Genomic DNA, 283,551 nt, shown 5'->3' with positions numbered 1-283,551 from the left:
GGGGAGGGTCTGGGTGGGGGGGGCCTGGGTGGAGGGGGCTTCAGAGGCTTTCTCCTCAGCCCAGGGGCCTGCCCCCGGCTGGTAAGAAGAACTCTGCCAAGACGTGGCGGTGGTGATGGCAGCCCCGTTGGAAAGCTCAGTTGTCTCGGGCCCTCCATCCGGAGACTTTGAAGTGGAGGGGAACCTGGTCCCCCTGGAATCAGCCGCTCCTGTCGGCAGCCCTGGGGAAGTACCGAAGGCCCTCCGTGCCTCCTGGCTACTGCTTTCACTTGTGACTTTGGTCTCTGAGACCGCAGACCCGTCCATTCCCCTGGTGGCCAGGGTGGTCCTGGGCTCACTCATGCCGATTTGCTTCTCGAACTTGCCACCATTCTGACCCAGAAGATCAGCCCGGCGGTTTAGATAGTCCATGGCCTCTCTGACCCATTCCTCGTTTGAGTCAGCACAGAATAATTTCTGCTTTCTGGTCTTCAAGCTGCAAGGAAGGAAAAGAGGGACCCAGTGATGTCCAGCTGCTCTGCGGAGTGGGGGCATCATGCAGATGCTCTGCAGGTGAGCGGACCTGGCTGGAAATCCTAGCCCCACCACTTACTAGCGGTGAGCTGCTCGGCTGGGGCAGCTCAGCGTCCGGAACTTCCTGTTCTCACTTGAGAACTGGAGAGAGACTCCCGCCTTCTGGAGGGGGACCAGCTGTCCCAGAAAAATGGACTGAGGGGGTTCTCGAGATGTGGGACTTTTTGCGAAAATTCTGGCAGGTGGGCTCACCCTACTTCTGTGGTATTGTAAAAAATTAAAATGATATAAACCACTGGCTCAGAGTAGGAGAACAGTAAACGAATAACAATATTAATAATAATATCACTAACATGAAGGCGGGGGCTTTGCGCTATGAGTTTTCTGATTGGGAGGAGATGTCACAGGCGTTCTGTGCCACCAAGTGTGTGACTGGTGGTGGGGCCTCCTCATTCGGGAAAGAGGAGGCCTCCATGTCACAGCATCCTCTACCTCCTCCCTCTCCGCTGCAGGCTGCCCTGTGGACCGCTACCCTCCTCTCCGAGAGTATGTCCTCAGGCAGAAAGGGCACTAGGGAGCTACAGCCCTATAGATGATGGCTTGTTGGGACCCTGAGCGCCACCCAAATCCTGAGCTTCCTTTGAAGCTGTGTGTGGCTGGTTTACTCCTGAGATCACAGCTCTGAGCTGGCTGGGACCGTGCTCCACACCGCAGCCTGTGTTGGGCATTTTTGCCTGTTTGAACGTCACACCCCTCCTGCAAGGCGGCTACCACACACATCCCCATTTCACAGATGAGAGGATCGAGGCTCAGAGAGGTAATGTACATGTGCCCGGCTCCAGAACGCTGGAAGCCAGAGAGGTCCAGAAAGCGGGCGTGACCCCGCAGACCCCATGGATGCCCTGCTGCCCCGGTGCCGTTAGCCTCTCTCTAGAGCATCTCACTAGAAAATAGAAGCAAACGGGAGTTCCTGTTGTGGTTCCGTGGTAACGAACCCCACTACTATGCGTGAGGGTGCGGGTTTGATCCTTGGCCCCACTCAGTGGGTTAAGGATCCGGCGTTGCCGTGAGCTGTGGTGTAGGTCAAAGACGTGGCTCGGATCTGGTGCATTGCTGTGGCTAGGGTGTAGGCTGGCACAGCTGCAGCTCCGATTCGACCCCTAGCCTGGGACCCTCCATATGCCGCAGGCGGCCCTAAAAAAAAAAAAAAAAAAAAAAAAAAAGAAAAGAAAAGAAAAAGAAAGAAAAGGAAAGAAAGAAAAAAGAAAAGGAAGAAAATAGCAGCAAACATTTAGGGGAGTCTGGGGGATGCAAGTCTTGACAGGTGAGTGGAGAGGTCAGGCGCCAGCACGCTGGCCATTCTTAGCAACAATCAACAGGAAGAAGTACAACTTCCTTTAGCTGAGTCCCGCTTCGAAGGCCCACCAGTCATTTCCTACTGCGGTACCCAAGAGGGACCCCAGGGGAGAAAGCAGCCAAGATGGCCAGGGGTCCCAAAAGCCAGAGAGAAATCTGGCTTGGCCTGACTCCTCCCCAGTCTCTGGGGAGGGATTCTATTTCCTCTTCTGTCCAATGAAGATAATCATCTTGGCCTCTCCCATTGTCAGCAGCTTCCGGACATTGTGCCAAGCACTTTATTTTCATTATTTCTTTTCATCCTCCCAACTGCCTATTTTACAGATAAGGAAACTAAAGTGCAGAGGGTAGGCGACACGACCAGGGTCACCCAGTGAGGAGTGAAGCCAGGATTTGCCCCAGATCTGTTGGCTTCTGGAGCCTGACCTTTCAGAGCACCATGTTTTACCTCCCCCATGAAAGGCAGCAGGGCAAGCACTGCAGAAAACACGCTTTGGCCCAGGAGAAATTATGACCCAGGGTGGCTGCTCCAGGCTCTGGCCCCCCAGGAAGCCACACCTCACCCCTGCCATGCAGCAAAGATATTAAGGTCGAAAGGAGGCCAGTAGGTCAGGAGCAAGAGGAGCTTTTGCTGAGGCCCTTGGCCAGGAACCCAGGTTGGGAGGAGAGGAGGTGGATACGGAGTAGCAGAGGCCTGGGACCATCCCCGGGGGCTTGAAAGGAATGCAGAGGCCGAGAGGGCAGTACCTACATGACGACATTTTGGCCGCATGATCCTTGAGGCAGTTGGTAATGGACTAGGAGCTGCAGAGGGATCATCTTGTTGGTCATACCGCTGCACTTGATGCTGCATTTGTTCACACCAAAGTGCTGTCCTGAACCCACAGAGGCCCCCAGTCAGCAGGACTGTCTCGGGGCATCTGGCTGCCCAGCCCCACACCAGCTTGTCCCAGCCACACCACCCAAGCCACAACCAATGCCCTGCATACCCTTGACCTCAGCCACCTACCCCCCGGCCAAACCTTTCTATGCCTCAGTTTCCCCACCTGAGGATATAGGGACAACAAAAATATCTACTTCATGGGGTAAAGGTAAGGATTAATGAAAATGAATTCTTGCTTATAAAGCTGTCATTACCTGGCACAATGTAAGTGTTTAACTTAAAAAATTAAGTCGCTGTAGTTAGTCTGTACTTCACTAGGGGAGATGAGTGAGAATAACAAGGATCTGCCTGAGGTTACACAGCCAGCAAGTGATGGAACAGGTGCTCCCGCCAGGCCCCCGGTGCTGACTTCCCCCCACACACCTTTACCCCAGTAAGTCACCTGTTCAACCCTCGCCCCTCTCATCTACATCCCATTCCTTCCTCTCAGCCTGATCCATATTCATGGATCTCCACAAGCTGAGACACACCCAGACCTCTGTCCATCCACATCCTGTGTGCACACCCTATGACACATACACACGCGTACTCTCACAGCAACAGACACAATGGCACATATATATGCACCCCCCCAAAAAAAAAAAGGCACACATGCAACCAGGTGCACGTAGCAAATACTAAAAAAAATTTTTTAAGTGTTTTTTTTTTTTGTTCTGTTTTGTTTTGTTTTTTGTGTTTTTAGGGCCACACCCATACATATAGAGATTCCCAGGCTAGGGGCCTAATTGGAGCTACGGCTGCTGGCCCACATCACAGCCACAGCAACATAGGATCCAAGCCACGTCTGCGACCTCCACCACAGCTCACGGCAACGCTGGATCCTTAATCCACTGAGCGAGGCCAGGGATGGAACCCGAAACCTCATGGTTCCTAGTCAGATTCGTTTCCGCTGCGCCACAATGGGAACTCCCCCCAAATTTTAAATACGTAAGTACACCTTCTAAGGAGGGCGCTGAGTGTACAATCCTTTGTTCTGCTGTTAAGAGCCAGAGTGAGTTTGGAAGCAGGTGCAGAGAGAAACAGAATGTGCCGTTTGGATTCCCAGGGCAAGCAGGGGGAGGAGGAGTTAGGAGGAGAAATTGTGATTGGGGTTGTGCCTGGGTGGGGGCACAGTGGGATGGGCAGGGGCCTGCAGACAGCTGGGTCCCACCTGGAGCCAGAGAGAAACCCAGGACAGGATGAGGGTGACACAACAGACAGTGGAGACCCAGATATTTTACATAAACATTCAGTGGTTTGCATTGCATTTCCAGCATTTCCACCTTCCCCTGAAATCTCCAGCAAAATTTACCCTGCTTTGGTGTAAGCTTGAGAGGGTATGCAAAAAATGAGGAAGAGGCTGAGTTTCAGATCTGGGCCAAGGTCATATGCAGCCGAAGCAAGACCCCAGAGGGTGTTGCAAAAATCTAGAGGCCAGGACTTCCAGGGCAGTGGAGCCAAGAGAGAACACGTCTTTAGCTATGCAGAGTTTGGGAGGCAGCAAAACACACAGTGCTCATACACAAATACTTAATGTATGTGGACACACAAACCCAATGTGCTCCACCTTCCCAAACACAGGTGCACACACACACCTTCTAGAATCTGCCTCTCCTCCCATCACTCCCCCTTCGCCATGGCCTACCCTGCCTTGTGGGAAGTGGGGTTCAGGACTTGCAGCGCTGGGCTGGGCCATCAGGGGGCAGCTCTAGTTACAAATGAGGCGGACAGCGGGCCTCCCTGCCGCTGGTCCCTAAGTCACCAGCTGTCCCTTCTCTCTGAGGAAGCAGGATGTGGAAGTTGCCTTGCTGCCTTATCACCCTCCTCTCCCAACAGGACCTCGGAATGACTCAGCAGCAGCCGCCACAGGCCCCATTGAGTAGAGCCAGGAGCCAGTCCCCTGGACTGGCAGGTGATCTGGGGGGGTTCCCCCCGGAAAAGTGATGCCCCCGCATGACCTGGAGCCAGGGAGAGGCTGCCCGGTGGGTAGGTGGGATAAGCTAGGGAAGGTTGGTTTGCTCTTCTGACTCTACTTCCCAGGATGGGGAAGGCCACTGTCCACCTCCAGGGCTTAAAGAGCCACAGTGGCAGCCTGTCCCAAAGTCCCCACCCTCTGCCATCATGCCAAATGGGCTCTGCTGGGTTCTGTTCCTGGCTCTGCCTCAGAAGGTTGTGTAACTAACGGTGGGGGGGCTTTTCTTCTGGGGACTGAGGTTTTCTGTTCTGTGACTGGAGATAATGTCTCCACTAGCCAGTCATCTATTACCTGTCATATGAGTGTCAGGAGAACAGGGACCCGGTCTGTCTTGGTGTTGGAGTGCTTCCCAGCATCAAGCATAAGGTGGATAAAAATAATCATTGAATGAAATAATGTCTCAACTCCTTATCCCTCCACTCGCTTCCCTGTCCATCCATCCATTTATCTGCTCCCTCCTGCCAACCCCCTACCTGCTCCCTGCCACCCACATGTTGACCTCTTACCCATCCCAACTCCCTCACCCATCAATCTACCCATGCCTCACTCACCCACCTACCACCTGTCCACCCCTACCCATCCTCCAGCCCTTCATCTACCCACCCCTCCATCTCTCACCAACCCACTCACACATCCTTCATCCATCCATCCATCCATCATCCGTCCATCCATTCATCCGTTTCCTGATTCAGCCAACACTTGTTTGAATTACTTTTGAGTATCTACAAAGACCCAATCCCTCTTGTCCTTAACCCTGAGCTCTTTCTTCTGAAGGACGAGTGCTGAGCTTGGAGAGGGGACCTCAATTCCAGTAAATGCTATCAGATCACCATGTTTACTCAGTCAGTCAACAAACACTGACCCTCCTCTTTCCAGGCCCTGTGAGGTGTAGAGGGATGAACAAGGCCCATCTCTGACCTCAGAATTCTCCCAGCCTAATGGGCAGCTAAGATAACCACAAAGCACCAGAGCTTTTCTTAATAGAGCACCTACTGTATATTAGACCCTATGCTCAGCACACACACACCTGCTCTCACTAATTCCCAACAACCCATCCCTGCAAAGGCAGAATTTTTATTCTCAGTTGAAAGATGTGGAAGCTGAGGATCAAAGGGGTTCGATGACTTGCTCAAGACCACACAGCTGCTTAGCAGCAGATCTGGTTTTCCTCCCAGCCCCTAGTTACCCCACTGTTCTGGGCTGCCTTAAACACCAGGTAAAAACACCATGACCGAGACAGACCCCAAATGTGCCGGGGTTTACGTGAGGGAGAGACTGCTTCCAGCTCCAATTGATCAGGAGACGTTTCTTGGAGGAGGTGGCCATCAGGCTGGTCCTCAAGGGCTCTTTGGAGGATAACGGACAGGAAAAGATGGGAAAGTTTGGGGTTGCTGGGTCTCTGGGCGAGAGAGAGAGGGCTTGTGCTATTGCTCAGCTGTGTGTCCTGGAGGAGTCCCTTAGGCTCTCTAAGCCTCTGTTCCCTCACTTGTAAAATGGACAAGATAATACCTGCTTCGCAGGGTGGTCCTGAGAGTAACGTTTGTTAAATATCTGGGCTCTTAGAGCAGGCTTTCCTTGACAGCAAACACTGCTGACATTTTGGACCCTGTAACTCTTGTTGTGGAGGCTGGCCTGTGTATTGCAGGACTTTTGGCATCATTCTTGGCCTCCAAGCACTAGATATCTAAGCACCTCCCAATCGAAAATGTCTCCAGAAATTGCCAAATGTCCCCCTGGGGGACAAATCCCGCACTGACGACCACTGCCCTAGAGACATCCATGTGACCCCCTCTTCTGCTTCCCTCAATGCATCCTTCTTCCCTGGCCCCCTACCTAAAATTTCAATACCTCCCCTACACCCTGATTTTTAAAATCATAGCGCTTTTTTTTTTTCTTTCTAACAGACCAAATCATTTTCTCATTTATTTTGAGGATTTCCTGTCTTTTCCAGTTGGTGTTCAGCGCCCAGAGGGCTAGGATCTTGGGCAGTTTCATTCACTGATGTGGTCCCAGCACCTAAAAGAGTGCCTGGCACATAGTAGGTGCTCATCTACTGCATCAACAAAATGCTCAAGGAAGCACTTTGTGACATATAAAATTTTAACCAACAGAGAAACAGGAACTTTTATTTAAATTCAACATGGGCCTGGACCCGACACTCCGGATTTCTCCTCCCCTGCCTTCCCCGTCCACGCCACCGCAAATCAGGGGGGCAGATGACAGTAGCTTAATTCAGATTTTTCTCTCTCTCCTGCTGGGGCTTGAGTGGGAGTGAATGCGTCAGTGCTTGGGGAAAAAGAGTCTCTGCTCTGACTTGTATCTGCAGGTTTGTTATATAAAGCAGCCTGACACAGCCCCGCAAACCCACATTTGGCAACTGACGCAGCCACCCTGCACCAGCCAGGACAGAAGCTCTGAAGTCCCCAGGCCCACTCCGGCCTCTCTATCTTGCGAACCAGCCCCTACTCCGGCAGGGGCTCCCAGGGGGTCTCTCAGAGCCACAAATGTCAGCATGGATGAGGACCTCCGAGATGAGCCCAGTCTTACAGGAGGAGAAACTGAGGCTCAGAAAGGTTGAAATCATGTGAGTGACCAAGATTAGGGCAGATGATGATTTTGAAGCCTCAGGCTGCTGGATAAAGCATTCAAGGTCCCCCAGGATCCACCCTCCAGCCTGACATAGAAGCCCCTCACCCCCAGCTTAGTATAATAATCCTCCTCCTCCCACTTCCATAGTGTCCTCCCAGGCATTGGAGGCCCACCATGCAGAAGGTGAGAGCAATATTTAAAGAGGCAGCAGCTGCGACTAAAGAAAGCAAAACCCCACTCAGGGTCATGGCTATGGCAGAGCAACCTCCATCTTACTCCTCATCTTCCAGTCCTCACTGTCCCCAAACAACCTGGGCTCCGGGTTCAAGTCCAGGAAGCTAGCAGCACTTGGCCTGCACCACCCGCACCCACCTGCTCTCTGACTTCCTGGTGGGTTTTCCCCACACAGAGGGACTAGGAGGCAGTTTGCTCCATGGAGGTGTCCTGGAAGCCAGATACCAGTTCTCATTTTCCCAGACTGGCTGTGTGCCCTAAGGCAGGTTCCCACCCTTTCTGAGCCTCAACCTACCGGATGACCTGGGTACTCCCTTAGCATGGGGCTGATTCAAAGGGTTCGTAGAGGCAGTGTGACCCACAGAGGTGAGAAGCATGCATCCACACTCTCTCCTGCACCCAGTCATACCTTCTCCTGCCCTGTTGCTGGCTGTGCATCCTCAGGCCAGTGTCTAAACCTCTCTGGACCTCCATCTTGCTCATGTTGGGTAGGATGGATATCCCCTGCCCTCCCAGGCCACAGGCTCCCAAAAGCAAGTAACTGGAGGTGCAAATGTTTTCTAAGCTATGCTTGGAGGAGAAAGATGGTATCATGGGAGAGACACGAATGGGGGCTACAGACCACAACAACAGTGATAAGTCCAATTCATACACTGCAATGACCTTGACCTCCACTGGTCTTGGGCCCCCTACTCCTGGGGAGGTCTTGACATCAGGACAGGAGAAAGTCCCAAATGTGGCCTGGCCAGGGGCTAAGCTAAAACTCAGGAGTTGGGGCTGAGGGTTACATATTAGCCCTGGGCAGGGAGACCCAGGCCACTGTGCCCAGGGCTCACAGCCCAGTGCCCACAAGAGCCTCCACAGGCTTCCCACAACCCTCACCCTCACAGCACTTCCACACCTGGTATCTTGTGCTGCCCACACCATCTCTGTGCTCTGCCATGAGGTCACCACCTTGCTCACTAGGCCAGGCAGGGACAGTCTCTGGAGACTGGAAATCTTTCCAAGAGGAGGGGGACCCTGCGTCTGTGACCATGACTGTGGCCAGGGAGGTGCCCATCCCATTCTGGCACATCCGCAGGAAGGGCTGCCAGGGACCTCAGCCTTCCCCGAGTAGAGTCTAGGGCCCCGATGTCAGGCCGGAGGGGCAGAAGTGGGGCTGGGGGCTCTCCCACCCTGCTCCTGCCTGAGTCGACATCACTCACCCGCCAGCAGCATGGCAAGATGGCAGAATGAAGCCGAGCGGAGCAGCCACGAGAAAGATGTAAGAGCCATGGTGGAGGACGGACGGGGGTCCGGGGGGCCAGGGCAGGCGGCAGGGGCCCTCGTCGAATCTCCCTCAGTGCTATCTGCTCCCGGCCTGAGCTCTGCCGGGATTTATATGGGGCTCCGCTGGCTCTGCCTCTGCCTCTGCCTCTGCCTCCGCCTCCCGCCCCCACAGGCAGCAGGCAGGCAGTGGGAGGGGAGAGGAAGGGAGCCTGTTTGCAGCGACTGGATTCCTCGGGATGTTGCCAAGGAACGGGCTCCCTGGCTCTGGGCGAGGGCTTGCAGCAGAAGTACTGGGCTGGCCCCTCATACCAGGACCTGCCTGGGAGGGTGGACCAGGCCTGTTAGGGTTCAAAGGGCCTTCTCTCCTCCCATCTGCCAGGGCCACCTTCCTACTGGGAGCTGGCACATGCCCTAGGATCTGGCCTAGGGCCCTCGTTCCTAGGTAGGTAATAAACAAAAGGACAGGGGACTAGAGAGTGTGGCTGCAGGCAAGCCAGGAGGACCAGGTCTGACAGTCTCCGCTGGTCTAGGAGGTAGCTCTCCCACAGCAGGAAGGACCCCCAGCATTTACCTCTTAAAGCCCCAGAGCCTGGGGAACCCTGCTCCTCACCGTGTCCCCCACGCTCACTATGGAGCCTGGCAAACAGTAGGGGACCAGTCCAGTAACTGCCTGCTGAAAGAAGGATCCAGCCAACTTCACAGGGACAGATGGGGAAACTGAGACCCAGAGAACAGGCAGAATCATGCCAGGTCACAGAGAGTATCAGAGAGGAGGACCCACTGCCACTGCCACAAAGAAGAATAGGCATGAACAGAGCATGGGCTGTTCAAGACACAGAAAAGAGCCCGGGCCTTCCTGCCTTCCTTTCCTCATTTGCACCCTCTCCCACGGCCAGCCCCGGCCCCCTCCGAGCCCACGGGAACAACGTGGCTGCTAGCCTCGCCCCAGGTAACTTGGGGCCTCTCCACTGGTCCTTACCTCAGCAGCTTGCCTGGAAGAAGTCCTGCCTTTCTTGGGGCCTCAGTTCTCTACCTGCACAAGGAGTGAGTTGGGCTAATGCCTTGGGCAGAGGGCTTCACGGCTCTGACTTCCCAGGTTCTCTCTCTGTTAGAGGTGGTGACAACAGGACCAGGCATGACCAGCCATCAGCTGTACTAAACTGGTACAAACACTTGCTGGTAGAAGTACATGCAGCACTGTTGTTTTCATGACTGCCTTCCCTGCAGGCAGTGGCAATAATCCCTGAGACTCTAGAAATGTCTAGCAGGAGCCTAGCCCAGTCTGGGGCCAGGAGCTAACTGTAAACCCACTCCCATCTACGTGTCTCCGGGCTGCCAGCCAGAGCAAAACCAGTTTGTCTGTAAACCACTGTCCCAGGCGATGGGAGCCAGCTGGTCCAGGCTGAGCTGGGCAGAGGGGTCACAGTGCCCAAGGCCAGGGCCCCTCTCTCTCATCCAAGCATAGTGAAGCTGTCTAGGATGTGGAGCCAGGAGACTGGACCTTCCTTGATGGGGAGGAGCACCCCTAGTGTGGGCCAGTGTCTACTCAGGCTCAGAGAATCGCTCCTGGCCTGTGCACATATGAAGCTCAGACCCTTCACATTTCTGTCGTTCAAACCCTCAGCTCACAGCTGGGGAAACGGAGGCCCCGAGAGGCACAAGAAATGATACAAACCGAGGTCTAAGGCTCTTTCTATTCTGCCCGTGCAGGGGCAGGAGGAGGGGCAGGAGGAGAGGAAGGAGGGAGACGGAGAAGGAGGGAGTCAGGGGGAAGGGACAAGAGGGACAGAGGGGGAGGGAGGAAGAGGAGGAGGAGGGGCAGGCCCTGGGGCACCTCCCACATAATAAAGGACAAGAGCCAGGTGGAACCAAGTACTGGAGCAGAGAGACTCTTGTTCCCTTGCACCAGACTATGCCCCAAAGAAGTATTTAGAAAGCAAGGGCTTTGGGATCAAGTGACCATGGCCCTGGCACTAACTATCGCTGTGTGATCTGGGCAGTTTCCCTGCCTCTCTGAGTTCACACTCTGAGAGAGGCACTATTTTAAGTGCTTTGTATGATACATTCCCATGTCAGGAAATCATGACAATAAACCAGGATGTAAGCAAAATCCTATTATGTGGCCCATTTTATGGATGGGGAAACTGAGGCAGGCAGAAGTTAAGGAATTTTCTGAGGATCACCAGCCAGCAAGTGAGGGAGCCTGGATTTGCCCCAACTAGCTGGCTCTTGAGTCTGAGCTCCAGACCACCAGACTCTACCACTTTCTGCCACTCCCACTGCGAGGACTGCTGTGGGAAGTACGTGAATTTATTGTCCTTAAGGTGCCGAGTTAGAGCCAGACATGGAATAGTGCCAAAACACAGATATGACACTGCTTTTCTTTCTTCAGCCCTTGGGAATATCCCTTATCCTATTCTGGCCCAGCTTTTCCTCCCATGAAACTCTAATGATCATAGTGTAAGAATGATCAGCAATCTTCCCAGGGGGTGTGTGTGTGTGTTATGTGTGTGCACACGTGACATAACATGTCTGCTCATATGAATGACCTGCTTCTCACTGTGCTCTGTGAGATACAGAAAGGAAGACAACCAAGCAGATAGACCACCAGGTAGTGCACAAAGCAAGATGCCTCACAGTGGAATGAAGTTGAGGGACTAGCGGGTAGAAGGAGTCAGTACAATGGGACTAGAGAATGAGTTCTCACCGTCTCCTCCCCAACCCCAGAGAGCCCCCCCAACCACAGGCTTCATAAGACAGGACAACGAGAGCAGCACGGACCCTGAAATGCACTACCTTCTCAGAATCTATTTTCTGAATGCAGGGGTACTTCCTAACTGGTCTCTGGTCAAAATGTCAAGGAAAGAGAGGTTTGTTTTTACTTCCTATTTCCCTCATTAAGTTATTTGCAGACCTTCTCAGTCCTTAAGGGAGACAACGTAGTACATCAATTCTAAGATGGTATTTTTTCACAATTTAACACCTCTGAAATTGAAGTGCATTGTATGATCAATGGCAACTTATGGCATTTGTGTGCCTGAATTGCATTTCTTATATATGCATTTATTTCCAACAGTTACCTATGGCCACTACCAACCTGACACCACTTTAAATAAGTTATCTTCCTGGGTTTTTTATAATACACCGGTGATGTGAATGCAGACTTCATACCTATGTGAATAATGGTTATGGTTCAAAATCTCAGGGGAAATTTTTCTTTTCTTTCTCTTACCAGTGCTAAAGGCTAAAAAATGCAAGTTATCCCTTGGGGATCCTGGCTTCATTCCAGGGTCTCTCATTAGAGTCCCCATCCTGGACTTCTTTTCCAAGGTAATTGATAAAATAATGGTATATTTTATAGTCAAAAGAATTTAAGAAACTTGATACTGGAATTGAAAAGTTTCACCAGGGACAAAAACTCTTTGCAGTTTCTTACTTCTGAGCAGCAACTAGCCTTCTTCAGGTCCTCACTCGTCTTTCAGAGCCTGCCGATACCTCTCAAAAGGAGCCAAGTAATTGCCCTCCAGATGAATGATTCACTATGCAATTTGTACGTAAAATGGGATTTGTTAATTTGTAATTTCATCGAGATGCAATTTGTGAGTAAAATTGTGCTAAAGCAATTAAAAAAAAATAGCAAAACTCTAATGGTCACCCTATCCATCTTATCAGGGCATTAAAGACTAACTGAGATTCAATTCAGACTCAGTAGCCAGGCTTTCAGGTCAGCTGGACCTGGAGACAAATATGACTCTACTGCTTATGACAGGTACTGCTTTGGGCAAGTGACTTAACCTCTCTGACCCTCAGTTTCCCCTTCTGTAAAACTGTATGCTAACAGCCATCTCACCAGTTTACTCCCTGAGGACGTTCATAAAACTAAGAATGTTCACAGTACCTGACACGCAGGAATCACTGGTGTTTGTTATTAAGCCCTAATGTGTGCTTGGTGGTGTGGTGGGACAGGGGTCCTAAGCAAATAAGCCAAGGTCCTTGCTCCAAGAAGCCCCAGCTCAGCAGGAGAGAGAAGATCCAAGTTCTTCCATGTCTTGGGACGGGAGAGAGCCATTCAGTTTTGGTTTTTGTTTGTTTTGTTTTTTGTTTTGGTGCCCCCGGGGCATGTGTAAGTTCCTGGGCCAGGGATCGAACCTACACTACAGCAGCAACCAGGGCCAGATCCTTAACCCACTGCACTACAAAAGAACTCCAGGCATTTGTTCTTGTCTGGGAATCAAGGAAGGTAGGAATGAGAGATTATATTCAATCAGAAGATTGGCAGAATTTTGCTTTGTTGTTGTTTTTTTCCCATGTTATCATTTTGAAAAATTTGTAGACGATAAAGAAGGACTGGCACAAAGAGCTTTCCTGTCTCTACCACCAAGATTCAATGATCAGCATTTTTCCATATTTGCTTCATATTTCTTCATCTTTCTCCTTCTTTCTTCCTCCTCCCTCTTTCCCCTCCTCCTTTCTTCAATTATCCCAAAATGTATTTTAAGTTTCTTCTCATTCACCTCCCTGTCTCTTTGCCTTCCTTTCTATGTATCTATCTTTTTTTTTTTTTTTTTTGGCTGCCCCATGGCATATAGAGCTCCCAGGCTAGGGATCATATCTGAGCCTCAGCGGCGAACTAAGCCATGGCTGTGGCAACACTGGATCCTTAACGCACTGTGCCAGGCCCGAGATCGAACCTGAGTCTCAGTGCCCCCAAGAGGCTGCCAATCCTGTTGCACTACAGAGGAAGCTCCTATCTAGCTATTGAACCAGGGTCCAATCCAGGTTCATGCATTGCTTGTGATTATTTCTATTTAATTCTAGACCTTCTTCATGTTTTTTATGCCGTTGACTTTCTGAAGAGTCTCCTCCACATTGTTCTTTTTTTTTTTTTTTTTTTTTTTTTTTTGTCTTTCTGCCTTTTCTAGGGCTGTTCCTGAGGCATATGGAGGTTCCCAGGCTAGGGGTCTAATTGGAGCTGCAGCCGCCGGCCTACACCAAAGCCACAGCAACGCAGGTTCCGAGCAGCATCTGCAAACTACACTACAGCTCACAGCAACACCGGATCCTTCCTTAACCCACTGAGCAAGGCCAGGGATCGAACCGGCAACCTCATGGTTCCCAGGTGGATTCATTAACCACTGAGCCACGACGGAAACTCCCACATTGTTTATTCTTAACTTACTGAATTATTTCTTTATGATATCATCTAATCTGTTCCCCTATCCTATGTATTTCCTGTAAACTGGAAGTTACGTCTACAAGCCTGATTAGATCTCAACTACAAATTCTTGGCAAGAATATATTGCTAAGTTGTATTCAAGTACAAGAATACTTTGTACCTTGTTTCACTGGGGGATTTTTTTGGGTTTTTTTGTCTTTTTGTATTTTTAGGGCTGCACCTGCAGCATATGGAGGTTCCCAGGCTAGGAGTCTAATCAGAGCTGTAGCCACCGACCTAGAGACACAGCAACTCGGGATCCGAACTGCATCAGCGACCTACACCACAGCTCAAGACAACGCCTGATCCTTAACCCACTGAGCCAGACCAGGGACCTCACGGATACTAGTCAGGTGTGTTAACCACCAAGCCACAACAGGAACTCCATTGTTCACTGTCCTTGATGGAGAAGTGTTACTCCCTTTGCGATTCGCAAGGAACTTGCAATATGCAGACGGGCAGGGGTTTGTTGGGGGTTTTTCCCTTTCTGTGACCACATCTGTGGCATATGGAAGTTCCTGGGCTAGGGGTTGAATCGGAGCTGCACCTGCCAGCCTACACCACAGCCACAGCAGCACTGGATCGGAACTGCATCTGCAACCTACACTGCAGCTTTCAGCAACGCTAGATGCTTAACCTACTGAGCAAGGCCAGGGATCGAACCCACAACCTCACTGACACTATGTCGGGCTCTTAACCTGCTGAGTCACCACCGGAATCCCTGACAGGCAGGATTTTGACCGACCACCCCTGGCCGAGAGAAAACTGAACCAAGGTGGGAAGCACAGGACCCGTGCAGGAGATGGGGAGCAGTCCAAAGCCATCGGCTCTGAGGAAGGAGTGGGCAGGGAGGCTGCAGCTGGACACTTTGAAGCTGGAGTGAGGAAAATGGATGCTGTTTGGGGACAAAGGAGAGGTGGGAAGCTTCTGAACAGTACTAGGCAAGCAGGAAATAGGGTTTTCTCAGAATCTGTGGGGTAGTAGGGACGGGAGTATTTGTGCCCACATCTCTGCAGTCCCACAGATAACTGGGACCTTGCATGGGTGCCCCAGAGAGCAGGGGACCTGTGTCATTCTTGTGGAACATGAGGGATCCCCCCAGCACCAGAAGCAGAACAGAAACAACTATGGGGTACAAGGTGGGGAGAACAGGGCACTCCTGTGGGGCCGCAGGATGGTAGGAAGAAGGGGGTGGCCAGTGAGCTGGTCATCTCCAGGGCTCTTACGGCACAGCCTTCCCTGCCCAGCTCACCTTTTCTGACCAATAAGGAGGGCTGCCCACACGCACTTGGCAATTCTTCTTACCACATTTCCACATTTCTGACCATACCCTCTTATTTACAGTGGAAACACATACATCACGTAAAAATTAACATTATAACCATTTCTAAGTATTCAGTTCAGTGGCATTAAGTACCTTCACTTTGCTGTGCCACCATCGCCACCAGTCATCTCCAGAACATATTCATCTTGCAAAACTGAAACTCTGGACCCGTTGAATAATAATAATAAAGTCTGCTTTGTGTGTCCATGACTTTGACTCCTTGAGGAGTAGTGTGTATTTGTCTCTTGTGACTGGCTTGTTTTACTCACCATGATGTCTTCGAAGCTCATCCATGTTGTAGCAGGGGTCAGAATTTCCTCCCTTTTAAGGCTGAATCACATCGCATTGTGTGGATAGATCACATTTTGCTTAACCATTCATCCGTCGACAGATATTTGGGCTGTTTCCACTTTTTGTCCATCTCAGAAAATGCTGCAATGAACATGGGTATATAAATATCTATTCCAGTTCCTGCTTTCAATTCTTTTGTGTGTATGCCCAGAAGTGAGATTCCTGGATCCTGTGGTAGTTCTATGTTTAATTTTTTGAGGAAAAGCCATACTGTTTTCTACAGCAGCTGCACCATTTTACACTCTTATCACCAGTATACGAGAGTTGCAAATTCCCCACATCCTCACCAACTTAATTTTTGTAATAATAACCGTCTTGGAGTTCCTGTCATGGCATAGTGGTAACGAATCTGACTAGGAACCATGAGGTTGGGGGTTCGATGCCTGGCCTTGCTCAGTGGGTTAAGGATCCCACGTTGCCATGAGCTGTGATGTAGGTCGCAGAGGTGGCTGGGATCCCGCATTGCTATGGCTGTGGCGTAGGGTGGCAGCTGTAGCTCTGATTCAACCCCTAGCCTGGGAACCTCCATATGCTTTGGGTGCGGCCCCAAAAAGCAAAAATAATAATAATGACCATCTTCATGAGTAAGAAGTTGTTGTCTCATTGTGGTTTTGATTTGCATTTCTCCCGTGATTAGTGATGTTCAGCATTTTTTCATGTTGTTGGAGAGGAAGAAATTTTCCTCTACCCTTTATAGTCTTCTAACTGGTCTAAGAATTAAACTGACATGTGATGGATTAACAGAAGAAAACCTAACAAATGTTTTTTGTTGTTTTTTTTGTTTTGTTTTGTTTGCGTTTTTTAGGGCCACACTCACAGCATATGGAGGTTCCCAGGCTAGGGGTCGAATCTGAGCTGTAGCCACCGGCCTACATCACAGCCACAGCAACGCCAGATCTGAGCCAAGTCTGTGATCTATACCACAGCTCACGGCAATGCCGGATCCTTAACCCAATGAGCAAGGCCAGGGATCGAACCTGTGTCATCATGGATACTAGTCAGATTCATTTCCTCTGAGCCAGGATGGGAACTCCCTAAACAAATATTTAATAGCATACGCAGGAAAGACACAGGAAAACTGCATAACTTGCCAAAATGGCTGAAGCCCTCACATTAAATACCATCCTCGACTAAAGACAAAAGAGGATGTTGGTTTGGGATTTCAAAGGGGAGGAAGATAGTCCATGGGAAGATGAAAATGCAAATGTTTGGTAAATAAACGTTTGCTGGGTCATGCAGAGACAATGAGACACAGAGTGGACCCTGACCTCTAGACCCTGCCGAGTCTCCCCACCATCCTTAGCCCCATATTCTTTGCAGGTATCTCTGGTAATAGTTCTATTTCTGTGACCAGACCTTTATCTAAATTCTTTCAGGCACTTAAGGGGAAGGCAACAAGAAAAGCTTCCTGAGTCTTCTATTAAAAATAATCAGCCTAGGAGTTTCCTGGTGACCTAGTGGTTAAGGATCTGGCGTTGTCACTGCTGTGGCTTGGGTTCAACCCATGGCCTGGGAAATTCTGAATGCCAATGGTGCAATCAATAATAATAATAATAATAATAATAATCAGCCTAAATTAATCCTCATGCCAGAGACATATTTTGAAGTGGCAAATATTGCCCCCCCCCAACAATGTGCTTATTAACTAGTTAAATATCTTCTTTGGAGAACTGTCCATCCAATTCTTTGCTCATTTTGTAACTGGGCTGTCTGCACCTTCTTATCTCATCAGATTCTCACAACCACATGCACCAAGGGCTTTTACTGTCCGCTGTTCAAAGATGGAGAAACTGAGACTCAGAAGGACCAAACAACTTGTTCCAGACACACAGCCAGTTAGAGTTTCTATGTCTGTCTGAATCCATGACATGTACCCTTCATGATGTCCTTTCACGCCTCTTAGACAATGTTCTGGGTGTCTGGAACTTCAGCCCTAGAAATCCCTCTGTGAGAGCCAGATCTGAAAGGGAACAAAGGCCACTTATGCCAAGGTGTCCAGGGAATGGTGTTTACTGAGGAAAAAAATGAGTATTCACTGAGGGCAGAGGAGTCCTTTCTTGCTATTGTTCTGGCAGAGCAAGCTGTGTCTAGGAACTCCGGGAAAGCAGGCCCATCTAAGGGCCTAAAGAAGTTCAGCACCATATGGACCGGGTGCTCCTCAAACCCACCCCCTCTTTCTCCTCTTCATACAGCTTGGTGGTACTTCCCAGTAACCCCTGCGGCCAGGGTGGTCATGTGACCAAGTTCTGCCAACGGCACGTGGGCAGAAACCATGAGCCCCTCCTTCTGGCGGGCACATAAAGCCCTCACACAGGCATCCATTCTCTTTCCCTGTCTGCTGAATGATGGATAGGAGCTCTGGTCCTGGAGAAGGGCGGAGCCGTGAGAAGGAAGGAGGCTATGTCCTTGAATGACCTCATGGATGGAAGGTCACCCACAGGCCAGGAATGCCCAATCAGACTTCATGTGAGAAGAAAAAAATCTTTTTTGGAGTTGAGCCACTGAGATTTGGGGGTGTTTGTTGCAGGAAGTAGCATTTCCTGACTAACACATTCTTCTCTGCTTGCACGTCCACCCTTGAAGGGGGAAGGTTGAGGTTCAGTTATGAATTCAAAAGCTCTACACGTGAGGCCTGAATGAATGATTTCATCAGCTTCTCCTGATCAGTGGTTCCGGGTTGGGGCAGGGGGGACAAATGTCTGGGGTTCCATGTTGGCACCTGCTCTGCCACTTCCAAGGTTCTCATGTCTGGGTGGGATTCCCACCCTCTCACAGGGTGACCTTGGGCAAGTCAGCTCACATGTCAATGTCAAGGGCTTCCCAACTGAGAGAGAGGGGGACAGGGGCCCCGTGCCCCACCTCAAAGGGAACAGCACATGCCAAGGAACAAAGCAGACACTGTTGTAGAGGATTTATTTTCCAGAAGGTCTGAGGGGCAAGGGCAAGGACAGGGTCAAGGGCAGGACAGGAGTGGAGGGAGAACCAAGAACACTGGAAGGCGCTGTGCATGGGCAGTGAGCAGGTTAACACTTTCAGTGCCTGTGGTGGGCAGATGACCTTAGCCTGCACGGGGACACAGCACTGGAAGCACTGAGTTTTAGGGCTGGCAAAGCCACATTCCTTGTGACTTGAACATGAGCCCCATGGCAACTCCATAAGGCGGGTATTCTCATTCTCAGGTGAGGTTCAGAGAGGTCAGACAGTCCCCTCCGGGTCATACAGCAACAACCACCCTGCCAAGCTGCACCGGGCTCCCTCAGAAAGGAACAAGCACAGATACTTGGGGAATCTGCTGTCCCCAGAGAGGTGCAGATAAATTCTAAATCCCTGTCCTTAATCCAAGGCTCTTTCACTTAACTATACCCCACATATTCACTTCAAGGGCCAGGGAAGCTCCATCTTGTCCCCCTCCCACACAGTTCCTAAAATTCTTCCAGTCATTCATGCAGCCTTTTAAGTATTTGCCTCCTTTTCATATACAAAGATAAATAGAACTTGTAATACCAGGGAGCCAAGGGTAGTCATTCACACCATAGCATGAATTTAGTTAGCAGCTATTTGGGGAAAGAGGAAGGGAAAGTGGGGGATTCTGAAGAGGTCAGGCCTGTTAGAGGAGCAGTAAAAACCGGAGGGAAGCGAGAGGGTTAAAGAGACCTGACACATAGGTAAAATGGGAAATAAAGGTGGATCTGGGCAAAACTGAGGACCCTGCCAGCTCTTCTCTAGATGACCCCGAGTCTGCATTGATGTGTGAGGGCTTTGGGAAGGTGGGAGAGGGACTTTACTTTTATCAGTCTGCAGCTTCTTACTGAGCTCTGATTCTGATCCAGGCCCTGTGTGTGCTGGACGGTGGGAGACAAAGTATCCCAGGTGTGGATCTTGGTCCAACCAATGGGGCTGGAGGACAAGCTCCCCAGGCCTGAGAATCCCGGTCTGGCTGTGATCAGGGCTGTTAAAAGTGGGCAGAGGACCAAGGGAAGTCTACAAAGTGAATCGCGATTACTGGCTGCCTACGCTGAGTGATGCCCTGGGGGCCTGATGGGGTCAGACGTATGTAGATGATGGGGAGACATTCTGGGTGTCAGGAGTAGCCTGAAAAAGAGCAAGAAGTAAAAATGTGTGACGTGTGTTTGGAGAACAGGAAGCCGGAGTCCAGCTGCATGAAGGGAAATGAGGCAGGGCTGGGGATGAGACCCAGACCTGGAGGAGCTCGGACCTTGGCCTAGGGCAGTGGGGAGCCTTGGAAGGATTTTAAGCAGGGGAATGACTGACCAGGATTGTGGACCCTCTGCCTGGGGGGTGGGGGAGGGGGAGTTACAGAGGATGGATTGGAAGGGTAAGAGGGGAGATAAGAGTGACAGTTGGAGACTTGACTGAGGGTGACAGCCACAGGGATCACTGAGAGTTGTTGGCATAGGCTTGTGTCAGGGAGCAGCTGTAACAGCAGGGAGGTAGGGCTCCGTGAGCCTTCCTGGAGGATCCAAGGCCACGGTCATCAGGGCAGGGCCTGCCTCATTGGTCCAGCCTCTGGAGAATCTTCTTCACCCAGGGCAGTCTGGGGTCAGCACAGATCTCTCGGTCCCTCAAGGTTAGCAGGCTAGAAAATGGAAACAGTGGGGAGACAACGAGGCAGCATTACCATGCAGCATGGATGCCAAGTCCTGCCTCAGAAACTTAGCATTTATGAGTCACCTGCTGTATGCTAACACATTTCTTGAGGAGAGGGGAAGATAAGCAGCAAGGACTTCCCATAACTTCAGCCTCAGCACTGCCCCGTCAGGCCAAGGAATAAAATAACCAAGAGTCTCATAATCATTGCTGACATTGCCTTGGGAGAGAGTACTGGGTAGTGGCCAATGAATTTTGGAGCCAGCTTATCTGGATTAAAATTCTACCTCCGCCATTTATCAGCAAGTCCTTCTCTGGGACTGTCCTTCTCTACATCTGTAAAATGGGCATGATAATTGTGGTCCAACTCCATAGGAATTTGATGAAGATTTGATGAGCTAATATCAAGTGGAATGCTCAGAACAGCACACAGCAGAGAGTAGATGCTATATAATTGTGCCAGGAGCTGGCCTAAACTTTTAACATTTTCTTTTCCTTTTTGTTTTGTTTTTTTTTTTTTTTTGTCTTTTTAGGGCCCCCCTGCAGCATATGGAACTTCCAAGGCTAGGGGTCGAACCAGAGCTACAACTGCCGGCCTACACCGCAGCCACAGCACAGCAACACCGCACCCTCATGGGTACTCTTAGTTGCGTTCGTTACCACTGAGCCATGACAAGAACTCCCTAACATTGATTTTCTTAGTAAATCTTTGAAACAACCCTATGAACCTCTATTATTTTATCTATTTCATAGCTGATGAAAGTGAAGCCCAGTGAGGTAGAGCAACTTGCCCAAGTGCCAGAGCTGGTAAGACCTGACTCATCGTGCTCGATACGAATTGGGCTCTTGGGGACCTTCGGAGAACATCCCCATCCAGGCCCCTCTGAGATACCTGAGCACAGGGAGGAGGGGTGACCACTGGCCCAAGATCACACAGCACTTGTAGGCTACGGTTTCTACCTTTTTTGGTTTAGGGCCGAAATCTTGGCATATGGAGGAAGTTCCCAGGCTAGAGGTCCAATCAGAGCTGCAGCTGCTGGCCTACACCACAGCCACAGCAACAGTGGATCCTTTAACCCACTGACGGAGGCCAAGGATCAAATCCACAACCTCATGGATACTAATCAGGTTCTTAACCTACTGAGCCACAACAGAACTCCTAAGGTTTCCACTTTTGCCCAAGCTTCCACAAACACCAGGCCAGGCCCTTGGGGTGACCTGCCTCAGCCAAAGCTGGTCGGTGATCAGAGACATCCTCCAGCCCGAGACTCCCTTCCTGCCTCTCAAGAGTGTGTCTGCTGAGACCCTCACTCCCCTGATCTGCCCCCACCCAACGGACAGAAAGAACAAAGAAGACAGCAAAGCATAGTTGATCTTGACAGCATGGGCAGCCTGCCTGGGCTGCTATGTGACAGTGGACAGGGCTCAGCCCCTCTCTGAGCCTTGACCTTCCCATTCATTAAGTCTCATTCGTTCTAGAGTCCCTTGGGCCTCAAGATCCAATAATCACATGTGTGCTCTCTCTCACTGAGCATCTACTATGTGCCAGGCACATACTACCTTCCACTTACTATTCTTGTGCCCTGTGAAGCTCAAGAGGCCCCATAACCTCTCTGTGCTGATTTTCTCACCTTAAAAAGGAGACTGTAATGGTACCTACTACATAAGGTTATTTGAAGGATTAAATGAATTAATATTTTTAAAGTGTTTATAACAGTGCCCAGCACTGAGCAAGCACTCTATATCTGATAAATAAAAATAAATGAACGTGATCACTCCCATTATACTGATGGGGAAAATGAGGCACAGAGTTGCAGTGACCAGAACCCTGGGCGAGCTTCCCACTTCAGCCTTCTTTGCTATTCACCCACAGACCCATCTGAGGGACAGAAGTTGAATGAGGAAGACGAAGGTGAAAGGATGACAGAGTCGCAAAGGGGATCATGAGTCCCCAGGCCCAAACATCCCCAATGCATGATTAGGCGGGCAGCCAGCTCTGAGGAGCTGAAGCGGCAGCCGGAGGGGCTGCCCCAGAAAGGACAGGCCCAGGCACCCAGCTGGGGGCAGGGGCGGGCGCAGGCCCAAGACCAGGGGAAAGGAAGCAAAGAAACTGAGAGAAACCAGCAAAGGAGAATAGGAACCTTACGAGAAAGCACTGAACAGGGACCCAGAAGTCCAGGTTCCAGCCTGGGCAACTTTGAACCACCGTGATCCCCTCCCTTGTGCTCTCCCTCCCCCCAGCCTGTTTCTCCACTTGTAAAATGGAATCATCGCACCTCTTTGTAGGATCATTGTGTGAATTAGACAGTCATGCTCAGCACAGTGCCTGGCCCAGAGGAAACACTTAGTGTCAGCTCTTAATAATCTCCTGGTAAGAAGGGGCTGCCTCCAATAACCAACTCGCAGGGCATCGGGGAGGATCCAAGATGCTTCTGATGGGAGCATCTTTGCTGACAGCGGCATCAGATATATTGCCTCTACCCTGAGCCCTACGTTCCATACCTACCTAGCTATGCCCATGTGGAACGGCACCCTTGGCCTCTTCTGAACCTGGCATGTTGCCCGGCACACAGTAAATGGCAAGTAATATTTAGTAGATGACCATATAATTTTTTTCCTGGTACACCTACACCTCAGCTGAGCCCTCTATTCCAGCCAAGTGCTGGAATACACATGCCAGTTGCATTCCTCCATCCCTGGGACCACCCCACCCAAGTGCATGTGGGCCTTCCTGGGCCACACTCATCAGGCTCTCCAAGGCCTTGCCTCACTACCTCCCTACTCACACCACGCCAGGCCTCCGGCAGGAGTCTGAAGTCCAGTAGTAATACTTCACCACACGCAGGGGCAGGGGGTGGCGGATGTAGTCCCGGCAGCAGACACTGTCCTCCACGTTGGCGCCGTAGGGGCCTGGCAGGGAGGGAGGGGTGCTCAGAGGGGTCGCAGGCTGGTGTCCTTCGGCCCTAACCACTGACCCGGCTTTTCTGTTTTCATGTGTAAGGTGGGTGTCCAGAGGATTTGGGCCCTCAAAGTCTGTACTCTTGGGGCCTCTGAGAAGCCACTAAGGGCCCCAAATCTGACCCTGGGTTGGTCAATTCAAGGGCGAGGTATTCAGAATGATCAGGCATCAGCAATGCCCTAAGCTTGTAAATGGAGCCTAGAGATTCTGAATGGGAAGGAGCCTTAGAACCTTGTTATTCGAGGTGAAGTTCATGGACCAGCACCAGCAGCACTACCTTTCTAGCTTTTTTTCTTGTCAGAAAAGCTCAGCACCTGGTCCCAGCCCTGCTGAATCAGATGCGCATTTTGAAGAATTTCCCATGTGATTCAAGACGTTCTCCTCAGCTCACCTCTCCTCCAATCCCCTCCGTGGTGCAAATGGTGAGGATGAGGTCTAGAGAGGGGGGAGGGTTTGCCCATATCACACAGCATGACCCTGGACAGTGAGGGCAAGGGCTCAGGCAGAGACCGGTCAATGCAGACCCGGGTTCTAGTCCTACTCTACCGTGAATCACCTAACACCTCTGAAGCCTGGTTTCCTCCTCGGACCCAGGGAGTAATATTAGTATCTAATATAGTATCTACTCCTCATTAAAGTAGGGCCTTTAATGCAGGGAAAGCACTCAGGAAGTCCAATAACTGAGCAATCATTGCTCTTCGCTGCCTGACTTCCAGTCCAGCCCTCATTTCCTGCCCACATAGGGCAGAAGAGTGTACATCGGGAGAGAAAGAAAAGTCAGGAACCCAGTGGTAAGGGCAGGTTCTGGAGCAAACATGGGGTGGTGAGGAGGCAGGCCCAGCTTTCCAAGGGAATATCCCTTCCCCCTGCTCCTGCCTTTACCCACCCCAGCTGGCCCCCTTCAGTGGCTCCTCCTCCACACTGCAAGGGCCCTATCCTTCAGTTCTCTGGAGTAGGGGACCCTGGGCTGTGCTCACCATGACCGGCAACCCAGCTGAGGCAGACCCTAGACTCCAAGCTGTCAAGACTACCCGTCTAACAGATGTATAAGATCAGGCCCATATAGAAACACACACACACACACACACACACACACATACACACACACACACACACAATAATAATAATAAAATGAAGCCCACAGAGGCAACGGAACTGGTGCAAGAGCCAGCGGCAGATTGGGGTCTTCTCAGTTCAGTGCTCTTTTCATCACATGAGGAAGATACCCCAGTGTCTGACCTTGACGTCCACAGAGAAGCCTCCCTCTTCCCAACCTCACCTGCCTCAGTTGCTTGAAGTATCATAGCAAGGAGGACGAGGGCAGCCAGGAGCGGGGTCTGCAGGCTCGCCATGTTCCTGTCCTGAGTGTCTGAACCAGGTGTCTACAGTCGTCCAAGGACAAGAAGGTCTGGTATTTAAGCGCTTGCTCTACCCACAAGCCTCAGACACTCTTAGTCACTGGTGAGCCCAGAATCTCTGACATTCATATTACGAAAGAAGAACTCCCACTTCCTCCAAACAGAAGGAAATTCTCTGTGGCCAGGAACTACTCAGAGGGGACCCCCGCCCTGACCTCCCCTCTGGGTCCCAAGAGACCTGCAAAATCCCCCTTGACCTGGGTCTCTTGGAGGCCTGTGCTCCCAGGGTCTGCTGGCTCTGTGGCCTGAGCCATGTCACTGGATCATCTCTGCGACCCAGTTTGCCCAGCCAGAGATGGGGGAGACATCTTCACACTGTTTGTAAATCAGGTGAGAATGCGGACAGGAGCTGAGCAGCCCCAAACCCTCACCTGGAACTGAGGCCCATCTCGTGCCCTTGGTGACCTTCATCCCCGATGTGTCTTCAAAGGGTTCACTTCTCTCCCCCATCACTAGCGTCTCCTAGGGCTTCTCACAAAGTCTCACAGAGGGCCAGCTCATGTTCACGCAACAACTTCCACGCACTTCCATCCGGACTGTTCCTCCTTCCCAGCTGTCCCCACACGCTTCCTCCCCTATGCCCTTCTCAATCTACCGCCATGTCCCACCAACTCCACTTCCTAAATCTCTCCCGCATGGCTTCCCTTATCTCCACCCACACTGTCCTGCCCAGGCCAGGCCACTTCCACCTCAGGTTCAGATGCGAGCCCCTCATCCCCCTCTCCACACAGTAGTAGCCAGAATGAGTGGCCCAAATTCAAAGCTGCACATACCTCTCTCCTGCTTCAAAACCCTGCTGTGGCCCCTTAAACCTGTGCTCCTGATTATGGCTTCCTTTCCAGACATGCCCCCCACCCAGGTCTCTTCCCCTGAGGAATCACCCCACCTTCCTCATAGTTCCTCAAAGAGGCCTGTGGTCCATCCCTGGCCATGAATGCCCTTTCTACTTCTCTACTGCATAAACTCCTACTCATGTACCAAGAGCCTTTTGAAATGTCATCCTCTAGGTAAGCACACCCCCTCAGGACTTGAAAATTCTCCAGGGTGACCTAGAACATGCACCTGAGCAGACTATGTCAGATTTTCTCTTTCTCAGGCTCCTCCCAGAAGCCAAAATCCAAGCTCTTGGAAGGCAGGGGTCTCCAATTATTTGTCTGGCATCCCAGAGTCTACCAAGAGTGAGGTATAAGGGGGTGCTCAGAACACATCTAATTTGAGGAGGAAATCTAAGCTCAGAGAAGAGGGGGCTTGGTGGTAAGTGGCTGACGCATCCTGGAGTTCAGGACTCAGTACTCCATTTGTAAAGGGACCATCCACTCATTCTTCAACAAATATCCATTGAGCCCTTGGGAGACAAGATAATGAATGACCACCACCACTCCCGAAATGTCTACATCTAATTCCCAAAACTTGTGAATATGTGACCTTTCATGGTAAAAAGGACTTTGCAGATATGTTTAAGTCAAGGATCTTAAAACAGGGAGATTTCCTGGATTATCTGGATAGACCCAATGCAATTACAGGCCATTATAAGAGGTGGGCAGTGACAGGGTCAGACTCAGATAGAAGATAGGATGGCAGAAGCAGGAAGTTCACATGATGTGACACCATGAGCCCAGGAATGCAGGCAGCCACAAGAAGGCGGAAAAGGCAAGGAAAGAGATTCTCTCTTGGAGCTTCCAGAAGGAACACAACCCTGCCAATACCTCAATTTTAGTCCACTGAGACTGACTTAGGACTTCTGATCTCCTGAACTGTAAGACAATATATTTGTGTTGTTTTAATCCACCAAGTAATTGTTATAGCAGCAAGAAAAGGCTAATACAAATGCCTGCCACACACAAGGTACACCACCAGGATCCAGGGACATAGCAGGGGACAGGTCTCTGCTTTCGTGGAGTTTACCTTGGAGACAGGCAATAAACAGGCAAAAAATACCAAACAAGGTAATGTTAGGCTGTGGTGAGAGCCGTAAAGAAATGAATCAGATCCAAACAGTGATTATGGGGAAGCAGGTTTGGGGAGACAGGAAAGGTCTTTTTGAGGGGTGACAGGCAAGCTGACATTCAGAAGATACTACGAAACCTGCCAGGGAGTGAAGGGCAAGTGGAAAAGGTGACAGAGCTGAGCAGCTGGGCTGGGGGGCAGAGGGCAGAGGGCAGCCAGGTGGGGGAGGCAGGCAGGCAGGGGCAGGCAGGGCCTATTCAGCTGCGATTCCTTTGAAACTCCTGACGGATATGCATTGGAGGCACACAGCATCACCCTGGAAGGCCTCTTGTCAGAAGGTGTTACCCCAAACCAGTCACAGATGGACAAATGTACTGCATGATTCTACTTCTATGAGGTTTCTAGAGGAGTCAGGCTCATAGAGACAGCAAGCACAATGGTGGCTGCCAGGGGCTGGAGGGAAGAAGCGATGGAGAGTTAGTGTTTAATGCGTACATAATTTCAGTTTGGAAAGATAGGAGACTTCTGGAGATGGGTAGTTGGTGATGGTTGCACAACAATGGGAATGTATTTAATGCCACCAGACTATACACGTAAAAAATACTTAAGATAGTACATTTTATGTAATACATATTTTACCAATTAAAAATAAAAGCACATGAAAAGGTACTCCACATCATATGTCATCAGGGAAATGCAATTTTTTTTTTTTTAGGGCCGCACTCACGGCATATGGAGGTTCCCAGGCTAGGGGTTGAAATGGAGCTGTAGCTGCCGGCCTACACCACAGCCACAGCAACTTCGATTCCAAGGTGTCTCTGCAACCTGCAGCACAGCTCACGGCAATGCCGGATCCTTAACCACTGAGCGAGGCAAGGGATCAAACCCGCATCCTCATGGATACTAGCCAGGTTCGTAAATCACTGAGCCACAACAGGAAGGAACTCCTTTGGGGAATTTAAATACTGGATTATATTAGGGCTTTACTGCTGATTTTCTTAGGTATAAAAGACTTTAAAGGTATATAGGAGAATGTCTTTATTCTAAGAGATGCACTTGAAGTATTTAAGAGTGAAGTTCATGATGACCCTACTTTCAACGAGTGCAGGTTCAGAGGAAATGCATATATGGGTATGGGTATGTCCGTGTGTATATAGAGACGTATATATTTTTATATACATAGATAAGTGTGTATGCATGTGTATGTGCATATATGTATATATTATTGTATATGTTTATAATGTGTGTTTATGTGTGTGTGCACACATGTTTGTTGTGTGCATGCATGTTTATATGTGTATTCTATCCCAGAGAGAGAAAGGGAGGGACAAAACAAACATGGCAAGATGTTGGGAGTTCCCTGGAGGCCTATCGGACTAAGGATCCGGTGTTGTCATTGCTTTGGGGCAGGTCTGATCCCTGGCTTGGAAACTTCTGCATGCTGTGGTTGCAGCAAAATAAATAAATAAATAAATAAACAAAACATGGCAAGATGGTAATAATGTTGCAGTGAGGTGGTAGATATGCTGGTGATGGTGGAACTGGTCTAACAACGTTCCTGAACATTTAAAGTATTTCACAACAAAAACATGAAGAGAAAAGAAATAATTTTAAAATGTGGAAGTCATCTTGTGAAAAATGGGCTGTCACTGGAGGACTGTGAGTAAGAGAGAGAAAATTGGTCTGCTCGCTCTTCTTCTGAACTCGGGGTTTTCTTATTCAGGGCCAGGCCCCTCCAGGGGGTGGGCTCAGGGGTTCCCCCATGGAGAGCACCAGCATCCCCAGGGACTCAGCAGGCCCCAAGCTCTTCATGCTGGCTCAGCCTCTGCAACCCAGGACCCCATTCCTCTGGGGCTTGGAAAAAAGATGAGCCACACCTGCAGCCAGCTGGCTTTTACTCCCCCAGGGCCCTTGGCCTCCCTGGTACAGGAGAAGAAGCAGGTACCCATGTTCAAGGATCCCGGAGTTGCCACTCAAGGTTCAGGGGATCAGCTCTCAATGGAAAGGGGAATTTCTCTTGGGGCTGAAGGTGTGGCTGATAAAGGGGATGTTTTCTTTCCTCGTGTTGGGAGGTTGATGCTGGCCCATCCGTCTGTCCTCCTACAATGCTGGCAATGCATGGGAAGCTCCAGGTCAAATCCTCTTTCCCCCAAACTTCTTTGTTTGTTTAAGTTCATTTATTTTTGTTTATAAAAAAAAACACATAAAGGTGGAAACGACTCAAATGTCCATCAACAGATGACTGGATAAACAAAATGTAGTATATATATACTACGATGGAATACTATTCACCTTCAAAAAGGAAATTCCGACACATGTTACAACATGGATGAACTCTGAGGACATTCTGCTAAGTGAAATAAGCCAGTACCCAAAAGAAAAATACTCTATGGTTCCACATATATGAGGGAACCAAGTATGAGTTCCATACTCATATGAGGTATGTAGATTCTTAGAGACAAAAAAGTAGAAAGGTGATTGCCAGGGGCTGGGGAAGGAAGGAATGGAGAGTTATTGTTTGATGGGACAGACTTTCACTTTGGGAAGATGGAAACATTCTAGAGAGGGGATGTGGAGACGGCAGCATAACAATATGAGTATACGTAATACCACTGAACTATTCACTTTACAATTGTTTAGATGAGGAGTTCCCTGGTAGCACAGTGCGTTAAGGATCCTTTGTTGTCACTGTGGCTTGGGTCCGATCCCAGACCCAGGAATTCCATGTGTAAAGGGCAGAGCCAAAAAATTAAAAAGATAGGATTTATGTTATATATGTTTTTAACCTCTACAAAAACATACATAATTACAGGAGTGCCTGAGGTGGCAGAGTGGGTTAAGAATCCAACTGCAGTGGCTTGGGTTGCCGAGAAGGCTTGGGTTCAATCCCCGGGCGGACACAGTGGGTTAAAGAATCCGGCATTGTTGCAGTTGTGGTGTAAGTTGCAGCTGTGGCTCGGATTCAATCCCTGGGCCTGGGAATGTCCACAAGCTGCAGGTGTGGCCGTGAAATAAATAAATAAATACAAACACACACACACACACACACATACATACACACATAATTACATATAAATGTGTACTTACACAAATGCATAGCTCATATCTAGAAAGATATATAAATAATTGATGACATTAGTTGCCCCCAAGGAGGAAAACAGGGCAGTAGATGGAGGAAAGACTTTCCACCAAATGCAGTTCTGCATGATTTGAAATTTTTTTACATGAGCATGACTGACTTATTAAAAAAAGATAAAGTTTTAAAAAAGAAGGGTAGGCTGAAAGGTAATTAATTCTCTCACCTCTGACTTCTCTGCCTCATTTCATTTCCCTCCCTCAGAGGCAAACAGGCTAAATGAGTTCTTGTTTGTCCTTCAGAAACCATCTATGCACATCCAAGCACATTTATAAAGACAGTCCCTTTGAAAGAAATAGAAGAAAGGAAGAAGGCAGGGAGGGAGTGTGAGAGGAGGACAGCATTAAAAAATATACTGTTTTATACTTTGCATTTTTCACCTAAACTGCATCTTGGAAAAGTCCCTATCAGTAATCTAGATCGGCCTTGCTCTTTCCAATGGTTGTCTGGTTTTCCACTGTGTGCAGCTACCAAAATACATACAGCTGGTCCCCTTATTAATGGACATTTGGGGTTTTTCCAGTCTTGTGCATTCACACAACATAAGCTTCCTTGAGCAGATTTACAAGACTTATAAATTCCTAGAAGTAGAGTGTCTGGGCTTTTGCTTCCACTGAGACCCAAAGAGAAAGTCCCTGCCCCAAGCAGCTGCCTCGGCACTTCCTCTTTTCATCGGAGAAGGAGAGCTCAGGAAAGGACTCCACGTGGGGCTCTCCAGGACCCTGATTTCTAAGCATCTTGGAGCCCCACCTTGAAGTTTTCAAGGTGGGGGGGTTACCCCGTTCCTCTACTTGACTGAGAGATGGGCACCACAGCTCGTCCCACAAACTGGAAGGAAGGGTGAGCACATTTATATAAGGTTCTGCGGAGGCAGGCTGGCACACATGGACCTTCGTGAGGAAAAGTCAAAAGCCCAGCCCGGAGGCTGCTGAGTCCAAACCACCACGTGCGCCAGACAAGGGGACTGTGAGGCAAGTGGGAAATTGTCAGAGAGAGAAGGGTGGGGAGAAAGAAGTAAGACTTTAGGACTAACTGGCCACGACGACAAACACTATAATAACAATATCAAAAAGAAAGAGGGGGAGGGGAGGGAAGGGGGAGAAGAAGGAGAAGATGATGAAGGGAGTGGGAGAAGGAGAAGACAGCAGCCCACTGTACTTAGTGAGTGCTACATGTATTGTGTCTTGTATGTGACACTCACTACCTCGTCATCTCCCCCCCGAGGTCACCATCATTATCCCCATTTCTCAGATTAGCAAACTGAGACCTAGAGCGCTTCCACAGCCAGTGCGTGGTGGCCCCAAAATTGCACTCAGATCTGATGCCAGAGCCCAGCTGCACCCTAACCATCGCTGCTGCAGTCATGGTCAGACTGGGAATAAAGGTATCAGTGAGAGTAACAAGGCCCATTAGATGGACTGAGAGTCCATCTTAGGCGGGTGCAGACTGAGTTTCTGTTAAGTCCCCTCAAATAAGGAACCACGGCTCAGAGAATGGAAGCCATCTGCTGGGGCCACATGGAGGGAATCTGGGTTTGATCTTAGGTCTTTTGCTTTTTAATTGAGATATAATTCACATACTAGGAAATTTATCCTTCTAAAGGGAATATATACTGTGGATCTAAAATATGGCACAAATGAATCTAACTACAAAACAGAAACAGACGTAGAGAATGGACTTGCAGTTGCCGAGGGGGAAGGGGACGGAGAAGGATGGCCTGGGAGTTTGGGGGTGGTAGAGGCAAACTATTACATTTAGAATGGATGGGCAATGAGGTCCTACTATACTCTGCAGCGAACTATGTCTAATCTCTTGGGATAGAACATGATGGGGGATGATATTAGAAAAAGAATATATATATATGTATGACTAGGTCACCTTGCTGTACAGCAGAAAGTGGTACAACACTGTAAATCAACTATAATCTAAAAAAAGAGTTGAAAAAGTAAAGGGGATATATAATTCAGTGCTTGTTTTTCTGTGTTGGCCATACCTGGGAAATGAAAAATCCCAGGCCAGGGATTGAATCCAATCTGCAGCCATAGCTGCATTCACGCTGGATCCTTAATCCACTGTGCTGGGGATCGAACCCATGCCTCCACAGATACAAGCCAGATCATTAACCCACTGAGCTGCAGCAGGAACTCCTCAGTGGTTTTTAATAGATTCACAAGGTGTATATCCATTTCTGCTCTCCACTTCCAAAATATTTTTGTCACCCCAAAAAGAAACTCAGTACCCATTAGTCACTCTCCATTTCCCCCTCTCCCCAGCTCCTCATAACCACTAGTGTACTTTCTGTCTCTGTAAATTTGCCTTTTGTGAATATTTCATACAAATGGAATCCTGAAATAGGTGGGGTTTTGTGTCTTTCTCTCACTTAGCCTAAGTTTTTGAGGTTCATTCATGTTGTGCCATGTATCAGTACTTTACTCTTTTTCTTAGGGCTGCACCCAGAGCACATGGAAGCCCCCAGGCTAGGGGTCGAATCGGAGCTGCAGCTGCCAGCCTACAGCACAGCCACAACAATGCAGAATCCGAGCTGCATCTGCAACCTACACTAGAGCTCACAGCAATGCCGGGATCCTCAACCCACTGAGCAGGGCCAGGGATCAAACCCACATCCTCATGGATACTAGTTGGGTTCGTCACCACTGAGCCACAACAGGAACTCCAGTATTTCACTCTTTTTATGGCTGGATATTATTTTCTTATGGATATACCATATTCTGTTTATCCATTTATTCACTGATGTCCATCCAAGCTGTTTCTACATTTGGCTGTTATGAGTAACACTGCTATAAACATCTGTGTACAGGCTTTTTAATGAGCGTACGTTTTCAACTCTTTGGGGCACATAAGTAGGCATAGAACTTCTGGGTCTATGACGAGTCTATGGTTAACTTTTTGAGAAACTGCCAGACTGTTTCCAGTGAGGATCTACCCATTTTACATCCCCACCAACAACGTATGAGGGTTCCAATTTTTCAATTTTTTTGCCAACTCTTGCTACGGTCTGCCCTTTTGATTATAGCCATCATGGGAGGTGTAAAGTGGTATGTCATGGTGGTTTTGATTCACATTTTCCTAATAACTAATGATGTAGAACATCTTATGTGCATATTGACCGTTTGTATTTTTCCTTTTTTTCTGGCTATGCCCACAGCATGTAGAAGTTCCTGGTCCAGGGATCAAACCCGAGTCACAACAATGACAACACCAGTTCCCCAATATTTTTAAACTGGGTTGTTTGTGTTTTTGCTGTTGAACGGTAACTGTTTTTTTGTATCTTGATATTCCATCCTTATTTTCTCCATTCTTTGGCTGTCTTTTCACTTTGATAGTGTCCTTTGGAACAGAAAAATTTTAATTTTGATGACATCCAACATATCTATTGTTTCTTTGATTACTTTTGCCTTAGGCGTCCTTTCTAAGAATCATTGCCTAATTCAAGGGCATGAAGATTTATCCTTATGTTCACTTCTAACAGTTTTATACTTTTAGCTCTCATTTCAGTCATTGATTCATTTGAGATTGATTTTGTAGATGATGTGAGGTAGAGCTCTAACTTCATTCTTTCACATGTGGCTATCCAGTCCCAGCATTACTGGTTGCAAAGACTCGTCTTTCTCCATTGAATTATCTTGGCACCCTTGTCAAAAATCAGTTCCCCCTAAATGGACTCTCAATTCTATTCCATTGATCTGTGTGTCTGTCCTTGTGCCAGTACTACACCATCTTGATTACCATTCCTCATAATAACCCCCTCAAGGCCTTTTTTTTTTTAATTTTCAAATGAAATCTTTCAAATATAAAGAAAATTTAAATAAATCTGGAAATTCACAACCTAGATAACGGCAGGTTATACTTCGTCATATTTTGTTTCATCTTTTTTTTTTTTCATTAAGAAGTAAAATATTTTAGGAGTTTCCTTGGTGGCTCAGTTGTAATGAACCCAACTAGTATCCACTGAGGATGAGGGTTGGATCCCTGGCCTTGCTAAGTGGGTTAAGGATCCAGCATTGCCATGAGCTATGGCGTAGGTTGCAGACATGGCTCAGATTTGGCATTGCTATGGCTGTGGCATAGGCCCACAGCTGCAGCTCTGGTTTGACCCCTAGCCTGGGAATTTCCACATGCCGTGGACACAGCCCTAAAAAGACCAAAAGAGGGAGAAAGAGAAGAAAAAGAGGAAGAAGAAGAAGAAAATATTTTTAATGCAGCCAAAGCTACCTTAGTCCTCCCCGCACCCATTTCCCCTCCCTCTTCTCCATGAGTAACCACAAAAGCATCACTCTGAAGCTGCTGGAGGTCCTTTCCAAAGATGTCATTCTCCTTTTATAACCTTATCAATATAATATAGCACTGTTTTGTGGGTCTTAATATTTTACCTAAGTAGCGTCATACTTAACATAACCTTTTACAACTTGCTTATTTCACTCAAGCTTATGTTTATAAGCTTTTTTTCCATGTTGATCCATATGGATCTAGTACATTCATTTTCACTACTGTATAAAGCAAATTCTGCTTTGAACTAACCTATTGTTTATTTATCCATTCCCCTGGCAGTGGACATTTAGGTTGTTTCCAGATGTTGACTATTACCAAGAGTTCTGTAATGAATGAACATCCTTGCCTGGGTCTTCCTGTTCCCTTCATCTTCTTGCTCACGCTTTTGCTCTAATCTGGGTTCTCCCCCAAGGACCCTACTGTCCCTGCAGCCTGCTTAGTGGTGGCTGCTCTCTCCCTCAGAGCTGTCATACCACTGGGCTGGGATTTGATAGGCATCTTCTTTGCTCTTCATAGCTACTTCCAAGCCAGTTATTCTTCTCTTCTCCCTAAAACCCCTAGATCCTTTGACATCCTATCATCAGACCCTCCCATCCATTACTCATCCCTTATTGCAGCCATGTATACCCCCTGTCACTCCCCCTCCCTCAAGGACAATTTTAACTCCCAACTCAGAGTCATTCCCTCTAGCATGATGCTGTCACAGCCATGGTGATTTTTACAACCAGCTTGTCAGTTCCATGTCCTCTGATCCACTAGGCGTATCCTCCACCCACCTCTGCCTCTCACTCCTAAGGTCACACCCTTGATCACATCATTACCAGTAACTGCAGTTGGGTAATCTCAATGTCACACGCCCCACTCTTCAACTGCTATCATTCATCATCAGCTCTTTGTCTTGAATATCCAATTCCAACAGTCCTTCCACTGCACCTAAACTAACCCTATCCCTTTTCCTTGCTCCCCTCTCAGGTCCTTACTTCTCTCCTTACTCAACTCAGCTTCCTTGGTCTTTCGTTAAAAGCATCATTTACCTATACCCTCAACTCTCTTGCCCAAATAACTCCAACACGCATTCTTGCTACCTTCTGATAAAACTGTGACCGGGGGGAGCCCAACTCTCCACTCACTGCACCTGCACCAATGCAGCTGAACATGGTGGGGATAAGCATCCAGTTATGCTAACTAAAAATTCAAGATCACTAATCTCTTGTGGTCCTTTTGTTCTGCCCAAAAGTCCTGCAATATTTTTCTGGCTTGTTCATTTTCCCATTCACTCAGACTATTTCATTCTTTCTTCTCTCCACTCAAACCTTCGACCCCTCCTCCCTGACCTTCACTTTCAATTGATGGCCCTGATTCCTATTCCCTGAGAAAAGTTATCAGAAGAACACATCCACCTGCAGCTACAGCATCTACCCATGGACATGCATCTTCCTTGCTTCTAATACTCTCTCCTACCTGAGGACATTATTCCTCGATTCTCTTCCCTGTATCAACAACCTCCCCCTCTCTGCTGTATCATTCTCATATTCACGTAACAGACTGTTATTTCTCTCATCTTAAGAAAAAAGGGAGTTCCTGTCGTGGCACAGTGGTTAACAAATCCGACTAGGAATTTGTTAACCACTGTGCGGGTTTGATCCCTGGCCTTGCTCAGGGGGTTAAGGATCCGGCATTGGTGTGAGCTGTGGAATAGGTTGCAGACGCAGCTCGGATCCTGCGTTGCTGTGGCTCTGGCATAGGCTGGGGACTGCAGCTCCGATTAGACCCCTAGCCTGGGAACCTCCATATGCCACGGGAGTGGCCCTCAAAAAGGCAAAAAGCCAAAAAAAAAAAAAAAGAAAAGAAAAGAAAAAGAAAACAGCACCTGGGAGTTCCCGTCATGGCTCAGTGGTTAACGAACCCAACTAGCATCCATGAGGACGTAGGTTTGACCCCTGGCCTTGCCTGGTAGGTTGGGGATCTGGCATTGCCAAGAGCTGTGATGTAGGTTCCTGCCTTGCTGTGGCTATGGTGTAGGCTGGCAGCTACAGCTCTAATTAGACCCCTAGCCTGGGAAACTGCATATGCTGCGGGTACAGCCCCAAAAAGACAAAAGAAAAAAAAAATTAAAAATCAGCACCTTGACCCCACATCCCACATCCACCTCCAAAGAGTGCTCCTCTATAGTAAAACTCAAAAGAATAGTCTATACTTGCTATCTCTCCAATTCCCCTCATCTTAGTCTCTCCACTCCCACTTTCTGATTCCAAAGATTCCTTTGGAGTTCCCTGTGGTGGCAGATTCATAAGAAGATCCACTTCAGGAGGGGAAGAGGAGATGAAGCTCTGGAGCATGTTGTATTTCAAAGGTATTGACAGAAGCTTAAGAAAATAATTTTGGTGCGCCTGGGACAGAGAAATTGTTAAACACATGAAGGATATAAAATACCTTTTGTGCTTAAAAAAAAAAAAACCATTGGAATAAGGTAAACTAACATGTTTTACATAATAGAACACTAGATGCTGTAACAAACAGGCCCCAAGTTATATGCTGGATCAGACATGATAAGAATTGATTTCTCACCACATAAAAGTCCAAAATGGGTGTTCCTGATTAATGAGCAGCTCTTCTCCAAGCGATAATGCAGGGACCCAGGCTCCTTCCATCTGTGGCTCTACTGTTGTTAACAGATTACTGAGCTCTTCTGTAGGAAGCCCAGGAAGGGAAAATAGAGCAGGGCATCAAGCACGGGAGGCTTTTACGGTCCAGGTCTGGAAACTGGGGGAAATCAGCTCTGCTCACACTCCACTGACCAAAATTCAGACACATGGCCTCACTTAAGTACGAGGAAGATTGAGAAACTATCTACCTGAGTACCCAAGAAGAGGAAACAGGTTAATGAAGAGCCAGCCAGTCTTTGGCTCTTTATTAATGGAAGTCCTCCCAGGGCTTCCGGTGATCAGGTAGAAAGATGATTCATCCTCCAGCGTCTTATTCTAAATGAGGGGCATGTTCCAGTCTGGCCTCGATTCAAAGGGCAAGTCCCACTGTAAAACCACAATTGCTTTTTTCTGGGAAGAAATCCCTTAGAAAAGCAAACAATTCTAACATTCCATTTATCTCTTCTGCCATTTGACATGGTTTGTGGGTTTCCAGTTTGGTTTTTCAGTGTTCCATAAAAACAGTAAGTACTTTAAAGCCTGTAGGGTATGACTAGTGTGGCTATACCCTGAGACTGGGACTTGGCATGATGCCATTGCTAACTGGCAGCATAGCTTGGCTACCAAACCTCATGCTCAGGCTCCACCTCTGAAATGGGCATTCGTAACGCCTGCCACTGTCATGTTGTTGGGAAATCAAAGACTTGTTCATTCTCTGCTCCAAATGATCCTCACAACTGCCCTTTGGAGCTAAAGGGCATGAACGGCCACTGTTCATTTCACAGATGGGGAAGGTCTGAGCTGGAGAGGTGACACACCTGGTCCAGGGAAACCCCAATACACAGTCCCCAGACAAGAGGTGGTGGCTGAAACTATGAGAGGACATGGCATCAGAAAAGGGAAGCAGAAAAGAGTAGGAATGGTGTGGATGGAGGAATGAAGAAAACCCACGAAAGTACATCCCCAAACCCAAGGTTTTTTCCACAGTGCCTCCTCACCCTCATTGTCTTTTAATTTTTCCCTCATGCCTGGTCATCTGGCCACAGAGGAAGGACTACAGAGAAACAGAGGAAGAGCTAAGAACATCTGGAATTCCCCAGAAGCCTTCAGGTAGGAGGATGACCTAGATTAAGATTGCTCCTATGTGGAGTTCCCGTCGTGGCGCAGTGGTTAACAAATCCAACTAGGAACCATGAGGTTGCGAGTTCGATCCCTGCCCTTGCTCAGTGGGTTAATGATCCTGCGTTGCCGTGAGCTGTGGTGTGGGTCGCAGACGCGGCTTGGATCCAGCGTTGCTGTGGCTCTGGTGTAGGCCGGCAGCCACAGCTCCGATTCAACCCCTAGCCTGGGAACTTCCATATGCCGCAGGAGCAGCCCAAGAAATGGCAAAAAGACAAAAAAAAAAAAAAAAAAGATTGCTCCTATGGTCCACAGCTGCCTGGTTGAGGAAAGGATCCTGCAGGAGGAACCAAGAAGGATAAGGGACCCTGCTTTCCACGCTTCTATTCTGAGCTCCAGGGAGTCACTGCCCCAGGGGTGCCATATCTGCAGCATGGGTCCATACCTCTTCTCTGGAAAGAAAGATTTTAAAAGATAAGTGACAACAGGAGTTCCCTGGTAGCCTAGTGGGTTAAGGATCTAGCATTGTCACTGCAGCGGCTTGGGTCACTGCTGTGGCGCGGGTTCAGTTCCTGGCCTGGAAGATTCCATATGCTATAGGCGCAGCCAAAAACAAAAAACAAAAAGCAAAAAAACCCCAGGGAGTTCCCATTGTGGCGCAGCAGAAATGAATCGAACTAATAACCATGAGGATGCAGGTTTGACCCCTGGCCTTGCTCAGTGGGTTAAACATCTGGCATTGCCGTGAGCTGTGGTGTAGGTCACAGACATGGCTTGGATCTGGTGTTGGTCGCTGTGGCTGCGGCGTAGGCTGGTGGCTACAGCTCCAGTTCAACCCCTAGCCTGGGAACCTCCATATGCCGCAGGTATGGCCCTAAAAAGCAAAAAAAAAAAAAAAAAAAAAAAAAAAAAAGTTGGAAGTCTCACACTTCTTGATTTCAAAACTTATTATAAAGTTATAGTAATCAAAACACAAAATAATGTGGTTCTGGCATAAAGACAGACATGTAGGCCAATGGAATAAAATATCTCAGAAATAAACCATCACTTTTGGTTTTGGTTTTGGTTTTGGGGGGGTGTCTTTTTTTTAGGTCCACACCCACAGCATGTGGAGCTTCCCAGGCTAGGGGTCAAAATCGGAGCTGCAGCTGCCAGCCTACACCATAGCCACAGCCATGCCAGATCTGAGCTGAGTCCACAACCTACACCACAGCTTGTGGCAACTCCAGATCCTTAAGCCACTGAGCAAGGCCAGGGAACAAAGCTGGGTCCTCATGGATGCTAGTTGGGTTCTTAACCTGCTGAGCCACAATGGGAACTCCTAAACCATCACTTTTATGGTCAGATAATTTTCAACAAGCATGCCAAAACCTTTCAATGGCAGAAAGGACAGTCTCTTCAACAAATGTTGTTGAGAAAACTGACTACTCACAGGCAAAAGAATGAAGCTGAATCCTTACCTCACACCACATTTGAAAATTAATTCAAAATGGATCAATGTTGCTAAGTGTAAGACCTCAAACTATAAAACTCTTGAAAGCAAAAATAGGATGAAAGCTCACATCATTGGATTTGGAAAAGATTTTCTGGATGTGACACCAAAAGCACAGGCAACAAAATTAAAAATAGATAAATTGGATTACATCAAAATAAAAAACTCCTGTGGGTGAAAGGACACAATTAATAGATTGTGTTAATCTAGATCAATAGGAAACCTAGGAAATGGGAGAAGATATTTGCAAATCATTTGTCTGATAAGGGTTTAACATCCAGAATATGTAAGGAACATCTACAAATTGACAACAAAAAAAAACAACCTCATTAAAAATGTGCAAAAGACTTGAATAGGCATCTCCCCAAAAAAGATATATAGTGAACAAGCATACAAAAAAGATATGCAGGAGGAGTTCCTGTCATGGTTCAGCGGTTAATGAAACTGACTAGTATCCGTGAGGACTTGGGTTCGATCCCTGGCCTTGCTCAATGGGTTAAGGCATTGCCATGAGCTGTGGTGTAGGTCACAGATGAGGTACGGATCCTGAGTTGCTGTGGCTGTGGTGTAGGCTGGTGGCTACAGCTCTGATTGGACCCCTAGCCTGGGAACCTCCATATGCCATGGGGTGGGGGGGGGGTGCTCCTAAAAAGACCAAAAAAAAAAAGAAAAAAAGATATGCAACATCACTAATCATTAAGGAAATGCAAATCAAGACCACAATGAGGTATCATCTCATACCCATTAGAACAGCTACTATTAAAAAAAAAAAACAAAAAAAACAGAAAATAACAAAGATACAGAGAAACTAGAACATAGTACATTGCTTGTAGAAATGTAAAATGATGGCAGTTCCTCGAAAAATTAAAAATAGAATTACAATGTGGTCCACAAGTTTCACTTCTGGGTATATATCCAAAAAAAAATTGAAAGGATTTCAAAGATCTATCAGCACACCATGTTCACAGCTGCACAAAGGTCAAGAGGTGGAAGCAATGCAATTGTCTAGTGACAGAAGAATGGATAAACGAAATGTGGTGTATACATAAAATGGAACTTTTTAGCCTTAAAAAGGAATGAATTTCTGACATGTGCTATAGCATGGATGAATCCTGAAGATATTATACAAAAAGACAAAATACTGTGTAATTCCACTTATATGGATTAACTAGAGCAGTCAAATTCATAGGGACAAAGTAGAATGGTGGTTGCTAGGGGCTGGGGGAAAGGGAAGAATGGGGTATGAATGTTTAATGCATATAGAGTTTCAGTTCTACAAGACAAAAAATTTCTGGAGATTGGTTACACAATGATGTGAATATACTTAATGCTACTGAAATGTACACATAGACATAGTTAAAAGGGGTGAACTTTATGTTATGCATTTTTGTTTTTTTGGTTTTCTTTTTTGGCCACCCTGCAGCATATGGATTTCCCAGGCCAGAGATCAGATCTGAGCCAAAGTTGCGACCTACAACCTATTTAGTAGCTTCAGCAACATCAGATCCTTAACCCACTGTACTGAGATGGGGATCAAACCTGCATCCCAGTTCTCCAGAGATGCCACTGATCCTGCTGTGCCATGGCAGGAACTCCTGTTATGCATTTTTTATAACAACTTTTAAAAATGGAGAACAGAAGGCAGTGGGATGGTATATTCAACGTGTTGAAAGAACTGTGACCCAGAAGTCCTTACTCAAGAAATAAGGTAAAATATACTAAAAATAAAGGTAAAATAAAGACATTCCCAGGTAAACAAACACAAGGAATATGTTGCTGGTAGATCTGCTTTACAAGACATACTAAAGGAACTTTGTCAGGATGAAAGGAAATGACTCAGATGGTCACCTGAATTCACACACAGAAATAAAGATCACTGGCAAAGGTTAATATAAAATAGACCATCATAAATACCATATATATATTTTTTTTTCTCAACTGTTTTAAAATTAAAATTTTAAATTACATAAGACAATCATGTTAGAGGAATATTGTTGGGCTTATGAAATACAAAGATGTAATATACTTGAGAGTAATAGCATTAAGGAGGGAGCTGAATTTCAATGCAGTCAAGAGAGATGTTAACTTGAACCCACTGGAATAAATGAAGACTACCATAAATCATAAATATGTAGGTTAATTTAAAACCATTATAAATATTTCCACGATAAACACATCCCTTTCCCAAACAACAGAAACAAAACAAAACCATTATAAATATATGTATTTTTCTCTTCTTTTTTTTTCTCCCCCCCAGGGCCACACCTGCGCACATGGAAGTTCCCAGGCTAGGGGTCGAATTGGAGCTACAGCTACTGGCCTACACCACAGCCACAGCAACACCAGGTCCGAGCTGCATCTGCAACCTACATCACAGCTCACAACACCACCAGATCCTTAACCCACTGAGCGAGGCCAAGGATCAAACCCTCATCCTCATGGACACTAGTCAGATTTGCTTCTGCTGAGCCACAATGGGAATTCCCTCTCTTAACGTCTTTTATTTATTTATTTTTTAAACAGAAAAAAGAAATAGTGCTACTTTATTAAAATACTGAGTTTATTTCGCATGTATATTTTTGTCTCCCCACCATTTCCATTTGTCTATCCACCACTACTATTATGTCCTATCATAACTTCCATACATACTTAAAACCAAGCAAAGGGTGGAATTCCATCTTTAAAAACTAAGCAGGCATTTTGGACAACACATTTTTGGCAATGGAGCCTGGACAACATTTATCAGACACAGTAGGCAAAGTTCTCACTCTGCATTATAAAAAGCCAACACCAACTGTTACACAAATGAACAATGCAAATTTTAACAAACCATTTAAACTATCAAAGAGACTTCCTCCACTGCCAGAGATCTTATAGTCTGCTGGTCAGTCATCTGGAAACAATTCTTCACATAATTGAACTTGGCTTCCACTTTGGGAGGAGAACAACAGTTTTTCTCTGCTTGCTTGCATTTTCACTTTCATGTTTTCAACAGAACTAGGTTCTTTTGGTGTTTTAGGAGATTTTTTTCCTGTTTTTTGAAGGATTCTTGACTTTTTGATCTTGGTGTTGACAGTTTTGAGTCTTTTTAATTCTGGTTTGATTTTTGTGCATTTTTGGCTGGAGTATCTCATATTGATTTCTTTACTGGAGGTTTTTCTTCTGCTTTCTCATCATCAAAGTCATCATCTTCATCATCTTCATCAGCAGCAAGTTTTACCTTTTTCAGAGGAAACTTGCTACCCCCTCCAGGGGCAGAACACTTTTCAGATATACTCAGAAGTTTCACTTTTCCTCCGCTTCATCTTCTGACTCTGCATCTTCCTCCACAGCTACTAAGTGCTGTCCACTAATATGCACAGGCCCTGAACCACACTTCAACCATAAGGCCACAGGCACAGGTGGTATTATTTCAAAGCCCTCAAGGGATGCTGACTCTAGAGACATTTTCAAAGTTGCCAGTGTTACTTTAATTGGACTGCCTTCATAATTCATTGCCTCTGCTTCAACAATGTGCGATTAATTCATCCTTTGTACCAGCCCCTAAACTGACCATTCTTAAATGGTGCTCATTTTCATCATTATCCAACTTAAAGTGATAATCTTTATCAGCCTTTAGTTTACCACTGAAAATATTGTTCTGAGGCCTCAGGAGGCTCATGTCCATGTCCACCGAATCTTCCGTGGGTTGGTGGCATCCACTTAGGTGGTAGAAAAGGTGGATGGAGATAAATGACTACTGTTCCAAGGAACAGCCACACAGGACAGAATCACAACAGGGACCCTCTCTCAACTTCTTTTAAAGAGATTAAGACTATATAAAGAAATAATTATAACACATAGACATATATGTGACAATTATAGCACAAAGGAAAAGAGAGATTCACAACTAGACCGATCATAGCACAACCGTAGAAAGAATCTTGAGAGCAGCAAGAGGAAAACAATTCACCTTGTACAGGTGATCCTCTAAGATTAACATCTGACTTGTCAGACGCCACTGATGCCACGAAGCAGTAGGATAACATACTCAAAAGTGCTGAACGAAAAAGACTGCCAACCAAGACTTCCTTATCCAGTAAAGCTATCCTTCAAAAACAAAAGAGAAATAAAAGCATTCCTATGAATTTGTCACTAGCAGACCTGCCATACAAGAAATACTAAAATAAATTCTTTGAACTGAAAAGAAAAAAAAAAAAAAGGTCCTGAGACAACAGGCCAAATCCACAAAAGAGCAACCAATAAAGTAACTACATAGATAAATATAAAAGAAGTATAAATTTTTTTTTGTTTATGACTCTCTTCCCATTTGATTTACAAAACAAATGCACGAAGCAGTAACTGTCAAACTGTGTTGATGGATTTAAAATGTATAAAGATGTCATTCATATGAAAATAATAACACAGGAGTTCCCTTCCCATCGCAGTGCAGCGGAAACAAATCTGACTAGCATCCATGAGGTTGCGGGTTCGATCCCTGGTCTCGCTCAGTGGGTTAAGGATCTGACGTTGCCTTGAGCTGTGGTGTAGGTTGCAGATGCAGCTCAGATCTGGCATGGCCGTGGTGTAGGCTGGCAGCTGCAGCTCGGATTTGACCCCTAGCCTGGGAACTTCCACATGCCACGGGTGCAACCCTAAAAAGACAAAACAGAAAAAAAAAAGCAAACTAAATCTGAAGCAAGCTGCAGGAATGAAATAATAAAAAGTGGGAGCTTCCATCATGGTGCAGCAGAAATGAATCCGACTAGCAACCATGAGGTTTCGGGTTCGATCGCTGATTTCACTCAGTGGGTTAAGGATCTGGCATTGCCATGAGCTATGGTGTAGGTCGCAGAATTGGCTCGGAAATGGCATTGCTGTGGCTGTGGCATAGGCTGGCAGCTGTAGCTCGGATTAGACCCCTAGCCTGGGAATCCCTATATGCCTCAGGTGTGGCCCTAAAAAGCAAAAATAATAATAATATAAAGTGTAAATAAAGAATAGAAAAACAACAGAGAAAATCAGTGAAATGTTAATATTAACAAGACTGAAAAATATTCTTGAAAATATTAACAAAACTGACAAATCTTTAGCTAGACTGTCCAAGGAGAAAAGAGAGAAGACACAAATTAACAAAATCAGGAATGAAAGAGGAGATATTACTGTGGAAAGTAACATAATGTCTTTTCTATCAAAGGTAATCTTGGTTATTCCATTTTGCTCATGTTCACCTTCCTGCAACACCCCCCCCGCCCCCCTCCCGCCTCTTCTCCCAGTAACAATTTGTTTCAAATGGAAGAATGTGCACATAGACCTGACCTATGGGAAGGGGAGGGGTAAATCACCTGCGTTAGGGATAAATAGGGGAGGGTCCTTAATTCAGTGCATGTGCTTTTTGGAGCACCCATGCCCTTCTGCAGAAGTAAAGAGCCTTGTCGAGATCTCCCTGGGTTCATGTATCTCATTTTTCAACACTGACGATCTGAGCCATGTCCCCAACATTACTACCCAGAAAACACTATGAGCAATTGTATGACAACAAATTATATAACCTAGATAAAATGGACAAATTCCTAGAAAGATATACACTACCAAAACAAAAAAAAAAAAAAAAAGGGAAAGTCTGAATAGGTACATAAAAAGCAAAAAGACCGGATTAGTAATCAAAAAGCTTCCCACAAAGAAAACACCAGGCCCAGATGGCTTCGTTGGTGAATTGTGACAAAAGTTACTTGAAAAATTAACACCAGTCCTTCTCAAACTCTTCCAAAAACATGAGGGAATACCTCCCAACTTATTCTATTGAGATAAGATAGGACCTGTGGGACCTGAGCCCTTTAACTTAAGAGGGCTTGCACCTGGATAAATGCCTCCCTGAGTAACAAAATATAAAGAAACTATAAGGAACTAAAAATAACTACATGCATACACAGTTGGGACAAATTATGACTTATAAGATACAAAAAGGCCAAGAACCAACAGACACTTCTGACGTACCAGGAGAAAAAGGAGAGTACTCCTGTGTTTGATCCCCACACTTAGTGCCACCAAGGGAGTGGGCTGCACATCTAATTACCCCTCCAGCCAAGGCCACTGATCCATTCCCTCACCCACACCCCATTTAAGGAATCAACCCGCCTTCCTCGGACAGTGAGCAAGGGCAGCTGTTTCTTGTTTTCACTCCCTTGTGCTGCAGCACAAGCCCCAGTAAAGCCTTGCTTGAATTTCTCACCTAGCTTCTTATCAATTTCTATTGATTAAAGAGTCTAAGGGCCTGGGTTGGTAACACCATAACAGTATGAGGTCAATATTATTCTCATACCAAAACCAGGAAGATATCGCCAAAAAAGAAAACAAAGAGGAAAAAAAAAAAAAAAAAAAACCTAAGAAAACGAACAACCCTTATGAATCTAAATGCAAAAATTCTAAAAAATAAAGTTAGGAGTTCCCTTCGTGGCGCAGTGGTTAAGGAATCCCACTAGGAACCATGAGGTTGCGGGTTCGATCCCTGGCTTTGCTCAGTGAGTTAAGGATCCAGTGTTTCGGTGACCTGCAGTGTAGGTCACAGACGTGGCTTGGATCCCGTGTTGCTGTGGCTCTGGTGTAGGTCGGTGGCTACAGCTCCAGTTAGACCCCTAGCCTGGGAACCTCCATATGCCAAGGGAAGCAGCCCTAGAAAAGGCAAAAAAAATAAATAAATAAAGTTAGCAAACCAAATCCAGCAAAATATAAAAAGTATTAACAGCGGTCTATTGAAATTTATCTTTGGAACACACGGTTAGCTGAACATACAAAAAGCTGTCAATGCAATACAACATATTCATAGAATAAAGAACAAAAACCACATGGTCATTTCAATAGACAGAAAAAGAATTTGATAAAATCCAACACCTTTTAATGATTAAAAAATACTCAATAAATGAAAAAATGGAAGGGAACTTCCTCAACCTGACAAAGAACATGGATGAAAAACCCACATCTAACACATACTTAATGGGAAGACTGCTTTCTCCCTGAGATCCGGGGAACAACACAAGGATACACTCTAGTCACTTTAAGTCGATATTTTATTGGAGGTTCTAGCTGGAAATTTAGCAACAAAGAAAAATAAGAGGGATCCATACCAGAAGGAAAGAAGTAACCTCTATTTGTAGATGTTATGAGCTTATGTACAGAAAATCCTAAGGGGACTTATAAAACCACAAAACCCTAGTAGAAACAATAGGTGATTGCAGAGTAAAGGATCAATATTTTAAACATCAATTGTATTTCTATACTTAGGGAAACAATCAAAAAATGAACAATTCCATTCACAACAGTATCAAAAGAATAAAATACTTTAGGATAAATTTAACAAATACGGTGCAAGATTTGAAAAGTGAAAACTATGTCTTTGCCAAGAGTAACAGAAATCTAAAGAGTTATTTCATGTCTGTGGATCAGAGCCCTCATCTGAAGGAAATTCTCTTCTATTTGATTAATAGTTCCAACTCAATCCTTATCAAAATCCAAGTAAGTCTTATTCTCTCTAGTCAAGAGATTGACTAGCTGTCTCAAAATTTATATTAAAAGGCAAAGGGTCTAAAATAACAATCTTTTTTTTTTTTTTTTTTTTTTTTTTGCTTTTTAGGGCCGCACCTGTGGCATGTGGAGCTTCCCAGGCTAGGGGGCCAATAGGAGCTGCAGCTGCCGGTGCACACCACAGTCACAGGAATGCCAGGTCCTTAACCCATCAAGCGGAGCCAGGGTTCAAACCCGCGTCCTCATGGATACTAGTTGGGTTCGTTATCACAGAGCCACAGCAGGAACTCCCACAAAAAACAATCTTAAAAATAACATCCCAGTTCCAAAACGTACTATAAACTACAGTAATAAAGAGAGTGTGGGACTGAATAAAGATAGACATATAAACCAATGACAGAGAAATGAGAGCCTAGAAATAAACCTTTACACTGACGGCCATCAGATTTTCAACCAAGAAACACTGGGATACCCACACACAAAAGAATGAAGTTGGACCCCCTTACATCACGACCATTCACAAAATTTAACGCAAAATGGAGCTGAGGCCTACAAGTAGAATTAAAGCCATAAAACTCTTAGGATAAAATCTCTGTGACCTTGAGTTAGGCAAAGGTTTTGTCCCTGGCAAAGCCCACTGAGGTCCCAGGGAAAAATGAGACGGCATCTCAGTAATAAGGTCGAACTTCTTCTTTTGTGCTTTAGTCCAGTTTCACTTGCCTGCAGGAGGCCGGGTGCAGAGGCCTTGCTTTCAGCAGGACGGAGGAGAGTTTCCTGGGCCCAACTGCTGGGCCCAACCCCCCAGTTTGGCGGGTGGGGGCAGGAGCGCTACAGGCGACACCTCGATTCAAGATGGCGGCGGCGGCGGGCTGAGCGCAGAGACGCTGCACACGGCCCTGCAACCTGGAGCGTGAGCAACGCGCCTGCGCCTGACCCCCAAGAATGCCGCCCCCTCCCTGCTGGAGAGAAATGCTTCAAAGCAGCCCCACCTACAGCCTTTTGGAAAGGAGGGGAGCCTGTCATCTAGAGCCTGCGTTCTCCCCTCTTCATTGCTTTGATTTGCTCAAAAACTAAAACTTGGCTTCTAAACCAAACTTGGTCTGGTTCTACTGGTGCAAGCAACATGGGGCACGAGGACCCTTGTGAGAGCCCGACTCCAGAAGGTTGGTAATAGTTTTCTTAGATACAACAGCAAAAGTACAATCCATAAAATTAAAAATTAATCATGTGAATTTCATCAAAACGTAAAATGGTATGAGTCACCCTTAAGAAAATCTCATCACTATAAGAACTATTTGAAAATTATATATCTGCTGAAAGATGTGTATACAAAATATGTAGAACTCTATATAGAACATGACTCAAAAGTAATCCAGTTTAAAAATAGGCAAAGTAACTGAATAGCTATTTCACCAAAGAAGCTATATGAACAACTCAATAAGCATATAAGATGATTAACATCATTAATCATTAGAGAAATGTCAACCACAATGAGATAACCACTTCATACTGCAAAAATGACTAGAATTTCAAAAAGGCAGATGATAACCAGGGATAGCAGAGTTATCATTGTGGTGCAGTGGGTTAATTATCTGGCTTGTCTCTGTGGTGTTGCTGGTTGTAACCTCGGATTAAGGATCCATTGGTGGAGTTCCCATCATGGCGCAGTGGTTAACGAATCCGACTAGGAACCATGAGGTTGCGGGTTCGGTCCCTGCCCTTGCTCAGTGGGTTAACGATCCGGCGTTGCTGTAGCCCTGGTGTAGGCCAATGACTACAGCTCCGATTCGACCCCTAGCCTGGGAACCTCCATATGCCGCTCCACGGCCCAAAGAAATAGCAAAAAGACAAAAAAAAAAAAAAAAAAAAAAAAAGGATCCGCTGCAGCTCTGGCTTATAGTTTGCAGATGCAGCTTGGTTTCGATCCCTGGCCTGGGAACTTCCATATGCTGAAGGTGCAGCCAAAAAAGGGAAGGAAAAAAAAAGGCTAGGATGAACTAGAGCCCTCAGTAAATTGGTAGAAATGTAAAATTGTACATTCAGCTTAGAAAACAGTTTGGCAGTTTCTTAGAAAGTTTAATATAAATTTTCTATATGACTCAGCAATTCACTCCTAGGAATATTCACCCAAGAGAAAGGAAAATATATGTCCACACAGAGACGTAAATATGAATATTCACAGCAGCATTATCCATAACAGCCAAAAAGTGGAAGCAACCCAAATGTCTACCAGCGGATGAATGAAAAATCAAAATACTATTCAGCCATGAAAAGGGATAAAGAACTGATGCATGTTAAAACATAGACGAATCTCAAAAACACTATGCTGCGTGAAAGTAGCCAGATAAAAGGGCCACATATTGGAGTTCCCGTTGTGGCGCAGTGGTTAACGAATCTGACTAAGAACCGTGAGGTTGTGGGTTTGATCCCTGGCCTTGCTCAAGGGGTTAAGGATCCAGTGTTTCCTTGAGCTGTGGTGTAGGTCACAGACATCGCTTGGATCCTACATTGCTGTGGCTGTGGCACAGGCTGGTGGCTACAGCCCTGATTTGACCCCTAGCCTGGGTACTTCCATATGCCATGGGTGTGGCCCTGAAAGATCAAAAAAAAAAAAAAAAATCCAGTGATTGTCACTGCTGTGGTATGGGTTCAATCCCTGGCCTGGGAAATTGTATAAGCTATATGCATGGCCAAAAAAAAAAAAATTGTTGAAACTGGCATGAATAATTACCTCTGGGAAAGGTAACTGGGGGTTATCTTGCACATCTGTTATGGACTGCATGTTTGTGCTCCCCCCAAATTTATATGCTGAAATCTAATCCCCAATGTGATATTGGAGGGGGGCCTTTAAGAGGTACTTAGGTCCTGAGGGTGGAGCCCTCATGAATGGGATGAGGGTCCTTATGAGAAGCCCCAAAGCTAGTTCACTCCCTCTTTTTACCAATTTACAATACATAGTCTGCCACACAGAAGAGGGTCCTCACCTGAACCTGATCATGTGCCACTGTGATCTTGTATTTCAGTCTCTAAACACTGGGAGAGAGGAGTTCCCTGGCGGCCTACTGGTTAAAGGACCTGGTGTCATTACTACTGCAGTGCAGGTTCAGGAACTTCCACATGCCACAGGCATGGACAAAAAAAAAAAAAAAAAAAAGCTGTAAGAAATAAATTTCTTAAGAAAGGGACTGTATGTATATATGTCACTGGGTCGCTTTGCTGTACAGCAGAAATTGGCGCAACATTGTAAATCAACTCTACTTTAATAAAATATTTAAAAGAAATACATTTCTATTGTTGGTAAGCCACCCAGTTCACATTCTTTTGTAATAGCCGCCTAGCTGACTAACATGTAATACTGATGCAAAAACAAATCTAGCGTTTATTTTAGAGTAAATAACTCAAGTAGATGTTAAATCATTGCTCAATTGAAAGGACAGTTGTTGGGCAAGCACCCGTCTGGGAGCATATGTGGGTGTCAGCCCCTCTCCCCAACCCCACTGTGCTTTTGACACGGAGAAGAGAAGGGCACAGATGCCAAGACCTTTTGCAGGAAAGCAGTGAGCAGGGGCCACATCCAGGAGGGGAGGGAAGGACAGGAAGCCCCGGCTGCCCCAGGGAGATAGGGCAGCAGGGCCATGGAAAAAGCAGCAGACCCAGAAAGAAGCTGCCTTGTAAAGATAGCAGAGTGCCTGGCCTCCAGAAGCAGGAGTTCCTGCTCCCAGTGAGGATGGGGGACCCCCAAGGGATCGTTAGTTACAGCCCCATCTCCTCAGGTCCTGTTTCCTGTGTGTCTCTAGGACATACCCTCACCCCAGAAGTCATGAGCATGTCCAGGTCCCCAAAGACACTGGCTCAGGTGGGGCTCGTCCACTGGCCCTTGATTCATCCTGGGAAAGCGGCTGCCTCTTCCGGCTCCATCCCCCCAGGCTGCTCAAGGGAGGCCGAGGACTCTGGAGGCCCCCTGCCTGCTCCAGACCAGAGGAAGGGGGCTGGGCGGCTACCCTCCCCAACTCTTCCCCAGCCCCACTTGGTTCTGGGCCTTCCATGTCCCTGCTGGGGAGCTCTAGGCAAATTCTTTCTGTGTTTACAAATGCCTGTAAATCTGTGACCTCCTTCTCCAGCTGACCTGTCCTGTAAGACTTTCCTGGAGCCCTTAGCCAAGAGGGCCCCTGCATGGGGGGGAGGGTATCTCTCTGCTTGTCCATACCCCCCCCCCACCTTCCCAGAGAACCCCTCCTCTCTCTCGTCCTAACCCTTAGGATTGGTTGAATCCCAATATGGGGTTGGGACTTTCCAGAAGCTTCACTAGACCTATTCCCAGAATCTCCCCCTCAATGCCACCCATCAGGGGTCTTGAATACCAGGTGAGGTGAGCCGAAGTTTTCTTGGATCCCAAAGAGCAAGATGGAGCCAAGTGCAGAGGAAAGAGCACTGGACCACAATGAAATTCTCTCTGAACCCAATTACAGTGTTAACAATAGCAGCTGGGGCGTTCCCACTATGGCACAGCAGCTGTGGCATGAGCCTGCAGCTGCAGCTCGGATTCCATCCCTGGCCCAGGCACTTCCATATGCTGCAGGTGTGGCCAAAACAGGGGGAAAAATAGCAGTTGATAATATATACCTTTCTCTCTTTCATGTGGATTAATTCATTTAAGCCTTCGAGGTGGGTACCGTTGTTTTCCCCATTTCACAGAGAAGAAAACGGGTACCAAGAGGTTCGGATGTTTGCCAAGGTCCAGAGCTATAAGCAACAGAGCCAGGACTCAAACCTAAGTGGTTTGATTCCAACAGATACACTTTTTTTGGTCTTTTGTCTTTTTAAGGCCGCACCCACGGCACATGGAGGTTCCCAGGCTAGGGATCTAATCGGAGCTGTAGCCACCGGCCTACACCACAGCCACAGCAACGCCGGATCCCCAACCCACTGAGCAAGGCCAGAGATCGAACCCGCAACCTCATGGTTCCTCATTGGACTCGCTTCCACTGCATCACGACGGGAACTCCTTAACAAATAGGCTTTTGAGTCATACTTTTTTCTTTTCTCTTTTTTTTTGTCTTCTTAGGGCCGCACCCATGGCATATGGAGGTTCCCAGGTCCCAGGAGGTTCGCTGGCCTATGCCACAGCCACAGCAGCACCAGATCCGAGCTGCATCTGCGACCTATACCAAGCTCATGGCAACAGTGGATCCTTAACCCACTGAGCAAGGCCAGGGATCGAACCTGCGTCCTCATGAATCCTAGTCAGATTCATTTCCCGCTGATGGGAACTCGCTGACTCATCCTTTCTACTGCCTCTCACGGTCCTTGGACAAGACCCCATCTCTGAGCTTTGGCCCATGCTCCCTTCTCCACCCGGCAAAACATAGCCTTCCATGCCCAGTCCAGTGTTTTCCCAGATATGCTCCCTCCCCCTGCACTAGATTGAATGGCATGGCATCCTCCTCTGGGCCACTAGGCTGCCACCTCCTTCTACCATGGGGTGGACAAGCCACTCAGTCTTTGCCCAGGCATGACACCGCTCCCCACCGAGCCATGAACATTTCGAGGCATGCCCTGCACCTCGTCTATCATGGTGTCACCAGCCTCGAGCACACAGCTGAGCTCTCCAAGAGCTGTTCAATGTTCCAGATGGGGCTGGCCTCTGCCTCTGACTTTCTGCGAAATTTAGGATGAGTCGCTGCCCTTCCCTGGCCTCCAGGGTTCCCAGGAGTGAGATTTTTCTCTGTTCCTCAGCTGCTGAAAGCCCAACTGTCCCTGTCAGAGAAACCACCTGCGGTCCTTTGCTCCGCATTCTAAGGAAGAGAGACCGGGAGAGAGACTGCTGGTTGGGTCAGTAGAAGGTTCTAGGATCTCAAGCTGGACTTGCACTGTCTCAGAGGAAAGTCTGAGTCACCTTCCTGTATGGGAGTGGAGTTTGCTCTCTCTTGAGTGATAAAGGGCCAGGAGATTTCCTGACACCCCCTCCATCCAAATCTCCACTCCTCCAGCCTAGGCCCCAGAAGGAGGGGTATCCAGTCCCTGTAAAATAATAACTGTTATTTTTATCCACCGCACACACCCATTTCACTCACAGGGCTGTGCATTCCCCAGCCAGGGAGGCAGAGCAGTGCAGGAGGGTTGGGAAGACAGGCAAGGGTCAGGCCACAGCGCCAGCTCCAGGTTGCTATGTCTTCACCTCTCCAAGCCTCAGTTCCCCCATCTGTAAAATGGGACAAGCACCTTTCCTCAGGGGTCATCGCTGTGAAGAAAATACACACACGGCGCACAGACCTACAGCTCCACAGCCGGCTTAGACCAGTGTATATGAGAAGATTGTGAGCAAGTGGGGAACAAAGAGCAGGTGTGCCATCACCTTCCTGCCCCCAGTATCCTGCACACACTAAATATCCAAAAGACCTAAGGAAATGTTCCACTCTGTTCTGCTGCCAGGAGCTGGGTGTCTTTGGGCAATGTGCTTTCCCTCTCTGGGCCCAGCCTCTTTGTCTGGGGGGTGGTGGTAAAGCTGTCTAAGCTTGCCCTTCAATATCAACACCCAAGGGAGAGTAGGTGGGTCACATCAGGGACTCTGCGGTTAACAGAGCTGGCCTGGTGTGATTTCTGTTTCCAGTGCTAACTAGCTGTGTCACACAAGGTGATTCCTCGACCTCTCTAAGCCTCGGTTTCCTCATCTCCAAAATGTAGTCAGTTTCTCCCTACCTCTCCATGTTGTTGTGCAACTTCAACGCATGTAATTTCCAAATGCTCTGTTTGGCACAGACCGGGAATATCCTAAGTGCTCAATTAATTACAGATTATTTAAGGGGAGAAGGAGGAAGTGGCGGGGACAGGGGAAGGATGGTTGTAAACCCTATGTGGTGGGAACCCAGAGCGGTAGCGGCATCAAATTCTAGCTGGCGAGGCATGGAGTGGAGCTCCTCAGGGGAGATGGGCCCAGAGGGGGAAGGTGATTCACCCAGTGCCACACAGCTGCTGTGGCAGAGCTGGCAGAGCTGGAAGAGGCTCAACAGATCTGGCCCCCTTGAGGGCTGGGAGGCAGCGATGGTTGGCAGGGGGCAGGGACGGGCTTGCAGATGACCCCTGGAAAGGCGGGTATTATTTTCTAGTGTGTAATAGGGAAGCTCTGATTTCCTCTCCTCTTCCTGAGAACCAAGGGCTCCTTTTTTTTTTTAATTTTTATTTTCATTACTCAAATGAATTTATCACATCTGTAGTTGTATAAACCAAGGGCTCCTTAAACAAACAAGCAAACAAATCTTTGTTTAAGCTTTATTTCATTCGGCCAAGAAGTTGTTTAAAATAGTATAACTGATGGAGACAGTTTATCCTTGTCAACTTCAGCCTCAGACTTGAAGAATGAGCCCTGGACTATGAGGCAAGACTGGGTTTTAGGGCATTCCTGTTGAGGCGCAGCAGAAACAAATCCAACTAGGAACCATGAGATTTCAGGTTCGATCCCTGGCCTCGCTCAGTGGGTTGAGGATCCGGTGTTGCCAAGAGCTGTGATGTAGGTCACAGACGTGGCTGGGATCCCACATTGCTGTGGCTGTGGCGTAGGCTGGTGGCTACAGCTTTGATTGGACCCTGAGCCTGGGAACCTCCATATCCTGCCAGGGCAGCGCTAAAAAGACAAAAAGGAAAAAAAAAAAAAAAAAAAGACCGGGTTCCAGACCTCTCTGGACCTCAGTTTCCCCTTCTGTAAGATGACCAGATTCTACAGGCAGTCACGTATGCTTGCAAACAACCACCAAAATATATGGTTAGATTGGGGGTGGAGTTGCAGGGGGAGGAAAGGAGCAGAGTGTACAGAAAACCATGCATGGGAGGTGGGGAGAGCTGTACGAATCTTCTCCTACCCGCACAGACGTCCTCGAGGGATGTGTGAGGAACCAGCGACAGGGGTTACCCCTGGGGAAGGAAGCGGGGAGCAGGGATGGGAGGTAACTGTTTCACTGTTTATTCTTCTGTACCTCCTGAAAATCAAATTACATAAATGTCACACCTGCAAAAACTTTTTTTAATACGTAATGGAATGTTTACGTTTTGGAAGCCAGCATTTTAGCATTTTTAAAAATAAGTGACGGCAGTTTTGATTTCCTTTTCACACGCGGAGGTTCAAAGAGAAAAATCCCCGATGGGCAGGCTCTCTGGCCAGAGTTCCTGATGCCAGCAGGGAAGGGGGAGGAGGTGGGGGCCAAAGAGGAGGAAAACATCTAAAAAGTCAAGCTCCCTTTTTGTACTTTGAAAGATACAAAAAGAAAAGTGAAATCCTTACCTTTCCCTCGCCAGAGATAACCTCTGATGATAGCTTTTGTGACTCATTAGGGAGAAGGCAGGACTTAAAAAAATAAAATTAGAAAGAAGGAAAACATTGTGAAAGGCAAGTTTTCATTTCATTTAACCCTTCAGTCTGGTAGGCGCTGTTTCTGCAGGTGATTTTTGTCCTGGGCACCAGGCTGGGCTCAATGCTTCTCAGCTAGGAATGCAAGCTGAGAGGCTTCCTGGAAGCATCATTCCTACAGGACTTCTCCAAGGTAGGCAGTGACAGCCCCAGCTGGCTCCTGCGGAGGGGAACACTACCCAGAGCCTGCCCCGTCTGAGGATCTGACCTTGGCAAATAACCTCACACCTGGCTGTGTCCACCATGGTCATCGGTCAGCGGAACCACAAGCATCTCCCCAGCTAAGAAGGTGGTAGAACTTCCCAGAGCACAGATGCCTTTTCCCAATGAAACCGAATACAAGCCCGTGTCCTTGTGCTTTGAAGTAACAGGCTTTTCCTTTAGCCTCCCAGACCACCGCCAGTCTCAAAAGGATGACTCAAGGGTTAATAATTAAGCAATACTGATACAGGGGAAAACGAGTTGCCACAGTCTCCAGTTATGGTGCGCCCTGCCTTGGCCCGCTGATTTGCTCTAAGGGGCTTTTCACGAATGATCTCTTCCTTGCTGAACTGCTTTCTTTAACGAATGGTTACTTTGTAATTACAGTTATATTGCATCTGGTGTTTCCTTTTCCTTTGAAACACTTGCTAACACACCCCTTTTTTTTTTTTTTTGCCTTTTCTAGGGCCGCACCCACGGCATATGGAGGTTCCCAGGCTAGGGGTCTCATCAGAGCTGTAGCTGCCAGTCTACACCACAGCCACAGCAAGGCCAGATCTGAGCTGCATCTGCGACCTACACCACAGCTCACGGCAACGCCGGATCCTTAGCCCACTGAGGGAGGCCAGGGATCGAACCCAAAATCTCATGGTTCCTAGTTGGATGCATTAACCACTGAGCCATGACAGGAACTCCCCTTGCCCCCCCCCCCCGCTTCCTTTTGTGAGCCAGCTTCATTGCAGAGAGAAGGTCAAGCTGCCATAACCCCGAAGATGGCCAGAAACTGTCACCAGACCACCTGACTCCAGCCTTGATGACTCTGAAATAGTCTCTGGAGGGAGAAGAATGAAGACACCCTAATCCTTATCAACACGCATCCTTTTGTGCGTGTGTTTGTCGTGGTTGTTGTTTTTAGGGCCACACTCGGGGCATACGGAAGTTCCCAGACTTCATTGCTTAGCCAGACAAAGGAGGCCACAGCAGGCTAACACCTTCAAACTGTGTCCTCCCTTGAGAGGAGACAGCGTGGGGTTTTATGGGTTTAGCTCGAAAAAACAGGGCTGTTGAGGAGGTCCGTTGTGGCTCAGCAGTAACAAACCTGACTAGTATCCATGAGGATAAGGGTTCAATCCCTGGCCCTGCTCAGTGGGTTAAGGGTCTGGTGTTGCCATGACCTATGGTGTAGGTTGCAGATGCAGCTCGGATCCAGTGTTGCTATGGCTGTAGCTCTGATTTGACCCCTAGCCTGGGAACTTCCATATGTCCCCGGTGTGGCCCTAAACACACACACACACACACACACACACACACACACACACACACACACACAAACAGGGCTGCTGAGGAGTAGGGTGTCTGCATTCTTCTCCTTTCATAGATTATTTCAAAGTCATCAGGGCTGGAGTCGGTCAGTCTGGTGACAGTTTCTGGTGGTCTTTGGGGTTGTGGCACCTTGACCTTCTCTCTGCAATGAAGCTGTTCTTTCTGCTTCACCCAAAACTCTGTCTGAGACTTAACTGGTACCAGTGAACAGAGGCCATGTTTCAGCTACACTAGCATCTCCACAATAAAGAGAATACACACTCGTGGTAAGAAATTCCCAGAGCGCAGAGAATGGGAACTCCTTTCTCATTTCGCCTCTCCAGAGGGAACTGAGTTAGCAACCGGGCTTCCTGGCACCTCCCGGAGTGGTCTGTAGGTTATCAGTCTTGGGAGGCAGAGAGGGTAATGGTACCCATTCTAGAGATGAGGAAACTGAGGCTTGGAAAGGGAAAAAGATTGTTGCGCCCACACAGAAAAGTGGTGACGTTGGAATTTGAACTTGCCTTTCCCGCCCTCAAGTCTACACGTTTCTGCACTCCACCATGGTGTAAGCTCTGAGCAGCTCTGTCCTGGATTTACAGTGCTTCTCTGCCCCATCTGTTGTCCCAGACACCCACACAAAACACACTCCCGAACAGAGGATGGGAATCACCGCCTGGTACACTCCCGCCTGAGGCACCCAGGTGGAGGCTGGGTGCTGAGGCTTGGGCTTTGGAGCAGTGGGAACAGCCTGGAAGCAGAGGTGGATGGCAAAGCCATCACATGCTGTGCAGAGGCCAGGCAAGGAAAGAAGTCAGGCCATCCTGGCCCACCTCCCTTTTATTTGGAGTAGGAAATAAGCAGCAACTAGGTGTGGCTATGTGACTGGCTGATAAAATGATAGCAGAAGGCATTGGATGAGAAGGTTCCAGAGCAGGAGGGTAGACTGCTGGGGCTCTCCCTTTTGTTCCCCCCTCCTCTTCCTTCCTCTGTGCCGCCGTCTGGGATGTAGACGCCATGGCTGGCACTCAAACAGTGTTCAAACAATGTTGGAACAGCAAGAGAAGAATTTAGATCCACCATCCCACCTCTAGGCCAGCTACCCCTGGATTCTTTTTATGTGAGGGAGATACGAACTCTAATGATAAAAAAAAAAAAACCCTCGGAGTTCCCATCATGGTTCAGTGGTTAACGAATCCGACTAGGAACCATGAGATTTCGGGTTCGATCCCTGGCCTTGCTCAGTGGGTTAAGGATCTGCTGTGAGCTATGGTGTAGGTTGCAGACACAGCTCGGATCCTGAGTTGCTGTGGCTCTGGTGTAGGCTGGGGGCTACAGCTCCGATTAGACCCCTAGCCTGGGAACCTCCATATGCCATGGGAGCGGCCCTAGAAAAGGCAAAAGGACAAAAACAAAACAAAACAACAACATATACAAATGACTGACCCATCCATGGGAAGTTCCCATTGGGGCACAGCGGAGACGAATCCCACTAGAAACCATGAGGTTGCAGGTTTGATTCCTGGCCTGAAGCGGTGCCCTCACCCCTGTAGACATAAAACCAACATACACACACACACTCTTAATTGCACATGTGCAATGTGTATAAATACACTTCACACACACACCATGTTCTCACCCCCAGAGACACCTACCTCTACACACCCACCCACACATACCCATAGACACAGACACTGGCACACGGCCCGTCCCCACCTCACTCCCCGCAGAGCCTCTGTCAGAGAGGCCACGTCTCCCTCTCAGCCAAGCTGCCCACAGAGGTTCTGCCCTCTCCGCCCATTCAAATCCCAGCGGCTGTCTTCTTGCCCAGCTATGGTGTCAGCAGATGCCACTTGTCCCCAGCCATAGCTGGGCCCCTACCTCAATCTCTCCTCCTTCTCCTGACCAAGATTCTAAGGCTCCCTTTCATCCCCGAAGCCCTGGTACCTCATGGAGTTTTGCTGAAGAACCATGCACTTCACCAGCCCCACTCCTGAGGTTTATGCGCACAGATATCTTGAAGGGGACAGTGGCTGGAAGATAAAAAGCCCGACTCTGGGTGGAAGCCCAGCCCTAGCCCTCATTCCAGCCCCGATGACCTTCCTCTTCCCCAGGTGCTCCTATTTTCAGAATGTTTTTGTTTTTTGTTTTTTGTTTTTTTGTCTTTTTGCTATTTCTTTGGGCCGCTCCCGTGGCATATGGAGGTCCCCAGGCTAGGGGTCCAATTGGAGCTGTAGCCACCGGCCTACGCCAGAGCCACAGCAACGCTGGATCCGAGCCGCGTCTGCAACCTACACCACAGCTCACGGCAACGCCGGATCGTTAACCCACTGAGCAAGGGCAGGGACCGAACCCGCAACCTCATGGTTCCTAGTCGTATTCGTTAACCACTGTGCCACGACGGGAACTCCCAGAATGTTTTTGAATCCCTGGCCTCAGTTTCCCTCAAGAGTCCTCATGTCATGTCCTAGGGATGATGCTCTGTATTCTCTTACAAGTTCATCACTAAAGGGCTCTTGCGTATAAGCTTAAATTATACCTAACAGCCCACCTCTGGGACCCTGCCTCCTAGGTAGTGAGCATTAAGCTCAAACATCTTTGTCCACCTATGAATGGCTACAGGGAGGAAGAAATGAACACAGCCCCTCGGGAGTCTGGCGGGAACTAGGACCTTACCCGTCTCTCTTTTTAGGATAAGGGAAGCCTGAATCCTCACTCAAGGAAGATGGTTTTTTGGGACACTAGCCCACCATCTTCTCCGACTGCCGGCTTTCCAAATAAAATTGCTACTCCTTCCCCATCAACTCGTCTCTCAATATATTGGCCGATCACCTGTCAAGCGGTACTAGCTTAGACTCAGTAACACCCAGAGGGTAGTAACCTGAACATTCAGTCTGACACAAGGCTCTTCTATAAATGTGGCTCCTTATTGCACCACAGACATGGGATGGAGCTCATGAAAATGCACTCTGGCCCCAGCCCCTTGGGGTCCCCAGGGCTGGGCAGAGTGGGCACTCAACCTGGCAGCTGAGTACGTAGAAGGAGGCACGGGCCTCTCTTCTGTAGCCTGACGTTAACCAGGAGAGACCTGCTTACCCTGTAATCTGAGGAATCAGGGCACAGGGACTGAAGGCCTTAGTTGGGGTGCTGTAAATATCTGGGGGGAATAGATTTTGAATGTAAGATTCCAAGTTTCCGCCTGGAACAACGAGATCGGCAATGTCTTGGGAGCCCTGGGAAGTGGGTTCTATCCCCGCCCAACACTGGGTTAAGTATCTGGTGTTGCCACAGTTTCAGCTTAGGACATGACTGTGGCTCAGATCTGATCCCTGGCCCTGGAACTCCATATGCCGTGGGGCAGCCAAAAAAAAAAAAAAAAAAAAAAAAAAGAATATAAGAGTCACTCATTCATTTGCTCAATTAACAAATACTTCCAGAGTGCCTAGATCCACGAGATGCCAGGTGCTGGCACTCAGTGGTGAATGCAGTGTAGGGTCCAGTGGGGGCACATGTGGCCTGAGAATCACACACACCATGCTAAGGACTGACCCAGGCTGGAAGCCAGCCTCCCTGGGAAGGATGGGTCCATGGACAGCTCTGAGGGCTGTAAAAGCACAGAGGTCCTTCAGCAATGCTGAATTTGATTGATTGGCATATGGACGTTCCCAGGCTAGGGGCCAAATCAGAGTCACAGAAATGTGGGATCTGAGCCGTGTCTGTGACCTACACCACAGCAATACTGGATTCCAGACCCACGGAGTGAGGCCAGGGATCGACCTGAATCCTCATGGATACTAGTCGGATTCGGATTCATTTCTGCTGCACCACAATAGGAACTCCTGAATCATTTTCATCAGAGAAAAATATGTCTCATTTTCATAGGAAGCTTGATAAATCAAGACACTTGCTCTATGATATCCATGGAAATCTTTGGAAAACAAAGGAAACGTTGGGTGTGCTCTTTTTCTTTAGAATGAGAAGTCACTGTCATGGCTTTTTTTCCTTTTACATTGCAAAAGCAGTGAATTTGGGGGACCTGACTCCCTCAGGACGTCTCTGCTTGGGGACAGGGCATCTGGCTTTGGTACTACTCTGGGATGCCTTACCGGGACTCAGTGAGTCCACCGTCACTTGTCCAGTCCCCTGCTGGCATGTCCTTTGTTGAGATCCAAAGACGATGGTATGATGTCTAGGATCTGGATGCCAGGAGCCAGAGAAAGGGACTATAGGAAACAGGCCTAGAGAAACAGAAAGCATGGGACCTATCAAAAGGTCAGAGGGAAACAGCTATTTGAGGATTAGAGAATTTCCGAAGGAAATGCTAAAACTCTGAGTAGCTCTCTTCGAGCAGGAAAGTCCTGCCGATGCTCGCTCCTTGTCCCTCCCCCAGGATTAGGGCCTTTCTCTCCCTCCTTGGAAGCCCCCCTTTGATGGGCTTGGGCATCGAACATAGCCTGCGGTGCTGTGTGCCAGCATTTCAGGGGCCCACAACTGACTCTGGACACTTGGGAAATGGCTGCACCAGCCCTGGGCCCTCATGACACACACAGAAGATGCTGTGTGGTAGCTGAAGGGCAAATGGAATTTCCATCCCTTTTGTACTGTATCCTCTCCCCAAGATCCTTGGCTTCCCTAGAGAAATGGACAGCCCGTTTTAACTGTTGAGGCTCCTTCAACTCCCCTCGATTCTCCTCAGACCCCTCGCCTCTCAGTCCCTGGTTGGGCCTTTGCTCACGCTGTGCCCCCTGCCTGGAATGGCTCCCCCTTCCTCTCAACCCCTGCAAAGCAGACCTATCAAATTGTCTTGTGCCCACCTTCTCCAGCAAGCCTCCTCCTGCTCTCTATCCCCTGGAGTGCCTTCCTGATTCTGGCAGGCTCTCTTGCTCTTTTTTTTTTTTTTTTTTTTTTTTTTTTTTTTGTCTTTTTAGGGCCGTGCCCAAGGCACATGGAATTTCCCAAGCTGAGAGTCGAATTGGAGCTGTAGCTGCCGGCCTACACCACAGCCACTGCCACTCCAGATCCGGTGGGGTCTTTCCCATTGGTATCTTTAAACGATACCACAACTCACCTCAACACCAGATCTTTAACCCACTCAGTGAGGCCAGGGATCGAACCTTCGTTCTCATGGATAGTAGTCCGATTCATTACCACTGAGCCACAAAGGGAACTCCAGGCACTTCTTGATACTTTACAGGTGAATCATTGAGTCTGCCACTGTCCAACAGAAACATCACACAAGCCACATACAGAATGAAAATTTTCTAGTAACAATATTGAAAAAGTAAACAAACCCATAACATGAATTTTATACATGAATTAATACAACACAGTCAAAGTATTATCAACATTTCAATATTAAAAATTGATAGTGGAATAGAGTTGACCCTTGACATGGAGGTAAAAGGTACTGATCCACCCACACGATCAAAAATCAGTGTATAATTTAGAGTCTGCCCTCTCCACCCGGGTTGCTCTCTACCTGTGCTTTTGCGTCCATGGATGGGGAGCCAACCAACTGCAGACTGTGTAGAATAATGGTATTTACTATCTAAAAATCCACGCAAAAATAGACCTGCACAATTTGATCCCCAAATGTTTAAGGGTCAATTGGATCCCCAAATGTTTAAGGGTCAATTTACATCTTTAATTTCATACATTCTTTGAAATCGAGTTTGTATATTACACAGACGATTCTTCTCAATTCCGTGTAGCTGCATTTCACATGCTGAATAGCCAGCTCGTGTCTACCACCTTAGCCAGCACAGATCTAGGTCTTATTAGTCTTTGGGTTACAGGTGACAGAAGTTCACATTAAACTAGCTTAAGTGGAAAAGGGCATTGGTTCGTGAAACTGAAAAAAACTGGGGCTGATGGTTTCAAGCCTAACTAGGTGCAGGTGTTTCAACAATATCAATGTCATCAAAGTTCTGACTTTCTTCTTCTTTTCGAGCTCTTCTCAAGCAGCCTCTGGATGGCAAAGCAAAGACAGCCACCACCAGCCCCACACTCCCCTCTACCAGCTCTGCCACCAGACCCCAACACCTCATTTCTCTTCGCCCCCACCCCCCTCTCTTTAGACCAATTGGAGTCACGTGCTCATTTCTGAACCAATCACTGTGTAGCTAGGTGAATGGCATTGGCTGATTGGTCAGACCTGAGAGTCACACGCCCATTTCCCCAGTTAGGGAGGGGAGTAAAGTCAGCTTCGAGTGACCTGCCTAGCCAGAGAGTGGGGGACGGGATGTTTCCCAAAGAAAATCAGGGACCTGGTACTAGACGACTGGGGTAGGGAGAGGGAGGGATTGGTGGCCAGAGTAGGCATGGGATTGAATCAGAAGGGCCTCCCAAAGAGCGCTGCGGTATCAGGTCAAACAGGAAAGCCATAATGGGATCTTGCGGAAATGTTTTCCATCCTTAATGACTCGTAGGGGATCCGCCAGTGAAGATGGATGACGGCCTCCGTGCTGGAGCCAGCAGGGAGCTTGGTGGACTACTGAAATCAGGAGCGGGGAGGGGGCACGGTGGGGGTGGGGGACTCAGGGCAGCCCTGTTGACCAATTAGTACCGCAGTTTATTGCCTCGACAGGGTTATGGTCGTAGGGAGGCAACTAGGAAAATATCCAATTCCCAGACGTCAGACACGGCGTCCCCATTCACCCCTCACAAAGCGCTCAGTCCACCCTGAGAGAAAGCCCTCGACTGCTGCAGCCCTAAGCAGAACACGAAAATCTTTTAGCCAAAAGAGGCAGAGCAGATGGGACCTGCCAGAGGGTCTGGAGGACCCTGAGCCCCAGGTGTGCAAAAGACGCTGATGTGTTAATGCAGAGGGCAGGCGGGCAAGTCAGAGCTGAAGGCTCAGAGGAAGACCAGCGGTCATGAGTAGCCTCAGCTGAAGAGGCTTCCTGACCTCCACCTGAGAGGGACAGAAAACTGACTTGAGGAGCCCGGAGAATTTACCCACCCATCCGTTTGTCCGTTCATGTTCTCCTGCAGTACCTATGCATCAAGTGACTTAGGCCAGTGACAGGCGTGGCACTACCTGAATACCTGGTGAACAAGATGGCCAAGGCTCCTGCCTTCTCAGAGCACAGAGCCTAGTGGGAGAGAAAAGTGATCAGCAAATAAGCACAGTGACACTGCATCTGTCAGAAGGAGGCCAGATTGAAAGTGAGTGGGAGGTGGGGTGGGGGGGTCATTTTAAGTCCGGTTGCAGACACAGGAATGGTGAAAGGAGACAGCCCAGCATGAGCTGAGGGAAGAGGGCACCACACTGAGAAAACAACAAGTCAAAGGCCCTGAGGAGGGTTCGTGCTTTGCTTAGTGTATGGGAGGAACAGAAAGATGGGGGCAGGGGCTGGAGGTGGAAGATGAGGTTGGAGAGGTGAGGACATCAGGAGGCTGTGGTGGTGGGAATGGCCCTACTTCTGCAGAGTCAGTCTGGCCATTGGGAACTTGCTCCACAATATTCACGAGGTTCAGGAAATGGTACTTGGCTTTCTTTTCCTGGGTTAGCCCTTAAAGCATTTATTCTCTTCCAGGAACTCTCAATGTTCAGCATGTATCAACTCTTCAATCTCTACAACCCTTTGAGGCAGATACGATTCCTAAATCCGTTTTACAGATCGGCAAACTGAAGAGCTGAGGAACAGAGAGGCTAAAGAACCATGTCCCAGAACCAGCAGAAGCAGGATCTGAATTCACATGGCTCCAGAGCCCACACGCTCACCTCAGCCCTGCTGCCTCAAGATAACATTGGTTCTGCACCCCCTGCTTATCAGAGTGGTAAGCTACAGAGTCTCCCTCATTCCTGGGGGTTTCTTTCTAGGGTGACCAAAGACTTGGGGAATTAATAAGCAGCCTACAGAACTTGGAGTGAGCTCCTGGCCTTGGTCCATTCTACTCACCACTGTCCACATGGTCCATTCAGAATCGGGGGATTGGAGTTCCCGTCGTGGCACAGCAGAAATGAATCTGACTAGAAACCATGAGGTTGCGGGTTCAATCCCTGACCTTGCTCAGTGGGTTAAGGATCTGGTGTGGCCATGAGTTGTGGTGTAGGTTGCAGACACGGCTCGGATCCCATGCTGCTCTGGCTGTGGTGTAGGCCGGCACTGTAGCTTTGATTACACCCCCTAGCCTGGGAACCTCCATATGCCCAGCTGCAACCCTAAAAAGAAAAAAAAAAAATTGGGGAACTGGGATGCCCATCTCTCCACACCAAGGGTGGACCTGGGGTCTTTGGCTCTGGCTCCAGAGGGAGGGACCAAGCAGTTCCCATCCCATCAGAGAGCCACACCTGCTTCATCCACTTCACCCCTGAGCTCCCCCCTCGGTGGTCCGAGCTGCCCAAACTAGGCCTTGGCAGGGATTCTGGCTGGGACTGGCACTGGCACCGGCGCCTAATGCCTTTTGTCCCTGATTCTTGGCCAAGGAAACTAGAGCCTGAAGCACAAAAACTTGGCCATACCTAGACTGGCTTGCTGGGAAAAGCCTACTCTTTTATGTCTCCTCCAATAATGAAAACAAGGGCTAAAAATAATGTCCCCAAGTCCAGCCTGCCTCCTTAACTGGCAAGCCCTCACTCCTTTTCTTTCTTTCTTTTTTTTTTTTTAAAGAGACAATGTCAATAAAGCACCTATCACAGTTCTAGGCTCAGAATAGTTCTCAGGAAGGAGTATGAAGCGAGAAAAATCGGGCTCCACTTATCAGCTGTGTGACTCAGGTAAGTTTCTTGGCCTCTCTGAACCTCATTTTCCCTCCTCTGAAAAATGGAGGTAACGATAATCCTTGTTGTGGTGACATGAACATTAAGTGGCACAATGATGTAAAGGACACATTCACTAAAACTCCGCTTTTCACCACCCTTTTCCCAGGCAGAGGTGGGAATGTGTGCCAAGGTCACAGGGATGCTATGATTCCCCGTTTCAGGCCACTGGGCTGGCTGAGCACCAGGTCTCCACTGGGGGACTGTCTCCATCTGTCTGAATTTGGGCTGAGCATAACCGTGCTGGGACTTCCCCGGTTGCTGGTAGACTTTCCAGAGTGAGCTCAGGGGACTTTCCTCTCCCAAGCTGGATAAATGTCCAGAGTGGAAAATTAGGGAGGTCTGTCCCTTGAGGCTCCATTGATGGTGTCTAGGCTGCTGATAAGGGGAAAATCGGAAAAAACAGGAATAGTGGGCTTTTCCCATTTTTGGTCCTGGGAAGCTGGGGTTGCAATAGGATCCTGAAATGGCTTCATCCAGGCCAGGAATCCGGCACCTGAAAGGTGTCGGGGAGGACAGCTGACCATCGACCTTCAAGCCTGGGGGGATGGGCTGGGTGGGGCCCCAGTGCTGACACCCCTCAAATGAATGCATTCTCCCTGCGAGGCTGGGAAGGCAGCAGGCAGAGCTGGGCTGGCTTGGGCTCCAGCTCTGGGCTTGCCACTGTTTTCTTAGCTCTAACATGATGCACACTTAGAAAGACTGGTGATGTTGAGCACAAGGGGAAGGATCCAGAGGTGGAGAGCACAGGGCTTCTGCCCCAAGAGGATCTTGACAAACCACTCAGCCTGTGTGAGCCCCAGCTCCCTGGGCAGAAAAATGGGGGAGGAGTTAGGGAGCTGGTGACTCGTGTCTAAAGCACTAGCATGGAAGGGAGGGGAAGTATGACCGTCTGATAACCTCTGTGGTCTTGGTGACTTTCTGTTGCGTCCCTGCATTCCCCCCCCCCACCACACACACACGCAGAAGCCAGCCAGGAGGGCTTGTCCTTATTACTTCGAGAACGCATCTTGAATCTTGAACTTGACCACCTTTTGCAGTTCTCCACTTCCCTGGTTCAGCCACTGTCATCTCTCACCTCCTTTCCATGGCCTTCTCTCTGGACTCTGATTTTTCTCTTGGCCTCTCACATCCGTTGTCCATACAGCAAGCCAAGGAGTCATTTTAAAAGGCCAATCGAACCATGTCACTCCCCTGCTGAAAGCACCGCAGTGACTCCAACATACACAGAAGAAAATCTGAGCTCCTCTGCCTGGTATCCCAGCTTGTGTGATGTGGACTTCCACCTCCTCCCACCCTTACCCTTGCCAACAACCACACTCCCTCCCTGCCTCAGGACCTTTGCACTGTCTATGCCTCCCACCTGGACACCACTGCTCCTGGTTTTGACTCTGCTTGTCTCTCCCTTTGGAACTCAGTGTCACCTCCTCTGATGGAGGCCCCTCCTGACCACCCCTCCCATGAGAACCTCTAGTCACTCTTGATCACTGTTAAAGGAGAGTTTTTTAAGGTAAAATAGGATCCTCCCATAAATATAAAATGGACACAAGTCAGAGATTTCATTTAACTCGGTAATTTATGGGGAAGCCGCTAAGATGTTACAACTGACTCAAAGGACACACATGTATTGCCAATCAGAAATGATGACATGGATTTATAATACAGATATTAAAAATGGCCACTATCCACAGGGCAGCAATTAATCGCATTCCACGCCAACAAAATCCATTTGCATTTCTCTGGTCAAGAATCATTTGCGGAGTTCCCGTTGTGGCGCAGTGGTTAGCGAATCCGACTAGGAACCATGAGGTTGCGGGTTCGGTCCCTGCCCTTGCTCAGTGGGTTAACGATCTGGCGTTGCCGTGAGCTGTGGTGTAGGTTGCAGACGCGGCTGGGATCCAGGGGTGCTGTGGCTCTGGCGTAGGCTGGTGGCTACAGCTCCGATTCAACCCCTAGCCTGGGAACCTCCATATGCCCTGGGAGCGGCCCAAGAAATAGCAACAACAACAACAACAAAAAGACAAAAGACAAAAAAAAAAAAAAAAAAAAGAATCATTTGCATGTAGAAGTAATGAAGGATGCAGCCTTCCCTTGAGAATTCCTTGATGATTCCTTTGAGAATCAGCCAGAACTGATAGCCCAGACAGGACACCAGTTATCTTTCTTGGCCTATTTCAAAGTCTCTTACAAGTTTCCTGACATCCTCTTTCTTGCCCTTAGCAACACCGGAACTTTTTTTTTTTGTCATTTTCTCCCTTCACCCCAAGCTTGAATGTGTCTTGAGGGCAGAAATTCTGTTTTGTACATGGTGTCTGGAAGAGTGTCTGGCACATAGCAACATAGCAAGCACTCAGTAAATGTTTGCAAATGCCCTTTGCAGTGTCCAGGGCAACGTATTTTAGGAGAGGGTGGAAAAGAGGTCATTGCTGAACCCAAAGATACAGATTCTGATGGCCAATGAGGAGGGGGCATTTGGGACAAGGAAAGCGAGGAGGGTTCATCGCCAGGACCTCTGCCCACTCTGAGGGCTGCACCACCTCTTGGCATCCCAAGCCCCAAAGGGAACTGACCTGGGGACGGTAGGGAGTGTTCTCTGGCTGAGGTCACTCTGTTATACCATCTCAAGCAAGTCAGAGGGCACTGAATCTAACACAACTATTCACACCCTCTGGGTCTTTCTGCTGGACTCAGCTCACCGGGCTCGCTCTCTCAGGTTCTGTCTTTCAAGACCCTCTGTGCAGCCAGGGGCGGGGTCTGCCCAGGTTACAAGTAAGGCAGTGGTCCAGCCACGCCGGAACCTCCTCGGTCTCCTGTCTCCCCATCCTGCCCGCCTTTCCTTAGGAGTTGCATCTTCAAAGGCGTCAGTGTTTACACCTAAGGAGGAAATAGTCCACGGGTGTAGGATGTCTTCGGTTGAATTTAATACCCCGGGCCTGGAGATGTGGCGCCTGAGATCCTGGGAGGGTAGCGGTACCCTTTGCCTCCAGGAAATCTCCTGGAGAAAGGCACCCTCACGACCTGAAATCTTCTGGTCCCTGGACCCAGCCAGTGCGTTGAGTGTGGGGTGGGGGAAGGAGGAGGCGGAAGGTACTGCGCGGGCCTTGGAAGGGAAAGTGAGTCGCGAAATGAGGAAACGGGAGAAGGAATCGAGGCAGGGATTAATCCATGGATATTCCCCGCCCGCCTGCTGTGCCAGGCAAGACTCGGGCACTAGTGACACGGCCACACGAATAGGATGGATCTGGCTGTGCCGCTGCTAGACGTGGTCTAACCCAGAGCCTAAATGAGTTAAGCACACATACAAATGTGAAGCTGGAGTTTTGACGAATGTTAGGAAGGAGAACGAGGTACGCCTGCCCAAGGGACCTTGCGGTATCCGGGCTTCACCTGGTTTGAACGTCAGCTGAGATTTAGAAGCCAGTGCGAATGTGCGCTCTTGACTACGTCACGCAGAAAATGCGCAAGGGCATGTATGCCGAAATGCAAGGGTTCTTGCAGATATGCAAGAATCAAAGCTGAAGTGAATCAAAGCAGAAGGAATGCATGTAGGCAGCACAGAGGCACAGAGGTCGAATAGTCCACCGTCGCTGGGCCTTTCAGAGTCTCCAACATACCGCGCGCGCCCTCTGCTGCAGCCCAGGCGTTTCGCTCCGCCCCTCCGCGTCCCATCCTGAGAAAGCCGGTATCTAGCGCCTCCCAAAGCCGATTGGAGAACGAGTCCTGGTGTTTGCAACGCATGCGCGCCGTAGATCTGTTTTGAAGTGAATGGTTGGTAAAACTAGGAGCCGGTAGTCAGGATGGCCGAGCGGTCTAAGGCGCTGCGTTCAGGTCGCAGTCTCCCCTGGAGGCGTGGGTTCGAATCCCACTTCTGACAAAACCTTCTTTTTACTTTTCTCGCGGGTAGTTGAATACTAAATGACGCTGTACAGCTCTGGATAGTCTTTTAATCTTTTTACAAAACAAGTATCTTCTTCTTAAAAGGAGTTTTCTTCTCTAGTATTCATTTGACTTTCAAATGTCAAGAGAAAATTCCGATCTGAAACTTCAAAGACTATGTAGTGAAAGAGATTCTCAGCGGAAGTGGAAAGGACGAAAATATACGGATTGTCAGAAGTGGGATTCGAACCCACGCCTCCAGGGGAGACTGCGACCTGAACGCAGCGCCTTAGACCGCTCGGCCATCCTGACTTCCTGGGAAACTTGTTGTAGGGTGCCAAGTAGTTCATTATGCGGTGCGATTTGGCTTGCGATGCCCGACTTTAAGGTCTTTGGCAGCTCTAGTTTTAGGCACATAAACTTTATTCACTGTTACTCCTAAATTGGTTCGATCTTTTTACCAACACGTCTTAAGTGGAAATCCTGTATCTTGAACAGAAACAGAAAGTTTCTCTTGCTATGAATAGAAAATACCCATAAAAATAAATAGAATGAAAACGAAACTATGTTACTAAGTTCTAGTCACTTGCCAAAACTAGGAACCTGAAGTTTTGACATTATTTTACATGATTAATTCTATGGAAAGTGTCCAGACTATTGTTGGGCCCCTCGGGGAAATGAGGGAGGGGGTCTAGGCAATTCTTTTTGGAAGGGGATATGCTCGGTCATGGACTTGGCATTGGTTTCTCAGGATAGGAAGCCGTGGACAATGGGATCCCATTCGACAAGTGTCCAGCTGAAGCCCATCAACAATAAATTGGCTTTTATACTTTTCCAGTAAACTGAACAAAGGAAAAGGTGGAGGCTGTTAAACTTGGAAAAGAGACAATTTATCAATTACAAAAGCCTGATGTGTGCAAGGGATTAGGGTTATGATTGCCTCTTCTTGCTCCAGGCACTGGGGCTTGAAGTGTCTTTGCAGTGGCTGGATAGCTACAACCGTGGAAGATTGTGGTAGAAGAAAAAGCCTGCTAAAATGGATGCTTGTGTAGATAGTGATAGCCCCATCACTAGAGGCATTCAAGATAAGGCTGGACAGTCACTAGTGGAAAAACTAATGAGGGTATTTGACAGTCCCTATAATCATGCCTCACTGCTGCTGTAACAAAATACCACTAATTTAGTGGCTTAAAACCACACCATTTATTATCTTATAGCTCTAGAAATCAGAACTTCTTTCCTTCTGGGGACCCTACGGGATGTCCATTTCCTTGTCTTTTCCAGCTTCTAGAAACCACCCACATTCCTTGGCTCAAACCCCCACATCACTCCACCTTCTGCTTTTCTCTTTATGATACCTTCTCTGACTTTGACCCTCCTGTCTAACCTAAGGCAATGCCAGATCACAGCCTGCAGTGACGTCAGATCCTTAACCCACTGACCGAGGCCAGGGATCAAACCCCATCCTCATGGATACCAGTCAGGTTCTTAAACCGCTGAGCCACAATGGGAATATGTATATTTTAACAACAAAAAATGCTTTACTAAGAGAATGATTTTTAAAAGACTGGTTCAAAGGAGGATATATATATTCCATGTTGTTTTTGTTTTCACCACACCCGCGGCATGCAGAAGTTCCTGGGCCAAGAATGGAACCCAGGCCACAGTACTGACAACACTGGATCTCTAACCCCTAGGCCACCGGGGAACTCCTTCCATGTTTTAGCTATTGTGAATAATGCTGCTATGAACATAGGTGTGCAAATATCTCTTAAAGATCATGCTTTCAAAAAAATTATTGTTTTCAATTTTCTTGCATATAGTATATCCAAAAGTGGATTGCTGGATCACCTGGTAATCTATTTTTATTTTTTTTGAGGAACTGCCATAATGTTCCTGCACAATTTTTTTTAAATTTTACTTTAAAAATGTATCCTTTAATAAAATGTACTCAACATCCAGGGGGAGAATAGATGGGTTCTTAACTACAGCAATCACAGAATACTGTATATAATTAGCATGTGCCAATTTCCTATTGGGCAAAAGGGAGAGAAAAAGGAAAATCTGGGAGGTGATGGAGATGATGAAGCATGATATCTGAAAAGGAGGTCTCAGGAAAGGTCCTAGAACTGTGGGCATGGTTGGGAAGGGCCAAGGGAAGATGAAGGCAGCTCCCAGAAGCAGGGCCCTGGGCCAGAGTGGGGCCAGGGATGATGCCCTTTGGGCCAGAGCTGGATCTTGCACCACTGGAAAGGAGGCTGAGGAGACTGGCAGAGTGTCTTCTCCTCCTGGTGGCTTCTCCTATGTCGTCTCCTCCAGGAAGCCTTCCTGGATGCTTCTTTCCCTTGACTAGGTTTTCGGCTTCCTCTGCATTCCCACAAGATCCTGGGCTGACCCCTCAAAGCACTAGAATTGGAATGTGTCTTCCCTGGTCCCAAAACTAAGCTCTTCAAAAGGGCAGAGATTGTAAAAGTCTTATTTACCACTCAATTCCCAGGGCCTGGACTCAAAAATGTGGCAAAGGGGCTGAGTATAGATTGAATAACAGATGAATAAGACAACAGGATGGGGTGAGCCAGGATACAGAAAATCCTGGAAATGCCACCCCAGATCTTTTCATGCAGCTGGCACCTGGACAGAATGGGGTCAGTTCACCTGAGCCCTGGCCTGGCTGCTCTCTCAGGAACATGAGCTGTGGATCCTTGAGCAAATGTAAATTCTAATATTCTCTCTATGGAGCTCTGACCTCCCACCCCAAACAACCTCTGTCCAAATTCCGACAGGCAGAAGGGGCCAGGCAGGGACAATGACTAAACCTCATGTCTGACCTTTGTCTCATTCTGGGCAAATGAGTAAACTGGCCCAGAAGGTTGGCAGATTCTTGCCAGTGCCCCACCCTAATCACATTTCCTTAATGATTAGAGGTGTTGAGTGTCTTTTCATGTGCTTCTTGGCCAATTCATTGTATATCTTTGGAGAAATGTCTATTCAAAGTCCCTTGCCTATTTCTAAATCACTTTTTGTTGTTAATAGCGAGTTGTTGAGAAGCTTTATATATTCTGGAAGGTAGCCTATTTTCAGATATATGATTGATAAATATTTTCTCCATCCCACAGGTTGCGTTTTCACATTACTTAATTGTGGCTTTTGATATACACACAGTTTTCATTTTGATGTAATCCAATTTATCTGTTTTCACTTTTGTTGCTTGCACTTTGGATGTCAAATCCTAGAAATCATTGCCAAATCCAGTGTCACGAAGCTTCTCTCCTGTGTTTTTGTCTATGAGTTTTGTAGTTTTAGGTCTCATGTTTAGGTCTTAGGTCCGTTATGAGTTAATTTTCAAATATAGTAGAAAGTAAGGTTCCAACTTCATTTCCTGTATTTGGATATCTGGGTTTCCCAACCCCATTTGTTAAAAGACTATCCTTTCCCCAATGAATGATCTTGAAACCTTTATCAAAAATCACCTAATGGGGGAGTTCCCTTGTGGTACAGCCAATTAGGGATCCAGTGTTGTCACTGCAGTGGCTCAGGTTGCTGCTGTGGTGCAGGTTCGTCCCCTGGCCCAGGAACTTCTGCATGATGTGGGTGTAGCAAAAAAAAGAAAAAAAAAAAAATCACTTGACTAATATGTGAGGGGTTTTACAAACTTTTTGAAAACTAAACATTTTCTTTAAGTGGAATCATTTTAATTATAATAAATGTGTTTTGAAAAGAAATTTATGATAGTTCTCCTATGGTGCAGCAGGTTAAGGATCTGGCGTTGTCATCGCAGTAGCTCAGGTCCATGCTGTGGTCCATCCTGGCCTGGGGGCGTCCACATGCCGCTGGCACCTCCAATAAATAAAGAAATAAATAAATTTTTAAAAATTGTAAACCAACTATACTTCAGTAAAACTTTTGGAAGTAAAATTAAAAACAAACTATTCTTGGAGATCCCTGATGGCCTAGATGGTTAAGGATCTGGCATTGTCACTGCAGCAGTTTGGGTTGCTGCTATGGCTTGGGTTCGATCCCTGGCACAGGAACTTCCACATGCCACGTATGTGGCCAAAAAATTTTTTTTTAAAAAAAGGAATGTTATCTCCTAAGGAGGTTTGGTTAATCCAAATACAGAATACCCACTAGGGAGTTCCCATCGTGGCTCGGCAGTTAATGAAACTGACTAGGACCCATGAGGATGCCCGTTCGATCCCTGGCCTTGCTCAGTGGGTTGGGGATCCAGGGTTGCCACAAGCTGTGGTGTAGGTTGCAGATGTGGCTCAGATCCCAAGTTGCTGTGGCTGTGGTATAGACCAGCAGCTACAGCTCTGATTCCACCCCCAGCCCTGGGAACCTCCATATGCCCCAAGGTGCAGCCCCAAAAAGCAAAAAAAAAAAAAAAAAAGAAAGAAAAAAAAACCTGGAGGCAAACAAAAACAGCCTGGTATTCCTTGGCTCCTGACTTCGTCCCATCAATCTCTATTTCTATGCTCATGATGCCTCCTTCACTGTCATCAAATCTGCCTCTGACTCTGTTGTATAAAGACCCTAGTAATTACATTTAGGGCCCACTCAAATAATCCAGGATAATCTTTTCTCAAAATCCCTAATCACATCTGCAAAATCACAGGTTCCAGGGGTTAGGATGGAACATCTTGGCAGGGGAGGCATTATTCAGCCTGCCACAAGCGTATCGTATCGTGGGAGACTGCCTTTACATAGGACATGCTGGAAAAAGCAAAACAGAAATGACAGAAAACAGACCAGTGGTTGTCTGGGGTCAGGATGGAGGTCACAAAGGAACTTTTGGGGGTGATCAAAATGTTCTATATTTTAGTTGTGGTGTCGATTATACGACTGTACACATTTATCAAAATGCCGAAGAGTGGGAGAAACAGTGGGAGAAAACAATAGCAACATAGAAAAGTGACAATGGGGAGGAGAGATCCATAAAAGGAGCTTCTAAAATTTAAAAACCCCACCAACTGGGAGTTCCCTCTGTGGCTCAATGGGATTGAGGGCATCTCTGGAGTGCTGGGTTGTAGGTTCAATCCCCTGCCTGGCACTATGGGTCAAGGATCCAAACTCCATAGGTTATGGGGCAGTCCAAAAAGCAAACAAAAACAAAACAAAATAAAACCCCACCACACACTGGGTTGCAATGTTGGCGGGAGCATAAGACTCCATAAGACCGCTGGTCACTTGTGACTCAACTAAAGGGTTCAGGGTGTTCCCCAAACCACCTTCAGGTCCAATAATTCATTAGCTAGAAATCTTCAGAGAATATACTGCAAACTGTTACAGTTGCAGTTTGTTACAGCTAAAGAATACAGATAAAAATCAGACATGGGATGATGGAAACGTTCAAGTGAATATATTATAACCACTGAATTGTATACCTTTTAAAAGGGTGACTTTTTCTTTCTTTTCTCTTTTCTTTTTTTTTTTTTTTTGCTTTTTAGGGCTGCACCCGCAGCACATGGAAATTCCCAGGCTAGGGGTCCAATCAGAGCTACAGCTACTGGCCTACTCCACAGCCACAGCAACTCAGGATCCAAGCCATGTCTGTAATCTACACCACAGCTCACGGCAACGCTGGATCCCCAACCCACTGAGCGGGGCCGTGGATTGAACCCGAATCCTCATGGATTCTAGTTGGATTTGTTTCCAGGTGCCACGACAGGAACTCTTAAAAGGGTGAATTTTAAGTTTCAAACATGGACCTTCCATTGTCCCCTCCCCAGAGAGACATGGACTCTATGCATTCCTAACCCAGCACTGATGTGTGACAAGGCACATGGAGTGCTGCCAACCGGGGAAACTCACCGCCTTGGAGTGCAGAGCACTGATTGGGGTTTCATCCTCTAGCCGTGGTCGACGGCCCCACCTTGCTGAGCTGTTTCCAGCTCCTCCAGGTGCAGGCAGTCTCCACCCTAAGCCACACTTAGACCCTCTGGAGGGGCAAGACCCCACCCTAAACAGAAACATACCTCTCAGGCAAGACGTTCCAAGGGTTTCGATGAGCTCTCAGAGTTGAGGGTAAAGGGCCTGACAACCCTTTGGACAAATCTCAGTTCTTCACCACACGAAAGCCAATGATTCAAACAAATTCACACAAGAGGAAATATGAATGGCCAGTACGCACGCGGAGATGCAAAGCCCCACTTGCTAAGTATTAGGAAATACAAATAGAGAATATTGAGGTTTGTTTTGTTTTGTTTTGTTTGGTCTCACCTGCAGCATGGACCAGGGATTGAAGCCCCACCAAAGCAGTGACACCTGCAGAATCCTCCACGCTAGGCCACCAGGAACTCCTGAGCCTTTTTTTTTTTTTTAATTTTTTTTTGGTTTTTAGGGCCACACTTGTGGCATATGGAAGTTCCCAGGCTAGGGGTCGAATCAGAGCTACAGCTGCTGGCCTACACCACAGCCACAGCAACCCAGGATCCGAGCCATGTCTGCAACCCATACCACAGCTCACGGCGATGCCGAATCCTTAACCCACTGAGCAATGCCAGGGATTGAACCTGCATCCTCATGGATCTTAGTTGGGTTCCTGCCGAGCCACGACGGGAACTCCCAAGGAACTCCTGAGACTTTTTTAAAGCTCACTACATACATCCATGAGGACAGGCAAATAGTTAAGGCACTTACTTTTAGTGGGAGTGTCAACCAATACAGTTTCTATTAAAAAACAACAACATGCAAATACCCTCAGTCCAGTGATTTTGCTTTGAGGACTGGATCCACATGTGTGCAAAGATGTGTAGATAAGAGGCTTATAGGAGTTCTTTTGTGGTGCAGTGGGTTAAGGATCAGGCATTGTCACTGAAGGTCGCTGCTGCGTCTTGGTTCAGTCCCTGACCCGGGAACTTCCACATGCTGCAGGTGCAGCCAAAAAAAAAGAAGGCCAATGTCATATTACTTGTAATGACAAACTCTTGGGAACCACTTAACTGTCTACCAGTAAGGTAAGGAATAATATAATAGCCATTCTATCAAATATATGACATTTCAGAATTCTCATTGTGGCTCAGTGGGTTAAGAACCCAGCTAATATCCATGAGGATGCTGTGGGTTTTTTTTGTTTTTTGTTTTTTGTTTTCTTTTTTCTTTTATTTTCCCACTGTACAGCAAGGGGATCAAGTTATCCTTACATGTATACATTACATTTTTCCCCCCACCCTTTGTTCTGTTGCAACATGAGTATCTAGACATAGTTCTCAATGCTGCTCAGCAGGAGAGAATGCTGTTTTGATCCCTGGCCTCACTCAGTGGGTTAAGGATCTGACTGGTGTTGCCTCAAGCTGCACATGGGTAGGTCACAGATGTGGTTCAGATCCAATGTTGCTGTGGCTGTGGTGCAGGCCGGCAGCTGCAACTCTGATTCAGCTTCTAGCCTGGGAGATTCCAGGTATGGCCAAAAAAAAAAAAAAAAAAAAAAAAAAAAATGTATATGGCATGTAGAAAGAACGAAGTCAGTCTTGGAGAAATTTCTAAGACATGTTAAGTAAAAAGTCAAGTTTCAATATATAATAATCCTATTTTGAGGTAAAAAAAATTTTAAATTACACACAAAGCAAGTGTCTATATTTCTACATATTATGTGGTAGTGAAAAAGAAAAAAAGAGGTAGAAAGAAAAGCTCTGATGGGATATTCCAAACTCTCCTTGATGATTAACTAGAGGTGAGGGTGCAGGTTTAGAGATGCGTGTGAGGTGTAGTGAAATAAACCAATGAATTCATTGTGTAGTTAAAAATAAACCAAAATTAGCCAACCCCACAGCACCAAGCATAGGGCCAGCTGGAAAAGTGTTCAGTATTTGCTGATTATAATCAGCAAGCTCCTGAAGGTGGCTTCTGGAAATTGTTGGATGAACCCCAGGGAAAGCTTTCTCAAGCTGAATTTTCTCAAGTTGTGCTTGAACCGTATAACTGCCTTCCAATGGTCTTTTTTAATAATAAAATCCACTCCATTACCAAAAGTTCAAGACCCAGGTGATCTGGCCCTTGGCGGCCTCTCCAACCTCATTCTCTCTCTCCTGAACCCCTTCAATTTACAACCTTTTGCCCCTCCTCAAAGACTTCAAAGTCTTTCCTGCCTCCGGGCCTTTGCATATATGGTGGTTTTTTTTCAGCCAGGAATGCTCTTTTCCCGGCTGATTCTTAATCAGCTTTCAAGTGGCAGCTTAAATATGTAGACTTTCCCTAACCCAGCTATCTAAACGACATCCCTAAATCTCAGTTATTCTTTCCTAGGGCATCTTGCTTTTTCTTGTAGCAACATCATCACAACTGATCATTATCTATTCGCGGTAGGTTTGTATATCTAGACTATCTGTCTCCCCCCATCGGACTCCCTGGGACGGGGTGGCCTCTGCTTGGATGGCTGATAGTGCTGTCCCCAGAGCCTGGTGCACCCAAGGTAGACACTTAACATATCTGCTCAGTGCCAGAATCCCCACTACGTCTCCAGCATGGCTCAGCCCCACCTCAAGGGACAGATGGCAGGCCCAGCACACAGTAGGGGCCTGGCCAGACCAGGGAGACTTTGTCGAACGAAGGAGAACTGAGACAAGTGATCTGCAGGTGACCTGTGTGGCGATGGCCCACTCAGACCTAGGGAGGAGGGAGGACTAGCCCTGAGAACCGACAGACCTCCTTCGCCTCATCCCCAGCCCTCACCCCATCCCAAGAACCCAGGGCTTCCTTGGCGCCAGGGGAGGCCCTGCAAGGGCAGTCAGTTTCTAGCCTGAAGACAGGTTCCTCCCCACTTTTTCTGACTCGGGGCAAGTGAAGTTGGTTTGGAAGAAAAGGTCAAAGGAAAAAACAATACAGGGATTGAGTCTTGCTTGCTGCCATTTGAAAGGAATGAAAGTGGGATTAACCAAAAACACAAAATCCCAACCCAAACCAAAACAAAAACACTCTACTGTCTTAGAATCGGCCTCGGAAACAATCATCTTACTGTTTTCTGTGTCATAGTAAAATTAAGGGTTTACTCAAGAGCTTTGTTCTGCACTTGGGCTCTCACAGTTTGCAGAGAGGCTAGGCTCTGGGTAACAATTTTGTAGCTACCAAGAAGCCCTCCTCATTCCCTGTACACATGGGGTGGAAAGGGAGGTCTCAGGTGCATGGGGAGGGGAGAGGAGGGCTGAATATCCAGTTAAGTATCAAATATCATCTCCTCTGAGAGGTCATCTTTGATGAAGCTGTCTGAAAGTTGCCTCCTGGGAGTTCCTGTAGTGGCTCAGTGGTTAATGAATCGAACTAGAAACCATAAGGTTGTGGGTTCGACCCCTGGCCTTGCTCAGTGGGTTAAGGATCTGGCATTGCTGTGAGCTGGGGTGTAGGTTGCAGACGCTGCTGGATCCAGAGTTGCTGTGACTCTGGCATAGACTGGCGGCTACAGCTTTGATTAGACCCCTAGCCTGGGAACCTCCATATGCTGTAGGTGTGGCCCTAGAAAAAGACAAAAAAAAAAAAAAAAAAAAAGTTGCCTCCTGTTGGGGCCCAGCGGGTTCTGACGTAGTGTCCATAAGGATGCAGTTTGAACCCTGGTTAAGGATCTGGCATTACCACAAGCTTCAACGTGTGGGTCACAGAGGCGTCTGGGATCTGTGGTGTTGCTGTGGCTGTGACTGTTGCCTCAGGTGCAGGTTCCATTGCACCCCTAACCCAGGAACTTCCACATGCTGTAGGTGGGGCCCTAAAGAAAAGTTGCCTCCTGGTCATCTCTGTCACACTGTTTTATTTTAGTCAAGGCATTTGTCACTATCTGAAGTTATTTTTTTCTTTGCAGTTTAGTACTTGTCACTCCCAGTAGAAAGTGTAGTTTTGTGCTTGCTGTATTCTCATGGCCTAGGATAGGGCCTGACTTATTTATTTATTTATTTATTTATTTATTTATTTATTTATTTATTTATTGCTTTTTAGGGCCACACCTGCTGGCATATGGAGGTTCCCAGGCTAGGGGTCAAATCAGAGCTACAGCTGCCCGCCTACGGCACAGGCATAGCAGCAGCAACTCGAGATCCAAGCAGCGTCTGCGACCTACACCACAGCTCAGGCAGCACCAGGTCCTTAACCCACTGAGCGAGGCCAAGGATCGAACTGCAACTTCATGGTTCCTAGTTGGACCTTTTCCCTTGCGCCACGACAGGAACTCCTAGGGTCTGACATTTAATAAGGTCTCAGCAATCACTGGTTGATGAATAAATGAATGAACTATCTGTGCTAGTGCCTAAGGCCTGGTGTGTGTGTGTGTACGTTTCAGGGTGCAGGTGGAGCAGTGAAACCAGAACTTAACGCCATCTCCTACCTTTGGAGTGACACCCCGCCCCCAACCAGGCGTGCCAGAAGGTTTCCGGTGCAGTGTTTCATTTATTCTGCCTAAGGGCTCTGCCTATTGAGGTCCATTCATATTCCTGTAATACAGATGAGGGAACTGATGCTCAGTGATCTTCTAAGTTACCATTCAATCAGTTCAGAAGAGAAGACTACATCGACTGAGTCATGAAAGGACCTCTCCCTGCCACACGCACCTACAATTTACTCAGACCTTCCCCTCCTGGGTGCTTGGTCTGCAGGGACTCGTTAGGAGACTCCGCATAGGGATGCCGATCGCTTTAAGAGGAGACTTCAGAGAGGAGCAGGGGCTTGCCCAAGGGTACACAGCTCCCGAGAGGCATCGGGTAGGGAGATAGTAGTGGTCCGCTCTGCTGGCGGCCACCAGTTTATCGCGAGGCTCGAAAGTTACCGGCCAGGAGAGCGAGAAGCGGTCAAAGCTGCCGCGAATATGGGGGAATTGCCAACAGGTGGCTCTCCTTGGGAGAGAAACGTGCGGCTGTCTAGGCTGGTTCTGGCGCAGCCCACCCACTGACCGCGGCCGCGTTTTCCCTGTTTTTAAAGTGATGGAGACGTCTTGTGGCTTGAGGCTGGACCGCCCAGTGGTGTGCGAAGGGTTAAAGGGGCGGGTGCCGCGGCGAAGGCGGGGCTGGGATTCCGGCCGCACCTGGCGCTCTCCGCTCCCAGCCTCCCCCGACGCCGCGAGTTGCGCCTGGAGCCGCAGCGGGAGCGCGATCCCCCCCGGGAGGAGCCGCAGAAGAGCCGGCACCCGCTGTGGGAGGCGCGGTGACGGCGGCCGAAGCAACCTTGAGAGGCGAGCGCAGCCGCCATGGCCGAGTTCCCGTCTAAAGTGAGCACGCGGACCAGCAGCCCCGCGCAAGGAGGCGCCGCGGTCTCCGCGCTGCGCCCGGACCTGGGCTTCGTGCGCTCCAGCCTTGGGGCGCTCATGCTGCTGCAACTGGTGAGTGCGCTAGGGGTCCAGGGCCGGGTGGGGGTCTGGGGGGGTCTGGAAGGGTCGGAAACTCCCTAGCTGCCTTTTTTCTGTGCTCCCCGAAGACTCCCAACCCAAGTTCACACGCGCCCGGATGCACCCTGCCTACCCGGCGCCTCTAGGACGGACTCCCCCGACATCACTCCGGAGCCCTGTCACCGGGAGACGTCCTAGTTACCGTCTCTGCGAGCACACTCACCGTGCCCCAGTGTCAGAGTGCCCACCCCAAAGCCTTATCATTCCCTCCGGTGGTCCCAGGAGATCCCCCGCGGAAACGCTTAAAAAAGCCGCAATCACTGCGCAGGACGCGCTGTGTCTCTCCCTTGCCGGGACTGAGCCCTTAGCCCCTCAGCACCCAGCCTTAGGCAAAGTCCACTCTCGGCTGACCTTCTGCAGAGCTCCCAGCGGCTGCACCCCAGAATATGCCTCGTCTAATCGAGAGGGCACTTCCGGTCCAGCAGACGCTTAGGCGCAGTGTCCTGGGCCCCTCTGGCTTCCAGTGGGTAACCTGCCGGGTTCCCGCAGCTTTGATCCCTTGAGACCCAGGTACCGCGCCCAGCGCTGGGGGAAGGATTTGTGGGAAGCCAGAGGCAGGACTCCTCTGTATCCCATGCCGTCTGTGGACCTCAGCTGAGGCGGACCGATGGGAACACTCCTTTCTCCACCAGTTTCAGGCTTGCGGGTGTTGGCTTCCTCCCCATAATACTCTCTGGTGCGAGTCAGGAAGCTGGGTTTTTGTCCCTGTGGGAGGGGCTTGATCCGTTTTGCGAGGCCTAGAGGGGAATTGGAGGTGGGCCAAGATCAATTTTCCTTTAGGGCACCTCTGACAGACCCCTGGCCGAGCACTAGCGACGGTGTCCGGCCCAGGACCGAAGGCAGGGTCTGAGACCAAAGCTCCCGCCTCTTGACCCCAGATGAGCACCTGCTTCCTCCAGGGCCACTGTTATCTCTCAGAATTCCTCAGAGCGCCTGGGGGCCTCCTCCCCCACCTCAGCCTCAGTCTCTCTCAGAGGGGTTTGTTTTATGTAGATTTTGGTCCTCACCCCAAGAAAAAATATGGAATTGGCATCACTGCCACCGCAGCCCAGAAATCTACATTTTTAGCTCTTCTCTCTGAGCAATCTCAGAAATTCTCTGTGAAGGGGAGGGGAGGGGAGGGGAGGGAGAGGGCGCCCCACCAGAGATTGAGTTACATCTGTAGGTAGGAAGAGCACTGCTGAGTGCTAGGCTCTGGGCTGGCTGTGAAGGGCACCACAGCTAGCAGGAGGGAGCCCCCAGCTGCCCCCCCCCACCCATGTGAAAGGGCAGAGGAGAGGGGAATCAATTCTGAGTCCAGGAAGGCTCATGGAGGGCGGAAGGCTTTTGAGCAGAGACTTACTGAAATTTGAGGCAGGAGTTCCGTTGTGGCTCAGGGGGTTAAGAACCCAACTAGTATCCATGAGGATGTGGGTTTGATCCCTGGCCTTGCTCAGTGGGTTGAGCATCTGGTGTTGCCATGACCTGTCGTGTAGGTCGCAGATGTGGCTCAGATCTGGTGGTGCTGTGGCTGTGGTGTAAGCCGGCAGCTGCATCTCTGATTGATCCCTAGCCCGGGAACTTCCATAGGCCGCAGGTATGGCCCTAAAAAAAAAAGAAAATTGAGGCAGTTAGGTAGGGAAAGGATGTTCCAAGGGCGGGGGCACTGCCTGAGCCAAGGCTTGGGGCTGAGGACGTGGAAGCCAAGTGGGGGGAGTAGCCAACAGGTCGCCCGCATAAAGAAGCAAAAAATCTTCCCCTGCCCATCCAGTTCTTCTGGCTGCTGGAAGAGTTAAATTGACAGGAAAGAGATTCACAGGAGAAAATAAGACACAAAGTATAAAAACATGTACACTTGGGAGAGACCCCAAAACCCAGAGTAACTCAATACTACCAAGCCCTCACCTTAAATACCATCCTCAGCTAAAGACACAAGAGGATGGAGAGGGTGGGGAGGGAGTTACCGGGAGGTGACCCGGAAGGCGGAAGGCGCGGTGAGGAAGGGTCGGCTTGTGCTGCAGATTTAAGTCACTGCTTTGATATGTTTCTAGAGGTTTGGTCAACTTCTTCCTGGTACGGGGGAGATTTCCTTTACAAATGTAAATATTTCTTACCAAAGGGTCACTCCTTACTTGGTCCTCAGTTTTTCTCACGTCTGCTCTTTCTTAGAAAATAACCTGCTTAAAATAATTAATGTGCCAAAGAGATGAATTTGGGGTGCCAAGTCTTGCTCCCCTACCCTGGAGTTGAAGCACTTGTTTCTGGTGGCCAGAAGCCGAGAGGCCTTAAGTACCTCTGTGAGAAGTCTTCTGTTTGCAGCTCAGGAGGTTTGGAACTATCATATGCGGCAGATGTGGCTGCAAAAACCAAACCAAACCAAACCAAAACAAAGCAAAAGTGAAAAGGTGCAGGTATCTTTCCTTTTGTTTAAAGTCTCCTCCAGGCCCTGGAGAGAAAGGTGATCGACCTGGGTTTACTGATGAGGAAACAGGCTCAGAGAGGTCGAGGAACTTGTACAAGGGCACACAGGGTCGATGGTTGAGCTGGGATTTGCACTCAAGTGTGTGAATCCGAAGCTAGGCTGTGGCTGTGCTTCCTGCTGTGTGCGTGCGCGCGCGCGTGCGCATATACACACACGCTTGCACTTTGTTTTTTGTTTGTTTGTTTGGGGTTCCTAGGGTGCTTTGGAGGCTAAGGAGGGGGAAATTCAGGAAGGGAGACTCATGGGGCCAGGATCATTAGGGAAGGTTTCCTGACAGAAGGGGCTCTGAAAGGTTTAGTTATATGGAAGGGGTAGCAAGAAGGAGCAGGTGCATCTCGTATAAAGGCCCCGCAGTCAGAAGGCATCCTTGAGGAGTTCCACCTGTGGCACTGGGTCAGCCCTCCAGCTTGTCTCCGCGGAGGCACTGGTTTGGCCTGGCATGGTGGGTTAAGGATCCAGGGTCCCTGCAGCTGTGGCACAGATCACATCTTCAGCTGGGATTCGACTCCTGGCCCGGGAACTGACCTACGCTGTGGGCGGGGCCAGCCACAAAAAGAACAACAACAACAAAAAGGCATCCTTGAGGCTCAGGACATAGAAGCCATGTGAATGGTCTGTGGCAGTATGGCCCTTTGTGTCTGGCCCAGGGATTGGTCACACAATCCCTGGTTGGCAGGTGAATAAACATATCAGAAGGCTCACCCGTCACCTGATCACAGTGATCCACAGTGGTGAGAGTATTGGTAGAAGTAGGGAGCCTTCGTATCTGTGATCTTGGGCAAGTTCCCTAATATCCCTGAGCCTCAGTGTCCGTGTGCTTGAAGTGGTGATGGTGGGCTTGGGAGGAATGTGGAATCCGATGCCTGCAGAGGGCTTAGCACGATGCATGTCAGAACGAAGAATAGTTAGGGTTCCCAGGGTCATAGTATCCTAGGGTTCTTATGCTTGCTCCCAAAGGTCCCTCGATATGTCCTCAAGATGAGCTTGCATGCTTCCAGGGACAGGGAGCTCAGCTCCTCTAAAGGCTACCTGCTCCATCTTTGCGTACCTGGGCGTGGGAGAAAGTTCTTCCTTCCAGTAATCCTGGCTCTGTCTCCTCAGCTCCTCTCCAGGTTGAGGGCAGGGTCTGAAAGTCACCTCTTTAGTCTTGCTAGACCAGGTCGTTGGGATCTGAGAGGTGTGTGCAGAGATTGGCCACATTGGGATCACAGTGTTGGGGACGCCCCAGGCTTTCCATAGCACTGAGTTTTGTGGGTTCAGTCTCTTTAGGGCAGCGTTCAGGGCCCTGCATGCTCACCACCCTCCACCCCCAGCTCCACAGCAGGCAGCAAGCCAGTGCCTTGTATTGTTAGCTCTACCCACACGCCCCACTTGTGACTGGAAGGGTGTGAAGGGTTTGCAATCAATTTATAATTATATAACAAATATATAGATATATTCTCTGGAGCAGAAACCTAGTAGGGATAAGGCTAAAGTTATTCTTGGATCACCTACTCCTCTCCCCAAGGAAACTACTGTGTTGGGGTGTTTCTAGTTCTTTCTCCTGTGCATTTTAAAAAACATTGAGGAGTTCCCGTCGTGGCGCAGTGGTTAACGAATCCGACTAGGAACCATGAGGTTGCGGGTTCGGTCCCTGCCCCTGCTCAGTGGGTTAACGATCCCGCGTTGCTGTGGCTCTGGCGTAGGCCAGTGGCTACAGCTCCAATTCAACCCCTAGCCTGGGAACCTCCATATGCCGCGGGAGCGGCCCAAGAAATAGCAACAACAACAACAAAAGCCAAAAAAAAAAAAAAAAAAAAAACATTGAAAGGGCGTTCCCGTCGTGGCGCAGTGGAAATGAATCCGACTAGGAACCATGAGGTTGCGGGTTTGATCCCTGGCCTTGCTTAGTGGGTTAAGGATCTGGTGTTGCCGTGGGCTGTGGTGTAGGTCTCAGATGTGGCTCAGATCCGGCCTTGCTGTGGCTGTGGCGTAGGCCGGCAGCTGTAGCTCTGATTAGACCCCTAGCCTGGGAACCTCCATATGCCGCGGGTGCAGCCCGAAAAAGACAAAAGACAAAAAAAAAATATATATATATATTGAAGGTTTTATTCTGTATCCTCTGTTCACATCCAGGCAGAGCTGTCTTCCTCCTTAACTGTTTAGGCGATCCAGGAGTATCACTACCACTCACTGGTAGCGCCCCAGCTCAATTAACCATTTCTTTTGTTGTTTGGCTCATTTTTTTAAAAAAATGTTTTTATTCTTTGAAAAAATTATACAAACATACAGCAGAATGTTCCAGCAGTATAAAGGGCTAACAGTAGGAATGAAGCTTCAGAGTTCCCTTGTGGCGCAGTGGGTTAAGGATCTGGCATTGTCACTGCAGCAGCTCAGCTGTTTACTGTGGCATGGGTTCAATCCTTGGCCCAGGAACTTTCAACTTCCACATGCCTTAGCCGTGGCCAAGAAAAAGAAACAAAAACGATGCAGTCTCATACTTGGCAGGGCACCCTGCCTCCCATCCCTCCATCCCCAGTCCAACCACTGTTGAGGGTGTGGCATCTCAAGGTGAGTCAGTGCATATTTCCATACATAACCCCTATCACAACACAGATAGGAACACTCCTGCCTGTGCCTTGCCACACTTTTTGCCCCTTGGCAATACTCCCAGAGCTCTATGTATTTTTTTTTTTTTTGGCTGTGCCCATGGCATGTGGAAATTCCCAGCCAGGGATTGGACCTGAGCCACAGCAGCAACATGAGCTGCTCCAGTGACAACACCAGGTCCTTAACCCCCTGCACCACAAGGGAACTCTTATCTTTTTTTAATCCTTTATTTCTTTTTTTTGTTTGTTTTTTAGGTCCACAGGTGTGGCATATGGAAGGTTCCAGGCTAGGAGTCAAATCAGAGCTACAGCTGCTGGCTTACATCACAGCCACAGCAATGTGGGATCTGAGCCACATCTACAACCTACACCGCAGCTCATGGCAATGCTGGATGCCCAACCCACTGAGCGAGGCCAGGGATCAAATCTATATCCTCATGGATGTTAGTTGGGTTTGTTACCGCTGAGCCATGACGGGAACTCCTCCTGAATTTCTTTTTTTTTTTTTTTCTTTATTTTTTGTCTTTTGTCTTTTTTAGGGCTGCACCCCCGGCATATGGAGGCTCCCAGGCTAGGGGTCTAATCGGAGCTGTTGCTGCCAGCTTATGCCAGAGCCACAGCAATGCCATATCCGATCCACATCTGTGACCTAAACCACAGCTCACTGCAACACTGGGTCCTTAACCCACTGATGGAGGCCAGGGATCGAACCTGCAACCTCATGGTTCCTAGTCGGATTCTTTTCCAATGTGCCATGACAGGAACTCCTCCACCTGAATTTCTTGAATAGCTACTATATTTGCAACAGTCCAGAACAAAATTGAGTGGGAAAGAGCTCAGTGAAAAGCCTCTGTTCCTTTTGGTTAGAGGTGACTCCTTGCCCACTCTTGCCCATTTCCCGTGTACTGTTTTACGCCTTCTTTAAGACATCCCCACTTCTCTCCACTTTTATAGACAGCGCTGTAGTCTATCCACAACCTTCTACTCTTTTCCTTTTTTTTTTTTTTTGTCTCTTCTAGGGCCGCACCCGCAACATATGGAGGTTCCCAGGCTAAGGGTTGAATCGGAGTTATAGCCACCGGCCTACGCCAGAGCCACAGCAACGCGGGATCCGAGCCGCGTCTGCAACCTACACCACAGCTCACGGCAACACTGGATCCTTAACCCACTGAGCGAGGCCAGGGATCAAACCCGCATCCTCATGGTTGCTAGTCGCATTCGTTAACCACTGAGCTACGACGGGAACTCCCTTTTTTTTTTTTTTTTTTTTTAACTTAAAAATGTGTCAGGGAGGTCTTTTCATCTGTGTGCGTGAGGTGTGATGGCTTCTCTTGTGGCTTCTGTAGCAGCTCATGCTGCAGCTGTGGTATGAATTGTGTGGCCTGTCCCTTTGTAGACAGACACTTGAGTTGCCACTCTTGCTGTTGGTCGCACAGTCTGTTACATGAATGATCGCACCCAAGCCACGGAGCACATCTGTACCATACATTTCCAGCAGTGGGACCGTGGCTCAGGGTTTGTGTGTAAATGATCTTGGTAAAGATTGTCAGATGCCCTCCATATGGGTCTCATGCCCCTCAACGAGCTTCCTGGTAGAGTGCCTGTTCCCCACAGCCTTACCAGCGTGGAAAATAAGCTCAAGAGCAGGTGCCCTAGTCTGATAGGTGGAATCGCGGGTCAGGGTAGCCCTGCTTTGCAGTTCTCTTATGAGTGAGGTTGACCTTTTAAAAGTATGTTTAGGAGTTCCCGTGGTGGCGCAGTGGTTCACGAATCTGACTGGGAACCATGAGGTTACGGGTTCGATCCCTGCCCTTGCTCAGTGGGTTAATGATCCGGCGTTGCCGTGAGCTGTGGTGTAGGTCGCAGACGCGGCTTGGATCCTGCGCTGGCTCTGGCGTAGGCCGGTGGCTACAGCTCCGATTCGACCCCTAGCCTGGGAACCTCCATATGCCGCAGAAGCGGCCCAAGAAAAGGCAAAAAGACCAAAAAAAAAATTATAAGTATGTTTAAGAACTATTAGCATTTCTGGAGTTCCCATCATGGCTCAGTGGAAACGAATCTGACTAGCATCCATGAGGATGCAGGTTTGATCCCTGGCCTCGCTCAGTGGGTAAAGGATCCAGCATGGCCGTGAGCTGAGGTGTAGGTTGCAGATGTGGCTCGGATCTGGCATTGCTGTGCTGTGGCTGTGGCACAGGCCAGTGGCTGCAGCTCCGATTCGACACCTAACCTGGGAACCTCCGTATTCTGCAGGTGTGGCCCTAAAAAGACAAAAAAAGAGAACTATTAGCATTTCCTTGCATCTTTGTATTCTTTCCACATTCTGCTAAAGTATTGCTCTTTGTCCTATCAGTTGCTAGGAGTGCCAGATGATTTGCAATTATTTTTTTCCTGTTCTGTTTTTTTGTTTTTGGTTTTGGTTTTTACTCATGGTGTTTTTTGTTTGTTTTATGTTTATTGTTCATGGTGATTTTTTTCCTTTTTTTTGCCATGCAGACTTTTTTATGTGCTGAATTTCTTTTCCTTCTTTTTCCTTTTTCCTTTCTGGCTTCTGGAAACTAAGTCAGTTAGGAATTTCCCACTTAAGAGGTAATAAAGAAATTCTCCCATGTAGAACTTGGAAAGTGCCAATCACACTCCTGAAACACTGCTGGAGGGGACAGCCTTGTTTGGGTGCTAAAAGTTTCTTTTTAAGACTCATGCTCTACCAACTGAGCTAACTGGGTGCATGGCAAAGTTTCTTTAAAAATTTTTTTTAAAATTTTTAATCTTTTGGGGGGCCACACCCATGGTATATGGAGGTTCCCAGGCTAGGGGTTGAATCGGAGTTGTAGCTGCTGGCCTGCACCACAGCCACAGCCACTCAGGATCCGAGCCAAGTCTGCAACCTACACCACAGCTCACGCCAACGCCAGATCCTTAACCCACCGAGCGAGGCCAGGAATCAAACCTGCATCTTCATGGATGCTAGTCAGATTCATTTTTCCACTGAGCCGTGATGGGAACTCCTTTTAAAAAAAATTTTTTTTTTTTTGGTCTTTTTGCCTTTTCTAGGGCCGCACCCATGGCATATGGAGGTTCCCAGGCTAGGGGTCGAATCGGAGCTGTAGCCACAGCAACGCGAGATCCAAGCTGCGTCTGCGACCTACGCCACAGCAATGCAGGATCGTTAACCCACTGAGCAAGGCCAGGGATCGAACCTGTAACCTCATGGTTCCTAGTCAGATTTGTTAACCACTGAGCCACGACGGGAACTCCTTTTTTAAAAATCCTTAACTGGGAATTCCTGTTGTGGCTCAGTGGTAGCGAATACAGCTAGCATCCATGAGGACGCAGGATTAATCCCTGGCCTTGCTCAGTGAACTAAGGATCTGGCATTGATGTGGCTGTGGTGTAGGCCATTGGCTACAGCCCTGATTTAACCTCTAGCTAGGAACCTCCATATGCCACAGGTGTAGCCCTAAAAAGCAGGAAAAAAAAAAAAAAAACCAAAAAACTTCTTAACTGACTTATGTGATGTATACACATTCATCAGTGAGAATTAAATAAATGATACTACAGTTGTGCAGTGGCACACAGTGCAGTAAGTAAAAGATAACATCTTACCCCTCAAAGAAAACGATAAGGCACCTCTGTATGTGATGATGGACAGTCTACAGGCTGTATGGTTAAGTGGAAAAAAGCAGGGTGAAGAACTGTGTATAGAATATACTGTCATTTATACGAGAGAAATGCACACAGGCTATATAAATATTAAAATGCGCCCTGTCTGAAGTGTGCACACGTGTGTGTGTGTGCGCATACACGCGCGCATGGGTAGACACTCTGATAGGATATTCAAGAAATCGTGCTAGGTTGCCCCTGGGGAAGAAATTGAGAATGGGGGTGGGGAGAGAGAGATGCTAAAAACACCATTTTGTTACCTATCACATCACATATGTCATGTATTTCAAAAAATAAAATAACTTATCAAAAAATGATGAATGGGAGTTCCAGTCATGGCTCAGCAGTAATGAACTTAACTGGTATCCCTGAGGACATGGTTTCAGTGCCTGGCCTTGCTCAGTGGGTTAAGGATCCCGAGTTGCCATGAGCTGTGGTGTTGCAGCTCAGATCCCAAGTTGCTGTGGCTGTGGCCTAGGCTGGCAGCTGCAGCTCTGATCTGACCCCTAGCCTGGGAACTTGCATATGCTGTGGGTGCGGTCCTAAACAGCAAAAAAAAAAAAAAAAAAAAAAAAAAAATTTAATGAAAGTAGTGAGTGAAAAATTAGCCCAGGTTGTTTATGGGTACAGCAAAAGCTATGACGGTGGCACTTGAAGGCCCTTCGGGCCCAGAGAGGGAAAAGGACTTTCCCAGGATCACACAGCAGCGAACAGTGGCTTCGAGGTCCATGGTCCTGGCTGGGTGACCTTCTCTTAACCATGTGAAAGTGGAGAGAGGTCAAGGCTGCAGAGCTGTCCCCGTGTGGTGGGTGGGTGGGTGCAGTTTCTGTTCGAGTGGCAAGGCCAGGTGTTGGTTAGTCCTTGTCAGCTGGGCAGCTATGCGCGGTGGAACCCGCAGTCCCTCTTCTGCTCAGAGGTGGTCTGCGGGCGCTGCAGGAGGTCCTGTCCTGGCGATTTGGAACCTGAGTTGGACCAGGGGGAGGCTGTTTCCCTTAGCAGCCTGGTGAGCCCAGCCCTGGGTAGGAATCGAGCCTTTGCTGTTAGGCTGGGTTGTCCTGTCCTGTTTGCTCAAGGGGCAGGAGGACAGGGTGGCAGCCCAGGGTCTCCCGGAGAGGTGAGAGCAGGAAGCTGAAGGGCAGGCAGGGCCGAGCACATGAGCTGCTAGTTGGAGCTTCGGTTGGGAGGTGGGAGGTCAGATGCCAGGGTGAACTGCCAGCCGGTATGAGGTCAGTGAATGGGGTCCCTTGTCCCTCCTTGAAGTTTAGATGGGGTGGGGCTTGCTCAAGGTCACCCAAAACATGAGTGACAGAGTCAGGACAAGAGCCAGGGGAAGGAAGGAAGTCCAGGGAATAAGGAAGACAGACCTTTGCTTCAGGCTGTCCTCCCGCCCTGTTCCCAGCAGGCAGAGAGGACCAGCTTTGAGGCTAATGAGATTCTAGATGCTCCCAACAGCCAGCTCTGTCTGGAGGGCTGATGGCTGGATGGGGACCCATCTGGGGTGCTGAGAACATAAGCTACTGTCATCCTTATCCGCCCAGGGTTCAAGGCCAGCCCCTGCCCCTTCTCTGCTCTGGCCTCCTGGACAGTGATACTGCCACCAAATAAAGCAGTCTCCAGGGAGTGTGCCCACCTCCTAGGGTTTGGAGTTCTGTCTTGCTCTGGGCATCTCTGTGCACAGAGTCACAGAACTGGGCCCCACCCTTAGCATGCATGACCCTGGCCAGGTCCAGCTCTTCCAAGAGCCCTGCTTTCCTCCTCTGTGAAATGGGCCAAGTGCTTTGGTGGAGAAGTGGAGCTTCCTGGGAGTGAAGCACCTGGAGGGGTGGTGGTGCCGGGGCTGGACTTGACCTGGGTTTTCGAGGGGAAAAAGGCCTTCTTGGGAAAGCTCTGTGTGGCTTTAAGGGCTTAGTGCTGGGGAGACACAGGCCCCGGAGACCCCCAAGGGAGGAGGGGAGGAGGAGAGGCAGGCAGGCAGGTTAGGTGGAAATTTCTGGAAGCTCACTGAGAGCACTGCTGTTTGCTCTGGGAGCCAGGGTACACCTTGGGGATACCTCGGGGGCCCCCACTTGCCTCCACACACCAAGGGGACCTGCTTGGTCTCTGGCCCCAGGGTGCAGGATGGACACTGGCAAGGGGGGGTAAGCAGGAGGCCGTTTGAGCATCATGTTGGGAAGATTTTTCTAGAACCCCCGAGAGAGACCGTGAAGTAAGAAGGGTGGCAGTGGATTCCTCGACGTGCAGGCTGCATGCAGAGGCTGCATGTCTTCCTCAGGGGGCTCTTTGCAGGGGTGGGTCTGGGCCTTGGGGGTAGGTGTGCAGAAATCTCTTCCACCTCTAGTTCTGAGACTGGGATTCAGGAGTAGCAAGCAGTGTGATGAAGGCAGCAGCGAGCCAGCCCTGGAGGTGAGCCAGGCCCTGAGCCTCCTCCTTCCTGCGATGGCCCAGGCTGGGAGCTGTGTGCCTGCGGGTGGGGACCCCGGCGATCCCCTGCACCCCAGCCTCTAACAGTGCCTGGCACAGAGCAAGCTCTCGGGAGAGTTTGGCCAGTGACGTGATTGGGTAACTAGAGGCATGCTTTTTAGGTCGCAAAACAGAGGCTTGGCCCCTGACCCAGTCAGCTGACCCAGGCTGGGTTCTGAATCTGCCCTTGCACCTCCTGTAGAGCTGGGGTGTGCTGGCCCCTGGATTCTGGAAGGCTCCGAGTGCACAGGGCGGGAATTCCAAGGAGCCCTCCCCGCGAGCTCGCCCCCTCTGCACAGGGAGGAGGTGGCGAGTGGAGTTGTTGTGGCCACCCAGGCGCCCGGCGCCTCTGTCCCCTGCGCCTTTGTCTCCTCTGACACAATGGGTGGCTTTCTGTCCCCATAAAGTCCCTTTCACTGTAGGGAGAAGGGCCAGGGCGGGGGTGGAGGCTGGGCCTGGCCAGGCCAAGTTCTGAGTGTCCTCAGCTGCCCAGATGTGCCCGTGAGGGGAACCCCGGGAAGGGCGCACGTGGCCCCCTGGGCCTCAGTTTCCTGGACGGTGCTGTGGGGATCCTGGTGGTTGTGGGGCGGGCCCTGCCCTCAGATTGTTTCTAAAACATTTGGTTTCGTTGCCAACATGGAGAAAATGGTAGATTTCACATAGAAATTCAGGTTTCTAATGTCGCTTGAACAATCAGCAGTTCTGCCATCCCCCGGACACCAGCAGGCCCCGCTCAGCTCCGCAGCCCCCAGCTGGCCCACCTCGGTCACTTCCGAGACCTGCCTGCCTTGGTGGCTGCTGAGCCCGAAACCCCAAGGTGGGCCTCCAGGCTGAGGTGTTGATCCCAGCTCTGGCTTTACTTCCTCTAACCACCCCACCCCCCGCCCCCACTCCCCGCCCCGTCTGAACTTTCTTCTTTACGTCATCTGACCTGTGTGACACACCTCATAGGTGACCAGGATAGGTGTACTTGCCCGACCCCCTGACGTGGCAGATGAAGAAACAAACCAGAAAGGCGAGGTGACTCTCCTGAGGCCACACAGCAAATCTGCGAGGGTTTGACCCAGCCCAGGGAGTGGAGAGATGGCAAGAGGTGGGGTGACCGTCTCTGGGCGGGAGAGGGGTTTGCGCAGTGCTCGTGGCATTGGAAGAGTCCTGCTAGGAAGGATGGGGGGGAGCCTGCACTGAGGAATGTCAGGCCTCCAGCTGAGGGGAGCCTTGGAGAATGCTGAGCCGACCTCCTGGCCCATTGTGCAGAGGGGAAGACTGAGTCTAAAGGGGGTGACGGGTCCTGCGTGGGGACGCCCAGCCTGTGAGGAGTGAGGGAGAGTAGCTGCAGGAGGTGTCCTAGGGCAGGGCGGGGCTGGATTCTGCCCCCCTCACCTGCAGATAAGCCCCGCTGCCTTATCTGAAAGATAAGCAGCCCACACTGGCAGAGGGCCCTTATCTGCTTGGTGCTTAAAATTAGATACAGTTATCTCACCAAGGCCTCACCCCCCCTAGGAAGTGCACACCGTATTACCACCACAGGAAACCAGGCAGACAGAATGAATGAATTGGAAAACCCATATTCTGATGACGTTACAGGATATCTTATGTGTTAAGCCTATGTTGGGTGTTGGTCTAAGTACCTGACATAGGGAGTTCCCGTTGTGGCACAGTGGAAACGAATCCGACTAGGAACCATGAGGTTGCGGGCTCGATCCCTGGCCCCGCTCAGTGGGTTAAGGATCCGGGGTTGTCGTGAGCTGTGGTGTAGGTCGCAGACGTGGCTCAGATCCCGAGTTGCTGTGGCTGTGGTGTAGGCCGGCAGCTGCAGCTCCGATTGCACCCCCTAGCCTGGGTCCATATTGGATCCATATGCCATGAGTGAGGCCCTAAAAAGCAAAAAAAAAAAAAAAAAAAAAGAGAGAACTTGACATACATTACTTCACTTCCATCTCTCCTGTGAGGTGGGTGCATTTTGAAGATGAGGACACTGGAACACAGAGAGGTTCAGCTACTTGCTTGAGGTCACACAGCTAGTAAATTGGCAAGGCCAGAGCTTGAACCCAGGGAGTCTGTAGACCAAGTTTCCATCAGAATCGATGCCAACATCCTGCAGTTAAATCAGATCATAACACCCACTCACAGACTCAGAGGGTCGCTGAGAAAGATGTCTTCGCTCCCTAGGGCTGCCGTAACAGTACTGCAGACTGGTTCACTTGAAATAACAGAAATTCAGTGACCCACAGTTTTTTTTGTTTTTTTTTTGTCTTTTTGCCATTTTCTTGGGCTGCTCCTGCGGCATATGGAGGTTCCCAGGCTAGGGGTCAAATCGGAGCTGTAGCCATCGGCCTACGCCAGAGCCACAGCAACGCAGAATCTGAGACATGTCTGCGACCTACACCACAGCTCACGGCAATGCCAGATCCTTAACCCACTGAGCAAGGCCAGGGATCGAACCCACAACCTCATGGTTCCTAGTGGGATTCGTTAACCACTGAGCCACGACGGGAACTCCTGACCCACAGCTTTAGAAGACCAAGGTTAAGGTGTTAGCAAGCGTGGTTCCTTTCAGAGTCTCTGAAGGAGAATCTGTTCCATGCTCCCCTGGCCTTTGGGAGTTATCAGCAATCCTTGGTGTTCCTGAGCTTAGAGGCCATGGCTTTCATCTCTGTGTCCAGTCTCCTCCTTATAAGAACCCCAGGCACTGGATGGGGCCCACCCTAATTGAGGAATTCCTCTTGACTGGCCATTTGCGACTAATCCCTCTCCTCTCTGGCCTTATAGGTGGTTTTAGCAAAACTTCCAGTTGTTGAAAATTTTTTTTTTGTGGCGGGAGGAGGTGCAAAGGTCCTGGGGCATATGCGATCATGGCTTTTTTGATAGCCCTCTTTTAAAGAGAAAATCTCTCATCTGAACGCTTTAGGTTTTCAGGAAGAAGGGGGATTTTTTTGTTTTTCCTTCAAGGAAGGTGTCTAGACAGTGGTCATTTTATCTGCAGAGCATGCCTGAGGAGGCATTGCAGGGCCTCAGTTTGGAAGGACTAAGGGGCTGAGGTTTGGTTCTCTGTGTGTGTATGTATGTGTGTGTGTGGCACACAGGTATTTATGTTGACACCTACAGAGAAACACAGGGACAGATGAACATGAGATAAGAAACAGGGACCCCCAGAGGTAAAGGCTGAGCATCCGCGTGCGGCTCCCTCCCCTCCTCTCTCCCACCTTCCTTGGTCTTTGCTCACAGTCCCAGGGTGATCGCAGCTTTCGCATCCCTTCTCAGCTGGATTCTCCCCGTTAGCTCTTCTCCTGCAGTCCATTTGTGTTTCACTTGTACTGGGTTTTTATCCCTCTCCCCAGGTAGAGTGGGAGCTCCATGAGAACAGGGCTTTTGTGTTCGGCTCACACAACAGCAGGTGGTCAAGAGATATTTGTTGAATGAATGAACCCAGGGGGATGCATGTGGCGAGGCCTGTGCTCAGAGAGAGGGTATTAGCGTTGCCGGATGCCTGCTCTGGACGGAGCGGCCTGGGTGAAGCCCTGTGGACAGGTGGCAGTTGCGGCCTGCAGCCTTGCTCTCTGCCCTCAGCATCCTACCACCGTCCCTCTTCCCCTGAACAGGAGGGTCACTGTCCCATACTGAACTCTAGGACAAGTCCTCTGGCCTCTTCCTGCCAGACTGTGGGCCCACAGTCAGAGGGGAGGGGTCCAGCAGTTCCTGCGGCTTTTGGAGATGAGGCTTGGGCTCAGCTTCGTGTGCAAGGCCACCCAGGCCAGCAGAGGGTCAGCACATGCAGGGGCGCCCTGACCTGACCACGCTGCCGATTCTTGGGGCTGGGGGTGAGGGGAGTGGAAAAACCAGTCTGTCTGGTTCAGATGGAGGAATGGACCTTCCTTGTTTGAGGGCAGAAACCGAGGCAGCTCCCTGGGCACAGGGCCAGGCAGCAAGGCCAGAAGGAACACCACAAATTCCCACTGCTTATCCGGCAGCTTCCTCTCGCAGGGTCTGTGCCTACCGGTCTGGAAAGCAGGGCTGGGCAGGAGGGCGGGACAGCGATCTGGGAGCCAGGATGCCGGCTGGGGCCTGGGAGCCAGCTAAGCATCCTCCTTGTGTCCACATCACTAAGTAACTTTCAATGGCCCAGGTTCCAGAGAGGGACAGATCTGGGTTCAAGTCCTCTGGTTACCTTAACCCCCAGGTAACCAGAGGTGACCACAGGCACAATTCCCTCTGAGCTTCGGTCTGGAAGATGGGATAAGAAAGAATACCACCTGGAAGCTCCCGTCGTGGCTCCGTGGTAACGAACCCGACTAGGATCCATGAGGATGTGGGTTTGATCCCTGGTCTCACTTGGTGGGTTAAGGATTGGGTGTTGCCATGAACTGTGGTGTAGGTCGGAGATGCGGCTTACATCTGGCGTGGCTGTGGTTGTGGTTGTGGTGTAGGCCAGCAGCTGTGGCTCCGATTCGACCCCTAGACTGGGAACCTCCATATGCCACAGGGGTGGCCCTAAAAAAAAAAAAAAAAAAGCAAAGTAAATAAATCAGTAATACTGACTAATGAGGGGGTGATGGGGAAATCATGAAATAAAAGGGAAGGTGCTTACCCGAGGCTTGGCACAGAGCCTCAGCATATGTGGTTGCTGTGACCAAGCCTATGAGGAATAATACCAGCAGTTGATGACGATGACTGTACACAGGTGTAAACTCAAACCTGTCCCTCCTCGACTTTCAGTTCCTTGCATTTTCTGGCCTCCTTTCAGATAGCCGGAAACGGGCGACACGGTGGCATGGGGGCCTCTAAGGACCCTGCTTCAAGTGAAAAGATAACTGACTGCCCCGACAGGCACAGTCCTCCCCTGGGGGGGGGTCCTTTGATGGGGTCTTTCAGGACTGTTCTTCACAGCAGTGACCTCCCCAGCTCCGGGGGCTCTTGGCCCCGCTGATGTCTGTTTCAGGCAGGGCGCCCTAAGAATGGGCGGTAAAAGGTTGGGGGGCTGTGCTGAGACACCCGGACTCTGGGTCCTCGTGGATAAGGACTCTGCGCCCAGTGGTGTGACTGCGTGTCCCACCCTGCTCACCTGGGCCACCCAGCCAGTTGGTGGTAGTTAGAGGAGGGCACAAGCGGGGCAGCGGAGGCTGGAGGGCTGCAGTAGGGGGTGGGCCTGCCTGGGGACTGACCCCCGAGGGGAGAAGGAGCAGGTGCAAAGCTCTGGAGAGAAGGGGGAGTGGGGGAGTTCCCCCTGTGGTTCAGCAGGTTAAGTTCCTGACTAGTAGCCATGAGGATGTGGGTTCCATCCCTAGCCTTGCTTAGTGGGTTAGGGACCCAGCATTGCCCGAAGCTACAGATACAGCTGGGATCTGGTAGGGCTGTGGTGTAGGCCGGCAGCTGCAGCTCTCCTTCGACCCCTAGCCTGGGAAAGGGGAGTGGGCCCCACAGTGAACCTGCTCCTGGCCCTGCTCTCCTCTCCCCGGGTCTCCCACGCCCACCCCTGGGTGGAGGAAAGCGGGGCCAGGAGTGGGTTCACCGATTCACACCTGCGTCCTCCTGTAACACAGCACCTGCAGGGCCAGTGTCTGACTTCTGTTTCCTGGGTGAGCAAACAGGCTGGTCAGCCCCGAGCAGGTACTGTGTGCTAGGCACTGCTGGGCACTGGAGATACAGCGAGGGCCAAAACAAGATTCTTCGGGCGCCTGTGTTCTAGCGGGTGGCCTAGAGTTGCCCTGGGGGAGCTGCACAGAGGGGGCCGGCCCTTGGCCTGGCATCCCTCCAGCTGGATGAAAGCCCAGCTCCTGACTGCCAAGCCCAGGGCTCCAGCTCTCACTTCCTGGCGGTGCTGGGGAAGGAGAAGTGGCCACACCCTCCCCCTCTGTTGTGAGGGAGGGGCTGGTGGGGGAGCCAGTAGGCTCCCCGCCTCAGCTAAGGGTCTTTCCTGCCTGACCCCACACGTGTAGGGGAGCGATGCAGAAACCTCCCTTTGGCCCTTGCTTGGGGTGCTTGGGCAGGTGCCTCGCAGGCGCCCAGCTCTGGCTGCTCTAGGGGAGCGTCCGACTAGGAGCATCTGGACTAGGAGCTTATGGCTGCAGCGGGGACGATGACTTTTTGTCTGAAAAACTGGCAGCCAGAGGTGGGTTTTGCTCCTGAGCCCATTCTCTGTGATCCAATGGTTGGTTCATCCGTGGGCTGGTGCCACACACCTGGATGGTATCCAGCGGGAAAAGGGGGACAGCTTTCTCTGCGTTTTCATCAGTCAAGGAGCCTTCTCCCAGTGGCCGGCCTGGAGGCCTGCTGCCACCCCGGGGGTTGCAGGGAATGAAGACCCTGGTGGAAAGGGAGGATGCCCTGGCTCAGCCAGCGGTGAGGGGGTAGGAGAGGCCCGGGGGAGGTACCACCTGGCCAGGTTCCCCGTGAAGCTCCTCACGAGGGGGTCAGTCACCCTGCCCTGTGGAATTCCCTGCAGCACAGCGTCCCCGAGGTTGGGGTAGTTCCTTTATGTATGTGAACCACGGGTCCTCACTCAGCCCCATGAGCTAGGTGTGCTCAGTATATTCATTTGACAGCTGACGGGACCAGAGCACGGAGTGATTGCAGGCGTGCCCAATGTCACACAGCTGGTAAGGGGAGCGGGTTTTAAATCAGGTGGAGTCCATGCAGCTAGCAGCTACACACACTGCAGGGTTCTTGGGGCCATGGGGTCACAGGCCCCTTGGCTTCTCTGAGGCCCAGTTTGACCTGTAAGACAGGGATGGTAACATCTGATCAGGGGGCAAGTAAGAGAGTCAGAGAAGGAGTTCCGTTGTGGCTCAGTGGTAACGAGCCCGACTAGTATCGATGAGGAAGCAGGTTTGATTCCTGGCCTCGATCAGTGGGTTAAGGATCTGGCGTTCGTGTGAGCTGCGATGTAGGTTGCAGACACGGCTTGGGTCCAAGTTGTAGGCTGACAGCTACGGCTTTGATTCGATCCCTGGCCTGGAAACTCCCATATGCTGCAGGTATGACCCTAAAAAGACAAAAACGAAACAAAAACAAGAGTCAGGGAGCTCCCTTAATGGTGCAACAGAAACAAATCCAACGAGGAGCCATGAGGTTGCTGGTCCAATTCCTGGCCTCGCTCAGTGGGTTAGAGATCTAGCACTGCCGTGAGCTGTAGTGTAGGTTGCAGATGCGGCTCAGATCTGGCGTGGCTGTGGTGTAGACCGGCAGCTGCAGCTCCGATTAGACCCCTAGTCTAAGAACCTCCATATGCCTCAGGTATGGCCCCAAAAGGCAAACAAAACAAAAAAGGGCATCAGAGAAGGTGGGGAGGAGAGGGTTTGGTGGAACGTCAGACGGAGGTCACCGCACTCCTGGGACTCTGTGGCTGTGTCCTCTTTTAGGGATGTGCTGGTGACTTCATCTTTCAGCCGCTTTTACTAAGCCCTTGGCTGAGCTCAGGTACCACCTATACTGGGTGCAGAGAGACAGTCACTGTCTTTGTCCTCGGGGAGCTGGGCAAGCCTGGGATACCACCTTCTCTGGGGCTGCAGGGGTCTCACCCTGGAGGCAGCAGAGGTAGAGTAGCTGGCACGGCTGTGTGACTTTCAGTCTGGAGAAGGAAAGAGAATTACCGTTCTGGGCAGTGGGTGCCTCAGGGCCATGTAGCACAGAAGAGGGTTCTGGAACCCAGACTGGAGAAATGGGGAAGGTGCCCTGGGGCACGTGACATCTCATCTGCGAGCTGAGAGAGGGGTACGTTACCAGGCAGGGGCTTGGTCTATAGTGGTATGCAGTAGGAGCCAAATGTGTATTTCTTGGGTAACCGCATCCAGTTGAGGGTGCCCCATGACCAAGGCCAGGAGGCCTCTGGCCCGGGGCCTCCAGCCTGAGTGCTGGGGGCTCTGGGAGACTCTGGCCCCGTCTCGCCCCCTCCAGGTGCTGGGGCTGCTGGTGTGGGCCCTGATCGCCGACACCCCGTACCACCTGTACCCGGCCTATGGCTGGGTGATGTTCGTTGCTGTCTTCCTCTGGCTGGTGACAATCGTCTTCTTCATCCTCTACCTGTTTCAGCTGCACATGAAGCTGTACATGGTGCCCTGGCCGCTGGTGGTGAGTCTGAGTAGGAACCCTGGGGTGGGCGTGGGGGTTCCAGGCTGACCCCTCTGCCTCTGGGCATAGCTGTGACAATGTGACCTTCCCTAAATGAAGAGTGGCAGGCAGGGGAGGGAGGATTGATGGTTTGAGTGCCCAGTTTTTCTGAGCACTGACAGCCGTGGATCCAGGAGGACACAGGTTTGACTTTCTCTAACGAAGGGAACGGAAATGAGGGACTGTTGAATGCAGACTGGAGGCTGGTGCGATCTCGAAAAGTATTCTTCCTTTGCGGGGGCAGTTGGGATTTGAACCTGTGTGGTAGTGGGTCTGTCTGACTCTGGCTGAGCCCAGATGGGCAGCCCTGGGCCTGGAGGCTGGTCAGAGCTGGCAGGAATCACCAAGGCTGGGTCTGTGTGTGCAGGACGGGCTGGGCGCAGCGTGCTGTTCCCCCACCCTCTAAGCCTATAGGTGAGGCCCCTGCAACCTGGGAGAGGGTGGCGCCCCGGGTTTGCCCAGGTCAGTTCCCTGAGGACACAGAGCTGAGAGCGTCCATAGGAAGTACCCTGGCCAGACACACAAAACTGCTGGGGCTTTTTTCTCCAACCCGGAAAACCCCTGCAGCTGGGGCCTGAGCTCTCTGCGAGCAGAGGGCACGTGATTGGAAGATAAGCAAGGCTGGGACTAGGCAGCATTGTTTGGAATTCAATGACTTTTGAAGCTGAGGAAACGTGAGTCATCCTTAAGACAGAACGGGTTTGTTAGATCTTGACATCACTGGCAGGAGCCAGGTGCTATTCGCGCCGGGTGCTGGGCTTGGAGCGAAGATCCTGGGGTGAGGAGGGGGGACGCCTGATTTCCTGGCCAGGGTCCAGCCCCTGCCTCATGTCCTAGGAGCCTTGAAGAAAGGCAGCCCCGGAGATGGAGGGGCCTTGGTGTCTCTTAGCACAGCTTTGAGGCTCAAGCCGCAGCTCCTGATGGGAGCAGGCTTCTTTCCCAGGCCACGAGGGCAGGGGCGGTGTCTTGCACTCCTAGAGAAGGCTGAATTAGGGTTGCCAAATTGGGCTTTTCTGCAATGGGCGCTATAAGCCCCCTTTAGGGCCCAGGCAAGAGGCTGGAGAACCTGCACCCATCTGTCTGTAGGGAAGCCACTTCTACTGAGCTCTGTTTGTTGTTAGTGGGATTGCAGGTGCCAAATCTTGATATTTTAAGACTGAAAGTTTTCCTATGAAATCTGCTTTTTTTTTTTGGCTGCACCTGTGGCATATGGAAGCTCCATCTGTGCCTCAGCAGCGACCTGAGCCACTGCAGAGACGATGCTGGGTCCTTAACCCACTGCACCACAGCAGAAACTCCTGAAATCTAATTTTAGAATGTTGGTAATTTTGGGGGGGGCAGTTCCTGTTATGGCTCAGCAGGTTAAGATCCCAACTAGTATCCATGAGCATGTGGGTTTGATCCGTGGCCTTGCTCAAGGGGTTAAGGATCTGGCGTTACTAAGAGCCGTGGTGTTGGTTGTGGATGCAGCTGGGATCTGATGTTGCTGCAGTTGTGGTGTAGGCTGGCAGCTGCAGCTCCATTTTGACCCCTAGCCTGAGAACTTCCACATGCCACAAGTGCGGCACTAAAAAAAAACCCAAAAAAGTTAAAAAATCTATGGAATGAACCGAACATGCCTGAGGACCATCAGATCAGTTTGTGATGTTTGCTAAGAGTGTCAACTGGTTCTGGGGACCAAGGGTTAGGAAAATGGGGCCTGGGCTTGGTTGTCAGCCGAGGGCCCTTTCTGGCCAACCTGGCTTAGGAGTCCTCCTCCTGGCTTTTGATGTGGGCCCTAGAGCCTACGATGTGGCCGAAAGGCAGATCCATGTTCCTCCCACTGGGGACAGAGGAGGATGAACCCCCTCTCAGGGCCCAGCCTGGCTGGGAGCCAACATCGGGGGCAGGCCGGAGTTCTTCAGCAGGTGCACCCAGAGGTGGACTGGGTCTGGCCTCTTGCCATCTCCTGGGACTGGTGCTGCCCCGACGAGCGCACTTTAGGCCTCGGCCATCTCTCTGCCTTGGGTATGTTTATGTTCCCTGCTTAGATGGCCTCTGCCCTGACCTTGCGGAGACCCCCGTCTCTTGTGGCCCTTTTAGTTGGCAAGAGCAGCATGCCTCCACCCCCATCCTAGAGCCCAGCCCGGTCTGGCTCCTAAGGGGAGGTGCTGTGGGAACCAGGAGGTTCCAGTCCCTGGACGAGGCTCGCGTCTTAAGCCTGTTCTCCCTCCTCCAGTTGATGATATTTAACGTGGGCGCCACCCTTCTCTACATCACGGCCTTCATCACCTGCAGCGCTTCAGTTGAGCTGACGTCCCTGAAGGGCACCCGGCGGTACAACCAGCAGGCAGCTGCCTCTGTGAGTATGGCTTCCTGGGGTGCCCCTGACAGTGAAAGGGGAGACGGGCCAAATCGAGGTCTGTGCCCTTGGACGCCCCCAGTCCACCCTGGTCTGAGGCAGGTGCCTACCACCTGCTGAGGCTCCCTCCTCTCGGCAGACTCACAGTCTTCATAACTAACATACCTGTGAGCCATCAGAATGCTTGGGGAATACTCTGGGGTGGCACATGCAGCTCTGGGTTAGCTGTTAAGCTTTGCTGTAAATCACCTGTGCCTCAGTGATTTAGGGTTGTAGTATGTCCCCTTAAAGACTCTGTTAAAAACCATCCTCTCGCCTTAAGAAGGGCACATGCAAAAATCTTTTGGTCTAGGAGTTCCCATTGTGGCTCAGGAGTTACCAGCTCAACTAGTATCCCTGAGGATGTGGGTTCGATCCCTGGCCTCGCTCGGTGGGTTAAAGATCTGGCGTTGCTGTGGCTCTGTTATAGGCCAGCAGCTGCAGCTCCAATTTGACCCCTAGCCTGGGAACTTCCATAGGCTGCAGGTGCCAAGAAGAAAAAAGAAAAAAAAAAAAAAAAAAAAAAAAAATCTCTTGGTCTAAACCGTTTGGGAGCTTCTCAAGCTCCAGGTCAGCCAGTGAAGTATCAGAACCCCCTTCACACTGGGCACGAGGCTCTGCAGACGCCTCCTCACGGAGTCCTTCCCCTCCGTCGTGGAGGGGCACAGGGACTGCCAGCCCTTGCCACAGACCAGGAAATGGGCTCAGAGAGGTGAAGGGACATGCCTAGATGGAGTCCCAGGTAGGTGGGAGCTAGACCAGGATGGACCTGGGTTTCCTCACTCTTCCTGGTGAGGGTGGCCCTGAAACCTGCAAACTCTGTCACCAGGATAAAGACACGGAGGTTCCAAATGGCCGTAGGTGCTAGTGTGGGGTACCGAGGAACTGAATGCAGAAAATTCCTACCTTTTGCATTTTGCCTTTTAGAAACTAAATCCCTGATGCGTGTCGAAGTAGCTCCTACCCCTTGGTCACTCTTGGCATGGTGTCCAGTTGTCCCTCTCAGTCGGACGCATCCTGCCTGTGTGTTAATGATTTCCCCACTAGCATATAATTTTGGCAGCCCTGGAGTTTCCATCGTGGCTCAGTGGTTTACTAAGGATCCGGCGTTGCCATGAGCTGCGGTGCAAGTAGCAGACTCGGCTCAGATCTGGCATTGCTGTGGCTCTATTTTTTACCTCTACCCTGGGAACTTCCATATGTCGAGGGTGCAGCCCTAAAAAAACAAAAAAAAAAACCCTTGGCAGCCCAGAGTCTGGAACCCATCAGCCCCCTGAGTTGTTACATGGTTGTATGGCTATGTGGTAGTTGGTGTGGCTGCCAGGGCAGTGCATTCTGGTTAACTGAGGGACCCCGGGTTTCACTGTCTGCACCTCCCTGCCTGGTGCCCGTATCACTGTCACAGCTCTTGCTATCTTCTCTTTCAGTTCTTTTCCTGTTTAGTGATGATTGCCTATGGAGTGAGTGCTTTCTTCAGCTTCCAGGCCTGGCGAGGAGTAGGCAGCAATGCAGCCACCAGTCAGATGGCTGGTGGCTATGCCTAAGCCACCTGTGCCATGGGCCACCTTGGGGTTGAAGGCTGCAGCTGGGTCCCAGTGCCTGAGCCCTGCATGGAGTCAGCCCGAAAGGGCCTATCCTTGCTCCTCTCTGCTCATCCGACGCCTCAGGCTCACCTGACACTCCCAAGGAATCGGGATCCTTCCTTCAGCAGGTGCGCTGGCTGGAGAGAACCCAACAGCCAAGACCTCTTCTTCATCCTCCAGATTCAGCAGGTGATGGGGGAGACAGGACACTCTTGCTTTTGTCTTTAGGACTCTGGGGTCCGAGGCCAGGACCCAGCCTTCTCCCTGGCACTAAATAACTAACAATGACTCCAGACCTGCAGCCTCTGACCCACCACAGAATAAGCCTAACAAGCAGCACGTATTTATCTTTATCTTAGTTTTTGTTCTGGGAGAGCTGAGCACAACTCCCCAAGCCATTCTGATTCCTGAAAACGTAATTCTGGCCTGACTCCTTCCCCCAGAGCAACATGTCACTTGTAGAAACGTGTAGAAAGAGGGTTCTGATTCTCACAGTGCAGCCTTCCTTCCCTGCCTTTCAAACAGGCCAGTTACTTAAAGCGATTGCTCAATGATGAAAAACTTCTCCGTGTTTCCCTCCCTTTCCCAAGCCCTCGTTTGTAATGTTCCCCTGGGGAGAAGCTAACGTCAGTGCTGCCGCCTCCCTGACACTGCTTGACTGCCCGCGGGGACGTGAGCGTGGCCAGGAGGGAGGGAGGGAGAGCAAGGTCTTGCCTGTGAGTTGTCCTGTGCTTGGTGGGGACTCTGTTGGTTTTGTTTTTTTTTTGTTTTTTACAAAAATAAAGATGAAAGAACTTATTTGGAAAAGATGTTGGGGAATCAAGAGTTTAGATGCTTATTAACGCCAGGAAGCTGCAGTGCATGTTAGTACGGGCAGCCCTCCGTATCTGTGGGTTTCACATCTGAGGATTCAGCCCATCGACTGACATGAAGGGGTGGCTGTGTTCACTGTACTCGCCATTTTATATAAGGGACTTGAGCATCTGTGGATTTGGGTCCCCAGGGGTCCTGGATACCAAGGGACACCCTCTCAAAGATTCCAAATGCCTATGGAAAGGCCGTTCCAGTTCTGGAACTACTCAGCACCACCAGCCACTTCTTTGACCTGAGGCAGGGTGAGCATCCTCCCGCCTGCTTTGTCCTGTTTCTGCAGCTTGTCGTGGCAGGAACTTAGTAGCACCCCGTTTTATTTTCAAGGGTCTCCGTTTAACAATAAATCACCTAGTCGTCTTGCTGAACGTAAGATTGCCATATGTCCCCTACCGTCAAAATCTGAAGATTCGGAGCTCAGATAATCCACGTGCCTGTTGCGCAGCTGCTACCTTCAGGGGAGGGGGTGGCAGCAGAGGGGGGAGGCCTCCTGAGCTTATTTTCCTACAACTCTGAATAATAAGCCACAAGCATGCCTGGGGGCACCCCTTGGTCCTGTCTTGAAAACGGGGGACAATTAAAATGGAACTAGATTCAAACAGCTGCGCATGAGCTAGTCCACCACGAAGGGGAAGGGGATGGAGTTGGATACCCCTGTCCCTGCGGGCCTGCGAGAGGGCCCATTTATGCCTGTTGTCCCTGTGTAACTATTTATTTCTTTGAAAATTTGTCTTTTTTGTCCTTTGAGGCCATGCCCACAGCATATGGAGGTTCCCAGGCTGGGGTGGAATCAGAGCTGTAGCTGCCGGCCTACACCTCAGCCACAGCAACGCAGGATCCAAGCTGTGTCTGCGACCTACACCGCAGCTCACAGCAACGCCGGATCCTTAACCCACTGATCGAGGCCTCATGGTTCCTAGTTGGATTCATTTCTACTGCGCCATGTCGGGAACTCCCGTGTGTAACTATTAATAGCCTCCTTTTTTACTTTCCAGTGTCTCAGAGTCTGAGTAATAAATTATAGTTATTCCAGGACTAAGCCATAAGAAGAGAGTTTAGTTTTAAGGAAGATCAACCCATTTTCTTCTGAGGCTCGAGAGAGAATAAAATCCTAGGTAAGTCTTAGCAGGTTTCTGACACCTTAAAACAGCCTATTTTGGTGAGGATGTTCGCTGCCTTCTGCGGGAGGCCAAGGCCGCCCGGGCCCTAGCCCCTGCAGTCTGGGTCAACACTGCTTTCCAGCGGGGGAGGCTGGAGCAACAGGAGGCAGCAGGTGTCTCTGAGGCTGGGGCCTCACACCAGCCTTTCTCTCTCCGGCCACACCTGGAGCCCCACCAAAGGTGGACCTGATGCAAAAGTTTCCATGTGGACAGAGAGTTCTAGTTTGTTTAAAAAGAAATCAGACAGCTTATTTTCTAACATGAAGCAACACTGAGCTTGCTTTTTTTGAGTGGAAAAGGATGAAAAAGAACCATTTGCCTTTCTTGTTCACTTTTCATAATTTCACCTTTGGATGTGTCCACCTGCCTTTCCTCAGCCAGATGGACCAGCGGGTCTTCCCAAGTGCTCAACAGGCCCATTGGCCTGAGATGGGTGATCCCATTTGCAAAAAGAGCAAGAAGGGGAAGTAAGAGCAGGAGCGCAGCACTTTACAAGAGCTGGCCCTGAGACTGCCTTTGGCTTCCAAGACCCAACCATGGACAACCCAATGGCAGCAGCTACAGTAAAGAAAGGGGATGACTCATTTAAGATAGTTTTTGCAAAACACCTCACATTTTACTCATGGTACAAAAGTACTTAGTAAGCGCCACATCAGTACAGAAAAGCACACAGCCTATATATAGCTCATCCTTTAAAACCAGAACCAAAAGTCAGTACAGATTCTTATTTTTACTTGAAAAATATTAGGTAAAAAACAAAAAACCCGTAAGGTACACACTGGGAACTGAACTAGCTATGGTCTGTCTTTCTAGAGATGTGACAACCATATTTTCTGGTCACTTAACATTCGAGCAAACATGGGACTAAATCAGAGTGCTAAATCCAAGCAGACAGGACCAGTAGCGCCGTCTGCTCTCTCCTATCCGTGCTGAGCCAGACCAGTGAACACCATCTTGGTAGGATTATTTTGAAAGCAAAAGGAAGTACGGAGCCCCCACCCCAACAGAGAAAACCTAAGGCGCTGATTTACACAGAAAGGGGTTTCAGCAAACCTGCACCCACACTAACATGCTCTAAGAAGCAGATACTTGGTAAACTAGCTCCAGCGTACAGTCGCTCGTGCCCAGGAAAGCAGCAACACGAACACGGGAAGCAGTTTGGCTTTCACAGCACTAATAGCTAAAAAGCACACAGCATATAATACTTTGATCTTGACGTGGGTAATCATGGAAGTTCCAAGATTATATCCACTAGGTTAGCCTGAGTATTCATCTATAAAAATATTTTTTTCAAAAACACAAACAAGAATTATACAAACAGTGGGCTAGCAGCACCAGCAGAAGACACTGATACGAAGACTGCAAATGACAGACCAGGAAGTGATTCTCACATGTAGCTTTTAGGTAAAAGACGTCTCTCTCTAAGTTGATTGCTACAGCCATCACAGACTAGCTGTGAGAGCAAGATTTTCAGAAATCTTGAGGCGGGCAGCTAGACTGAGTTACACTCCAGATAAATACTCCCAGTTAAAAACACCATTGGGGCTGCAGGACTGAAACTGACCCACATAAAAAGCTCTGAGCGCACAAAAAGCCTGGCAGGACATGTAGGGCCTGCTGGGCCAAAAGAGGGCTGGTGATGGCGGCTTCTTCCAACATAGACACATTGATGCGTATGCTGGGGAAGGGCCCCTGGGTGGAATGCTGGATGTGGGCTTGCTCCAGGAGCTGGACTCGGAAGCCCCCGAGAGCAGTTGTCTACATGGGAGTAACACCAGGGTTCCTGGAGACAAGAACGTGTCGAGGAAGGGTCCCATAGTTTTCCTCCTGACCCATCTGTGCTAATGAAGAGCTGGAGAACAGAATCGGTCTTTCCAAGATGTATTCTTCTGTCATCATTAGCCAAAGCCTCCCAGTCTATTGGGGTGGTGACTCCAGAAAGATCCCATTACCTGGAGGTGGTAGCTAGGGCCGCAGATTGTTCTGGGAAGCTGGCAGAGAAGATGATTTGCACAATGAAGTCACCACTAAACCGGTGCTCAAGTCCAGTCCCCGGCCTTCTTTTTCCTACAAGGAAAAGAAACAACTTTTTTTTTTTTTTTTCCTGGTCTTTTCTAGGGCTGCACCCACAGCATATGGAGGTTCCCAAGCTAGGGGTTGGATCGGAGCTGTAGCCACCGGCCTACACCAGAGCCACAGCCACGCCAGATCCGAGCCGAGTCTGCAACCTACACCACAGCTCACGGCAACACCAGATCCTTAACCTACTGAGCGAGGCCAGGGATCGAACCTGCAACCTCACGGTTCCTAGTCGGATTCGTTAATCACTGAGCCATGATGGGAACTCCAGAAACAACTTTAAGGGGCAAGAGATAGGACTTTCAGAACCCGCCTCTGGTACGGAGCAGAAGGTGCTCAGGGTGGGAGGGCCACCAGGGAGCACACAGGAAGGGCAAGAAGATGATTTTGCATTTTTGTTCAGCACTGGTCACTGTTAAAAAATGCACCTCTCTTCACTGAAAGACATTTCTCTTTCCTATAAATGGCCTGCGTTACAGGAAAGGGAAGGCAGCTAATTAGATCTGCTTTTTGGTTTTGTCCTTTTGATTATGTAGGGATCTTCTAAGGTACCTAGGACCCCTTTCACCAGAACCACGAGAATGTAATTCCTACTAAGGGTTCCGGGCTCCAGCCAGCAGAGGGCAGTAGCTGGCTCTGCAGACAGGCTGCTCCATGACCCGCTCACACCAGCCGGTCTTACACAGAGAAGCATGGGGGGTGGTTTGTGCTCGACAAGGTCTGCTTGGAACTTTCTACATGGTTCACTGTGGCTAAGCAGATAGGAGAAACTTACTGCTCGATAGTCCAGAAACATTTCCTTAAAAGCCAGAAAATCCGTAAACGTGAGCAGCATGTCGAAAATGTCACCAGCCACTTCATCCTTATGGTGCCTGCAAAAGAAAGGAGTGGATGCGTCACACAACGTATGACGACACAGGCTGTCTCTCCGAGATTTCCTTCAAAGGTCTGCAGGGCCTCCAGCCCAGGACCTAACCACTGAGTGCTCTAAAGCTTGATAGGCAGAGGGAGAGGGAGAGAGAGAAGGCTCTTATTTCAGAGTTGAGGAGGAGGGTAAGAAAAGGGCGAAGCAAAAGCAAGTTGAACTCACTGTAACGTTGTGGTGAAAGCCGCCATGTTAAACCCAGGAATCCGCTCCAGCAGCTGTTCTTCTATGTACTTTTCCACCAAAGAAATCTGTGGCAGAGGAGAGGATCTTGGCCACACCACACTTTAGGAAAACAACTTCTGTGCAGAAAGCCCGTCCATCCTCCAGCCCTTTGCCAACATTTCCTAAGAGCCTACTCTGTGTGCCTGGCACCCTGGCCCACCATGGGGGCGGTGGTTACACTGTTACAAGAAGGCTCCAAGGTGGGTGGGGACAGGGAGCTGCAGGGCTCCCCCGCCATGGCAGGAAGCGATGGGTGAAGTGAGGGAGGGCTTTTCTGCCTAGATAGGTGGCATCTGTGCCACAGAGAACATACAAAGAGCATACAGGCAGAGGCAGTCACAGTTCCTTATAAGCTGAGGCTTGGCTTAAGAAATCTTTGATTTAGCCATGCTTCTGTGTTAAGCAAAGAAAATGCTGGAGGCTCAAACCTCTCAGACAGCTGGGATCCTAACAGGAGGCTGCATGAGGCCCTGGCATAGTGCAAAGACCCAAGGATTAAGAGTTGAGGTGCCTGGGGGCGTAGGGGGATGTGCTTGGGTTGTGGGATGGAAATCCTGTGAAACTGGATTGTGATGATCATTATACAACTACAGATGTGATAAATTCATTTGAGTAATAAAAAAATTAAAAAAGTAATTTGCTATTGTATTAGCTGAAACACATGTTCATATCACAGAATACAAACAGAGAGATTATCTATTTTACAAATAAGTTTTTTCAATTAAAAAAAACTTCAATTACTTAGGTTAAAAAAAAAAAAAAAGAGTTGAGGTACCTGGGTTTTAGTCTTGGTTTTGACACCAATAGTAAGTCATCTTTTTTTTTTTTTTTTTTTTTTGCTTTTTAGGGTTGCACCCGAGCCACATGGAAGTTCCCAGCCTTGGGGTCCATCAGAGCTACAGCTGTCGGCCTACACCACAGCCACAGCAACGCAGGTTCCAAGTCGAGTCTTCAACCTACACCACAGCTCACAGCAATGCCGGATCCTTAACCCACTGAACAAGGCCAGGGATCAAGCCTGCATCCTCATGGATCCTAGTCAGGTTTGCTAACGGCTGAGCCACGAAGGAACTCCCAATAGTAAGTGATCCTGATCTTGGTTTTCACTTTTAACTCAGTCATACATCCCTGAGTGGATTACATAGTATGTGTGAGCCAAAAGGTCCAAAGTATGCAAATGCAAGATATGGTGACCCCACATACTATGACTGAATGGAGGATCATGACAAAGTCAAATATCTTTTAAAACAGAAGACAAAATCTTTAAATATTTGGAGAACAGCCCCAAGAACTGTGCAGAGGAGATGAAAACCAAACCAGATTTTAATTAAAATCCCTGGCAGGGTGCTGGTAGCAGATTTTAAAAGTTGAGCAAATTTCGGAACTCCTGTCATGGCGCAGTGGTTAATGAATCCGACAAGAAACCATGAGGTTGTGGGTTCGATCCCTGGCCTTGCTCAGTGGGTTAAGGATCTGGCGTTGCTGTGAGCTGTGGTGTAGGTTGCAGATGCGGCTCGGATCTGGCGTGGCTGTGGCTCTGGCGCAGGCTGGCAGCTACAGCTCCGATTTGACCCCTAGCCTGGGAACCTCCATATGCTGCAGAAACGGCCCTAGAAAAGGCAAAAAGACCAAAAAAAAAAAAAAAAAAGGTGAGTAAATTTCAACATCATTTGACCCTAAATCCGTATATTTTCAAGACATCCTAATTGTCAGTAAGGAAAACAGGTATGCACTTACATATTCGTTAAAAATGGGTGTGTAAATGAGCTTATTCTCTTCCGTGTCTTCAAACTCCTGGTAGTACTTGTCCATGAAATTCCTTTGTAATAACTGGAACTCATCATCTGAACCGCAATAAGAAAAATGTATTGTTTATTTATTTATTTTTGGTCTTTTTTAGGTCTGCACCGGAGACATATGGAGGTTCCCAGGCTAGGGATCTAATCGGAGCAACAGCCACTGGCCTACACCACCACAGCTCAGGGCAACGCTGGATCCGAGCTGCATCTGCAACCTACACCACAGCTCAGGGCAACGCTGGATCCTTAACCCAGTGAGCAAGGCCAGGGATCAAACCTGTGTCCTCGTGGATACTGGCCGGGTTGGTTAACCACTTGAGCCACGATGGGAACTCCAGAAAAATGTATTCTTTCAAAAGAGACTAAAAATCATTCTGAGTTATAAACAGGCAGAAATTAGATGTCAGCAGAGCTGCTTTCTCAATGGCCAGTCTCTGGGGAGGGGATGCCAATGGTGTTAACTGTGCGGTTTGGTGACACCGAGGACCTTCACATTGTTGTGCGAGCACCGTCACCATCCTCCAGTGCGTTTTACATAGAGCCATACAGGGTGGCTTGGGACTGCCTCCCATTCCTTTTCCACAAAGGAGTGAAACGGTTCTCTTAATTTAGCAGCAGCGATGGAAACCGTATAGTCATTAAATGGATGGGCTCTGACAGAGGCTAGACTGCCTTGGTTCAAATCCCACCTTGACCACTTACAGCTGTGTGACCTCGGGCACATGACCTAACTTCTCCAAGCCCTGGTTTCTTTGAATAGAAAATGAGGCTGATCAGAATACCTATCATATACGTTTACTAGGTGGAATGGAGATGGGAATTTACATAAAGAAATCAGTTCGGACCAGCACTTATTAGGGATTAGGGGATTTTAACAACGAAATAGATTATTATTTCTAAAAATAAGTGGAAAGCTTCACAAATGACCTAGACTTTGGGATAAATACCCTGGGCTTATAGAAAGCTCATTTTCCCACAGCACACAGGCTGCCCACATGGGCCAAAAGGACTCAAAGTACTCCTGAGCATGCCCCAGAAATCCTCAGACCCACACAGATCTTCACGCTTCAAAGGGAAACATCTGTACTTAGGAGTTAAGGGCATGAATCTTTATGGAACCCAAAGGTACTAAAACGTAGTGATTTTTCACTAAACAAGACTAAGCAGCAAAAAAACAAGTATTCTTTTCCTAATTCTCAGAAAATTTGAAGGTAACAGATAAAATTTTCTCAGGTTTTTCTCTCCCACATATTTGTCTTAGTTAGTGCCTGTTAGTGCTCACTACTTTAGTAGGACTTATAGATGCCAAGATGAATCCACAAATCAGAACCCAGTTAAATATGCAACCAAATGAAGTATGACCCGGATACGCGTGCTTTGGTATTACACTGTATTTTATGTCACAAAAATATCAAAACTCAAGACTGAAAAAACGAAATTGCTCTTTGAGGAGTTCCCGTCGTGGCGCAGTGGTTAACGAATCCGACTAGGAACCATGAGGTTTCGGGTTCGATCCCTGGCCTTGCTCAGTGGGTTAACGATCCGGCGTTGCCATGAGCTGTGGTGTAGGTTGCAGACGTTGCTCGGATCCCGTGTTGCTGTGGCTCTGGCGTAGGCCGGTGGCTGCAACTCCGATTCAACCCCTAGCCTGGGAACCTCCATATGCCGTGGGAGCGGCCCAAGAAATAGCAACAACAACAAAAAGACAAAAGACGAAATTGCTCTTTGAAATAAAGTAGGTTAATATTGTCTTTAGTTTCCAAGAGTCCTGTAAGTTCTAGGTGCCCCATTATCTGAATAAGTCCATTCCTGGGACTGAATCTATGATGGTTATTAGTTGTTTTAAGGCTCTATGCTTCCCAGATAAATCACAGTAAAGGCTTTTTTCATATTACAGTGTGCTTGCTACATGTAGCATATATGCAAGCTTGATGTTGTCTCTACTTTTGAAATTAACTCTCCATGAGTTCTCTTGTGGCACAGGGGGTTAAGGATGTGGTGTAGGTCCCAGCTGTGGCTGGGATTAAATCCCTGGCCTGGGAATTTCCACATGCCACCCGTGAGGCCAAAAAATAAAGAATAAAAAGCTAACTCTCCAAATGGAGTTCAATGTCCTTAAAAACAAGGTTCTAAATAAAGAGCACAAGTAAGGAAGCTTACCCATGATAATGTCCTCTAAATAGCCAACCACAGCATCAAATTCTGCATCAGAGGCGGAAGAGCTGAAAAACAGGCCTGGATTAGATGCTGTTTCAAATAATTTGTTTTTTGAAAAACGTATTATAGATAATTTTCAAACACGCACAAAAGAAAAAACAGCAAAGCAAACTTCCAGGCACCCAACTTTAAGAATTAAGAATGATTATTGTTTAATCTAGCAATTCCAAATAGAAGAAAACACACTTGACACATCTGTGAATGTAATGTCTCCATTTTCAGAAAATCTGGTACAGGGAGTTCCTGTTGTGGCTCAGTGGAAACGAACCCAACTAGTATCCATTCCATCCCTGGCCTCCCTCAGTGGGTTAAGGATCCAGAGTTGCCTTGAGCTGTGGTGTAGGTTGCAGACGCGGCTTGTATCCTACATTGCTGTGGCTGTTCCCTAGCCCGGAAACTTCCATATGCCACAGGTGCAGCCATAAAAAGCAAAAGCAAAAACAAAAACAAGAGGAAAGAAAAAAAAAGAAAATAGGAAACCTAGTACAACACAAGGAATTACCAAAAGAGACATAAGGAGCAAAAGCACGCACGGGACATCTTAAGGTTCCTATTTATTTCCTTTGGGTTCTACTCACCGCATCTTAGCTATCACCCCACACCTATCTGCTTGTGGGCTGGCGTAAACCTGGTGCGGTTAAGACACTGGCCAGGGAGGAGGCAATTAGATCGGGAGTTCTTGGGGGTGGTAGTGATGGAGGGTCCTCCGACCCGCGGTCGGGCCTCTGCAGCTCAAACTCGCCAGGTTTTGCTGACGACTAAGAACTGGAGGTGGGGGAGGGGAGGGGAGGATTGTGATAGATGCGTGGATCACCGCATGACACGGCCCTGCAAGCCGGTCCCTAAGGCCTGAATCCCGCCGTCGCCGCTGCGGCAGAATCAACCACTGAAACTGGGGCTGAGCCTTGAGGGTTCCCCTAACCCACCCCCACCGAGGATACCCGTTTCACAGCGCTGAGGCCGAGGCCAAGCGTCGGCAGCCCGGCCTCCAGTCTTCCCAGCCAGGCAGCGTCACTCACAAGGACAGCGCGAAGCTCTCTTCTTCTAGGGCGTCCATCGCCGCCGCCGCTGCAGCATCCACCACGAGGAGGAGAGCGGGCACGCCGGCCTCCTACCGCGCCCGCGACCCGGGCCCAGTCTCTGCTCCGCTCTGCAGAGCCCCAACAGTCATCAGGGAGGTCTCGACGGCGAGGCCGCGGTCGGCTCACGGCCCAGCCCGCTAGAGTCTGCGCGCAAGGCCCTGGTCTCGGGCTTCCCGGCTGTGGCCACGCGCCGGCCGGGCCTGCTCGTCCCGGCTGGCCTCTCTGCGTATCTAGCTGCTACAGCGGCGTCCTGGCGTCCGTTACTGCGCCCCGCCTCCAGTTACCATGGCCACCGCGACCCTTCCGCCGTCTTGCGGGTCCTGGCAGCCAATCACAGGCGCACGTTGCCCGACGTCAGGGGCGGGACAAAGATAGGGAGAGGAAGTGAGGGGAAGGAATGGGTGCTCGCGAAGGGAGGTGGCCCTCGGTGGGCAGGTAGGGGCCTCGCTGAGGTCTGCTCATGCTGACGAGATTAAATTTCACGTCGCCCCCATTTTGATAAGGGAGATATTGACGCCCAGAGAGAACCTAGATTTCCTCCTCACTTGCAATTTGGGAATGAGTTACAAGATTTGAGAAAGACGATTGAGTAGTTTCCGAGTTTTAAGAGCGTTGTAAATCGAAAATCTCTTGAGAGCCAATACCTTAGCGTTTGAGCCAGAAAATGTAGACTTTTGATTTGCGAGGCAGTTACTCCTTGTGGAAGGAAAGCCCCACCGCAAGAAGATGACTTGTAGTACACATCATAAATGTCATAGTCATATGATATCAAACATTATTTGGCGGTAACCTTATTTGGTTTCTTGGGTAACTAGGCAAGATAAAAGTTGACAGAACCACTTTGAGCCAACGCAGTCAGGTGACTTTGCTCCAGGAAAAGTCCCCTCCCAAACTGCCAAATTTTGCAAAAAAAAATACCCTAGACCTGATTTTTCTTGGCCAGCCTGAGTGAATTGACATCTTTGAATGGACATCAAATAGATACCAGTAGGATGTGGAACAAAAAGTTACCTTAACACAACTGTATCCAGGTTGAGATCAATTTTCAGAGGTACTACCTCTGCTCAGCAAGCACTAAGTAGAGGGCAGGCATCTAGAAAGATCTTCTGAACAACTGAGCAGAGTTCTGTTACGTCAAACACTGGTCAAGGCAACTCAGCAAATTTCCTCATTGTTTGCTTTCACTATAAACCACATGTACTTCTGCTGGACCAAATGAACTTGCCCACATGTTCTATTGCAAATACATGTAAGAGATCAGAGTGGAGGTGGAAACTTATCAGGTGTTCTGGTTATCTAATGTTGTTACAAGCCATCCAAAAACGTATTGGCTAAACAAAAAAAAAATCAATTATTTTGCTCGCTAATCTACAATTTGGAAAGGATGTGGTAGGGGCATCTAGTCTGTTCCACTTGGCATCAGTTGGGGCAGCTGGAAAGGGGCTAGAGAAGCCTCTTCCAAGAAGCTAACTCATTGGCTGGCAAGTTAGTATAGGTTGTGGCAACTCAGTTGTGGTTGTCAGCCAGAGGACTACAGGGTGGGGTGGGGTGGGTTGGGGGGCTGCCTCGGGCATGTTTGGGTTTTCTCGCCCTGTGGAGGCTAGGTCCAAGAGCAAATATTTCAAGAGACAGTGGAAATTGCCAGTTAACAAAAGGTCCAGGACTAGAAACAGGCACCTATCACTTCCACTGAATTCAACTGGTCAAACACAGAGCCCTCCCAGATTTAAGGGGAGATGACATAAACTTCATTTATAGAGGAGAGGAACGTCAAAGAATTTTGTGGCCCTCTTTAATCCATGTCACTGTCTTTGGCTCCAAGAACAAATGGGAATAAAGATAACAGGTACCCACTTACTCAGCCATGTGCCAGATACCATGCTAAACATTTAAAAACACATTTTCTCAGGAGTTCCCATTGTGGCTCAGTGGTAACAAACCCGGCTAGTTTCTATGAGGATTCAGGTTCCATCCCTGACCTTGCTCAGTGGGTTAAGGATCTGGTGTTGCTGTGGCTGTGGTGTTGGCCAGCAGCTGTAGCTCTGATTCGACCCCTAGCCTGGCAACTATGCTGCAGATGCAGCCCCCCTAAAAGAGAAAAAAACAAACAAAACCCATTGTCTCCTTGTAAAATATCTGAAACCCTATGAGGAAAAAAAAAAAAAACAACAAAACAAAACCCTATGAAGTGAGTACTATCTCCATTTTACAGATTAGGAAACCAAGGCTTAGAAGTACTTGCATAATGGTGATAAGTGGCATAGTGGGGTGAAACCTAGGTGGGCCCCCCTCCTAAGGGCTAACCATCATGCTATGTATAGTCCCAATACCTGAGTTGTAAGCAATACTCCTGGCAATTCTCTCCCACCCTGGAAAGTAGCCCTTAACCTGAGAGAGAGTATAATGGCTTAGAACCTTAGCAGCAGGCACAAATGCAAGTTGTGAAATCGTAGTCAAAAAAGGCAACAAATGTTTTATTTCATCAATGCAAATTACTATATTCACCACAAGCTAAAGAAGAGAACATTATATATATATATATATTTATATATATATTTTTGAATTTACAGAAGACTAAAGACATGGAAAAAAATCCAGCACCCCAACAAGTACGGCCAGGAAGGAAATCAGCTCTGGAATAGGACAGTTGAATGAACTACAAACAAGAAAGGGTGGGAAAGGAAGAAAAAAAAATGTGCATTGAATTTAAGACACTGTAAAACTCAGAAGACATATTTACTATTCAAGTATAAACTCAGTAAGGACTTGGCATAAATTGAAAGGCAGCTGTTGAGGTACACCATTATAAAATAAGTTCTATGAATTTACAATTCTACCTTCCAATTTTCTGGGAGAAAAAACCAAACTCTTGAAGGTCTTCACCAGAGACCCTGAGAGGGAATAACACTTTTGATGAAGACATAGTCAACAATCCATGATTGAATTTACTATTCGAAAACATGTATTTATTTTAAACAATAGGAATACGTGCTCTCAGACTGTCCTCTAAGAGTTTTTGAGACTATTAGTTAAGAGTTTCAAAGTATATTACTTCCAAAAACAATACTGATTAAAAAGAATTTTTTTAAACAAAAAACAAAAAATCCTGATTCAATGGTACCTTAAAAATACTCTAAATACCAAATTTTCTCCAGTCTAACATTGCAATTAATTTAAGAATTCCTCCTGCATTGTTAAAACAATTTTTCCTCACAAAATGTGGGTACTGAAATTGGATAGAAACACCATGAATGTGAAAATACCACCAACTCTCTGCAGTTAAAAAGAAAAAACAAAACAAAACTAGAATGTTCTTTGGAATCACTGAAATATCAAAAATTGGATTTTTTCTACAGTCTGTGCACCTTCTTTCAGGCCCTCTATGTTGCTTGCAGTACTGACCTGTGTCATTCTAGTCTTACAGCTTCAAGTCTTGCAGCGCAGTATCCATGCTTAACACGCCGTGGCTCTCTGACCAATGAGAAGTTACACTTAACCCAGAAATGTCGTCATTGACTTCTCCATAGTGACTTTTGCCCAAAGTAAAAACTTTAGAGTCTGAGACAAAACATCCTGTGTTAAGCAATCAAATGAACCCAACCTGGAGATTTCTGGTGTGGTTTCAGCACTCGGGGGTGGGGGTGGGCACTGTCTCCTACTGTTTTTCATGGAAGTACCACAGGCCTGGCTGTTGGCATTCAGCTTTCCTTGGCCTTAAAAGTGATTTCTCAGGGCTGGCAAGTTGGGTTAGATTCTAGGAGAATTTTGTCTTTGACAAACTACCATTTTTTAGCATAAAATCTGGCCATGGCTATAAGTTTCAATGTGCGTACAACTGATTAGAGATTTTTTTTTCTTTGTTTTTCTTTTCAACATTGGCTGGAATTGAGTAGAAATAAGTCCATGGTGCCTCTTCACGTGTGTCAAGAAATATGAGAAATCTGTCTGACTCTAGACACTATTTCTTTACGACACAATGGGCAGGTCTCCAGTTGCAAGGCACAATCCATGCACAGGTCACTGAGGAGAAAGACATAAATGCCAGTTAGGTCAATGCTTCAAAAGGTCAAACCGACAACCTGCTGACTCAACCTAAAATGTGAAGAGGGATGTTAACTGAAAGGGTAATAATCACACATGCTTAAAACATAAAGGCAACATAGAAACAACAAGTCTCGCTTCCATTTCGGATCCTCTGTCTTCCTCTTCTGAGGAATAAGTAAAAGTTCCTGTGCATTCTTCCAGAAAGTCTGTATGTACTCAGCATATTCATACAGATGTATATATGTAGGTAGAGATACAATGCTATTTTTTTCTCAGACAGCTGGCCGTCTATCCCAATATCATTTGCCGAAGAGTCCATCTTTCGCCACAGATTCTTTATCATGTGAAATTTTTACTTGAAATTAGTTCTGTTTCTCGGGTTCTATCTTGTTCCATTGTTGTGTCATTCTTTTCACATATTAGGACCAAACTATTAACTTTTTCTTTTTTTTTTTGCTTTTCAGGGCCACACCCATGGTATATGGAGGTTTCCCACAGCCACAGCAATGCGGGATCCGAGCCTACACCACAGCTCACGGCAGTGCTGGATTCTTAACCCACTGAGTGAGGCCAGGGATCGAACCGGCAACCTCATGGTACCTAGTCGGATTCGTTAACCACTGAGCCATGATGGGAACTCCCCCAAACTATTAACATTTAAAAAAATTGAAGTATAGTTGATTTACAATATTATATTAGTTTCAGGTGTACAACATAGTGTTTCATTACAGGTGATACTCCAGTCCGAGTTATTTATAAGATACTGGCTATATTCCCTGTGCTGTACAATATATCCTTGTGGCTTCTTTATTTTATACATAGTAGTTTGTACCTCTTAATCGCCTGCCCATCTTGTCTCTCCCCTCTCCGCACTGGGAACTACTAGTTTGTTCTCTATATCTTTAAGTCTGTCTATTTTGCTATATGCATTTGTTTATTTTTTTAGATTTCACACAGAAGTTAAACATATAGTACATGTCTTTCTTTGTGTGACTTATTTCACCAAGCATAATACCCTCCAGGTTCATACATGCTATTGTAAATTTAAAATTTATTTTAATATATTTTGAGATATGGCAGATAGGGTTGGTCTTCTCCATAACTCTTCTTTTTCAGAAATTTCTCGCCTTTGTAGCATAAACTTTTAAATTAGTATTTCCATTTCCATAAAAAAAAGTTGCTCTTTTTCAATGGACCAAATTAAACTTAAGAGTTTAGGGAAAACTGTCATCTTTACAACACTGAGAGATCTTCCTATCCAAGACCAGATCCAATTATTCAAGCCTTCTTTACATTCCCTGGTAGTTTAAAAGTTTTCTTCAGATAGGCGCCACATAGTTCTTGGCATATACTCTTAGGCTTTTTCGGGGGGAGGGGGGCTACTGTAAGAGGGATCTTCAGTTATGTGTTCTAATTAGTCACTATTTATACATACAAAAGCTATTTATCTTTTTGTAACCAACTAGCCATTCAGTTGGCATACGGATTCTCACAGGCTTTCAGTCTGTTCCGAGGTATCTAGGTATCTAATCTACCATCTCCAAATGATGATTTTGCGCCTTTTGGCAGTTTCAATCCCTTCTCTCTCTCTCTCTCTCTCTCTCTCTCTGTCTCATCTAAGTGCTTTAGCTTATACGATGAAAGTCACAGTGCTGACAACAGACATCCTTATCTTGTCCTCAGCGTCTCTTGGAATGATTCCAGTGTGTCACCATTAAAAAGATGTGTTTGGCTGAGATATATATGTCTTTTATATATTGTTAAGGAAGTATCTATCCATTCTTATTTTATACTGTCTTATTCCCTGCATCCATTTCTGTTTTGTAGTATTCCATCCATTTGGGGTAGACACTGAATTCTAGCAAACACCTTTTCAGCCTTTTTGGAGAAAGTGTTAATTCCCTGCTCCTCTGTCCCTTGGCCTAGTGAGTAAATTATATTAATTCATTTCCTATATTGTACCATCCCTGCATTCCTGAAATAAGCCTGCTTTGGTTGTATTGCTGGGTACTATTTGCTAATAATTTATTTAGGATTTTTAGATTTATATTCATAAGTTTTCTTTTGTGTGTGTTTTATCAGCTTTTCATATGATGATCATGCAGGCTTTACAAAAAGAGTATTGTGGTTTTTCTATTTTCTCTGTGGCCCAGAGAAGTTTATTTATTTATTTATTTATCTTGGGCCACACTTGTAGCATACGAAAGTTTACAGGCTAGGGGTCAAATCAGAGCTGGAGCTGCAGCTGCCAGCCTATGACACAACAACATTCGATCTGAGCCACACCTTTGACCTATGCCACAGCTTGTGGCAGTGCAGGATCCTTAACCCACTGAGCAAGGCCAGGGATCAAATCTGCATCCTCGTGGATACTACTTAGGTTCTTAACCCGTTGAGCCACAATGGGAACTGCTGGAGAAGTTAAAATAGAACTTGTCTATTCCCTAAAAGTTTGAAAGAATTCACCTGCAAAAACCTCTGGGCTTAGTGCTTTTAAGGGAGAAGGTAAAGGTAGCTTTGATAATCATCTAAATTTCTTCTATGGTAACAGGAATGCTTAGATTTGCAGTCTCTGCCAGGGGGTTGGCTCACATCATTCAGCTTAGCCAGATTTCCTAACTTCTGCTCTTCTAAAATTGTTGTTATTGTGCTGAAAGTGGAGCTAAATGTTCTTATAATTCTTTTAATGTCCTTTTCCAATAGTGTTTTGGATACATCTACTATGGAGACTGGTCATACTTAAGATACCTGGTTCTGTGTTTTTAGATGTCAGCCTTCGTTCATGAGCCTTATTGTGAACAAAACCGCCAAGAAGGCCCAGAGAATTGAAAGATAAATAAACCTAGATCCTGAGGAGTTCTGGGCTGCAGAGTTGATACAAAGGAATAATCACAGCTAGAGTTAGTGCCTTCCTTTCAGAAGAGAGACCGGTATAGCTAAGGGTGAGATGAGATAAACTCACTGCAGGTATGTCCCTTACCAGCTGATTAGATAACAATCCATTTTATAAGACAGAAAATGTACAGAGGCAGAGTCAGGGCCCCAGGCTGCGTCAGACCTGGGGGCGGAGGGGACAAACTGGGGCCTGCTCCTCCAGGCTCTGGCCCCCTAGAGACCGGTAGTTAAAGCTATGTCAAGAATGAGAGCAAGGCAGAGTATGGGATGTGATGAATTAAAGCAGCTGGCCTGGAGCTTCAGCATGGGTATTGCTCATATACAATCAGCACAGATGCCTGGGCCAGGCCAGGGCCCGAACACTCCCCTACGCCTCTTTCCCTGTCTAACCTTCGTTGGGATGGCCTTTTTAGGGACTGTCTTACTTGCTGTTCTTGCTGATCTTTAGACACTCTGTTCTCTAGGATCCAAGCTGCCCTTATCTCATTCAGCTGATATTTGGTTAGATGGCAGGCAGTTGCTGCCTTCTCAACGATTGGGAAGGTAAATAACAAATAAACAGGAAGGCTCTAAAACTAAAAAGGGCTGCCCAAGAGGCTCATAAATCACATTAAAGCTTTTACATTTTTGTGAATGAAAACTGTATTAAAAATATGGTATTGAGTGGCGTTCCCTCATGGCTTAGCAGGTTAAGCATCTGGCATTGTCACCGCTATGGCTCAGGTTTGATTCCTGGCCCAGGGACTTCCATATGCCCCAGGCATGGCCTAAAAAAAAAAAGTATTGAGTAAACAAAATAAAACAAAAACATAGGCTTTCCATATCAAGCAGCTTCTTTTTCAGGTACTTTCTGGAAGACAGCCATGTATTACTTGGCAAACTCTAATTTCTCATTCGACCCACTTTGGATATTATAAACCTTGATGAACAGCTATGGAACTAGTAATACTATAAAAGCAATTCAAGAACAGGATGAAACTTTGTACAAAAGAGGCAATAACCAAACCAAACAAACCCTCTTACCTATGTCCGCATGGCTTCAACTGTGTGTCTGCTACCTCATCGCAACACAGGGAGCAGCAGTTTTCCCGGATACTGACTTGCTTCAGCAGAGCAAGACGCCTGTGCCTGAGAAGAAAGCACAGTTTGGAATTCATTTCATCAACAAATAAATGCGGCCTGTTGGCAGTGCTGTGTACAAAGTGTTCTGAAAAAGCTCTGTGCGTGGTGAGTCTACCAAAGCTTATTCCTTAAGCTTTGCTCAGTAAGGTTTTCACACAAGACATCTCATTTCAACCTTACAATGATTTTCTAAGATAGCGAATGAAGGAAGCATGGCCAGTCCCATTTTACAGAGGAAAAGGACAAGGAAATGATTTGTGTAGGTCACTCACGGTAAACAGGTTTAGGAATCAAATTCAAATCTTTTGGTTCTAAGTCCAGGGCTCTCTTTATTGACCAGCAAAATTTAACCTTTTAAGCCACACATTTCTAAGTGTTTGATGAAATGCACAGAGCATTTCCCAAGGAAAGTTCACACACAATTTTCAGGGTGTTTATGAGAGCCCCTCATAGTAACCCTGGAAGTCTAGACACCTCAGATTAGAAGCCTTGCATTAGACTTTCACTCAGCTTGAAATGCAAAAGCAACAGGGAGAACTGTGCTGCTGAAGGTACAGCCGTGATGGATGGGCAAGAAAAACAGGAAAGATTCATTCTGTTTGTGTAAGGGCTTACTTCATGCCAGGTACTGTTCCAAGCCTTGGAGATTCAGCAGTGAAGAGAGGACTAAAAAAGTATCTCTGCCTTCAGAAAGCTTACACTCGGGATGGGGTGGGGTGGGGGCACACAGACAAAAAATCAGATTAAAAAGTAAGATATTCAGAATTTTAAATGCTAATGAGCAGTATAAAGAAAAATAAAGCAGGAGTTCCTGCTGTGGCACAGTGGGTTAAGGAGCTGGTGTTGCCACAGCTGTGGGGTAGGTTGTAGCTGCATCTTGGATTTGATTCCTGACCCCAGGAACTTCCATATGCAGTGAGTGAGGGGGAAAAAAAGAATATAGAGAAAAATAAAGCAAGAGGAAATATAATGCCACTTTTTCTTGTCTTTTTTTATTAAAAAAATTTTTTTTAAAAGCCATTTAAAACATAGCAGCAAGGGAAGGTCACTAACATGACATTTACATAAAGACATGAAGGGGTGAGTGAGTGAGCCTTGTGGGTATCTTGTAGAGAAACCATGATTTACAATAAAAAGTACATATTTTGTCTTCATCTGCATGCTTGGCACAGATTCCTAAAACACTTGATGTTTCTTAGTTAAAAGAGCCAGAAAGCCCTTTTGCTATATTAATGAGGTGACTTTCTGAAAGCCCCCTAGTACCTAAGGATGGGGTTAGGAACTGACCTGTTGATTAGATGGTTGAAACTTTCAGTTCCCCTCCACCACCTTCCAGGATGGGAAGAGGGGCAGAGACTGAGTTCAAACACCAAGGGCCAAGGATTTAAGGAACCAGGCCTATGTAATGAAGCCTCTGTACAAACCCAAAAAGACAGGGTTCAAAGAGCTTCAGGGTTGGTGAACATGTGGAAGCAGGGAGGGTGGCATACACAGAGAGTCTCTTCCTGAGTGCCATCTTTTTATAATAAAGCAGTAATCTAGTAAGAAGTAAACTGTTTTCCTGAGTTCTGTGGTGGTAGCTCTAGCAAATTAATCAAAGCCAAGGAGGACACCATGGGAACTTCCAGGCCCCAGCCAGCTGGTCATAACCTGGACTTGGGATTGCATCTCAAGTGGGAGAGAAGGGCAGGCTTGCAGGACTGAGCCCTTTCCTCATGGGATCTGACTCTACCTCTAGGTAGAGAGTGTCAGAATCGAGTTAATTGCTGGGCAGCGTTAGAAAACACACTGGATCATTTCCAGTAGAAGGAATAATTCTAGCAGCAGAACATTCTGGTACAAAGGCCTAAGGCTACAGTAGCAGACATGGTGTGTTTCACGAACAGCAAGGAGGCCAGGACAGCGGAAGTAGCGGGAGCATGAGAGAGAGGGTAGGAGATAAGGTCAGAGAAGTAATACAGGAGGGGAGAAATCTTATAGAGCCCGGAAGGATTTCAGCTTTTATCTTTTTTTTTTTTTTTTTTTTTCCATTGTATTGACTGTGCCCATGGCATGCAGAAGTTCCCAGGCCAGGGATTGAACCCAAGCCACAGTAGCAACCCAGCTGCTGCAGTGATAATGCCAGATACTTAACCCACTGTGCCACAAGGGAACTCCATTAAGCATTTATCTTAAGTGAAATAGGAAGCCTCTAGAGTCTTTTGAGCAGAGAAGTACTTGATCTGATTTATGCTGTAACAAAGTCAGTCATTCTGGAGGCTGTGCTGCATAGACTGAAAGGGGTCAAGGCAAGAACAGAGACTCTTTGAGGGCAGGACAAAAATAATACAGGTGGCAAATGATGGTGGCTTCAGCCATGGTGGAGGCAGTAAGAGAGCCAAGAAATAGTTGAATCTGGGACACATCCTAAAGGCACAGCCCACAGGATATGCTGAGGAATCTTTCACGGAAATGGCAGAAAGTTATACTCTGCCTTGTTAAGGATACTCGAGGATTATGGCCAGGGAAACTGGAATGACAACGGAGCTATTAACAGAGATGAGAGAAAACTGTAGGAGAGGCAGGTGGCCGTGACTGGATGACTACTGTAGCTGAGAGGTGGGAGTATGATGCTTCACTGCGCCTTTTTTTTTTTTTTTTCCCCCTTTGGTGAGTATTTGAAGTTTTCCAAATAAAAAGTTTAAGAAGAAAAAAAAAAAAAAAAAAAAAAAGAATGAATGGATGAAGCAGTGGAAACACAGAGTATATGCAATACAGAACAATTTACAGATGCCAGGTGGAAACAGGGCCATGAGCTCCTGCCCTGAAGACAGAAAATACTGTTCCAATGAATAAAAGCTTTTAGAATGAATATATTCTAGAATATTTGAATGTAAAATAAAATATTTTATGTTCTAAAAGCTGAATGTAAGCTTTCAGAACATGGGCTGAAAATATTAATGGCATAGAGATCAGCTGCAGGCACATTCACACTTAATGCCCCAATTTGTAACTAAGTGCAACTGTAATGTTAAGGGCACAAGGTACCAGTAGGAGCCTGGCATTAAGGAGGCCACTCAATTAGTCTCTGACAACTCCTATCTCAGTGTCACTGTCAGAGACAACAAAGTCTAGTGCAGTAGAGAACTGCCCTAGCTTGTAACTCTGCTGCTCTTATTCAAAGCAGGCTGCACTTTGGGTGCCAAAATGATGTGGTACTAAGTACACAGAAGTTGCCCAAGAAAGACCTTGAGACAGCTAGTGCTTACTGCCGGCTGACGTTTGGAAAGTTCAGTTCTGCAGGGGTGGTTAACTAAATGCTGAAGCAGTTTTACCGAAGGCCAGCCTCCAGGGGCAACTCTCAGATGGGTAAGTCGTTCCTTTTAGCATGTGTGTATGAGAAGGCCGACTTAATTACAGGCTGCATCTAAGAGGACCGGCTACATAAGAAAGTAAGGGGGTACGACGGATGAAAGAGGGAGCACACTTCCACCAAGGGAATTTACAGTTCAGAATCCCTGTCAGGCACCAAGACAAACTGAAGGGAAGTTCTAGGCATGAACCTCAGATCTCTGAGCTGGGATATAATATACCTTCCTGGTGTATTATGGCAGCTCTACTCCTGCAGGCAGGGCTGTCGTCACTATGTGACATTTTTAGTTCATCTGGAAACTGCTGAGCCATGCTCTAGGCTTGGGACGCTGAGTCCAAGGTGAAGTACAGCCCAGAAGGGCTCTTTATAGACGGGCTTTTTTGAGCCCGAACAGGAGCCAGGATTACAGTGTTACGTTATTGATACCTTTAAGGACATAAAAGCCCAACAGTGGCTACACCATTGGCTGCTGAGAGAGACTCTGTCATCGACACAACACATCTGGCATTAGCAACAGGAACACCCTTCCTCACCCAGGCCCAGGAGGCTGCTCTGTTAAAAAGTGATAAACTTTGGCTCATACTGTGAAACAAACTTCAACTAGAAGTAATTACCAGGAAGCAGCTGCAGTCTTTCCCAGCTTAAAGAACAGACAACGTTCATCTCATAAGGAAGAAAAGCAGGCATTCTTCCAAGGATGCGATTAATGCCAATCACATCTTTGGCAAAGGGCTGTGAAATTTTATCCAAGATGGCATTCACTGTCCTAATGGCTGTAGAACAGTGCTGGCATCTTTGTCACGTCGTTAAAACCCAACAATAAGTCTCTTTCAATAAACCCAAGTCTGTTAAAAAGATGCACTTGATTTTCTAATATTCAAGAGTTTTATACTGACATTCAAGTTAAGTTCGTTTGTAGGATTTTTGTGTATGCGCATGTGTCTTATTATCTGATTTTTATACCAGTATTACTTCCAGCTTAGACCACTTACTTGGAAGTGCTCTTTCTGGGTTCTGTAACATTTTAAATAGCAATGAAATTATCTGTTATTTAAAGATTTGGTGGAGATCTTCTGTTAAACATCTTCTGTTAAACACCTGATGTTTTGGGGATGACACAGCTCTTAATTTGTTTCAATTAATTTTATAAAAATAATTGCTTTATTTATATCTCTTCTGGGATCTGTTTTAGTAATTTATATTTCCTAGGAAGCCATCCTTTTTAGTCAGGCCTTCAAAATTATTTGCAAAAGTTGATAAAAGTCTCTCAAATTATTTTAATTTCTCATGAGATGCAAATGAAAGTCTGGAGCTGGCCTAAGTAAATGCCTTACCTTGGCAAAATGATTTTCTCTTCAGCTGTTAGGAAGGCGTAGTCATTAAAAGTGCTAAATTTCATAGATGGTGGATATTTGAATGGTTTTGCTCCAAAATTGAACTCACATTGTTGATATGACATGAAACTAGCTGCAGCAAAAAATCCAGATCTACAAATAAAAATGAGCAGAGGTCAACAGAATTCATAAAAACAAAGTAAAGCTCATACATACAAAGTGGTTTTCAGAAAGTCCGAACAAGTCATATCCTAGCAGAAAGGAAAGGTGACAGATTCTGTTTACTAACCGATACAGGACTGTGAATCAGACAATATCCTGCTCTTGCCTCCCTATGTCAAACTCTGGGATGGTTTTAGGTACGATCAGGTGGGTCCCCAATTACTTGAAATAAAGTGATTTCTCATCACAACAATATAAATAGACATTTTTTTTTTTCCTTGAGGAAAGTATATTCCATGCATCTACTCAAATTTGTGACTGAGAAAAGGTACTTACACAGTAGATGAAAAGACTTGCTTCTCTGGAGGCAGCTGGTTGCCATTTAAAAAGAAGATCATTTGCTTTTCATTCAAGTCTAACAGAAATCCTACTGTGTCTCCTAGAGGATAAAGTGAAACACTGTTAGGATATGAAGATTCTTTTATCTCAAGGGTTTTAAGGTCACTGTATTAAAGTCTGCATTTAAGCCAGACTTTATTCAGTATCTTCATCCTTCTTGCTTCTTCTGCAACTGATCTGACCCCTTTATATCAGTATTTTAATATACCTTTAAGAGGAAAATGCTGCAAGTTAATCTATGAGAAGCCATCTATTATAAGATGCACCCAATTTCAAAGATATTGAAATGTGGGGAAAATGTGTATTTGGGGATTATATGGTAAAATAAAACCAGGTACTTCTTTGCTTCTCTGGTAAGAATAAAAACTCCCTGAGATAATAACAGCCCCCTAAATGTTTTTTTGTGGGTTTTTTTTTTTTGGTCTTTTTAGGGCCACAGCTGTGGCATATGGAAGTTCCCAGGCTAGGGGTCAAATCAGACCTACAGCTGCCGGCCTACACCACAGCCACAGCAAAGCAACACAGCATCTGAGCCACGTCTGTGACCTACACCACAACTCACGGCAACACCAGATCTTTTAACCCATTGAGTGGGGCCAGGGATTGAACCCGTGTCCTCATGGATATTAGTCGGGTTTGTTACTGCTGAGCCATGATGGGAGCTCCATTTTTTTTTTTTTTTTTTTTAATTTACAGTTACACCTGAGGCACATGGAAGTTCCTGGGCTAGGGACAGCTGTGGCAATGCTGGATCCTTAACCCACTGTGCCGGGCTAGGTATCAAGCCTGTAGCTCCACAGCAACCTGAGCTGCTGTAGTTGGAGTCTTAGCCCATTGTGCTACAGTAGGACTCCCTGTTTTTGTTTTTAATAAAAGCTTTCAACTTCACTTATAATTTTTTTTTCTTTTTTTTTTTTTTTTGGCCAGGCCCACAGCATTTGGAAGGTCCCAGGCCAGGGATCAAACCTGTGCCACAGCAATGACATGAATCACAGCAGTGATGCTGCCAGAAAAACCTGTGCCACAGCAGTGACGCTGCCAGATCCTTAACCCACTGAGCTACCAAGAATATCTGGTTTTGCTTTTTAAATGTCAAAGATAAACACATGAAATTACACAGTGATGAAAAGAAAAGGTGGACACTCAATGGTGGTAGAGGAAAATCTGGCAATATATAGCAAAACCTTGAAATTCTGTATCCCCCCTGCCAGGAAGATTCACTTCTAAGGCTTTATCCTGAAAAAAAAAAAATCTAGACTGGTGGAGCTCCCACTGTGGCTCAGCAGTAACAAACTTGACTAGTATCCATGAGGACTCGGGTTAAGGAATCAGCACTGCTGTGAGCTGTGATGTAGGTTGCAGATGAGGCTTGGGTCTGGTGTTGCTGGGGCTGTGGCGTAGGCCGGTGGTTACAGCTCCAATTCGACCCCAAGCCGGGGAACTTCCACATGCTGCAGGTGTGGCCCTAAAAAAGATGATGCTATTGATATGATCTATTCTTGCTAAAATCCTAGAGCCATGATTGAGAGTCCTTGTAGCCTATGCCCCTGTAGCATTCAGAGCCTGTGGAGAACTGAGGCTTGCAGAAGTGTTTGAGGCCAAGAGTGCTCGTTATCCTTAAAAGCTGCTTTAGAGACGCCCAGAATGTATCCAGTGACCAGTGCTGATTCTCTGAAAATAACCTCATTTTAACAGCATTAGAATTTAAATCCCCTGTTATCTTCATGGCTGCTTTGATTCAAGATAAATACTCAGAGAGGAAACTAGAATTCTTTATTTTCTTTTGGTCTTTTGAACCTGAGGCATATGGAGGTTCCCAGGCTAGGGGTCCAATCCGAGCTGAAGCTGATGGCCTACACCACAGCCACAGCAACTCAGGATCCAAGCTGCGTCTTCGACCTACACCACAGCTCAGAGCAACACCAGATCCTTAACCCACTGATCGAGACAAGGGATCAAACTCGCATCCTCATGGATGCTAGTCGGGTTTGTTAACTGCTGAGCCATGACAGAAAGGTGAATTCATATTAATCCTAAGATGATCATTTCTCCTCTAAATTAAGAATTTCATAGTCTGAAATGGTTTGTTAAAGGAAGGGCTCCATCAGAGGTGAAGACCAGGACAGTGCTGTTCCCACCCACATTTAGACTTTTCCCATTAGAACCTTTTAAGGCCTAACAAAACAGATGCCTCATCATAACCAGATGTCTCAACCTAGTCGATAAATTCAGGATGGAGAGGAATGAATACCTTCTTTCCAGCAGGGGTGCAGGTGAGGCTTACTTCTGGCGTTGTACCAAATCAGCTGCCGGCAGCCATCGTATGCACAGGAGTATTCGTCGTCCCCAATGCCGTAGCCTTCCTGGAGGGAGACAGTGTCCAGAAGATTAGCAAGGCTCTGTTTCTTTTGTAAGCATGAACCTGGTGGCTGGAATTCTAAGCTCTGTGGATGAAGGGAGAGAGCCTACAGTTCTCAGAAGATACCAAAATTCTGACAGAGTCAGAATAGATGAGTTCACCAACATATTTCTGAACTTTCACAGTTGTTAGTTCATTTAATTCTCATGAACCACCTTGAGGCAGGTGGCATTAAATTTCATTTTCAGAGGAGAGCAAGGCTCAGAGGGGTCAACCAGCTTGCCCCAGGGCATATTACTAAAAAAGTCAAGATTGGACCTTGGAATTTTCTGATTCCAAGGCTGCTGTGGACAAACACCTTTCTTGCATTTGTAGACTTCAAAACACCCACATGCTCAGAGATTTAAAAACTGGAGACAAGAGAAAGGTTATAGTGGATAATCAGCTAACAGGTATTCTGAAATATCTGAACATCATACAGGTCCTTGACAGCTTTTATTACTGACTGCCTTTTAATTATTTTATTGTTAACATAAAAGGGTGTGTGTGGGGGGTTCCCTTCTTGGCTCAGCATGAACGAATCTGACTAGCATCCAGGAGGACACAGGTTTGATCCCTGGCCTCGCTCAGTGGATTAAGGATCCAGCGTTGCCGTGAGCTGTGGTGTAGGTTGCAGATTCGGTCTCAGATGCAGCTTAGATCCTGAGTCGCTGTGGCTGTGGTGTAGGCCAGCGGCTACAGCTCCAATTTACCCTCTAGCCTGGGAACCTCAATATGTCACAGTTGAGGCCCTAAAAAAAAAGGACCAAAATAAAGGGGGGGGGTTGGTAGGATCTTAAGAAATTATTTTGAGTACTTATAAGAAAAAAAATAGAAGAAACAGAGGAAACATGCAGATCAGACATGCTATCTTTTCCCCCTCCGTGGTATGCAGCAACCTGATGTGGGATTTCAGCTCCCAGACCAGGCACTGAATTTGGGACACAGTGGTAAAAGCGCCAAGTCCTAACCATTATGAACAATTGCTATTTTTAAGGATCAGTGGTGAAAGATTCTAGTGCAGAAAGGCATTGAACATGTGGGCCAAATCCAAGTAAGATCTCAGATCCTGGTGATGACCTGCTTGTTCTAAGAGATAAATAATGCAGTGAGGAGACAGGTTAGAAAAAAGGCTCCAACATGCTTCTTGAAGACTGGGACCAAAACATAGCAGAATTCAGATGAGCGTTCTCTAAAACAAGGCTTCTGAATTAGCTGTTCTGAATGCACCATTCAGACCACTCAAGAGTTAAATGAACTTGCATTAAGTTCTCAGCAAAAGGCCGAGAAGAAATTTACCAGTCTGTTAGAAAGAACATCTTGCTTGGAGCTCCCATCATGGCTCAGTTGTTAACGGATCTGACTAGGAACCATGAGATGGTGGGTTCAATCCCCAGCCTCACTCGGTGGGTTAAGGATCTGGCATTGCCGTGAGCTGTGGTGCAGGTTGCAGACGAGACTCAGATCCCACGTTGCTGTGGCTCTGGTGTAGGCCAGCGGCTACTGCTCTGATTAGACCTCTGGCATGGGAACCTCCATATGCCGCAGGTGCAGCCCTAAAAAAGACAAAAAAAAAAAAAAAAAAAAAAGAATACCTTGCTACTACCCCTTTTGGAGCCTGAACAGATAAGTAAAAAAACTAATTTTTTATTTTGTAGGTGTTGGGGCATAGGCAAAAGGCAAGCAACTCTTTTTTTATCTTTCTTTCTAGGGGCCCACAAGTGGCGTATGGAAGTTCCCAGGCTAGGGGTCAAATCAGAGCTGAAACTGCTGGCCTTCGCCACAGCCACAGCCACAGCCACAGCAACTGGGAATCCAAGCCGGGTCTGCGAACCACACCACAGCTTGAGGTAACTGAGTGAGGCCAAGGATCGAATGCACATCCTAATGGATACTAGCTAGGTTTGTTTCCACTGCACCACAAAGGAAGCTCCTCTATCTTTCCTTTTCTTTCTTTCTTTCTTTCTTTCTTTTTTTTTTTTTTTTTTTTGTCTTTTTACCTATTTCTAGTGCCGCTCCCACGGCATTTGGAGGTTCCCAAGCTAGGGGTCGAATCGGAGCTGTAGCCGCCGGCCTACACCACAGCCACAGCAACACGGGATCCGAACCGCGTCTGCAACCTACACCACAGCTCACGGCAACGCCGGATCGTTAACCCACTGAGCAAGGGCAGGGACTGAACCCGCAACCTCATGGTTCCTAGTTGGATTCGCTAACCACTGTGCCACGACGGGAACTCCTATCTTTCCTTTCTAATGTCCTCGGAAGTTCTCCACAGACACTTGAAAGAAATTCCTGGAAGATTCCTAGCCACCAAGAATTGGTTAAGAGTGGAATTTACCATGCAATGTCTTCTATGCTTGGATGAATATCATAACAGTGTGGTAGTGTGGGAAAAGGGGAACTCTGATAATTTTAACCACAGATCAACTTCTGCAGGCTAAGAAGTAGGTGCTTCTGCTAAGCAGAGATGCACTTTAAAAATCCCATTGAGCTTATACATCAAAGAGCCATCCAGATGTACTGCACCCTTTTTCAATGTGAAACATTCCCGGCAGGACTATGGTTTCCCTCAGCTGCGATAGATATATGAGAGAAGAGGGCGGCTAACTTGGTACTTGGGGTGATTATTTTGATCTGCTTATTTCTGGTCATGTTTATTTTAGTAATGGAAACATTCTAAAAACAAAGAAAAGAGTTTATCTGTAGCTAGTCATTGAGGGAATACTCCGGATCCTTCCCCACGTGGCGGAAACTGTCCTGTTCCTGCTATTTAGCATCTCAACTGCTTCCTGTTATGGGGAATGTAATGAAGACACAGTCTCCTGCCTCCTGCTCGGGAAGTAGATGGGTAAGGTGTCATCTTGGCCAAATGGACCCCACCTGCCATCAGACACCCGGAGTGGTATGAGTGACCCCATGTGGAGGAGTGGTTAGGTTTGTGGGCAGCAGTGCTGGCATCCTGGCTCCTAAAACACTGGCTGTTCTACTTCCTGTCTCTTGGCCCATGGTCATTGTCTTGGAGCTTGTCTAGTTCCCAAATCCTTCAAGAGTCTGGGAGCTCCCGATAACCTTCCACATCATTCCTTTTCTGTGTAAGATAGCAGAGTCATCTTCTCCACAGCAAAAGGCTTCAACAGGGAAAGAGCATGGGCTACACTGATCAGGGACTGAATTTCTTCGGAGCAGTGGAGGCTGGTGACTTTGGGCAAGTTTTTTTTTTGTTTTTTTTCTTTTTTGTCTTTTCAGGGCCAAACCCACAGCATATGGAAGTTCCCAGGCTAGGGGTCGAATTGGAGCTGTAGTTGCCAGCCTACACCACAGCCACAGCCATGCCAGATCTGAACCACCTCTGTGACCTACACCACAGCTCACGGCAATGCTGGATCCTTAACCCATTGAGTGAGGCCAAGATCAAAGCTGTGTCCTCATAGATACCTGCTGGGATCATTACCCCTGAGCCACCTTGAGAACTCCAGGCAAGTTTCTAAATTAATTTCTCTGAACCTCATTCTCTTCATCTTTAAATGGGAGAAGAGAGATTCCCCTTGTGGCTCAGCAGTAACAAACCTGATTAGTATCCATGAGGACTGGGGTTTGATCCCTGGTCTCGCTCAGTGGGGTTAAGGATCATGGAGTTGTGGTCAAAGATGCAGCCTGGCAGCTGTGGCTCCGATTCTACCTGTAGCCTGGAAACCTCCATGTGCCACAGGTGCAGCCCTAAAAAGACCAAATAAATAAATAAATGGGAGAATAACACCTTCTCACTCCCAAAAAGATTAGGGGTGAGTACGTGAAAGACCTCTCACATGGTAGATGCTCATGAAATGGCAAAAGATAGTATCATAAAGTGAAAACATGCTCTTGGATACTTGTTCCTCTCAACCTCTGTAAAGATACACAAGACAAACTATTCTATAGGTGATCTTAACAAGACCTGTCCTTCAGCTTCTCAATTTAACGATCTATCTCCAATACCAACACTTTGATCATTCTTTCAAAACTGAAGCCGAAGCAGTAAGAGTTAAAATAAGAGGCACTATGAATGGACTTCAACTTTTAGAAACTGGGGAATTCCCATCGTGGCTCAGTGGTTAATGAACTCAACTAGGATCCATGAGGATGTGGGTTCGATCCTGGCCTTGCTCAGTGAGTTAAGGAGCCGGTGTTGCTGTGACCTGTGGTGTAGGTCATAGACTCGGCATGGATCCTATGTTGCTGTGGCTCTGGCGTAGGCCGGTGGCTACAGCTCTAATTAGACCCCTAACCTGGGAACCTCCATATGCTGCGGGAGCGGCCCCAGAAAGACCAAAAAAAAAAAAAAAACCAAACACTTTTAGAAACTGTGTGTATCCTAGAAATGATTTATTCCGTAAAACCATACCTGTCTGTATAGGCAAAAAGATACAGAACAATGTCCATTTGAAGCAAAGTTGTAAGTATGGCAATGTCATTAAAATCCCACATTTGGGGAAAGATATTTCAGACTTCACGAATTTCTAAGCAGCCAGGACTTGAATCAAGGAAAAACGTTTTATTTTTGGTTTTTGGAGAAAGAAAGAAACAGTCTATCAAGAATGCTGGAGGGTAGGAAAATAGTATTTTAAGTCTCTTAACTTGAGAAGCTCAAGTTTTTACAACTATATGGCATAAATTTGTTCTACCTACCATAAAAAAATGATCCAGTTTCACTGTCCCCTTTTTTTTCCCCCTTTTTTTAGGGCTGTACCAGCGGCACATGGAGGTTCCCAGGCTAGGGGTCTAATCAGAGCTGTAGCCGATGGCCTACGCCAGAGCCACAGCAACGCAGGATCCAAGCCATGACTGTGACCTTCACCACAGCTCACGGCAATGCCGGAAGCTAGACCCACTGACTGAGGCCAGGGATCGAACCCACAACCTCATGGTTTCTTCTAGTCAGATTCATTTCCACTGTGCCATGACGGGAACTCCTCACTGGCAATTAAAAAAATGTTTTTTCAACATTCAGTCTCATGTACTATACCTAGACCTATAATGTGCTGCCAAATTAGGAGACAAATTTTATATTAAAGCTTTCTCCCTAGAGAAATCCCTGTTTCTTCCAGTTCCAGAACATTTTTTTACTTTCAAATGAAAATACAAATGAAAAGAATTCTCTGAAATTCTTTCCATTTTCAAATGCAAAGAATGCAACTGTTATAGAATAGGAAGGGGGCTGAATTCTAGGCCTGGTTTCTTCGTGTCCCAGCCTTAGTCTCGGTTTTCTCATCTGTGAGATGGAAATTGTGACAGTAAAAACTATAGTTGGAATCAGATGATAGGTTCTAAGACGACAGTGCTGTGGGAGTTCTCATTGCGGCTCAGCGGTAATTAAGCCAACTAGTACCCATAAGGATTCGGATTCAATCCCTGGCCCCCGCTCAGTGGGTTAATGATCTGGCGTTACCGTAAGCTGCAACGTAGATCACAGACATGGCTCACATCTAGTTTTGCTGTGGCTGTGGTGTAGGCTGGCAGCTGCAGCTCCAGTTGGACCCCTAGCCTGGGAACTTCCATATGCCTTGAGTGCAGCTAAAAAGAAAGAAAACAAAATAAAATAAAATGATGGTGCTATGAAAATTAAGTTTTTTTTTTTTTTAGCTCTAAAAAATCGGAGTTCCCGTTGTAGCGCAGCAGAAATGAATCTGACTAGGAACCATGAGGTTGTGGGTTTGATCCTCTTTAGTGAGGCCAGGGTTAAGGATCTGGCATTGCCATGAGCTGTGGTGAAGGTCGAAGACCTGGCTTGGATCCTGCATTGTTGTGGCTGTGGTGCAGGCTGGCAGCTGTAGTCCCTATTCAACCCCTAGCCTGGGAACCTCCACATGCCATGGGTGTGGCCCTAAAAAGACCAAAAAAACCCCCCCAAAAACAAAAAACCAAAACCTTTAAAACCCATCCCAAGACTTTACATATGCGATGGGTGGCTATTTAGATTAACAAACAAACAAACAAATCTAGGGCTTTTCTCAGCTCAAAGGATAAGAACCATATGTGTATAAAACATTCCTGACCAAAACGGGTTTAATTCCAAACAACTTATAATTTGACTAATAGAAAAGAGATGATTTGGGCTGGGCATTAGAAGGGTATAAAGTGGCAAGAAATTAACATCTGAAGGAAAAGGAAGAACCCAACCTCTCACACCTAAGTGAGGTAGCCCAATTCTGCTTCCTCTAGAGGATTTAATCTTTCCTTTTATACTATAGCTTTCTATAACAAAAGATAAATGCTAAACATTGAAAACAAATGTGCCTACTAATTACAAAGTAAAAGTAAAGTACAAGAAGTCAAGCCAACATTAGTATTTTATGAAAAGAATGGAATTCTTACAAAGCTCCTAAAGCTTAAATGCAAGGTAAAAACCATCACTGGTTCCAATATAAAAACCGAACCAAGGATGTGGCTCAGGCTAGAGAAGCAAAAGGACATATCTAACCTCCAGGTGGAAAATTAACATGAATTAAAAACTTAAGGGGGGAGTTCCTATCGTGGCGCAGTGGTTAACAAATCCGACTAGGAACCAGGCGGTTGCGGGTTCGATCCCTGGCCTTGCTCAGTGGGTTAAGGATCTGGCGTTGCCGTGAGCTGTGGTGTAGGTCACAGATGCGGCTCGGATCCCGAGTTGCTGTGGCTCTGGTGTAGGCTGGTGGCTACAGCTCCAATTAGACCCCTAGCCTGGGAACCTCCATATGCCACGGGAGCGGCCCTAGAAAAGACAAAAAAAAAAAAAAAAACAAAAAAAAACAAAAAAAACCAAAAAACTTGAGGGGAGGAAAAAACCTAAGAGGCAACTTTACTTGTGTTTCCCTATTTTTGAATCAGTTTAGAAAACTACTGTTAGGAATTTGGCACCATGTACTTCAGGCCAAGGAACAATTATTGCACAAACTTATCTGAAAAATAAGTATCCTCCACCCACTCACCAAAAATCTTGCTGCCCTCATCTGCCCAGTTCTCTAAGGTACTCACGTGATTGAGAAATTTGCTGTCTCGTGTGGCCCAGCCGATCTGCATGACCCCAGAAGTGACCACTGTTACTTCGTAGTACCACACCCCAGCATCCACACAAAAGGTACAACGCACACTTTCAAAAGAGGAGGCATCACAGCGAGCCTGGCAAAATCAAAGAGCATGACGGTCCACCATCAATACCTGAAGACCACCAGAGAGAACTGACTGCTCAGGAGGCTGAATGTGTGCTTCCTTAGTAAAGCTTTTGGATAACTGCCTCCTTCTCAGTGCATTCTCAGTGACAAAAAGTACAAAACCGAGAGCAGGACACTCCATTTTATAATTTTATCTCCCAGGAGTTCAAAGTAGAAGGACTGGAATGCCTCAAAGATGGCTACAGTGAGAATTAGTGAAGGCTATCGGCTTCATTTTTTTTTTGACTTTTCTAGGGTCGCACCTGCAGCATATGGAGGTTCCCAGGCTAGGGGTCTAATCGGAGCTGTAGCCGACGGTCTACGCCACAACCACAGCAAGGTGGGATCTGAGCTGTATCTTCAACCTACACCACAGCTCATGGCAACGCCGGATCCTTAACCCACTTAGCGAGGCCAGGGATTGAACCTGAAACCTCATGGTTCCTGGCTGGATTTGTTAACCACTGAGCCATGACAGGAACTCCATGGCTTCATTTTTAAGTAGTTATAGAGCTTCATTCTCATGGTGGAATCGTCTACAAATGCATAAACATTGTCTTAACCTGGACTTTTAGAAAGGGAGAGAAGGATATTGAAAGGTACTGAGATGGAGTAATTACAAATAATCTAAAGCAGAAAACTACATAAGGCATTTGGCAAGACATAAGATCAAAGGGCTGTGTGCAGCCATTCTTCAAACAGCTCTTTAATCTTGACATGTCTAGTACCTTACTGCCTTATGGTACTTTCCTGTATATAAGTGGCTCTTTCATCAACCTTCACCCACAAATCAGCAACATTTCTTATATACAGGGAGACGGTGAAGCAAGATCTAGATGAATACACTTGGCTATACAGGGATTTTAAAAAAGGAAGGGCGTCTTTTAAAAACACTAGTTTTTGAAGCTTTAGCTGAATAAAATGGCAGAGATTAAAATCAGATCTACTTAAACCAGTCAATAAACATTGGCACACTTACTAGAAGACCATGTGATATGAAAGAGTAAATAATATCCCATACACACTCTCTCCTGCCACTTCTACCTCTAATCACTCTTTGAATATGTAAGAAACTTCCAACTATTTTGCAGGAAATTGCTTTGTTCAAAACCAGATCATGAAAATGAGACCAAGATTTTTCTCCCCAGAAGGGTCCATGTGTGGAAGCTTTACCTCCAAGCCGTGAGGCGAGATCTTCAGGTACTCGCTGACATCATTGCTGTTCAGCATGGCCCTGATGCTATTCAAGTCCACTTTCTCATAGGTCAGCTGCCTACCTTCTTTTAAAACTGCGGAAGAAAAAAAAATGCGCATATTGCTAAAGCAGGCTGCTGTGGGAAAAAAAAGCTATTGTCATCGCTAGCTGCCATTCTAATTTAGAAGTGAGGTGCTCATAAATGGCAGAATTGGTAGACTTATAACCTTGGCTTTGTTGCTGCAGTGTGACATGAAGATTAATTAAGCATATGCTAGTAAGGGGAGCACTGCTAGATTTATATTTGTTTCCAATAGTTTTACTTTGCATGAAGCAAAATCCAAAAGATTCTTCTTCAGAATTATTATTATTTTTTGCTTTTTAGGGCATCACCTGTGGCATATGGAGGGTCCCAGCCTAGGGGTCAAATCAGAGCTGTAGTTGCCGGCCTGCGCCACAGCCACAGCAGTGCAGGTTCCAAGCTGCGTCTGCAACCTATACCATGACTCACGGCAACACTGGATCCTTAACCCACTGAGCAAGGTCAGGGATCGAACCCACAACCTCATGGTTACTAGTCGGATTTGTTTCTGCTGTGCCACAACAGGAACTCCCTCAGGATTCTTTAAGTGGCACTACCCAAGCCGTGCACTGAACAATTCTCCATAATGCTGTGGTAGGAGCAGGGGGTCACGTGTCTGCCTGTGCTTTTGCACAGTGCTACCTATGCAGCAGGAGTGAGGATGGAGCAGTAGTACACTTTTAGTCCCAGCAGCTCTCAGAGGAAAAAAAAAAGTTGGGAGCAACCCTCATGGTACAGGTAAGACACAACTTGAGTTTTGAAGAGCAATGTTGGGAGAAGAATAAAGAGAGGGAATTCCAAGGGAGAGGCTCAGACCCAGGGGTAGGAATGACTGGGACTGCTCATAGGGCAATGAGAAGAGTCTGTGCTGGGAAGAGTTGATTAGACAGTGCCATCTCATTAATGGCCTGGCTGCAGCAGGAAACAGGATAGCAGTCAAAGTTTCTGAACAGGAGAGTGCTGCAATTAGCAACATTCCATTTAACTGCCTGAAGAATCCCTAGAATACTTTTCTGCTAGAACACAGCCAACCTTCCAGTAGAGGGCCTTATATGGAAAGACTCACACTTACTATTACAGAATGAAGACCAGTGATCCTATACAAAAAATGGACTTGGAGGAATTCCCATTGTGGCTCGGTGGTAATGAACCCGACTAGTATCCACGAGGATGCAGGTTCAATCCCTGGCTCTGCTCAGTAGGTTAAGAATCTGGTGTTGCTGTGAGCTGAGGTGTAGGTCGAAGACGTGGCTTGGATCCTGCATTGCTGTGGTTGTGGTATGTAGCACGGCAGCTGCAGCTCCAATGAGACCCCTAGCCAGGGGACTTCCATATTCCATGGGTGCGGTCCTAAAAAGACCAAAAAAAAAAAAAAAAGGATTTGGAAATGAAAAGAGGCATTTTAATAAAGGGCAACTCCTACTTACACAGATTGTCCAAGCTCCACTGGGCACAGAAACCAACTTGACGTTTCAGATAATCAGGATCATCAGCCCAGGACTCCAAGGTGATAAGCCGGTCGCTAATACTGGATTCAGATATAGTCAATTTATTTTCACCTGTTTGGGGAGACATAAACCTTAAATTAACCCTGAAAGAGTAGGATAATTTGTTAGGTGGATTAATGGAAGGAAGGAGTACAGAAAGAGAGTCTGGCAACTATAATAATACAAAGCCCAAGAGCTCTATTTCCTACAAAGTAGCAATACCATCACTAAATTTTTTGCTATAAAAAGTGAGTCACTGCCATCACCAACTTTCAATTCTTGCCTTTGTCATTGTTACATCTTACTGGCCTTGAGCGTTTACCCAGACAAATCAGAATGTATGCATGTTTGAAGGGGTTCAAAAGCATCAGTTCAACCAGTAGCGAAGAAAAATAAGATTTTTAGCAAGCAATACAGAAGATCATTAGTATAAGAAGTCACTATACCTACTTGTCTGTGCAAACTTTTCCAGTGCGATAAGTGCAAAAAGCATGACTGTGGGGTGGGACTGTAATTTCTGGAAGACAACAAAAGATAAAAAACAACAACAAAAATCATTCCCCTGTAGAGACAGCAAGTTATCAATTTCCTCTTCTTACCCAATATGGGCTAGATCCTTTTTTTGAGCAGTCAGAAAATTTTACTCATTCAAGTCCTTGACTGTCCATTTGCTAATATTGTTAATAATTAAAAAACCAAGATTGAGCCTATTAAAATCTTGTAATATTTTCTTGAAGTTACTGGGTTCCTTTAGATATGGGAATTTCAAAAATATCTCATTCAGTGCACCATGTTATTTTACTAGTCACATACATATTAAAACTTGGTTAAATAAAATCATACTGATTGATACATTTGTTTAAGCAAGTCAAAGGGAAGCCTAGAAGTGTAGCTAAAGATGGCTTTTTATTCTGAACCCCAAAGGGAACCATTCATCATACCTAGTTCCAAAATTATAAATAATGAAATTAACAACTAATGGCTTCGTTTTCCATCTGTTCTCCGAAAGGATTTCCACAAATGCTGATGGTAGGTGGGAGAGAGCAACAGGTAAGCTCTTTTAATTACATTTAAGTTCATGTTACATGTGTTCACATCTGAAGAAAGGTCATCTGCTTAACACCACATCTTCTCCCAGCCATCCTTCCCACAGCTATGATAGGAGCCTGCAAAAGAGCTCTAGGACATCGATGACTTCTACTCACTTTTCTGGTGCCCAGCTGGGTTCTGCAAAGCTCAAATAACTGCCATCCTTCCCTGTTTAGCATCCTGCTTCTTGCCATATCCATCCTCAAGCCCTGTCTGGCTCTTCAGGCCCTGAGCGCCCCCAACTTGGATACTTAGTCTATGTCCTCCTGTCTCAACAGTCATCTGATTAGACAATTCTCTGTAATATGCTGGGAACGTGGCCATTTCTGTCTCTGGGTTTCCATGAGACATGTGTTCTTGGCCAAGAAACCCCCTTTCTCCTGTGTGCATAATTAAATCCTACCCTATGGTGTGACCCAGGTGAGGGCCCACCTTCACCAGGAAGTCCGTCTCCCACGACTCCCGGCCCCCACCACCTCTACCTCCTACCTCCCAGCCATCTTCACAGAACTCTTGGCACTTAGTCTGAAGGAAGTGACTTTGTCCTTGATCATATCCTGTCATAAAATGGAGGCTAATTATCTTGTCTGAGTAGTTCTGTTCCCTCAACAAACCAGGAAACTTCTTGAGGGCAAAGGACTATTAGACTACTTCTATATCCCTACAGAATGGGTTAAACAATTTAAGTACACATCATACAGGTACTGAAAAATAGGGTCTTTCAGGTTTTGAAAAAGGCCACTGCACACTACACCTGCAAAAACACCTTTCAAAAATACAGACCAGGCAAGACTGCAGTCCAGCAGTGTGAGAGACCTGACAGAAGAGCCTCAGCAAAGCACAGGCTTCACAGACAATACATCCTAAGTACTCAATGACAAACGTTTTAAGAGCAGCGGGAGGAGGCTGGACAGAGAAATAGAGATTTACATACACTGGGAATGGGACCTGACAGTTTCCTGGCTTGGAATGCCATGCCATTTTCTTTCCACTGTGGTGGTTCCTACTACCACTTGGCAGACTCTAAGGATGCACATAAAAAAGCCAATCATAGCAGCCATCCCATGACTAAATTTAAAACCAGACCAACTCAGCTGTTTTTGCTTGCAATAAATCCCTATCCTGCCCTTATTATTATTACTTTTTAAACATAGGAGGGGATAGATAAGCACTCAGGAAACACCTGCAAATAAAATTTAGAGCTGATTCCATTCTCTGTGCCAGAGGCTAAGCTGGCAATTTTAGAAAAATGCACAATTCTAGATGACTCAGAATAACTAACTTTGATGTCTCACTTACCAGACACTGTAGCAAATATTCCAGTATTCCTGGGCTAAGTAAACCTATACTTGCAGGACCTAGATGAATACAAAAAACACTGGATATAATTAAATGTGCCGTATTATTTTGAATTAGTAACTGGTTCCAATCAAACTGTTCTGGTAGGACTCCTTTATAAAGTACTCTCACGCGCATTATCTTACCCAAGCCTGCAGCTCTGAGGTTGGGAGTAAGTACTATCCCCACTTCACAGTAAGCAGCTGAGCCCACAGACTCCCTCCTCAAGTCACTTACTCCAGGGCCCTTAGGGCACACATGGCAGAGGCTGGACGAGAATCCATGTGTTCTGATTTCTAATCCATTGTTTCTTACAGCATAAATAACTAGCTGAGCTGTTCACCTGTACTTTGATGTTAACTTTCCTAAAATGGGTAATATCATAAACAAGTTAAAAATCTGTGGAGTTCCCACTGCAGTGCAATGCGATGGGTGGCCTCTTGGGAGCACTGGGACACCAGGTTTGATCCCTCGCCCAGCACAGTTGGGGACCCAGCTGTGGCCTACGCGGCAACTACAGCTTGGATTTGATTTCTGACCCAGGAACTAACTCCATGTGCTGTGGGGCCGTCAAAAAAAAAAAAAAAAAAAAAAATCTGCTTGTCTTCTCAGGAATTGCTCCAATTTCAAGTTCCTTTTCCTCTTCCTCTACTCAGTATGTCTATTATTTAGCCAACCTTTACATAAAGTGTGTGTATATGTATATTACCTATTACAAACATATATATATACCTATATAATCTTTATCATGAGCTTATTAGCCTTTTCGCTTATTTATTTATTTATTTTTCTTCTGGCTGTGGCATGCAGCAGCTTGAAGTGGGATCTCAGTTCCCAGACCAAGGACTGAACCTGGGCTGCTGTGGTCAAAGTGCTGAGCCTCAATCACTAGACCACCAGGTAAAGCCTGCCTTTTCTTTCATTCTTTTTTTCTTTCTTTCTTTCTTTCTTTTTTTTTTTTTTTGCTTTTTAGGGCCGCCCCCTCAGCATATGGAGGTTCCCAGGCTAGAGGTCTAACCGGGCTACAGCTGCCAGCCTACACCAGAGCCACAGCAACGCCAGATCCGAGACAAATCTGCAACCTACACCACAGCTCATGGCAATGCCAGATCCTTAACCCACTGAGCAGGCTGGGGATCAAACCCGAAACCTCCTGGTTCCTAGTTGGATTTATTTCTGCTGCGCCACGATAGGAACTCCCTTTTCTTGTATTCTTAATTTTAAAAAAAATATGGAAAACTTTAAAATTTTCCTCAAAGCTAAATTAGTTTGCCTTTATCTCTGTGGACTTGAGCAATTTTTTTTTTTTTTTGAAGTTGGACCTTGTCCCTCAATTTTTCTGGCGCTATGTTTTTGTTTTCTTTGCAGTTGCTTTTTTTTAGACACTTCTTTCTGGAAAAGTACGTTTGATCAAAGACCTGCAGTTCCATCTTCCCCTAACGTCAAAAAACTTAAGATCTTCCTTAGTGAAGCTTCTAAGAGTTACCTGCTAGTTTCTCAGCCAGGCAGCCTAGGACTGCAGATGTGTTCCTGTGTTTGGCAGGATGACCTGAGTCCTGGCAAGCTACTTCTCCATTTAAATTGAGAATTTCAGTCAATTTCTGGAGTGCATCCTAAAAACAAAAATGCACAAGTGGATTTGATAAATATACTACTTAGGTTTTTCCCCAAGGTAATTATTTGACACAAAAGCCATAACCAGATGTTAAATTAACTCAGAATGACCATACAAAAATGATATAATATACCCAAAGGATACCATTATTGATGGGAAGTATTATTTGATCAACTTGAAAGTTTTTTACATGGATTGCTAGAGTCCATTTCATTCAAAATGTACCAGTTGTGACAAGTATATGCTACGTACTCTTGAATCATTAAAGACTAAATCCATTCAAGTGCCAATGTGACTGATAACAATAGGACCTAGTGATACTGAAGTAAAAAGTTACTTAAAAATTTTTTTCTTTTTGCTTTTTCGGGCCACACCCTCAGCATATGGAAATTCCCAGGCTACGGATCAAGTCAGAGCTACAGCTGTCAGCCTACTCCACAGCCACAGCAATGTAGGATCTGAGCCAGTTCTGCAACCTACACCACAGCACATGGCAACGCCAGCTCCCCGACCCGCTAAGTGAGGCCAGGGATAGAGCCCGAATCTTCATGGATATTAGTCGGATTCAATTCTGCTGAGCCACATGACAGGGACTCCCTTAAAACATTTTTTTTAATCAATCAAGAATAAATATGGAGTTCCCGTCATGGCGCAGTGGAAACAATCCAACTAGGAACCATGAGGTTGTGGGTTCAATTCCTGGCCTCGCTCAGTGGGTTAAGGATCTGGCGTTGTCGTGAACTGTGGTGTAGGTTGCAGACACGGCTTGGATCCCTCGTTGCCATGGCTCTGGAGTAGGCCGGTGGCTACAGCTCCAATTCGACCTCTCGCTTGGGAATTTCCATGTGCTGCAGAAGCGGCCCTAGAAAAGGCAAAAAGACAAAAAAAAAAAAAAAAAAAAAAAAAAGAAAGACCCTTACTAGGATCTACGAGGATGTGGGTTTGATCCCTGATCTCATTCAGTGGCTTGAGGATCTGGTGTTGCCACAAGCTGTGGCATAGGTCACAGATGTGGCTAGGATCTGGCGTTGCTGTGGTGGAGGCTGACAGCTGCAGCTCTGATTTGACCTCTAGCCTGGAAACGTCCATACCCCACAGGTGCGGCCCTATAAGGCACATTATAATGGAAACCTCCTATAAACCTAAGCAAAGGTCAATTCATCAGTGGCAAGGCCAAAGACTTTCTCCTCTGTCCATGTTTTTGTGTGTTGGGCTCAAATGTCTGGCTTAAACAAATGAAGATGCCAGAATCTAAAATCTCAAGAAAAAGGATTCCAAAGAAATACGCAGGTAAGTCAATGAAAGTTTGATACTTCTGTTTTACATAAGGGATAATGAAGGTTACATCAATCTTTAATATGTTTAAGACTCAAAAGGGTTTTTGATATAATAGTTTTTTTCTCTTAATAGAAAATGTTTAGAAAACTTTTGTTATGAGGAAGTTGTTTAGAGAGAGAGAAGAAAATCAGCTCAGCAAATGAACATTCTCTTCCAGTTTCAAAGACTGCTATTTCAGATATAAAGGCTTCCATTTCTAACATTTTAAAACTTTTAAAGTTTTATAGTAAGCTATTGATAGAAAGAGGATGTTGCAATTCATTAGTAATAAAAAAATAGGTTTAGGAGTTTCTGTTGTGGCTCAGTGGGTTATGGACCTGATGTTGTCTCTGTGAGAATGTGGGTTGGATCCCTGGCTTTACTCAATGGGTTAAGGATCTGGCGTTGCCTCAAGTTGTGGCACAGGTCACAGAGTGACTTGGAACTGGTGTTGCCATGGCTATGGTATAGGCCCGCAACTGCAGCTCCGGTTTGACCACTAGCCTGGACTATGCCACAGGTGCAGCTACAAAAAGGAAAAAAAAGTTTACATAATGAAATTAACATTAAATAAAAGAGACCCAAAATATATAAAGAGGAACTGCATTAATATCAAATGTTCTTTGTGGTCATTCATCCTGTGTTTAAGCATCCATGTCAGTTTCATGAAGGATAAATATTAACTTACTTTAGTGGGCAGTGGACATTCATCTAGTAATAATGTTATAACAGCTGGTCCCAGGGGATCTTCCAATGGAATAACTCTAATTAAAGACTGGACAACGTCCAACCATCCTTCATCTAAGAGCAAATCAAGAAGATTACATGATGGAGCCACTATTTAAAAAATGTGAAAATATATAACTTATAACACAAGATGATTTCACATTAAAATAGAAACACTTTTGGAAAACAGAAACATCCTAGAGCTTCTAAGCAGCTAATATTTGGCACAGACATAGTTATCAATTGCTAGTCATCAAGGTACAGACAAAGAATCCTAACTTACAGGAGTCTAGTGATTTGGGGGTACCTTTATTTGAAGAAAACTCAAGCTATGTCCTAGGTTCTCAAATTATGGTTAAAGTAGTTTTTAGCATCTTATTTATTACATAGGAGTTAAACAAGATTAAGTTATGTGAAATAGTTGGCTCTATTTTCAGAATGACAATTAAGAAACTGAGGGACAAAATTTATCCTCCTCATTCTGGAAGAGTTATGGTCAAAGATCTGCCAATGCCAAAAATAATTTTATTTTAATTTTAGTGAGATAAAACCATTACTAAAAGGTGCAGCATCTACTCAGGATACAATACAGTGCTTATTAATTATTGCCCTTGTACAGGAAAATTTCCATAGACTAAAGGTTTTTTCCTTTGTCATGTGTGTTAAGTATTATTGAAGTCTATTTTTTTTTAACATGGCTGCATTTCTTCATAATCATTAATTAATTAGGAAGTATTTAAAAAAAACTTTAAAAATACCTGTTTCTGCCATTTCGTGCAATGTAATCATTGAATAGGGAGGTTCCTGATCACTGAAAAACAAACATTCAAGAAATCAAACTCGAAGAAATAAGAAATGACAGTTTCAAATAAAAAGTCAAACTGGAAGTGTGGAGTTAGAAAGAGAAAGAAGAAATACTCATGAATGAATGTAGAGAAAGAGATGGAGGAGACAACCAGAGCTATAATCTATAAGGAAAAATGCACACTGCACACCATGTGTGCTCATTTCCAAGGTCACTGCCTGTGATGGCCTGCAAATAAAATGGGCACAAGGGCACATGAAAGGACCACCATGTGGCCATGTGGCCTAAAGTCAAAGGAGAGGACTAAAACTAGAGCCCAGAGCTCACTTTCAGCTTTACCTCTAGAGGTTAATGACAATAGAGATATGCCAGGGAGACCAATGTCATCTTCCTCATACTTACGTGAAAGCGCCAGGAAGGGAGATGACAATCCCAAATGAGGACATACAGAAGCAAGGGCCTATACAACATCTTCATTTTTAAATATCACTATATGCTTAACTTCACCAAATGGTGTTAGAATAAAAAGCAACCAAACTTATCAAGGAGATATTTAATCTTCTACTTGATGTTCTAAAATGGCATGTTTCCCTTATCAGTGGATTTTCAAACTGTGATCTCAGGAATCCTAAGGAGGTGCTTTAGGGGAACTCTATTTGTTTGCATATTATAGATCTCTGTTTTACTATTTTAAAAAAATCATTTAGGAGTTCCCGTCATGGCTCAGCAGAAATGAGGATGCAGGTTCGATCTCTGGCCTCACTCAGTAGGTTAAGGATCTGGTGCTGCCCTGAGCTGTGGTGTAGGTCACAGATGTGGCTTGGATCCCACATTGCTACGGCTGTGCTGTGGGCCAGCGGCTACAGCTCATATTTGACCCCTAGCCTGGGAACCTCCATGTGCCATGGGTGCGGCCCTAAAAAGACAACAACAACAACAAAAAAAGTTGTTTAATCCTTAGAAAAGCCTTGAATATGGGATTTACTAAGTTCATTTCAGATATTCATTAGGTGTGTTTGACACTTCCTGTGCTTTTTCATAATACAGGACAATTTTTATGTAAAAGAATTGTTTTAAATGACACAACTGATACAAACACTGCTTTGAGGCAATCTGACAATAATGAAATCAAGGATGCATATACTCAACAATGCTAGAAAAATTATTACACAGGTGCATTTGAGGATATTAGCTACAGTGTTATTTGGAGGAACAAAAATTTAGGAGCAGTCATTTGAACCAAAAAACAAAAGAAAATTTAGAAGTAGTAATTTAAGTGACCATCACCAGATTATAGGATAAGAAAAGAGAGTACTTTTGAACATACAAAGGCATACTCTGCAGCAGTCAGAAGCAGTGGTAGCTTTAGCGACACAGATCTCAAACATAATGCTGAGAGATGTTAAAACCAAAAAGACTTACCTGTTACGTAAATTAAAGAAAATCATATATTATATATGTACATAAAACAATGTACATATATAAACTTCCTATATAGACATAAACCAATATGTGTCAGGGAGATTGGAAGAATATATCTTAAATTCCCTAGAATGGTCACCCAGTGATATTTGGAGGTGGATGATAAAGAGCACAATGGGATTAGGAAAGAAGGAAAAATCATAAGACAAGGTCAGTGACCAATAATGAATAGGAGCACCTACCTAAACTCCATACAGACACACTTAAAGGACACCCACATCTTTACACTCAAAAACCAAAATTCTGGAGTTCCCGTCGTGGCTCAGTGGTTAACAAATCCAACTAGGAACCATGAGGTTGCGGGTTCGGTCCCTGCCCTTGCTCAGTGGGTTAAGGCTCCGGCATTGCCTTGAGCTGTGGTGTAGGTTGCAGACGCGGCTCGGATCCCTCGTTGCTGTGGGTCTGGCGTAGGCCGGTGGCTACAGCTCCAATTCGACCCCTAGCCTGGGAACCTCCATATGCCGCGGGAGCGGCCCAAGAAATAGCAAAAAGACAAAAAAAAAAAAAAAAAAATTTTGTGGAACAGAAATTGAGCAGAAACTTCTGGTGGGAGGCAAAAGCTAAAGCCGTAAGACTACTGGCTTCTAGGTAGGGAACTAGACAGAGGTGACTAACAGCTTTATGTCTGCAAGGTGGGTAATAGGGACCAAAACTCCACTTGTGCAAGGGATGGAGCACATTCACCGAGTAAAACTGGGATGGGGTTCCCCTCTCAGTGAAAGGAACTGGAAGAGTTATGAATGATAACCTGAGCTGCAACTGGTATAATGCTGCAAGTCTCCAGTGACAGAAAAAGGCAGAGAAAGCCATGCAGCAAGAGCTGGGCTTCCCACAGTGGGATGGAAACTCAGAACCACTGCTTTTAGTTTCAGTTGTAGACTGAAGGTCCCTGGGATGGAGACAACAAAAGGGTCAGACAGCAGGGGAGAAATAGACAGAGAGAACACGCACACACGTGCATACACACACACACACACACACACACACACACGCAAAGGAAAAAAATTTCCATCAAGAGAAGCCTGCAGGAGTTCCCATTATGGCTCAGTGTATTAAGGACCCAATGTCGTCTCTATAAGGATGGGGGTTTTTGACCCCTGGCCTTGCTCAGTGAGTTAGGGATCCGGTATAGCCATAAGCTGTGGCATGGGTCACAGGTGTGGCTTGGATCTGTTGTTTGTCCGATTTGATCCTTGGCCCACAAACTTCCATATGCAAACAAACAAACAAAAAAGAGGAGCCCACAAATTGCAATTCCAAAGCCATGAGAATAGCTAACATTAATGCCATTAACAATCTGAGGATACAAATTACAAATACTTGAGCTTCAAAATGATTTAAAAATAAGTATAGTTCTATACCAACTCTCTCACTATGGCATTAGGAACTGTGCTGTCCTCTCAAATCAAGGTCATTCTCTCCTAAGTAACAGAGACAGAACAATAAATACAGATCATTTTATAATTGTGATATCTCTGTATATCCTTTTACATACTTTCTTATTAAGACCATCTCTCCCGTCTTTCATGTTTAAACAGCCTCATAAATTTTATAGGTTAAGAAATTCTTCTCTTTAGCAGTTTCTAAAAAAGCAAACAAACTGGAGCTCCCATCGTGGCGAAATGAATCCAACTAGGAACCATGAGGTTGCAGGTTTGCTTCCTGGCTCCGACCAGTGGGTTAAGGATCTGGTATTGCTGTGAGCTGTGGTGTAGAAAGGCAGCAACAGCTCTGATTAGACCCCTAGCCTGGGAACCTCCATATGCTGTGCATGTGGCCCTAAAAAGACAAAAGATTTAAAAAAAAAAAGAAAGAAAACTACATAACTATGTTTATAAACTGTCTAAATCCTGTTTTGCCATTATATTCTCTAACATGCCCCTTCACACTTGCTCTGCATCTGCTTATTTTTCCACTCTCAGAAGTGGAAATTCAGCACAAACAAGTGTAAGGTAAAAGTTATCCTATAATGCGAACGCATACTACTTGCCTCACATAAGTGGATTATGTGTTTTATCAACAAATTTATTTATAATCTGCAATATTTTCCTGAAGCTTGGAAATAAAGCTCCTACCTTGCCCCCTTCCACCTCCCTTAATCACCATTTAAAAAAATACAGCAAAGTTTATTCTATACCTGTTTTTTCAAAGGCCTTAAATAACACTGCTGTTCTTTACTTCCTTATTTGAGAAGGACAACTTTTCATTACAATTTCACAGTATGTTTGCTATGTCACCATGAAGAAACTTTATATAACAGCTTCTGGACCCTTGCTTGAGTTTGGGGGATATAAATGGCATAGATTTATACTCAATAGTTATTTCCTACAAACTACATTAAATTATTCAAATCCCAGAACTACTTGAAAGGCTTCTCAACTGGTTATGGAGAATACTTAACATTTCCCCAGCATGTTCTATAGCAGCAAGAAAAATGTGCACAGTAAGGGTTCCTGCTGTGGCACAGTGGGTCAAGGATCTGACTGCAGCAGCTTGGGTCACTGTGTAGGTGCAGTGCGGGTTTGATCCCTAACCCCATGCAGTGGGTTAAGGGTCTGGCATTTCCACAGCTGTGGCTTAGGTCACAGCTGTGCCTCAGATTCAATCCCTTGCTTGGGAACTTCCATATGCTGTGCATGTGGACAAAAAGAAAAAGTGCAAAATAAATTTATTTATTTACTTTGGCCCCACCTGTGGCATGTGGCCTGGGATTGAATCTGTGCCACAGTAGTAACAAAGCCAGATTCTTAACCACTAGGCTGCCAGGGAACTCCTAAATTTATTTTTATGAAGAAAAAAAAAAACCTCAGAATAATATGCACAGATATACTTTGTACTATTTTTGAGAAACTAAACAAAATTAGGTTTTTATAAATGTGATTATCAAATATTTAGATAAATATATTAGCAGAGTCTAAAGGAAAAAGAACCTAGATATAACTTTTTTAAAATACTATCATCTATTGAGCAATTGTTATGCACAAGGTACCACACTAGAGGCTTTATATATATTATCTCATGATAATCCTTGTAAGAAAAGTATTATTCTCCTTTTATAGGTCTGAGGAATCTGAGACTTAAAGAAGTTATTTACCCAGTGTCATATAGCTAGGCCAGAAGAGGCTGGGCCAGAATTTCAACCTCAGTCCACCAGGGGCCTAAAACTTATTTCTAAATACTATGCTATACAGTTAAAATATTTTCTCAACTTGAACAATGCCCTTTATTTCACTGTTATTCAATCTAGGATTTTGTACCTAGACAAAACAAGGGGAAAAACAAAACAGGTACAGGTGTGTCCTGTAGTTTCATCTGATTTGTAAGCTTCCCAAATGGATCTAAGAGAGCCAACTACGGAATACAAAAGGGAGGTGGATGAAAACTATCCATGACTCATGCCTCTCAACTGCCAACGGAAGTTTCATACAAGCATGATCTTGGTAAGACAACTCATCTTGAACCTCTGTTGAGTGGAGCAGATAGTCAAACAGGATAAGAATGAGTCTTCATGAAAACACTTCCTACTGGAGCTTCAACACAAACTCACCCCATACTTACTATATTCTCTAATAAAGATCACAGCTTAATTAGTGTTTTCTGCTACAAAAATGTTTAGATATTTCCAGACTGGAGTAGATGTGAAAACATCAAACCTTATAATTTACTCTGCCATCAGAGGAGAAATAACACATTCTCCCTTGCCCTGTGAGCAATGAGGCTGGGTGGATACATATCCTAATGAAATGAAGGAGTCCAAAAGTTACGGTTCCTGACAGAAGACTTTTCATTTGATAGGAGGTGACTGGGAGTCAGATACTTACTTATCTACAAGAGTCCGTATGACTGCTAGTGTGTCCAGCACTAGCCCGTCCACATTTTGTTTCTTTCTCCTTGGCTCATGAGGTCCTCGGCCCCTCCTTGGTGGCCGAACAGGGTCCCGGGGTTGGTTCCTTGTGTCAGCAGTGGGTACCGCACTGTTCTCAGCCTGCTGCTGCTGGGTGTCAACAGCGTCTTCTGCCCCACTGTCATCTCGGCAGATACAGGAGTTACCCATGGTTGCAGTGGCACCTCTAGTCCCCAAGAAATGAGCTATGTGCTCCTCAAGAGTCAGCAGCAGACCCTGGCCAAGGCTTCTGCTCACTAAGAACACGGCCCAACCAAAGACAATCATTTAGATAGTTTTCAGTTTTCCAAGTACTGTTTTCATAATTGGAAGCTGAGGAACTTGCATCCTATTTGTTTTTAACAAATGAATGCTGAAGAAAGTTGCAGAGTTGATCTCCAACATTATCAGTTACAGGGAATCCTAGTCATCCAGTGGCAGTTCTAAAAGAAAAAGAGATAGAAAAGGAAAATGAATCAAAGATTCTTGGCTACTCAAATACTCAAAACTTTCCTAGTTTGAGTTTATAGACATTAGGATTACAACAAAGAATCATCTTTGGTTATTTTTTATAGGTTTCCAACATAAACCGGTGTCTTTGCATAAGAGAATTAACAACTAGTGATTCCTTTTTATCATTATACTATAAAGCTGACTGTTAAAACATATCCTCTAAACCACAGGAGTTACTACCGATTTTTTAAAAAAGCATATGCATGCTTCTATCTATACAGAAATACATTAGACAAATGTGTGCAACTGTTTTAAGGGGTCCTTTTGTGGATTAAAAAAAATATCATTTCTCTCTCTCTTTTTTTTTAAGGGCTATACCCCCAGGATATGGAGGTTCCCAGGCTAGGGGTTGAATCGGAGCTATAGCTGCTGGCCTATGCCACAGCCACAGCCACATCAGATCCGAGCCGCGTCTGTGGCCTACACCACAGCTCAGGGCAATGCCACGATCTTTAATCCACTGAGCGAGGCTAAGGATTGAACCTGCCTCTTCATGGATATTAGTCAGATTATTTCCCTCTGAGCCATGATGGGAACTCCAAATTTCTCCTTTCTTAATTTGTGTATGAGAAAATTTAATGTTTCATATAAAATAATTACAATGCTCGTTGTTTAAAAAAAGTTGTGATATAAATGTGATAGCATCCATTTGATAACAAGAATAATAAAAAAATTATTATGAGTGTTCCATTTAAATTATCCAAACTGCACAGATTTCCATTTGTAGGTCTTCTTGAGAATTTACACAAAACCATACAAGTAGTAACAAAGTTTTTCTGTTATGTAAGCAAAACTCTGTTTGGGGGAAGGTAAATATACATCTCAAGGTTACATTTTCACAATGATAAGTTTGATGCACGTCTGCTACAAAGTTAAGAATAGGGATGCCCCAATGATCTTTGTCTGAAAATACTCACTAAGCACTTTGTACCAGGAGCCAGGCTGGCACAGGGAGAATAAAGATGAACAAAATACAGTCCCCACCCTCCAGGAATTTGTGGATAGCCATTCTCACCGACACAGCATGCTTACCATAAAAACAAACAAACAAAAACCTGATGATAGAATCAGCTCTTCATTAATCTGAGAAAATGTGGATAGCTCTAACAAACCTATCAGGAGACTAACAAGGGGGCTGGTAGCATAAAGCAAAAAAAATGTTGAGACCCGAAGACTAGGACCCATAAGGACACAAATGGACACATAAGGAGTAGAGGTTGGTGTGTAGTCTCTATTCAACATTTGGCTTTTTACAATTAAGTCCTCATGTACTGAGCACTGGCTTGAGAATAAACAGAAAAATTATTTTGGATAGATTCAAGGCAAATTCTTTTAAAAATTTGCCCAGTTTAATTTCTGCTCACGAGGGAAAACAGAAGGAAAATATAGATGAAAGTCTCTCTGTGTCTTTATATATACATAAAATACATAAAATATTTCATCTTACCTAGTATGTAGACAGGGGAAGGGACAGGGGACAGGAGGGGTAGGAGGGAGGAGAGGGAACAGATACATATGATCTCCCTCCAGACTACCAAGACAGCAGTGGATGAGCCCTCTGGTGTTCTTGGCCCCCCAAAACACTCAGGCTGTCTTCAAAATTTGGAGGTTAGACTTTAAAGGATGTGACTGAAGTATAGTTAGAAACATGATGCAAAGATTCAGATGAAAATAGACTTTTAAAAGAAAATACATTCTAAACCAGCAAAGAGTAGAAGTAATACCATACCGTTCCCACCAATGCAGGGATCAGCGAATATAATTCACTTCAGAGGGTAGATAACCAAGAGATTTCAATACTTTTTTTTTTTTTTTTTTGGTCTTTTATGGCCATACCTGTGGCATACGGAGGTTCCCAGGCTGGGGGTCATATCAGAGCTGTAGCCACCGGCCTACGCCAGAGCCACAGCAATGCAGAATCTGAGCTGCACCTGCGACCTACACCACAGCTCACAGCAACACCGGATCCTTAACCCAGTGAGCAAGGCCAGGGATCAAACCTGCATCCTCATGGATGCTAGTCGGGTTCGTTAACCACTGAGCCACGACGGGAATTCCAGAAACAACTCTTTTAAAGTGTCCCTGGTTAAGTTTCTATTGATTTTATAAGTTATACTGGTTTCTGAAAAAGACCAAAAAGCTACATTTAAAAAATGATGCTTTGGGAGTTCCCACAGTGGGTTAAGAACCTGACTGCAGTGGCTCAGGTCACTGCAGAGGTGTGGGTTTGATTCCCAGCCTGATAGAGTGGGTTAAAGGATCTGGTTTTAGAGTTCTTCCTGTGGCACAATGGGATCAGTGGTGTCTTGGGAGCACTGGGATGCAGGTTCAATTCCCAGGCCAGCACAGCGGGTTAAGGATCTGGCATTGCCACAGCTGCAGCTTAGGTCACAACTGCGGCTCAGATCTGATCCCTGGCCAGGGAATTCCACATGCCACAGGACAGTCAAAAAAAAAAAAAAAAAGAAAACAAAAAAAACTGCGGCTCAGACTTAGTACCTGGCCCGGGAACTTCCCTATGTCGTGGTGTGGCCATAAAATTAAAAAAAAAAGAAAAAAAAGAATGATGCTTTGGACCTTCTCACAGAAAGTTCACACAGAAGGCACTGTTGGAACAATCTGGATAAAAGGTAAGAATCCAGGGTTTTCTGGCAGGGCTACCACTGGGCAGTACCCTAGCTAATATACCACTGGAGCACTTCCTTGAAATCTTAAATTATTACATTTAAAATTTTTCATCCATTGATTTTAAAAATAAAAAGTGAATATATGTTTAAGACTTATTAAATGCTGCAAAAATCTTCTGCTCTCCTCCAAAAGGCTTTCTTCATAGCCCGTTCTCTTCCCAGAAGTAACCTCTGCTAAAAGCTTCATGAATCTGTTTGCACACCTATTATGATGTACTTACAAACTGTTTTTTCTTTAAAACAACAACCACAAAAAAACAACTTAAGGAGTTCCCGTTGTGGCACAGAAGAAACAAATCTGACTAGTATCCATGAGGATGTGGGCTTGATCCCTGGCCTGACTCAGTGAGTCGGGGATCTGGCATTGCCATGAGCTGTGGTATAAGTCACAGATGTGGCTTGGATCCTGCGTTGCTGTGCCTGTGGTGTGGGCCAGCAGGTGTAGCTCCGATTCAGCCCCTGGCCTGGGAATATCCATATGCCACGGGTGTGGCCCTAAAACAAAACGAATCAAAACAAAACAAACTTAATTAGGATTTTGCCATATATTGTTCTACCATTTTCTTTTTTTCCCTCAACAGCACATCTGTCTACATCAGTATGTACAAAACTACCTCATCTCATTTAAGGTTGTATAGAGGAGTTCCACGGTGGTGCAGTGGGTTAAGAATCTGACTGTAGTGGCTCAGGTCACTGTGGAGGGGCAGGTTTGATCCCTGGCAGTGGGTTAAAGGATCTGGCATTGCCACAGTTGTGGTTTGGATTCAACCTCTGGCAGCAAAATTCTATAGGCTGTGGGTGGGGCCGTTAAAAAAAAAGTTGAATAGAAACCCAGATTCAGGATTATCATAGTTTCTTAACTATTGTGTTGTAAAATCTGTGGCTCAGTCTAGTCCAGGATTTGACAGAAGGGAACTTCTTTGAGAATGAAGGCTACATCTCCTGGGAAGGTGCTCTTTCACTCCAAGCATCAGTGGTAGCAGAGCAGGAGGGAATGCCAATGCCACTGGCTTCTTGAAAGCTCTAGAACCTTTCCATGCCTTTCCAGGCAATCTGTATGGAAACTGGGATGGACATGATATGCAAATAGTAGATTCAGTCCAACCCAACAGTTAAATTGGGGAAGGCATACCTGAGGAAGGGAAACCAATCAGGTACTAAAAATAACTGGCACTGATTTGAAGGTGTCAAGGTGAGGTTAAGTAGTAGAAACTAAAGCCCTGAAGGGGGGATGACAAGGGATCCTAAAAAGTTACAGTTTAATGCTAACATTTATAAAACTATATTGAATGATTAATAATGTTGGGAGTGATTGTGAGGCAAGCAGTGGGTTAGAAAGACATTGAAAATCAGTGGAAAAGTTAAGTTATTTGTTATTGACTATACATGTAGGGGGAATGGGATTCATACGCTATATTTGAAAATCCCAAATGGATAAATTTTTTTTTTTTTTTTTTTTTTTTGCTTTTTAGGTTTGCACACACAGCATATGGAAGTTCCCAGGCTAGGGGTCTAATTGGAGCTACAGCTGCTGGCCCATACCACAGCTCACGGCAATGCCAGATCCTCAACCCAGGACAGGGACTGAATCTGCACCAGAGCAGTGACCCCAGATGTGGCAGTGACAACACCAGACTCTTAACCCACCTTGCCACAAGAAAACTCCTATCCAAATTATTATTTGCTTTTTTAGGGCCACAACCATTGCATATGGAGGTCCCCAAGTTAGGGGTCAAATTGGAGCTACAGCTGCCAGGGTATGCCAGAGCCACAACAATGCCAGATACGAGGGGCATCTGCGAGCTACACCACAGCTCAGGGCAACACTGGATCTTTAACCCACTGAGCGAGGCCAGGGATCAAACCCGAATACTGTCGGATTCATTTCTGCTGTACCACAACAGGAATTCCCAATCCAAATTATTTTTGCTAAAACTTATTTAGACTGAAAATAGAATGATTAAATCTATGCAGATTTCCATTTAGTACATCAAAACAAATGGCAGATATCCAATAATATACGTATTTCTAAAAATCTGACTAAATTTGGAGATGAGAAGAATTAAATGTGGTGGCTTGTTGGTTTTCTTCTTCCAAATTGAATTCAAGTATAATTCAGGTCAATTTCTTCCAAAAAAGTTATTTTCCTTATATGACCCAAGAAATGATGTCAACTATAAAATTTGTCAGAGAATAAAGCTTTTCAATATTTTTTGTTTGTTTGTTGTTTCTTTTTTGCCATTTGTCTTTTTAGGGCCTCCCCTGAGGCATATGGAGGTTCCCAAGCTATAGGTCGAATCGGAGTTGTAGCCACTGGCCTACACCACAGCCACAGCAACTCGGGATCTGAGCTGCATCATCGACCTACACCACAGTCCAGGGCAATGCTGGGTCCTTAACCCGCTGAGCGAGGCCAGAGATCGAACCCACATCCTCATGGATGCTAGTCAGGTTTGTTAACCACAGAGCCACGACGGGAACGCCCATGTTTTTCAGTATTTTAAAACCAAAGACTTTTGGGGTTTCCTGCTAGTGTAGCAGGTTAAGGATCTGGTGCCATCACTGCTGTGGCTCAGTTCACTATTGCAGCAGGGGTTTGATTCCTGGCCCAGGAACTTCCACATGCAGCAGACACAGCCAAAAAAAAAAAAGGATAAAACCAAAGACTTTCTTTTTGAAGGACCAGCAGGCAAATCAGGTGCAAAAAAAGTTAATTAGGTGGGAGAAACCCTGAGAAATTTCAAAGGAAAGACTATGAAACAAACAAGGAAGAAATAAGAGCTGTTATCTTTAAATTTGTTCTAAAATGTGCACACAGAGTGCTTTGGGGGTTATAGACAAAAACAGGATAAATAAATGAACAAAGTATATGAGCTTTCAGATTTACTCACCACTAAAAAAAATGTATAGTTTTTCATTTGGAAATGGCTGTCATTCATGATACTTCTCAGAGAATAAATTGTGAACACTTTAAGCAAAAGACTAGGTGGTGAAGCTAAACAATTACACTTTAGACAGCTCTGTTTTATCTCATTCCAAAAAGCATTATGTGGCCCACTTTCTATGGACTATTGTTTTAAGACACTAACACTCAGCCTACAGATCTTATACAGGATGCCAGTGGCCACCTACAATACAAGGGACCGGCTTTGCAGTCTGACAGTTTAGGCGCAGGTCCCAGTCCTGCAATATTTACAGCTATGCATTCTAATTACCCTGACTATTGACACATTTTAAAACATAGAGTAGTAGTAGTTCTTACACCTCACAGTAGCACTGTGAGGATTAAATAGAATAGTATGTGTAAAACATGTGGCACAGTGCCCAACACTTAAACTGGATCCAAAAATGTAAGATGTTATAAAAAGAGCACATAACTAATCAGAATAATTAAATAACCTGGGAGGTAGGGGCTCTGGAATAAAAACTGTCCTAATTAAGAGTACTAAGAAAACCAATGAAATTATCTTCCGTAAAACTCACGTACCCTGTACTAAAATAATTTTTATTTATCCAGACTTTAGACAAAGAACCTTGGAAAAAATTGTAGTTTAATCCCAAAGGTGATGGCCATTAGGCTCACTTAGGCTCTTCTTAAAACACAAATTCCTGATTCTGTTCCAAATAACCAGCAACAGAATTCCTAGGATCTGGCCCAAGCAAGTATCTCCCTAAAAGCTCCCCAGGTAATTCTGATAGTGGCCAGGTCTGGAAACACTGTGCTACAGAACACAGAACCTTGGCACAGTAGGCAGGACCTAATGACTGAATGAAGGGATACATCAAAACACTAAAGGGTGATTCTTCTGGGGTCTAAAAAGTTAATCTCCTTTTCTAGAAAAATGAATTGAGACTGTGTTTGAACACAGTCTTTTGGAGAGGTCAGCCAAAACAATCGTCAGAATATAGTTACATCCATTAACGACTACGCACAGCACATACCAACACAATGAGTAAAACAGCTCCCTATGTTTCCCACCAGATCCACCCTATGAAATATCACACTGAACTTATATGGTACCCGGCTTACATGTAATGTTATCTAAGAGTTGACAGACTGAATGCAATGGAAAATGAGTAAGTCTAGAGATATGTAAAGGTGACACATTTGTAATACCTACCTATTTCACTTTAACTTTGAAGACTACTTAGCAACAGATGGTCAAGTCAGTTTTGAAACCATAAAAAAAAATTAAAAAGCTAGTCACATCATTTAAATATATACAACAATCAGATTTGTGACTCTGGCAATCATCAACTGATTTTATGATAATTATACCACGGGATGCCACTGCTTAGTAGAAATACTTTTATTACCATCTAAATGGTAATGCTTACAATAGTCATAGCCATTTTGCTGCAAAAGCACAATTATAATCAAACATTTCCTTTGCAGACCTACTTCTCTGAAGTGTGGTATTATTTATCTTGATCCTTCCCCTCTGAATAATCTCCTCTTAACAAATGGTCCAGGAATCAGCGATTCATCTCTTCAAATATTTGCTTGCATTCAATCAGAATACAGCCCAGTGACATTAAGAACACTTTTCTCTGAAAATAAGACTTCAGAACTACACTGCCAAGGAAGGAGAGGCTGGTTAAATGAATGACCATAGGAAGAACCAAACTCTGGGCATGAAATTGCTGCTGCTGTCATCTTCACCTCATTCCAAAATAGTGTTACAGGATGCAACACTTTCTACAGTTCACTCTCCACCCCCGAAAGCTACATCATCTAGCATGAACGATAATAATATATAACACACTAGAAATTTTAATCATTTTCCCCCCTTAGAAAATGTTTGCAATTTTTTCCTAAGACATTGGATGTATCACAAATGATAGCTTCTAGTGTCATGTTAATTATGTCCCTCCAACATGTTATTGTGAAAAATTTCAAACATATAGCACAGCTGAATTTTATAGTGAACACCCGTACACCTACCACCTAGACTCTACCATGTACATATTACTATACTTGTTTTATCCCATTTCTTTTTCTTTCTTTTTTTTTTTTTTTTTTTGTCTTTTTGTCTTTTTAGGGCCGCACTCACAGCAGAGGTTCCCAGGCTTGGGGTTAAATTGGAGCTGCTGACGCCGGCCTACGCCACAGCAACACCAGATCTGAGCCTCATCTGCAACCTACACCACAGTTCACAGCAATGCCGGATCCTTAACCCACTGAGCAAGGCCAGGGATCGAACCTACCACCTCATGGTTCCTAGTCAGATTCATTTCCGCTGTGCCACAACAGGAACTCCACTTTATCGCATTTCTACACATCTCTATCTGTCATCAACCCACTTCTTTTGGATGTATTTCATCAGTATACATCCTAATAATGACTCCCCTAAATAATTCAGCATGCATATCACCAACTGGACTTCGAAGACTTCTGAGGTTGAATTTATACATAATAAAAAATACAAGTCTTAAGCATGTATTTGCTAAACTTTGTCTAGTGCTAACACCTGTATAAATCTAACCCTACCAAGATAGGGAACCTTACCCAGAAATACATTTGCTTTTAAAATACTTTGTAGGACACCCCAAAGACCACAATTTTCTTGTGTTTAAATGGGGAAAACTTGAGAAGTTCCTGTCATGGCTCAGCAGTAATGAATCTGACTAGTATTTATGAGGATGCAGGTTTGATCCCTGGCCTTGCTAAGTGGGTTAAGGATCCAGTGTTGCCGTGAGCTGTGGCATGGGATGTAGCTGCAGCTCAGATCCTGAGTTGCTGTGGCTGTGGCTTAGGGCAGCGGCTACAGCTTCTATTGGACCCCTAGCCTGGGGCCCTAAAAAGAAAAAAAAGAAAAAGAAAAAAGGGGGGAAAAAAAGACTATATTTGCCAGTTGAAACAAAAACTATCTAAAGACATTTTCTTTTAACAAGATCATTTTTGTCTCTAGACTCTAAAAGTATCTGACATTCAGGGGGAAGAGAAGGGGAAGACTGTGAAATATTTGGTTGGAATTTCACTTTTCCCCCCAAAAGAAAGGCAGCTCTGATAAGATTTTCACATATCACCCAGGTGTCCAAAACCATCTCTCTGCAGTGGGACTGGGCACTTGAAGTTTAAGTCGCAGAAGGTATTCTTATTCCCTGGATCATAATCTTCAAGTTGTCTGGGAAAAGCACTGGATCACTGACACTCCTCTTATGCACTGAGGTTGGGTTAAGAAAATACATCTTTGAGAGAAAAGTAGATCGTTTTTCTGTATGAATTGTTAGAGGAGTATCTAGAAAAAGCTTCCTCTAAAATGCTGAAATCTTTTAAACCTATGAGCAGTGTGTCTGCGGTCAGGTAAGATGTGCAGCAGAACAAATTACAGAATATAATCCTGACCTGAAACTGTACAAAGGAGAAAAGACAAATCCTTCCACCATTCGAAAAATACATTAAAAAAATAAAATTTAGGGTTAGGATAGAGTGAGGAATTTCCAGAAGAAAGTAAGAGTTTTTTAAAAAAGAGAGAAATGAATAATCCTTGCCAAAGGTTGAAAAATCTGCCTTGGACCCAAAAAGGAAGAACTGAGGTAAGTGCTAATGATGGCTGCAGCACAGAGGGGAAAATGCAGCACTCCACACTATTTGGGATTTTCACCCCTAGGAGACCAAATAACAGGAAATCACACAGATGTGTCATTCAAACACATACCCAATTCACAAATCTGAAGGAAAAGGATTTTGCTGCTATAGAAAGCTCTTTGCTATTACGAAAAGCAAACAGAATGTGTAAACAGCACGAATAGCAACATTTTCCTTAATGAGATCTACTTAAAATGGTGTCTGAAAACACTTAATTCACACTCAACTGGATACTACTAGAACCTAACAGGTAGTCAATAAATACTTTAAGTAAATTTAAACACGAAAAAAAGAAAATAATTTAAGTGAATTTATTCTAAAATTCATAAAAATAGAAAACAGCACTTTGAAAAGCTGAGACATTACCTAATAAATATGAATCCAATGCTCATATGCCAGGCACTAAGCAAAGATGAAAAAAACTCCCCCCCCCCCCATGCTCTTGTTAAAGGGATGAAGGACAGTGACAGACTACACGGAGTGCCCAACCCATAGCACAGTACGTGCCATAGGAGTCTACGCATAAAACATCAGGTCCACTAGAAGGTCTCTCCCTCCATCATTTTTCCAATGGAAAAAGAACTTAGTAACATTTCAAGTATCTCTGTACGAGCAAGCTTTTAGGTGACTATACATATCAGCATTAACAAAAGAAGAAGTAAGATTTATATGTGCATTGCAACATATTCATGACATAAATGCTAAGCCAAAATATTGTTGGTACCAGCATCCCTGACCACACAGTGAAAGGTTAACTGAAAGCTCATAAATTAAATTGACAAAGATCAAGCTAACAGTAATTCTAATGAAAAATAAATTAAAAAGAGAAGCTCAATGAAAAACCAAGATCAACTGAGACAATACTTATGATGCATCCCAAATAAGCACCTTGCTGAATACTGTAGGAATCCCCATTGTGCATATGACATGTAAGAAGCTTTGCACTGGTGCCAAGTTTCCCACAACAGAATTTCCTGGGGGGAAAAGACATTAGAGACATCAGTAAACTCTAATGTTGTGCTAGTTTTGGTTTATGAATACCGTGTCTTAGTAATTCTTAATAATTCACTTGGTAGGTTATTAATAAGCAGCTTTCAGGCATAGGAAAGTATGAACAACTATGAAGTAATAAGAATTGAAAAAAGGAGCTGCACTTTCAACAAGGAGGGCAGGGTAGGAGCCATACTTTGAGGATCATTGCATTAAAGAAGCTCAGAAGAGGAAATTTAATTCTCCAGCAGGTAGAAGGCATAAGGGAAAAACTAACACTGAAACATTAAACTGATGTAATAATAAACTAGCTGAGTAAGGTATTTCAAAACCTACTTGATGTGTACAGGACCCATGAAATTATGCTTGGAAACTACAGTAAGAAAGCTACATGCAGGGTTCGTTCCTTCAACTCAAGGAGTGCATCAATCCTTTGCTATCTCAACACATTCTCAGTCTTCAAAAGCTTAGAAAGGGAGAAAGGGGAGAATTCTCTAGGAGCTCAGCACTATTTAGGGGATAACTTCACCTCATTTTGCCTTCTATATATCAGAGATATCTACAGTTAAACATGCTTTTACATAGTCAACCTGCAAGCATTCCCTTTTGGAATGGATATTGAAAGTAAAATATAACAAATACGTACTTTCCCCCTAATTATAAAGGTTGGCAAGAAAACTTTCAAAAGCAGACTTACTGAGTAGATAAACCAAAGGGAATATATTTACTCTGCATTCCTAAAAGTTGTGAAAGTCTCCTTCTCAAGGTTGGGGCCCCTCGTGGTATTCACTACTTCATGATGATTCAGTTTTTCAATTTTCTAATTTGAATAGTAAGAAAAAACTATCCAAATTCATTGGTAAATACCTTGAAAATGCCCAGATATCTGAAGAGAGGCTAAACAGTTTACTACCTCCCCAAAAAGCCCTTTTGAAATAGATTACTGGTTCCACTGTAGTTCCTGTTTGTGACGCCTAATGACTTTTCACTTACTTTTGCAACCCTATGACTGTCACATCTTATTTTATAAGAATTCCATCACAAAACAGAAAAGTTCCAATTTAAAGTAGTGTAATAATGATTGCCATCCTCAAGAATTCCTAATAATTTCTCAAACTATAGATATACTAGATTGTCCAAGAAGAGTTGTATTTTAAAGAATGCAAAGTGACTTCTCATTTCATTATAACACATTACTTCACTTTAGGAAAAGCATAGGCAATTCTTGATCGATTGAATTAAGCTCATGAGTTGAAACAGACTGTATTACATGCACTTCAGGAACACACTTCAGGATTCTTCTTTTTTTTTCTTTTTGGTTATTCTCTGGCCAGAACATATTTCAGAGTTGTTGTTTTTCCCAACTCACTAAAGAATAACATACTACTACAGAAAATGCTAAGTTTTTATTTCCCTTTAATTCTTGGCCCATTAACACAGTGAAGTTAGTTTGCTGACAAAGAAGAAAAAGTCCACATAGAATATGCTGGAACATTTCCTATAATCAGTAACATAAAAATACTCATGGAGTATAGAAATAATGAAGGGTTTGTGAAAACAGCAAAAACAGGACACAGATGTAAGCAATAGGTCTGGACAACATGCATCCTGGGAAGCAGAAAGCTCACAAAATCACCACAGTGATTAAAAAAAAAAGGCTTATGGAATATAAGATTAGAAAAACAGGAAATGCAAGTCAGTTTTTTGTTTAAAAAAAAAAAAACAAAAAAAAAACTCCCAAATCACAAATTACTCAATATTTGTTAAACCAGCTCTAACAAATGCCACTAACTGAACATTAGGAAAATGTCATACATGGGCACAAGTATCTTATAACCTCCTAGAGGGAGCTACAAAGCAAGATGTCATCCCAGGAAATGCAAACTATATATGGAGAAGGGTAGAAAGAACCACTGTGGACAAGAAATGTAAAAGCAATTGCTAACGTGTAGTCTGGGGCTACTATGGGAAGGCATAATATTCACAGAAAAGAAAAGGAGGTCTCAGTTGCAAAATCACCACTGAGGGAGGAAACATGATATTCACTACCTGTAGACATCCAATGGCCATAGGTATACATATATGGAAAAAGGGGAGGTAGTTTACAATATTGAGATCAAATTACCTGGAGGAAAATTTCAGCTGTCAGGGAAAAAAAAAAAAAAAAAATTCCTGGAGGAAAAGATTATGTCTCCTGCCGGTACCATCAGAAGTTTAAATTAGAACTATGGCAGTAAATGTGGAAATCCCTCCACCCCCATCTAAGCAAGGGCTGAAACCATGGGTTTAGTTTATATGACCTAAAAAGCTGTAAACCTTAAAGCTCTCAGTACAACATGGCTCCCAATACTCCATAGGTGACCAGCAACTGTATTAATGCTAATCCCTTCATCTACATACTGCTTTACAGTTTAGAAAGTGCCTTCACTTTCATTCCTCAACAGCAACCCCTTTGATGGTAGAATCACAGTACTTTCACACAGCTTGTAGTCTGTAAAGTACTTTCACACACTGTGTTATTGTACAGAAGAGACCAAGGAGGTTAAGGAGGAGGAGATGGTAGGTAAGGGGCCTGGACAACCGTGGGACTCTATTCAGTCAATTCAATAGACACTTCTAACCTTTAAAAGTTCAAAGTACAACACTCTAGGGGGAGCAGCCTCATTCAGACAACTATACAGGATAGCACTGAAGAGTCTCAGTGGACCATTTCTGCCTCGATCTCCGTCCCCAAAAACAGGGAAACAGGTAACAGGTCGGAACAAAAGCCTGATCTAGAGTCACGCAGGGAGTGTTGGTGGGACGGACTTGCCCCACTGCACCTGCACTGTACACCCAGAAGTGGCTGAATCCTCTGTTTGGGAGGAAAATCCTTGCCATTCCCGCTTCCCTCTCACTATTCCCCACCCGGGCGTTCCTATGGCTGGTGGTCCTTTCTCCCTGGAACGGCGAGGCAGTCCCCTCTCCCCAGGCCCTTACCCATTTTCCACATCAGGCCTCCGAGGTAGGAGAACCCGTTAGCCCTGGCTCCCAACACCTAACCTCTCTCTGAGGCGACTCTTGAGCCTAAGGCACGTTTAAGTCGCCGGGGGATGATCTGTCTCCCACTCGTGCCGCCCGAACCTCAAACTCCACAAAAAGAAACCCTCCCAAAGCGTTCTCCCATCTACCCCTGGGCACCACAAGAGAAGCACCCCTAAATATCAGGAGCCTACCAGGAGCTACCTGCCTCTCACCTGGATCCCTTTCGCCGCGGCCTCCTCAGAAGGGCGACCCCCAACAACCTCCTCCGGTCGAGAACCCCCTAAAGGGGGAACACCCTCTTCCAGGAACCTCTCCTGGCGCCTTCAGCACGGGCGTCTCTGGAGAACCTCCGGGCTGTTTTCTGGGCTCTGCCCAACGCCACCCACCTCCCAGGCCCCTTCCCGGAGCCTCCTCCGACCCAAGTCTGGTCTCGCCGCCGCACTCAGGCGGCTGTTCTCCCTCACGGACGTCCCCAGCCCTAGGGCTCCCCCCCGCTCCGCGTCCCCAGGGGCTTCCCGGAGCAGCGCGTCTGGGCTGCGGCACTGACTTTCTCCAGCTCCTGGGCCCACCCGAGGGAGGGGGCGGCGGCGGCAGGGCTACTCCTTTGTGACAGGTCCGAGAGAGCGGTAAAGATGGACGCGAGGCCACCGCGCTGCCATTACGTACTGGGCCCACCCCCGCTTCGTACCGCCCGGGCCCTCCCTCAGTCCCCCAGGAAACGCCCCTTCCTCGGTGGCAACCCCTCTTCTTAACAGCCAATCATCTTTCAGAGGTGGCATCACGTGCCGTCACGGCCCGGCCCTCCCCTCCGGCGAGAGCTGGCCAATCCCCTTGCTGAGGTGTGAATGGCCCAATCAAATCTTTCCCGCTAGCATTCCAGGCACCGGATTTCCAGCTGTCTCCTGGGGAGGAGGAGAGGGGCGGATTGGGTTACGCCGCCGGAAGCGGGGCGGAACTTTGTTGTGGCGGTGAGGAACAGGAAGCCCTGAAGGGTCAGAAGAAATATAAAAGCAGAGGCTGTTTTCTTTCGGTTTTTTTCTTTTTCTTTCTCGTAAAGAGCGAGCGGCCTTTGTGGTGGCGGTTTGGGGTGGGCGCCGCCGAGGTGAGGGGGTCTCGCCTCCCGCACGCTGGTAGGTGAGTGCGGCCTGGGCCCTGGCCGGGTAGGAGACCTGGGCTCCAGTCTCCTTGTTGAGGAGATGGGGGGCTGCCTCTGCTGTGAGGTCTAGAGCCAGGCCTGTTCTCAATCTGTACACTCGCCCAGTGTTCTGAGTCACTGGGGCCCGGGACTTGCGGGGCCCAGGCTGAGGGAAGCCGAGGGAGTCCGGCGGGAACGCCTCCAGGTGCTGTGGGGGAGGATCCCTACCCTTTCAAGCGGTCCTGGGACTTTTGGGCCTCTTCCCGGCTCCCCTCTACCTTTTCTACCAAGTGGGGCCACCCCGGTTCCAAGTGAGGAGCCGGCTCTACCCCCGAGGTCTTGGAAAGGCTCCAGCCTTCTCGGGAGATGTGGAGGTGCCTAGTTGAAAATGATTGAATCACAGAATCAGTGTAGGATGGGAAACGTTAATTATGTACCATGTACCATTCGCTGTGCTCAGTGCCTTTTCTTCTAATAGAAAACAAACAGGTGTGCTCGTTTTGCGGAAAATTTAGGAAACTAAGACCGAGCGTTGAAGTGACTCATTTGAGAGTTGCTGGTCCATGTGAAAGTCAGCACGCACGGCGGGAAAGAGGGAGACCTATTTGTCCGTAGCACTGGTTCTTAAACTCGTAGAAAAACAAGAGGTCTGTATCCCTAAAATACAGATTCTCAACTCCACCTCAGATTGACTGACTCAAGTTTGAGTGGGACCTAGGAAGCCAGGGGCGGGTCTGGTGGTCAGAATCCCCAGTGACTTCTTGGGTACTACCTGTTAGGTAAGATTTGTTGATAATTCAGCTGTGTGACTAATTGATGTGTTAACAAGGACCTCATTAAATGGTTTGAAGGGCACTGCTTCAGAAAATCTTGAGAAGAACTAGTGTGTAGACTCCTTTTTGATTCAAGAAATTAAACTGAGACAAAGGTAGCTTTTATAGCCTTTCAAATAGAGTTTGAGATTAACAGTTTGTAAGGGTCCGAAGGTAGAGGCTGCCCAATTATCTTTCTCACCTGAGGTCTTGGCGCCTTAACTCCCTGGGGAAATCCTTTCTGGCTGTATCAAAGTAAGAATTATGTCAGGAGTTCCCGTCGTGGCGCAGTTGTTAACGAATCCGACTAGGAACCATGAGGTTGCGGGTTCGGTCCCTGCCCTTGCTCAGGGGGTTAACGATCCAGCGTTGCCGTGAGCTGTGGTGTAGGTTGCAGGTGCGGCTCGGATCCCGCGTTGCTGTGGCTCTGGTGTAGGCCGGTGGCTACAGCTCCGATTAGACTCCTAGCCTGGGAACCTCCATATGCCGCGGGAGCGGCCCAAAGAAATAGCAAAAAGACAAAAAAAAAAAAAAAAAAGAATTATGTCAAATAGCAGTATTCCCCTTTACGTTATAAGAATTTTTGATGTTTTGGTTAGAATTAAGTTGCTGCTTCAGAAATTGAATACCGTATATCTGATAAATGAAGTAATTTAAATGCATGATTCAGCCATAGACTCCTTCACAGTTTAATTTTGTCTTTGCGGCAGCTAAATTAAGCAATTTCAGTGTGCTCACTGTGGATCATCTTTTAAACATGCTTTGTCTTCATTCTCAAATATGATCAGTTTCACTCTTTACTGTAGGATATATTTAACAGATTATTCTGTCTTTGATTTTTTGCATTTTCATCTTGAGGAATGTAACTGTGGATTTGTTTCTTTCAGTTTGGTGTTTCATTAGTTTGTGGATTAGTGTCTTTCTTTAGCTCTGTAAAATTCTCATTTTATATTCATATATTGCTTCTGCTGTGTGTCTTCTCTACTGCTCTAATATAGACATTTTCACTCTCTTTTTTATGCCCCTTATTCTTTATTTTTCTATGCCACATCCTGGATAATTCTTTATTAATTCTTTTATAGGTTATTTTTAATCTCTTATTAAACTCATCCATTGCAATCTCTCTCTCTCTCTTTTTTTTTTTTGTCTTTCTGCCATTTCTTGGGCTGCTCCCTCGGCATATGGAGGTTCCCAGGCTAGAGGTCGAATCGGAGCTGTAGCCACCAGCCTACGCCAGAGCCACAGCAACGCAGGATCCAAACCGCATCTGCAACCTACACCACAGCTCACGGCAACACCGGATGGTTAATCCACTGAGCAAGTGCAGGGATCGAACCCGCAGCCTCATGGTTCCTAGTCGGATTCATTAACCACTGCGCCACGATGGGAACTCCTCTCTTTTTTTTTTTTTCTTTGTCAGCTTCACCCATGGCATACAGTTCCTGCACCAGGGATCATATCTGAGCCACATTTGTGATCTGTGTCTCAGCTGTAGCAATGCTGGATCCTTAACCCACTGTGCCACAGCAGAAACTCCCCAACCATTGCAATCTTAAATTCAGTATTTGTATGATTTTGTTACTGAGTTCTACTTTTCAAATGTGCCATGCCACTGTCTTACAGTGGTTTTTTGTTTTGTTTTGTTTTGTTTTTTAATTTTGAGGCTTGGTTTTTATTTCTTTAAACATGGTGAACATAGTTGTTTTATAATCTATATGTGTTAATTCCATTGTCTGAATTTCCTTTAGGCTTGTTTCTGTTGCCCATTATTCCTGCTTTTTTTCTCACCATTTCACCTTAACCTTGGTGGTATAGTTCTTCAGGCTACCATATTAAGATGGAAAAGGAGGTGGTTATCTGACTCCACACACCCTGCTTGGGTGTCTTGTTTTGACTTTTGTTTTAGTTGCCTCACAACGTCACCAAAACAGCTTTTTCCTGATCTTAAAGATCAGAGAGATTCTCAGGATGAAAACCAGTTTGAATATTTGGCTTAATTTCTGGTTTTCACCTTGTCTTGGATTTTGGCCAAATTCTTTATGATCTTGTTACCTTTTCTGTTTAAGAATTATTTAAAAAAATTTTTTGCAGTTTTATTTATCATAGAGGCTAGGGGATTGATCTCAATTACCTAGTCTGCTATTTCTGGAAATAAAAGCCCCCTTTGATTTTAGACTGTGAAATTTATGATTTCAGGCAGTCTTGAGATAAAGATTGTTTTTCATCATATACCTAAAATTTCCACCACTTTTCACTGTGTGGTGTCACAGATGCTATCAAAACTGTTTCCCTAGTGCTTTTTTCTAGTCTTCCTTTTCTGAACTCCTTAGTGCTTAACTTCTGTTCTGTTAGAGCATTTAACCTCATTCTACATTTCCTTAAATTGCTCATGTACCATCCTTAGCTCTTTTAGTCTTTTAACAAGTTTCTCACTTGCTGAAAAGTAGTGCTAGTTTATTACCAAGCACTGTGCCTTGCATGTAATAGGTTCCCTATAAAGATAGAGTTCAAAAATACAACTGAATGAGCTGGTGGGCCCTTGTATGTTTGGTGTAATGCAAAGCTTTTTAAAAAAATTTGGTCTTACCTTAAGCCTAGAGGGTAGGGTGGAAGGGAATATGATTTATTTTGGGTGAGGTTCCAGAGTCAGCCCAGATGGCAAAATAATGTATGATCAAAGCTACCTGTGAAAATCTTTTAGGGAGGCACCATGTTGGATGTAGGTATACCAGCAAGCACAATCTTAACATGGCCAGGTTTTCCTTCAGCTTTGAAACAAAAGATGCTGTTTTTCTTTGAGCCCAGATGAAATAGTGAGTTTGCATTTAGGAATCACAATGTGTAAAAAATAACGACTAATATTAGACTCATACATTGTGAGGGCAGTATTGATACTCTGAGAGGTACACATGAATTGGACAGCTGAGGATCAGCTAAGGAAACTAATATTTAAGTTCTCTCTTTTTTTTTCCCAGTGGATGAATGCAAGGTAAATGCACATATGATGAGACGCTGTTCTCGTGCTAAAGAAAGATAAATGTCTATTTAGCTTTTAAAAAAAACCAAAAACTTTTAATTGCATGTGTTTTTTAGATACCTAGACAATCAGAAGTTTACTTCAAATTGCTCTTTATAGTAAATATTCTAAATATGAATTACATTGATAATGTTGTGTCCTTATTTTTAGATTCTTTTGCCCTGTTCTGCTAGAGGAGTAGGTTAAATAAGCCTCAGTGTTAAGGTAGTGACAGAAGATTACCTTGTCTAGTGATAAGTGCTAACAGAGTGCTTTCTGTTGGTAGATGTCACTGTCTGAAGTTTTATACTCTAGGGAAAGTTGGCTTGATCTAAGTTACTGTAGCTTGGTAGAAGTGCCTTTTGGCCAGAAAGCAGTCTTTATTTGGAATATATTTGAATTTGTCAGATGGCAAATTCCTCCTATTTGTGGTCCTGCATTTTGAAATCCCATGTGACTTGAACATCAGGATAAAAATGTTAGAGGAGCAGTGCATAAGTATATTTAATGACAAAAAGAAAGTGGATTAGCCTTTTGTTTTTGCTCCCCAAAGGGAAGCTTTAGAACTCCATGAAACTGATCTTATCCTGCCTGGTGTATTTTTATACAGGGTCTATCTAATGTTGGAATTTGGAGGGTATGGTGGCCAGTGATGTAAAGACTTAAGTAATCTGCCATCGTAAAATTCCATTCCACAGGAAACCAGATATCATTAATTTGTATCATGGCATGACTTAAATGGTGTAATTTTTTTTCGGTTCAGCAATGATAATGATTTGGGGAGCAGCAGTGTAAATTTTGTTTCTTAAAATTTGTATAGCATGCTGTATATGAGCCCATTCTGTCCAACCTGGAAATTATATACTGTAGTCTCCAAACACAGTAGTGCAGTGATCACCATTTACTTCAGCTTGAGATATTAGAACTTTGTTTCTTTGGATGTCAAGCAAATTCAAAAACTATGCTGCTGTTGTCATGCCTGCAGCATGTGAAAGGTCCCAATCCAGGGATCAAGCTGGTACCACAGCAGTGACCTGAGCCACAGCAGTTACAGTGCCTGATCCTTAACTCATTGTACCACCAGGGAACTCCGAAAACTTTTTTTAAAAATTTCTGTTAGTTTGACATTTTTAAGTTGAGACAAAGTGACTTTGGTATGGCTTTGGTTTTCTATGAATTCTCCATTTGAAGCAATTAAATAATCCTTTTTAAAATAATGTAATGTTAAGTTTGACAGTTAAACTTGAGTCAACATGGGAAGGGGGTAAAGCTGTGTGAGTAAAGGAAAGTTGATAGCATTTATTCTTTCTAAAATGAAACACAAAGAAAAAGAGAGGAAAAGAGACTTGTGGAAATTTAGTTAGGCTATAGGAATTAGAAATAAACACTTTAATTTCTGGTTTCTCTGTCTACTTCCAGAAGAAGGTAAGTAAGTTGGAGGCACTCATCACCTTCCTATTGCAGAATAAACAGTCAGTGAATATTGGACTCTTCAGAGAAGAGTGCTTTGTGTGGGAGATATTTTATTGCTTAGTATAAGAGAGCATTTTTTTTTTTTTTTTTGTCTTTTGTCTTTTTTGCTGTTGTTGTTGTTGTTGCTATTTCTTGGGCCGCTCCCGCGGCATATGGAGGTTCCCAGGCTAGGGGTTGAATCGGAGCTGTAGCCACCAGCCTACGCCAGAGGCACAGCAACGCGGGATCCGAGCAACGTCTGCAACCTACACCACAGCTCACGGCAACGCCGGATCGTTAACCCACTGAGCAAGGGCAGGGACCGAACCCGCAACCTCATGGTTCCTAGTCGGATTCGTTAACCACTGCGCCACGACGGGAACTCCTAAGAGAGCATGTTTAAAGTCAGTTGAAATTAAAGTAGCCAAAGTTCTTCTTGGAGAAAATATCAGTTATCTAATAGAGTAATGGGATGTAGTCTTTGATCCTGTGTTTCCTATTGCACAAATTGTATAGTGTTTGAATAGGACTCCCTATGGGATGTAGACACTTCAGTGGATCCTTTTTTAATATCTACCATTTTCTATAGTTTACATTGGACTATGTATATATATATATATGTACATATATATATATATTTTTTTTTTTTTTTGGTCTTTTTGTCTTTTCTAGGGCAGCACTCACGGCATATGGAGGTTCCCAGGCTAGGGGTCTAATCTGAGCTGTAGCCGCCGGCCTATGCCAGAGCCACAGCAACACCAGATCCTCAACCCACTGAGTGAGGCCAGGGATCGAACCTGCAACCTCATGGTTCCTAGTCAGATTCGTTAACCACTGTGCCACGACAGGAACTCCTACACTGGACAATATTTAAGAATATCCATGTGAGGAGTTCCCGTCGTGGCGCAGTGGTTAATGAATCCGACTAGGAACCATGAGGTTGCGGGTTCGGTCCCTGCCCTTGCTCAGTGGGTTAACGATCCGGCATTGCCATGAGCTGTGGTATAGGTTGCAGACGCGGCTTGGATCCCGCGTTGCTGTGGCTCTGGCGTAGGCCGGTGGCTACAGCTCCGATTCAACCCCTAGCCTGGGAACCTCCATATGCCGCGAGAGCGGCCCAAGAAATGGCAAAAAGACAAAAAAAAAAAAAAAAAAGAATATTCATGTGAGAGCATTCTTCTCTGCTTAAATTCTCAAATCCTCTTCATGATTGGTTTATTCAATAAGTAGTATATATTTAATACATGCCAGACACTGTGCTGTTAAGACTGTGGATACAAAGAGCTGTTGGAATAGTCAGAAAGGATAAAACACAATGGATGAGTGCTATAGTCGAGTTATAAATAGCTGGAGTGGGGCTGGAAGAGGAACAAGGAGACTAATGGAATGCCCTTGCAGTAGTTTATGCAAGTTAAGCCCCTGAAAAGGAGAGATTAGAAAGGAAAGGACTCTTAAAGGAGAGGATGGATTAAAAAGAGGTCATTATGAGGTAGAAACAACAGAACTTGATAACTGCTAGGATGTAAGTGAATAAGGAAAAAGGATTCTAGGTATATCTTCAGGTGTTCATCCTAGGAAACTATATTGATCCATATTTGTTCTTTTCATTTCTGCCTCTCACCTGTACTGTTCACTTTGGTAATTCATTACATACGCTATTACCTGGTGTTAACTAATACAAGAGTACTGACTATTAAAGTTTACTTTCTTTATGCACCCCCATAGAATTTGGCATAGTGCTGGATACAATTCAGCATCCAGCACAGTGTTGAGTTTATTTAAATCAAATTGCTAATTAAAACAAAATACATAGTCAAGGGGAAATATAGAATTACCAAGTATATATACGTGTAAGTCTTTCCTAATTTCTCTTAATTTGATGTACTTCCTTTGCACTTGAGATGTCATGGTCATTTATGTGACTTGATTTGTTTTTTTCTTTACTCCTTGAGTGCAGGCAGTGTTTCTCTTACTCCTGCAACCAGACTTAGCATAGTGCTTTGGTAATGGCAAACTTTTTGAAGCATTTTAAAGCAGGTGCCAAACACTGTGCCAAATATGTGACATGAATTATCTTGTGTATCCTCAAAGAATCTTTATGTTGTGGAATACTATCTTTTTTTAAATTGCTCAGTAGCTACATATGGCTAGTTGCTATTGTGTTGGGCAGCAAAGGCTAAGAACACTCCACAGGAACTGCTTGAGGTGGTTATATGCGAAATCCAATGAGCAGTTTGTGTGTGTGTGTGTGTGTGTGTGTGTGTGTGTGTGTGTGTGTGTGTGTGAGTGTGTGTGTGTGTGTGTTTTGCCTTTTTAGGGCCATAAGGAGGTTCCCAGGCTAGGGGTCTAATCTGAGCTGTAGCCGCCAGCCTATGCCAGAGCCACAGCAACGCCAGATCTGAGCTGTGTCTGCGACCTACACCACAGCTCACAGCAACGCCAGATCCTCAACCCACTGAGTGAGGCCAGGGATCGAACCCCCAATCTCATCGTTCCTAGTCAGATTCGTTTCTGCTGCGCCACGACAGGAACTCCTGTGGAATACTACCTTAATCCCCATTGGAGAATGTGATCTTTGAATTAGGAACCTAAGGCTCAGAGGAGTTAAGTGACTTGCATAGGATCATATAACTTAGCGGTGGTGGAACCAAGGTCTCTTGTTTTCAGAGTCTGTAGTCTTTATCATTACCTGTGCTCCCTCTTATAAGGAGACAGCTACGGAAGGTATTTGTTATTATTGGTTGAATTAGATTAGGTTGTAGTGAAAGGTGTCTGAAGTTAAGCTGACTTCTTGGCAGTTGTTTATTGACCATGAGGTTTTGAATCCTGAATATTTCTTGAGAAGGAATATTCTGAATATTATCCAGAACACTTAGGAGTATGACCACTTGTCAATGAACATTTTCCGCCTTTATCTTTGACCTCTCCTAACACCTAAAGATGACCAAATTAGCCAGAGGGCATCTGATGGCATTGATGGCAGGAAAGGAACAACAGCTCAAGTGCCAGGGAATAAGCACCTGCAGAAGCAGTCTCTGTTTTGGTTGTATTTTTTTTAAACTCACAGAAATTTATTATAATCATGTGTGGCCATCTAGTTTGTTTTATTTTGGAAATGAGGGAATGTCAAGATTATATTAGCTTTAAAGAGCAGACTTTTACAAGTGTTCATTAGTTTTGACCTTGTGTTTTCAGCACACCAATCCACTGAGAGAAGTAGTTTCTCTTTCAAATTCTAAAGCCATTGTCTTTAAATTTCCTTTTTAAAATGTGCCTCTGCCTTGTTTTCATTTTCATTAACCAACCATGATTCTTGATTTTGTCTTTACATGTGAAAGATGGGGAATAGCACAGGCTGAACTCTTTGAGCAGAAGCTGAATTCTAACACTTAGGAGAAAAAGATTGGTAGAAAAGAGAGTAAGAATGTCTTGGAATCCCATAAATTTGTCTTTTCCCAAAAGTGATTGATAAATGTTGGGAAGATATTTATTTCTCTAGGGTTTCTGTTTCAAATATGTATCCCAAAGGCTCTGTCCCTTGAGTTTCAGGGATCTTTGTTAAAGTTAAATGAAGGTAGGTTCTTTTTCCAAAAACTCAACTGGATATAAAATTAAATAAATAATTTTTACTTTTTAAATTTTGAGTTATAAGACTAAATCTTAAGAGCCTCTGGATTCTTTTTTTTTTTTTTTTTGGCTGTGCCCATGGCATGTGGAAGTTTCTAGGCCAGTGATTAACCCAAGCCATAGCAGTGCCAATGCCGGGTCCTTAACCCACTAGGCCACCAGGGAACACCGATTTTTATTTGGATGGAGGCGTGTAAGATTCAAGGTTTTTATCTTGGCCTGTTAGAAGAGTTCTTTCAGTAAATGATATTCATGTTAAAAAAAATGCGTAAGAGTTCCCATAGTGGCTCCGTGGTTAACGAACCTGACTAGTATCCCTGAGGTCATGGGTTCAATTCCTGACTCACTCAGTAGGTTAAGGATCCACTGTTGCTGTGAGCTGTGGTCTAGGTCACAGACACAGCTAGGATCTGGCATTGCTAACTCAGATCCCTAGCTTCTGTGGCTGTGGCTTAGGGCAGCAGCTGCAGCTCTGATTCGACCCCTAGCCTGGGAACCTCCATATGCTGTGGGTACGGCCCTGAAAAAAAAAAAAATGTGTAGCAGTGCATTTAATGGCGTACCAGTGGCATTGCCATATCCTAATATTTATTTCTCAGGTTTAAGTCATATGCAATTTGATAATTTCACTGCTTTGAGGCTTTTTTCTCCATTTTATGTAACATTAAAGGAACTAGTAATGTTTGACCCAGAAAAGGAGCAAATTAGGGGGAACATGGCAGTTGTCTTCAAACAACTGAAGCATTGTCTGCTGAAGAGGGGATTTGGCTCCGTTTGTGTACGTCCCAGTGCATCGAACCTGTGTGTGGAATTTACAGGGGGATGGATTTCAGTGTTGTCTATTTCAGTTCTGTCAATTCTAAGAACTATTATACTAGTCAGATCTGCTCCGAGGCTTGGCTGCCTGGAAGGGAGGGCAGTGATCAATCTTGAAATAAGGATTGGTTGAAAATCTCCTGGGTATGGACTGTAGGTTCCATTGCCAGTTGGAGAATCATGTTAGGTGGGCTATAAGGACCTGTCATGTTCTGAATTATTTACCAGGAAATAAGGGTGAGGGGAAGAAAGCAGACAGCCAATAGAGGACGAGAAAAGAGAGCTACAGCTAAGAAAGGGCACATGAATGTCCAGTATGTCTCTTCTGTCCCTTAGAGTTCTACATAGTTGACATTTTTTCTGCCAGAGACATTTAAGAAAATGTTGGCTCTCTTTCCATTAGAGTTCACTCTGTAGCACTTGAGGAATTTTTGGCATTTTTGGCGTAGTCACAGAGCCAAAAAATTACGAAAACAATTATGTTTCTGTACTAGGTCTCTGGCTAGAGACATTGAGTAGTGCTTAATCAGAAGTGTCCAGGTTGCGGGATTTAGGTGGCAGCAACAGCTTCTGTCAGTTGATCTGGTTTTCTTTCTAGTGAATTAAAAAATTCTCTTACTGTTACCTTGAACTAGACTTCAGCTACAGTAGGATTTAAGCTGAGACTATTTTCTTGTTCTGCATGTTTGGATTTGTTTTCTCAGCTTACATTTTTGTCTTGACTAGAGAAAAATGTTTCATGAACATTCTCAGCACTGGAGTTTGAACTCTTTTCACCCAGGATCCCTGATTTCCAGGGAGGGGTATGGTCACCTGGGTAAGAGCGTGAATTTTTGCTGTCAGGCCTGGATTTGATTCTCATCTCCATCATTCACCACCTTTATCACCTTAGACAAGTGACCTAACTTTTTTGGACCTCCATTTCTTCAGCTGTAAAGAGATGGTATCTAGGGTCAGTATGAGCATAAAAGAGATACTATACATTTAAAGTATTTAGTAGGTAGTAAGAGAGTAAATGGTAATTAATTCATTTTTGTGCTAGCAGTAGAGGCTTCTTTTTTTGTTATTAGGGGTCATCTTGGAATAGACATTGAGTAGTGTAGAATATGTGCTTCCTTGTTAGGATTTATTTCTACGAATAGCTCATAATGTATGAGTTATTATTAACATAGAGTTAATTCCACAGTTCTTCAAAAGGAAAGAAACCAGCAAAGAAAAGCAGGAAGGTTTAGTTTAAAAGAAGTAATACACATACACATGCCTCTGTCTTTATTTCCTTCTCCCCTCCTTTCTTTCTTTCTTTCTTTTTTTTTTTTTTTTTTTTTTTTTTGTCTTTTTGTCTTTTCTTGTGCTGCTCCCGTCGCATATGGAGGTTCCCAGGCTAGGGGTCCAGTTGGAGCTGCATCTGCCGGCCTACACCACAGCCACAGCAATGTGGGATCTGAGCCGTGTCTGCGACCTACACCACAGCTCACGGCAACGCCGGATCCTTAACCCACTGAGCAAGGGCAGGGATCGAACCCGCAACCTCATGGTTCCTAGTTGGATTCGTTAACCACTGCGCCACGACGGGAACTCCCCTCCCCTCCTTTCTAAAGGAAGAGTCAGGGATTTGAGTCTTCTACATCAACATATGCATAAAATGGCTGAGGTTATTATAGGAATGAAAAAAAAGACAAAGACTGAGGATAGAATACTAAGTGGCACCGATGGGGAGTTTACAGGGAGGAAGGACAGGAAGAGATGAAGGGAGGTGTCGGTTTAGCAGAGGGCAGAATACATTGAACCTGAACTTAGGCGATCTGGTTCTTCTAGCCTCCACTTTATCCACTCGTGGTTTGAGTGCCTCTAGGTGTATCCCTTCCCTGTTGAACAGACTAGACTCATCTCTAAGCCTCCTTGAATACCTGCGTTTCTCCTTTCTGAATCTACTTGGAAGTAAGGTACAGGTGAGTAAAGTAGTGTCATGTCCCTGAAATAGGAATTTCGAGATGGAACAATGTCAGATGTTATAGAAATAATGGAGGATAAGAACTGGGAAAAAGATATGGAGCTCAGGAGGCCAATTTGTTTAGATGAAAGGGACAGAGAAAAATCTGGGATGTAAGAGTTTCTTTGGAATGGCCTATCATGAGAGTTACTCTAAGTTTTCACGGTGACTTTGAAGATAACATAGATGGTTAATGAAACCATCTGATACACGAGGAAAATGTAATCATGTGCTTTCATCAATTACCTGTAAATTATTTGAAGACTGCTTTAGTTCAGGGTTGAAAGGAATTTGAGTAGTCTGTTGCTGGGGGAAGACAGAGCTCAATCTTCTTGTTTCTATGTAATTTTTTTTTTTTTTTTTTTTTTTTTTTTTTTTTTTTTTTTTTTTTTTTTTTTTTTTGTCTTTTGTCTTTTGTTGTTGTTGTTGCTATTTCTTGGGCCGCTCCTGCGGCATATGGAGGTTCCCAGGCTAGGGGTCTAATCGGAGCTGTAGCCACCGGCCTACGCCAGAGCCACAGCAACGCGGGATCCGAGCCGCGTCTGCAACCTACACCACAGCTCACGGCAACGCGGGATCGTTAACCCACTGAGCAAGGGCAGGGACCGAACCCGCAACCTCATGGTTCCTAGTCAGATTCGTTAACCACTGCGCCACGACGGGAACTCCTTGTTTCTATGTAATTTTAATTGCAGTTCTCACTTGAAATATTTTGTTTGTTTTTTGTAGACTTCTTGTTCCATTATGGATGGAGGGGATGATGGTAACCTTGTTATCAAAAAGAGGTTTGTATCTGAGGCAGAACTAGATGAACGGCGCAAAAGGAGGCAAGAAGAATGGGAGAAAGTTCGAAAACCTGAAGATCCAGAAGGTACATAGGCTTATAGTCTGGCATTCAACATAGTGATCTTTAATCCTGTGCAAAGTAGGTATTCACGTCTTCATTAAGTCATTAATTCTGCTGTAGAGTTGCTCCGTCGCTGGGAGCTGCCCCAGGATCCTCACATCCTTGCCCTTTGCACCTATCACACTGTCTTCCAGGAGGTTCCCCTAGTCTCTTCCATCTATACAGGTGGATCCAGGCTCTGAACAGCTGAGAGTGTTGCTACCATGTTGGGTTTGGGTGGATGCCTCATCCAGTTAACCGGCTCAGGCCGGGGCCTATTGACATTGATAGTTGGCTTTGAGAACTGCTGGCCCCTCTCTGAGGTCCAAAGGGTAGCTGTGGACTTTGAACTATTTTTGTGTTATCTTTGCCATCAGATCGTGCAGAGACTTGACTTTATCTTTAAAAATCCTTTGTGGCTCCAAAAGAATATGAAAGTATTCTAAAGTATATGTTTTGGTTTTTTTTTCCTTCTCCCTCCCTTTCTCCTGCCCCCTTTCTCTCCCTTCCTCTTTCTTTCAGAATGCCCAGAGGAGGTTTATGACCCTCGCTCTCTATATGAAAGGCTACAGGAACAGAAGGACAGGAAGCAGCAGGAGTATGAGGAACAGTTCAAATTCAGTAAGCTTCAAAAAACACAGCATCCAAGCAACTGTATAGGGCCTTTTTGGTGCACTTTTGCCTCGTGCAACACTTTCTAACTAGCCATGGAATTGTCTTGATTATCTAATCTCTAGAAGCTCATTTGGTGGAAAAGAGATAACTTTGTACCATCTAGACTACAAAGAACATTTTGTTTAGAACTCAAGAAGCCTATTTTAATTCTATGCTAATATCTAGTAGTGGGAGAGAAGCCTTGATTTTATGCCAGGTTATCTCTCCAAAAGCCACAGTGTTTACAAATTCTTTCTTCTAATCCCCTGAAGGATACACTGTTTATTAAAAAAAAAAAATCTTATTGGACTGTATTTTCTCTTTAGCCTGCTAAGTGTTCCTTGTTTAATTATTCCCTCAGAAAACATGGTAAGAGGCTTAGATGAAGATGAGACCAACTTCCTTGATGAGGTTTCTCGGCAGCAGGAACTAATAGAAAAGCAGCGAAGAGAAGAAGAGCTGAAAGAACTGAAGGAATACAGAATATCCTTTGTACTTTGAGAAAGTTGTTAGTTTTCTCACCAACATCTACGAATTTTAGTGTCTTCATAAGTAGAATGAGGGTCTTCTGCCAGGTGATCTGTAAGTTCCCTTTTGACACTGATGTTCCTATGACTCTGAATAACTGGCAGTGATGTATAGAGTTACACTGTGTGCAAGAATCTGTCAAAATCAAAAATCTAAATCCTTTAGGATTAGCTCAAGGCCTAAATCCTAATAGTACCAGGGTATTTTTGCCTTGTGGAATTAGACTCTGAGACAGATGGGCAACGCAGTAAACTTCATCCAGGGGAGAAATTGGCCTCTAAGTTTTAAAAGGAAATGTTTAGCAACTCTCCCTATAGATGTAGCCTGGTGTGTCCCCACAGAAGGGTAGAGAAAGCATCCAAGATGACTTAGCTTTGGCTCAGCATTGCCTTTCTAGCATCCACTTGAATGTCTTAATCAGCATCCCAGGTGTAACTTGGCGGAGTCACATTCTCAGTTCCATACCTCAATACCTCTACCGTCATCATACCACCCCCCACCAAACTTTTTTTTTCTCACGTGATGGTGCTCCTATACCCCCGGGCACCTGGGCCAAAAACTGCCTTCAGAATGTGCTCTAAATCTTACAGTTCTTGCTATTTCTATTGTCACCGCAGTCATTATAGAGGCTTCTCTGGACAACTATGACCATCTAATTATCTTTCTTCTGCTCTCCCCCCACCGCAATCCATTCTCCAGACAGTAGTCAAGGGGAGCTTTTGAAAATATACATAGGATCCTATCACTTTCCTGTTTGAAACACTAGTGACTTCCTGTTGCATTTAGACTTAAGTCTATATTCTTCACAAGGTCCTACAAGGCTCTGCATGATTGAGGCCAGTTCACTTCCCTGTTGTATTGTGAACTAATCTTCCTCGTGTTTGCCATTCCCAGGCCTACTGGCCTTCGTTATGTTCTTATACTGAGCTCTGTGGGTCCATTTAAAGCCTTTGTATTTGCTGTTTCCTCAGCCTAAAATGTTCTGCCCTCAGATTTTACAAGGCTAGCATTTTAATGACACTTGGATCTCAGCTCCCTACATTATAGAGACCTTCCCAAAATACTCCATCTAAAATTTCACCCACCCTTGGAGTTCCCATCATGGTGCAGCGGAAACGAATCCAGCTGGGAATCATGGGGTTGCGGGTTCACTCCCTGGCCTTGCTCAGTGGGTTAAGGATCTGGCATTGCCGTGAGCTGTGATGTAGGTTACAGACGTGGCTCCGATCTGGCGTGGCTATGGCTATGGCATAGGTCAGCAGCTACAGCTCCAATTTGAGCCTTAGCCTGGGAACCTCCATATGCTGCGGGTATGGCCCTTAAAAGACAAAAAGACAAAAAATAAAAATTTCACCCACCCTTGGAGTTCCTGTTGTGGCTCAGCGGAAACAAACCCAGCTAATCTCCATGAGGATGCAGGTTTGATCCCTGGCCCAGGAACCTCCCTGTGCCGCACTCGTAGCCCTAAAATAAATAAGATATAATTTTACCCACTCCTATCACTGACTGTAATGTCATTTTTTTTTTAATAGTCTGGGTCACTACGTAAAAGTTTTATTTTTATTTTTTTACTGAAATACAGTGATTTATAGTATTTTGTTAGTTTCTGTGGTAGAGCAAAGCGATTCAGTTTTACATTGATAGACGTTTCTTTATATTCTTTTCCATTATGGTTTGTCACAGGATATTGAATATCGTTCCATGTGCTATACTATAGCATCTTGTCGTTTATCCAGTCAATATATAATAGTTTGCATCTGCTAATCCCAAACTCCCAATCCACTCCTCTCCCAGCCCCCTTCCCTTTGGCAACCACAATTCTGTCCTCTATGTCTGTGAGCCTGTTTCTGTTTTGTACCTAGGTTCATTTGTACTACTTGAAAAATCTTAATTTATTTGCTTACTGGTTTGTTTATCTCTTTACAGCTGGAATATAAAGTAAGCTCCATAAGACACGGACTTGATCAAAACTGGTTTCCCCAGTGCTTGGCATTTAGTAGGTTCTTAGTATATATGTGAATAGATTAATGAAGGACTCATAGGAGAGGTTAAAAAAGCCACCTTAGCTTTTTACCCCAGGAGAAAGCTTAATAAGTATTTCAGGCTTTTATGTTACATAACCTCACTAGTGTGATTGAATAGGCTTTACTTCCAAGATTGGCGATATGACTGTGTGTGTGTGCTCATTGGTTTGTTTTTTTTGTTTTGTTTTTTTTTGCGGAGAGTGTGCAGTAGGTTCCATTAAAGAGGTAGGAGAAAATGTGGACATGTTCTCAGGGATTTGCTTTAAATCAGGATGATGGATGGTGATTGAGACAAGGTCGCAGCATGGTGCCACAAAACCTGCTCTGAAATGGTAGCAAAAACCTGGCTTCTAGTCCTAGTCCTCCTATGGAATTCTGGCATGATATTAAGACGGGAGTTGATGGAAAGTCGCACCACCATCCCAACTGTAGGATTGAGATTGATTCTCCTGAAGCTGCCCTCCATTCTCCATGGTGACCCCAGGATGAAATTATGCATTGATGTTTGCAGAGATGGACAGGTGATGTATTGCATTATTTCAGGCACCTGACATTTTCTCTAAGGAAAAATACATTCATTACACTCTGACTTGAATTCTCTCTTGTTTTATGTGCTTAATTTGGCAGGTAAACACATAAGACATAGTGTCTTCCAAAGCAGTGTTCTGGAGGGTATTGCTGGTATGATACGATTGTGAGAGACTGTTCAAGTTTTCAGTTCAAAGGAAAGAATGAACAGGGCAGCAGTGAGGCAAAAGAAAATTTTCTGTCCAATGTTATAGCACAACATTGAAGACACTCCAGGGGTATTAGCTTTTATTAGGAACTTGGGCAACTCTGATTGTCTAGGAAAACTGAAGTAAAGCAAGCCTTCCAACCCACTGATAGATATAATGCACTAATCCCAACATGCATATAGCCAGAGACATGTTGAGATAGGAATTGAAGGATTAGACATTTGTTTATTGAAACTGTAAATCAGAAGCTAGTTTTTGGCTTTGCTGGATTGTTGTAATATGATATATTTTATACTGTGATAATTGTGAATACAAATAAGCTGTGGATTGTGCCAATATAAACAACAGAACTCTTGTTTCCTTAGTTAAAGCAATATTTAGTAATATGTGTTTAAAAACTGTGATTTTTAAAAATGCCTCATCTAATGAATTCCTTGAGATTTTTGAGATGTGTTTGTGTATTTAAAGCATTTTACGGAGAGAGGGACTTAAGGGGAAAAAATTGCTTATGCTTTGGATGTGGATCAAAAATAATATTATTACCACCTCACCACCTGCCCCCCCAAAAGAAAAGTTTGAAGACTTTTCTTCATTTTAAAAGAATAGAAAGTGTTGGGTTTTTGTTTTAATATTATGTGTGGTTTTGTTATTATTTTTTTCCATTTTTGTTGTGTTTTTCAATGTTTAATGTTAAGAATTTTCTTTGGGGAATTCCCACTGTGGTGCAGTGGGATCGGCAGAGTCTCTGCAGTGCTAAGACACAGGTTTGATTCCTGGCCCAGCATAGTGGGTTTAAGGATCCAGTGTTGCTACGGGTGTAGCTTGGATCTGATCCCTGGCCCAGGAATTCTGTTATGCCATCGAGCAGCCAGAAAAAGAAAAAAATTTTTGAGAGTTTCTATCCTGTAACTTTGGACTTGGAGGTAAAAATCTCAGCATGCTTATAGTTTTTGGTATTCTGTTCCTAAAAGATGAAATTTTTATTTCTTTGATTTTTATTCTAAAAAAACGAACAGTATTAGCATATTATCAAAACATTAAAACATTAAATTGATGAAATTCAGTATAGTACTGAGCATTCTGCATAACCTCCATTGATTATGGCAAATACTTAAGATAACTGGTATCCATAAGAATAGAGTTAGTGCCTGAAGAGTGGTTTGAATTAGGATTTCTTAATTTCTGAAACCCGTTACTCCATTGTACAAAGTTACGTAAATAAATAGTTTAAGACCAAATACCCACAGCCCCAGCCCTTTGGGCTGATAATATGTAAAGAGATACGTTGGGCACTAGATGTCACTCTTGTACCGATAAAGCACTACGGCATCTTAAATTTAAGGAATTGCACTGTGTTCCAGTACTTAGCTCTTGACTAATAGGTTGTGAGAGCGCATGAAAGGGAAGGAGGGGAGGGGGCTGGTGGAACAAAAGAAAGTGACAGATCTTGAAAGCCAGAGATTGACATCAAGCATGAAAAATGTTACAAGTGCACTGGTTGTTTTATGCCTTTAAAACAACTTTTTGGTTCTTGTGTTGAAGATATGCAGGGGCTTCTCATTGTCTTGCACCAGTAGAGTAGGAGTTTGTTTTCATGGGATATCTACAGTTGAATGCTACTGATAGTCAGAGGACACTGTAAAATTGGCTTTTACCCTTAGGGGAGCAAAACAGATATTTTTATGTTTTCAGGAAAGTCACATTTTTTTCTGTTACATTATTCAAGATCTTTGTTTTCCCCATCAAGCATGATACTGACCATGTCTTTGGTAATAGAACGTTTTCTGGCCATACTCAGATTTTCATTGAGAATCAAAGGGGAAGAGTTTACTTCTCTGTTCTATTTTGGGCTTAATTTGTTCTCTTCCTCTGGCCACCTTCATTTCTTTTAAAATCAGCTGGATTTGATGGGCAGAATCTTTATTTCTGCGGAGGGGAGGGAATTTTTTAAAATAAGTAAGCCGAACGCTACGTGGCAGAGCTCAAGTGCCAGTGGGTTCCAGCTGTCTTCTGTCTCTCGATTTACCATTGTCCTGCTGTAGCTCTTGTTTTTGTTTAGTTTGACCCTTAACCTGTAACTCACAGTAATCTCAACAAGGTTGGAATTTCTCCAGAAAACAAGAAAGAAGTGGAGAAGAAAGTAGCTGTGAAACCCATAGAAACCAAGAACAAGTTCTCCCAGGCGAAACTGTTGGCAGGAGCTGTGAAACATAAGAGGTCAGCCCACATTTAGACAACTCAGATCTCCCTCTGACCGTGTGCTCTGAAATGCCAGAGTAATGGTAGCCGAGCAAAAGGTCACCAAAGCTTAAGTCTTGGTGAAGTTCCTTTACCTCTTTCTCCCCTACCAAATTTGGTGTCTCCTGTAGCCTTTGACTCTTGTCTCTGATGGTTCCTTCAACATAATAGCTTCTCTTCACTGGACACCTGCCATATGCCAGGCATTATGTTAATTTAGCTTTCCATGCATGATCTCTTTTATTCCTCTCAGCCAGTCTTTGAAGCACAAGTTGTTATTATCAGACGAAGAGACTGAGAATCTCAGAGGTTGAGAACCTTTTTGTCCAAGGTCACAAAGTAATGGGAAAGGTGGAGTTCAGTATTTGAGTATCTATGTTTCTAGGGGAAACAAGGCAGCACGTTCTAGGAAGGATTTATATAGGGCGTAGTGAGAGCAGGGAGGAGGAAACCCGGAACTCTCCCTGGAGAGGATACGTGTGCTCATATTGGGGAAAGGCTTTAGAAAGGAAAGTTTGATTAGGTAGGATGACTGGGGCTTAGAGAGGCAGATGGGGAGAGCAGAGCATCCCAGGCAGGGGCAGAGCTGCCGCAAAGGCACTGTGGCCTGTAAGAACATGGTAGCTTTGACAAGGGTACACACCAGGCTGGGGCTCTGCTTAATTGATGTGGGGTGGCAGCACTGCCTAGATGTTTTGGTAAGTTCTTTGTTATGTTTGTTTCTCCCTTTCCAAATCCTGAAATGGCACCAAAGTGATTCAATCTGGTGATTTCAATTTGATTGACCTTCTTTACTGCAGGCAAAATGATGTTAAGATTTAAGTGCAGTCTATTAGGAAAATCATGTATTTTGGCGACCAGCCACATGTTTTGAAGGGAGTGCCCTGATGCAGTTCTGTGGTTTGGCACACCATCCCTCTGCTGATGTTCCTAGGAGCGTTGTTTATGTGTAAAAATGTTGTCACAGTATAACAGCAAACGGGAGGGTATCAGTGGCCTGGAAGGGGCCAGTTACCCAAGGCATGAATTATTCCTTTCAAGTTTTCATACAAGCTCTCTTGCCTGGCCCGGCATCTTTAAGGATTTGGACCTGGGTTCGTTTTACTGGACTGTACTGAGAATGGGTTCTGTAGAAGGCATTTAGCTACCTCTCAACCGTGTCTTGCTGCTAGCAGAATGGGTGTTAAATAAGTATCTTTCTTGCTTAGTCCTTAGATCACTTTTTATTGGATCGTCCTTTATTGTTGTTTTGTGTAACAAGGTGATAAATTAGTCTCCTGGGGCAGGAGTTCCTAATCGACCCAGCCTCGGGTTTATTAGAATCACCTGGAAGTTTGTTACTGCTGTGCCTCATACTGATTCTGGCTCAGTAAGTTTGGAGTGAGGTCCACGAGTCTAATTTTTAAAGTTCCATGGATGATTCTGGTGCTTGGTGAAAGTCTGATGCCTGGTGTGTGTGTTGTGAAGCATAATAATAAAACAGGCACCTGGGAACCTATCACTGAACTCAAGACCCAGAGCATTGAGAACGACACTGGGTCAGCCTTCTGTGCTCGTCTCCTTTCTGTGTCCCTGCCTTGCCATCCCTACGCCACTTTCCCAGATCTAGTTTATCATTCTTTTGACTTTCTTTACTTTCTGTAGTTTGGGGTTTTTTTTTTTTTTGGCTACCTGTATAGGTATCCATAAACAATAAATTAGTGTGCTTGTTTTTGAACTTTATAAAAATGATTTTCATTATATACACAACCTTTTATTTGATTTTTCATTCATTGTTTATGTGTCGGAAACAATTGTGTGTGTGTGTGTGTAGAGCTGTAATTTATTTACTTTCACTGCTGTATAACAGTGTGTTATCTGAGATACCAGAATTGGTTAGTCTTCTGTGGATGAATGTTTGAATTATGACAGGTGGTGCTAATAGGTCAAGGACATGTTTTGTTACATATGTGCATATATTTCTCTAGAGCTGTGTACAATATGGTAGCCCCTGGCCCCCTGTGGCTATCTATTTTTATTTATTTATTTATTTATTGCTTTTTAGGGCTGTTCCCAGGGCATATGGAAGTTCCCAGACTAGGGGTCTAATCGAAGCTACAGCTTCTGGCCTACATCACAGCTATAGCAACGCCAGATCTGAGCCGCATCTGTGACCTGCACCACAGCTCACAGCAACACTGGAACCTTAACCGCACTGAGCGAGGCCAGGGATTGAACTTACAACCTCGTGGTTCCTAGTTGGATTTGTTTTCCGCTGTACCACAAAGGGAACTCCACACCTGTGGCTATCTAAATTTAAATTGATCAAAACTAAATGGGAAGTTCCCTGGTGTCCTAGGGAGGATTCCTGGTTAAAGATCTGGTGGTGTCACTGCTGTGGCACAGGTTTGATGCCTGACCCAGAAACTTCTTCATGCCATCGTTGTGGCCAAAAATAAAATTTAAATAAATAAATAAATAAATAAAAGTAAATGAAATTTAAAAACCAGTTCTCTGGCCACACTAGTCACATTTTAACTGTTACATGGCTGCATGTGGCTAGTTGCTCTACTGGACAGCACAGATACAGCCATATAGTGATTTATGAAACAGTGTCTCCTTCGAGCCTTAATTTGTCTTTTCCTATTAACAGATGTCATTGACATATTTCATATGTTGATTTGCCATTCATGTGTCCTATTCTATGAAAGGTCTTTTCATTTATATAACCATTTTTCTACTGGGTTATTTGTATTTTTCTTATTGATTCATAGGGTTTTTTAGCTGCACCTGCAGCATGCCGAAGTTCCCGGGCCCGGGGTTGAACATTGCCATAGCAGTGACAATGCTGGATCCTTAACCACTAGGCCATCAGGGAACTCCATGTACTTTTATTCTTATTTTGACTGTTTTAAGTAGAGGGTAGTCTCTGCTTTATTAGTCTTTTTGGAGATCTTTGGATTTACTTATCCCTGTTTTTTCTATTTCATTAATTTTTGCTCTATAGTATCTGCTATGTTTTCTCTTTGCTTTTTTTAAGCCTATATTTTTATTATTTATATTATAAATGACTGTCAGATACCTATTTAATTTTCAGCCCTTTTTTCAATTATAGACAGCTAAAGCTATAGCTTTTCCTTGGTTTTCATTGTATACAATTTTGTTTCCAGCTAAGTATTTTTAAATATCCATTATGATTTCTTTCTTGACTCATGAATTAGAAACATTTTTTAAAAATTTCCAAGCATGCTGAGGTACTTTAACCATATTTCATTGGTTCTAAGATGAACCTTTTTCCTTCCCCATTTTAATACCTTGTAATCAGTGGTGTCTCAGAGTCTATGGAATATAATACTGTGTTATCGATTTCTACCCTAATGGCATTGTGGTTTGTATGTACTGATTCTTTTGAAATTGCTTTAGATTTGCTTCGTGACCTATTCCTAAGGTTGATTTTTGTGTGTTCAAAGTGAGCTTGAGGAGAATCTGTTTTGTAATTGTTTGTCTGGGTTCTCTGTAGGTACAACAAAACAAAGTTGTTCGTTGTGTGGTTCAAATCTTGTGTCTTTACGTATTTATTTGCTTGTTCTATCAATACCTGAGGGGAATATTTGGAAATCTCCCACTATAGTAATGGCTTTTTTCTTTCTTTCTTGGCTTTTTAAGGCCGCACCCATGGCATATGGAAGTTCCTAGGCTAGGGGTCCAATTGGAGTTACAGCTGCCGGCCTACACCATAGCCACAGCAACTCGGGATCCTAGCTGCACCTGTGACCTACACCATAGCTCATCGTAACCAACGCTGGATCCCCGACCCTCTCATCAAGGCTAGGGATCAAACTCACATCCCCATAGATACTAGTCAGATTCATTTCTGCTTCCACCACAACAGGAACTCCAGTAATGGCTTCTTGATTTTTCTTCAGAGTTCTGTTGAACATAATGTATTTTTAAGCTCTTTAATTAGAAACATACATATTGGTGGAGTTCCCTGGTGGCCTAGTGGTTAAGAATCCGGTGTTGTCATTGCTGTGGCTCCTGTTTGATCAGTGGCCTGGTAACTGCCACATGCCGAGAAACAAATAAAAGGGAGAAGCATACGTATTCAGAACTATTATTTCTTCATAATGGATTAAACTTTGTTTCACTGTAAACTAACCTCCTTTAACTCTTGGAATGCTTTTGGACTTAAAGAGTCTATTTTAAATAGCTGAGTTAAAATTTAGTCTGTTAATCTCTTTTTATAGGTAGGTTTGGATTTAGTAGGATTTTCTATATAGTTTCTACTTTCTTAATTACTTGTCATTTTACTAAAATTTTTTCACTTGTATTCTTTTTAGAAAAATTGAATATGATTTTAAAATCTATTCTTCTTTTCTTTCTGCTATTTTTGATTTATGTATTTTATTTATTTCTTTTAGTGGCTAACCTTGCAGTTTATCAGGAATACTTAGCGAAACCTTAAGTAAAGAGCTCTCTTACTTTCCTACAAAATTATGCATGGACCTTAGAACTTTTAGCTACAATCGTCTTCCTTCCTTACATGCTACTACTGTCCAGAACTTTGGTATAGTCATATTTAACACCACAAATTAGGTTTTTTCCGCCTTCTTTTTGGCCATGCCCGTGGTATGCAGAAATTCCCAGGCCAGGGATTAAACCTGTGCCACAGCAGTGACTCAAGCCCACAGTGGTGGCAACACTGGATCCTTAACCCACCACACCACAAGGGAACTCTAGATGTTGTTTTTCTATACAATGTTTGTTTAGATTTGTATCTTCCAGTTTCCTTGTTCACTATCCCTTCCTCTTTGAAGTGCGTTTATCTTTTTATGACTGCGCTAAGTTGTCTATTAGGTAAGAATTTTACAAACAGTACTTATATTAGTGATAACAGTGGCGCTGGAGAGCACTGTGCCTTCTCCAGGCTGCATGACAAGAAAAGTACGTTCTTTAGATGTTCTTTTAGTGAAGGTCTTTTGGGTGACTTTCAGAATCTCTAGCATGTCACTAAAGATACTCTTTTCAATCTTTGATAACTGAATTTTGGGCATTTATATCCATGTCCAGATTTTTTTTTTTTTTTTTTTTTTGTCTTTTGTCTTTTGTCTTTTTAGGGCTGCACCAGCAGTGTATGGAGGTCCCCAGGCTAGGAGTCGAATTGGAGCTACAGCTGCCAGCCTACAGCACAGCCATAGCAACACAAGATCCGAGCTGTGTGTGCGACCTTCACCATAGCTCACGGCAACGCTGGATCCTTAACCCACTGAGCAAGGCCAGGGATCGAACCTGCAGCCTCATGGTTACTAGTCAGGTTGGTTAACCACTGAGCCACGACGGGAACTCCATGTCCAGATATTTTTCAAATCCATTTGTGGTTCTAACCAGGATGAATCAGGACAACGAAGAATCTGACGTTTAGGCAATGCTTGAAGATGTAATGCTTCATCCCCTAAACTGGTCAGGGGTTTAAATTGTCTTCATAGCAATAATATAACTGGAAGGAGATTAAGAACCTGAAATGAAGACTTTCCATTTCACATCATGAACCTGAAATGAAGACTTCATTTCACATTATCCCAGCTCCTCGATGAGGCCTGAGACCCACAAAAATGGTCATGGGAGCTTCTGATTCCCAAAGCTTTGGTTCCCAAGATTGGATGTGGCTCAAATCACCGTATTTTTTTGTTACAGTTCAGAGAGTGGCAACAGTGTGAAAAGACTGAAATCGGACCCTGACCCAGATGACAAGAATCAAGGTGGGTGGCAGCTTTCATTTTGTTCTCTACTCACAGCACATGAACCATATAGTACAGCCTGAAATGCATTATATCTGTGGAGACATAGCGTATCGCTAAGCAAACCTACCTAAACTTGACTTTCCAAACCATTTCAGACTATGTAGGACTTACGCCTGGGAGTATGTCAGCTACCCTACAAAGTAATACGTTAGAAACCAGTGGAACTGATAAATGACAATTGTGCTCTCCCAGGAGTGTTTACAAAGCCAAAGCTCTGGTCATATCACCTATGTTCACAAAGGGTTTTTCTCTGTCTCCCTTAAATGTCAAGTTTCTTGATTTCACCTGGCTGGCTGCCAGTGAGAGGTAAAATGCCCAGCTCTTGCTGTTGGTTGAATTGGGTGGAGCCTAGCTGCTAAATACAGTTTCTAAGAGTACTCCTTCTTTGGTGGTTACTTTTATTTTTTAAATTTTTTATTTTTTAGTAGTTACTTTTATGTGATCAAATCTGGTATTGTATTGAATGGCCCAAAGTTATAAGTGAAGGTGAGTGTTACTGGGGTCTAAATCAAGGGATGAGAAATTCAAGAGTTTTCAGTTCTAATCCTGACTCCAGTGGGATTGAGACTCTGAGCTAAACTCTGAGTCATCTAAAAACAGGGCTTACATGTATTTCTCTTTCCAAAAAGTAATGAATATTTTAAAATGTATATTTATTGAACTCCAATAATGGGCTATTTCTAATATTTTTTTGCTCTAGAATTTACTTCTAAAAATATTTAGTGGAGTTCCTGCGGTGGCGCAGTGGTTAACGAATCCAACTAGGAACGATGAGGTTGCGGGTTCGATCCCTGGCCTTGCTCAGTGGGTTAAGGATCCGGCGTTGCCGTGAGCTGTGGTATAGGTGGCAGACGCGCTCGGATCCGGCATTGCTGTGGCTCTGGCGTAGGGCGGTGGCTACAGCTCCGATTCGACCCCTAGCCTGGGAACCTCCATATGCCTCGGGAGTGGCCCAAGAAATGGCGAAAAAGACAAAAAGAGAAAAGAAAAAAAATTTAGTGAAGAGCCACTCTTCTACCTATAATGTTCTCTTCCATTCAATTCTCCTTACAAAGGGAAGCAGTATTATACATTTCTTCTGTATATGTCCAGAGATATTCTATGCTATGTAAAAGCAATTAAAAATAATTCTTTTTTAAAGAGTATTTTATTATACATAATTTAAAACATATTCAAATGTGGAGAAAATAGTGTAATGAGCCCCCATAATGTTGCTTGAACAATTTTTTTTCTTTATTTGCCACATTTATTTGCATTTCTTTTTTTAAATACATAGTTCTCTTTTTAAATTAAAGTATATTTGATTTGCAATGTTGTGCCAATCTCTGCTGTACAGCAAAGTGACATATATATGCATTCTTTTTTATATTCTTTTCCCTGATGGTCTATCCCAGGAGGTTGGATTTGGTTCTCTGTGCTATACAGTAGAACCTTGTCGTTCACCCTTTCTAAATGTAATAGTTACATCTACTAACCTCAAACTCCCGGTCCATCCCTCTTCCTCTCCCCTCTCCTGAGGCAACCACAAGTCTGTTCTCTGTGTCTGTGAGTCTGTTTCTGTTTCATAGATATGTTCACTTGTGCCATATTTGAGATTCCACAAATAAGTGGTACATCGTATTTGTCCTCTTCTTTCTGACTTACTTCATTTAGTATGATAATCTCTAGTTGCATCCATGTTGCTGAGAATAACATTATGTCATTCTTTTGTGGCTGAGTAGTATTCCATTGTATACATGTGCCACATCTTAATCCATTCATCTCTTGGTGGACATTTAGGTTGTTTTCATGTCTTGCCTATTGTGAATAGTGCTGCAGTGAACATAGGGGTGCATGAATCTTTTTGAATTATAGTTTTGTCTGGGTGTATTCCCAGGAGTGGGATTGCTGGATCATAGTTCCATAGTGGTTGTACCAATTTGCGGTCCCACCAACAGTGTAGGAGGGCTCCCTTTTCTCCACATGCTCTCCTGCATTTGTTATTTGTAGACTTATTAGTGATCGCCTTTCTGACCAGTGTGAAGTAGTACCTCTTTGTAGCTTTGGTTTGCATTTCTCTAATAATGAGTGATGTTGAGCATTTTTTCTTGTGCCTACTGGCCATCTGTATGTCGTCTTCGGAGAAATGTCTATTTAGGTCTTCTGCCTAACTTTTCTTTTTCCCCCCCATTTAAAAAAATTATAGTGTAGTTGATTTACAGTGTTGTGCCAATTTCTGCTGTATAGCAAAGTGACCCAGTCATACATATGTAAACATTCCCTTTCTTATATTATCTTCCATCATGTTCTGTCCCAAGAGACTGGATATATAGTTCCCTATGCAATACAGTAGGACTTCATTGCATATCTATTCTAAATGTAACAGTTTGCATTAACTAACCCCAAACTCCCAGTCCATTCCACTCTCTTCCCCTTCGGCAACCACAACTCTGTTCTCTATGTCCGTATGTTTCTGTTTTGTAGATAAGTTCATTTGTGCCATATTTTACTGTTTTATTTTATTTATTTGTTTATTTATTTATTTTGCTTTTAATGGCCACACAAGGGGCATATGGAAGTTCCCAGACTAGGGGTCTAATTGGAGCTACAGCTGCTGGCCTATGCCACAGCCACAGCAACCTAAGATCTGAGCCATGTCTGCAGCCTACACCACAGCTCATAGCACCCCCAGATCCTTAACCCACTGAGCGAGGCTGGTTACTAGTCGAATTCGTTTTTGCTGCGCCACAACGGGAACTCCAGGATTTTTGTATTTCTACGGTATCAGTTGAGATTTCTTACTTGTTTATTTGGATTTTCTTTTTTTTCTTGGTGAACCTGGCCAGAGGTTTGTCAATTTTTTTTTACCCTTTCAAAGAAACAGCACCTGGTTTTATTAATTTTTTTCCCGATTTTAAAAAAATCTCTGTTTTATTTATTTCCTCTCTGATCTTTATGATTTCCTTCCTTCTGCTGACTTTAGATTTTATTTGTTCTTATTCTTTCAGGTGGTAGGTTAGGTCGTTGATTTGAAATTTTTCTTCTTTTTTGAGGAAAGCCTGCATTGCTATGAACTTTGCTTTAAGAACTGCTTTTGTAGCATCCTATAGATTTTGTATGGTTGTATATTCATTGTTGGTAGTCTCAAAGTATTTTTAATTTCCTTTTGCTTTCTTTGTTGACCCATTGGTTTTTTAGTAGCATGTTGTTTAGTCTCCATGTAGCCTTTTTTTCTCATTTCTTTTCCTGTGGTAATTTCTAGTTTTGTGCCATTGTGGTCAGAGAAGATGCTTAAAATAATTTCTATCCTTTTTTTTTTTTGGCTTTTTAGCATCCCCCCCCCCGCCCCCGGCATATGGAGGTTCCCAGGCTAGGGGTCAAACCAGAGCTACAGCTGCTGGCCTATGTCACAGCCACAGCAATGCCAGATCCGAGCCTCATCTGCAACCTACACCACAGCTCACAGGCCTTAACCCACTGAGCGAGGCCAAGGATTGAGCCCTCAACCTCATGGTTCCTAGTCAGATTGTTTCCATTGTTTCCATTGTGCCATGATGGGAACTCCAATTTCTGTACTCTTAAATTTGTTGAGGTTAGTTTTGTGCCCTAGTATGTGGTCAGTCCTAGAGAATGTTCCATGTGCACTTGAAGAGAATGTGTATTTTGGTTTTTTGGATGTAATATCCTGTTCTGTTGTGTCGTAGGAACTCTGTTACCTCATTGATTTTCTGTGTAAAAGATCTGTTCATTGATCTGAATGGTGTCTTAGTCTCTTGCTGCTATTATTGTATTCCCATCAATTTTGAAATGTCTGTTAGTATTTGTTTTGTGTATTTGGGTGCTCATATATTAGTTGACTAGTGTGAAATCCTCTCTTATATTGACTTTTTTTTATCATTTTATAGTGTTCCTCTTTATCTTTCCTTATGGCCTTTGTTTTAAAGTCTCTTTTTTCTGATATGAGTATTATAACTCCTGCTTTCTTGTGCTTTCAGTTTGCTTGAAATATCTTTTTTCCATCGCCTCACTTTCAGTCTGTGTTCATCCTTTGCCCTAAGGGTCTCTTGTAGGCAGCATATTGTAGGCTTTTGTTTTTTAATCCAGTCTGCCACTCGGTGTCTTTTGATGGGAGCATTCAGTCCATTGACATTTAAGGTAATTATTGATACATGTGTATTTATTGCCATTTTAACCTTGTTGTCCCATTAATTCTATATTTCTTCTTTTTTTCTTTTTCTTTTGTTGGAGGATATCCTTTTATTTTATGCTTGTGTTCTCTACTTTTTGATTTTTTGTGAAGGTATTGTTTGTTTTTGATTTGTAGTTGCCCTGTTCTAGTATGTTAACTCCTTCCTATATCTGCTTGATTTAGACTCAAAAGAATCTAGGAGTTGTTTTCCTCATTGACCCATTGCTTTTTTAGTACCTTGTGGTACAGTGGGTTAAGGATCCAGAGCTGTCACTGCAGTGGCCCAGGTTGCTGCTATAGCATGGGTTCAATCCTTGGCCCTGAAATTTCCACATGCCACAGGTGTGGACAAAAAAAAAAGTCTACATTTTCTTACTCTCCTTTCCCACATTTTATGATTTTCATGACCCTTTTTACATCTTCATGTTTATCCTTTTGCTGTTCCTCGTGTTTATCATCACTTCCACAAATAGTTTTTCTTTCCTTTAAAAAAATTTTAATGAATGCACTCGTGGCATATGGAAGTTCCTGGGCTAGGGAATCAGAGCCACAGCTACCACCTACACTGCAGCTGCAGCAATACCAGGTCCTTTAACCCACTGCACTGGGCTGGGGATTGAACCCTCAACTCTTTAGCAACCTGAGCTGCCTGCATTCAGAATCTTAAGCCACTGCACCACAGCAGGAATTGCTTTTTTTCCCAGTTTGATCTGTATACTGGCTTATTTAAGTGACTGCTTTCCAATTTTGATTTCCTCCTTCCTATATCTTTTTGCTTCTTTACTCTTTAGAGGAAACACTTCAATATTTCTTTTAGGATAGGTCTAATATTGCTATATTCTTTAGTTTTTGCTTGTCTGAGAAACCTATAGTGAGTATTATAAGTTGCAGATTTTTCCTTTTCAGAACTTTGAATATATCTTGCCACTCCCTTCTGGTCTGTACTGTTTCTATAGAGAAATTATGTGGGTTCCCTTGTAATTAACTCTCTGTTTTTCTCTTGCTGCCTTTAGAATGCTTTCTTTATCTTTAACTCTTGCCATTTGTATTATAATATGTCTCTGTATAGGTCTGTTTGGGTTTATCTGGTTTGGAACCCTCTGTGCTTCCTATATGTGGATATCTGTGTTCTTTATATTTGGGAAGTTTTTTAGCCATAATTTCTTCAAATATATTTTCAGTCCTGTTTCCTTGTTCTCCTTCTGGAATCCCTATTATGCGTAGATTGGCACTTTTTTTGTGTGTCTTTTTTTTTGTTTTTTTTTTTTTTGCCATTTCTTGGGCCGCTCCCGTGGCATATGGAGGTTCCCAGGCTAGGGGTCTAATCAGAGCTGTAGCTGCCAGCCTACGCCAGAGCCACAGCAACGCGGGATCCGAGCCACATCTGCAACCTACACCACAGCTCACGGCAATGCCGGATCGTTAACCCACTGAGCAAGGGCAGGGATCGAACCCGCAACCTCATGGTTCCTAGTCGGATTGGTTAACCACTCTGCCATGACGGGAACTCCAGATTGGCACTTTTTTTTTGGGTCTTTTTTTTTTTTTAGGGCCACACCCACGGCATATGGACATTCCCAGGTTAGGGGGTCTAATCGGAGCTGTGGCCACCGGCCTATGCCAGAGCCACAACAGCACCTGATCCGAGCCATGTCTGCGACCTACACCACAGCTAACGGCAATGCCAGGGCTCGAACCTGAAACCTCATGGTTCCTAGTTTGATTCATTAACCACTGAGCCATGATGGAAACTCCAGATTGGCACTTTTTATATTATTCTATAGATCTCTTATATTGCCTTCATTTTTTTTTTTTAATTTGGTTTTCTCTCTGCTGTCCCGATTGGGTGATTGCCATTATTCTGTTTTCCAAGTCACCTATTTGTTCCTCTGTATTATTCATCCTGCTAGTCATTGCCTTTAGGTGAGCTTTCATCTCTGCAAATGACTTTTCCAGTTCGTTTTGGCTCCTCTCATGGTTTCTAATTTCTTTCTGTCAATAGCCTTTCCTAATTTGTTCAGTATTTTCAGCGCTTCCATTTTGAATTCGGCATCTATTAGACTGTTCCTTCAGGGGAATTCCCCTGTTCTTTTGACTGGAAGTGGTTCCTCTACTTCTTCATTTTGCTTATATTTCTCTTACTGTGAGTTTAGGGGAAACAACTATCTACTGTAATCTTGGAGGGCTATTTATATGTGGGAACGTTCCTGGGTAGCTTGTGTGGGTTTGCTGTTTTTTTGGTGTGAGCACTGCTTTTGGTTTAGATACTTGCTGTTTCTCCTTGGCATGTGCATGGCCTCTGTGCGCTTCCAAGGAGGTGGGATTGATGGGCAGTGCCCGGTCGTGGGACCCTTGGTGGTGGAAGGCAGGACCCACCTCTGCAGTCTGAAATGGCAGTAGTGTCTTTTCCACCTGTGGAGAAAGGAGTTCCTGTGGCAGTCTTGTTTCCCTTCTCTCCTACTCCCCAACAATGGTGCTTGCTTCTCTGGCGATCCCAGGCCTCCTCCGTACTCCCTCAGCTGTGACACACCACACCCTAACCCCTCATTCTGTTTCCACACAGCCAGCCCTGGTCTCCTCACCAGGTTTGATCTCTGAAGCCTCAGCCTCAGCACCCAGACCCCCACCTGCCTTAGCAGATACACATCTCAGGCTGGGGTGTGCCAGGAGGCAACAGTGACCATCTGTCTAGCTCTCTTTCCACTTTGCCCTCCTCAGACAGGCTGCCATGCTTTTCTCAGGCTTTGAAGCTCCCTTCTGCCCCAGCTAGTCAGAGGACCTCCCAGTGTATGGAAACCTTTCCTCCCAGGGCTGCTGGTCCCATCCCGATTGCTTTTTCTCTCTTCTCTCTCTCTTTTTACCTTTTGTTCTACCCATTTATGTGGAGAGTTTCTTGTCCTTTTGGAAGTCTGAGGTCTTCTGCTAATGTTCAGTAGATGTTTTGTGAGAATTGTTCTACATGTCCGTGGGGGGGGGAGGAGTTGTTCTATATTTTTAAAAGAAGGTGAACTCCACATCCTGCTCTTCTGCCATCTTGGTCCAGTCACTTCCACAATTTTTTTTTTTTTTAGAAATTTATTTTATTCATGTACTTTTCTTTTTAAAAATTATTTCCCCAGTATGATTTTTTTTTTCCTTCTGTATGGTATGGTGACCCAGTTACACACACATGTATACATGCTATTTTCTCACATTGTCATGCTCCATCATAAGTGACTAGACATAGTTCCCAGTGCTACACAGCAGGATCTCATTGCTCACCCATTCTGAAGGTGATAGTTTGCATCTTTTAACCCCAAGCTCCCCATCCCACCCCACTCTCTTCCCCTTCCCCTTGACAACCACAAGTTTATTCTCCAAATCCATGATTTTCTTTTCTTAGCAAAAGTTCATTTGTGCCTTATATTAGATTCCAGGTATAAGTGATATCATATGGTGATTGTCTTTCTCTTTCTGACTTACTTCGCTCAGTATGAGAGTCTCTAGTTCCATCCATGTTGCTGTAAATGGCATTATTTCGTTGTTGTTTTTTTATGGCTGAGTAGTATTCCATTGTGTATATATACCACATTTTCCTAATCCAATCGTTTGTCAGTGGACATTTGGGTTGTTTCCATGTCTTGGCTATTGTGAATAGTGCTGCCATGAACATGCGGGTGCATGTGTCTTTTTCAAGGAAAGTTTTGTCCAGATATATGCCCAAGAGTGGGATTGCTGGGTCATATGGTAGTTCTATGTATAGTTTTCTAAGGTACCTCCATACTGTTTTCCATAGTGGTGGTACTAGCTTGGGTGGTTGTATTCCCACCAACAGAGCAGGAGGGTTCCCTTTTCTCCACACCCCCTCTAGCATTTGTTATTTATGGACTTATTAATGATGGCCATCCTGACTGGTATGAGGTGGTATCTCGTAGTGTCGATTTGCGTTTCTCTAATAATCAGTGATGTGGAGCATTTTTTCATGTGCTTGTTGGCTATCTGTATATCTTCCTTGGAAAAGTGTCTATTCAGGTCTTTTGCCTATTTTTCCATTGGGTTGTTGGCTTTTTTGCTGTTGAGTTGTATAAGTTGCTTGTATATTCTACAGATTAAGCCCTTGTCTGTTGCATCATTTGAAACTATTTTCTCCCATTCTGTAAGTTGTATTTTTGTTTTCTTTTTGGTTTCCTACTTCAACAGTTTTTAACATATCGAATCTTATTTTGTTTATACCTCCCTCTATAGGGTTTTTGTTTTTTTGTTTTTGGTCATGCCTACAGCATGCAGAAGTTCTAGGCCAGGGACTGAACCCCATCCACGGCAGTGAAAAAATAGAATCCTTAACTACTAGGCTACCAGGGAACTCCTATCAACTGTAGTATTTTGAGGCAAATTCCAAACATCAGATTGTTTCATTCATAATTCCTCTATATGTTTCCCTAAAAAATAAGGATTCCTTTTTGTTTACACGTAATTACAATACCATTATCATACCTGAAATAATTACAATAATTTCTAAAGGTTATCAAATATCAAATTTGTATTTATTTTCCTCAGTTTTCTCATAATTTTTTTTCTAGACAATTGGTTTTTTAAAAATCAGGATCCAAGAATGGATTTGACCTTGTATTTAGCATAGCTAAAAATTAATGATTAATTATAATTCACATACCATAAGCTTGACCCTTTTAAAGGTTATAATTCAGGAGTTCCTGTTGTGGTTCAGCGGAAACAAATCTGCCTAGCATCCATGAGGACAAAGGTTTGATCCCTGGCCTCACTCAGTGGGTCAGGGATCTGTCATTGCCATAATCTGTGGTGTAGGTTGCAGATGCAGCTCAGATCCTGTGTTGCTGTGGCTGTGGCTGTGATAGGCAACTGTAACTCTGATTTGACCCCTAACCTGGGTACTTCCATAAAGAAACCCCATCCATTAGCAGTTACTCTTCATTCTTCCCTCTTCCCAGCCACTAGCCACTTCTAACTTAATTTCTGTCTCTATAGATTTGCTTTTTCTGGACATTTTATATAAGTGAAATCACGCAAAATATGGCCTTTTATGTTTGACTTCTTTTCACTTAATCCAATGTTTTTAAAGTTCATCCATGTTGTGGCATTTATCAGTAATTTTTATAGCTGAGTAATATTCCATTTTGGTATAATAAACCACATTTTTTTCTGCTTATCAGTTGATGAGTATTTGGTTTGTTTCTGTTTTGGGGCTTTTATGAACCATGCTGCTGTGAACATTCATGTACAAGTGTTTGTATGAACAACTGATTTCATTTCCCTTGGGTATATACCTAGGAGTGGAATTGCTGGATCATATGTTAAATCTATGTTTAATTTTTTGAGGAACTGCCAAATTTTTTTCTATAGCAGCTGTACCATTTTACATTCTATATCAGTGTATGTGGGTTCTGGTTTCTTCACATCCTTACTAACACTTGTTATTATCTTTTTTATTATATCCATCTTTTTGGGTGTGTTTTGATACTTCTTGTGGTTCTGCTTGGGATTTCCCTAATGACAAATGAGGTTGACATCATGTATTTATTGGTTAATTCATTATCTTCTCTGAGAAATGTTTACTCAAATCCTGAGCTTTTTTTTTTTTTTTTTTTTCTTTTTAGGGCTGTACCCATGGCATATGGAAGTTCCCAGGCCAGGGGTCAAATCGCAGCTGCTACTGCCAGCTTACACCACAGCCACGGCAGCACCAGATCCATTGGATCCTTAACCCACTGAGTGGGGCCAGTGATTGAACTCATGTCCTCGTGAATGCTAATTGGGTTCATTACTACTGAGCCACCATCGGAATTCCTGTGAGCTTATTTTTAAATTGGGTTATTTGTCTTTTTATTGTTGAGTTCTAAGAGTTCTTAAATATTCTGGATACTAAGCACTTTTTAGGTGATTTATTAATATTGTCTCTCTTTCTATGGGTTATATTTTCACTTTCTTTCTTTCTTTCTTTTTTTTTTTTTTAGGGCTGTACCCACAGCATATGGAAGTTCCCAGGCTAGAAGTCGAACTGGAGCTGTAGTTGCTGGCCTGCACCACAGCAACACCAGATCTGAGCCACATCTGTGATCTACACCAAAGCTCATGGCAATGCCAGATCCTTAACCCACTTAGCGAGGCCAGAGATTTAACCCGGGTCTTCATGGATACTAGTTGGGTTCATTACCACTGAGCCATGACAGGAACTCGTGTTTTGACTTTCTTGTGCTTGCTTTGGAGCACAAAAGTTTAAAATTTTGACGACATCAATTTATTTTTTCTTTGGTTGCTTGTGCTTAAGGTGTCATGTCTAAGAAGCTGTTGCCTAATTCATGGTTGTGATTTGCACTTATATTTTTTTCAAAGATTTTTATAGTTTTAACTCTTAGATTTTGGTCTTTAACCCATTTTGTGTTAATTTTTTGACTTAAAAATTTGTTGAGTTCCCATTGTGGCTCAGTGGAAACCAATCTGACTAGTAACCACGGGGACGCAGGTTTGATCCCTGGCCTCACTCAGGATTCAAGTTTGTTGAAAATACTGTTTCCCCCACTGAATTGTCATGACACTTTTGTTGAAAATCAAATAAATAGCATGTATAGGTTTATTTTTGGACTCTTTTCTCTTTCATTGATCTGTATGTCTATCCTTATCCTTATGCCATTACCACACAGTTTTGATCAGTATAGTTCTGTAGTAAGGTTTGAAATTGGGAAGACTCAATGCTCCAGGTTTGTTCTTTTTCCAGATTCTCTTGGCTGTTTGAAGTCCTTTTCATTTCCTTAGGAATTTTGGGGTCAACTTGTCAATTTCTACAAAAAAAGCAGCTGAGATTTCATTAGGGATTGTTTGAATCTGTAGATCGGTTTGGGAATATTACCATCTTATGGCATCTTAACAGTAGACAGAGATGTATTTTCAGTCTCATTTAACCTCCTTTTAAAATTTATTTTCTGTTTCCTTTGTATTTTATTTGTGAAGAAACTGGGTCTTTGTCCTGTGGAGTTTCCCACGCTCTAGATTTTGCTGTTTACATCCCCATGATATTCCGTTATACTCTGTTTCCTATAAAATGGTGATTAGAGCTAGTGCATGGTCAATTCAAGTTGATTTTTTTGGCAGGATTACTTCTTCTGTTGTTTTGCACTTCCTATCATCATTATTGTTTTAATTAATGTACCCTTCTGTTCATTGCTTCATTACCTTGAGAATTATAGCATATTTATATATAAAGAGCTTTTTTTTTTGTCTTTTTGCCATTTCTTGGGCCGCTCCCATGGCATATGGAGGTTCCCAGGCTAGGGGTCTAATCGGAGCTGTAGCTGCCAGCCTACGCCAGAGCCACAGCAGCACAGGATCCAAGCTGCGTCTGCGACCTACACCACAGCTCACAGCAATGCCTGATTGTCAGCCCACTGAGCAAGGGCAGGGACCGAACCCACAACCTCATGGTTCCTAGTCGAATTCGTTAACCACTGCACCACGATGGGAACTCCGAAAGAGCTTTTTCATTCCTTTTGAAGGCCGTATAATAATCCATTGTATGGTTGTACCATAGTATATTTATTTCATTTTTTATTGATGAACATTTAGATTGTTTCCATTCTTTCTCTGTTATCATATTTTATTAAATAACTCTGTACATGCATCATTTTTCACATTCACAGAATATCACATTAAATATTCTGAAGTAGAATTACTGAATCTGATATGCATTTATGATTTAGATAAATATTACCAAATTACCTTGCTAAGAAGTTATTCTAGTTTACATTCTCGTCAACAATGTCAGAGTTCCATTTCACTGGTTTCTTTTTATTTATTTATTTTTTTAAAAATTTTCTGGCTGTGCCTGTGGTCTGTGGAATTTTCCAGGCCCGGATTGAACTTGCACTATAGCAGTGACTCAAGTCACAGCATTGGTGATACCAGATTCTTAACCTGCTGAGCCACCAGGAAATTCCAGTGGTATCTTTTTAATATATAAAAAACTTGCTGTTCTGGGGCTGCTTAAATAGGATGGGTATATACTGTGTACACACACACACACAGACGTATATAAAACTTCATAGAAATCGAAAGTATATTCCAACTAGTTAACTAGTAGCCCTGTGTCTGCTGCTTATTTCCTGGTAGGAACTGTGCTTCTCAGTCCATGGAAAGGAGCAGTTGTGTGGCTTCTTTACACTCTCTCGGGAAGACACTTGTATTTAAGAGCCATCTTTTTTTGTCTTTCCAAATCTTTATCCTACCCCTTCATTCTTACAGCAGAAACTGGGCAAGAAATATCTTCTTTTGCTAAGAGCTAAGGCCCCACAAGAAGACGACCCCTGAAGCCTCCTGTAGATGATTGTCTTTGGTAGTAGAGGGCTTGTCCCCCGAAAGTAGCTCTGTGGTCCTCATGGAGATTCAGGCTTCCCCCACTGGAGGCTATGATGTAAGCTCTAAGCAGATCCAGTCCCCAGTGCACAAGTTGGTCCTGTCTACTCTCAAGTCACGCATCTGACTGAATCCAAAGAACATTCTCCATTAGTAATTTTCAGTATTAATTTGGTATGACAATGTGGTCCTGCAAATAGAGAAGTTGGCAGAAAACATCACCAAATGGGTGAAATCGGAGGGCACCATTTTGTTCTTTTGGGGCAGTTAACTGCTTTTGGAATGAAATTTGTCAGAGTTGCAGTCTCTTTTCTTTTTTGAAGCTTCTTAGATAATTGGGAGATTCTTGTTGGGGGCGGGGGGTTGTTTTTGTTTTTTTTGTGTTTTTTTGCCATTTCTTGGGCCGCTCTTGAGGCATATGGAGGATCCCAGGCTAGGGGTCTAATCGGAGCTGTAGCCACCGGCCTACACCAGAGCCACAGCAACTCGGGATCTGAGCCACGTCTGCAACTTACACCACAGCTCACGGCAACACCGGATCCTTAACCCGCTGAGCAAGGCCAAGGATCGAACCCGCCACCTCATGGTTCCTACTTGGATTCGTTAACCACTGCACCACAATGGGAACTCCTGTTTTGTTTTTTTTAATGGCCACACCCATGGCATTTGGAAGTTCCCTGGCCAGGAATCTGAGCCATAGCTGCAGCCTCTGCCATGGCTGCGGCAATGCTGGATCTTTAACACACTGCTCCAGGCTGGGGATTGAACTCATGCCTCCAGAGAGATAATGCCGGATCCTCAACCCACTGCGCCACAGTAGGAACTCTGAGATTTGGTCTTTTTGCTTAAACTCTGCTGATTGCCACTGTGGTCCAGATTCCTTTGGTTGCATTTCTGTGGCTGGCTTCCATCCTTCCCTGAGGCCACCTCTAGTCCTCCATAGGTGCTCTGAACTTGATCCTTCTTTTCTAAGACCCTGAAATTCAGTTTTCCCTTGAAATACTTGATAGATAACACATCTCATCGAACAGCTTCACATAAATTACTTTTCTCAGTAACTGATTCATACTCTTGTGATATTAGGGTATTTTTTTTTTTAAACAACCAAATTTTTCTGACAGAGTACTGAAAGTATCACTGTATATGTGAACATAATAATAAATGTTCAGATATTGAATGGTATACAATTTGATATTATGTCCCAAATTTTCACATTCCTCCACCCCCCCAAAAAATTTAACCATTTGCAGCGAAGCTCTGTAAGCTGCTCACATGTTATGAATGCTGGCCTGCTTTTTGCTGGGCCCTTTACTTTATGCCCGGGGGATGGGATGGTGAAGAAGGAGCCCTTGGCCTTCAGACTTACAGTCTGAGGACAATATAGACAAGGAGAGGATCGATGTTAGGACTGTCAGTCTTCTACAGCCTTCCTGGCTGTAACTCAGGGGTGCTCTTGGGCTTACAGAGGTAGAGGGGGCTTTCTTTTTTTTCTTTTGTCTTTTCAGGGCCACACCCACGGCTTATGGAGGTTCCCAGGCAAGGGGTCTAATTGGAGCTATAGCTGCCGGCCTACACCACAGCTCACAGCAACGCCGGATCCTTTACCCACTGAGCAAGTCTGATTTGTTTCTGCTGTGCCACAATGGGAACTCCAAGGGGGCTGTTCTTTCCTAATTTAAGTGGCCTGGGATGCTCTTTGAATTTTTGCACTTGGCTTTCTAAAAAATTGTCTGAATAGGAAGTTATAAGCAGATAATGAAAAATTCAAAAGGGACAAAAGTGTAAAGTTGTCTCCCTTGGTCCTTAGCCACTCTCTTGCTCTCCCCAGAGCAGCCACTGTTAGTTTTTTATGTATGTTTTCATATGTTGTCATGCTTATACGTGGACAAATTCCCCACTCCTACTCCTCTGGATTATAACTTGTACTCCCCCGTGCCTCTTTCACTTAGCACAGTATCTTTGAGATCATTTAATACCAGTACTCACTTACAGAGATGCTTTACTCTTCTTAATGGCCTACTACTAGTGATTACATTGGTCCTATATATATACATATATATTTTTTTGGGGGGGGGGTCTTTTTTAGGGCTGCACCCGCGGCATATGGAGGTTCCCAGGCTAGGGGGCTGAATCGAGCTGTAGCCACTAGCCTATGCCACAGCCACGGCCAACCAGATTCAAGCTACTGGTCTGCAGCCTACACCACAGCTCATGCCAGCACTGGATCCTTAACCCACTGAGTGATGCCAGGGATTGAATCTGTGTCCTCATGGATGCTAGTCAGATATGTTTCTGCTGAGCCACTATGGGAACTCTCTTGGTCCTCTATTAATGAATGTTTTTGTTTCCACTGTCACCAGTGTTGTATGAACATCATTTAAGTTGAAGGATATCGCCAGGTTGTCCTCATTTCATTTGCAACCTATAAAGATGCCTAGTCCCCATGCCTTCCCTCCTTATTTACTATTTATTCTCCTATGTTTAAAAGTCGTTTGTTTCTTTTTCTGTAACCTGCTTGTGTCTTCTTTCTTCTTTTCTTTTTAATTATAGCTGATTTACAATATTGTGCCAACTTTCCTTTTTTCTTTTTACTCAATGAATTTTATTGTATTTATAGTTGTACAAGCATCATGACAACCCAGTTTTACAACATTTCCATCCCAAACCCTGAGCCTGTCTCTCCCCACACAACCTGTCTCCTTTGGTAACCGTTAAGTTTTTCCAAAGTCCGTGAGTCACTTTATACTGCAAAAAAGTTCATCATATTCTCTTTTTAGATTCTACATATAAGTGACAGCACATGACGCCTGTGTCTCACTGTCTAACTTCACTCAGCATGATAATCCCTAGGTCCATCCATGTTGCTGCAAATGCCATCATTTCATTCCTTTTTGTGGCTGAGTAATATTCCATTGTTTATATGTACCACATCTTCCTTAGCCACTCCTCTGTCAGTTGACATTTAGGTTCCTTCCATGTCTTGGCTATTGTATAGTGCTGCAGTGAATGTTGGGGTACATATATCTTTTCAAGTCATAGTTTTCTCTAGGTAGATGCCCAGGAGTGGGATTGCTGATCAAAAGGTAATTTTAATTTTACCTCAAAAAACTGTTTTTCATACTGTTTTCCATACTGGTTGCACCAATTTATATTCCCACCAACAGTGTAAGAGGGTTCCTTTTTCTCCACACCATCTCCAGCATTTATGTTTGTAGACTTTTTGATGATGGGCATTCTGGTCAGTGTAAGGTGGTACCTCATAGTGGTTTTGATTTGCATTTCTCTAATGATTAGTGATGTTGAACATCTTTTTTAATGTGTTTTTTGGCCATCTGTATGTCTTCCTTTTTAGATCGTCTGCCTTTGGTTTTTTTTTTTTTTTTTTTTTTTGGTCTTTTTTTGCCTTTTCTTGAGCTGTTCCTGCAGCATATGGAGGGTCCCAGGCTATGGGTCCAATCATAGCTGTAGACACCGGCCTACGCCAGAGCCACAGCAACGCAGGATCTGAACTGCGTCTGTGACCTACTCCACAGCTTACGGCAACGCTGGATCCTTAACCCACTGAGCAAGACCAGGGATCGAACCTGCAACCTCATTGTTCCTAGTCAGATTTGCTAACTCCTGCCCATGTTTTTGATGGGATTGTTTTTTTGGTATTGAGCTACAGGAGATGTTTATGTATTTTGACGACTAATCCCTTGTCAGTTGCTTCATGTGCAAATATTTTCTCTCATTCTGTAGGTTGTCTTTTCATTTTGTTTAGGGATACCTTTGATGTACAAAAAATTAAGTTAATTAGGTTTTTATTTTTTGGGTTTTTGTTTATGGGTTTTTTTTTTTTTTTTTTTTTTTTTTTTTTTTTTTTTTTTGCTTTTTAGGGCTGCACTTGCAGCATATGGAGGTTCCCAGGCTTGGGGTTGAATCAGAGCTACAGCTCCCAGCCTGTACCACAGCCACAACAATGCAGGATCCAAGCCACATCTGTGACCTACACCACAGCAAACAGCAACAGCAGATCCTTAACCCACTGAGCGAGGCCAGCTATCAAACCAGCAACCTCATGGTTCCTAGTCAGATTCATTTCTGCTGTGCCATCATGGGAACTCCTGTTTTTTGTTTTTTATTGTCATTACTCTAGGAACTGGATCTGAGAAAAGATATTGCTGTGGTTTATGTCAGAGAGTGTTTGTCCTATGTATTCCTCTAAGAGTTTTATAGTATCTGATCTTATGTTTAGGTTTTTAATCCATTTTGAGTTTACTTCTGTGTATGCTGTTAGGAAGTGTTCTAATTCCATTGTTTTACATGGAGCAGTCCAGTTTTCCCAGCACCACTTATTGAATGGACTATCTTTTCTCCATTGTATGTTCTTGCCTCCTTTGTCATAGATTAGTTGACCGTAGGTGCGTGGGTTTAATTCTGCGGTTTGATGTATTCTGTTCCACTGAACAGTATTTCTGTTCTTGTGTCAGTACCATACTGTTTTGATGACAGTAGCTTTGTAGTATAGTCTGAGGCTAGGGAGCCTGATTCCTCTAGCTCCATTTTTCTTTCTCAGGATGGCTTTGGCTACTCTGGGTCTTTTGTACTTCCAAACAAACTTTAAAATATTTTGTTTTAGTTCTATGAAAAATACCATTGGTAATTTATTTATTTATTTTTTTTGGTCTTTTGTCTTTTTTGTTGTTGTTGTTGTTGCTATTTCTTGGGCCGCTCCCGTGGCATATGGAGGTTCCCAGGCTAGGGGTCTAATCGGAGCTGTAGCTGCCAGCCTACGCCAGAGCCACAGCAATGCGGGATCCGAGCCGCGTCTGCAACCTACACCACAGCTCACAGCAACGCCGGATCGTTAACCCGCTGAGCAAGGGCAGGGACCGAACCCACAACCTCATGGTTCCTAGTCGGATTCGTTAACCACTGCGCCACGATGGGAACTCCACCATTGGTAATTTAATAGGGATTGCATTGAATATGTAGACTGTCTTTCGCAGTATAGTAATTTTGACAGTATTGATTCTTCCAGTCCAAGAGCATGGTATATCTTTTCTGTGTCATCTTTGATTTCTTTCATTAGCATCTTTTTTTTTTTTTTTTTTTTTTTTTTGTCTTTCTAGGGCTGCACCCATGGCATATGGAGGTTCCCAGGCTAGGAGTCCAATCGGAGCTGTTGCTGCTAGCCTACACCAGAGCCACAGCAATGCCATATCCAAGCCACGTCTGCTACCTACACCACAGCTCACTGCAACACCAGATCCTTAACCCACTGAGTGAGGCCAGGGATTGAACCCACAACCTCATGGTTCCTAGTCGGATCAATTTCTGCTACACCATGACGGGAACTCCCATCAGCATCTTATGGTTATCAGAGTACAGGTCTTTTATTTCTTTCGGTAGATTTAGTCCTAGGTGTTTTATTCTTTTTGATGTGATGGTAAATGGGATTGTTTTCCTAATACACAGACACGCACACACATACACACATATGTACAAACGTACGTATGTACATACAAGGTTGTTTTAAGCTGTTGGTCTCTTAATTGTAAGTGCATCTCCAGTGTCCTGCATTTGTACCCTCTACTTCTCACAATTTCTGGTTTTGGTAGCACATTTGTGGGTGATTTCCTACCTTTACTATATGTATCCCTTTACTGGTGAGCCTTGTCATTTGTAATATTTTTTGTTGTTGTCGTCTTTTTTTTTTTTTTTTTTGCCTTTTCTAGGGCCGCTCCTGCGGCATATGGAGGTTCCCAGGTTAGGGGTCTAATCGGAGCTGTAGCCGTCGGCCTATACCACAGCTATAGCAACTCGGGATCCGAGCCGCGTCTGCAACCTACACCACAGCTCATGGCAACGCCAGATCCTTAACCCACTGAGCGAGGCCAAGGGTTGAACCCGCAAACTCATGGTTCCTAGTCGGATTCGTTAACCACTGAGCCACGACAGGAACTCCTCATTTGTAATATTTTTATTTCTAGTTGTGGCCTTTTCTTTTCCACCTAGACATTTCTTTAGTATTTGTTGTAAAGCTAATTTAGTGGTTCTGAATTCTCTTAGCTTTTGCTGGTTTGTAAAGCTTTTGATTTCTCCTTCAAATATGAACAAGAGCATTGCTGGATAGCGTAATCTTGGTTGGAGATTTTTTTTTTCCTTTCATCACTTTAAATATATCTTGCCATTCCCTTCTGGCCTGCGGAGTTTCTGCTGAAAAATCTGCCAGTAACCTTATCAGGGTTCCTTGTATGTTATTTGTTTCTTTTCCATAGCTGCTTTCAATATTTTCTCTTTGTCTTTAATTTTGGTCAGTTTGGTTAATGTGTGTCTTGGGCTGTTCCTCCTTGGATTTATTTTATATGGTACTCACTGTTCTTCCTGGATTTGAGTGATTCCTTTCCCATGTTAGGGAAGTTTTTGGCTGTTAGCTATTCAAATATTTTCTCTGGCCTTTTCTCTTTGTTTTCTCCTTCTGGCACCCCTATGATATGGATGTTGGTTCATTTAACATTGTCCCAGAGTTCTCTTAGAATGTCTTCATTTCTTTTCAATCCTTTTTTTTTCTTTTTTGCTCCGTGTCAATGATTTCCACTAGTCTGTCTTCCACCTCACTTATTTGATCTTCTGCCTCCTGTATTCTACTATTGGTTGTTTCCAGTGTTTTTTTTTTTTTTTTTTTTTAATTTCAGTTGTTGTGTTTTGCCTATCTTCTTGCTTAATCCTTAAATCTTCTGTTTCTTTGTTCAGTGTTTCTTGTAACTTATCAATCTTTGCCTCCAGTTTATTTCCAAGATCTTGATTCATCTTTTTACTATCATTAGTCTAAAGTCTTTTTTATGGAGGTTGGTAATCCTCAGATCACTTTGCTGTTTTTCTGGGTTATTTTCTTGTTGCCTTATCTGAGTCGTAATTCTCTGCCTTTTCATTTTGTATAGATTTTGGTTGTGTTTTTGCAGAGCATAGGGTTGTACCCTCACTTGCTTCTTATGTCTGCCCCCTTGTGGTTGAAGTTGGTACAGGGGCTTGCTGCAGGCTTCCTGGTGGGAGAGACTGGTGCCTGTGCACTGGTCTGTGGAGCTGATTCTTATCCTTCTGGTGGGTGGGTCTTTGTCTCTGGGTATGATTAGAGGATGCTTTGTGCTTGGAGGGGTCTTTAGGTAGCCTGTTTGCTGAAGGATGGGGCTGTGTTTCCATCCCATTTGTTGTTTGGCCTGGGGCTTCTCAACCCTGATGTATGGGGGCAGATTTTTCCAAAATAACCTCCCGTAGAGGGGTTCACAGGGAAGATTATTCCCAAGACTTTGGCCTCCAATGTCCTTCCCCCGCAATGAGCCATAGTCGTCCTGTTTTCCCAGGGGATCCTCCAAGAACTGCAGGCAGGCCTGACCCAGATTCCTATGGAGTCTCTGCTCTGCCTTGGAACTGAGTGCACATGAAAGCCTGTGTGCACCTTTCAAGAGTGGAGTCTCCATTTCCCCCATTCCTGTGGAGCTCCTGCACACAAGCCCTGGTGGCCAAATGCTCTAGGGGCTCCTTCTCCCAATGATAGATCCCCAGGCAAGGGAACCTGACATGGGGCTCAGAACTCATTCCTATGGGTTAGCCTCTGCAATATAGTTACTTTCCAGTCTGTGGTCCACTCACTCATTGGGTATGGATTTGCTTATATCACTTAATTGCCCCTCCCACCATCTCTATGTGGCCTCCTCTTTGTCTTCTGAAGTAAGATATCTTTTTTGATAGTTTGCAGCCTGTTTTGTTGAAGGTGGTTCAGCAGTTGATTGTAATTTGTTGTTTTTATGAGAGAAAGTGAGCTCCAGTGCTTCTACTCTGCCATCTTAATCCTGTCTTCTTTTGGGCCAATTTCTGCTGTATAGCAAAGTGACCCATTGTTTATGTGTGTGTGTGTGTGTGTGTGTGTGTGTGTGTACGTTCCCTTTTTTATATTATCTTCTATCATGGTCTATCCCAAGAGACTGGATATATAATTTCCTGTGCTCTACAGTAGGACCTTGTTTACCAGTTCTAAGTGTAATAGTTTAAATCTGCTAATCCCAATTCCCAATCCATCCAACTCCCTCCCTCCCCCTTGGGCACCACAAGCCTGTTCTCTGTGTCCATGAGTACGTTTCTGTTTTGTAGATAGATTGATTTGTGCCATATTGTAGATTCTACATATAAGTGATATATATGGTATTAATTTCTCTGACTTTTTTCCACCTGATAATTTCTAGTTGGATCCATGTGCTGTGTATGACATTATTTCATTCTTTTTTTGTATATATGTACCACATCTTCTTAACCTGTTCATCACTCGGTGGACATTTAGGTTGTTCCCATGTCTTGACTATTGTGAATAGTGCTGCTGTGAACATGGGGATGCATACATCTTTTTGAATTGTAGTTTTGTTAGTATGTATACCCAGGGGTGGGATTGCTGGATCATATGGTAGTTCTATATTCAGTTTTCTCAGCAACCCTCCATACTGTTCTCCATAGTGGTTGTATCAGTTTATACTCGTATCAACAGTTTAGGAGGGTTCCCTTTTCTTCACACCCTATCCAGCATTTGTTATTTGTAGACTTACTATTGATGGTCATTTTAACTGATGTGAGATGGTACCTCATTGTAGTTTTGATTTGTGTTTCTCTAATAATGAGTGATGTTGAGCATTTTTTCATGTGCCTGCTAGCCATCTGTATGTCTTGTTTGGAGAAATGTCTGTTCTGATCTTCTGCCCATTTTTCGGTTGGGTTTTTTTGTTGTTGAGGTGTATGAATTATTTGCGTATTTGGAGATTAAGTCCTCATAGGTTGCATCGTTTGCAACTATTTTGTCCCATTATGTAGGCTTTTTTTTTCTTATGGTTTCCTTTGCTATGCAGAAGCTTTTAAGTTTGATTATGTCCCATTTGTTAATTTTTGTTTTTATCTCTGTTGCCTTGGGAGACTGACCTAAGAAAACATTTGTACAGTTATGTCAGAGACTGTTTTGCCTCTCTTCTCTTCTAGCCTTAAATTTAACTCTTTAAGCTGTTTTGAGTTTGTTTTTGTGTATGATGTGAGAGTGTGTTCTAGTTTCATTGATTTATATCCCAGCAACACTTTCTGAAGAGACCATCCCCCCCCCCTTTTTTTTTTTTTTTTTTTTTTTTTTTTGTCTTTTTAGGGCCACACCTGTGGCTTATGGAAGTTCCCAGGCCGAGGGTCGAATTGGAGCCACAGCTGCCGGCCTGCACCACAGCCACAGCAATGCCAGATCTGAGCCACGTCTGTCACCTACACCACAGTTCATGGCAAGGCTGGATCCTTAACCCACTAAGCAGGGCCAGGGATTGAACCCACCTCTTCATAGATACTATTCAGGTTCGTCACCACTGAGACACAATAACAACTCCCATTTTATATTCTTGCCTCCTTTGTTGAAGATTAGTTGACCATAGTTGTCTGGGTTTATTTCTGGGCTCTCTGTTCCATTGATCCATATGTCTGGTTTCGTACCAGTACCACACCATTTTGACTACTATAGCTTTGTAGTATTGTCTGAAGACTGGGAGAGTTATGCCTCTTGTCTTTTTGTTTTAACCCCCTCAGGATTGCTTTGGCAATTCTGGGTCTTTTTTATGATTTCAAATAAATTTTTGGATTACTTGTTCTAGTTCTGTGAAAGATGTCATGGGTAATTTGATAGCAATTGCATTAAATCTGTAGATTGCTTTGGGTAGTATTGCCATTTTAACAATATTAATTGTTCCAATTCAGGAGCATGGAATAGCTTTCCATTTCCTTGAATCCTCTGTAATTTCCTTGATTAATATTTAATAGTTTTCAGTGAATAAGTCTTTCACCTCTTTAGTCAGATTTATTTCTGGGTGTTTTTTTGTTGGTGGTAGTGCTGGGATTTTAAAAAGTATTATTTAGGCTTTATGTAGTCAGCTTTTTTTCACATTGTTCCTGCTTCTGGTTGATTTCTAGTTTTGTGGCATTGTGGTCAGAGAAGATGCTTAAAATAATTTCTATACTCTTAAATTGTTTGAGGTTAGTTTTGTGCCTCATATGTGGTCAGTCCTAGAGAATGCTCCATGTGTTCTTGAAAAGAATGTATAATCTGGTTTTTTGGATATAATGTCCTGAAAAATATCAATTAGGTCTAACTGTTCTGTTGTGTCATTTAGTGCCTCTGTTGCCCTATAGATTTTCTGTCCAGAGGATCAGTCCATCGATGTGATTGGGGTGTTAATCTCTTTCCATCAATTTCTCCTTTTATGTCTGTTAGTATTTGTTTTAAGTATTTGGGTGCTCCTATATTAGCATATATATTGATGAGTACAATATTCTTTTCTTGAATTGATCTTTTTATCATTAAATAGTGTCCTTCTTTAACTTTATGGCGTTTGTTTTATCGATTTGTTTGTTGGTTTATTTATTTTTGTCTTTTTAGGGCCGCACCAGCTACATATGGAAGTTCACAGTGTAGGGGTCAAATCAGAGCTGTCTTGTTCCTACTCCACAGCCGCAGCAATGCAGGATCTGAACCATCTCTGTGACCTACACCACAGTTCACGGCAACATTGATCCTTAACCCCTGAGTGAGGCCAGGGAATAAACTCACATCGTCATGGATACTAGTTGAGTTCGTTACTGCTGAGCCATGATGAGAACACCATAAAGTCTATTTTGTCTAATATGAGTATTGTGACTCCCTCTTTCCTGTCATTTTAGTTCTCATAAAATAGAGGGGATCTTTTTCTATCCCCTCACTTACAATTTATATGCAAGCCTGTCTCTTATAGGTGGCATATTGTAGGCTCTTGATTTTTATCCAGTGATGGGAGCATTCAGTCCATTGACACTTAAGGTAACTATTAATAAATAAGTATTCGTTGCTATTTCAACATTGTTTTCCAGTTGATTCTACGTTTCTCCTTTGTTTCTTTTTCTTTTTTTGATTGGATGGTTTCCTTTTATTTTATGCTTGTGTCCTCTTCTCTTTGGTTTTTGTGAGTATAGTGTTTTTTTCATTTGTGGTTGTTCTGTTTTTCCAGTATGTTAACCCCTTCCTATATCTCCTTGATTTAGACTGATAGTTATACAGCTAAAACACAGTCTAAAAAAAAAAAAAATGAGTGTAGACTTCTCCACATTTTGATTTTGTGTCCTTTTTTTAGCATGTTTATCCTTTTGCTGTTTTCTTGTGTTTATCATTGCTTTCACAAATAGGTTTTGGGATTTTTTTTTTTTAAATCTCTATACTGGCTTATATTCTTTTATTTTTTGTTTGTCTGAGAAATTGCTTATTTCTCCTCCTATTCTAAATGATAATCTTGTTGGGTAGAGTATTCGAGATTGCAGATTTTTCCCTTTTAGAGCTTTGAATATATCCTGCCACTCCCTTCTGGCCTGTAGTGTTTCTGTAGGGAGATCAACTGATAGCCTTATGGGGGTTCCCTTATAATTAACTCTTTGCTTTTTTTCTTGCTGCCTTAGAATCCTCTCTTTACCTTAACTTTTGCCATTTTTATTATAATATGTCTTGGTGTAGGTTTTTTTCGGTTCAACTTGTTTGGAGCTTGCTTTGCTTCCTGTATCTGATTATCAGTCTCCTTCTCTAGATTTGAGAAGTTTTCAGCCACAATTTTTTCAAATATATTTTCATTCCCCATTGCTTGTTCTTCTCCTATGTGAATCCCTATGATTCATAGATTGGCATGCTTTATATTATCCCACAGATCTCTGATGTTGCTTTCTTTTTCGGTTTTCTGTCTGCTTTCCTGATTGGATGGTTTCCACCATTTTATCTTCCAAGTCACTTATTTGTTCCTTGTATTATTATTCATTCTGTTCTTCAATGCCTTTAACTAGGCCTTTGTCTCTGCAAATGAATTTTCTAATTTTTTTTCTTGGCTCCTCCTTATAGTTTCTAGTTTCTCTTTTAAAAGTAATATGTGTTACCATTGATATCCATTCTTAATTTCTTCAGAATTTTCTTACCTCTTTTTTTTTTTTTTTTTTTTTTTTGCTTTTTAGGGCTGCATCTGCCACATAGGGAGATTCCCAGGCTAGGGATCAAATTGGAGCTACTGCTGCTAGCCTGTGCCACAGCCACAGCAACACCAGATCCAAGCCGTGTCTGCGACCTACACCACAGCTCACGGCAACACCAGATCCTTAACACTGAGCGAGGCCAGGGATCGAACCCACAACCTCATGGTTCCTGGTCAGATTTATCTCCACTGCACCACAATGGGAACTCATTCGCTACCTCCTTTTTCAACTTGGTTTCTGTTAGGTTACAGAGGTCTGTTTCATTGTTTGCACCTTCAGGGGAATTCTTTTGTTCTTTTTACTGGGAATGGTTCGTGTACTTCTTCATTTTTGCGTATATTTTTCTTCTTATGTGAGTTTAGGGAAAATAATTACGTACTGTAGTCTTGGAGGGCTCTTTATATGTGGGAGTGTCCCTGGGTAGCTTGTGAAGGCTTCCTATTTTTGTTTGTTTGTTTGTTTGAGGGCTGCTTTTGGTTTGGATGCTTGCTGTCTCTTTCCTCAGTGTGTGCAGGCTGTTATCACTTTGATGGGGGTGAAGAGGTGTATGGCCTGCATGTGCTTCCAGGAATGGGGGAGGGCAATGGGCAGCACCTGTAGGCAGTGCCCAGAGCCTTTGGCAGAGGGAGTGGCAGGCCCTGTGCATTCCCAGTTGGGTGAGCGCTGCTGGTGCCGGCAACTGCTGAGTTAACTAGGGCCAGAAGTGATGCCTGTTCACAGGACCCTTATTAGTGGTGGGCCTCACTCACTTCAGGAGTCAGAGATGGCTGCAGCAATTTGCACCCGCCACCGTAGCCTGTGCAAGAGGTGCCCTGCTGCCCGAGAGCCTGTGCATGCACAAAGAAAGAAGTCCCTATGGCAATTCTGTCCCTCTTCTCAACTTCCCAAACAATGGTGCCTTGCTTTTCCTCCAGGTCCAGGCCTCCTCCCGTGCTCTCTCAGCTGTGGTGCACTGCTCCCCCGAGGCTGTTTCCACATAGCCAGTCCTAGTCCTTTCCCTGTAGCCTGAATCTCAGAGCCCAGCCCCTGTCTGATTGTCTCAAGCTCAGGTGCACCTGCAGTGTATGAAAGTTCCCAGGCTAGGGATTTAATTGGAGCTGTAGCAGCAGGCCTACACCACAGCCATAGCAATGTGGGATCTCAGCTGAATCTGCAACCTACACCACAGCTTACAGCAGCACCAGATCTTTTAACCCACTGAGCAAGGCCAGGGATCAAACCTGCATCCTCATGGATGCTAATCTGGTTTGTTACTGCTAAGCCACAATGGGAACTCCTTCTCTGAGGCTTTGAGGCTCCTCTTCCGTCCCATCTGATCTCCCTCTTAGCTAGGTGGCCTCCTAGGGTACAGATTCCTTTCCTCTTTCACAGCTGCCTCTCAGGCATGCTTGGCCCGTCCTGATTCCTCTTTTTCTCTTTTCTCTCTCTCTTTTTCCCTTTTGTTCTACCCAGTTATGTGGAGGGTTTCCTGCCCTTTTTGGAGAATTGATGTCTTGTGCCAACAGTCCACATATGTATATGTTCTTTGCGAACCATTCTACATGTAGATGGTTTTTTGTTTTTTGGGTTTTTTTTTTTTTTTTTGGTCTTTTTAGGGCTGTACTCATGGCATATGGAAGTTCCTAGGCTAGGGGTCAAATCAGAGCTACAGCTGCTGCCTGTACCACAGCAAGATGGGATCTGAGCTGCGTCTGTGACCTACACCACAGCTCATGGCAATCCCTGATCCTTAACCCACTGAGGGGCCAGGGATTGAACCTGTGTCCTCCTGGTTACTAGTCGGGTTTGTTACTTCTGAGCCACAATGGGAACTCCTGTTTTATTTCTTTAATCTGTTTGTGGGCGAAGATGAGCACCACGTCTTATTCTTCCACCTTCTTTTTTTTTTTTTTTTTTTTTTTGTCTTTTTGTCTTTTTGCCATTTCTTGGGCCGCTCCGGCGGCATATGGAGGTTCCCAGGCTAGGGGTCGAATCGGAGCTGTAGCCACAGGCCTACGCCAGAGCCACAGCAATGTGGGATCCAAGCTGCGTCTGCGACACACAGCACAGCTCACAGCAACACCACATCCTTAATCCACTGAGCAAGGGCAGGGATCAAACCCGCAACCTCATGGTTCCTAGTTGGATTCGTTAACCACTGAGCCACGACAGGAACTCCAAGAAATTATCTTTTGTGATGCTTTTACATATTTGCCTCTGCTTTCTTGTGGCCTTGTTACCACTCCTTCTGCTGTCATTGTCAGCTCTTGTGTCACCTTTTCTACATCTCCATGTTTTAACACCACTGTTTTTTTTTTTTTAGCAACTTCTTTCCCCCATGTTAGTATTTCCTATAAGATGAACAAATGAGGTACATGAGTTTGAGTTTGTTTAGGCAAACCCTAGAAGGTAGTATCCTTGTCAGCCTGAGGCAATGAGTTTGAATGTCAACCCTTACTCTGCAGTTAGCACTGATAGCATTTTTTAGTACATTATCTTTTTTCTTCAGATTTTGTTGGGCATTTTCTACTACAAGGAGCCTTTAACCTTAGCCAGGTCTTTAGCCCTCCCCCATCAGCAAAATGGGGGATCTCTACACCCCAGGTTGTGGTAGTGATTAAATAAGACTGGAAACAGGGAGAAAGAATGGGCAGAGGAATTCTTGACTTTTTCTCTAATCTTCAAGTCCTGTGCTTTCTAGATTAACGCTTTCTGTCATGGGGGATGGGTTTCCTGGGGCAAAAAGAGCCCCAGCAGCTACTTGCTGCCATTCTGCATGGCCTGAAAACGTTCTCTGCTGTCACTTCAGTTTTCTCATTTGTAAACGAGGAACACAACTTGAGGATGAGGATAGTGCTGCCTGTATAGCGTTGTTCTGAGGCTTTCACCATAAAGCCCTTGGCACGTGGAGAGTGCACCATCGGCTTTGGAAAAAGGTGATGAAGTAACAGTCCTTCCTCCTTTTTTGCAGAAGCCTCGTCGTGCGTGTCTCTTGGAAGCACATCGCTGAGCGGTCCCTCCATCCACTGCCCCTCCGCCGCCGTCTGTATTGGCATCCTCCCAGGCTTGGGCGCCTACTCCGGGAGCAGCGACTCTGAGTCCAGCTCAGACAGCGAGGGCACCATCAACGCCACCGGCAAGATCGTCTCCTCCATCTTCCGAACCAATACCTTCCTCGAGGCCCCCTAGGTCCTCTGTCTTTACCACAGGGAGCTCCTCCCCGCAAGTAGACCGGACAGTTTATTCTGCCTGCAGGCATTAGTGGCCTCAGAAAACTCCTTTGCCTGCTCCCTGTTGACACCATGATGTTTTTAACCTCATCTAAACATGTGCCAGAATCTACTTGTGGCGCAACTTGTGTTTGGTTTCTTTCTACTCTAGTACAGATGCCCAAACCTGTCTTGTGGCCTCTGCCCTCACTGATGTTGTAAGGCAGAGGTCACTACCCAGCAGAAACTCCACTAAAAATGCCCTGGGAAGATAAGCACCAGTTGGCTTGCAAAGGGTTTGAGTTCTGTTGCTTTCTTGTTTGTGGTTTTTTTGTGTTTTTTTTTTTTAATCTTTTTTTCCTTTCCCAGCATGACAAAGGAAAAAAAGGGCAGTTATTGACAGGTACCACTGAAGCATTGTTTTCTAGATGAAAGCACTGTTAGCGCGTACATGTTGTGGGATGTGCAGGGGGAGAGAAGGACCCAGGTGATGGAACGGCCTGCTGCCTCGGCGCTGACTGCCTTTTGATGTTAGGAGACTGTAAAAATCTAAACCACATCCACAGGGGGTGTCACTTAACACCCATAGTTCGTTGTGAGGTTTTTCCTCACCCTTGGCTATTCCTTCACCCCCCCATCCACTCCCATTTAAGACTCTAAACCTTAGAGAAACAAACATAGGCCTTTTTTCATTGTAGCTATAAATCAGAAGTGCTGGTGGGTGTGTAGACGAGATCACTTAACTTCCGGCTGTGGCAGGAACTCTAGTATTGCACGCCACTTGCATATTCTAGCTGTAATGTGTTGAGACTCCTCTCTCTTGGATACATTTATGGTATGGCTTCTAACCATGGAAGCCCTTTCTAGTCTAATGGTGCTGCCCCATCCTTTCCCCTTCTTTGATCCACTGCCCCTCCTGCTCTTCTTTTTCCACACACAGCAGCTTCCAGGCTGTGAGAGCCAAGACCTAGAGGTACTGCTCCACTTCTGTGTCAGAGGGAGGCAGGCCTCTCCCTGTGGGAGGGAGGGAAGGATGGTGGGATTCAAGGTCTGGAGGCCTGGAGGGCAGAGGTGAGCCATGGGCTCTTTAAAAAGTCCGTCGGCTCCCCTGCTTCACAAGAATGAGCCTGTGTGCTTCTTACTCCCCCTGGGTTCCTACGTCAATTGTTTCTACTTCCTTGGGTGTGAGACAGAGAGACACACACAGAATGTGTTGACACTGTGATGCTGGCAGGCAGAGAAGCTCCTCAGTTTTAACGTGGGCAGAGAGGCCCCTGGATCTGCTCCAACCCACTCCTTTTCCCTCCCGATGCAGTGACACCCTGGTGCCCGCCGGCAGATGGCTACTTCCCTTCACCCATAACCGATGCCTTGTGAATTCTTCTTCCTTTTCAGAACTACTCTGTGCTAATTGTTCTTGACTGTCGGTACAGGCGTGTCGGCTCCAGCCTAACAAACAAGACATTTAGGTAAAACTGTGGAGGCACCTTCTGCTTCTCTGCTTCGTTGTTCCTGAGATAGTGCTGCTGTTATTATAGCACATGCCCCAAGCAACCTCAAATCATTTCAGGAGGCAGACCAAGGAACCAAGTCACCATCTTTATGTGGCTTTTAAAAGCCCATTGCTATACCTCATGGCCTCTCTTAATGTTGGAAGAAGTTGCCAGAGGGTTGCAGGGATTAAAAATACACATTAATTTGAAAGCTAATAAGCCTGTCAGAGAACAGGGTCTTGCTTTTCCTGAACTGGATCTTGTGCTCCCAACTCCCTTCCATCCACAGCAAGATGGTGTCGAGGAGCTTGAGACTCCTCAGACTGAGATTTCTGCTCTTAGTGTCTCCGGAGAAATGGAGAATCGCTGCTGATCATTTCCTCTTGTTGCCGTACCTGCTGGTGGAGAGCAGAGACACGGGTTCTTTTGAAATCTTGAGTAGCAAAGCCGGGTCTGGTCTGCCCAGAGGAGGAAGCAGCCTTGAAAAACATCTCATGTGGACTCTGTGGTTCAAATCCAAAGAATAGGAAAGACAGGAATGGAAGGAAACGCTGCTTTAAATCATAAAGTGTAGCACTCATGCCTTAATAGGTAATTGGGATTTTATAACTAGGTAAAAAGGGATAAAAATAAGGTTTGGGATGGCTTTTTAAAACCTGCTTGCGTTGTCCTGAGTCGTAATCTTCTTACAACTTTGAACCACATGAGGGAGAAGGCTTGTCTGTGAGAAGCCCTCTTGCTGGCTCTGTCGGGATTCTCTCGCTCATCTCACAGTACACCCTCTCTCTTAACCACTTCCTGCCAGCATCTCCCTTTGGCCTGTCACCCACCTGGCGGGAAGTAAAGGAGCATGAAATTCAAAGCACCCAGTTTTCTATCCATAAAAAACAGGGAGGCCAGTGTGACTGGACCCAGAGAGCTGGTGGGGACTGTTGGTCTGCTCCCCTGGTCCCAGATCTGGGAGGAAAGAAAGCTGGCTTCTCAAACCCAGAGTTGGGAGGGCATTCTAGACTTTTTCAGGAGCAGTCTAGTCTGAAAGTTGAGTTGCTAACTAGGAGTGGCTTCGGCTAGTCCCCTGTGTCCTCATTTCTCTCTCCATCTCATGAGTTCTTCCCCTCCGGCTACCTCTCCGGGAACGCAACCCCGTTCCACCTGCTGTGGGTACTCCACAGTGGTTATGAGCTTGGAGCCAGACTTTTACTAGCTAGGTCACTTGGGCATGTCCTTCACATTTTGGGGCCTCAGTTTCCTCCTCGGTAAATAGGAATAAAGATACCAACTTGCTAGTGAGGATGAAAAGTGATCTAGATTAGATACTTGGTGTGGTATCTGGTGCTCGGTAAAGGCAGCCCCCCTCATTAGTGTTGTTACCCTCGGCCTCCCCCGTTTCTGGGTAGAGTGTCTAGAGCTTCTGGTAGTGATGATTTATGGCAGGTTTATCCATCCTACTGGCATTCCTCAGTTGCAGCTAGAACACTGACATGACGATGGGTTAGATCTGGTCGTCAGAGCTCCAACCACCAGCTTCTGCTCTGTGCCTTCCTCTGAGCTAAATGTTAATTGCTCAGGCACACCCAGTTCCTTGGCTCGGGCGTCCTAGCCGTGGGTATACCGCTCAGCTGTCGTCTTAAGTCCCTCCAGAAAAACAAGGAGTGAGCTCAGAGGCAGCGCACCATCATTTGCACTTGGATGTTTCTTGATTTCCTGGCGTGCCCAGCCCACTTAGGCGTAACAGTGTGGAATGCAAGTTCTGCTTGGTGGGAGGCTAGATCTTGGCAACACTTTCATAGTCACAGGGTGAGCCCAAGAAGCCAGCTGCACGTTCATGCCTTAGTGATGCTGGCAAGGGCTGGCATTTTGCTCCCTTACCTGCTGGAGCAATGGTGTAGGGAGAGAGGGAGCGTCACAGTATTAACAGGCAGAATGTGAACCAGCATCAGAACATGGCAGAGTGGTGGGCAGCCTGACCCAGAGACAGCCTCTGCTCTGAGCTTTAAGCTGTCCGCTGGGCGTCTCCGTCTCTGTTTTAAATGGTCCTGCACGTTGTGATCCTTATGTTCGTGCCACGTGTGTTCCTTCAGGCAGCATCTCCCAAGGGCCTGCTGTGGACGGGCCAGGCACTGTTTAGGACATTTACAGACTGTAGCATCTTTCACCCTGGGGGGGGGGAAATCCTGTGAAGCAGCTCTTCTCTTACATTTTATAGAGGAGACCAAAAATCACAGTGGTTTAGTGACTTGTCCAAGGTCACACAGGTAAGGTATCAGAACCAGAATTTTAACTTGAGCCTCTAAGTTTGGCTTTCTGTGGTTTCAACGAAACTGTAAAACAAATGCCAAGTGCCCAGGCCAGAGTGGAGGTGCTAACAAGGGGGAACGAATCATTTAGTCAGATTTCCAAGTTGACTTTTCATCCTGCTATCCATGTGTAAGAACCACGTAGTCACCAAGGCTTGGTTGGTTGGTTTTTATTGAAATATGATTGGTGAGTAACATTCATTTCAGAGGTACAACATAATTATTCAGTATTGGTATGTATTGTAAAATGACCCATCACAATAGTTACCAAAACATTCTTCTTGTGATAAAAGCTTTTGAGATCTATGTTCTTAGTAACTTTCAAATATACAACATAGTATTATTGCTGTGCATTACACCCCCAGAACTTAGCTTGAAGTTTTTTCATTTAATTTTTTTTTAATTGAAGTATAGTTGATTGACAGTGTTGTGTGGTTTGTTTTTCTTAGCGGTGATTTGTCTGGTCAGGAGTTCAGCACGTTCCTTTCCCCAGCTGAGAGTAGAGGACTTGCTTGACTGATCTACCCAACCTCGGGCAGAGAAGGGGTTAGAAAGAGCTGGCTGGGTCTGCTGCCATGTGAAGTGGGTACCACACTGAGGTAGGTGGTCCATAGGAGTTTGAGCGTTTGGGATGGGCCCAGATGCAAGGCAGGGGCTCGACCTTTTTTGTTTTCCTTCTTTTTTTGGCCATCCCGCGGCATGTGGAGTTCCCAGGCCAGGGATCAGATCCGAGTTGCAATTGTGACCTACGCCACAGCTGTGGCAACACTAGATCCTTCAACCCACCGTGCCAGACCAGGGATTGAACTTGCATCCTAGTGTTGCAGAGATGTCCCTGATCCTGTTTTGCCTCAGCAGAAATTCTGCAGAGACTCCACCTTAACATGCCCAGTAGAAGTCTGTCTGCCCAGTGCCAGCGGTCTGGTAAATGATTCCCGCGGGAGGCGTAAGGGAGAGATCTGCATGAGCTCTCTCCGAGGGCTGTGGAGGGCGTGCTGGGGGGAAGGCTGTTCCACTATAGAGGCCTCTAGTCAATCAAAGCTTGGCAGATTCTCCTAGGTTGGGTTGTGTACAAACTTCCCTGGATGTGACATCAAGCTGGATTCACTTCAGCTACCAAATGGGAGTGTAAGGTAAGTGTGTGCTCTTACTTCAGCCGACGCCCAATCTGGCAGTCGGCTGAGCAAGGATGGGCCCGATATAAACCAAAGCAGCCCACCCTTGGTGCCAAGCTGACCCCTGGGCTGGTGTGCTGTGATTTCCCAAAGGTCCTGGAGGAAGCAGGGCTCCGTGCAGTCCCGCAGGCCTCTCTGGAGAAGTGAAGTTTTCCCTCGAGGATATTTCAGCTGACTTTTGGTGGCTATGGAATCAGCAGAGGCATCTGGAGCCTAAGAAGATGTCCCTGCTCGCTCCCATCAGATAAACACCAGCTCCCGAGCTTACCAGGCTGCCAGAGGTAGGAACCCACCTGGTTGCACTGCCCAGGTCTAGCAGGCCCCAGTAAGAATTACTGACCTGGGAGCGTCGGTCCAGATGGCCGACTTCCCCGTCTCACTGGTGAGCAAGGACAAATTCACTGGGAACTCAAGCAGAAGTCTCCTTTGTAGAGTTGAGGGAAGATGGTCAATGCAGTGGAAGCAGTGTGGGTTCTGTGGAGTCAGCCAGACCCGGAGCTCAGTGCTGGCTCTGCCTCTAATAGATTGAATTAGGCTCTCTGCTTGTTTCCTCATCTCTGAAATGGTCCTAGGCAGGGGCTAGTGGAAGGGTCATCAAGATGATGCCTGTAATGCACTGAACAGGGAGCTGGAAGCCTAGTGTTTAAGTGTTGTTGGGTGTGCCCAAGCCTGTGGCATAGGGGCTGACTAGAGCTCCAGGGAGGAGCTGGACAAGAGAGAAAGGTGTGTCATGTAGCAGAGAGAACGGGCTGGTTTCACGAAGTTGGGCCTGAGCCCAGCGTGGGGCATGTGGTAGAATCCAACGGCTGCTGCTGCAGGGACAGGGGAAGCCCTGTCCAGCATCCTGAGGCCAAAGAGGCTTTTGCATGCTGCAGACCACAGGGCATACCCCAGTGCCCAGGGGGACCTGCAGGAGGAGCAAACGGGTGGTGGCAGGGGGACAGACATGAGATAGAGTGTGGGCCAAGAGGAAGAAAGCTGGGTCGGCATGGGTTCTGCAGGGGCCCGGAGGGCCTAAGCTTGTTGGGGAGGGCTCGTGTGTTTATTGAGCCTGTATGATGTACCAAGTTCTGTGCCAGCCTGACAGGCATATTACTGTTGCATGGAATGCATGTCCCCCAGTAGAAGTGATGACACTGACTTCACAGGTTTGCCGGGGGAAAGGGGTTTTCGTGGTTCTTTTCCCAGATCAGTGAGCCCTTCAGGTCCCAGCTGAGAAATGAGCCGACACAGGGACGTCTGAAACTCCTTTATTACCCTGAGTATAACAAAAAGAACACAGCCACAGTATAAAAAAACAGCAGAGATTAGGTGCAGGTTTCCACACAAAGTATGCACCGGGGACACGTTCCTTTGAGTCTGTAGCTAGTTACTTGGAAAAAGCCAGTTATGATTGTAAAAATTTTATTATCTTTTTATATCAATAATCCCACTAAAATTATACAAAGTACATTCAATACTTAAGAGTGGCAAGGGTGGGGAGAGGAGGAGAGGAAGCCAGTTTGGCCTGGAAGCATCATCAGTCGACTCCAACAAAGGAAGCCCAGCTGGGCTGGAGGAAGTTGGGGGTGGAGGTCCGGTTGTAAAAAATAAAAATGTGGATCAGTTTAAAAAAAAAAAAAGGCCACCCACAAGGAAGCAGGGTGAACGTGCACGTTCCTGGGAAGGCGGGCAGCCCAGCCGGCATGCTGCTGCTGGGCGAGGGCTGGCGCTCAGGCGGGCTCCGAGTTGGCGGGGGGCAGGTTTTTATGCTTGAAATACTGAACAACTTGTTGGGGCAGCTCTGCCAGCACAGCTTTGGCCAGGGTCTCTTTTGCCGCCTGCAGGGTAGGGTGGAGAGGTGAGAGAGAGAGAGAGAGGGTATTTGAATGAAGTGGCGAGAGGGACAAACTCGAGCTGAGGGCCAGAGCTGTCAGCTCCCAGCCCAGGCCTGAGGTCCCAGCATTAGCAGTGCTTTCCTTCTTGTTATGTGTAACTCTTACCTTGAGCACTCAAGATGCCCGGGAGTAATCTTTTAGGATGCATTTGTCTGTGGGAGGTTTTGGGGAAAGAGATGGTGGAGGCGAGCCACTCAGCCTACGTAGCTGGCAGACATTTCCTGAGCACCTTCTTGGCCGGTATGAAGGGGCTGTGACTGAGTCACTGCTCGACACTCAGCCACAGGCAGGGCACCTGAGGAGCTCGGTGAGTGTCTACACAGGGTCTGGGTGGCCAGTGCCCAGCATCTCTCCTCAGGGAGTCATACTTCAAAGGAAGGAGCTGAATCAGGGCAGGCAAACCCAGAAGGTACCATGCAGAGGTGTGCGCGCCAGTGGGCACACATTGGAGTGGCCAGTTCTTACAGGGACTGACTCCTTGGGAGCCCAGCACCCTGAGACCCTTTTGGCTAAGGGAGCTGAGGCCAGGAGAGGTCAAGGAGTTGCCCAGGGCCACCCAGTGTGCCTCTGGGGCTGCTCGTGAGCCCAGCTGCCAGGGTTTCAACCAGGAAGCCAACAGACCTTGTCAGCAGACCTGAGTCACCCGCAGGCCAGAGCAGAGCCACCTCTGGAAGCAAGGTAGGCCACCAGTTCCTCCTGGAGGTGGCCATCCTAAGATGGCCTTGTTTTCCACCTGAAGTGAGGAGGCTGGAAAGCCCTCTCAGCTCTGGGCCTGTGCCCTCATCCCTCTGTCTGGCCTGTACTGCTTCCCCAGCCCAGCCTTGGATAACTCTGATTTCTGGCTCAGGGTTAGAGGGCAGCTTCTCCAGGAACCCGTCCTGGAGTCCCAGTCTGGACTGGGCACCGCTCCCCTGAGTTCCGGCAGCTTGCTGAGCAAGTGCTCACACTGCTGTCACTGTGGCCTCTGCTGGGGCAGGGCCTGGCATGGCGCCGGGCACACGGTAAGCCCCCCGCCGGGTGTAGTCAACAGGGCTGAGGGTAGAGCAGCCTCGGACCGGGCAGGCAGTCCCGGTGCTCATCCTTGATGACTGAGGGTGGTCGTCGAGGTCCTGGAACCACCCCTCCCCAGCCCAGCCCCCACTCACGTTGCGGAATTCTCGAAAGGGCACGAACTGCACAATATCGCGGGCTGCCTCCTCCCCTGTGTGGGAGCGCAGTGTGCGGCTGTCCCCGTCCAGGAACTCCATGGCAGCGAAGTCGGCGTTACCCACACCCACGATGATGATGGACATGGGCAGCCTGGAAGCCTGCACCACGGCGTGCCGCGTCTCCTCCATGTCGCTGATGACGCCGTCCGTGATGATGAGCAGGATGAAGTATTGCTGTGGGAAGGGGTCAACAGGCACTCGGCACAGCCCTCGGCCCCTGGCGAGCTTGCCCTCTGTCCTTTCCCAACCTCCCAAATCCCCTGACCCCTGGGGAGAAAGTGACTCTCCTCCCCGAGCTGTTGCCAAATCCCAGCCACCTCCCTCAGGGCCTGGCCCCTGCAGGCGCTCCTGCGCCTAAACTCTGACCTGGTCGCTCCAGTAGTCACCACCACCTGGGACTCTGGGCCACTGACTCAACTCATGGCACCTCAGTTTCTTTATCTGCAAAGTGGGAGTTCCTGCACCTCTCAGAGAGCATGCCATTCACATGGCGGCAGCAGCCCGGGAAGCAACAGCTGTATTTCTGGCTGAATGAGGCCCTGGCTGCTGAGGAAAGGGCCTTTTGGCGGGTGGGCTCCAGGACCAGCCTCCCCGTCTCTGCTCTGCCTGCCCATAAACATCTGTGACCCTCTTCGTTCCCCCTCAGCACACCCAGCCCCGGAGACACCCTGCAGGAGCGAAGCGGGCCATCTAGGTCAGTGCTTCTGGGCCTGTGGGACTCTGCTGCCAACAAGCAGACCTGCAGGCACAGCCCAGTCACAGGGGGAAAGGGATCAGCTTTGCAGTGGGCTTTGAATTCTACAGGCTGCGCCCAAGAGCAAGTCTCAGTTTGGTGCTAGTGTGTCCCGCTTGCTAACCTTCCTTATTAACAGACGGCAGGAAGCTCAGTGCTCCAGGGACAATGGTCTCCAGGTAGACTTTGATACCACTGTGGAGCCCGCTGTATTTATTTTTATTACTCTCTATTTATGACAAGTGATCACTAACTTTTTTCTTACAGTGGGTTATATGATTTCTTTGTAAAATTATTTAAATGAAAAAAAATACTGAATAATTAGTGTAGGTGACAGGTGGCCATAGGGTAGGGCTATGGAGGTGGGGGGTGAGTGAATGAAGTTCAGGAAAGCTCCATGGGCAGGAGCTCTACAATTCCAAGCTGCCTGAGACCTCATTTTCAACTTGGCTCTGTCCTTGGTACCCTGGCACCTTGGGGGGAACTGTGTTTTCCTCATCCATAAATGAAGAGAAAAGCCCTTGTGGCCCTAATATTCTCTGTTTGGGGCTTTGGCCTTCTAGTCTGACCCTTCTGATTCTCAGGAGAGGAAATAGGGACTCGGACTAGTCAAGGTCATGAAGCTAAAAAGGGCAGAAGCAAGCCAGCATTTGGCCACCTTCTCACCCAACAAAAGCTGTCTGCTCCCTGGGAAATGTACAGAGACCGTAAGTTCAGCCATCTACGATGCCTTGCTGTTTTGCCTGACGGCTAAGCACAACCCTGGAAAAGAAGGATGAACCACATGGAGGTACCGACCCCATCATCCTAACCCCCAAAACCCCTATAGGAATAATCCAATTCCTCCTGCACTGTGCCTTTAAGAGACAAAGCACTTAGCTGGGAATGGATACCTGTTGCTATGGAGATGGCAGCCTGAATCCCTGCAGTGGAGGGCTGCTGCTACCAGCCCCTGTGTCTGGGGTTGGGGGGCACCTTATAAGCACACAGACCCTTGTCCCCTCACAGCCCTCCATCATCCCGGCACCCCATCGCTAAGTGACCCTCTAGCCCCAGTTCCATCCTACCAAAAACTGTCCAGGGCAATATTTCTGGGGGCACTAAGCTGGCAGGAAGGAAGGCAATGAGAGGCCTGGAGGTGAGGACAGAAAAGAATGCTTGGCCTTGGGCCACCGGCCTCACCACTCAGCAGGTGGAACTGGTCTCCAAGCCCCTTCCAGCTCAGACAGCGGTGTGCCATTCTCCTCCCCACATGGCCCTCTTGCCTCTCCCCTTACAACCAGCCACGTACTAACATTAGGTGACTTGGAGCACGCACGCCTGGGTCTCTCTCAGCCCTGCAGCCTTCTTCCCCAGGGAGGTGAGTGAAGCGAGGACCTGGGTTCCTGCAGAGCTGCAGGCACCAACTGATGAGGTGAGGAAGTCTGTGCTAACACACAGTCACGGTCACCACATGCTCCCTGTCACCCTCACATGGGGATTCCCCTTTTAGAGATGGGGAGACAGAGAGGTTCACTGACCTGCAAGAACTCATAGCCAGGAGTTACTGCTATGGTGCAGTGGGTTAAGAATCTGACTGCAGTGGTTCAGGTCACTGTGGAGGCATGGGTTTGATCCCTGGCCCAGTGCAGTGGGTTAAAGGATCCAGTGCTACTGCAGCTGCAGTGTAGGTCTGGGCTATGGCTCAGATTCACTCCCTGGCCCAGGAATTTCCATATGCCGCAGAGGCACCCATTTAAAAAGAGAGAAAAAGGACTCACAGCCAGGGAGTGGCGTAGTCCAGATAGAAACCCAAGCCTGGCTAATGCCAGAAATGGGGCTCTTTCCACAGTGGCATCAATGACCAGTAGTTGTGGCAGGGAGAAGCTTTCTGCCCTCTCCCCAGCAGCCCAGTGTCAGAAGGCTTTGGGTGTCCAGGCAGCCCAGGCAGGAACAGAGAGGCATGGCACTGGACCTTAACCCTCACTCCTACGTGCCAGCTCACCACCATGCCACTCTCCTGTGCCTGGCCTTAGCTTCTGCGCAGCTGGACCTGCGCGGGAAGCAGCCTGGACCAGCCTTGGCATTGAAAGTACAGCTGACAATCCTGCGCTTCACGCCCATCCCAGGCAAAAAGAGTTTAGCCAGGAGCCCAGGGGCCCATGATCCCATCCCCAAGCCAGATCAGATGGAGGGGCGGGGGCTGTGCAAGGGGCAAAGGAAGGGTAGAATCGGCAGGTGGAGGTGGAAGGGCTCTGCTGTCCCCGCAGACAGTCCTGAGCTAGCTATCCCAAGCTTTCCCCACTCTGTCCCTTTCCTGGTTTACTTCCTTCTGCCTGGTGTACCCTCCCGGGCCACAGCTCAGACCTGAGCGCCTCCTCGTCCATCCCAAGCCAATGTGAGGGCTCGTCCCAGCCCCCGGCTCTGCTTCCACTGCCAGTGATCAACCCTTGTGTGTGTGTGGGGGGGGGGGCCCTCTGGACACGCCTCTCCCCCTGTACCCTGAGAGCAACTCAGGGCAGCCCCTCCCCTTGTACCTTCCTCATCACACGGCCTGGCACCCTGTCATGCTCCACCAACACAGCTAATCGCTGTCAGGTCGAACCCCAAACCCAAATTCCCCATACATTTCAAGGATGGAGTATCTCTTCCTTTTCCCCAGAGGTTCTTCTAGAGCCCTAAATAGCCACTTCCTCTAACACATTCAACATGCAATTTGATTTATAAGAAATTAACTTGACCACAACAGTTCCAGGCAGAGTCCAGGGAAGCTACACTCATTCCTGGCTTATTTTTGAGAAGTTGGCTGCTCAGGGGCCTGGGGAGTAGGGGAGAATTCCTAAGGTAATGACTGCTTCCCAGCTCCCCCTCCACTAAGACACTAGTTACTCAGGAGGCCAATGAGCAATGGGCCATAGATGGGAAGGCCCAGGTCATACAGGTCAGAGCAGAAGGAAGGATGAGGCCCTACAACAGGAGGCCCCTGGTCCCACCCAAACCTCTCAATACCTTTCAGTGACTCCTCACTGGCTTCGAAGGGATCTGTGGGAGTTGGCCTAACTTTTCCACCTCATCTGCCCCTTCTCCCACACCTCTTCCTTCAGGTCCATCACACACCATGCCTCCATGCCTTTGCCTGTGCTCTTCCCTCTGCCTGGGACAAACATGCACACACACACCAGCTTCATGAGACTGACTCTTAAGCTCTCCAAGTCTCAGCTCCGACGTCACTTTTCCGGGAAGCCTACCCTGAGCCCTCCGAGTTAGGTACCATCTTTATAATCGTGTACTTCCATCATCACAGGTTAATCAGCTGGCATCACAGCTGCTGCTTCCTGGCCTGACTCCCCACCAGACCACAGGCTCTAGAAGGGCAGAGGCCATGGCCGCTGCAGCATGGTCTCCCCAGTGCTGCACAGAAACATACTCTGTGGAGATGACCTGTGAGAATGAACGGGAGAGCATGGGCCTGCCTAGAGATGCTTCCACCACCTGCTCTTCATTTGCTGTTCGTAGGTGGGCATGCATGTGCCGGGGACAGGGAGGGTGAAGCCACACCAAGTGTTTCCCAAAAGCGTCAGGTAATCTACAAATTATTTCCTTTTGGTTTGGACCTCAGTGTGCTCGGCATCACCAAATGCCAGCCCAAGAGGTGTCCTCAGAAGATTCACCTGCCCACTGTGTGCCTATTGTGTGCCAGGCGCTATGCTGAGCAATTCCAATCTGGCTGAATCCTCGCAATGCTATTAGGCTAGAACTGTTCCATCATCCCCACCATAAAGGTGAGAAAACTTAAGTTCAGAGAACTTAAGCAACCAATTCTGGGTCACACAGCCAGGGAGGAGAGCTGGGGTTTGAACCAGGTCGATGGGCCTCCAGAGCTTGAGGCTGAACCATCAGGCAGTCCCACCTTCAGGGCACAATGAGATGTGGGATGGAGTAAAGGTGGGAGGTAGAGAAGCAGCTGTAGCTTCTTGGACATCAGAGGGGGAGGAGCCAAAAGAGGCCCCTGGCCTGCCTCCTGCAGCCCAGAGATGCTGGCCCAAGGTCACACGGCTGGGGTGGGTGACTCCTCCAGGGTAAGAAAGCCAGGGGAAGGCTGCCTTCTCAGGCTGGGGGGACCTGGTCATGATGAAAGTGCCTGGGGTATCGCAAGGATTAGGACTGGTCAAGATTAGAACTTGCTCAGAGAAAAAGCCAAGTTCTTCCCTCTGGGGTGTGGGCGCAGGCCTCGCGCTGTTGGCCAGCACACAAAGACACACTGCTCGCAGTCCCTGGGGCCCAAGCCCCCCCCCCAACCCCCCGCCCCAACCAAGGATCCAGCAGGCATAGGGCCCTTCTCCCCAGGACCTCATTTCCTGGCAGCCCTGCCCTAGCTTGGCAGGTGAAAGAGCCCTGGGGGAACAATGGGCTTCATTCCAGCTCCGCCCCATATTTTTCCCCTTAACCAAGAATGCAGGTCTTTCTGTCATGCCTTTGAAAGCTGGTTCAGCAGAGTAAGAGGCTGGGCAGGACTGCGGCCTGGCTGGCAGCAGACGTCCAAAAGGTATGCAAGCTGAGGGGCTGCCTGGCCCTCTACCCTCTCCAGCCAGTTATAGCCCTGTGCCCCAGGAATTCTGAAAAAGCAGCTCCCAGGTCCCCCGAGTTGTTGTCCCATTCAGGGGGGCCTTACTTCTCCCATTTCATAAAGGAAATAGGCTCAGAGCAGGAAGAGACTTGTTGCAGGCTCTCAGCTGCCACCACCAAGGCCAGGACTAGAGCAAGTCATGTTCCCTAAAGCAGAAACGACCAGGGCCACCTTCCTTTGAGCCGGTATCACACACCTCCTGTATGTCCCCGGCGTCTGCCGTTCCCTCTGCCCGGGGGGCTCTTTCTAGGACCCCCTGCAGCCTGTCCTTTCTCAGCCTCAGGTTGTTGGATGCCAGCTGTTGTGTTATCTCATTGAATCCTAACCCCACCCCCTCGAAGTAGGGCCTATTGGTATTCCCAACGCACCAGTGAAGAAACGAGGCTCAGGGAGGTTAGGTGGTTAACCCAGGTCACACAGTGAGGAAAGGGCTGGAGCTGGATTCAAACCCTCATGGGCTGACCCCCAAGGCCCCTTCTCTACAGGCCCTCTGCTGCCTCCCAAACACTCAGACTAGGTGCTGCGTCCTCTCCTCTCTCATCACGTCCCCTCTCTCAGCTTTGCCGCTGGTTCCAGGAAGCCAACCTCCCACCTACACAGTGACCAAGCACGCATCTCCCTCCTCGGGGCAGTCCCGCTGGGACCAGGTTCCTTTCCCTTCGGGTGAAGCCCTGGCTAAGTCGCCTCCTCCCAGCTCCTTGCGCAGTGCATAGCGCACAGCGGGGCCCACACAACAGAGGCTTTAATCTATCCATTCCCGGAGCACAAGCTCCTGCCGGCAAGTGAATCAGACAACACACAGCCTGGCCCCGTGGGGCTGAGACTCCAGTGGGGAGACACACGATGCACAAAACTCACAGAGTATGTGAAGGAGATGGTGCCGCTGTCATCAGAGTCAGGACGGGGGTAAACCAGGCTTCAGGGGGGTAGTCAAGGAAGGCAGCGGGGGGTGGCATTCGAGGGGCCAGTGAGGGATGGGCTGGAAGCCGTCAGGCAAAGAGAGTAGATGACAGGGCAAAGGCTCTGTGGGGGGGACAAGCTTGATGTCTTTGAGGGACAGGAACAGGCCGGTGCTGGAATAGTCATCAGTGAAGGATGGGGTGCAGGGTTGGAGGGTAGAAGGCAGGGAGTGGCAGGACCTGCTGTGTGCAGACGAAAGGACCCCCCCAGCAGGAGAATGAGTAACAGGGGCAAGAAGGCGGAGAGGCAGCTGTGGTGTCCCGTGACAGCTGACAGTGGCCATGGCTATGGGGAAGTCTGCGAATTCAGGCAAGTATTTCAAAGGCAGAGTGGGAAAGGCAATGAGGAAGGGACTTTAGCAGGAACCCTTTCTTTTCAGAGGAGGAGCCTGGAGAGGGGCGGGGGCTGTGGCCATGTCCCAGGGCCCTGGTCAGGAGCCACGTTTCAGTCGCTGTGCAGGTCCCACTGCCCCAGGGCTAGGTACTGGATTCTCAGCCTTGGCCCAGCCTACTTGTGGCAGCAGCCCTGGCACAGTGGGAGGAGAACACCACTCATGTTGCAGGTCCTGGTGGATGGCAGGGGAGGAGGGCAAAGGTGACCCTTTGTAACCCCAACACTGGGCCTGCAGCTGGAGGGTGGGGGAGGGACAGGACCAAGGATGCAGATGCCCAGGACAGCCCTTTGCCATATATTCCAGATGTCACACAGCTGCCCTGGCAGCTTTAGGCCGGGCTAAGCCTTATCACTAAATGCCAGACCCCGGCCAGACAGTTCCAAAGCCCTCAGCATGAGGTTGGAGTGGCTCTAATGGGAACCAGGTGGCCCAGCTGGTCAGCTTTAAGGCTGCAGGCATCACTGTCTGCTGGTTTCCCTCTGCCCTGGGAGACCATTCCCATTAATCACAGCCCTATTTCCTACTCAGCACAAGTGAATGAACAGAATCGCTGCATCTTCCCCAAGCCTGCGCCCCAGGAAGCCAGACCCACCGAGTTGAGCTCGCTCCAAGCCCCTTAGCATACCTGCAGGTAAATCCAGGTGCAGAGAGGCAGGGTTTACCCAGGATTTTAGAACGGGGGGGGGGGGGGCATGAGACCCAGCTCACAAGCCCCCTGGGTGGGCGCGGTAGGAAAGACAGATCTCTGACTGGCCAGGAGGGCCGAGCCTGTGCCAGCCCTATCTTGATACGTCCATGCCAGTGGTCCACTTACCGTGGCTGTCTTCTGCTGTGTGGCCTGGGCCGCAAACCGCGCCACATGGTTGATGATAGGAGAGAAATTGGTGGGACCGTAGAAGCGGATGTGGGGCAGGCAAGCCGAGTATGCCTGGGCGATGCCGTCCACGCCTGCCTCGGGGAGAAGACTCTAGATCAGCCGGGTCCTCCCTGACCCTGCACCTGCCTCTGTCCCAACTGCTGACCACCCCAAAGCGCCAGCCATGGCCAGTCTGGGCCCTGTGAGACTGGAAGGTCTCAGAGGGCAGGGCCAGGGTGATATAAAAAGCCCTGAACGTGGAGTCTGACCTGAATTCTAATCCCACCTTTGCCACTTCTTAGCAGGGTTGTAGGGGCACTGAGATGCCTACACATCCCTGCGCACAGTAGGAGCTCTATACAGCCATCATCATAAGCCTAAGAATGGCCCCCTGCCCTGTGGTCCTGTCCCAGAGCCCTCTGGCCAAGGATGAGGTTGACCAATCTGACTTGGATAAAACGTCTCTACAGACCTGCTCCAAACCGCTCAGACCCCAGCAGGACAGAGCTTCTGAGTCACAGTATCGTCCCCAAATTGGCTACTTGAAGCATTTCCCTTGCAAGTACAAACCTGACCCAGCTTCAGAACTACCCAGGAAAGGCAGATGCCACACCCAAAGCAAGTCCTAGGCTAAAAGGTCTCATGGTAGCAAGGACCACCCTCCATCCACCTGGAGCCCCTTCTCCTTCACTTTTTTTTTTTTTTCTTTTGGTCTGTCTTTTTAGGGCCATTCCTAGGCTAGGGGTTGACTTGGAGCTGCAGCTTCCAGCCTACACCACAGCCACAGCAACATGGGATCCAAACTGCATCCGTGACCTATGCTGAAGCTCACAACAAAGCCAGATCCTTAACTCACTGAGCGAGTGCTGGGGATAGAACCCACATCCTCATGGATACTAGCCAGGTTCGTAACCTCCTGAGCCACACCGGGAACTCCTTCACTAGTTCTTAACTGACTCTGGGAGGCTCAGAAATCCTCAGGGCAGGGGCAGGGTGAGCACAGACTTCACACGGGCTGCCTGCCCCTCCCCCTGCCCCAGGCCACGCTCCATCCTGGGGTGCCAAGGCCCTGTGGGGAAGCTGGGGCAAGACAGGGCTGGGCCCTCCCAGCGGGGGGTTGGGAAGGAGGTGAGAGGCCATTAAGTGTGCAGTGTGCTGCCTTCACCTCCTCCGCATCTGCACAAGGCTTCCTGTCAACACTCCCCCAGTTTTCATCTGATCACCCGAGCAGGTATCGGAGCTCACTGGGCAGGCGAAGAGGCAAAGGCCCGGCGGGGTGCAGTGATCCCACCAAGGTCACACAGCCAGGAAAGGGCAGCAGCTGGCCTTGAATCCAGGGCCACCTGACCCCGAACTGCGGTTCCTCCCCACCTGTCTTCGCTGAGGGGAAGGGCAGGGGGCAAAAGGACAGAAGCCTGTGATCCTCCCACCTTCGCCCCAGGGAGCTGGCCAGTCCTGGCGTAAACTCAGGGCAGATGACACTCACCTGAGCAGAAGGGGTTGGTAGGGTTGAAGTTGATGGCAAACTCATGGGAGACCTGAAATGCAGAAAATACAATGAGCTGGCAGCCTCCTGGCGCTACACCGGGACCCAGGCGCACCCCGGGCCAGGCCAAGGCTCCTCTGAAGGAAGCTGGCTCTTTGCTGCCCCACCCAGGTCAAGGCTATTGATACCCCTGCATCTGCTTTCACCTCTGCGGGGTCTCACAGAGGGGCCCAACCACCCCATTTCCATGAGAGAGGAACCTGAGATCTTTCTGCATCACCCACCTCTTCTAGGGGTCAGGGCTGTCTATGCCTCCTTGCCCCACAGAGTCCCTGCAGAGGGCAGGGACACCACCTGAGGGTGGCGGGTTCAAGGAGCAGTTGGAGAGCCCCTTTGTACCCGCTATCAGTGGTGGGGCTCTAACTTCTTAGGGCCCATCTTACTAATAAGCACGAGTGCTTGGGAGGGAGCCCACTTTATGCCAGCGAGCCAGACTGGGACTCAGCTGCCAACCCGCTCAGAGAGGGACTGGGGGATTGGGAAGCATAAGGGGGCTGGAGCGGCGGGGGAAACATCAAAAGCGGACCCCCCCACCCTCCCGGATGCTGCAGCCCGCACACAACCGGAGCACCGAGGGACCCATAACCAGACGCCATTTGGGGCTTCAGGTCAGACTGTAGTGGCCGCAGGAGCTGGGGCCTCGGACGAGGCCGGAGCTCAGATGGGGGACCTCCCTCCCCGGCTGCCTCACAGCCACCATCCACGCTCAGCCCCTGCCCCGGGAGCTGTGTGCCACAGCCCCCCGTGTTCAGCACAGTGCAGGCCTCCCCTCACTCCCTCCTCACAATCCAAAGGAGAAAGGCCTGCAATTACCCCATTTTTCAGATGTGAAACTGAGACAGAGAATGGCCTAGAATGTTCTCACACTCTCCCATTTACTGAAGGGGAAAGCTGGGACTAAAACTGAAGTCAGGCTGCCTCCTGAGCTCGCAACACCTGAACCCGTGTTCAGGAGGTGTCCTGCTCCCGAGGGCTTTGAGGAGGAGGGTGAAGTGGTGCCCCTCCCCCCTCAGCCACGGGAGGAGCGCTTCAGTCCCGGCACAAACAATCCCAGACGGGCCCCTCGGCTCCAAGACGTGACCACGGGGGTGCTGGAAGGCCCTACCACATCCAGCGTCCGCATTTGACAAGTAAACAAACTGAGGCTCAGAGAGGGGAAGCCCGCAGAACAGGCCTGAGACCCAGGCCCCTCAAGCCAGGTAAAGGGGTTTGGACCCGGGCCTTGAGGAGCCCCTCTGGGCCATGAGGGGAAGGGCTCAGCAGCGGAGTCCTCGGCACTGCCTTGTGCCGGGGAGCCGAGGAGAGGACCCCTCCCCATCGAGGGGAATAGGCTTCTCTGTTCTTTGTTCCCTCAGCCCTAAGTGCCTGCCGTGGAGCCACTCCCTATGTCCCTCGTGGGCCCTGTTCCTGCCCTGGGGCCCTCTGCACCCTGTCCCGATTCTGGGCTCCAGGTATGGGGGCTGGAGGTCCTTGTTGCCATGGAAACCTCCTGAGCCTCTACAGAGATTAAGGAGGGGGCTTGTACAAAGGGGGCTGAGAGAGGAAAGTGGTTGCCAGGGAAACAGGCCTCCCTTGGGCCGATTTCCTGCAAAATCAGATTTCAGGAGATTTTAGAGACCAAGGGGGAAAAGCCCCCTCCTGATAGAGATGGATTAATATTCTGCTTTCTCAACCAAATTCTTCATTCCCCGCTCTTTCTTTCTCTTTTTTGATGGTCAGGTGGGTGGAGGCTGTGAGAGGTCACCATTCATTCGCCCAGGAGGCCTCTCAGCTCACCCACTCCACCCAGCAGCTCCATTTCCCAGGTGGAAAAACTGAGGTTCAGAGAGGGCCCAGGTCACACAAGTGAGCCACCACAGAACCAGGACCCGATCTGGGGGACAAGACTTCATGCTGCTGGAGGCAGCCCTGCCCCCTCCCACACTTGCTGCCCTGCTTTGCCTAAGAAATGCCAACAAACATGACAAGCTTCCTGGAGGCCACCCCAAGCCGATTAGGGGCCCCTGGGGACTGGCCGCCACAGATCTTTGTCCTGGGCCCCCCTGCCGCCTTCTGACAATGGTCTCTTTCACCCTGCTTGGCCAGGCCCCACCCACCCGAGGTCAGTAAGTTCCTTAAGATGCTGTTCCCTCTGGTCCTAGGAGCGGCAGGGCGGTGGGTAGGGGGGAAGAGAGAGCTGCAGGGATGTCAGAGTGACCAGCTGAGCCTCGGTTTCCCCATCTGCAGAGGGAGGAACGTTATAAACTGGGCCCTTCCCGCCCAGAGCTTTGCGCAGATCATCCTCTGCCTGATCCCTCTCTGACTCATTTTGAAGGGCCAATGCTTCCCGAGTCCCTCAGCCCCGACCTGGGACGGGGGTCCTCCTGGGGCTCGCCCAGCCCGGGCCCAGGGAGGAACAGGTCCCAAGGGCAGGCAGTCCTATCACACACTCCTTCGAGCCCCTTCCAACTTCCCACACTCAGCAAAGCAACACTCCTGTCTGCTCAGGCCACTGGGCCCCAGCTGTACTGTCAACAGTCATGTACTGCCCAGCGCGTGTGCCAGGCACTAGGGCACGGCGAGAAGGAGACCTAGTGCCCTCCCTGAGCACTGAGCCGTGGAGGGAGACAAAATGCAAACCAACACATCCAGAGTGACCACAAAGTTTTTGAGGACAGGGCCAGGCATGCTCACTCAGGGACGTCCTCCCAGTGGGAGTGGTCCCCTGCTTCAGAGCGGCTGACTTGGCTCAGGGAAGTCAGCGAGGGGGCAAAAGGCCAGGGGAAGACTGCACGCAAAGGGCCCGAGGTGGGAGCGACCTGAAGCAGGTTCACGTGGCAGGGCGAGGTCAGCTAGAGCCTAAGGCAAAGTAGGGGTGGGGCGGGGCCAGGCCTGGCAGGCTTCACTAAGACAGGAAGGGGACGCGGGATGGAGCATCTGCTCTCGCCAAGCTTCCCTCTGGCCTCCCTCCTGGCAGCACCGGGCACTCCAGCCTGACCAGGCCCCAGCCTCCCCAAAGCTGCCCCGTGACATTTCCAACAAGGCTTCTGTGCAAGAAAACATTTCATTCAGCCAGAGTCCTCTGAAAGCTGCCTGGTGTCCTAGCAACGGGCTCCTGCTGGGCCTGGCCGCACCAGCTCACCCTGCCTCCAGTGGCATCACCGTGTCTGCCCAGAGGCACAGCTCTGGTCCCACAGGATGCTGCTCCATCCCATATGATGGCCAGCAGGCCACAGAGCTGCTCCCTGAAATTCTCGGTGAAAATCATCCTCCCCTGAGAGGGTGGGAGGGGAATGCTCACTCTGAGAACAGCAGCATGCGGTACAGCAGGGCAGACAAGAGGGGGCGCTGGCTGAGACAGACCTGCAGCTTTAGGAGCCCTCTGTGCCCCCACCCCCAGGCTTCTCATCAGAGAGCTAGCAGATTCTGAGAACAGACTCGCGAGGCCACCTGCCCAGTCGGAATCCAGGCTCCCTGTTATGAACGTGACCTTGGGCAAGTCATTGAGCCTCCATGTTTTCACCTGTAAGGGACATCGCCCCTTCTTTCCAGCTTGCCCCTCCATCACCCCAGCCAGATCCCACTCAGCAGTCAAAAATGCCAACAGCACGCCACGTAGGCCCACCACACTGTTCGCTGCAGGGCTGGCTCCCCACCTCCCTGCCACCTCTCTCTCTCTCTCTCTCTCCATCCTGCCCACCTTCTCTCGGTTCCTCCAACTCACCCTGCCCCTGCCTCCCAGGCTTCACACAGGCTGTCCTCCCGGCCCTGAACACTCCATTGCCGCCTCAAGCCCCTCTGCAAACTCCCATTTTCCCTTCCCCTCTTGGAGACCTCATCTCCTCCAGGTACCTGATGCCCTAGGCCAGGTTAGGGCTCTGCTCTGGGAAGCGCTGCCCCAGCTCGGCACAGATGTCACTGCCTGTCTTTAGAGTTGCCAGACAGAGTAGAGGACATCCAGTGACATCTGGCTTTTAGGTAAACAATGGATAATTCTTCAGTATAAGTATTCCCAGGCAGTACTTAGGACACACTTAAACATGGGTATCCTGTATTTTTATTTGCCAAATCTGGCATCTTCCCTTCCGACCTGGGTACCAGGAGGCAGATGTCATAACTTGTTCCTTGGTCTAGCCCCACTGCCTGCATGACGTTCAGGCTGAGAAATGAGTGTAAACGCAGGAAGGCAGGGCAGCTGGGCCCCAGCCCGACCTTTCAAAAGCACATCCTGGCGACGCCATGCACACAAATCCCATCTCAGCAGAAGGAAACAGTCTGGCGTCACTTACCTTCCAGTCTGGGGGTAACTGCGCCCCAAAGCCCAAAGCTGGAAACATCTTGTCACTAATCAGAGAGAGGAGACAGAACACTGTGAGACAACCAGACAGCGGCCTCATCTGCCCACACTCACCCTCCCAACCCCCACCCAAGGCTGGGCCACTCTGCCTTGCCCACCTCCATGGACAAAAGGAAAAAACTTATCACCTCAAGAAAGAGCTCTGTTTGAATGATCCACTGCACTAACCCACCTCTGGGTACCTGGTGAATAAGACGCTTGACCCCCAGCTACACCTACGGCAGACATTGCTCATCAACTACAGCACTTTTAACCAGTGCGCCTGAGTACAGCTTCTAAATCCTTCTCAAACTGGGACCTTGTCAACCATTAAACCACAGTCATGTTGTGAGTGAAATGTATTGGCTGTCTCTCTTTTTTTTTTTGCTTGATACAAAGGGCAGTTGAATGTATATGTACTATTGTCATTATTGAAGTGTAGTTGACTTACAATGTTCTGTCAGTTTCTGCTGTTGTACTGGCTGTCTCTTGACCTCCCTTTTATGGCTGAGAAAAATACTCCTAAAATGAGAACACTGGACTGACACTCAAGATCCTTCATCATCTAGCCCTAGAGCCTAGTTTTATCTTGGCCTGCCCTCCCCTGTTCCCCACTCCCCCAGCCCTGGCCACCGGCTACTCACTCTTCACCAAACATACAGGGCATCCTCACGCTGCAACTTCAATCCTGTTGCACCCTTTCTTGAAATACCTCTCCCCAATCTGTTCCCTGTGGTGAACTCCTATTCATCCTCTAAGGCCCAATTCAAATGGTCCCTTCTCTCTGTGGGTTTTCCTGAGACCCCAGAATGCCTCTCTCTTTGGTGCTCCTATAGCTCCTGCCTCACAGATAAAATGCTCTTGCAACTCCAGGGATTTCATCCCTGTCTTCCTCCTGGAGTGGAAACTCCCTGAGGGCAGGGACCGTGTCTCACGAGCTCATTCATTCGACATGTATTTATTGAAGAATCCTCTGGCTGTGGACAAACTGTCAGGGGCTGGGACAGAAGCAGGGAGACCAGTGAGGTGGCTTCGGAAATGCTGTGGGCAGGAGGCCATGGTGGCCATGGTGGCTCAAACGGGCCAGCAGCAGTGAGGGTGGGAGGAGAGGCTGGATTCAAGCATATGCTTCGAGAGGATTGCCTGAAGGAATGATGAGGGAGATGAGGCAAAGAAAGGAGGTGAAGGGTTTTTGGAGTGGTGGTGCCTCTCCCTGGGATGGGGAAGAGGGCGAGAGGGATAGGAGTGGGCCGGGTGTCCAGTTCCATCTGAATGCCCGTGAGAAGGCTCAGCCAAGGGGTTGAGTGGCCAGCTGGATGCAAGGCTCTCTGGAGTGGCAAGAGCAGGCTCCTCCACCTGACCAAGCAGGTGGGAACTCCCGCCTCCCTTGCTCTGCAGGCTGTACCTCTCTTAATGTGGCCTGGGATCACAGCCACCCCTTAGGAGTCAGGAGCTGGTCCGCAGGCTGCCTCTCTCAAGGCCAAGTACACACAGGATTCCTGGGTCTGCTCTTGCTCCTGTCAGATCTCTGAGACCTGCTCCTTTCTCCCCAGCTCCCCATGTGTTGGCCTCCTGGTCAGTCCACCCTCTGACCAGGAGGTCCCAACAAGCACCATCTGTGACAATGATGCCACAACCCTCAAGTGACTTCTGGACCCTCCAAGGCCCTCTCGACTTCGCATCTGACCCATCCTGGCAGGGGCCACACTCTCTGTACAGCTCTTCTTCACTGACTGGCCACTGCGCCCTGAACCCAAAGATCTCCAGGAAGCTCGGTCATGGGAAGAGGACCCGCACGGGCTGGCTGTTACTCTGAAGATCCCAAGAGGAGTGGGACTTCTAAGCCATTAGGTGGCAGCTATAGGAATCAAATGTTTGGGTTCCAGTTCCCCAATCTGTGAGCCATTGGATAAATTCTCTATCCACACCCTAGGCCTGTATTTCCCCAGCTCTAATGGCAGAGGCTGCAGCTATAGCAAACAAGTTTCATTTTCTATCCTGACTCATTTTCTTATTGGTTGCTTGGTGTACTGTGTGGAGAAGGGTCTCAGTGTGGATCTGGGCTCAATAGGTAAGAGATCAGCAGTTGATTAGCAATGTCTGCCAAGGGTATAGGAAGGGGCATTAATTCCATGTTCTGGCCACTCCTAGATTTGACGATCTCTGGGTCCCTTTTAGCCTTGACAAGCTGAGCTTCCTAGGATGGATGGAGCCCAAGCTTACCTGTCATAGTCCTGAATGATTTGTCCAACAGCCCAGATGGCCGACAAATACTCGTTGGTGCCCATGGGGTTGATATAGTGCAAAGAGGAGGGATCAAGGGGATTTCCATTGGAGGCTGTGAAGTCTATGCCAACCTGCAGAGCGGGGAAAGGGCCAACCGGTGTAGCCAGAGACCTCAGCTCCCTAACTCACACCCAAGGAACAGAGAGAGGCTGATGGGACATGGGAAGCCCTCTCATCCCCCAGTCCTGACCCGCCCTCCCATGAGATAGTCTGAAACCTATAAACTATTACTCCTTCAGCTCTAATGCTGTCTGTGGCTCCCTACTGTCCACGTATAACATCTGTTTTGCCCAGATATGATATAAACTTAGAGCCCCAAATTCCTTTTCTCCCCCACTGTCCCTACCCACACCCTCATCTGCTCCCACTTCCAAGCCTTCATTCATGAGGGTCTCTCAACCTGAAGAGCCAGGTCTAATTTTCCTCCAATTTTCAGACCCAACTCAGAAGCCACTGCCCCACTGAAGCTGTCCCAGACACCTGACGTTCACGTGAAGCCATCGCCCCACTGCCCCATCTAGCAAAGGGCACCAGGACCTGGGCTGCCTGGCTGGGCAGTGGCCCCCTTCCCAGTCAGACTGGTGCTCACTGCAGGAAGACACCAGGCCCGGGAGCCAGGTCCAGGGCTGGGCAAAGAGACCGGGGGTGAGAGGTGGGCAGGATACCACGCTCCACCTGCTCCTCAGCCCCAAGGTAATTCTAGCCTCTGCAGGGCAGCACAGAGGAGCGGGGAAGGCTTAGGAGAGGGCCCCAGGGGATGACACGGCCACCTGAGGACTTGGTCAGGATGGAGGGATCCCTGCAGAGGCACAGTTTGGAGTCTAACACACAGGAGGTGCTCAGTGTCACTTTCTGGGTGAACACACACACACACACACACACAGGAGGAATAGTAGGGCCTGGCTTCTCTGCAAGGGATCGGGGGTGGGGGTGGGGTGTAATGGTGACCAGTGGGGTGAGCGGTCAAGGCCAATCCCCTGCCTCCTTGCAGTCCTGCAGCTGCCTTCCAGCCCCCATGGGATCCAGAAGTGGTGGCAGAGAGCTGGGAGGCAGGCAAAGTATGGGGCCCCAGCAGCTTCTCCCCTGGGCCTGAGGCTTCCCTTCGGGGGAGGTTCAGGACAAGTCTGTGGAGCACACGCTCCAGGCCACAGGCAGAGTGACAATTCATTTTCCAATGAATATTCACTGAGCACCTGCCCCGTGCCAGGCACTGAGTGATGCACTGAGGGCGGGGGAAACAAAACAATGGGATACTCACAGTTGCTCGGGGGACAGGGGTGAGCGAGAAATACTTAAGAAAATGTCAAAAGTGGCAATTGCCCTGAAGATAATAAACCAGGAGAAATGACAGAGGTGACCCCTATGTCACAGCCCCCAGGATGGCAGGGCAGCAGCTGCGAGAAGGTTCTGGGAAAGAGCATCCCAGGAGCAGAGAATAGCAGATGCAAAGCCTGACGACAGAGCAGAGCCTGGTGTGCTGGTGGGACAGCGAGGATCAGTGCAGACTGAGCCGAGGGAGCAAGGAGGGGGCAGCAGATGAGGCAGGGAGGGAAGCGGGGAGAAACTGGGCTTTTTTCCATCTGAAAAAGTGTAGCCAGTGGCAGTCAAGACTGGACAGCCAGGCTGATGGCAGCTAAACCCTGACTCAGGCCCATCCACCTCTACCCTCTCTTCTGGGCCACGTTCACCTTGCCCTGGGGATGTCCTTCCTGAAATCTGTCCCCAGTCCCTCCTGTGGCTGCTGTGGCCCAGGCCCTTAGGGAGGCTCCATACTGGGGTGGGGAGGTGGGGGCGGGGTGAGCCTTACCGTGAACATGAGCTGGCAGCCTCCCAGGATGTAGTCCAGGAAGGAGTAGTCCCGGTTTATCTGGAAGGAATCAGAAGGGTCAGCGGGCCCCCGCCCTGTGCCCGAGAGCAGGTGCCCTCCCGTGGCCACGCTCTCACAAACGACCTCAGAGGAGACGTTGCTCGGTGCCCTGACAGGGGTCAAGGAGACCATAAAAGGCAGACAGACCCGATCTGATTACAACACAAACCAAATCTCTCTATAACAAAACACTCGGAGCAACAGTTCCCAAAAGGTGGGACACACACACACACACACACACACACACACACACACACACACACACACACACACAGGCACAGGCACACGCACGCACCACAGGGTCCAGTGTCAATCATGCCTGCCAATTATAGGACAGAGAAAGCCTCAATTTGTCACCATTTGGTCCTTGAGCCTCTGCAGCCCTGACTGACCTTGACTTTGAACAGAGAGGGGCCAGGCCTCGGGCTCAAGGCCTTCTGCTGGAAATTAATAAAGCCGCTAAAACACTGGATGGTCTTTGCCTCCTTTTGGCAAAGGCTATTGGCCTTCCAGTTTGGGCAGTAGAAGGGCTCCTTTCAAAATGAATATGTTTAAGTCAAAAAGGACACCAAGGGATTTCCCGTCGTGGCTCAGGGGTAATGAACCCAACTAGTATCCATGAGGATGTAGGTTCGATCCCTGGCCTTGCTCAGTGGATTAAGGATCTCGCGTTGCTGTGGCTGAGTGTAGGCCGGCAGCAACAGCTCTGATTAGACCCCTAGCCTGGGAACCTCCATATGCTGCAGGTTAGGCCCTAAGAAGCAAAAGCAAAAACAAAAATGAGGAGCCGGCATTGCCATGAGCTATGGTGTAGGTCTCAGACACGGCTCAGACCCCACATGGCTGTGGCTGTGGCTGTGGCTGTGGCTGTGGCTGTGGCATAGACCAGCAGCTGTGGCTCCAATGAGACCCCTAGCCTGGGAACTTCCATTTACCTCAGATGTGGCCCTAAAAAGCAAAAAGACACCAAAATGGGAGGAGACGGGGCTGATTACAAAAAATAATAAGGCAGGAGCCACCAATTATGAAGGGGGATGTTACACAAGTTTCAGAAATAAGGGTCGGAAATTGTGAAGCTGTGACCTGGCACCTTAACTTTCCCCAGGGCACCCCTGCATTGCGACCTCACTGAAGTGAATGCTCACGTAAATTCTAGTCTCCAGATGAGGAAAGTGAGGCCTGGGGACGGCCAGCAGGTAGAGAGCGTGCCAGGACTTGGAACCTTCGGGCCAGGGTTCTTCCAACCCAGGCCTGGGCTGCCTTCCTTAACATCTGGCAGATAAGGAGCCACCAGATATCCAGGGGGCCTGGCCCCTGACCTCAGTCTGGCCCCTGCTGGGGCAACCCCACTGTCCTCCTGGGCCTCCGTGGCCCCAGTTACACCACAGAAGTCACAGGTACCTGAGCCCTTCCTGATGTCACTTGCCAGAGGACAGGGCTCCCCAGCCTGACGGCCCCTGCCCCTCTGATGCTGAACATGCAGTGGGCACAGCCTGGGAAGCAGCAACTGCCCACCATCACCTTCCAACTAGGAGACCCTGGGAGGTCATCTCAGCACCCCCACCCCCGCCTTCCACGCAGGAATGGGATGAGACGAACCCTGTACATGCTTCAACTTGCAGCATCCCCTCTGTACAGATGAGGAGACAGGGGCCCGGAGAGATTAAGCTCAGAAGGTCACGGAGCTGGCATGTGGCACAACTGGGATTTGAACCAGCCCTTGCTGGCTCCATACCCGATGCTCAGCCTGTCCCTCCTGCAGCGATACCTCCCTGTGGGACTGCAATCCTGGCCCCTGCCCTGGGCCCACGCGCGCAGGCTCACCTTGCAGGAACGCAGGATAATGATGCCGGAGTTTTTATAGTTCTTCTTCTTCCTCTGCTTCTTGGGGTTGATACACTCAAACTCCCGCTGGGCCACACCGGAGGAGAAAAAGAAGCTAAACTTGGGGCTTCCATGGGGACTGACCCTCCCCTGGGCCCCAGAGTCTACCCCGCAGCGCTGACCCAGGGGGCAGCACGCCTCCTCCAGGAAGCCTTCCCAGAAATGGTTCCTGCCACCTTGGGCTCATGACAAGCTACACCTGCCCCGAGTAAGAAGACGTGTACCCGCTCTCCATCCCCAGACAACTCATCGGCGTCACGTCTACTGTGGCCCAGGGCCCAGCTCCTCAGTTACGTGGACAGCTCCTGAGTGCTCACTACGACCAGGCACTTTACCTGTATAATCTCATCTAATTCCCACTCTACTCTTCTGCCTCCGCTTCACAGAGAGGAAAACTGAGGCCCGGGGAGATGGGACGTCTTGCTCAGAGATGCGAGGCAGAGAGATGGGCTCTGAGCCCCAGTCTGCCTGATTCAAAAGCTGGAGCCCCTTCCCCATCCCCTGCTGAGGTCTTGGGGGTCACACACTTGCATACATCTCACCGGGACGCCGTCACGAGCCTCACACATCTGTGACACCGAGGTCTGGAACTCGCCAATGAAGTCATGGCCCCCGTCATTGTCATAGTCATAGCACATAACCTGCAGAGGGTCCAGCGAGGTCATCCCAGAGCTGGCCCCCCAGGAGGCACTCAGCTCCTTCAGCTCCCTGAGCAAACTCCATGTCTTTTTGGGGGTGTTGCCTCCCTTTCCCCCCAGATCTGACTGGCTGGCTTGGGGTGATGCTGGTAGCTCCAGAACCTGCAGGAAGCCTTCCCTGACTGCTGGGAAATGGAGAAAGGTGCCGCCTCCAGCACTGGAGGCTGTTCCCTCTGGTGCAGGAAGCTGAACACCTCACTGTCTGGGTTGTGGCCCACCTGGGACACAGCCTGGAGCCCTCCCTAGACTGGTGCTTTTTCCTGAGATGGGCACAAAATCATCCCCCAGCTTGATATGCTAACTTAGCTGCCAAGAGACTCCTAGGAGGAAGGCACAGGTTACTGTACCCATTCTACTGAGAGGTAAACTGAGGCCCTGAGTGGGAAGCACTTGCCCAAGGTCTCACAGCAGCAGTAGTAGAGCCAGAACTGGACCCCGAGTTTCTTGGAGCCCTGTCCGGGGATCCCTATGTGGCCCCACTGCCTCCCCCAACCCTCCTCTGCACTCAGCCCCGGCCCCTGAGGGCTGAGGACTTTCAGAGACCAGTAATCACCATCTTCATCACAGCGACAACACTTGGTCGTTTCCAAGGTGATGCTGCGCTCGTTATCCTCGCGAGTAGCACACAGCCCTCTGGGAGGAACAGGGCGGTCGCTCTGTTCCCGTTGTAGACAGGGGCTCCCAGAGATGAGGGCCCTGCCCAGACCATTCAGAGGGTCGGGCAGCGCCAGGCCAAGGCCCCAGGCCTCCTGCCCCTCCCCCCACACGGCTTCCTGTTCCATCTTCATAAGGAAGAGCTTTGCCAAGGTGTCCCCAGGAAGCCCCGGGAGGGAGGACGACAGCAGGGTTCCTGGAGCCCCCCCTCACCTGGATGGGCTTCTCCATGTCCCCATCACACAGGGACACCAATGGCACAGTGAATGGCTTCCAGACGGGGTCCAGTGTGTACTTGATGACCTGCAGGACAGTGAGGGGCAAGGGTGAGCTCAGGTGCGGGGCCAGCAATGCTCTGGGGCTGGGCCAGTCCAATGGGACAGAGCAGCGGCAAGGCAGAGAGAGCCACAGCCACGCTTCTAGGGATGGAAGTGCGCACCCCTGTGGCAGGGAGGGAACAAGTCCTTCAGGTGCCATCATGGGCTTCCCTGTGCACTGCAGGACTGTGACTGCCCAGCGCCATCCTGGGCTGTCGTCATCCTGAGCGGGCCATAGAGAGGGAGGCTGTTCCCAAGGCAGAAGGAAGCTCCCAGCAGAATGGGATCTGAGTGGGCTGGCCGGGCAGGCCCGCTGGCTCAGAGACCCCCTGGAGCTCCAGGCACCCACCTCAGTCCTGTGGACCAGCATCCACTTGCCATCATCTCCTGGTTTATAAAACTCGAGAAATGGGTCTGACTTCCCAAAGAGGTCCTGGAGGAAGCAGGAGGATGCGGGTGAGAGAGGCACAACTCTATTGGATTCAGATGTGATGGGGGTGTGATCCAGCTGCCGCCCCCAGTCCCGCATCAGGAGTGGGAGCTGTGGGCAGAGCCAGCCTGGCCCCTCTCCCCTCGGCCTCTGCAGAGCTCAGCAAGGGGCCCAGGGCAGCTGCAGCCCCTTGGAACCATGCAGCATCCCCAGGAGAAACCACCCCATCCTGGAGTAGCCAGTGCCTGTGCTCAGAGAGACCCTGAGACCTGGAGCCTGTGGAAGTTACAACTCCAGCATTTTAGATGGGGCAGGACATCAAGAGGGAGGTTGTTCCCCAGGCGGTAGGAGGCACCCAGCAGGGTGGGATGTTCATTTATTTTAGTGGGAATCTGAAACACTGAAACTATCCTAGCAGAAGGTCCTTTAAAACTCCATTTATTTGAGAAAACGTGTCATTCTAGGAGCTCCCACTGTGGCACAGTGGGTTCAGGATCCAGCATTATCTCTGCAGCGGCACAGGTTTGATCCCCGGCCTGGCTCAGTGGGGTGAGGATTCAGCGTTGCCACAGCTGTAGTGTATGTAGGTTGCAGCTGTGGCTTGGAGTCAATCCCTGGCCAAGGGACTTCCACCTGCCGCAAGTGCAGCAAAAAAAAAAAAGGTGTCATTCTAAAGATGCTGTATATTCAAGAGGGGGAGACGCTCAATAAGTAAATAATATACATTAAGCAGCAATTAGTGTTAAGGAGACAAAGGAGGAGGGAACAGAAAATCAGGGATCACTGCAATTTCAGGGAAGGCCTCACTAGAAGGTGACGCACAAGCAAGGGCTTGAGGGAGGGCCTGTCATGAGAATACTCAGGGCAAAGAACATTCCAGACACAGGGAACAAGTGCAAAGGTCCTGAGGCCCGAGGATGCCTGGGGGAAATCCTAGGACAACACAGAGGCTGATGTGGCTGAAACAGAATGAAGTCAGGGAGTCAGGGGCTGCGGACACATTGGGTGGGGCCCCGAAGGTTATCAAAAGGACACGCACTTATGCTCAGCGAGATAGGGAGCCCCAAGGAGGAGGTTTCCAGCCCCGTCTCGAATACCTCTAAGTGATGGGAAAGCCACCACCTCCGTGGTGAAGACTCATCTGGGGTGGCCAGTAGGGCCATGTGCTATGAACTTGTCCATGGAGGGGCAATGCAGGTGGTGGCCAGAGGCCCCCAAGCCAGGCCACCCAACCCCAGCGCTGGGGGAGCAACCCCAGGGCTGCTTCTCGATGGAGGACCCCTCTGCTGCCTGCCTCACCTTCTTGTCCAGCTTCCTGCCTGCCAGACTCAGCGTGATGACCCGGTTGTCCGACAGCTCCTGGGCAGCAATCTGTGAGACCAGAGGAGTGCTGGGGTCAGGGCTGCTCCCCAGATGCCCTCCGGCTGCCCTTCAGGCAAGGTGGACAGAGGCTGCCCCAAGGGTCAACCCTCCAGGGCTAGGAGAGGAGGGGAGGGCAAGGATATTGCCAGGTGATGCTGGCTAAGTCTCCTGTCTCCCTAAAGCCTGTTTCCCTCTTCTGGAAAATGAGATTTTTAGTAAAAACTCATCTGGAGTTCCCAATGTGGCTCAGTGGGTTATGAAGCCAAATAGTATCCATGAAGATACGGGTTCGATCCCTGGCCTTGCTCAGTGGCTTAAGGACCTACCATTGTCGTAGGTCACAGACGTCGCTCGGATCTGGTGTGGCTGTGGCATAGGCTGGCAACTGCAACTCTGATTCGACCCCTAGCCTAGGAACCTCCATATGCCCTAGGTGTGGCCCTTAAAAAAACAAACAAACAAACAAACAAAAAACCCACCTCATCTGGATATGAGAAATAAGAAAATGACCCCCATGTGGCTCAAAAGAGAGGCCGTGAGATGGTGGGGGAGTTGAAGCAGAGACCTGATATGGGGGTGGTCTTGAGCTCTGGGGGAGAAGCTCGGGCCAGAGAGCAGCCAGACAGGCCCCCTGCCGCCCCCACTGCAGACCCAGGGAGCACACACAACCACCCCCGCACACTAAGGCTGCCTCCACTCTGAGGCTCGGAACCCTGAGGCCCAGGGCAGGGAAGGCACCACCTGAACTCCCTCGGCTGGCTGGGCGGCTCGCACGGGTCATGGGGCATCCATGCCTTGGCCATCAGCCAAGCCCTCTGACCCCAGGCCAGCCAGCGATGCGCCAGCCCGGTGACCCCGAAGCTGCCACCTGCCCTCTCTGGGCCGCTCCTCTCCCCTCCCCCACAGAGCGGCAGGGAAAGCCCTCTGGCCACCAGCAGCCCAGGTGGGCTTCCTCCCCTTCCCCACCTTGAGGACGGCCTCCCCTAAGAAGCTATTTGACCCTGAGAACCCCAGACAGGCCGGGCTGGAGGCCCTTCCTCCCCTCCAGCTGAGACTTAGCCAACAACCCTGGAGGGGCGGCCCCTTTATTGCCCCCATTTCACAGGAGGAGGGAACCCGGGTCTAGATGGGGAACCTCCGGAAACGCTGGGGGCGGGGCAGCACGCCCCTTGGGTGGGATGTGTCCAGGCTGGCATCCAGTGGGGGGCAGCCGGCTTGTGCATTTAGACAGGGACGTCTTGAACCCCAAGAGGTGACATTCCCCAGGAGGGGACCATTCGGTGTCAGGGACAATGGATTAGGGCCTGGTGTAAGTGCCAGGTAGGCTAAGAATTCATTTTGCCTTGACCTCGGGCTGAGCACCAAGGGAACAAAAACAGCCAAGACTTCTGGGTCCCTCACAGCGTCAAATGCATGACTCTGCAGGCAGTGGGGAGCCAGGAAGGTTCCAGAGCAGGGGAGTGGCACCGCGTGAACACACACAGGTGCAGCCCTCCTCCCCACCAGCGCGGCCACTTCCCCTGGCTTCGCACGGGCTCTGATGGGGGACGATCCAGGAGAGACTCTCACTAGCTGAACCGGCTCAGGGCACTTCCTCCCTGGGCGTCAGCGGTCTCGTTGGTAAGACCAGGTTTCCTTGCCTTCCAGGAGTCTGGGCACCAGAGAGCTCATCCATGCCAGGGGCCTGCGCATGGCAAGAATCACTGTGCATCGTACAATCACTGCGCGTTGTACAATCACCACGCATCACAGGAATCATTGCGCATTGCAGAGCCGCAAGCAGAGCTCCCCTGGGCAAGGCTCTCCTGAAGCGCCTGAAAGACCCCCAAGGGTGGATGGGCAGGGGCCAAGCCGGGAAGGGGTGCGGCGGAGGCGCGGGGGCTCTGGAGGCCTCCAGGGCTGAGTAGGCACGTCCCTGCCCCGCGAGCCGACGTGGGGGCTCCTGGCAGCCCCCACCCCCAGCCCCCAGCTTGGCGGCTCCATCAAATGTGGAGCCAGGAGCCCGTTGCTAAGAGACCTGTTGCTAAGTTGTAAGTTGGGCTTTTTTACTCCAAACAAAGCTGGTGATTATCTGCCAGTGAAGCGGCCCATTGATGGGGGCAGGGCAGTGGGCCGTGCGGCTGGTGGGGGCACAGAGAGCAGGGAGGGGGGCGGGTACCGTAATCAAGCCCTTCCCAGCAGGCTTGTCATTTATCAGCAGCAGAGGCCGAGTGATCTTCTTGCTGGAGACAATCTGGAGGGAGAGAGGACAGAGAGATGCTGGCCCTGTGAGGGCTGGCGAGGAAGATCCTTAACAGGCGCCACTCAGAGCAAGATGCTCCATGCCAGGCGCCGGCTAGACCTCCCCCTGCGTGATCCCCACCATGGGAGGCAGACAGCAACCACGGCTAACCGCACTGGGCAGCAGAGGAGACGGAGGGAGGCCCAGAGAGGTTAAGACACTTGCCCCAGGTCCCGCCGCTGGGCTGGAATCCCAGCGGTCCCATGCCCGCTGATCTGGCTGCCCCCAGGAAAAAGGCTCTTGCAAGGCCCACCTTCTGGAGACCAGTGCAGGGAGTTCAGCCCCCTGACCACCCACCTCCCCTGGAGCGATTCACAGCCCCCACCCGCCCAGGGTGTGAGCCCTGATGGAGAAGATCAAGCCCTGATGCCTTCTGTGTGTGCGCATCGGTTTGAGGAGTGAATGCATTCGCACAGGCTTCAAGGCTCAATAAATACGGCACAGAAAGGCAAAGCCGAAGTCTCTGGAACGTCGCCCTCCCACCCGCCTTTGTACACCCTCTTCCCACACCCTCCACACGCCACGGTTCTCCGTTTCTTGGGGAAGATGCCAGTGGTTCTTTGTGCCACTAGCGTGTTCCTAGTCCCCCCCCCGCCATGCTGGTTCTTCTTCCTAGTCCACTCTCCACCCTTCCCCACCTGGGGACCCCAGCACCCGGCTCCCGATCCTCTGGCTTGTGGGGGTTCAGCCACTGGGGGCGCCAGCAGGAACTGGGAGAGCAGGAGGGGAGAAGGGCTGGGCTGTGGCTTGGCAGAAGCTTTGTTGCTCATCCTTGGCCTTGGTTCTAGTCCAGAGGCCTCCCGTGGCGGCCACAGCTCTCCCCAGGCCCTGACAACACCACTTCCTGCTGGGCCCCGCCCCCGAGGCTAGGGGTGGCCGGGCTTCCCGCTGGCCTCAGGCCCCGGGTACGTTTCCCCACCCCTTGTGGGCTCCCTGGCCCTGCCCACTGGTCAGTGGGCTCTCTCCTCAGTTACCCTTTGTGGTGGGCAGCCTGAGAGACACACCACACTTCTTACACAACTGCTGGGCCCTTGCTTTTTTATTGAACATCAACTCCTGGCAGGCCCGGGGGCACTTCAGTCTCCACTGGCACGTTTCAAAGGCTTTTCTGTTTTATTCACCTACCATCCTTATAGGCTGGGCAGAGCAGTCATCATTATCTGCAAGTAAGATACGGGGAACTGGAGGCTCAGAAGGGGCTGGGGGCTTGCCTTAGGGCACGGAGCCCCCAAAACTGACTGGAACTTGTGTCAGGGGCTCCTAGCCCTGCAACCTCCATTAGCCTACCAAAACCGAAGCTGGAAGGGGAAGCGTGACCCAGAGAGGGAAAGGAATTTACCCAAGGTCACACAGTGAGCCAGCCACGAAGTGGGACTACCATGGTGACTTGGTTGCTAGTCGGAGGCTCCCTCCCCAGGACGTCAAGACCACACCTGCTTTCTATCAATCAGAAGCTCTGGCCACAGGCGGCCGCTGCTGTGTGGTAACATCCGGCCAGCCCTGTGCTCAGCGCCCTCCAACAGGAGCGCTTGGGTCTGGCCCTGACGCCAGCAGCATCCTTCCTCCTTTATGGGCCTGCTGGCCCCCAGGGCTCTCTGCACTTGTGATGCCACCTTGGGGGCCAGACAGAGCAAAGCAGGCAGCAGGAGACACTCCAGAGGGGAGGCCTGGTCCCTGGGAGAGCCAGGAACTGCCCTGCCCGCGCCCTCCACGCCGCCCCATTTGGAGGGGGCCCGGCTCACCGTGCCCAGGCTGCAGGAGAACTGGCCCAGAAAATCATGCTCCTCAAGCTTCGTGCTGGACTTGTCCTGGTCGAACAGGGCAAACTTGAGCCTCTGCACCTCCTCGAAGCGGTAGTCAAGCACGAACTTCTTGGAGAAGGCGGGGTTGAGGTTGTTGACGGCAGTTTCTGTCCTGTCATACTGGCAGAGGGGCAGGGAGACGGGAGTCAGAGCAGGTGGCTGGTTCACCCCTTCACGGGCCGCCGGAGATCATGGTGCTAACAGTCTGAACACCCATCTCTGTGCCAGGCACCCCAGCCTGGGTGGCTGCGGCCATCACTGCTCCCAGCCCACAGATGAGGACAATGAAGCCCAGATAGGTTCCGTGACTGACCCAAGGCTCAACAGCTGGAGGGCAGGGCCGAGATCTGAACCCCAGTCTGACCCTCGCATGCACGCCTGTAACCCACCGGGCCCTGGTTCCACACCCAGGCCCCAGAGCTTGGGCTCTGCCCCTGCCTAGATAAGTGACAGAGGGAAAGTCCCTGTCCCCACCCGGACCGCAGTTTCCACTTCTGTAAAAGGAAAGGATTTGACTCTCTGGGGTTTTCATCCTTCGTATTTGGGGAGAACCCTTTTTTCTCAAACCGCATTTTAAAAGGAAGCTGAGAGAAGAAGGGGGGGGGGGGGTACCCGGGGGAAGGGCGCGCAGGAATCCACATCTCCCGGGAGACGGATGTTTACACGCGCCCGGATCCCGGGAATGTCAAGACTGGGGACCGAGTGGCCCCCACGCCCCACATGCTGTGCAAACTGAGGCCAGAGGAAGAACAGGGCCTTGTACTGTGGGTCACTGTGGGGCTGGGACAGGAACCCCGCCCCTGGCCTCCTGCTTGGAGGCCCCAAACCGCGGAGTCTGGGTGACAGTCTATTTTGGAGCCTGGGCTGTGTTGATTTTTCCTCCCAGCCACCCCATTTCCAGGGGCTGGAGAGCAGCAGGGACGGAAGAGGTCACGGCCCTGGGCTATTTTTAGCCAGGGTGTCTAGCCTGAGTGGGACAGAGATTGTCAGGGAGGTGGGGACACAGGGGGTAGGGCGGGAAAGGACGTCACTCCCTGCGGGGCAGCGGGGGGTTCCGGAAACCTGGCAGAAGGGACTCCAGACACGCCAGCCTCAGGCCTGGGGCTTCCTCCGGGGAGTCCTCTGTTGACCCCGTGTCCCACCACCCACTTCTGGCTGCACCGCCAAGGTGCTCTGCCCACCCTGTGCCCCAGTTGCCCTCTGTAAGATGGGGCAAAACTCCCAGCTCATTTCCTTGGCTTCGTAAGAAGGAGCCAACATCTGTGGAAACCACAGTATGCTCTGCGGGATGCCCACCAAGCCCTAGTTAAACGTATCTGGGAAAATTCACGTGCAGGTGAAACTAGCTGCAAGGCCGGCTCTCAAGCTGTTAACAGCCTTCTCCCGGACAGGCGGGTTCCTCACCCTTTTGGTTTCCTTGCTTCTACCTGGATTTTCTCAATGCACTACACTGAACACAGGCCCCTCTGGGAATAGGAAGCAAAGCCTTTGTGTGTGTGTGTGTCTTTTTAGGGCCACAGCCTCGGCATATGGATGTTCCCAGGCTAGGGGTCGAATTGGAGCTACAGCTGCCAGCCTACACCACAGCCACAGCAATGCCAGATCCTTAACCCACTGAGCGAAGCCAGGGATCTAACCTGCATCCTCATCGACACCAGTTGGGTTCTTTGCTGCTAAGCCACAATGGAAACTCCAAAACAAAGCCATTTTTAAACCTTGTAAGTTTTGGAGAGTTCCCATTGCGGTGCAGCAGAAACAAATCCAACTAGGAACCATGAGGTTGCTGGTTCGATCCCTGGGTTAAGGATCCGGCGCTGCCATGAGCTGTGGTGTAGGTCGCAGATAGCTCGGATCTTGCGTTGCTGTGGCTCTGGTGTAGGCCGGCAGCTGTAGCTCTGATTCGACCCCTAGCCTGGGAACCTCCATGTGCCGTGGGTGCGGCCCTAAAAAGACAAAAGAAAAAACAAACAAACAAAACACAAATAAACCTTGTAAGTCTTAACAATTTGTGTTTCTCAATAACCTTCCTTAAGCTGCATCTTTCCCCAGTCCTCGGGCCAAAGCCTTCCAGGTCAGAAGTCCTTGGCTGTGGCACCAACATTCCTGGCTCCGGGGCTCTCCAAGGTGGCAGGGGGAATTAAAAAATCCTCATTTCACAGATAAGGCAACAGGCTCAGAGAGGGATAGCCACTTGCCCAGCCACCCAGCAGGAAGTGACAGAGCTGGGGCTTGGTCCAGCTCTGGGACCAAAGTCTGAGTTCCCTATTTCTCTGTTTGCTCCTCATTGACTGTGCTCATTTAGGAATAAGTGGGGAAAGTTATCTTAAAAATGGAAGCAATGGAGTTCTCATAACTCGACTCGTATCCACGAGGACGCAGGTTTGATCCTTGACCCGGCTCAGTGGGTTAAGGATCTGGTGCTGCCGCAAGCTGTGGTGTAAAGTCGTGGATGTGGCTTGGATCCCGTGTTGCTGTGGCTGTGGCATAGGCCAGCAGCTCCAGCTCAGATTTGACCCTTAACCTGGGAATTTCCATGTGCTGCACGTGTGGCCCTAACAAGCGAAAAAAAAAAAATTTTTTTCTAAGTAACCGTGACTTCCAGGGGCCTGACCCGGGATCCAGCGGGAGCTCCTCCCCAGCACTGCAACCACCCTCCACCCCCTGCAGACGCACACGGAGGGGCCTCACCTCGATCCACCTGCAATCATTCTCTGTGAAGAGGACACAGAAGGGGTCGGACTTGGAGGTGACGTCCCGGTCCAGCAGGTTCTGGCCACTCACCGACAGCTCCACCTTGCACACGCAGTACTGGGAGCCCACGGGGGCCGCCCCCGATGCTGGGGCACCCCCGCCCGGTATGTAGGCCATGGGGGTCGGCAATGGCGGCAGTAGTTCCTCACAGTCTAGGGGGACAGCACTGGGGGTCAGCGAGGGGACAGATGTCTGTCTATCCCAACACACCACCCTGGGGAGGCGTCATCACCAGACCCAGCAAGATGTGGGGACAGAGATGGAAGGCAAAAGCTTGGAGAAAGAATGCAAGAAATGTATGAAAAACACGTCTCTAGGAGGAGTGTTCAGTTTGTCTTTGAAGTTATTTCTCTGCTTTGGTCCCTCTTTACCTGTGAGATACAAGTAATTTACAGATGTGTGATGCCCATGTGTCCGTGTTGCCCCTATCAGTGCAGCAACAAATCAGAGTGGACACAGGCATCCCATTCATTCTGCCAGGAAAACATGGGCTTCTCATGAGCAATTTTCAACAGGCACCTTGTGGCTACAATGGAGGTTGTAAATGCTCGGGTTTCCCTCACTGCCTAGGCCACTAGGAAGCTCACTTCTGGTCACTTCCAAAATTTGAGTTTGTTCATTATCTGTCATGTTCATTCTGTATCGCCAGCCTAAGAACAGTGACTGGTGCACAGGAAGCACTCAGTATATATTTTGTTTGTTTTTCTTTTTCTTTTTCCTTTTTTCGGGTCATAGCCACAGCATATGGAAGTTCCCAGGCTAGGGGTCGGATCAGAACTACAGCTGCCGGCCTACACCACAGCCGCAGCAACACAGGATCCGAGCCATGTCTGCGATCTGTACCACAGCTCACAGCAATTCCAGATCCTTAACCCACTGAGTAAAGACAAGGATCGAACCCACATCCTCATGGATACTAGTCAGATTCATTCTGCTGCGCCACAAGTGGAACTCCTATTTTGTTTTTTTGGTTTTTTTTTTTTTGGCTTTCTAGGGCCACACTCACAGCACATGGAAGTTCTCAGGCCAGGGGTCATATCAGAGCTGCATCGGCCAGCCTACCCTGCAGTCACAGCAACGTAGGATCTGAGCCGAGTCTGCGACCTACACTGCAGCTCACAGCAATGCCGGATCCCCAACCCACTGAGCAAGGCCAGGGATGGAACCCGCATCCTCACGGATCCTAGTCGGACTCACCACCGCTGAGCCATGACGGGGACTCCTCAGTATATATTTGTTGAATAAAAAAGATGAGTGTATAAATCAACAAATAGACAAACCTTCCCTAGCGCGCAGAGCTTGCCCGAGTCGGGCCTTACCCTCAACGCTGAATTCACTCTTTCACTCGGACGCAAAGTCCCCAAATTCCAGGCTTTACGAACCCCCTCCGCTGTGAAGGTAAATTTCTGGTATTTCTTTACTCGAAGCAGCTCTGTTTGCCTCTGAGTGGAAGGTGTTCATCTGGAGCAAGCGTGGAGAAACCCATCTCCAGGGGCAGAGGGGAGCTCTGGGTCCCAAACGGAGCAGGCCCTACACACGAGCCCTCTGGCTCTCTGTGCCTCGGTTTCCTCATCTGCCCACGAGATGTCCCGACACAGTCCTACGAGGCTCCTGGACTCAGATCCTACCTCCACGGGCACATGTGAAGTGAACACAGGCCTGCATCCGTGTGGATGAGCCCAGCACCTGGACGCTCACCTGCAAAGGCCAAGGTCTGACACCTTGACTAACCTCCCCGGTGCTTGGGTCCCTGGCCGTGCACCGGAGAAGGAGGCAAGAAGAGGGCCTTCCTTCTGGGGACACGAACCCACCTGACCGAGCTGCCCTGCACTGTCTATAAGCTGAGCCCGACACCTGCACGACGACACCAATCCTTCCTCAGCCTGGGGGGGCAGGTCCTAATATCGGCCCCATTTTCCAGAACATGACACCCAGGCTGGATCATTTATTCTAGAGAGTCTCCTAGGTCCCAAGACCTGAGCCAGTGCTGGGATCCTGCAGGGAGAAGCCCACCCGGCCTCAGCCCCCTGGGAGCTCCTGTTTCTGCCTGGCTGATGGCTTGGGGAGGGTGGCTGGGTCCCACGGGCTGCAGGCTCAGGGAGGGCGCTGTGGCTTTACTGTGAGAGTGGTGGAAGTCCTGATGGGTTTTAAGCAGACAGGTGACATGATCTGATTTGTGTTTTAAAAGCTCACTCCAGCCCCCGTGGGGAGAAGGGGTGGTGAGACTAAGGAGAGGCAGCAGGGAGGCCGGGGAGGAGGCAGCTGTCACCAGGCCCACTCTCCCTCCCTCCGACCCCAGCCACAGCCCGCTCCCCAAGCACTGCCAGCCTCTCACTGGGCAGACAAAGCCCTGGTCTGCAGGAGGCCTGGGCGGGGGGTGAGGCCTGTAGCCAGAGGCCCCTCTCCGTCTCCCACTCCAGACACAGTGCCCCAGGCGTGCCTGGCAGTGAGAGGATCCGGACAGCGACAAAGCCAGTGTTCAGCCCCCTCCCTCCCCTGTCTGTCCCTAGAACCTCATTATAATCACACGAGCCCGGAGCATCAGGACAGCACTGCAATTTGCCTGCAGGATTTATTCTTGTCGTGTAAAAATTAGTTTCCATTGGAGGGGCTGCAGGGCCGCCCTCCTTCTCACTGTATGCAGCTGGGTGGCCGTGCCAAGTGGAGGAGCAGTGAGCAAATCCTCGGGGGAGCAGGGCCACCCGAAATGGACATCTCACCCGGTGGCTGAGAGAACACCTGTTGGTGCGTACAGCTACCCAGACGTGTGGGGGGGGGAACGACACAACAGCCCATCCCATTTTACACAGCAGGAAACTGAGGCTCACAGCAGGAGTCACCTGTCCAAGGTCCCAGAGCCAAGAGACAGCAGAGGTAGGGTGTGAGCCAGAGCTCCAGACTCCCAGGCCAATGTGTAGCCTTCTGGGGTCCAGCATGGTGGGACCGAGAACCTGGGGGCGCCATCTGAGAAGTCAGCCAGGCCAGAGGGAGCCTGAGGCTAAGAGGGCCCCAAGCGCCCCAGGTTCCTCAGGGGTTACCCTGCCCACGCCCTTCCTCTCCCACTGACAGGGTGGATTCCAGCTCACCCGGCTCATCTCTGCCTCACAGGCCTCCTGCATGACAGGCTATGTACCACCCCGCCTGCTGGGCCACCATCCCGCCTGCTGCCAAGTCGGAGACCTCTGGTTTCATCCTGGGGGGTGTCAGGTATACACGCCCAGGTTCACACACTTCCTGGTGCATGTACCCAGGGGTACACACAGATAAACACACACACACACACACACGCACGCACGCACGCACGCACATGTCCCCAGACTAACAGGCCAGCGCTCAGAGGAACGCTCTGGGCCACTTCTTCCCCCATCCTCCCCTGTCTGAGGTCTGAGCTGCCATCCTCACTCTGTCCTCCTCCCCCTCCCCTCGCGCTCTCAGGCCTGGATAAGGGCGTGGCCAGGAGGGTCGGGTCCCAGTGGAGGGTCGGGCGTGGGGAGCTCCTTAGAGGCCACTGCAATGCCACCTGGATCAGCTCGAAGGCCCCCGCTAGGGTGAGCGGTGAGTGGGCCGGGAGGGGCGCTCCTTCCCAGCAAGGGGCGGATCCCACGTCCCCACTCACCCTCTGGTTGGAAGCTTCTGGATATCCGAAACGGGGAGCACATGGTGTCTGGAGTTGGGGCTGGCGGGGGGTCAGCGTGGGCCCCTCTGTGCCAGCCGGCAGCAGGCAGCCGGGCCAGACCCTGAGGCCTGACGCAATGGAAAAAGAAACCACAGCTTAGGCTGGGCCAGGCCCCCTCCCCTCCTACTCCAGCAAGAGGGCAGGCGGGCAAGGTGTCATTAAGTGAGGGCTGGGCCTGCCATGCGCATCTGGGCAAGATGCAAAGGCTCCCTGGCTCCCCGGTGCAGTGCCGACCCGCCCCACAGGTAATTTGAGGTTTCAGGCTGGAGAGGGGCCTGTGAGCCGGGGCTTGCTTGTGGATGGATGGTCGGGACTCCTGGCCCAGATGGGCACAGGCCTTCTGGGGTGACCAGAACCCCAGGGGAGGAAATGGAAGGTGGGGATACAAAATGAGTAGTCCCTTTTATGGATGGGGCAACGGAGGCAGAAAGCCGAGCGCTTGCGAATTCCCGTTCATTCATTCAGCCATTCATTCGGCAAACATTCCTTGAGCGCCCTGGGGCTACACAAGTGAACAAGACTGAGACTTGAGGAGTTCCCACCATGGCACAGTGAGTTAAGAATCCCACTGCAGCAGTTTGATCTGCAGCCCAGCACGATGGGTTAAAAGGATCCAGCGTTGCCACAGCTGCAGTGTAGGTTGCAGCTGTGGCTCGATTTTAATCCTTAGACCGGGACCTTCTGTATGCTGCGGTGTGGCCATTTAAAAAAAAGACTAAAGATTAAGTTCCCCCAGGCTCCACTGACCCCCGGCTCCTACATCATCTTAAACTTTAGGCAGAACAGGATATAAAGACTCTGGTGCTGAGCTACAGGTCTAGAACACTAGAACATTCCAGCTTTAGCCAGACACCTAAGAACCCATCATCCCTGACTTTTGTCTTTCCTTCACCCCCCATATCCCACTACTGCTGTCGATTCCACCCCCAGCTGGGTCCAGCATCACCCCCATATCCCTGCTGCCACTGCCTTGGCCCGGCCAGGCCCATGGCCTCAGGCTGGCCACACACTGGCCCATGACAGGTCTCCCCGCAAAACCCCAGCCCCCAGACTCTCTCTTTCCTACACCAGAGCTAGAAGGAGTCTTTGTTTTATTTTATTTTATTTTAGTCTTTTGAGGGCCACACCCACGGCATATAGAGGTTCCCAGGCTAAGGGTCTAATCAGAGCTGCTGCCGCTGGCCTACGCCACAGCCACAGCCGCGCCAGACTGGAGCCAAGTCTGCAACCTACACCACAGCTCACGGCAACGATGGATCCTTAACCCACTGAGCAACGCCAGGCATCAAACCTGCATCCTTATAGTTACTAGTCGGGTTCATTAACCACTGAGCCACGACGGGAACTCCTGGAAGGAGTCTTTAAACGTGGAAACCAGAAGCTACCACAATGAATTCCCCTTCCAGGTCAGGCCATCTAAATCCCCCACCCCCCAACCCCCCACCCCCTGAGGCCAACTGGGCCTGACCTGACCTACCAGGCCACACTCCCCCTCACTCAGCTACACTGCCTTCCTTCTGCCCTGTGAACATGCTAATTTCTCTTCTGCCTCAGGGCCTTTGCACTTGCTGTTCCTCCTGCTAGAAATGCTTTTCTTCACCTGATGGGTCTGAGTTGTCAGCTTCCTGTCACCTCCTCAGAGGCCTCCCCTGGTCACCCAAGCTAACGTAGTGCGGCCCCACACTGTTTCCTTCACAGAGCAATGCGACGTGCAGCTGTTTTACTCCTTTGTCTTTTTGCCTTGTGCGTGTCTGTCTGCCCCTCTAGAATGAAGTTCCACAAGGGCGGGATCGCCACTGCTTCCCCAGCACCCAGAGCAGCACCTGCACGTAGTGAGTGAACAAATACCGGGCAGACGAACGAGGGAAGGAACCCCCAGGCAGCCTCTCCACTCCGCAGCCCCCGGGGAATCACAACTGCCTCCCTGAGGCACACGTCGCTTGAGCGATCACAAAGCCCCTTCTTCATCCCTGGTCCAGCCCCAAGAGGCCAGCACTAGAGGGGTTCATGTCCCACTTTGCCAAGGTGGAAATGGAGGCCCAAGAAGGGGCAGTGATGGTGCTGAGGCTGAGAGCTAGGGCCGCCCAACGCCATCCTTCCTGCCCGTCACTGGCCCAGCAGCTCAGGCCCCAGAAGCCGGGCTGTGCAACTCCCCCCGCTTCACTGTGGGGCAGAGGTGCCCAGGTAGCCTGAAGGGGCCCCAATGGTGAGATGGGGCAGTGATGAGAGACACCATGACAGGTGGGCACAGGGAGAGGGGCGGGAGGTACAGAGCCAGAAAATGGGGTGAGAGGGGCAGGCCTGGTGCCCAGGGAGGCAACAGCCCCCACTCCAGAGTCTTGCTTGGTAGGGACCACGGGCAAGGGCAACAGCGGGCTGGCCTGTCAGCAATGGGGCAGGAGGGGGCATCGTGTGCCTTCTGAAAAGGCATGCTCAACCTGCTCTCTGAAAAATGAAAAAAAGAAATTCTGTTTTCAGTGCCAACCACAGGAAGTGACAGTGGCAGTCACAAGGTGAGGGGTTCAGTCCTCTGGGCTGTGCTATGCAGCTCTTAAGAGCACAGCCTCTGGACTCTGACTGCTGGGGTTTGAATCCCTGGTTCTATCATTTACCTCCTGTGTGATCTCAGGCAAGTTAATAACCTCTCTGGTCTTTGTTCTCCTTCTATAAAAACAGGAACATGAAAGTGCTTTCATCAGGTATTGCTGTCAGAATTAAGTAGGGTAAAGCACTTAGAGTGACACTAGGCAGCTTGTGCTATTATCAGAGATGCTTGGCGGCTAGGGGCCGGGGGAGAGGTGCGTGCAGTTTATGGCATGCAAAGGGGACCGACCAGGAGTTGAAACTGGTTGACAGGAAGCTCCTGTGTGGCACAGTGTGTTAAGGATCCAGCGTTGCCGCACCTGCAGCCCGGGTTCAACCCCTGGCCTAGGAACTTCCGCGTGCCACAGGCACGGCCAAAACATACCCCCCCAAACTGGTTGAGAATATGACTCTAGGCTCCCTTTCTCGGCTGGAAGACACAACCCAGGGATGCCGAGAGAGACCGAGGTGGCGGATGGGGGGCCAGGGAGGGAATAACAGACTCAGACTCCACGCCCGCACGCCCTTCAAGGTTCTGGATTCCTAGTCTGTGGCCTCAAACACCCTCGGGGCTTCTGGATCTTTGTCCTTGCAGCAAGTTCTGCTCAGTGGGGTCTAATCGCTGACAGCAGAGGATCCTGGGGTGACCTGAGGCTCTCACACTCCAGGTGTGGTTCCCAGATAGGCCTCCTCAGCATCTTCTGGGAGCTCGTAAGAAATTCAGGTTCCTGAGCCCCAAACAGACCTGCCCAGAGTCCCAAGAGTGGCTTTTGTGTTTTAACAAGCCCGCCTGGCAACACTGCAGTGGCTAAAGGACACACAAATCCTAGAGGAGTGGGGGATGGGAAGGGCATCTTGTTAAAATGCAGATTGCGACACGGCAGGTCTGGGGAGGGACCTGAGAGTCTGCATTTCTAATAAGCCCCCAGGTGTGGCTGAGGTGGCCCGTCTGAGACCATGCGCTTTAAACGCCAAGCTCCCGGGTGGGCGGTTGCTACATTGGCCCCCAACGCTGACCACGCTCCCGGGATGGCGCTGGTTTAGGCCGCTCTTGGCATCATCAGGCCAATGTCATTCTTGGTCCCCATACAAGCTCTGCCAGCTTCACGTGCCGAGTTCTTGCACGGTCTCAGCAGACCTCCGAGTCTGCAGCCCTGGTCTAGATGGAGACCGTTTGGTTTTGTAACAGGAACCCTTGGCTAGCCGGACGCGAGAGCCCAGCAGGCTCTGATGGCTGCATTTACTGAGCTTTCCAAGCTGGAATGTGCCCTGAATGCATCCAGATCTCAGGTGCCTCCTTTACCCGGTTTCCCAGATGAGAAGATCCAGGAAGACCAACGGCCCTGTATTAGGGTTCTCTCCAGAAAAGACAGAACCGGACACCATCTACACAGAGAGAGAGCGAACTTCCTTTTAAGGAACTGGCTCGTGTGATCATGGGACAGACAAGTCTGAAATCTGCAGGGCAAGACGGAGGCTGGGAATTCAGGTAGGAGTTGATACTGCAGTCCTGAGTCTGAAAGCCATAGGACAAGCCAGGCAGGCTGCAAACTAGGCACGGTTTCTAGGCTGCACTCTTGGGGCTGAATCCCTTCTTCCTGGGGAACCTTAGGCTTTTTTCTTTTTTTCTTTTTTTTTTATTGTCATTTTAGGGCTGCACCTGCGGCATATGGAAGTTGCCAGGCTAGGGGCCGAATTGGAGCTGTAGCTACTGGTTTATACCACAGCCACAGCAACTCCAGATCTGAGACAGATGGGTGACCTACACCACAGCTCACAGCAACCCTGGATCCTTAACCCACTGAGCGAGGCCAGGGATCAAACCCATGTCCTCATAGATATTAGTCAGGTTCATTACCGCTGAGACACAACGGGAACTCCTAGGCTTTTCTTTAAGGCCTTCGATTGATTTGATGTGGCCACCCACACAATGAAGAATAATCTGCTTTAACAAAAGTCTTAAATGTTAAAAAAAAAAAGTCTTAAATGTGAATCACATCTAAAAAATACCTAGAGATCAACATCAGACTGGTGTTTAATGGATGGCAGCTCATCATGGCACAGCCTAGTTGACACATAAGACTAACTCCTCATAGCAACCTTTAGTTCCCAGGAGATCTGTGGGGGGTAGGAACACAGGGTGCTGAGGCTGGAGATCTGGACCAGCCCTTTCTTTCTTTCTTTCTTTTTTTTTTTTTTTTTTTTTTTTTTTGTCTTTTTGTCTTTTCTAGGGCCGCACCCGTGGCATATGGAGGTTCCCAGGCTAGGGGTCTAATCAGAGCTGTAGCTGCCGGCCTACACCACAGCCACAGCAACTTGAGACCCGAGCCATGTCTGCGACCTACACCATAGCTCATGGCAACGCCAGATCCTTAACCCACTAAGCGAGACCAGGGATGGAACCCAAAACCTCATGGTTCCTAGTTGGATTCGTTCACCACTGAGCCATGATAGGAACTCCTGGACCAGCTCTTTCTAACTGTGGGAGCTTGGAGAGCCCACTCCTACCCCGTCAGCTGGCAGGGGAGAGAGGGGATGGCGTGGCTGTGCTGATGGAGACATAACAATAACACCTGCCCCAGGGCCTTTGCATTATGGACTTTAATTCCTATAGCCTCACAATGTCCTAGAGCAAGGTGTCATGACCACTCCCATTCTCCAGATGAGCAAACTGTGGCTTGGAAGGATCTGCATGCCAGAGCCTCTGCTAATATGACTCTGGACAAGCCATTAGGTCTTTTTTTTTTTTTTTTTTTGTCTTTTTGTTGTTGTTGTTGTTGTTGCTATTTCTTGGGGCCGCTCCCACGGCATATGGAGGTTCCCAGGCTAGGGGTCCAATCGGAGCTGTAGCCACCGGCCTACGCCAGAGCCACAGCAACGCGGGATCCGAGCCGCGTCTGCAACCTACACCACAGCTCACGGCAACGCCGGATCGTTAACCCACTGAGCAAGGGCAGGGACCGAACCCGCAACCTCATGGTTCCTAGTCGGGTTTGTTAACCACTGCACCACGACGGGAACTCCCATTAGGTCTTTTGAGTCCTGGTTTTGTTTCCTTACCCATCAAGGGGAAATTGTAAAATGACTGACACACTGGAGGTGCTGGCTCAAAATGAGAAAATCCTCCCTGGAACTTAGATATTCTCAGGACAACATCCAAATGCCCAGACAGAGTCCCCAGCTCCACACACACACACACACACTCTTCTGGCTCTAGCTACGTTGTTCGCTACACAGAGTTCCAGCAATACCTTCTCAGGCCTCCATCACTTTGCACATGCTGTTCCATCTGCCCGGAACGCCCCTCCCGCTTCTTCACTTAGCTCCGTCATCCTTCAAACTCAGTTCAGCAAAACCAAATGCAATCAATACCACTCACCTCTGTGCACCTCCACCCCAAAGATGGCCAAGACCCAAAAGGCTGACAGTCCCAAGTGTGGATAAGGAAGTAGAGCAACCGAATTCTTACATGCAGCCAATGGGAGTAGATTCTAAACGGGTACAACTGCTTTGGAGAAATGTTTGGCAGTGTCTACAAAGCTGAAAAAATGCACCCCTTATGAGGACCCAGCGATGTCCACCAGAAACATGCAATGTGTTCACTAAAAGACACACGTAAGAACATTCAGGGCCATGCTGTTTGCAAGCGCCCCGGGCTGGGAGTCCCCTAAATGCCCACCATCAGGAGAAATGGTAGACAGATGACCGTGCACACAACGGTCCCCGCTTCCCTGGGCGGGGAGGAAGCACAATAGCACCAGCACTAAGACCGGGTCCCAAGAGCGTGTTGAGTAGAGGAAGCCAGACGCGAAGGAGCGTGTCATCCTGCACGATTTCGTGTGTGTGAAGTTACAATCGGCGAAACGAGTCTATGCTGTTGGCGGAGGGGTTGCAGGATGGGGGAGAGGGTGCTAGTGCCAGGAAGGAGCCACCAAGGGTCTTCCTTGCCGGTCAAGTTTCTATTTCTCAGGTTGGGTGCTCCTAATACGATGGCGTGGGTTTGTGAACAGTCATTGAGCTGTACACGTGGGAAGGCTGCTCTAATTTTTATTTTTTACTTTTTATTTATTTTTGTCTTCTCAGGACCACACCCGCCTCATACGGAGGTGCCCAGGCTAGGGGTCGAATCGGAGCTGTAGCCACTGGCCTACGCCACAGCCACAGCAACTTGGGATCTGAGCGGCATCTGCAACCTACACCAAAGTTCACGGCAATGCCAGATTCTTAACCCACTGAGTGAGGCCAGGGATCGAACCTCCGTCCTCATGGATGCTGGTCAGATTTGTTTGCACTGAGCCACAACAGGAACCTCTGCTCTAATTATTATACTATACTTTAACAAAATGTTAAAACACACACACACACAATATCAGCAGGTTAAGAACCAGGCACTGTCACTGCAGTGGATTGGGTCACTGCTGTGGTGCAGGTTTAATCCCTGGCCCAGGAAGTTCTGCATGCTGCAGGTGTGGCCAAAAAATAAAATAAAATAATTTTTAAAAACGTGGCAACTTGGGGGCTGCTCTACAGAGCACTCCCTGAGCCCCTGGTCCTAGAGGGGAAGGCACGCGCATTGTCACCATAACCACAGGCTGAGGAAATGTCACCCTCAGTTGAGCCGAAAGATGAGACCAGACCTCATCTTCACCTCTGTTGTTCGCAGCAGCACAGAGAGGCAGAGAATGGGAGGGAGCTCGACAAACATTATTTGCTGAAAGTAAGAGAGAAAAGCCCAAGGGCAGAGGATCCGTGGCATCCTGGGATTGGAGGAGCCAGGGACCACAGAGTCACAGAATCCCAAGATTCAGGAATCCTGGGATTTCAGGAATTGGGAGTTCTCTGAATCTCTGAGCTGAAAGACTTCAGAGTTTCTGTGGTCCCACCTTCCAGCCGCAGCTCCGCCCCCCCCAGGGCCCCCCAGAGTCCTCTATGGGGGGTCCAACCCCAAGCTGCTCATCCTCCCTGGGGCCCTCCTCACACACCCACTGCTGTGCAGCCTCCTACCAGGCAGCACGCAGCCCCCGGACAGCAGGCTGGTGCTCTTGTCAAGGGGTGGGGGGGCATCTTGACACAAATCACTTCTCCCCCTTCGCTAAGGCTGCCGCGCTCTGAAACGCTGTGCTCCCGACAGGCAGCCAGGCCATTACAGGGATAAATATAGCCGCAGACAGGATGGGGAGCAGGCTGCCACAGGGGTCGGCCCTGATACCACCCCCCTCCCTCCCCAGGACCCCAGCCTAGGTGAGACCACACCAGAGGGGGGCCCTGCTCTACAGCCCCCACCCAATCACTAAGTCTGGGCTCTGGGGAAAGGCGCCTCCTTCGTGATGCCCAAGACCCTGGTTCAGCTGAGCCTTGTGCCAAAGGGCTTAGTCCCGGGGCCTCCCCAGCCTGTCCCCCCAGGGGCTGGCCCAGCAGGCTGAGAGGCAGCCTCCACCCTACCCCCCCAAGGAGTCCAGATGCTGGGTTCTGTCCTGCTTCTGCCACTGCCTCCCTCTACGTCTTAGCTCCTTCGTCTGCGAAGCGGCACTGGCCCGGCCCTGCCCTCTGCCCCCGCCCCACAAGCCGGGTGAGGATGTACGGTTGGGACCAGCCAGTACTTCGGGGGCCTCGGGTGGGTCCGGCCAGGCTCACGGGGGTGGGGTGGAGGGAACCGAGCTAGGGGAGGGGGGAGGACATGGTGACAAGGACCAGCAGCGAAAGTCATTCCAACCTAGCCTCATGTGAAGGGGACTGCGGGGCAGCCTCAGGGCCTGGGCACCCCCACCCCCACCCCCACCCAGGGGCCTGCCACAGGGAGACTAGGAGACAGGGCTCCCCACTTTCTATGTGAATGCCGCCCCTCAAGCCCCTCCCTCTCTCAGCCTCAGTTCCCCAGTCGGGGCTCGGGATCCCTCCAGCTTTGGGGCGTCTACACGTGGCGCTCAGTCTTTGCTGGGCTGCTTCGGGTTTCTAGCCCCCCAGCTTCTGCCCGGAATCTCCGGGGTTGGCTGGGCCTTAAAGGTGCAGTGCCTGAATCCCATCGTGGGGTCTAACAGGGCTGGGTGCCCTCTGCTCCCACCCTTCCCCACCTCTGGCTAATGGCTTTCCACCCGCCACGCCGAAGAGGGGCCCACCGGCCCCTTCTCATCCAGACAGTGGGGAGGAGCCTCCCCGAGCCTCCGCATCCCAGGCAGGAGGCCCAGCCCGCCAGCCCCAGGTCCTCCACAGCAAGTCCTTCTGGCCAAGGACATCGCCATCTGGTCCTCAGCTCCTGGTCCCGGCTCCCAGGAAGTCTCCCCCGAGGGGAGGGACATAAACGCACTGCCCGAGTGTTTCCTGTGTGCCTGGCCCTGTCCTGACGTTTCCGCCCCGGCTTCTATCACCCCATTTCGCAGATCAGAGAACGAGGCCCAAAGAGGTTATGTAACCTGCCTGTTAGAGGTGGAACTGTGTCGACATCGTAAGACCTTGGAATGCTATCCTATTTGGTAACAGGGTCGTTGCAGACGTAAGGGGTTAAGGTGAGGATGTCCTGGAGCATGGGGGGCCCTTATTCCCACATGCCAGCTGTCCTCAGGGGAGGACAACGTGAAGACGCAGAGGGAAGGCAGCCAGAAGGAGGCAGAGACTGGACTGATGTTGCCACAAGGTAGGGGACGCTTACACCGACCAGGAGCCAGAGGAGGCACGGAGGCACCCTCCCCTGGAGACTTTAGAGGGAGCGCACCCCTGCCGACACCTTCACTTTGGACCTCTAGCCTCCATAACTGTGAAAGAATACATTTCTGTTGCTTTAAGCCACCCAGTCTGTGGTGCTTTGTTCCAGCCACCCTGGGACTCTTAACACACTGCCCAAGGTCACTCAGCTGGTCAGTGGCAAACTGGAGTTTGAAATGAGGCAGAATCCCCTGTGCTCTTACCCAGCCCAGCCCTCCCAGGGGGGCCCAGAGGGATGTGACCTTTCTTTTGCTTTTTAGGGCTGCACCTGCTCCCAGGCTAGGGGTCGAGTTGGAGCTGCAGCTGTCAGCCTATGTCACAGCCACAGCAACTCCAGATTCAAGCTGTGTCTGTGATCTGCACCACAGCTCGTGGCAATGCTGGATCCTTGATCCACTGAGCAAGGCCAGGAATCGAACCTGCAGTCTCATGGATACTAGTCGGTTTCATAACCCACTGAGCCTCAGTGGGAACTCCAGGGATGTGACTTTGACTCACAAAGACTGTCAAGGGCCCCCAAGATGGGAGGAGGTGGCTAGTGTCATCTGCTGGAAACTGATCTCCTGTGTCATGGGGAGGGGACAGCCAGGGCACAGTGGGCAGGGCAGATGCTCCCAGCTCCTGACGAAACACAAGAGCTACTGAAGGAGACAGAGAGCCGGGGGTGGCGGGGGGGAGAACGGGCTCTGGGATACACTGAGCATGTTCCACCTCAGGGCCTTTGCATGTGCTGCTACCTCGGCCTGCACACTCCTCCCTCCACCCTTCGTTCGAGAATATCCACAGAGCACCTGGTGGGAACCAGCTAGGCTGGGATATATCCAGGCATGCCAGGTTACAGATTGACATCTCAGCTTGAGTGTCACTGCCACTTCCTCCAGAAGTCTCCCTGATGCCTCATGCCCATCTCCGTCACTTCACTCGGCTTCATTCTCTTTTTGGCATTGTCTACCATCTGAAGTTTTCCTGTCTCTCTGTCACTTACTTGCCTCACGCTGTTCCTCCCAACTCTATTTGGAGCTCCGTAGTTGTGCCCCAGCTTTGGCACAGTCCCTGGCACAGAGGAGCAGTTCGATAAACAGCTGTTGAGTGACGAATAGATGGCTGCACAGTGAGGGAAGCTTCCTGGAAGGCAGGGACCCAAAGCCACAGGTGGAAGAGGAATCACGCTTTTGAGTAAAACCCTCTTCGATTTCCAAGCCCTTTCATAGCTGCCTCAAGAAGCACATGAAGGAACTCCCGCCGTCATGGCTCAGTGTAAATGAATCTGACTAGCATCCATGAGGATGCAGGTTCGATCCCTGGCCTTGCTCATTGGGTTAAGGATCCGGCGTTGCTGTGAGCTGCGGTGTAGGTCCCAGACAGGCTCGGATCCCGCAGTGCTGTGGCTGTGGTGTAGACCGGCAGCTGCAGCTCCCATTGGGCCCCTAGCCTTGGACCCTCCACAGGCTGCAGGTGTGGCCCTAAAAAGGCAAACAAAAAAATAAACACCCACACAAGCACATGAAGAGAGCATGGGGAATAAAGAAAAGCATGGAAAGAGTTCCCAGTCTAAAGCCCCTCATTTTCTAGATAAAAACACCAAGGTCAGAGAGGGTAAGAGACCTCACCCAGCACACCTCAGTCCTCCGGGTCAGCAGGCAACGGCAGTGGGTGAACCCCGCCCCCCAAGGTCAGCAGCTCCCCCGTCCCCCTCCCCTAGTCCCCAGTCCTGCGGCGCTAGCGAGTCCGCCTTCTCCCAGACCCACACCTTGCCCTTCCCCGAGGCCAGCCCTTGTCCCTCCTCCATGGGCGAGTCCGCTGTGCTCTGATGGTCCCCCAGCACTCGGCGTGGTGAGACGGGGATCCCTCCCAAGATCCCAAGGGGCTCGTGAGTCTTGCAGGCTCCATCACCCAACGTCACAGGCTCATTTAACAGGAGGCCACAAGGAGGGCTGGACTCAGCCATTCATCTTCCCGACCCTGACTGAGCCCCTCGGAGCGCAGGCAAAGCGCCCTCGACAAGGTGGGACACAAGGTGTCCAGGCCCCTTCGTGGAGCTGACCCTCTGCGGAGGAGGGCAGATAACAAGCTGACACATGAATGAATGAATCAGACGACTGGAGAGGGTGGCAAATGCCCCGGGGAAAATTTAGCAAGGTGACGTGATGGCGAGTGAGGGTCACAGCTCTTCTAGTTTTGTCTCAGGCCCTGGAGGCAGGTGTGGACACGGCTGGTGGAGAAACGCTCCAGGACACGGGCCAGCAGAGCCCTCTGGACTCCACCAGAGGCTGGGTCGCCCAACCAGGGGAGAGGACGCTGGGCTGGAAGCCAGGAGGCGCCTGGACTCTCTCACAGTCCCCAGAGCCTGTGGGACCTCAGGAAGTCATGAATCCCCTTGGGACTCCACATGCTCCTTCTGGATGTTGGGAAGGGGGCGGTGATCACTGCCTTCTCCAGGTGCTGCCTGCCAAGACCCTAGGGTGACCCGGCCTCCTGGCTCCCAAGGAGCCCACCCTGTGCCCTGCAGGGGTCCGCACTCCAGAAGTGACCGTCCCTGCTGGGTGAGCGGAGGGAGACGAGGGAGAGCTCCATCAGGCAGATGGGACCCTGGCCCTGGCTGAGGGCTTCTCAGTAGGGGACTTGGCCTGGAGACCATGCCCCAGAGGGAATTTGTAGAGAATGGCTCCTCTGTTGTCCATCGTCCTCAGAGCCCCACAAGGGGCAACAGGAACACCCCGGTGGATCCACCATCGACCTTCAGCCTAGTGGCACCTTGCTCGTCAGGGTCCTGTCCCTGCGACAACCCAGAAATCTGACCTGTGGATTCCGAGGCTCCCCTCTCCAGGAAGGAGGCGGGAGAGAGAGGAGTGAGCTGGCCTGAGAAAAATCCCAAAAGGAATCCTAAATCAGTAACCCACTTCGGGCTTCCTAATATTCCCATAAATAATGCTAAGCGGTTAATGCTGAGTGCTTCTCACACACCAGTCACAGGGCAGGCCCACGAGCCCATGTCATGTAATTTAACCCTCACAACTACCTTTAAGGAAAGACACAACTACCCTAAAAGATCACAAGGGGGTAGAGTATTGTTCTCACTACTTTCCAGGTACGGCAACAAAGGCTCTATCCCTGACCCTCTCTTTACGCCTGAGGTTTTTTTTTGGTTTGTTTTTTTATGGCTGCACCTGAAGTATATGGAAGTTCCTGGGGCCAGTGACAGAATCCGAGCTGCAGCTGGGACCTACCCTGCAGCTGTGGCAATGCCAGATCTTTAACCCCCTGCGCTGGGCCGGGGATTGAACCCATACCTCTGCAGCAACCTGAGCTGCTGCAACTGGATTCTTAACCCACTGCACCACAGCTACTCTGCCCCTGAATTTTTAATAAGAATGGCCTCTGGGAGGGCGATCCCTTGACCACCCGTGCACCTAACTTTGCAGGACACCTGTCCCCTGTACCGGTTCTAGCCCCCTAGCAGCTCTGTAAACGCGATTGTGTCATACTTTGCTTCATTTTACCAGTGGAAAAGCCCTCAAGCCCTATGACTGACGAGGCAGGCAAATAGGATGTGGCAGCAGACCAGGAGGGCCCAAGTGTCCACGTTCTTAGTCCCTGGTTCTTTCCATGGAGACAACTACCCGGGTGACCCCTCCCACTCTGGCCAGCTTTGTCACATGCCTGGGGCAGTCCCAGGACTCACTGGGCCCCCTGCCAGAAAGAATGCAATAAAACCACTCCTTTATGTTGGCACCGGCCTCTGCATGCACAGGCCCTGGACTGTTAGCCCATTTTACAGACAAGGACCTGGAGGCTCAGGGAGGAGGAGGGTCTGGGCCTGGGTAGGAGGCGTTTGAACCCAGGTGTCCCACATCTCCCCATCAGGGCTGACCACAAGCAGGCTGCAGCTGCTGGAAGGTTACAACCTGGTTCCTCTCTCCAATTACTGAAGCTGTGGGTGCCCCCATGAAACAGAAAAAGCCCTATCTCCCTCAGTTAACAGTCCACAGTCCTAGGGAAGCAAAAACTAAAGGCGGACAAAGGGCCACTTGGATATTTCTCCCAGATCCTTTGCCCTTGTCACTTCCTCCAGTACATAACAGGGCTGGCGGGGTCGCAGACAGCAAGAACCTCTAACTGGCTACCAAAGCTCCGGGTTCCAGTTCCACCTGTGACCTTGGGCAAATCACAGCCCCCTGTGAAGGAGCCCCTTCCCCAAAGGGGGTGGTTCGACAAGGCTGGGGGATGGGATGCGAAGAGGAAAGTAAGAATCTTCTATTTACAGAGAAGCAGCGCTTCGGGGGAACAGGGACTGGGAAGGAAGAAAGGGCTCTGCTCTTTCTCCACGTTCCCCCCTCCCCCGCCCCAAACACACAGGTGCCAGACAGTTTTTGCAGGGAAAAAAACTAGTTTGCAAACACACTCCGACTTCTGGGAAGCTGCCCAGCTCCACTTCCTCTCCTATTCCCCCTTCGCGAGCTGGGAGCGGGCTCTGGAGCAGTTCCCTGCGGCACCGGGGATGCCCGGGTAGGGAGCGAGGCGAGAGGGCGAGAAGCGGGGCCAGCCCGACCTCAGGACTTCCGAAGCTGCGAAGGTGGCGGGCCTCCACCTTCCTGACGCCCCCAGTTCCTCGGGGGAGGTAGGAGGGTCCCTAAACCATTGGGCTCGGAGCCCCCCCACCCCCGCGCCTCGCCCCCGAGGGCGCCACCATCCTCCAGGCACTATGCCCTCGGTTACCCCACGGTCGGGGCGAAGCCGGAGCGCCCCCGCGTGGCCGGGTCGTAGCTGAGTCATCCAAACGCTGGGGTCGGGGCGCGCGGATGGCTGGGGGCTTTGGGCTGTGCCACCCGGGAGGCGGCACCTAACTTCCATCCAAGCAGCCGCTGGCGCCAGAAGCCGAGCCCCAAGGCCGAACTTGAGCCCTCGCGCCAGGGCGCCCCGCCCGCCCCTTGCCCGCCGGGGCCCCACTCACCGCGGGTTCCGCGGGCGCTGCCGCCCTCACCGCGTGGCTGCCGCTCCCCGTGCTCCGGGCCACCAGGGCATCCTCGGGTGCTCCCCTGCTCCGCCGGGCCCACGGGCGCGGGACGGGCTCAAGGCGCTGCCCGCGCAGCGGTGGCCAGCTCGCGTGCGCTCCCAGCCGCTCGCGGTCCGGTCCTCCTCCCCGGCCCGCCGGGCGGGCGGCGGCGGCAGCTCGGGCTCCTCCCTCGGCCGAGGGAGGGGGGGGCGTGGGGAGGGAAGTGGGAGGCGGGGCGGGCGCTTCCTGGAGGGGCGAGCTCTCCCACGGGCGGAGCGGGGGCGCTGTCCCGCCCGCCGCCCGCGGCTTGGAGCCCGCCGCTGGCGCGCCTCGGGACTCTGAGCGATCAGAGCCTCGGGGCCCCGAGTATTCGAGGCTGGAATCCGAGGGTCCGAACGTTCCAGGCTAGGACTTCGCGGATCGGAACGCCGCTAGTTCTCACTCTTCCCAGGCTGGCCTCGCCCGAGCCGCCGGCGCCTCCGAGTAGCCTGCACCCGGCTCTCAGGGCCGCCGACGCGGGATGCGAGAGGTGGGCTCAGCCCCGGCCTGCGGGGCCCTAGGACGCCGCCTGCAGCCCCGACTCCAAGGGCTGTCGGGCTCGATGCTGCGCCCTCGAGGGTCTGGTTCTGGGCTATACTGGCAGCACTAGGACCGCTGTTTGCTCCCTCCCCCTCTCCCCCCAGTAGTAAAAGAGCTCGGCGTTTTCTTATTGCCGCTGCGACTGGGAAGATGACACATACGTATTTCTGGGACAGAGCTGATAAGACAGTTCGAACAGTGCCTATAGCGGAGGGCAATTAGGCGGGCCCTTTGTGACCCTGGCGCCGAGTCCGCCCTTCTGCGGTGGCCTTCTTTGCCCTAGACAAGGGAGCAATTCTTCAGAAATTCCCCTGTCGCTGGGCTCCCGTGCTGCAGGCCACTCCGTTTTTATATGCCCGCTCCCTCAGTCCCTCTACCCAATCCAGTGCCTCAGACAGCGGAGCCTCATTTAACCAGATTGTGGGGGACAGAGCAGTCTCTGAGATCTCAGGGCCACGTCCAAAGCCCTTGGCTCCCGGACTGGGCAGCTGGGCATTAACACGCAGTGCTTGGGTTGTGGGATTTCCGTCAGGCAGGTGAGGGTTAACTGGGAGGCTCACAGCTGCAGCCAGTGAACCTCCCTCCAAGTCTGAGTCACAGGCACTTTGCAGCCTTAGAGGGCGGCTGTTAAACAGCCCCAGGGCTCTGAGCTTTGTTCTCTGTCTGCCTGCCCCCACCTCCCATCCATCCCTCTTTTCTCCAAGCTCTCCCCATCTTTCCTCCACATCAAGTCCTCAGAGCCCTCAGCCCAGCTGTGAGGCCAACCCATCCAGAGGTGTTCTGAGACCCAGCTGCAGCCCCTCTTCCTCCAGGAAGCCTTTCCTGATTGATATGGCCCCCAGAATCCTTCTCCTCTCCTTGCTCCAGAGCAGAAGAGCCAGGCACTGGGACGGACAGTGGTGAACCTAAGCAGAAAGTCCCTCCCCTCAAGTTGCTCACCTCACAGGGCTAAAACCACCACCCCTGCAATCGTAATACAGTATGAAAGGTGCAAAAACTCGAGGCAAGGTGAATCAGAAGACCTGAATCAGCTATGGGAGTCAGCAAGGCTTCCTCTAGAAGAAGGATAAGGTAGTTGGGCCTGCTGTGGGGGGCGGGGGGGAAAGACACCATATCCTTGGCCAAGGGGATGGAGTACAATGGCCAGGGGTCATGGCAATTCCGCTCCTAGGTATCTACCCAAGGACAATGGAAACATACCTCTATACAAAAACTTGTACATGAATGTTGGAGTTCCCATCATGGCTCAGTGGTTAACAAATCCAACTAGGAACCATGAGGTTGCGGGTTCGATCCCTGGCCTTGCTCAGTAGGTTAGGGATCCGGCGTTGCCATGAGCTGTGATGTAGGTGGCAGATGCGGCTCGAATCCCACGTTGATGTGGCTGTGGTGTAGGACGGCGGCTACAGCTCCAATTAGACCCCTAGCCTAGGAACCTCCATATGCTGTGGGAAGTGGCCCTAGAAAAAGGCAAAAAGACAAAACAAAACAAACAAACAAAAACTTGCACATGAATGTTCTTTGCAGCATAATTCAGAATAGCCAAAAAACGGAAAGTTCCGTCAACTAATGAATGATAAGCAAGATGTGGTCTATTCATACAATGGAACATTATTCAGCCACAGAAAGGTATAACGTACATATAATATGGATGAACATTGAGACACTATATTAAATGAAAGAAGCCAGTCACAAAAGACCACATGTTGTATGATTCCATTTATACCAATGTCCAAGGGCTCCCGCTGTAGTGCAACGAGATGGGCAGCGTCTTGGGAGCACTGGGTCGAGGGTTCAATCCCCAGCCCAGCACAGTGGGTTAAGGATCCAGTGTTGCCACACCTGTGGATTATTAGTTCGTGCCTGTGGCTTGGATCTGATCCCTGGTCCAAGAGCTCCATATGCTGTGGGGCAGCCAAAAAAAGACAGATGTCCAGACTAGGCAGAGCCACAGAGAAAGCCCATTAGTGCCTGCCTGGGCTTGGGAAGGAAGAAGGGTGAGTGATTGCTCTTGAAATCAGGCTTCTTTGGGGACGATTAAAAATGTTCTAAAATTATAGTGACAGTTACCCAACTGTAGATGTACTCCAAACCATTGATTTGTATACTTTGAGGAGGTGACTCTTATAATATGTGAACTATATCTCAGTAGAGCTTTTTAAAAAAAATTTCAGGGATCAGAGGAGTCCAGAGGTCAGTTGTTTAAGGCCAAGTGTCCTCATCATGGGTTGATTCTGCAAGACTTTGTCTATCTTTGATCCACATACAGTGCAAGGCTGTTGCTGCAAAATGTTGAAGTCTTTCTTTGCCCTGATAAAGGCCTTTCTGTGCACCATTGGGAGGCCTTGAATTTCCCTAAATAGGCTGCTATTAGGGCATGTGTGTGTGTGCACTTGTGCAAGTATGTTTGTTAACACCTGCCATCTGGATGTTATTTGCACTGCCCAGGCTGTGCTGACAAACAGATCAGAATAACTAGGGTTGCCAGGACCCTTCATTAGGCTTGTGAGTTCAAGTGACGTGAAGTAGCACCACCTGTGTAGCAGGTCCCGGCTGGCCTCAGGTGTGTGTGAGTGGAGAGACGACAGAGGCTGTCCCAGTTATCTATGTGACATCGCAAATCACTGCAAGCATTATTATCGCTAATGGCTCTGGGTCCGCTGGGCTCAGCTAGAGCAGTTCTTGCTCAGCGTTTCTCAAACAGTCAGACTTTCTTGCAGCCAGACTGTGACAGGCCCTGGAGTTATCTAGAAGGCTTTTTCATACGTTTGTCTGGCAATTGATGCTGGGAGCTCGGCTGGAACACCCACCTGTGACCGTGCCACATGGCCTGGGCTTCCTGGTGGCATGGTGGCTGGCTTCCAAGAGTGAGTAGCCCAAGGGAACGAGGCGGAAGCCTAATTATCTTTTATAGGACCCAGCTTTGGGTCCTAACCATGAGACCACCGGGGAACTTCCTGCAGCGGCTTGATGGGGGATCGCAGTTCCCAGAACAGGGATTGAACCCCAGGCCACAGTGGCGAAAGCACTGAGTCCTAGGACCCAGCTCTGGAATTCATATAATGTCACTTCTGCTGCAGTCACTGGCTCCCTGCATAGACTCTGACTCTAGGCGAGAAGAGGGTCACAGTCACATTTTAGGAAGAGCATGTGGACGGGGAGGTATCTCCGTGTCCATCTTTGGAAAGTACCATCTCCCCACAGCTCGGGGGTGGTCATTGACTTGGAGGCACAATCTTGATGGAGCCACCCCACCAGGGATCTCCCAGTTAGGGGTGGGCGTGGCTTACTGTCCCGTGGCCTCTCCCTCGGAGAGTCGTGGCCAGCTTTGATTCCCAGTCCAGTCCAGATACTTCTTGGGTGAGATCACAGAGACCTCTGGGCCTCCGTTTCCTCCTCCGTGAAATGGAAGGATAGATTTAGTATCTGCTTCATGGGAGGAGGGTGGGAATCCAGTGAGACCCCAATGTGCCTAGCATGGTACCAGGCAGGCCCAGACACCAGGGCTAACGTGCTGTTGTCAGTGCTACTTTTAGGATGCAGGGTTGTGGTCCGTCTAATGCGGGGAATCCCCTTCTAGGGTCAGGATGCCCAGCTTCCCCCTCCCATCCCGCAGGCCCTCCATTCAGTCCCAGACATTTCCATCAGCCCCAGTCCTGCACGGGAGTATGCACTTGTGTGCAGGCATGGGACTCCGGGCACAGCCCGGGAGACTGATGCTTCTGGCCTAGGGGACTCAACCTGGGGACCCCAGGAGGACTTTATTCTCTAGTGAAAGTTCCTCTGCTGTCACTGCCTCCTCCTCAAGGCAAAGGTTGATTTCTGGGCAGCCAGGGCAGGGCTGGGGCTGGTGTGGGATGAGCAACAAGGTGTGGCTGCCAAGGGCCCAGGGCGAGGGAGGCCTCTAGCTCTGGGGCTTTGAGACACACTGGGTGGGGGTGGGGTGGGATAGGACGAAGACTGCTCCGGCTAGGGGTCCAATTGGAGCTGTAGCCACCGGCCTACGCCTCAGCCACAGCAATGCCAGATCGGTGCCCCGACTGCGACCTGCATCACAGCTCACGGCAATGCTGGATCCTTAACCCACTGAGCAAGGCCAGGGATCGAACCTGTGTCCTCATGGATACCAGTCAGATTCGTTTCCGCTGAGCCATGATGGAACCCCCTCCTTGGAGGATCTTCACCAAACCAGCCACTGCAAGGTCTTTTTCAGGAAGCTCTGGATGTGTCCAGAGGGGGTATCCAGCTCTGGCTGAGGCCACCGCTCTCAGGCCTGGCCTTGGCCATGCAAGGGGGGGCCAAAGTGGGAGCAGAAGCAGGGCCAGGAAGCAGGGCAGGCCCCTCTTGCCTTCCTGGGGCCCCTTCTCTCTGAGGAACACACAGTCCCACAGATGAGTTAAGTCCCCAGTCAGGACTGCCCTCCTCCTTCCCTTCTTCCTCCAGGGTTGGAATTTGAACTCCACTAAATGGCTGCTGTGTGACCCTGGGCAAGTCTTGTCCCTCTCTGGGCCTCCTTTGTAAAAAGGGAGGAGACTGTTACTGAGATTGGGGCTGTGGGTCTAGAGGAGGTCCCAGAGGGCGAAGAGGGTCTTCAGAACTATAACCAGACAAGGCAGGAGACAGAGGATTGAGACGCCAACCTGAGGGAGTGCGGAGGTGCAGCAGATCACCTTTGCAGCTGGGGAAAGTAGGTCCTTGCGCTTTGTCTAATTTGGTTCGGGCCCTCACTCGGCAGATGAGGAAACTGGGACGGCACCTGTGGGATTAAGAGTCACAAAATTTGGGAGTTCCCGCTGTGGCTCAGTGGGTTAAGGATTCGACATTGTCTCTGTGAGGATGTGGGTTCAACCCCTGGCTTCACTCAGTGGGTTAAGGATTCGGCTTTGCTGCAAGCTACAGATGTGGCTTGGATCCAGTGTTGCCGTGACTATGGTGTAGGCCGGCAACTGCAGCTCATTGTTTGATCCCTGGCCTGGAACTTTCATATGCTGCAGGTGCAGCCATAAAAAGAAGAAAAAAAAAAAGAGTCACAACATTTGAAAGTTGAGAGTAGATTGTAAGAGTTCTTATCTCGGAGTTCCCATCGTGGCTCAGTGGTTAACAAATCTGACTAGGAACCATGAGGTTGTGGCTTTGACCCTTGGCCTTGCTCAGTGGGTTAAGGATCCAGCGTTGCCCTGAGCTGTGGTGTAGGTTGCAGATGCGGCTCGGATCCTGCGTTGCTGTGGCTGTGGTGTAGGCTGGTGGCTATAGCTCCGTTTCGACCCCCTAGCCTGGGAACCTCCATATGCCATGGGAACAGCCCTAGATAAAGGCAAAAAGACCAACAAACAAAAAAAAAAGTTCTCATCTCAAGGAAAAAAAAAAAACTTAAAATTTGCATCTAAGGGAGATGGTGGATGTTAACTAACCTTAGTGTGGTAATCATTTTACATTATACATAAGTCAAGTCATTATGCTCTACGCCTTAAACGTATACAGTGCTGTATGTCAATTACATCTCAATAGACCTGGAAAGAAAAAAGGTAGAAAAAAAGTAAAAAAAAAAAAAAAAAAAAAAAAAAAGTGAAGCCCCAGCTTCATTTCCTGGTGCTCCCACTTACTAGCTTCCACTTACTGTATGTTCCTAGTTTGCTTTTGGGGACCGTAGGAAAAATCTCTGGGTCTCAGTGTCTTCATCTGGGAAAGGAGGGTCACCAGGATCCACCAGGACAAAATAAGGGACGTAGGTGCAAAGCTTGCCTCCCGTCTCCCCTCGGCCACGTGCCCCAGACCAGTGGGTCTCTGACGCTGGCTGCACATCAATCACCTGGAGAGCTTTCTAAATACCACTCTAGTGTTTATGCCTTTTTTTGGTTTTGTTTTGTTTTTTTGTTTTTTTAAGGGCTGCACCCACAGCATATGGAGGTTCCCAGGCTAGGGGTCTGATAGGAGCTACAGCTGCCAGCCTACACCCCAGCCACAGCAACGCCAGATCCAAGCCACATCTGCGACCTACACCACAGCTCACGGCAGTGCCAGATCCTTAACCCGCTGAGCAAGGCCAGGGATCAAACCAGCATCCTCATGGATGCTAGTCAAATTCGTTTCCGCTGAGCCACAACGGGAACTCCTAAATACCACTCTATCGTTTTAAAAGGCATTACAAAAAAAATTTTTTTTTTCTTTTTAGGTTTGCATACACGGCATATGGAAGGTCCCAGGCTAGGGGTCAAATCAAAGCTACAGCTGGCAGCCCACACCACAGCCACCACAACATAGGATCCGAGCCGTGTCTGCAACCTACACCACAGCTCATGCAACGCCTGATCCTTAACCCACTGAGCAAGGCCAGGGATGGAAACTGCATCCTCATGGGTACTAGTCAGATTGGTTTCTGCTGCCGCACAGCAGGAACTCCCATAAAAGGCATTTGAAAAAGCTCTCCAGGTGATTCCCATGTGCAATCAGGATTGCGATCCCCTCACGGGTCTGCAGTTTCTCTCAGTGGGGTCTCGCAGCTTTGATATCATTTGGGGGCTTCTTAGAAATGCAGAATCCCGAGCCCCACCCCAGACCTGCTGAATCAGAATTTGCATGTTAACAAGATCCTCAGATGACTCAATGCACATTACAGTGTCTGTAGCTGATTTTAACGTTTGAGAGGTACTGGCTCCGACAGGGGATTTCAGACGTGTGTGTGTTTAGGGGAAGGTCAGAGCGGGTAGTCCGGGAGGACTTGAGGCCTGAAGGGGAGGGAAGCCAGATTCTGTGACTCCCATCAGAAAGGTGGTTCTTCAATCTGGAAGACCTTAGGATGAAAGCCAAGTGACAAATCCCAGCCTTGCCGTTAGGGAACTTACCGGCCCGATGACCTTCTTATGGAGAAGAATGTGTGGAAATGATTTTGCATACACTGCTTACTGCTCCATCGCCTTACTTTCCTTTGAATTTTGTTTTCATGTATCTCTTTATTTATTTATTCGTCTTTTTAGGGCCACACCCTAGGCATATGGGAGGTTCCCAGGCTAGGAGTCCAATTGGAGCTGTTATGGCCACAGCCACGCTGGATCCGAGCCGCATCTGCAACCTACACCACAGCTCATAGGAATGCCAGATCCTTAACCCACTGAGCGAGGCCGGCATCGAACCCGTGTCTTCATGGTTGCTAGTTGGGTTCATTAACTGCTGAGCCACGATGGGAATTCCTTCATGTAGCTGTTTAAACTGAGCTGACATTTGGGAGAGAAGGGGCAGGGAGACAGAAGCTCCTCAGTGTGGGACAGAAAAATGGTCCAGGCCTCCAAACAAGCAGGTGGCAGGAGAGGCAGTTTGATAATAGAATGAGCAAGGTGATTGCACCCGACGAGGGCGCCGCCAGCTCTGCAGTGCTGACAATACTGTGGTCTTTTTCAGGGCATCTGCAGTTTCCTGGCATTTAGAACCTGGGCAGAGCTGCAGGGGGAGAAAGAAAAGAAATGGAAAACAAGAAAGCAGCAAAGAAAGAGTCTCTGAGCGCTGGGCTCTGCCCTTTGTGCAGTTCACCCGGCCCGAGCTTCTGGTTGGTGCTCTGTTCGCTCCTTAGCGGTGCCTTCCCCAGTCAAGGGTTCCTCAGGCTTTGAGGAGTTTATCCTCCAGTCTTAGGCAAGGGGAAGAGACACCAACACCCCCCCCCCACTGGCATCATTTCCCAGAAAGGGAGACCAAATTTGGGGCTCCAGGTAAACTTCTTGGATCCT

General features: G+C 47.7%; 7 protein-coding genes, 3 long non-coding RNA genes, 2 other non-coding genes and 1 pseudogene across 29 annotated transcripts in view; 6 read left to right on the top strand and 7 right to left on the bottom strand.

The window, feature by feature from the left end:
- Positions 1-8,944, bottom strand: part of CX3CL1 (C-X3-C motif chemokine ligand 1) — an 11,999-nt gene extending 3,055 nt beyond the window's left edge. The window contains exons 1-4 of one of the 3 annotated variants that reach the window (XM_084958779.1): positions 8,795-8,944; positions 5,058-5,111; positions 2,621-2,744; positions 1-475 (exon numbers count right to left, since the gene is read on the bottom strand). The exon at positions 1-475 is cut by the window's left edge and continues 3,055 nt beyond it. In XM_084958779.1, the coding sequence (XP_084814905.1) occupies positions 1-475; positions 2,621-2,744; positions 5,058-5,111; positions 8,795-8,864 (723 nt within the window). In that variant the 5' untranslated portion in view covers positions 8,865-8,944. The remainder of the gene's footprint in view (positions 476-2,620; positions 2,745-5,057; positions 5,112-8,794) is intronic. The other 2 variants (XM_084958780.1, XM_084958781.1) reach the window with 2 other exon arrangements.
- Positions 8,945-18,644: 9,700 nt separating this feature from the next.
- CCL22 (C-C motif chemokine ligand 22) lies at positions 18,645-47,733 on the bottom strand. Of its 4 annotated transcripts, XM_084958290.1 has the most exons (6): positions 47,583-47,733; positions 43,315-43,451; positions 29,983-30,100; positions 24,595-24,697; positions 23,143-23,266; positions 18,645-20,345 (listed from the first exon to the last, which is right to left on the bottom strand). In XM_084958290.1, the coding sequence occupies exons 4-6, from the start codon at positions 24,665-24,667 to the stop codon at positions 20,261-20,263; spliced, it is 282 nt and encodes a 93-aa protein (XP_084814416.1). In that variant the 5' UTR covers positions 24,668-24,697; positions 29,983-30,100; positions 43,315-43,451; positions 47,583-47,733; the 3' UTR covers positions 18,645-20,260.
- On the bottom strand, positions 42,092-43,038 carry LOC100516805 (nucleophosmin pseudogene; annotated as a pseudogene).
- Positions 47,734-62,990: 15,257 nt separating the features above from the next.
- Positions 62,991-65,488, top strand: LOC106507575 (uncharacterized). Its single transcript, XR_014805670.1, has 4 exons — positions 62,991-63,560; positions 63,760-63,933; positions 64,388-64,548; positions 65,382-65,488. It is a non-coding gene; the product is annotated as an uncharacterized LOC106507575 (long non-coding RNA).
- Positions 65,489-69,321: 3,833 nt separating this feature from the next.
- On the top strand, positions 69,322-69,404 carry TRNAL-CAG (transfer RNA leucine (anticodon CAG)). The gene has a single exon. It is a non-coding gene; the product is annotated as a tRNA-Leu (tRNA).
- A 231-nt stretch (positions 69,405-69,635) lies between these two features.
- On the bottom strand, positions 69,636-69,718 carry TRNAL-CAG (transfer RNA leucine (anticodon CAG)). The gene has a single exon. It is a non-coding gene; the product is annotated as a tRNA-Leu (tRNA).
- A 10,723-nt stretch (positions 69,719-80,441) lies between these two features.
- On the top strand, positions 80,442-104,815 carry PLLP (plasmolipin). Of its 2 annotated transcripts, XM_003126973.6 has the most exons (4): positions 80,442-80,699; positions 99,831-100,004; positions 102,262-102,384; positions 103,851-104,815. In XM_003126973.6, exons 1-4 carry the CDS (start codon positions 80,568-80,570, stop codon positions 103,965-103,967), a joined length of 546 nt encoding a protein of 181 aa, XP_003127021.2. In that variant the 5' UTR covers positions 80,442-80,567; the 3' UTR covers positions 103,968-104,815. The 2 variants fall into 2 exon arrangements, with proteins under 2 accessions (XP_003127021.2, XP_084815985.1); XM_084959859.1 differs by lacking the exon at positions 99,831-100,004.
- Positions 104,816-106,627: 1,812 nt separating this feature from the next.
- ARL2BP (ADP ribosylation factor like GTPase 2 binding protein) lies at positions 106,628-114,628 on the bottom strand. 6 transcript variants are annotated; one of them, XM_084959862.1, is made up of 6 exons: positions 114,223-114,628; positions 113,225-113,286; positions 111,003-111,109; positions 109,206-109,291; positions 108,891-108,987; positions 106,628-108,122 (listed from the first exon to the last, which is right to left on the bottom strand). In XM_084959862.1, exons 2-6 carry the CDS (start codon positions 113,226-113,228, stop codon positions 107,985-107,987), a joined length of 432 nt encoding a protein of 143 aa, XP_084815988.1. In that variant the 5' UTR covers positions 113,229-113,286; positions 114,223-114,628; the 3' UTR covers positions 106,628-107,984. The 6 variants fall into 6 exon arrangements, with proteins under 6 accessions (XP_084815988.1, XP_013843975.1, XP_084815986.1 ...); XM_013988521.3 differs by having other exon boundaries at positions 106,628-108,103; XM_084959860.1 differs by having other exon boundaries at positions 114,301-114,628.
- Positions 114,629-116,816: 2,188 nt separating this feature from the next.
- Positions 116,817-166,727, bottom strand: RSPRY1 (ring finger and SPRY domain containing 1). Of its 4 annotated transcripts, none has more exons than XM_021093906.2 (15): positions 166,276-166,727; positions 152,196-152,700; positions 146,846-146,898; positions 146,050-146,162; positions 143,916-144,042; positions 142,391-142,449; positions 140,453-140,519; positions 139,943-140,074; positions 138,412-138,527; positions 137,063-137,206; positions 129,923-130,034; positions 127,609-127,711; positions 127,111-127,263; positions 122,326-122,430; positions 116,817-118,383 (listed from the first exon to the last, which is right to left on the bottom strand). In XM_021093906.2, exons 2-15 carry the CDS (start codon positions 152,543-152,545, stop codon positions 118,287-118,289), a joined length of 1,731 nt encoding a protein of 576 aa, XP_020949565.1. In that variant the 5' UTR covers positions 152,546-152,700; positions 166,276-166,727; the 3' UTR covers positions 116,817-118,286. The 4 variants fall into 4 exon arrangements, 3 of the variants coding, with proteins under 3 accessions (XP_020949565.1, XP_084815943.1, XP_020949566.1); XM_084959817.1 differs by having other exon boundaries at positions 146,846-148,818; positions 149,477-152,700; positions 166,611-166,727; XM_021093907.2 differs by having other exon boundaries at positions 166,611-166,727.
- A 284-nt stretch (positions 166,728-167,011) lies between these two features.
- PSME3IP1 (proteasome activator subunit 3 interacting protein 1) lies at positions 167,012-223,725 on the top strand. Of its 3 annotated transcripts, none has more exons than XM_084959857.1 (8): positions 167,012-167,197; positions 178,737-178,870; positions 179,641-179,782; positions 180,320-180,418; positions 180,813-180,935; positions 185,825-185,957; positions 191,652-191,716; positions 219,274-223,725. In XM_084959857.1, exons 3-8 carry the CDS (start codon positions 179,656-179,658, stop codon positions 219,489-219,491), a joined length of 765 nt encoding a protein of 254 aa, XP_084815983.1. In that variant the 5' UTR covers positions 167,012-167,197; positions 178,737-178,870; positions 179,641-179,655; the 3' UTR covers positions 219,492-223,725. The 3 variants fall into 3 exon arrangements, with proteins under 3 accessions (XP_084815983.1, XP_084815982.1, XP_084815984.1); XM_084959858.1 differs by lacking the exon at positions 167,012-167,197 and adding an exon at positions 167,677-167,845 and having other exon boundaries at positions 178,719-178,870; XM_084959856.1 differs by lacking the exon at positions 178,737-178,870.
- Positions 223,726-225,710: 1,985 nt separating this feature from the next.
- Positions 225,711-275,398, bottom strand: CPNE2 (copine 2). Of its 2 annotated transcripts, none has more exons than XM_084959822.1 (16): positions 275,213-275,398; positions 257,074-257,455; positions 254,493-256,464; positions 252,628-252,702; positions 250,407-250,478; positions 249,027-249,110; positions 248,574-248,663; positions 247,551-247,649; positions 246,949-247,035; positions 245,065-245,124; positions 243,195-243,328; positions 240,925-240,979; positions 236,597-236,648; positions 235,069-235,202; positions 227,499-227,735; positions 225,711-226,296 (listed from the first exon to the last, which is right to left on the bottom strand). In XM_084959822.1, exons 6-16 carry the CDS (start codon positions 249,045-249,047, stop codon positions 226,189-226,191), a joined length of 1,077 nt encoding a protein of 358 aa, XP_084815948.1. In that variant the 5' UTR covers positions 249,048-249,110; positions 250,407-250,478; positions 252,628-252,702; positions 254,493-256,464; positions 257,074-257,455; positions 275,213-275,398; the 3' UTR covers positions 225,711-226,188. The 2 variants fall into 2 exon arrangements, with proteins under 2 accessions (XP_084815948.1, XP_020949560.1); XM_021093901.2 differs by having other exon boundaries at positions 254,493-254,672; positions 257,241-257,455.
- Positions 228,672-241,329, top strand: LOC146402243 (uncharacterized). The gene is made up of 6 exons (XR_014805667.1): positions 228,672-231,789; positions 231,893-232,055; positions 234,783-234,885; positions 235,836-236,014; positions 237,670-237,855; positions 240,036-241,329. It is a non-coding gene; the product is annotated as an uncharacterized LOC146402243 (long non-coding RNA).
- On the top strand, positions 265,732-271,737 carry LOC146402242 (uncharacterized). Its single transcript, XR_014805669.1, has 2 exons — positions 265,732-266,296; positions 266,593-271,737. It is a non-coding gene; the product is annotated as an uncharacterized LOC146402242 (long non-coding RNA).
- Positions 275,399-283,551: the final 8,153 nt, after the last annotated feature.

The sequence above is a fragment of the Sus scrofa genome, chromosome 6 (assembly GCF_054392235.1).
Source record: "Sus scrofa isolate SSC_HxYL_T2T_F1_AM1 chromosome 6, Sscrofa_HxYL_maternal_Yorkshire_Landrace_v2.0, whole genome shotgun sequence".
Lineage (NCBI taxonomy): Eukaryota > Metazoa > Chordata > Mammalia > Artiodactyla > Suidae > Sus > Sus scrofa.
The sequence above is the reverse complement of the archived record's forward strand: the minus strand, read 5'-3'. Positions and strand labels throughout refer to the sequence as shown.

Coding starts and splice junctions, on each gene's coding strand:
- CCL22 (XM_084958291.1), bottom strand. CDS start 24,667: ATGGCGAGCCTGCAGACCCCGCTCCTGGCTGCCCTCGTCCTCCTTGCT. Junction 23,267..24,594: donor ACTTCAAGCAACTGAGGCAG/GTGAGGTTGGGA, acceptor CCTCCCTGCCAG/GCCCCTACGGCGCCAACGTG. Junction 20,346..23,142: donor TGCCGGAGGCCTGGCGTGGT/GTGAGTAGGGAG, acceptor TCCATTTTCTAG/CCTGCTAACCTTGAGGGACC.
- PLLP (XM_003126973.6), top strand. CDS start 80,568: ATGGCCGAGTTCCCGTCTAAAGTGAGCACGCGGACCAGCAGCCCCGCG. Junction 80,700..99,830: donor CGCTCATGCTGCTGCAACTG/GTGAGTGCGCTA, acceptor CGCCCCCTCCAG/GTGCTGGGGCTGCTGGTGTG. Junction 100,005..102,261: donor TGGTGCCCTGGCCGCTGGTG/GTGAGTCTGAGT, acceptor TCCCTCCTCCAG/TTGATGATATTTAACGTGGG.
- ARL2BP (XM_084959860.1), bottom strand. CDS start 114,338: ATGGACGCCCTAGAAGAAGAGAGCTTCGCGCTGTCCTT. Junction 109,292..111,002: donor CACCCATTTTTAACGAATAT/GTAAGTGCATAC, acceptor CCTCTGCCACAG/ATTTCTTTGGTGGAAAAGTA. Junction 108,988..109,205: donor GCTTTCACCACAACGTTACA/GTGAGTTCAACT, acceptor TTTCTTTTGCAG/GCACCATAAGGATGAAGTGG.
- RSPRY1 (XM_021093906.2), bottom strand. CDS start 152,545: ATGATTGTCTTTGGTTGGGCCGTGTTCTTAGTGAGCAGAAGCCTTGGC. Junction 146,899..152,195: donor ATACGGACTCTTGTAGATAA/GTAAGTATCTGA, acceptor TTTGTTTTTCAG/TGATCAGGAACCTCCCTATT. Junction 130,035..137,062: donor ACAGCAAATTTCTCAATCAC/GTGAGTACCTTA, acceptor GTCTCCCTCCAG/GAAGGCTACGGCATTGGGGA.
- PSME3IP1 (XM_084959856.1), top strand. CDS start 179,656: ATGGATGGAGGGGATGATGGTAACCTTGTTATCAAAAAGAGGTTTGTA. Junction 180,419..180,812: donor TGAGGAACAGTTCAAATTCA/GTAAGCTTCAAA, acceptor TTATTCCCTCAG/AAAACATGGTAAGAGGCTTA. Junction 191,717..219,273: donor CCCAGATGACAAGAATCAAG/GTGGGTGGCAGC, acceptor CCTTTTTTGCAG/AAGCCTCGTCGTGCGTGTCT.
- CPNE2 (XM_021093901.2), bottom strand. CDS start 257,420: ATGGCCTACATACCGGGCGGGGGTGCCCCAGCATCGGGGGCGGCCCCC. Junction 252,703..254,492: donor TCTCCTGCAGCCTGGGCACG/GTGAGCCGGGCC, acceptor CTCTCCCTCCAG/ATTGTCTCCAGCAAGAAGAT. Junction 247,650..248,573: donor ACATGGAGAAGCCCATCCAG/GTGAGGGGGGGC, acceptor GACCCTCTGCAG/GTTATGTGCTATGACTATGA.